Raw genomic sequence first — 259,773 nt, forward strand, 5'->3', positions numbered from 1 at the left:
TGGGTCCTCAGCCCAAGCAGGTTAGTGCCACAGGGCTTGGGAGGACACCCAAGTGGAATCCAAGTGGAATGAGGGAATAGGGATGGTTCTTCTCCATTTAAAGGGGCTGTCACTTTAAGCATATTCCACCAGACAAAGCTGTCTCCTCCCCACTTATGGGAAAAGGCCAGGTTGGCTCATTCAGGGGTCACTGGTTCCTCTTCCAGTGACCAAGCCCTCAGGGATGGGGGCCTGGGTGGTAGGAGGTAGCTTCAGGGAGGCCCCCAGGCCCCCTGGCAGGCTGCCAAGCAGGGGTCCTTTAAGGCAGGCCCTCAGGGCTGGTGAAGCGTGACACTGTCCTCCAGAGTGTACAAGTTCATTCATCCCGGGGCCCCTGCTGACTCACGCTTATGAAAGTGATTTTCCTGGCCCCGCCCCCTTGCCTGCCCCGCCTCCTCCCTGCCTGTGAAATACCCTCACTTCCCCTTAGCCTCTCACAGCCTCTGGGATCCCCACAGGGTAATGGGCGTCCTGCTGGCGAGGAGGACAAGGTGACACCCTACTCTTGCTGTGCCCCACCAGGCCAGGTTCACGGGCTCCCTCCACCCACTGCCTGTCAGGTGAGTGGCCTGGGCAAGGCCCCAGGGCAAGAGACTGGACACATCCCAGACAGGTAGCCAGCTGGATAGAGGGTCTGCAGGCTCCAGGGTCAGGAAGGGTCCCAAGTGGCCCCTGCATTCTTGAGGGCCACACAATCTTCCTCCTCTCATGTGGCTTCTGGCTATGGTCATGTCGAGGTGCCTGGCATGCTCAGCCCAACAGCTGCCCTGGCCCACGTGACCGCAGCTCTTGGCAGGAAAGAGAGGTGTGGCCAGCCTGGGCTTGCTGCCCAGTGTGTCCCAAGGCCACCAAGTGGGCAGCCAGGCTGGGCGCTGCCCTCAGGGTCTCCGCCTCTCTGCTCAGGAGGGGTAGAGCCCACGAGTGCCACACACAGTCCTCAGCTTCGGAGGTCCAGGGGCTTGGCTTCTTCCTGGAGACTCTGGGAGTGTGATGGGGAAGAGGTGGGTCCCCTGGGCTCTGGGGAACTCCAGGAGACCCTGAGCTCTAGGTGGGGCAGGTGCTGGGCTCATCCTGGTGACTGATGGCAGGTAACCTTGGACGGGCAGAGTGCCTCTCATCCTCACCCCTCAGGGCTTCTTGTCACCCTCTTGTTGTCACTGTAATCAGCTGCTTTATTCACTGGGGACTCCTCCTTCTCAGTGACAGGGACCAAGGGGAAGAAATAGCATTTTTGAGCATGGACGTGGTCAGGAGTGTGGTCTCAGACGTTCCTGGGTGACCTGGGGCAGAACAACTCCTCCTCCTTCTGGTATCATTTCCTTCCTCTGCACAGAGGGTGAAGAAAACCCACCTGTGCAGGTGTCATTTAAGTCAAATGAGCAAGGGTGTGGTGCCCGATAAATGCCACGTACAGGTGTTCCAGAGTCTAAGAACATTTTGAGGGTTTAATAACCTCAGAAGTACCAATGCTACTAACTTACAAGAAGCACCAGTTGAAGGTGCAACTGTTTATTTCTTTTACGCTTATCTGCTTCTGTGAGGTGAGAAACATCAATTTTTTTTTTTTGAAACAGATTTTCACTGTCGCCCTTTGTAGAGTGCTGTGACATCACAGCTCACAGCAACCTCAAACTCTTGGGCTTAAGCAATTCTCTTGCTTCAGCCTCCCAAGTAGCTGGGACTACAGCCGCCTGCCACAACGCCTGGCTATTTTTTGTTACAGTTGTCATTGTTTAGCTGGCCTGGGCCAGGTTTGAACCTGCCAACTTCGGTGTGTGTGGCTGGCACGGTAACCACTGTGCTACAGGCACCGAGCCAGAAACATCAATTTTTAATGTTAACTTTTTTCATCAATATCTGCCATCTTCAATCGGAGGGACTTAAAAAGATAACATTAAAAATTGATAATTCCAACTTCACAAAACTAAAAAGCAGAAAAGGAATAGAAATACTGAAACTAAACTTCTCTCCTGGGGTCTGCAGCATGTTTGTCGGAGGTTGTGAGTGAGAGCTTCCAGCTGCTCAGGACTTCAGGATGTCCTGTGTAACTCGGCACAGAAAGTGCCTCTCAGGTCCCCAGCTCTGGGTGGTGACCTCATGTACGTGGCATCCAGAAGCTTCTGTCCAGTGCCCGGCAGTGGTTCTGGGAGGGATCATTGGACTTGGAGCCCAAAAGCCCTGGTGGTAAATCAGTGCCCATGGCTTCTGGGAAAGGGTGATAATTAGTTCCGATTCCTCTTTGGTCCCTGGGGTCTCCTATAGGTGCCTTCCTTGCTGGGTGGGGGGAGGGAGTGTCAAAAGAACACAGGAGGCAGGGCAGGGCCTGGGGCACACTCATGTCCAGGGGTGGGGTCGGGGGTGTCTAGGTGGGTTCAGCCAGCAGCCACCAAATTTCAGTTCCGTGCTAGCTCTGCAGCTTGGGGGTGTGGCTTCAGGCCCCCAAGCCTCAGTGTCCTCATCTGCAAAGTAGGTCATTAAGAGGATTATGGATGTATGCACAGGAAGTGCTCTTATTCTTGGGGACAGTAAAGATGAGTGAGCGGCCCGGGGACCATTGGAAGGGTCCAGGAGCAAGTAGGAGAAAGCACTCTGGGAACCACAGTCCTGTTCTTCAAGGCCACTGGCACACCTGGTTTCTGGTGGTCAGTGAGAAGCAGTGCTCTCCATGCTGGACCACTGGGAACATCAACCATCCCGTGGTCTCCCTCCCTGCCACCAGAGCTGAAACAGAGCAATGGGGGAAGCCGGGATGGACACTGCATGTCCAGCCTGGCCAGAGGACCTCAGTAGGACCCACCACACCACTGGGGGGACAGGGGTGGTACAGAAAAGGTTCTGGAGCAGGGTGGCCTGGACTTAAATACAGCCTATGAGAGCTGGGGCAAACTCCTTGAAAACTGGCCCTCGGTTTCTCCATCTGTAATATGGGAGTGAGTGGAAGAATACTTATAACAAGCCAATTAAATAAGGATAGAATTCGTTAACATGTACATGGTGGTTAGAACATGCTTGGCTCGCCCACTCCAAGGAAGTATAGAAATGTTAGCCATGTGCTTCATCATTGTTCTTATTACTGCTGGTCTTGTTACCCCAAATCCCACCCCAGGCAGATAGCATGGAGCCCTGCAGGAAACTGGGCACAGAGAAGGCCATGTGGTCCCCAGGGAGAGAGGAGGAAGCATCGGGTGCTGCCAGACAGGACAGGGAGGTCGAGAGAAATGAATGTGATTCTTAGGGGTAAGCTCCTTGCAAACTGTAGAGAGCTGTGAGAAGGTCAGTTGTTGTCACTGTGGGGGTGACACCCAGGCCCTCTGACCAGCCCATCTGTGCAGCTGCCCCACATCTGTCTGCTTGGGACTTGCCCAGCAGTATATGCATCTGAGGTCCCATGTTGTCCCCAGTTGTGCTTCGTCAGCCTTTTTTTCTTTTCTTTTTTTTATTCTTTTTTATTAAATCATAGCTGTGCACATTAATGTGATCATGGGGCACCATACCCTGGTTTCATAGACCGTTTGACACATTTTCATCACACTGGTTAACATAGCCTTCCTGGCATTTTCTTAGTCATCAGCCTTTTAAAAGATTTTCAAGAAATGAGAAGTAGTTGCCCACTTTTCCAAGTCAAGCCACATAAAAATCTAGATCTCCACCTTCTCTGGAAGAGTCCGAGGCCAGTGACCCTGAGCCCCACCCCTGCTCCCTCTGGGTGGTCCAGACGCATCTCCACCTGCTAAACTCTTCACTGTGGGTCTGGCCCCTCGCTGGGCCTGGGTTCCCCCAGGGACAAGCTCAGTGGTGTAGGTGGTGGTCACAGGCAAGCCTGGGCTTGAAAGTTAGCTTTGCACCACTGAGCAGGTTGTGCGGGCTCTCTGAGCCCCCTTCAGTGGCATGGGCACTGATTATCAGGACTGACTGCGTGGGGTCAGTGTAGGGAGGAGATAAACCAGGGCAAATTCCCAGTGCAGAGTAAATGCTAAATGCCACCACCCCCACTCCCACCCAGGTGTCGCCTTGTGGCCCTCAGGTGGCAGCACTGAGGATGGTGCACGGTGGTGGGTGAGGCCGGTGCCCACGCCCACTGCTAGCTGGTTGGGGGGAGAAGGCAGGTTGGCCACTCCTCAGCATCTGCAGCTCTAAGAATTGGGTCCCTTGAGTGATTAGGGCCTATGGCCAGCACCGGGCACTGGTGCTCCAGAGCCGAGCAGGGTTTACCGTCGTCCCTACACCAAGCTGGTCCTGCTTCCAAAGTTTCCCAAGTCCATGGGTTCTAGCCCAGCTCCTGGAGAAGACAAACTGAACCTTTTCTGGTGGCAAATTTACTCCGGGGAGGGGTTTCTGTCCCTCAACAACCCCATGCAGCAGGGACTCTTGATGATTCCCATTTTACAGGTAAGGACAGTGAGACCCAGAGAGGTCCAGGAATGGGCCACAGCCACCTGCAAGGAAGCAACTTTCCAGGGCCAGGTGACGACTCCAAGGTCCACCAGGTCACACTGAAACTTGAGGGCTGGGGTGTTCGGGGGCTGCAGCCACCCCAGAAGTGCTGGGCAGGGAGAGGCTCCTAGGAAGACAGATGACAGGCTCAGCTGTTGTTACTGCCCTGCTGAGGAGATGGGCAGAACGGCATGGGGCCCAGAGACCTGGAGGCTGGTGGTGACAGGGCAGTGAAGGGCAGGCATACCTTGATGGGGTGGTGGGGACACAGGCCTGTTTGGAAAGGAGGGTGTGGGCAGGGCAGGAGGAGTCACGTGATGTGGTTTGGCAGGGACCTGGGGCCTGACTGTGGTCCACCCTTGCTGGGAAGTGACTGACCTGAGTGGCCCTTTCTCCCTTGTGCCCCCCAGGTTTGTTGCCAAGGCCAAACCTCCCACCAGCCACAGCCATGAGCTCCCCAAAGAAGGAGCACCTTGGTGCCAGCAGCTCGAAGCCCCTCCCGGTCATCGTCATCGGTGAGTGATGTAGGCAGGGGGAGGAGCAGGGTCTGAGGGTAGGAGTCGCCCAAGACCAGACCTGGCCTCTTTGCAGCTGTTGTCATTAAACTAAGCCCTTAGTTTACTATGTGGAGGTGCTGTGCTTAGCAGTTTATAAACTATCATCCCATGTCCTTCCACGAACCCAGGAGGGAAGGACAGAGGTGGGGGAGGAGGGCCTGGTCTCCATGACTGCCCCATGCCTTCCACTGTGCTCAGCACCCACACACAGCAGTGTGACCTGTGTCCACGAAAATGGGGACTGACAACTCCCTAGGATATAAACATCAGGCTGAGCCGCAAGAAAGTCATTTTTGTATGTCAAAACCAAACAGATATCAGCAATTTCACAGGGCTCCTGCTGGTGCTCTACATCTGGGTAATTTCTGAATAGGACAAGTTAGAAGAGAAAGAAACAGATAAGAATAGAACAGATGTCATGGGGTCAGGACTGATTAATTGTCCAGGAAGGGCCATGGACAGGCAGCTCTGGGAGCACAGCACCCCTCCTGAGTACACTCGGGGTACACAGGGCACACAGCCATCTGACCACATTTACTTGCTGGACTATCAGCTCTGGAAGGGCAGGACAGGCTCTGAGTGATCTCAGAATCTCTGTCGCATTATCAGGCTTCCCTCTGCCTGGGTTTTCATCCTGGCTTGTCTACTTGTCAGCTGTGTGACCACAAGTTACTTAACCTCTCTGTGCCCCAGTTTCCTCAAGTATAAAATGAGATAAAGCGTAACACGTATGTACCTCACTAAAGCTACCATGGTGCTGCTGTTGTCAGAAGCTCTTGATATAGTTCCTGGCATTTAGTAAGCCCTTAACGATCACTCAAGTTTGCTGGGTGCGGTGGCTCACACCTGTAATCCCAGCACTGTGAGAGGCTGAGGAAAGAGAATTGCTTGAGCTCAGGAGTTCAAGACTTGCCTGAGCAAAAGTGAGACCTCCAACTCCTAAAAAAAAAATGGAAAAACCCAGCCAGGCGCTGAAGCAAACACCTGTAATCCCAGCGGCTTCCGGAGACTGAGGCAGTGGGATGCCCACAGCCTGAGTCTGAGGTTACAGTGAGCTATGACGCCACTGCACTCTGTCTCAATACCAACAACAACAAAATCGCTCAATTTCTTGAGTTTTTTTTTTTTTTAAGACAGAGTCTTACTTTGTCACCCTCAGTAGAGCACTATGGCGTCACAGCTCACAGCAACCTCAAACGCTTGGGCTTAAGCGATTCTCTTGTCTCAGCCTCCCAAGTAGCTAGGACTACAGGCGTCCACACAATACCCAGCTATTTTTAGAGACAGAGCCTTGCTCTTGCTCAGGCTGGTTTTGAACCCTTGAGCTCAGGCAATCCACCCGCCTCAGCCTCCCAGAGTGTTAGGATTTTCTTGAGTATTGTTAGGCATGGTGTCTAGCATGGGCAAAAGGCTAATAAATGTTTTTGTGAATGAGGAATAAATGAATAAGTGTAGCCCACAGCCCTCAGTAGTGTCCTGTGCCTTAAAAGGCTGCCCTTTGACTCCTGTCTTCTCTCCCCAGGCAACGGCCCCTCGGGCATCTGCTTGTCTTACCTGCTGTCTGGCTACACCCCCTATGTGAAGCCAGATGCCATCCACCCGCACCCCCTGCTGCAGAGGAAGCTTACTGAGGCTCCAGGGGTCTCCATTCTGGACCAGGTAGGCCACAGCCAGGGGAGCCATACCCAGTCTCTGGAAACTAGCCCAGCTTTCCCAGGGAGAAGCCAAAGTGTGTGTTTGCTGGGAACGGGAGCAAGCACAGAACAAAATCTGGGCAGGGAAGGCCCCTGCCGCCAGCTTCTAAGACCAAGAACACTGGGGGTGGGGGGTGCTTCAATGGCAATGAGGGAAAAAAGAAATCAGAGCTCTCAAAATACTACATCGGCTCACCAGACCCTAGACCTGTGGTCCTCAGTGAGGGGACAGTTTTGTTCCCCAAGGTGACACGCGGCAACATCTAGAGGCAATTTTGATTGTCACAGCTGGGATGGGGGTACTAGGGCATCTAGTGGGGTAGAGGCCCGGGATGCTATTAAGAATGTGAGAGTGCACAGGACTACTGCCCAGGACAAAGAATGACCCAGCCCAGAGGTCAAGAAGGTTGAGAAGCCCCACCCTAGATATTTCGGCTCCACGAGGGCTTGCTAGTCCTCCCTCCATGCCCCTGGCCTTCCCCTTCAGGCATCCTCCATCCTCTCAGTCCCCTCACCCCCCGAGTTGGGGATGGGAAAATCCATTTAGACCATTTGATCTAAAGTAGCATTTTTCTTTTCTTTTCTTTTCTTTTTTTTTTTTTTTTTTTTTTTTGCAGTTTCTGGCTGGGGCCAGGTTTGAACCTGCCACCTCTGGTATACGGGGCCAGCGCCCTACTCCTTGAGCCACAGGGTGCTGCCCTAAAGTAGCATTTTTCAATGCCTTCTATAGTATAATAGTTCCTCAGTATAATATGCAGAGAAAAATATTCCCACTAGTAATCCTGGGAAACACTGGGTTTGGCAAAATTGAACAGTTAAAATATGGCTGCAGGACTTGTCAGAGCCTTTAGTGTGCTGGTAAGCAAGAGGCAGCACTTCCCCAGCTTGTCTGATGACCCTGCTGTGACTGCAGGAATGTAGGACCAGGCAGTGCATACATCCCTTCTAAGCTTGCCCATTTGGCCTGTACTCTGGGGGCCACCAGAGTACTCTTGGAGATACCTCAAAAAGAGCTCCCCAAATGGTCCTCTGAGACTGGGTCCCTCTAGTGCCAGAAAAATAGTCCAGCCCCAGTTCCAATGTTTCCTGCCCACCCTGAGGCTCAGGGAAAAGGGCTCTGCCTTTGGTGCCCCGCCTGACTCCTACCCCATTTCTAGGACCTGGATTACCTGTCCGAAGGCCTCGAAGGCCGGTGCCAAAGCCCCATGGCCTTGCTCTTTGATGCTCTCCTGCGCCCAGACACAGACTTCGGAGGAGACATGGAGTCCGTCCTCACCTGGAAACACCAGAAGGAGCGAGCCATCCCCCACATGGTCCTGGGCCGGAACCTTCCGGGGGGAGCCTGGCATGTAAGTGGGAAGCAGGGGTGCCAGGGGTCTGGGTCGAATCTGCTTCAAGTCTTGGGGAGAGCACCTCCCTAGCTTTCCCAGTGTGGAGCCAGGATTTTTCCATCCCCATGTCCTCATTCACCTCTCCCTCCCGTCCCCCACCTCTCCTTCCTCTCTGTCCTTCCCCCCTCAGCCCCAGCCCCATGCCTTCCAGCCCTGAGTGGGTTGGGACTAGCAGAGGCCGGGACCAAAGGATCCCTTTTCTGCCCAGTCTATTGAAGGCTCCATGGTGACCCTGAGCCAAGGCCAGTGGATGGGGCTCCCAGACCTGCAGGTCAAGGACTGGATGCAAAAGAAGCGAAGGTAAGCACCCAGAGGGCTGCAGTGGGCAGGGAAGGCCCCTGCCGCCCGCTTCTAAGACCAAGAACACTGGGGGTGGGGGGTGCTTCAGAGCTCCTCTAGTCTGCCTTCCCCTTCTTCCAGAGGAGAAACTGAGGCTCAGATAGGGAAAGGACTTGCCCAGCACCACTCAGTAGGCAGGACCGGCTTCTCCAGGACTCCCTGTCCAGTGCTTCCTCCACGTTGTCACATGAGCCCCCAACCTGGCCTCCCTGCAGTGTGACAGCCGTCCTCTGTCCCCTGAACTCTGGCCAAGGTCCCAGTCCTTCTGGCCTCTTGCAGCCCCTCCCTTTATTCTGAGTCTCACCTAGAGAAATTTCACACAGTGAGCACACAGAATCAAGAAATGCAGCCCCTCCCCGAAAGCCCCCATCACCACCACCCCTCCTTCCCATAGATTAGCAGGTCCGAGCTTTACAAACACGCAAGCATGCCGTGTTTACATAGAATGCCACTTAATCTTTTACGGTGACAATAACGGTGGCCCATCTCTATCTATTGCTTACTACCAGTCTGGTTCTACTCTGAGCATTTCTTTTCTATCAGTTCATCAATTTTTCTCAACAACCTCACCAAATAGGTCCTGCCACCATCATCATCCTCATTTCAAAAATGAGGAAACTGAAGCACAGAGTTTCAGGCACGGCTCACTAGTGACAGAGCCAGGATTTAAACCCATGCAGCGTGACTCTGCAGGCCCCCTGATCCCACCCCAGACCTCCTGAGGGAGGTGCCCTTATTGTTTCCATTTACAGAAGAGGAAGATGACCCTTGGAGAGGTTCAACTGTCCAGGCCAGTCCTGCAGCTGGGGGGTGTCCAGGGTCTGATGTTACCCTGGTTATCTGTCTCGCCCAACCCATGCCCCCACACCCTAGACCACCTTAACACCCACCCTCCTGCCTTCCCCCCACAGAGGTCTTCGCAACAGTCGGGCCACGGCTGGGGACATTGCCCACTACTACAGGGACTATGTGGCCAAGAAGGGTCTGAGCCACAATTTTGTGTCTGGCGCCATGGTCACAGCCGTGGAGTGGGAGACACCTGAGCCCAGCGACTCTGGGACCCAGGCCCCCAGCCCCCTCTTCCAGGTGAGCGGCTTCCTGACTACCAAGGACCAGAGCCAGCAGCCCTTCTCACTTTGGGCTCACAACGTGGTCCTGGCCACTGGCACATTTGACAACCCAGCTCGACTGGGTGTCTCCGGGGAGGCCCTGCCCTTTGTCCACTATGAGCTATCAGCCCTGGAGGTGGCCATACGGGTAGGTGCAGTGACCCCATCGTCAGATCCCGTCCTCATCATCGGCGCGGGGCTGTCTGCGGCTGATGCTGTCCTCTATGCCCGCCACTACAACATCCCGGTGATCCACGCCTTCCGCCGACCAGTGGAGGACCCTGGCCTGGTGTTCAACCAGCTGCCCAAGATGCTATACCCCGAATACCACAAAGTGCACCAGATGATGCGGGAGCAGTCCATCCTGTCACCCAGCCCCTACAAGGGCTACTGCAGCCTCCCCGAGCACAGGCTGCTGTTCTTCAAGGAAGACCACCAGGCCGTGTTCCGGGACTCCCAGGGCATCGAGAAGGTCTTCGGCATCTCCCTGGTGCTGGTCCTCATTGGCTCCCACCCTGACCTCTCCTTCCTCCCCGGGGCAGGCGCTGACCTTGCCGTGGACCCCGACCAGCCACTGAGCGCCAGGAGGAACCCCATTGATGTGGACCCCTTTACCTACCAGAGCACTCGCCAGGAGGGCCTGTATGCCATGGGGCCACTGGCTGGGGACAACTTTGTGAGGTTCGTGCAGGGTGGGGCCCTGGCCGTGGCCAGCTCCCTGCTGAGGAAGGAGACCAGGAAGCCACCCTAGTATCTGGCCTGACACGCCAGCACCCAGCCCCTGAAGAGGAGGGGAGATCAGCACAGCCCTGCTAGATGCAGGGCCCACCTGAGATGCCCCGATGAGGGGAGGAGCCACTCCTGGCAGGAGACAGGAGGGACTGTGAGCCCATGCAGCTGGCCTTTGAGGTCCAGAGGAAGGGGGGAAGCCAGGCTGCCCCACACTCAGACTATTGCCCAAGGGGGGAATAGTGGTCGCAGGAGAAGGTAGGCCTAGACCTAGGATTTGGGGGGAAAGCTGCCATTATGAGCTGGCACAACCAGGGCCAGCTGAGTGTCCAGCCAGGAGGACTCCTGGCCAGGTCTTTCCATGCAGTTCCCAAATAAAACCAGTGCCTACCTCCATTCATGTGTCTGAGGACTCGGTGTTTGGGGGGAGCTGGGAGCCTAAGACCCTGCACTGGGCAGGGGGGCACAGGGTCCTGCCAGAGCTCCTGGATGAGGCCTGGGGCTGAGGGTGAGGGGCAGGGGGTGGTGCCCAACTTTAGAGGCAGTTGACTGGCAGTTGTGCTGGACCCTTCCGGGGACAGTGTGTGCAGGAAGTAGAGGACGGAGGCTATCACTGCCCCCCAACCTGTCCTCACCCCCCCTTCTCAGTTCCAGCTCACTGTCTCCTTTAGTCCCTCCTGTCACCTGTTCTGCCTGCCCCAGGGCCTTTGCACAGGCTAGTCTCTAGCCCAGGGTGCTTTCTCTCCTCTTTTAACTTCTCTGTGAATCTCTCTCCCTAAGAATCACTTCCTCTAGGAAGCCTTTTTAGACAGGAGCCCTGCACTGCGGCCAGAACAAATCTCCCTCTCACAGTCCAGGGTACCACCTCTTACAGAGTAGTTCCGTTTTAATTGTTCACTTATTTGTAGAAAAATTTCAGAGTTTGGCTCTGCGAACCCTGGCTGTTTTGCCCATTGCTGGAACACAGCGCCTAGCACCCAGCCTGACATATGGTGGGTTCTCCTTAACCCTTCAACTGGATGGACACAAGGATGGGTGGACAGACAGGCGGCAGGGTGGGTGGAAGAGTGCCTTGGATTGATGAGTGTGAAGGGAAGGTGTTCCGGGCGTTCTGTACTAGGAGGGGTGGGTCTGATGGGCCGTGCACGCCAGCGGGAGTCGGGGGAGCCGCGGTGCGTGGGCGCGGATCCCCGCAGCTGCAGCCGGCAGAGGGCGCTCTGGACTCGCTGGACACCCGCGCTCCGGCCCCTGCAGCGGCACCACGGGTGGCAGGGGGGACTTGGGGGCGCAGAAGGAGACTTTTGGGGGGAAGATCGCAGAGACATCCCGCACCCAGACCCCCACTCACCCCGTGCCTTCGGGAAAATCCCTCCGCGGCCGGCCTGGGGTCCAATCACCCGGCCCCACGCCCCGCCGGGCAGCCCCCTGCAGCCGCGCCCGGCCGGCAGGGGTGGGGCGGCGGGGACCAGGCACGTGGCTCGGGGTCCGGGCGGAGCGCCCCCCCCCGCCCCGTCCCCCAGCGGCGGCCAGTCCCCGCGGTGTCCGCGGCCGCGGGGACAGAGGGAGGGCGGGGCGGCGCGGGCGGGCGGCGCCGGGGAGGGGGTCGCGCGGGGGCGGGCCGCGGGCCGGGCGGGGGTCGGCGGGCTTCCGGGCGGCGGCGGCGGCGGGCGCGGCGCGATGTGCGAGCGGGCGGCGCGCCTGTGCAGGGCCGGCGCGCACAGGCTGCTCCGGGAGCCGCCGCCGCAGGGCCGGGCGCTGGGCGGGCTGCTGCGCTGGGTGGGCGCCAGGATGGGCGAGCCCCGGGCGCCGCTGGCCCCCGACGCCCCCGCCGCGGACCCCGGCCCCAACCCCGCCACGCCGCGCGGGGGCACCGCCGTCATCCTGGACGTGAGTACGCGCCGGCCTCTGCCGGACCCGGAGCCCCGCGATCCCATGGGGCGCCCCCGACGCCGCCCCGGTCCGATGGGATCCGTGAGACCCGTCCTCCTGCAGCAGGGAACCCCGGCCCACCCCCCTCGGCGGCCCTAGCCGGACCTTCATCCGACCACGGCATCCTGGAGAATGACCCCTGGCCCCTCCACGTCCGGAGCCGGTCTCTCCTCCCTGGACCGGGAAGACCCCCTCCTGCGTCCCCTCTCTGGGGTCTTCGGGATCCCTCCCTGCCCACAGGCGGACCCGCGAGCCCCCTGGACCCAGCCACTGTCTTCCTACTTTTATCCTAGCTAAATCCCCACCCTTTACCCCGCGGGACGGGAGCCCCTCGCCGCCACCCGCCCCCTTCCTCTCCATCCCAGCCCTGTGCCCAAATACTTTTCTGAGACCCCACCCCAAAATCCCTTGCTCTGGCCCCTCCTCTCTTCTTCGCTGTAGACCCTCAACCCTCTTAATTTCCTCCCGAAAGACCCTCTGCCCCCCAGCCACGGCTATTCAAGATGAAGCCTCCTCCCCACCTCCCACCCTCCAGCTCTTCTCCACGGAGCCGAAGCCATCACCCAGGGCTCTGAGCCTGCACTCTGCCAGGGCTCCCCACCCCGGGCTCACCTCAGAGAAGGGGTTCTCTGCTCGGTCTCCTTCCTCACACCCCCCCAAGAGCTCCGTTCTTTGTATGGACCCCAGACTCTCCCCTTACCCCTCCTGGCCCCTCTGGGACCCAAACCACCCACCTCTGGGAAGCCCACCTCATCCCCCACCTACCCCTACCCAGAGGAAGGGTTCTTCAGGGCGGGTAGCTTGGGGGTGGGAGACTTCTCCTAGGGAGCTCTGGGAGGAGGTGGAGGGGTTGTCATGGGGGTGTGGACAGGCCTGTCCCAGGGAGGGCCCTGCTGGTTCGTGGCTGGGGGTGTTTTGTGTGTGTTGCTGGGAGAGTTGTGTGTGTGTGTGTATACACGTGTGTACCTTGCATCCCTGCGGGTGCGGGAGCCAGGATTCCCTCCTCTGCTTCTCTTCTGGGCTCCTGGATCCCATTGCTGGGTCTGGACAGGGAGGGCAGGGCAGGGCAGGAGGAGCTCTAGTCCTCCAGACACACATGTACACACACTCACACTTGCTGCGCACACATGCACACACAGCTGAACCACGCCTATACAGCTGCACTCTCCATCTCAGGACCCTGGCAGAGATCACACTGAAAGTCCTAGGCTGAGCCCCACCGACCCAGGCTCTTCCTGCCTCCACCCTGTGGCAGTGATGGAGGTGGGCTCTGGGTTGCCCGGGGCTCTGAGCCTCATCTCGTCTGAGAAGTGGGATGATGAGCCAGGGTAGGGGTGTTTGTGCAGACTCCCTGAGCTGATACCACCAGGTGTCAGCTATGCCATGCCATCCATTTGTTTAATGTTCATGCCCAGAACAGACACCTGCCCCGGTGCCTCCCCTCAGAGGCATCTGGGAATACCAGCCTTTAGGAGCCCCACCCAGGCAGGAGCAGGACCTAGGGTCTGATAACCGCCACCCCTTCTGGTTCAGCTGGGGGTACCAGTGATGTTTGGCAGGCCCTCCCAGAGCTGCTGCTTCAGTCCAACATGGTCCAGGTGCCTGATGACAGATGGCCCGGGATGGTCCCGTCCCCTTGCTTGGAGAAATGGGGGTGCAGACAGGCATCTGCCCTTTGCCCCAAGTCGAGGACCAAAATGGGATGGTTGGAGAAAGTGCTACCTCCTGCTTGGCTTACATGGTCCCAGTCCAACTTCCCTGGTGTCTGGGAAGACGCTGCAGGGACTGGGCCTGTTGCTGACCCTTCCTGGGTCTCTATGTCCTCCCTGCTAAAATTAGCCAGTTCGACGGGCGAGGGCCACCCCATACCCTGACATCCTCCTCGAACTTTAATGTGCTGGTGCATGATTTCTCCAGGGATCTGGTTGCAGGGCAGAGGCTGACTCAGTGGGCCCAGGGCAGGACAGACACTGCATTTGAAACAAGCTCCGACGAGACCTTGAACCTCGATTCTCTGAGGAGCAAGTCAGCCCACAAGTGTCAATGCTGTGTGCGCCTGGGAAGCTTAAAGAAGCCCCTTCAGTTACTCCGGGGTGTGGCATGGGCTGAGGGGCTTTCAAAGCTCCCAGGCCACTGTCCAGGCTGACCTTGAATGTCACTGGGAAGGGCAGAGGAGTCTACCGGTCTCCAAGTTGAGGCTAGTGTTGGGCCGTCCCTCCCATCCCTGCGCGATGCAGCCAGAACCTGTCTGCAGCTGGTCCTCTGCTCTTGGCCCACCCTCTTCCCCCACCCAAAAAATACCACTGTCCTGCTGGTGGCTGGTCCTATCCCCAGGCCTGGCAGATACCTCCATTCTCACTTAACCCAGCCTCCCTGGAAAAATCCAAGGTGCTGGAAGGAGTATGGAGGTAGAGGTGTAGCTGTCCACGGGACACTTAGTGTGGTTGTGTGCGACTAAGCGCTTGGCAGTGGGTGGACTCCGTGGCCCGATGACTGTGGACGCACACCTGCAGGGATATGTGTGGGCACGAGCACGCGTGTGCGGGCTCGCATGCATGTGTCTATCAGTGTGGCCCTGGGCAGGTGGGCGGCACAGAAGGGAGAAGGGGGCAGCTGCTTCCACAGAGGATGGCTGGGAGAGTCTGCCTGAAACCTCCTTCCCTCAACCCTGGATCCCAGCTCCCAGGGCTCCTCCTGGAGAGCCCAGAGACAGGGAGCTCAGCTTTCCCACCCCTGAGCTTCTCGGGGTGGGGAGGAGAGGGACCTACATTCAGGGCAGAAGCCACTGAAAGGTGCCTGCCCCTCCCCAGCCCACAGCTGACTTGACCTCTCTTTTCTACAGATTTTCCGCCGTGCGGACAAGAATGGTGAGTTACCCTCTCAGGCTGTCCACTGGGTGGGACCCAGCTCTTTCTTTCCTGATGCTTCATAGGGGAAGGGATTGAGGTAGAGGCATGGACAGCATGAACGTAAAGATTAATAGCAGAGGACTCTCAAGTCAGAAGGCAGACAAATCCTGGTTTGGGTCTGTGCCTCAGTTTCCCTGTCTGTAAAATGGGGATCCTATTAGTTCCTGTTTGGCAGGGGTTGAGGATTCAGTCAGTTGATGTCTGATGCCAAGAGTGAAGCCTGTGGTGAGTGCTTGGTGCACTGGGGAAGCCACTTGGCTCAATTCCTCCTCGTAGCAACCTGATGCCATTAGTGATGTCACCCCATTCCGTCACTGTCATAGGGGCCCAGAGAGGTTAAGTGAATTGCTGGGGTTGCCCAGCTGCAGCAAGAGGTCAAGCATCTCCTGAAATCCTCCAACAGTGTTGAGCAGCACATCATGGTCAAGGAATCAATATCTCCCCCCCTCCAGAGGAAGAAGACCAGGGCTTAAGAATGGGGGGGGTGTAGTAGGAAGGCCCTCTGAGCCTCACAACCAAGAGGAGTGGAATTACAGAAAGCGTAACCACCCTAGTCATTATTAGGTTCAAGGCAACTCTGTAAGCTTTAATCAAGGCGTGTTTCCTGTCAGGCCTCAGTTTCCTCATCTGTAAAATGGGGTGATAATATTTGCCCTGCCTGCTACCCTGGGCTTTTGGGAAAAGCCAGGGAGAAGACATAAGTAACAAACGTCTCTTTTTTTTTTTTTTTTATTGTTGGGGATTCATTGAGGGTACAATAAGCCAGGTTACACTGATAACAAACGTCTCTTTTAAAGAGAGCTGGGGAGTGTTCCTGTTGGTTCCTTCACTGAGAAAACACCAACTACCAAGCCCATGCTGGGGTAAGAGTAGGCAACAGGGGACCTGTCACCTGCTCCCTCAGTCCCCAGTGCCTCTGGCTGCTCTCCTGCCTAGACTGGGGTTCAGGACAGCAGCTCCAGCCTGGGTCCCAAGCACCCGCCTCGTCCCAGGGAATCACTATTGTCCCCCAGGCTCTTGAGGGGTAGAATCGGAGGCACTGGGGCACAGTCTGGGCTGGAATCAGTGCCAAGGTCTCTGTCCCTGGCCTCCCGTCCCTGAGGGTGACAGTGACCTCCTCCACCCAGGCCTGGAAGGGTAAAGGAGCTTCCGCAGAGATTCTGATTCTCTATGGAACAGAGGAAGGAGCAGCATGTGGGGAGACAAAGTGGCCCTGGACAGACAGCTGCAACATTGTGACCTGAAAAGCCTTAGATATGATGTGGGTCCCCACCGTGGGGGCCTCTGGGGTCTTCAGTATGCAGAGGCCTGTGGCTACATCGTCACTACCCATGAAACGTCTTTATGGGTAGGGATGGGGTTGTCCCCTGTCCCGGGCCAGTAGTTGGCACCCACTAGCTCCTCAGTAAATGTCTGCAGGTGGGTCACAGGGTGGGAGCCCAGCACCGAGTTTGCAGCTGTGGGTCTCTGTGCCTGCTTCAGGGCACACGTGGGCCTCTGTCACCATTGCCTGTCCCCCTGCGTGTGTATGCAGTTGTGTATACATGTGTGGCTATGCAGAAGCCACCAACGTGTGGCACAGATGGGGGTCCGACCTGTTGTGCGTCCCCACGTTTCCCCCCCTTGAGCAGAGCTGTGAGGACCCTCAATTTCATTTCTGCGGCCCACACAGGGGCAGAGCCTACTCCTCCTCCTTGAACCTTAAACCTTCCCAGCCACCGCTGTGTGGCCACGGGGGGTTGTCACCAGGCTTAAGGTGGGTGTGAGATGCAATTCTGGGAATTTCTCTGGCCCCAGTGCTGTGGGACATGGCACAGGGTGGGGTCAGGCTCTGCAGCCTAGCTGCTTGCGTTCTCCCCCTGGCTCAGCCACTTACCACCTCAGGCAAGTCACCAGACTTCAGAGCCTCAGTTTTCCCATTTGTTAATGGGAATAATAACAGTGCCCACCCAAAGGGCTGTCTGAGGATAGGGAGATAGGCTCCTAGCTTGGCGCATTGTCAGAATCAGTAAATCCCAGCTGACACTCATGGAATGTCTTGGAAAAGGCAAGTCTGCTGTGGCAACCTGTCCACAGGTGTTTGACTTTGGCTGTGTGCTCAGTGGGGAGTTGAGGGTCTGTTGGAGGTTGCTGGCAGCTTTTGAGCATCTATTATACGCCAAGCCTTAAGTGACTTTCTCCTTTGATCTTCTGTTGTGATCCACCGAGATAAGAAGGATCCCCCCTTTTCCAGTTGGCAGAAGCAAAGCTGGGGGGGAGTGAGCAGACGCTGTTCTTCAGCAGCCCAGCCTGCAGGGGTGCAGGCAGATTCTGATGAACCCAGCCTTGTGTAGGTGTGGGGACACAGTACAGGTGTGGGTGCAGATGGGGGTGTGGGTGCAGATGGGGGTGTGGTGTGGGAGCACTGTGCGGGTAGGTACGTGTGTTGTGCGAGAAGGGCAGGTGTCGAGGCAACAAAACGAGCACATGTGCAATTGTTCATCACAGGCGGATGTCAGCCCTGCCCCTAGTGTCGCAGGACTGACCTGATCAGAAGGCCCTGGGGAGTGGGAGAGGCCTCCCGGATCACAGGCGCCACTGCTCGGGGCTGGCCTGTCGGGGTGGTGCCCAGGACAGAGACTTGCTAGGCTCAGGAGGACTCTAGGGGAAGGTTAGTGTGAGACGCCTGAGCTGCAGCCTGGGACATAAACCTTGGAGGGTGGCAGAGGGCTGAGTGCCAGGCAGCAGTTCCCTCTAGGACGCTAGCAGGCTTTTGGCATTTGGAAGGTCACACCACAGAAGCTGAGCTCGTGCTCATTAGCAGACACTTGCAGGGACATTCCCACTCCAGGCCTGTGGTGAAGTGAAGGTGCTCTGATTGGACCCAAGGCCCAGGTGGGGAAGGTTTCCCCCTTATTAGGTGATGAGGGTTCATTAGGCCCGTGCTCAAACAGCCAGGGTAGAGTTTGAGATCACGGCGTCTCTGCTCTCCTTGGGTACAGAGAGGATCACAGTGCCTGGACAGCCACAAGGAGGTGAGGTGGCCAGAGGGAGGCTGGGTAGACAAAGACCTCTCCAGCTATGGGACCTAGGAAAGTCCCCTAAAGGCCCCATGCCTCAGTTAACCCTTCTCTAAAACGGGGGTGTTATGAAGACCAAAGGATTGAAGAAACAGGAAGCCCCTGTGTGTTTGCTGTGACCCTCCATGTGTGTGGCTCCTGAGTTTTGTTTGAGACAGAGTCTCACTTTGTTGCCCCCAGTAGAGTGCCATGGCATCATAGCTCATAGCAACTAACCTCAAACTCTTGAGCTCAAGTGATCCTTTTGCCTCAGCCTCCCGAGTAGCTGGGACTATAGGCATCCGCCACAACGGCCGGCTATTTTTTAGGAGTTGGGGTCTCATTCTTGCTCAGGCTGGTCTTGAACTCGTAAGCTCAAGCAATCCACCCACCTCAGCCTCCCAGAGTGCTGGGATCACAGGTGTGAGCCACGGGGCCCGGCTGCTCCTGGGTTTTATCTTCAGTCTTGCTGAAGCAACCTGGGACTGGTCTTTACTCTCAATACAAAGAGTAACAGCTTGGATTTCACATGTATCACAGCAGATTTTGTGGACTTTCCAAAGTTGGTTGGTGTGGGGGATGCTTTGGGGGTGTTGGTCTTGTTTTTGGAAGTTAGACATCCCTTCTTCCTCTGTGACATTGGAATTGGAGCTGGGCCATTAGGGGCACCTTGGGAGGCCTCTGATATTTTATGCCTTTGGGGGCCAGAGAGATGTGAAACCAGGGCAGAGTCTGAGGACGCTCCTCTTCCTGCTTTGAGCTGTGTCAGAGCTGCTAGGAGCAGGGATGGAAGCACCAGAGCCTTTAAACTAGTCTAAGAATGGTGGCCACTCCGAACCCTAGAGGGTCAGCTGTGTGTGGTTGGGCAGTCTGTGCCCTGCACAAGGGCACTGCCCCGAGGACAAAGAAGGTTCAGGGTCAGGCTGCTGGGCCGTGTGCCCTGTTGCTGGGCTCCAGCCCCCCACAGGAGACAAGAGCAAGCCTTTCTAATCTGCTAGAAGGTGCCAAGTAGATTCACAAGGGTCCTTGTCCCTAGCGCTGGCTTTGATTGCTGACTCTGTTGACCTCATGGAAGGGGGGGTTGCGGGCCAGGAAATGCCAGGGGCTCCCCTTTCTCCCCAACCTCCACTGCCAATCCTTAGTGTCCCTGAAGGAGGAACAGGGACCATTCTTAGGTCCTCAAGGAGGGGGCGACGGCAGGGAAAGTGGGGGCCCTCTCTTGGAGTCACTGATGTTCTGCTCGAGCCACCTCCCCTGTGGCCCAGTCTGACCCAAACCCACAAGACCTTGCTGATTGGGGCCAGCAGATACAGATATCCAGAACAGCCACAGCAAGGGGAGTGGCTGGGACAGGTGACTCATGTTGGCTGTCGGGGCCTTTCCCATGGAGCTCAGCCCAGACAGAGGGCAGGCAGTGCTTGGCCCAGGCCAGGCCTGGCACCTCTTTCCTTCATAGTTTGGCATCTTGGCAGCTACGTTCATAGCCTGGCATAAGAGGTCAGAGTGAGTGCGCCATCCCAATGGTCACAGGTGTCTCCGATGAGACTGCTAGAAGTCCTAAAATTGGTGGTGTGGATGGGCAGAGAGGAGAGAGGTGGTGCCTTCTCCCAGATTCAGGGTTTAGGGGCCAGAGTTGGAGATGGACATGTGGGAAGAGACCGTCTGGGCATTTGGAAGCAACAGGGCAGTGGTCCATCTGACTGCCTGGCCTTTGGAGCTACCTCTTCCCAGTGGCATCATGTTGGGAAAGTTATTATAATTAGGATGCCTTAAATAGCAGCTCCTTCCAAATGTGTAAATGGAGTGAGAGATCTGGTAGCTACTCCGTATATACTGAAAACATGAAATCCCCTGGACGTGGTGCACCCCAGCGAACTTGCTATGATTGTATTATTTGGTGATTTGAGATTATCTGAAATAGGCATTGGTCTGTGGTTCAGGAATTAGCTGGATGAGTCATCGATTCTCTGAACTGGAGTTTCCTGGTTAATTGGGGAATTAGCTGGCTGGGCAGGGATTATCTAAAATGGAGTTATCTGTTGGTTTGAGAATTGGCTGAGTGGGCAGGGATTATCTGAGCTGGGGTTGATTAGTTGATCGGGGAATTGCCGAATTAGGGGCTGAGCTGGCCCCGCCAGCCGCTTTCCCTTCTCCCTTCCTCACAGATGATGGGAAGCTGTCCTTGGAGGAATTCCAGCTCTTCTTTGCAGATGGTGTCCTCAACGAGAAGGAACTGGAGGGTCTCTTTCACACGATTGATTCTGACAACACCAAGTGAGCCTGAGCCCTGCATGGAGCAGGGCGTGCGTGGGTCTGTGGAGTCTCCACTTTCCAGGCCCCTGTGGGGGGGGGGGGGGCAGGTGACCTGAAAACCCCCAAACTTGCTAGTCCAAGAATCTCTTTGGCCTTCGCTGCCTAGGGTGATCTCGGGAGCAAGCAGACTGACATTGCAGTGGCTGCTGCCCCAGGTTTGTCTTTTCTGAGCATGTGGCCAAGGAGAGACCCCCCCACACACATACACTTCCCCAACTTGAGTTTTTTTGTTTTGTTTTTGAGATAGTCTTGCTCTGTCCCCCAGGCTAGAGTGCAGTGACATCATCATAGCTCACAGCAACCTCAAACACTTGGGCTCAAGCACTCTTCTTGCCTTTAGTCTCCCAAGTAGCTGGGACTACAGGCACCTGCCACCAGCCTTGGCTAATTTTTCTGTTTTTAGTAGAGGCAGGGTCTTCCTCTTGCTCAGGCTGGTTTTGAACTCCTGAGCTGCAGGGATCCTCCTGCCTCGGCCTCCCAGAGTGCTAGGATTACAGGCCTGAGGAGCCAAAACCCCCAACTTTGCACAGTGTGCTCGGGATAATGGGACATTGGCAAGAATCTCATCCTTCTGCTCACCCAACCCAGTTCTAAAACCCCCAAACCAGTGCCTTCTCCCAGTCCCAGCATGAACTCTCTGCTTGAGTCTCACCTTCCCATTGACCCTGTTTGAAACCAAACTGAAACCTGACTCTAACCTGAATGCTACTTCTGCTGCTGTACCTAATTAAATTTTTCCTCAAGCCAATAATAAGCCTAACCTGCATTTCAGGATCAGTCAAAAACCCTGGCTCCAATCCATTTCTATATCAAGTGCAAATTGTACATTCTGCCTGAACTTAGCTCTGACCTTTCCCGAAATCCTTTTCCTCAGGATTCCTGGGACAGGATAGGTCTGAGCCATCTCCTCAGCCCCAGCTGGTCACCTCCATCAGGCTCTCAAGCAATAAGTTTCCAGGGGCTCTGCTTGGGGACGATTTGAGAAGCTGGGATCCCCTGAGACTGGCTAGAAATGGTCTGGAAAAGGTGTTACCACCAAACCAGTTTGCAAGGAATCCAGGAACTTGGTGGCCTGGACGTTGGCCGGCTGGGGACCAGGATGGGGCAGATGGGGCAGGCTTCTGTCTCTGGGAAAGGCCACTTTAAAGAGAGGGCGTCGGGCTGCAGGCTTCGGAGTGGAGAGCTTTGTTTCTGGAGCCAGATGGAGGTTTCTGAGCTTGTTCTCCAGCTTCCTGGGGAGCTTTGAAGGGGCAGAGGCAGGTGCCCACTGATTTATTCATTCTCATTCGGTGCCTTTGTGTTGGGCCAGCAGGGTGGAGGTGGAGGGAGCAGGAGGCACTGGTCTGAAAGCTTAACCTTGAGAGTAGGTGGCTGGGGACTCAGGCAGCCTCATCGTTGCTGAAGGTAGAAACTATGAAGACCTTTAGGAATATTTTCTCCAACATTCCCCCCGAAGCGTGAGCTACAAACGTTAGCTCCTTGGGATGCTAAATTGGCTTTCTGCCCGAAAAATTTACAAAACAGTGAATCAGATTTTTGAAATGCTGGTTTAAGCAAAATTACAGGGTTGTTTTCTGCGGGACTTGTGAGGACTCCCAATATGCGATGTAAATTGAGGAGCCTCTAAGACAGAGCAGGCAAAGCCCAGGTTTATTTGACCACAGAGACCTTCGGTCTGGAGGCTTCTCGAACTTGGGTTCCACCCTCTCTTCCCTGGGATGGGGGTGGGGCACAGATGGGGGCCAGTCATCAGAGCTGCCCCCATTCACCCCAGCTTGGCACCCTGATCTCAAGCTGCTGTGTGTTTCACCATCATTAACACCACTTTCCCACTCAGCTACTTTCCTGAGAGACAGCAGCCCTTTCACCGGCTGTAGGAGCTGGGATATAAAGCCAGCCCCAGCAGGCAGGGGTGGGGCATAGGAGCCAATTTTGTTCAGTGTGTAATGGTTGTAGCCCCTCCCTCTTCCCTTTCCTGACCCTGACCCGGCCCCGCCCTTGGTCCCATCCAGGCACGATGATGTGATCAGCCAACTTTGGGGGTGAAGAAAGAAATGTGGGGTGGGGAATGGTCCCTGTTCAGTCCTTTTTCCTGCTGTTCCCTCATCTACAAGGTGGGGCTTATGGTGCCAGCACCTGAAAAGCAGGTGTGGCGCCTGGTTTATGGGCTGTGTGGGCTGTGCTTGCTGACCCCCTCTCTGTCGTCTCTCCCTTGCTCCTCTGCAGCCATGTGGACACCAAGGAGTTGTGTGGTAGGTGCCTGGTTATGCAGAAATGAAGATGGGAGTGCAAGGTGGGGCTGGGGAGAGAAGGGCTAGAGGAGGGCCCAGTTTGGGGGGCAGGGTGCTGTGACCTGACCGCTGCCCTCCTTTTGCCAGATTACTTCGTGGACCACATGGGGGACTATGAGGACGTCTTGGCCTCCCTGGAGACCCTGAATCACTCTGTCCTGAAGGCCATGGGCTACACCAAGAAGGTCAGTGGGTGGAGTCAGTGGTCTCAGAGTCCTAGCCAAGCAGCCATAGCTGCTGGCCAGGATGAGAGGGGAGACCAAGTCAGGGACCTGGCAAGAAGTGTGGTGCAGCACGGACTGGACTCCAGGCCTGCCCAGGGGCTCACTGACCAGGTCCACAGGGTGGGGCCAGGGACATGCAGATACACCCTGAGCTTCAGCAGCCAAGAGAAACCTGAGTCACCTGCCGAGGAGGCGGCAGCAGCCTGGAAGCTCAGCCAGTGATGTCAGCCGGACCTGGGTGGAGGTCTGGAGCCAGCCTGTCATGGCCCTTTCTGAGCCTCAGTTTCTTCATCTGTGAAATGGGAGCATCTACCTTCAACAGTCCTTGAGAGGAATGAACCAAGTAAGACCTCTAAGCTGCTTAGCACAGGGCCTGGCACGGAACAAAGCAGCTGCTGGCTCTTATTCTCAGGCTCCTGTTTGCTGCCCGCCCTGATACAGGGCAAGACCAACTCCATGCGGTCAGCAGTTGCTGCTCAGGCACTTGCCTGCCTGTCGCAGAGAATCCCTTTCTCACCGTCCCCACATATCCAAAACCAGCCAGGCCTGCTGCCCAGCAGCCGCCCATCTACATCTTCCTTCCCACCTGGCATCACACTGTTTTGAGTCTTGCTGTCTTAAAGCACGTTTTAATGGCATATAGGACCCACTCCCTAGGCTGTCTTTACGGAATATCATGTGATTTCCTCAAGTGCTGAGGCGGGCAGTGGATCAGAAGGGAGTGTGGAAAGATCCAGGGGCCCCGAGTCAGCAGACAAGGGTGACTTGTTGTCTGTTCCTGACGGGCCGTGGGGGGATACCACGTGCCCGTGGGTGACGTTGCACAATGTAAACCCCTCCCCGAACCTCACCCTTCTCATCTGGGAATGGGGCAGCTCCTAGAGATGTTGTCCCAAGGCGTTGCCGATACCATGGCGCCTTCTTGTTCTTTGGTTAGACTTTCCAGGAGCGTGACGTAGCTCTCCATCCAGGAGAGGTGTCTGCACGTCCAGTGTCAGACTTCGTTCTGGGACGTCACACCCGTGGCGTGGCAGGGTGGTCTTCGGTGGGTTTTTAGTGGTAGTGCTAGTAGGTTGGTTGTCACAGTGGTGGTTGGTGCTTTGTCTTGTGTGTTTTCTAACTGGTCGTCTTTTGTAAACGCCAGCTCCTTGGTGGTCATTTCACGTGCTTTTCTTATGTCCATTGATTCTAGTTGTCTCCTTTGCTGTTGTTGAGACGCAGACACAGCATTGTTGTGACCCAGTGGCGCGATCTGTGTTTCTAACGTGTGTTTCTCTTCTTCCCTGTCAAGTCTTCCTGCATTTTGTCTGAATTCTAAAACACTGTGGCTGGGCCAGGCGGTCTCTACTACCTCTCCACTAATTATATTAATACCAACTCCTATTTTAGAATCCTCTTCAGCATGTTGGAGAAATATTTTTGCATTCCCTTTGTTCAGTTTTGTCTTAGGAGGTGGTAGTGAATTTTTTCAAATGCCTTTGGGGTATTTTTAAATGATCGTTTTTTTTTTTTTTTCCTAAGCGATTGATGGGGTGGATTCTATTTTTAGATTCTCTCATATTGAACAATCCTTAGCTCCCTGCGATAAACTCTAATTGATACATTATTATTTTATCACATTGCCGAATAGTTGTGTCACCAGCTGAGCGTTTTTATCTGTCTGTCTCCATTGGGAATTAAGATGGGATGTTAGTTTGGGGATGATTTGTGAGATGGTATTGAATGTTTTCTCCGTGTGATTCAGCTTCTGTCTCAGAGACTCATTTTCCTGCTCAGAAATAGAATTTATCCATAAGTCTTGGGTCCAGGTATTAAATAGGGGAGGAGATTACTTTCATAATTAAGGTCAGCTCTAATTTTAGTCAAGCTTTTCACTTTGTGTGTTCATTTTTCTTTTTTGTAAGGTAGAGTCTCACTCTGTTGCCCCAAATAGAGTACAGTGGCGTCATCCTAGCTCACTAAAAGCTGAACTCCTTGGCTCAAGAGATCGTCCTGCCTCAGCCTCCCCCGCAGCTGGGACTACAGGTGCCCATCACAATGCCCAGTTAATTTTTGTACTTTCTGTAGAGACAGTCTCGCTATGTTGCCCACAGCGGTCTCAAATTGTTGGCCTCAAGCTATCCTCCTACCTCAGCCTCCCAAAGTGATTACAGGCATGAGCCACTGCATCTCGCCCATTTTCATATATTAAACAAAATCCCCCCCAGACATGCTCACCTCTAAGATCAATTACATATAGTGTGTTCTTATAATTTACAACATCCAAAATTGTATTTGACAGAAAACAGGCACTAAATGCAGATTATGTTCAATAAAATATGTGCTATTATAGCTTAGGTCTTATTTTAAGTTTTATACTATTTTCCTACATCTTAAAATTTTGCCTGTTTTAATTAGCTAATTAAGCTCCTGGCACTTATTTAAATTCATGGTCTGTTATCTAATTTAGTTCCTCTCATTACTTTTTTCTTCCTCTTACCTTGAGTTTGTTGTGGTTGCTGTCCCTTTGCACATGTAAAATGGAGCAAATGTTTTTTTTTTTTTTTTTTATCCTTTTGAGACAGTCTCAAGTTGTTGCCCTGGGTAGCGTACCATGGCGTCATAGCTCACAACCTCCAACTCGGGCTCAAGTGATCTTCTTGCCTCAGTTTTTCTATTTTTAGTAGAGATGAGGGTCTCGTGTTTTTTGTTCTTGTTCTTGTTTTGTGTTTTTGCAGTTTGGGGCCGGGTTTGAACCCCCCACCCTCAGTATATGGGGCCAGGGCCCTACTCCTTGAGCCACAGGCGCCGCCCGGGTCTCCCTTTTGTGAACTCAGGCAGTCCACCGGCCTCAGCCTCCCAGGGTGTTGGGACTACAGGTGTGAGCCACCAACCAGCCCAGAATGCTTTTTTGATATTAAAGTTTCAGATTTTTAAAAATTTACCTTAGATATTTTCATGGCTATCATAGATTTTTAACGTGTAGCATATTGATTCTCAGTATTTCTTGTAGTCTCTGTTCTCCTCATTCACTTCTCATTTGATTGTGTTATGATAAAACCAAATAGCCAGGTTTCTGCCTTTTTTTTTTTTTTTTTTTTTTTTTTTTTTTTTTAAATCTATCTTCATTACATAATGTCTCACGGATGCTTGAAGATGTGGATTGTGCTTTGCAGAATAGCAAATCTGAAAATACTATCCTTTTTTGTTAGGAAATATGCTACTTTTTTTTGTTTGTTTTTTTTTTTTTTTTTGGCCGGGGCTGGGTTTGAACCCACCACCTCCAGCATATGGGACCAGCGTCCTACTCACTGAGCCACAGGCGCCGCCCGGAAATATGCTACTTTTTTTAAATTGTCTCTTCAAGTATTCTGAAATGAACTTGTGGAGTTTTTTTGTTTTTTTTATAGAGACACTTTATCGCCCATGGTAGAGTGCCGTGGCATCACACAGCTCACAGCAACCTTCCAGCTCCTGGGCTTAGGTGATTCTCTTGCCTCAGCCTCCCGAGTAGCTGGGACTACAGGTGCCTGCCACAATGCCCGGCTATTTTATTTTTGCAGTTTTGGCCGGGGCTGGGTTTAAACCCACCACCCTCGGTATATGGGGCTGGCACCCTGCCCTGAAATGAACTTGTGAATAAATGTAAAGCTGGTCACTATATAGCAGAGCAATTGATTATATTCCACCAGACAAAATTCAAATGCCTTCCTGTGGAAGAGATTGATTTGAATTATTATAAATTTTCTATAGCTTACAGAGTTTTAAAAGCAGCTCAAAAAATATGGAAAGACTTAGTAATCCAGGAAAGTTTTGTAAATAAGAAACCCAAGAATTTTTCTGCCCATTTCAAGGACTTTCGCTATTTTTCCTGATGCCATATTTATTATCTAATTTCTGTCCTAGACATTGATAAGCTAATTTCTTACACTGAAATGTTTGCCACATAATCTTTGTATTTCTAATGTTTCTCTTTTCTGTATTTTTATCTGTTTGTATATAGATTGCTGGTGTATTTTATGTTGAATAGTATAGTACATTTTTGTGGGGGCCGGGGCGGGGTTTGAACCCAGCACCTCCGGCATATGGGGCTGGTGCCCTACTCCTTTGAGCCACAGGCACCGCCCAATATAGTACATATTTAATATGTAAAATGTAGGAAGTAGAGAAAAGCGTAGAGAAATCTTTCATATCCCTTCTAATTCCCACTATCCCTAAGCATTAATGTTTTAGTTTATTATCTTTGTGCCTTTTAAATGTATATTTCCTTAATATTTATAATCTGTGTATACAAATTTATTTCCTGCCTTTTGGCCTGATCTCTTAACACTTTTCCTGTGTTATTAATGCTGTTCCAAGGCACTGTTTTAAATATTATTTAGATGAATTTATTTTTCCTCTATTGTGTAATGTTCGATTACTTTCAGGTTTTTGCTGTTATGAGTAATACTATACTTCCCTGGAGCATGCATATTTGTATACATTTGCACTAATCTTCAGGATAGATTATCAGAATTGTGGAATTGCTGGGTTAAAGAAATAGAAGCCGGTTAAATAAGGTCTCAATATGTAGCACAATTGCTTTAGAAAACGCCTGTGTGCATGGACATCACCAAAGCTGCCTTTGCAGCAGCTATTAAAGCATAACATGGACATGACATTATATCTTTGTCATTGTATTTCTACCTTTCTCATCTTGTGTGACACTCTCCCGTTTAAATTCTAGCTGGATAGCCATCTTACAACTTGTGTTCGTTTGATCAAGTTTCACCGCAGTGTCTTTGCTCAGGCTTTTCTTTGTAAATTCTTTGTTCTGTTCTGCTTTGGGTGTGCTTCTGAGTGGATCTTACTTAATCAAGTCTGAGGCTGAGTCATGGGGAAATTCAGGCTACATTTTTTATTGGTATGATTATTCTGTCTGGTCTGACTGCTGTTACGATTTATGCCTTCATTTCTCTTACATTTCACTTTTTTTTTTTTTTTTTTTTTTTTTTTTTGAGACAGTCTCACTCTGTCACCCTGGGTTAGAGTGCTGTGGCCTAACAGCAACCCCAAACTCCTGAGCTCAAGCAGTTTTCTTGCCTCAGTCTCCCGAGTAGCTGGCATTACAGGTACCCCTGTGCCTGGATAGTTTTTCTATTTTTAGTAGAGATGGAGGTCTTGCTCTTCGTCAGGTTGGTCTTGAACCTGTGATGGTCTGCCCTGTTGATCTTTGATTACGATGTAGAAGGTAAAAACATCCTCGTTTTCATTTTGCTTAAAGAAGAATAATCTGATTTATATACTTAGCTAATAAAAAACGCTTTCTATTCCATTATGGAATAAAAGAACTGTTTAAGATTTTTGTCTCTATTTTCCACACTTGTTTGACTAAATCCAGGACAGCTGAAATTAAACTACTAGTGGTTAATGTTCTGATTTCCTGACCTCTAAAGTGTTCCTGTTGCATTTTAGCAACCACCATTACTTCTTTGTACAACTTCCCTGTTCAAGAATTCTTTCTCTAAAAAAAAAAAAAAAACCCAAAAACAAAGAATTTTCTCTAATTCAAACCTAGCTGACTTAGGAGAAATTCTTAAGCTGCCTTTGCAGAAAAGGTGCTCATTTGGTAACATCTCAGAGATTTACAGATTTCTGAATATTTCCCTATTCTGCAAATGAGTAACTTGTCCTCTGGATGTGGAAATTTCTAGGTCTGATCCTCTCCCTCTGGAATCTGTGGAGCTGGTTGGTCTGGCAGAGGCATTGACTGTGGCAGAAGAGAAAGCTGTAGAAGCTTCATGTTCTGCCCCTTGAAAATAACTTGTCCTCCTGGGAATTCAGCTGATCAGTAACACTTATTGATCCCTGTCCTCAGGTGCTGGTCTGGGTGCTTTTAACACCCTTCAGCCCATTTTTCTATTTGATTGCTTCTAAAACCCTCTTTCTTTGTATTTAAGTTTTTTGCTGGGTCATATCTTGTTCATTTTTGGCCAGTGGTCTATCTGGAGTCTTTTGATCACTGGACTATGTGTGGTTTCTGCCATCGGCTAAGAGGGATAATAGGGTCATTGTAATACACGAGGCTGCTGGAACTCAATATCCTTCGTCCCTCGGGGTCTGTCCGGCGGGCCCTGCTCTGGCTGCCCGGCTGCTGCTAGAGGATGTCCACCTCCCTGCCTGTTTTGTGGTCCCCTGTGTCCCTCCCCCACCTCCATTTCTCAGTCTGCCTTGCAGCCATGTCTCCCATTGTGCAATTATTGCTAATTAATTCCCAGTCAGAGTGATGGATGATTTAATTTGCTTTCCTTGAGAGCCCTGTTTTCTCTTGCCTTGCCAGGGGCTGGGCAGAACTCCAAGATGCCCAGGACCGGTGGTTCAGGCAGGCAGAATCTTAGCAGAGGAGGCTGCAGAGCAGCACAGGGCTTGGGAGACCCACATTCCTTCCACACAGTGTCACATTTATTATCTCGTCCTTGAGTGACATGGATAAGCGAGAGCCTGCTCTCTTCCACTATAAAGCCTTTTGCAGCCAAAAGAATCTTCACTGGAACCAAAAGCCGTGAGAAATTTCTCTGCCAATGTCTCATAACAAAGGGGAGAATTCTGCCCCATACCAGAGTAAAACTTACAGAAAACCCTCTTTTATCTTCTTGTGGTAGCTGCTAAACCTCTCTTCTCCCCACCCCCACCCCAACTTCTCTCTCACCCCACTTCTAGATTTGTGAGCACAGACTTTCTGTGGGGGTCAGTTTCCACTCTGCTCCTGATTCTGTTCTATCTTTTCTGAGTTAGCAGCATGAAGACCCAGGGGTGCAGAAAATCCTCCTTGGAGGAGGAAGGGGGCAGAGGAGATGGTCCCTAATACCTTACCCCTGCCACAGCAACCAGACCACCACCCCACCACTGTCCTCTTCATCACAGCAGCTCCTATTTGCTATGTGACAGGCGCTGGGTGGAGCATCATATAGACAGCAGTTCTCAACCTTATGGGTCGCGACCCACAGGAACTGTATTGAAGGGCCGCGGCATTAAGAAGGTTGAGAACCACTGGTTTAGACACTCTATCTTCACTGCTGCCTTGGGAGATAGACAGTACGGGAACCCAGTTAGTTATACTCAGGGAGGTCCCAGAGCTCGCAAGTGGTGACACCAGGGTTCAGACCTTGGTCTCTTGAGTCCATAGGCCCCATACTAGAGACTGGACGGGCTCCAAGATTCAGGAGGTGATGGAGTCCCCCCTTCCTACTCAGAGGCAACGTCATGGACTCCAGGTGCTGTCCCAGCTCCTGTGCTAGACGCCATGTCCGATTTCCGTCCCAACCCCATTCCCCTGAGTGCCCCTTCCCTGCCCTCCACAGGTATACGAGGGAGGGAGCAACGTGGACCAGTTTGTGACCCGTTTCCTTCTGAAGGAGACGGCCAACCAGATCCAGTCTCTGCTGAGCTCCGTGGAGAGTGCGGTGGAGGCCATCGAGGAGCAGACCAGCCAGATCCGGTGGGTTGATGAGACCCCGCAGGATCACGTGGGGGTGTGCGGCTCACGCTGCAGCCTGCTGCGTAGGGGAGTGTTTGTGTACCTAAGAGCTGGGTGACCTTTGCCAAGTTGCTGCCCCTCTCTGTGCCTCCATTTCTCCAGCAGTTAACATGGGGATGCTCACACACTCATTCCTCATTGTGAGGGTTGAGTGGGACGGTATACACTCAGAGGAATGCCTGGTGTGTGTACGCACAGTAGGTGCACACATCACGCAGACAGTGATCCATTTCGCGACAGCTTCATGCACTTGTTTATGTAGACCTGGTCTATCATTTGGCTCACTTTTTAAAAAATTTAATTTTGGATTAATACAAGAGTACATACGATTGGATTACATTGTTTGCATTTGTTAGCTAGCGTCCGTGTTGTAGCTGAGTCGTTCATCTAGGAGGTACCTTGTACCCCTCCCCCACACTTGAATTTGTATTTTTTTCTTTTTTAGAGACAGAGTCTTACTTTGTCGCCCTCGGTAGAGTGCTGTGGCGTCATAGCTCACAGCAACCTCTAGCTCTTGGGCTTAGGCGATTCTCTGGTCTCAGCCTTCTGAGTAGCTGGGACTACAGCTACAACACCTGGTTATTTTTTGCTGCAGTTTGGCCGAGGCCGGGTTCGAACCCACCACCTTCAGTATAATGGGGCCGGCACCCTACTCACTGAGCCACGGGTGCTTCCTAAATTTGTATTTTTTCCTCATGGGGGCCTATAGTTGTCCATCTACTAGTTTCAAAATAATATTGAGTATATGAGGTGCTTGCTTTTCCATTCTTAAGATACTTAGAGTGTTCTCCAAATCCACCCAAATTGTACCAAAAGACACTAAATCTGTCTTTTTCGTGACCGAATAGTATTCCATGGTGTGTATATACCAGTTTGTTAATCCATCCATGGGTTGCTGGCACTTGGGTTGTTTCCATATCTTTGTGATTGGGAATTGAGCTGCTATAAAATCCAAGTGCAAACGTCCTTATAATAAAGTGAATTTTTCTTCTGGGTAGATACCTGGTAATGGGATTGCAGGATCAAATAGAAGTTCTACTTTTAGCTCTTCGAGGATTCTCCATACTTCTAGCCAAAGAAATTGTATTAGTTTGCAGTCCCACCAGCACTGTATAAGTATTCCCTTCTCTCCACGCCCACACCAGCATCTGCAGCTTTGTTACTTTGTAAGGTGGGCCATTCTCACTGGGTTTACATGATATCTCAGTGAGGTTTTTTGTTTTTTTTTTTTTTTGTAGAGACAGAGTCTCACTTTATGGCCCTCGGTAGAGTGCCGTGGCCTCACACAGCTCACAGCAACCTCCAACTCCTGGGCTTCAGCGATTCTCTTGCCTCAGCCTCCCGAGTAGCTGGGACTACAGGCGCCCGCCACAACGCCCGGCTATTTTTTGGTTGCAGTTTGGCCGGGGCTGGGTTTGAACCCGCCACCCTCGGTACATGGGGCCGGCGCCCTACGGACTGAGCCACAGGCACTGCCCCTCAGTGAGGTTTTGATTGACATTTCTCTGACTATAGACATTTTTTTTCATGTGTGTGTTTGGCCCACTTTTTAAAACTAGAAATACATTTAGGAAACTGTATGGCTACAATAATTGGAAAATAAATATTACATGCCACAAATAATGAAGTAAGTGTAAAAATAAACACCTGGTATTGTCTACAGCCAGGTTGAATCCTGAGTCCTGCTCCTACTTTGTTTAAAAGGAGAGACCATGAGAGGCGTTGGGGCCAGGGTTATACCAAATGGAGACTTTGTCGGGACAACCGAAAATGGGGTCATTTATTCACAGTGCTTGTCAGTGTTCTATATAGCCTTGTGTCCTTAGAACCAGGGGAAAGCTGCTGAGGTCCCTTCTTGGATAGTGGATGCCGTGTTGAGGCTGTGACCTGGCATCTGGAAGGGGAGTTTTCTACTTCGGGCTAAGCAGAACCCCTCTTGGGGGGACCACGACCCCTCCCATTTATTGTCCCAAGTTGAGACAACCCCTTCTTGGCCCAGTTGTTCCTAGAACAGCTTATGTGCCTGGTGCTAAGAAGAAAAAGAAAATACAAATAGATGGGAGCAGCAGCCTGGGGTCTATGCCCAGATTCTACTGGCCTTGAATTTTCCCAGCAGAGAGTACAAGGCCAGGATGTTGGACTGCTTTGGGCTGGGAATTTGAGCCTGTGGGTTTGGTTGGTGAGGCGTTGGTCCCAATCAGATAAGATTGTGAAGGTGGTTCTGTGACATTTTTGTTCCCAAAATTGAGTTTGTTCTGAGCACCTGTGGCTGAACACCTGGGAAACTTAACATGCAGATTCCTGAGCCCCCCAGTTATACCCACTGATTAGATGTCCTGGTAACGGAGCCCAGAACTCTGCATCTATGATCAGTACTATGATTCTGAGGGTCCCCCAGCTGACAATTACCTTTGTTTTGTTGTCTTGATCAAAAACTTGCTCTAGAACAGATAGTAACGTTGCACGACTTCATAGCTAATTTTTTGCACTGTGTCAGCTCCGTCGCATGTCAGTGGTTACAGCTGCCCACCCTCACGTTTGGGACCTTAGTTTGGGATGTTGGTGGAGGGGGTGGTATGTGGTTATGGAGCGATACGGCTGTTCCAGCTCCCAGCTGTGTCAGTTCCCGGCCACAGGTCCTCGAGGCCCATCCCCTCTCCTAGCCCTGGAGCAGCCTCCCAGGATGGCAGGTCCCAGGCCAAGATGCTGGCTCAAACCCCACCACCTAGAAGCCCCTGAGCAACCCATGGTCTGAGGGACACATTTAATTTGCTGCTACTTTGTACACACGCTGTGATTGACACCTCAGACTCTGCCAGCCTCTCCCCCTACCCTCAGCGGAGTGGAGTTCTCTTCCTCAGCACAGGGAGAGCTTGGCTGAGCTCTCAGGGTTCATGGGAGACAAATTCCAGAGCATGCTCAAGCAGCGACACTCACAGACGGGGTGGGGCCTGCACAGGGCGCTCTTTGTGTGCGTTTCCTGTGTGTCCACAGTGAGTTTCCAGCATCTTTCTGCACATGAGGGTTTGGCCATTCACTGAACATGCGTTGACTCCCTGCTATGTCCTGCACTTGGAGACCATGGTGCATGTGGCTGTCAGGGCACTCGGCACAGCAGTGTGCACAGGGGGAGCTGCAAGCCTAGGTCAGGATCACAGTTCTCTATCCTGTTAATATCCCTATTCTCAGCATCCCTTAGGGCCCCCTGTGTGTGTGTAAGGGGGGATCTTGTAAAACTCAGGTCCCCCACCCCAGGGGCCACCAAACACCAGAATGGCTTCTCAGGAGGCAGAGAGGAAGGGAGACTTGGTACCTCCCCAGTTTGGGCAGGTGTCTGGGCACAGCAATGGGCTACTGGAGTGGGGGTGGGTACCTGGCTCAGCCTGCCGTGGTCCTAGAACTCAATCAGGAACAGGGTGGGGTCCCAGGAGGTAGCTGAGTTCAAATCCCAGCCCTGCCCTAGGCTCCTGCAGACCAAGACCCCTGCTTTATAAGCCTTATTTCCTCCTGTGTAAAAAAGGCAAAAATGCTTGCCTCTCAGGGATAGGGTTCCCTGGGGCAAGTCCTATGTACATTTTAGCCCAAATCAGTCCTGAATAAACACCTGTCAGTGGCTCAATGTGGTCAGGGCCCGGCACCTGCTCCATGGCCTGTGTCTCCTCCACTCAAGCTGCAGACAGAACCACAGCAAAACAAGCCACGGCGAGGCGGAAACCTGGTACAGAAGCCCTGCTCCCCCCTATTCCCCCAACCACAAGCTAATGGCCACAGAACAAGGAAAGAGCCTTCCATCTGGTGAGAGCTGTGGCCTAGGGTGGGGGAATGACACTTTGGGGAGGGGTTACTGAGGAGTTCTAAGAGTTCTCTGATGGGGACTGGGACTCAGAAGAAATGTTTGAGGCCCCTGGGAGGGTTGGGGGTGTCCCTCCTTCCCACAGGCCTGGCCCTTCCCATCAGGATCTGTTTCTCTTTGCCAGCCACAGAGGACGCAAAGGAGGAGGGCCTGGAAGCCCAGATCAGCCGGCTGGCAGAACTGATTGGAAGGCTGGAGAACAAGGTGAACCCCTGGCCACACCCCCACTTCCATCCTTCCCCTCCTCCCCATTCCCAGGGAGTGCAGACTTAGGACGGAAGTCATGGCTTTAGAGGGATCAGGGAGCCAGTGTGGAGGTATATGATTGAGACACAAAAAACCCTGGGGAGGGAAAAGGGGCTGAGGGGCAGCTCACGGAACAGAGTGGCCAGTGGGTTCGGTGCTTCAAGGGGCCATAGCTGCAAAGGTAGCTTTGCTCTAAGGTGAGTGGCCTTGAGTAAGTGGTCGCCAAGAGGCAGCTTCAGATGAGTGAGAGACTCTTAGAGACCATGAAATGACCCGAAGCAGGAAGTCTTAAGTACGATGTGGCACATGGGTAATGAAAAAATGACAGCCTTTCCAGAATCAAGGGAGCATTGCATGACTTGGTAGAGTACCCATGATATGATCATCTGGCGCAAGAAAGAAGTTTGGGCAGGTGCAATGGCTCACGCCCGTAATCCTAGCACTCTGGGAGGCTGAGGCAGGTGGATAGCTTGAGGTCACAGGTTCAGGACTAGCCTGAGCAAAAGTGAGACCCCGTGTCTACTAAAAATACAAAAACTGAGGCAAGATGATCACTTGAGCCCAAGAATTGGAGGCTGCTATGAGCTGTGACACCACAGCACTCTATCCCCGGGGACAGCTTGAGAGTCTGTCTCAAACAAAGTTTGTCTTCATTTACAGATAGATGGGCTCAGGTATTAGCCTGTCACCATTGGAATTCTGGCAGTACCATTTAATAGCTGTATGGCCTGGGGCCAATGACTTACCCTCTCTAAGCCTCTGATTTCCTCTGATGATACAGCAAATCAGGAGAATAGTACCCTTATGGAATGTTTTTAGGATTTAATAAAATGTCTTCTTTTTTTTTTTTTTTTTTGGAGACAGTCTCACTCTGTCCCCAAGCTACTGTGCAGTGGCATCATAGCTCACAGCAACCGCAGACTCCTGGGTTTAAGTGATCCTCCTGCCTCAGCCTTCTGTGTAGCTGGGACTACAGGCACCTGCCCCAATGCCCAGCTAGTTTTTCTATTTTTAGTACAGATGGCATTTCATTCTTGCTTAGGGTGGTCTTGAACTTCCAAACTCAAATAATCATCTTGCCTCGGCCTCCCAGAGTGTTAGGAGTGAGCTACCACACCCAGCCAAAAATGGTGTCTTAATGACTTAATACAGAGTCCCATATAGCCTTTAGTATTAGTAAAATTAGCAAATATTAGACGTTCTGTTACCAAAATCTATGCAACGCATATACACCATACTGCCCACCTATTTAAACCCAGTAACAGGTCTCCCAGCCCTGGGATTGAGGTGATTTTATGCATTCTATTTCTCCGTATTTCCTTTACACCTTTTACAAATGGCGTTACTATTTTGATGGGTTTGAGTCCTGAGGAATTCGAGGGGCTCCCCACAGGGAGGAGCAGAGCCTGTGACCTGGAGAGAGTCCGAGGAGGGAGGCGGGTCCCCCTTGTAGGGGTGAGGCCGAGGTGGGTTTGGCCCCCTCCACCTTGCAGCCAGCTGCGGGAGGGCTCAGGGAGACCCTGTGGCCCGGTTGTCATAACAACTCAGTGGGTGCCTCCAGAGGGAGGCTCTTTGAAGCTTATTTTTAGCGCCCAGTCGCCCTAACAACCAGGCTGGCGGGTAACCACAGAGCACCTGGGCGTCCTGGAGATGGGGAGGGGCCCTTATCTCCGGCCTCCGATTGGCCAGGGCTGCGAGCAGGGGCCAATCCGGGGCCTGGCTCTGGGCCCCGCCCTCCACAGTTCCCAGAGCTGCCTTCTGGCTCCGCCTGGGCCAGGAGGGGGGAGGAGCTTGTGGGTGGCTGGGCAGGGATGGGGTAGATGTGGGTCCCGCCGTGCCTTCCCCCAGACTTTTTTGGCTCTGCTGGCTGGGAGAATCTAAAAGGAAGCAGCTGTAGCCCTCGCCTTCCAAAAGCCACATATATGGTGGTAAAACCATGAAAACAGACCCGTCCCTGGCAGACTCACCTTCACCACCTAGCAAAGCGCCCTCCTCAGAGTCAGAACCTTCTCCCGGGCCAGTGCAGAGTGAACAGGCAGGGCCCCTTAGTTTGAACATTAATAATTTCAAGGTGGGGACTGCACAGATCACCCCCCCACCCCCGTTTTCTTTAACAGCCAGACCTTCACATGTGCTCTGGTGTGATAGAGAAACAGTCTATTCTGGTGGAGGATGGACAGGGATGGGCACACAGGTGGCCATTATCGGGGTATCCAAGTTAAAGAATCATAATCCTGGGTGTCTGGCTCTGACACCACCTTGTGCGCCCTCAGAGCCAAGGTGCTCGGCATGAAATAGGGCTGTTTGAGCCTCCCTGGGTGCTCTGTGTAGGCACCAGGTCTGGGTGACAGAGACTTCAAGGTTCCTGCTCACCTGGAATTTAGAGAGGGGCAGCAGCTACCTGGGAGTTGGAAAAATTAACATGTATTTGTATACAGTTTAGCTCAAGGCCTACTGAAAGCCCTGAGAACAGATCACCCCAGTCAGGCTATTAGGTTGAGGTGCCAGGGCTTATGATTTGGGGGAGCTGTAACTTGATGGGGGAATTGGGGCTCTGGCAAAACCACGCATCTTGGATTTGGGCCTCTTACTTCCTTGTTGTTACCCCTCTCAAGCCCTCCCTGCCACAGCAGAACACTTAGAACCTTCTGTGTGTCCCCCACCATGGGTCAGCTAGGCCTGTGTGCTTTCCCATGGTCCCAGATGTTAGGGCTAAGAGAAATTCTCAACCACTTCCTAGGGCTGATGTCCTGGCTCAGCTTTCTCCGGTCCCTTCTGAGCCAGCACTGTGCATGGAGGGTGGACCAAGGCATGGGACCTTGGGGTAGAGTGGGTGGAGCTCTGTAGTGGCCCCAGCTGTGCCAGTGTCGTCATGGTGAGTCCCTCTGCTTCACTGTTCTAGGCACTGTGGTTTGACCTGCAGCAGCGCCTCTCCGATGAAGAAGGCACCAACATGGTGAGAACCCTTCCCCCTTCTACCCCTCACCCTGACCTAGGCCACTCAAGACCCAGGTGGCTTGGCATCCCTGACCTCTCCCCTCCCCCCCGGAACCACTATGCAGACACATGCGGCCCCACCATCAGGCCCCCACTCCCCACCCTGGCCCAGCAGTCGCGCCCCCATCCCCAAGGGTGTTCTCAGACACACTGGGGACTATGAGCAAAAAAATATGACCTGGAACAAAGTGATGAGGACAACACACAAAAGCAGATTCCATCAGAAAGGGATTCTGTTGGCCACTGGTTTTTCTGTATCTTGGGGACTCAGCTTTTCATCAGCCTTGTCTGCTGGTCCCCATTTGTGGGGACGCTTTCTGCATTTGGCTGTTTTTCTAGTCCTTCAACCTATTTTGTATAGGAATGAAAAGTGGGGGGGAAGGGTTGACCCACTTCTCCTGTCCTCTCATCAGGTATCAGGGGCTGAGGGGTGGCCTGGGGTCCCCAGACTCATGTGCACTCTGGCCCCACAGCATCTCCAGCTGGTCCGCCAGGAGATGGCCGTGTGCCCTGATCAGCTGAGCGAGTTTCTGGACTCTCTGCGCCAGTACCTGCGAGGCACCGCCGGAGTGAGGAGCTGCTTCCAGTGAGTGGCCTGGCATGGCAGGTGGGGCAGGCAAGCCTCACCCCTGAAAACCCACTGCTCCCCCAGGAAGCCTAGCACCAGGTGGGAGAAAGCTTATGCTAGCAGACACCCTGGGAGAGGAGGCTGCTTTCAGGTAGGGGGACTCACTGGGGCTACCCAGGCACCTGAGCCTGTAGAACTCAAGAGCAAGGCAGAGGAGACAATGTGGGCAGGGGCCAGGGTCCACTCCTGCCCGAGGTGAGGTGCTCACCATTGCTGCAGGAACAGGGTGGAGACCTCCAGACTGCATGGTGTGCAGGGCTTGGGGAGGCCTCATGCTCCTCCCGCAAGGGCTACTGCCCATGGCACGTAGTGGTAGAACACCCCCCCCCATGCAACTGGTGAGGATAGAGGGCTGGGGAGGGAGGGGCTCCAGATTCTTTGGCCTCAGACAAAGCCAGAGCCCCGTACTGAGCTGGAACAAGTGTGTATAGGTAGAAGGCGTCACACTGGCCACGTTAAATTCCAGTTGACAATCAAGGTGCTGATGTGTTTAGAAGTGTGGTGCTGTGCTTGCCACAGGAAGGACAGGGAGAGAGGAGCCCTGGTGGGGGTCCTCCAGGCTGAACACTCTCCCCCACGCTTGACATCCCCAGGGTTTCCACGCCTATCTGTGGAGTGACTGCATGTCTTCCCTGCACCTGCCACAAGGCATCCTTTCCCCAAAATAAGTAGCTGCTACAGTCAGTGTGCTGGCTGTGATGACCCTGTAGTAACCCACTTAGATGAACCACATTGCCCATAGTGCCGTGTCATTGATTGAAAGACCCAGAGTGGGCACCTCCCCTGTGTGGCACAATATCTGATTAGCGGGCTACACACACCTGCAGCTGCCCTTTGTGTTAAGAGCCCCTAGCTCCATGTGTCATTTCAGCATAATGACACCATCAGGGGCCTTATTTCCCTGCTGCCACCCACGCTAGACCTTCCCTAGGGGTCCTCAAACTTTTTAAACAAGGAGCCAGTTCACTGTCCCTCAGAGGGCCAGAGTATAGTTTAAAAAAAACAAAACTATGAACAAATTCCTATGCACACATCTTATTTTGAAGTAAAAAAAACAAAATGGGAACAAATACAATCACACTGCTGCCTGTGGCCCTGTGGCCCAGGGGCTGTAATTTGAGGACTCCTGCCTCCTGCTGAACATACGGGAAAGGCCCCATGCCGCCCCAGCTCTCTTGGAAGCCCTGAGTTCCAGACACTCTGCCCCCCTTACCAGGTGATTGGTATGCCCCATGGCACAGGGGGCCGCTCCTCCTGCCAGGCCTGGGACGCTCAAGAGCAGTGTTCTCAGGATTGAGACAATGCATACAAAGAGCCTAGTGAGCTGCTGCCGCCGCCATGATTTTTAAAGATTTTTTAAATGATTCCAGCGCATGTTACTATGGTTCCCGACAGTGGATCGCTACTGACTGTTCCTCGGGGCCAGGCCTTGCTCCAGCTGCTGGGGCCACGGTACTGAACCAGAGTCTTCCACCCAGCTGCTGCCCCCAGCTTCTGTCCTCAGCTTCTGTCCTGCCTAGCTCAGCTCTGGAGTTGCCCTGACAAGTGCTTGTGTGGGAACTGTGGGGAGAAGGCAAGAAAAGGTTGCAGAGGTTACGCTGTGTGTGACACAGGCCAGAACCCACCGCAGGGGAGCAGGAGGGGGGTGGCCTTCACTCCACAGCCCCCTGCCTCTCTCCCCTTGCAGCATTGCTGCCGTGAGGCTCTCTGATGGCTTCACCTTCGTCGTCTACGAGTTCTGGGAGACAGAGGAGGAGTGGAAGAGGTGAGAGGGTCCAGGCTGTTCCTCAGGTGGGGGGCTGTAGTGAGGTGGCCCATGGCCTTGGCAGAGGGGGCTGGTACAGAGTCCAGCTCTACTCACCACCAATCGTGCTTGCTGGAGTGAGCCAAGTGTGCTCGTAATCCCGGCGTGGGGGGTGTTTTGGAGAGTAGGGGGACTCCCATCATGTAGTCAGGCCTTAATGCAGCTGGGGCATACTTGTTCTAAGGGTTAGAAATCCCCTTTCCAGCCCCCCAGCCTTTCCCCATTCCAATGCTGAGACCCAGTTCAAGTGCCGTCCTCGAGGAAGCTCTCCTGATTCCTCCCCTGTTCCCCTAAACCCTCACCTCTTTGGCTTATCTTGAACGGGGCTCTGCCTTAGGTATCAGGCCCAGTGCAGGTGAGATAACTCAATGGCTGATCTGTTCCCTCTCCCCCACGGTGGTCCTGAGGGCTTACTGTGGAGGCAGACAGGGTAGGGGATCCATTCTGGTGGCCACCCCCGAGCTCAAGCTAGGGCTCTGGCACCTGCTCAGAGCAGTTCCACAAGGGTCCTAAGCATTTTTCATTGGCCCTCCCCTCCCCTCCAGGGCTCATCAGGGACTATCAGCTCTGCTGCTTCCCTGCCAAACACAATTTGCTGACAGGCTGGGGCCACCATCACAAATGGGTAGCCTTAGGGAAGGATCTGGGTCTCTTCCCCACTCCTATTTCACTAACCCTTGGAAACAGAACTGAAACCCCTTGAGGGGCAAGCCAAAGCAGCTCCAGGGTGTGGCAGGTCCTGGCCTCTGTGCAGTCTGGCCTTTGCAGTCACTCCCTGGGAGGGAGGGAAAAGGCTCTTCTTGGGTATGGTGCCCTCCCTGGACCTGAGCTTTCTCTTCCCACAAAGGCCCAGAGCCCTGGTGTTGAGCTGGGATTAGAATTGGACCAGCGGCAGCTCCTCAAGGCTCCTGGAGCCCCCCAGATCAGCCCCCAACTCACCTTCATCCCTCCGGGTTGCAGGCACCTGCAGAGCCCTGTGTGTAAGGCATTCCGGCACGTCAAGGTGGACACGCTGAGCCAGCCTGAGGCCCTCTCCAGGATCTCCGTGCCAGGTAGAGGCAGGGCTGATGGAGAGCCCACTAGTAGCAAGCTGGGCACTGCCCCACTGTGAGCTGGCTATCAAGGAGGTGGGCAGGAAGAGGTCCTAGCCTTGTAGCCCTTCAGCTGTAGAATGGAGACCCAGGGGCATGCTGAGGTGCCCTAAGGGGCCCCCTCCCACATTCCCAGCACCCACCATTGCATCACCCCAAAAGGACTGAAGCCTTGCTGTGTTCCTTTCCCTCACTGAGGCCCACCATGCGCGGGCACCCTCCCCCCACCCTGGTATGGCCCTGAGATAGCTCCCAGTATGGGGATGTCTCTTCTGCCCCTGCAGCCTCCCTCACCTCCAGGGGTAGGCAGGGCAGCACGTTTAACCAACCTACCCTCTGACCTCTCCCTCTGGCTCCTTCTAGCTGCCTGGTGCACAGTGGGCCGAGACTGACCACCTCCCTGAGGCCTGCGGCTGGGCCCGCCATCTCTTGTGAAGGACAGCCCCTTTTCTAGAAACTTTGGTACACAAGCCTTCTTTTCACTGTACTTCTCAACACAAACCTACGTCCCTGCTGTTTGAAATGCAGGAACCTCCCCACCCCAGACAGTGGCCACCTCTACCCCGCCCGCCTCATATTCTAACGGTAAAGGCCACCTCTCTTCTCCCCTTGCTGGTGTTTCTCTATCTGGTAGGAGCCGTGCCCCTGTAGTGCCCAACCTAAGTGATCCTGTACGCAGGCAGTAAAACCCATAGTAACCAGCTCCACGCTAGGCAGCCGTTGGGCAGGGGTGCCAAATAAACTCTGGTTGGGAACATCCGTGTACTGTTTGATTCCTACATTCCAGCTGTCAGGGTGTGCGGGGCGCTAGGCAGCATCCATACAGCCAGCCCCGCATTTTCCGTGATACCCTAACCCAGTCCCCACAGCCTCAGTTTTCTTCCGTGTAACATAAAGGTGACAATTCTATGGGCAGGCATTCTGACAAATAGGCTCATACCTGTTGCACAGTTCAGGGGTCCCTAAGCTCATCCTCAGGTTCAGTAATTCCCTAAAGGACCCAGCAAAGCTGAAATAGTCACAGTACAGTTTGACAGACAGACCCAGACCACCAAGGGGAGACAGGTGTAGGGCTGCCAGTGAAGTCACAACACCAGCACCTCACTCTGGGCCACGATGTGTGGGGACACACGCAGGAGCATTGCCAGCTGGGGCAGCTCCCCAAGCTTCAGGCCCCATCACGGAGATGAGGCTGACACCCCCATGGCTGGCCTGAGCTTCTGGCCCCTCCTGATACCCCAGGGCCCAAGGACTCAACGTCAGTCACAGCATTAGCACAACTGCCCCCATGGAGCACCAGCTAAACAGACACCTGTGAGCAGGACATTCCAAGGACCTCCCTGTGGGCATAGTTTACACTTCACACCTGTAAATGAGCTACTCCAGCAAGACGGGGACACCAAGACTGAACATGAATAATGTCCAAACTACTATTATGGAAGCTCTGTAACATCTATTTCTCCAGTTCGAAGGAGGACAGGTGGGCGGGGAGGAAGGCAGATGGCTGGTCTCATCCAGAGGGAGGCCTGGGCTGTGGTGGGAACCCTGAGGAGGCAGGAACCAAAAACGTATGTCTTTCTACCTCCTGCTCCAGCCTAGCAGAGCCTGGTACAGTCAGCCAGGGAAACATGCTTACTGTCACCACCACTTGGCATGGTCTCTGCCCATGCTGTCCTGGCCGCCTGGAGCCTTGAAGGCCCTGCTCCCTCCCTTCTGGCTGTGGGGCCTGCCCCTCCCTTGCATAGTCTGACACCAGCCACACCTGCTCACACAAAGCCAGCCAAACATGACCTTGCAAGAAGAGTGGGGAGGGGCCACACGAACATCCTGGCACCAGCTTCTCAGGGCCTCCATTTTCTCATCTGTAAAGTGGGGAGAAGGATCAGGGACATCATAGTCTGCAGGCCTGGTCAGCAGCCAGAGAGCTGCCCTGCCTAACTCCGAGGCTGGTGCTTTTCCAGTCAGCTTAGCTATTTTAAGGCTCTTTGGGGGTACAACCGAGGAAGCACATTTAACTGCATGGTGAGCTCCTGCCATGCGGCACGCCCGCTTGCCCGAGCTTTCTCCTCCTCGTGGCATCTCTGCTGCTCTCAGCCCACGAGCACCTGGAGCCTCCTCAGAGGCGGAGTGGGTGGGAACGGGTGCAGAGAACAAATGTCACCCCCAAAAGGGATCAGAGCTTCCGCTTAATTTCTACCCCAGAGCCAGGCACCCTCTCCCTCAGTGCTTGGCAGGTGCAGACATGGAGACACGGAGAGGGTAAGTAACTCACTCAGGTCAGGTTCAACCGCACAGCAACACGCCCCAGTCCTGTGCTGTACAGCATCACCTTGTAGAGGGAAATCAATCCGGTTCCTCAAAAAAGTAAGGATAGAATTACCACGTGACCTAGCAATTCCACTTCTAGGTAGATCCTATACCCAAAAGAATTGAAAATGGCATTCAAGGCAAGGTAAGGTGGCTCACAGCTGTAATCCTTGGACTCTGGGATCCTGAGGCAGGTAGATTGATTGAGCTCAGGAGTTCAAGACCAACCTGAGATTGAGACCCCTCACACTCCTAAAAACAGAAAAACTAGCTGGGTGTGGTGGTGGACACCTGTAGTCCCAGCTATTTAGGATGCTGAGGCAAGAGAATCGCTTGAGCCCAGGAGTTTGCGGTTTCAGTGAGCTATGACACCACCATGGCACTCTACCCAGGGTGACCGAGTAAGACTGTCTCAAAAAAATAAAAAGAAAACGTCATTCAAACAGGTAATTTAGCGCACGCATTTATAACAGCACAATTCCCAGTACCAAAAGGTGAAAACAACCCAGGTATCCGTCAACCACCCAGCAGATAAACCAAGTGGTCCGTCCATCCCACGGAGAGTTATTCAGCTCCCAGGAAACAGAATGAAGTGTGACAACGTGGATGAACCTTGGAACTCGACATTCAGTGGAAGCAGCTGGATACGACGGGACCACACATCATACAATCCTGTTTACGTGAAGTGTCCAGAACAAGCAAATCCAGACAGAGTGGATTAGGGGCTGCTGGGGCCGAGGATGGGAATAGACAGTTAACGGGTTTAGGGCTTCCTTCAGGCAGTAGGAATGTTTTGGAACTAGGTATAGGTGACAGCACAACATTGTAAATTACCACATGACGCTGAGTTGTACACCTTAAATTGGTTACTTTCAAGTTCTGTGAATTTCACCGCAATTTTTGAAAATTTCAATCAATTCATCTTTGCATGCAGCTCCCCATCTGCATTCAACTGACGGACCTACATCCTCACCTGGTCCTGTTCAGACCCACACCGTCCTCGGGAGGCATGCACAGGCCACCGTGTGCCGGGGGTGGGAGACTCCTCCCTCCTCCCAGGGCACTGGGGACCAGTAGCACCCTGGGCTGGGACCCAAGCCAATGGCAAGGTGCCTCCCCAGGGCACTCAGTGCCCCATGCTCAGAGCAGGAACACAAGTCATTCGCACTACAGCGTGTCACTTAGCCACATCTAAAGTGGTGACTTGAGACAGGTCCCTACACTCAAGCACAGTTGTCACCATTGATCAGGACCTGCCAGTGAGCCTCAGTTCACCCTCTCAGTTCTCCTTGAAGGGAGAGGCTGTCTATAGCATCATCTTAGAGAAGGATGAGGACTGAAACCCAGGGCTGGAGGGAGGTTTTCCTGGGTCAGCCTCCAGAGGACAAGGACCATTTGGAGAGGGACAGGCTTTGCTGAGGTCACAAGGCTGGTAAGTGGCAGGCCCAGGGATACCACCTTGCCGTGAGGACACCAGCTCTTCCTGCACCAGCTGCTGTCAAGGAAGTCACTGGACATTTGAGTAGGATAACACACAGGCACTTCATACCTTCCTCCATTAGGTCAGACGCCAGCCCCAGCCTCTTTTTCTCTGACTGCATGAGACTACGTTCTACGTTATGGTGGTTAATTTGCAGCCAATCACGTGAGGATCACATCTACACTTGTCACAGAATCGAGAGGGAAACCTATGTCCCCACCCTCACCTCTTAGCACTAGTGCCTCCTGGTGGGCTCTCCTGCTTTTAGGAGAGCCCTTGTGCTCATATTTCCCCTTTTCCCTTGGCTGCCAGGAAGCTCAGACACCCCTGCCAATCTCTTCTTGAAATAAAGCTACCGTTGGATGGGTCCCCATTGTATATGAGGCACCAGCTCACACTCTAGATACATTGTCACCTTACTCTTCACAGTACGTGTGCATCACACACGACAAGCCAGCTCTGTTCTGCATCACACACGACAAGCAGCTCTGTTCTGCTGATAGGGAAATGGATCCTTAGCAAAGGTTCTTAAATCTCCCAGGGCTTTGAGTCAGCGAATGGCAGAACTGGTGTTTGAAACCCACAGTCCAACTCCAGATCTGGTCACACACAGCCTCCTCTCCTGGCGTGACCTCCACCCTGCCATGCTTTGATATTCTAAGACTCTCCATAAATGGCCCTATCACAGCCACAGCCTCCCTGGCAAGGGCCTCAAAGCCATTTAGGAAGCAGATAGGTATAAATAATGAATGACAAGCTGGCCTCACTGCCCACTGCAGGTGAATGATAAGTACCTATAAGAGGAACCAGCCGGGCAGGCGTCCTGATTCTGGGGCCCTCGCCTGAAGGTTGGGTATTGCAGGCTACAGATGGGCTGGTCAGAGAGGACTTGGAGAATGGTCCTGGGTCCCCTCACAGGGTCAGAACGTACCCCTGCCACCACACTGCCCCCCTCCCAGAGGCCAGGCTGCAGGCCAGCAGAGGGCCCCACCTGGACCCCCCCCAAAGTGAGAAGGAACAGACGGTGTAACCTGAACCCAAATCCGTCCTGATCCCAGCTCTGCACCTCACAGGATAGGTGGCTTTGACTTTTGTCACTGGTTTCACCTGTAATATAGACACGTCTAAAGCCTCATGCTAAGTCAAAGGGGTCGGACGCAAAGGCCTGCCTACCGTCTGAGCCTGCTCCCAGGGAGCCCACGGACACCGAGCATGGACTCACCACGCCTGGGCTGCCTGCTGTGGGTGCAGGGTTTTTTCCTGGAATGATGAAAATATACTGGAATTAGTAGTGGTAGCTGCGCAACTCCGTGAATATATTAAAAACTCCTGAATTATATACTTTCAAGGGGTGAATTTTTGTGGTATATGAATTATATCTCTGCTTTTTAAACTTACACATCTGGACAGGCTGAAAAGCAAACTGAAAAATGGGTCTATCACCACCAACCTCACAGAGTCACATGTCACACTGACAATTAGGAGGGACCCAGCCTGCTGCCTATCCCAAAAAGATTTCCTTGAATGGCAGAGCCTCCCTGTCCTGCTCCAGCACCACTTCTAGGATGATGGCCCAAGAAAAGAGGATGCTGCTGAATTCAGCACCACCCAGGATGTTCCCTTGGACCCGTGAAGGGCAAATGCTGGGGAATCACTCGTCTCAGGAGCAGCTGGGTCCCTACTGGCTCTCTACGCCCAACCCAGGCCCTGGGGCAGACCCTTCACCCCTCTCACCCTCCGCTGCAAGTGTGCCCCTTGCCCCAAAACTGGGTGGGCTCAGGTAGGAACCACAGAGCTCGTGGCCTCCAGGATCCTCAGGTCCAGCCAGTGGTAAGGAAAAGGGGACTCCCATTAGGAGTTGCCCACCCCTGCCCCACTGGGACGTGGTTGTGGGACCTGCTCTGGGCACACAGGGCAGCTCCAGGATTTTGGCATTTCCTATACCCTGACCGTCCCCGACGGATGCCTCTTCAAGTCTCCTGGGCTCGTCTACTGTGCTGGGGCATCAGCTGATGTTGATTCTGACTCCCCCATCCCAGAGTTCTCTGGGCCTCAGCCTCTGCTCCTCCCTTCTATGGGGTGAATTACATCCCCCAGAAAAATCTGAATTTGAAGCTGTGACTGTGACCTTATTTGGAAATTGTACCTTCGTAGATCCTAAGGAAGTAATGAAGATCAGAAGCAATCAAGTTGAGATCGTACTCACTTGGGGGAGGGGAGGCTAATTTAATGACTGGCATCCTGATAAGAGGAGGGAAATGTGGGCACACAGACACACAGGGACTATCATGTGGAGACAGAAGCAGAGATTGGAGGCAGCCACTAGGAACTGGGAGAGACAGGAGGGGCCCTCGTCTCCCTAGAGCCATCGGAGGAAACAGCTCAGCCCCATTGATGCCCAGTGGCTACAGACTTCCAGGCTCTGGAACTATGAGAAAATATGGTTCTGTTGTTTTAAGCCACGAGCTTGTGATCTTTTGTCACAGTGACCACAGACCATAACTAACACCGCCCGTCCGCACCAGAAACCCTTTGAACCCCCAAGTACAACAAAAGCAGGTGAGAAGGCAGAAGGCGTCAGTTCCTCCAGCGTCTTTATGATGATAAGAAACAGCCTCGGTCTCATGGCTGGACACAGCAGCGCTTGGGGTCCACCTGTCTGTCCCCTCCCTGCCCCAACCAAGGTACCATCAGAGCAGCTCCAAGATCGCAGCCACTGTGCTCTGCCCGAAGATGAAGGTGCCGACCAGCACGGAGACCACGCCCCAGGCCTCCAGGCAGCACCTGCTGAGCCAAGAAGTCAGGGTCAGCTGGAGGGCCTCTGATTCTCTGTACAAACAAGGCAAGCACACGCAGAAAGTGATCATCTAAAGCCACCAATATGGAAAACAATCAGGGTATTCTGCACCTGTAGGGATGGGCTTCTGAGACCTGGGGGATAGAGTATCCAGGTGGTTTTAAAAAGCCCTCTCTCCCCCCCTATCATTCTATAACCTCATTCCTCCCTGAAATTTTATCAAAGAAGAAACGGGGGGGAGGGAGACACTAGCTTCAAAGTCCCTGCCTTCCTGATCTTTAGCATCTGATGAAACCTCCCTAAAGTGAGGGAGCAGACGGAGCTCTGGTCACACATCACAGGGACCGAGGGAGCTGGGGGACAAGGACAGAGGAGGTAAAGGTGACTAGGACTGGCAGCCACATTTGTGATCTTCCTGATGTAACCAGAGACAGTCCAGACAAGGTAAGAGCAATAAGATTCTGGCAAAATGGCAGGGCCGCTAGAGATATTTCTGTCCGTGTTAACAAAAGCCAGAGGATCGGTTGTCATGGAAGGAGCGGCTTCTCAGTCTGTTGAGAGCCCCCAATATCCATTCATCTGAGGGGAGCACAGGCCAGAGCACCACTGTGCTGGGGAACTAACGCAGCTTTAGAAAGAAAAACATCTTGAAAGAAAAACATCAGTAAAAGCCACTGTGAACCCGATCGAGGGATAAAACAAAAGCAAAAAGACCCCAAAGAGTGCTCCAGGGAAAGAGCCACTTGGGGGGTTGCCAGCTAATTTGCGGGGGCTGGTTTTCAGCCCAACTCAGGCTTAAAGACATCCAGAAAAACTGCTCTCGATCCAGAAGAGAATCACACCAATCCTGTACACCTTTAGAATAACCAAGCTCAGACTCAGTGGGGCTGGAGGAACAGGGATTACACGGGCACAGGCCTACCGCTGGCACCCGACCATGGCTGCCGTCACTTAGAAGCATCGACAGTGGGCTGAATGGTGGCCCCCGAAATTCATGTCCACCCAGAACCTGGAAGTGTGAGCTTACTGGGAGACTTGACATTTGAGGATGTGATGAAGTGAAAGATTTTTAGATGTGATGATCACCCTGGACTTAGGGCGGGTCCTACATCCAGTGGCAGGCATCCTCATAAAAGGAAGGAGATCGGAGGCACAGGGTGAAGCCACACGAAGACGGCAGCAGAGACTACAGTGACACGGCCATAAGCCAAGGACCTCCTGGAGCCGCCAGAAGATAGAAGAGCCTTCAGAGAGCTCAGCCCTGCTGACCTCTTAACTCCAGACTTCTGGCCTCCAGAACTGTTGCTTTAAATGCCCTCAGTGTGCGGTGACTTGTGACAGTGGCCCTAGAAAATTAAGACCTTTCCCGCCTCAGTGCTCACATCTGTGGCATGGGAATAACAATGACAGAGACTCTGGGCTTCTCGGAGGACCCAGTCAGACGTAGCACACCGCTCTGTGGACATTCTCCTTTCCAGTGGGGTCAGAGCTACTCAGTGACAAATGACAAGGTCTCAGTCATGCCTGATTCACAGGCTGGCCCAGAAGAGCGGGCACGCTGATAAATGTTTGCCAAAATATAGGATGATCCAAATTATCTCATCTCACCAGCAATATATGTCATGGAGCCGGGTGAACATGGGGACTCGGGTCCTGTGGCCTGGAGTGAGTCCAGCCCTGTCCTTACTAGCCTCCTGACCCACCGCCCTCATGTGTAGGATGGAGACATCCTGGTGCAGTGGGGAAGTGAACGTGTGAAGGGCTGGCACAGAGGAGCCACCCAACAGGGACCCACTGCCATGACATTGACTCGTATCTAGTTGGGGTACTCAGCCTGTACCCCAATCCTGATGAGGGTCTGAGCCAGGAGCAGGGAGGCCAAGGATGTATCACGGGGCCTCCAGAGGCTAGGAAGACCCCAAACCCATGGGAAGTTCCAACCACAGACCCTCAGAGCAGAAGGGAAGGCTGTCACAGGACCAGGTGTTACTGGCCTGGGCTCCTGTCCTGGCTCAGACACCCTCAGACCATGGGGCAAGGTCCCTCTCCAGGCCCTGCAGGTTTCTCATCTGCAGGAGAAGGAGGATGGACAACAGGACCTCCCGACCCCTGCAGCACTCTCACTCCAGCCCTGGGCACACCCAGGCTTCCACCCTCATCTTGGGGACACTTACTTGGCTCTTGGTCCTATGGGCTCGATGCCCATTGCGCAGATGAGGCACAAACCTGCAAAACAGACACAGAGTCACCCCCAGCTCTTTCTCACTCAGCCCAAAGCAACGAGACTGCCTGAGAACAGTCTGTAGGGACCCAGGAGGCGAGCAAGGCTCTGCCCACAGGCGGCCCCACTGGCCCTGGCCCCCCTGCAGAGGCAGCCTGGGGTGCTAAGACTTTAGACTCAGAAGGACCAGGGCAGGAGTCCCAGATCAGTGCCCTCCATGACTTGGCCTGCGGTGTGACAACCACATGGCCTCTCCGAGCCTCAGTCTTCTAGGCGACTGGGGTCTGCTAGGAGATGGGGTGGGGGGGATCAGGGCCCAATGCCTGGGAAGGGCACAGCAAACGGAAGCAGTGGTTTCACTTTCTCTCTTTCTCCCCCTTTAAAAATACTTTGGAGGGAATTCAAAGCCCAGCAGCTCTGCCTCAAGCTCCCAGGGAATCCTCTCCACTCCAAACCTGTCCTGGGAAGAGCCAGGGCTGAAAGGCCCGCCCAGGACACGGCCACAGACTTGGATCCAGCACCCTGGACAGCAGCTTGCACCCCTCACCAAGAGAGAGTGGGGCACAGTGGTGGCTGCCTCACCCGCCGCCCCAGGCCCAGCAGAGCCCCCACCAAGCAGGGCTCCCCCCATCCTCACAGGTAGGTACAACTGTCAAATTACCACATCAGAGACGATCCTGAACCCTGTCTCACCCACCGAGAATTGCTTCTCATGCCCCACATAAACCAGTTAGTCCCTTTAATGGAAGTTTCTCTGTGTCCCTCAATTCCCCCGCTTTGTTTGAGGCTGTTGTTGAAGTTGTCACTGCCCCCTGTGAGTCTGGGAGACCTTCAAGCGCCTCTGCACGTCCTTCCTGTAAGTCCTCCAGGCATCTGCTTTGCATCTGCTTGATAAAGGACTGGGGGGGGGGGGGGATGTCAGGGACATCTGGATAAGAGTACCCAAGTTCAAGGTCTGCTGGATACAGCTCCTCTCACAGCAGAATCACAAGCTCGCACTGATGGGAACTATTGTGTGTTGTGCACCCTCTATGTGCCAGGCACCTACTATGGGCCAGGCGCCTACAGTGCCTGTGGTCTGAACCCCTGCCCCTGAGGGTCTGAGGTCTCTGTTCTAGGTACCGTGGGTCCCTGCAATGCTCCTCCTGCCTCTGAGGCACACCCAGCCGCAGCCCTGCTGGTTGCCTGTTGGGGCCAAGGCCATGGCTCACTAACAGTGGGAAGGTCTCTCAAGAAGCTGTCATGGGGGCGGCACCTGTGGCTCAAGGAGTAGGGCGCTGGTCCCATATGCCGGAGGTGGTGGGTTCAAACCCAGTCCCGGCCAAAAAAAAAAAAAAAAAAAAGCTGTCATGGTAGAAACTGGGGGCAGGACAGGACTTCCCCACAGCACTTTCTGCATTTTGAGCCACATGACTTTCACCTATTTCAAAAATTTTTTAAATAAAAGAATAGGTGCTGGGAGTGAAGTTATGGAGTTGACTTGAGGCCGGGCTGCATAATCACTGTCCCCCCCAGGGGGTCTCTAGGCCTCGGTCTTCTCACCTGTGCAAGAGAGGACAAAGGCACAACCGTCATCTGCCCATCAAAGCTATGAGGTAGCACTCGGGAGGCTGAGGCGGGTAGACTGTCTGAGTTCACAGGTTCGAGACCAGCCTGAGCCAGAGCAAGACCCTGTCTCTAAAAACAGCCAGGTGTTATGAGGGAGGAGTGTCGCAAGGCAGGGAAGGTACATGGAGCCTCCATCTGTGTCTGCCTCCACAACCAAGGTATCTGCATAAGGCCCTGACCCCACCCATGTGGGCTCCCACCTTCTAGAACCTCGAACTCCAAAACAGGAGTCCCCACACTGTGCACGAGCATGGGAGAGAGGAGCAGGAGGAAGCCTGGCAGGTGGGCAGCTCACCTGGGAAGATGAAGATGAAGAAGGAGCTGAGGCTGCCAATGACACCAACAATCTCACTGAGGTCGGGCACAAACAGGGCTGTGGCGAGTGTCACGGCGACCCACAGGATGGTCAGTGGCATCCGGACCCATGGCCCTGAGGGGTCAGCCAGTGCCCTGGGCCCCCATGCCCCCCAGGAGCTCCTCCTCCAGAAGTCCTGTATCACCGACCTGGAGGCCACGACCACCAGACAGGCGCCTGTCCCCAGATGCTCTAGTCGGCACCTGCTGGTCCCCACCCTCCATTCCAAGTCCCCCCATTCCCAACAGGGCTCCTGTTCCACACCCAGGTGCCTTGTCCCCAGGGGGCCTTGCCAACCCTCTGGGACTAAGCCACCTGCAGGCAGCCGATGGGGCAGGGTTTGGGGCAGGGGCTTGAATAACTCTCTGACTTTGGGCAAACTACCTAAATTCTCTGTGCCTGTTTCCCCCTCTGTAGAAGGGAGATGACGCAGAGTCCCATGATGCGTCCCAGGCATGTGCTGCCTCACAACACCTGTCAGTAAGCCGTGTTGAATTGTGTCTCCAGCAAGCCAGGCCTCACCTCCCCAGGAAGAGCACGATGGGGTAGACAGTTATGACGGACACAGCAAAGAGGACCCTGGCGACAACAATGACCACATCATTGCCTGGGTAGGACATCAAGACATCAGAGGAAACTTCTGTCCCAAAAGTCAGGAAGCCGTAAACCCCTGGAGGTGGGAGAGGATGGAAGCAGGGGAGCTTGGATTAGGAAAATGCTGCCTCCTTCTGAGACAGAGAGACAGGCTTTATACCCCTAAGGTTTTCCTGAGGAGCTGACGGAAGGTTCTAGAAGGGTTATCCCAAAGACCTCCCTAAGCCTACACATGACTCTGTCCCACCAATTCAACACTGCAGAGAAATCTGCCACTTACCCTTCTGCAAAATCAGTCATCAGGCTGGAGCAAGGAGCCTGTTCACAAAGCCTGTGTGAACCTCAAGCACAAGGCCCTTTGAAAAATATAAATTCATGGGTGATGCCTGTGGCTCAGTGGGTAGGGTGCCGGCCCCATATACTGAGGGTAGCGGGTTCGAACCTGACCCCAGCCAAACTGCAACAAAAAAATAGCCGGGCATTGTGGCAGGCCCCTGTAGTCCCAGCTGCTCGGGAGGCTGAGGCAAGAGAATCATGTAAGCCCAAGAGCTGGAGGTTGCTGTGAGCCATGTGACATCATGGCACTCTACCGAGGGCGGTAAACTGAGACTCTGTCTCTACAAAAAAAAAAAATAGAAAGAAAAAAGAAAAATATAACTTCACCTGCCGTGCCCCATCTTACTCTTACAACTTCTAAAGCTAGCAGCAGGCTATGCACCCATTTTCCAGGTGGGGAAAACCAAGTCCCAGGGTGCCAATGACAGCCTGGAATCACACAGTTATGGCAGAAACAAGACCAGAGTACCAATCCCTTTAGATTGACCCGATGCTGCTTCCATCACCCTGTGTCCCCTGCCTTATCCTGAGACATCCACCTTTGGCTAAGAGCTGTGGGGCCATCTGGAGGTGACAGGCCATCCCCAAGTCACTGGCCCTCCAACCCAAGGGCAGCATGCTGAGACCTTCCTTCCCTGCTGGGGAAAGGTTGCCCAACTGGTTTCTCGGGTAATCACAACATCTTAGTCCATTTTCTGTTGCTTATAACAGACTACCTGAAACTCAGTAATTTATAAAGATAAGGGATTTACTTCTTATAGTTCTGGAGACTGAGAAGTCAAAGGTTCACCCGAGGACAACCTTTGAATCTGGGTGGAGGCTGCCAAGCTCCTGTAGCTCTTGCTCTATGCAAGCCCGCGGAGTCAGGACCGAGAGGATGCCCCTGGGGCTGTTACCTTGTACCTTCCAGGTTGCAGCAGAGCTGCACCTGGGGCCACTTGAGCTGTGGCAGGGGCAGTGAGGACTGTTGTCCTGGGGTATAGGAACAGAGACCCCAGGGGCCCTCGGCAGCAAGCCTGTGGAGGGCACCCTGGGTCCATCCCCCAAACCTACTCTGCCCTCCTAAGCCGTGGGCTTGCGATGGGAGGGGCAGCATCTGAGATGTCAGAAGCACCCTCAGGGTCCTCCTCTCCATCACCCTCTGTGCTCATCTCCTCAGCAAATGCTCTCCCTGGCACGCTTCTCACTGTTTGTCCAGGCTGAGCACTCTGTAGAGCTTTCTGCTTTGCTTCTGATGATAAACTCCATCTTCGATTTCTTATTCCTCTCTGCGGCTTAATATTAGTGGTTAAAAGCAGCCATGTAGAGGTCCAAACACTTTGCTACTAGGATATTTCTCCCACCAGATACACTGGTTCATCCCACTCAAGTCGGGCCCTCCCCACAGTCCTCAGGCATGGACACAGGCAGCCAAGTTCTCTGCCAGTTTATACCAAGCTCAGCCTTGGCTCCAGGTCCCTGCTCCTTGTGTGAAACCTCATGAGCAGGACCTTCACTGTTCATAATTCCATCCGCTCTCTGGTTAAGTCTACCACTTAACCCATCTCAAAGGAGTTCCAAAGTCTCCCTAGAGCCATCTGGTCTTCTGAGCCCTCATCAGAATCCAGGCTCTTCCCAGCCTGCTCCCCCAAATTCTTCCACCTTCTGCCCAGTTTCCAGTTCCAAAACCACTTCACATACTCAGGTGGTTGTTATCAGCAGCACCTCACTCTTGAGACTGATTTTCTTAGCCTGTTTTTTACTGCTTATAAGAGAATACCTGAAACCAGTATTCTCTTTGAGACTCTGTCTCAAAATAAAGTACCCATGGCATCATAGCTCACACCAATCTCAAACTCTTGGGTTCAAAGCAATTCTCTTGCCTCAGCCTCCCGAGTAGCTGGGACTACAGGCGCTGCCTCCCTGACATGGTGCCTGGTTAATTTTTCTATGTTTAGTGGAGACAAGCATCTCACTCTTATTCAGATTGGTCTTACACTCCTGAGCTCAAGGGATCCTCCCTCGCCTTGGCCTCCCAGAGTGCTGGGATTACAGGTGTGGGCCACCATGCCTGGTCCAAACTGGGTAATTTATAAAGAAAAGGAATTTAATTTTTTCAGTTCTGGAGGCTGAGAAGTCCAAGGTCCAAGGGGCTATACCTGGTGAGAGCCTTCCGGCTGGTGAAGACCCTCTGAAAAACCCAGAGGGTCACATGGCCAGAGCCCCCAGTGTGCTGGCCCAGGTCTCTCTTCCTCTTTTTATAGCCACTAAACCACTCCCAGGACAACCCATTAAACCCACGGATGGATTAATCCATTTATGAGGTCAGAGGCCTCATGACCCAGTCCCCTCTGAAGGGCTCCACCTCTTAACGCTACCACAGTGGGGATTAAAGGTCAGCATGAGTTTTGAAGGGGACAAATATTCAAACAGTAGTCCCCAACCTTTTTGGCACAAGGTACCAGTTTCACAGAAGACAATTTTTCCACGGACCGGGGTGGGAGTGGGGCACTGGATTCTCAGCAGCACACACAGTTCACAGGGAGGTTTACGCTGCTGATTTAATAGGAGGCGGAGCTCAGGCCATGAGCAACAAGGGGCAGCTGTAAATGCAGGTGAAGCTTTGCTCCCGTGCCCACTGCTCACCTCCTGCTGTGCAGCCCAGTTCTGAACAGGCCATAGACTGGTGAAGGTCTGTAGCCTAGGGGTTGGGGACCACAGCCATAGCACACTGGAGTCTGAAGCTGCTGTTCAGATTCGCCAGAGACCAAGATCTTCCTAAACAGATGCCCAGTTGTGGATAAAAGAAAGACTAGACTCAAGTGTCCAGCTAGAAACCACTGTGACCAAGACCTGGGTCTGTGCCTCGGATATGCTGTGTGACCTCAGGCACATCACAGTCCCTCTCTGAGCCACACGTGAATCACCTGTGAAGACGCTCTTCCTCCCAAAGTTGTGAGCACCTCAATCCATCACATCCACCAGCATTTTGCACACTACTCACCAGACATAAAGCTGTGTGACCACCATTATCGCTATCCTTTGAACAGCAAGTGGGGAGAAGAGGGGTACATATGAGTAGAGTGTTAAAGGCAGCCAGGCCAGAGTTCGAGTCTCCGTTTGCAGGTCTAGTTAGGGCCTTGGACGAGCCCTGAAAACTCTCTGAGCCTCAGTTTCCTTGTCCTGGGGCCTTTTGCTATGGGGTGCTAAGGCTCCTTCGAGTGAATGCTCTTAAATCGCTTAGCATTGCACAGCTCATGCAGTAAACTCTCTACAAGTGTGCACCCCCATTTCTCCTGCTACCCCTACTAACTCCCAGGAAAGGCCTTACCTGTCAGTGAGTAGATGAGACAGCAGGCTAGCAAGGACAGCACAGACACCAGGGCCCAGCGGGAGAGGCTCCGGTCACGCATGCTGCAGTAGATGGACACAGCGGCTTCGTGACACTGGAAGACAGGAGGTCCGGCTCAGCGGGACATGCACTGTCTGCACGAGACTCACCTCGGACAATTTAAAAAGATGGGAAACCACCTACGTGTCCACCAAGAGCTGGAAGCATAAGTAAAGGTAGGGGGCGGCGCCTGTGGCTCAAGGAGTAGGGCGCCGGTCCCATATGCCAGAGGTGGCGGGTTCAAACCCAGCCCCGGCCAAAAAAAAAAAAAAAAAAAATAAGTAAAGGTAGGGATGTTGTTACGTGGAATATGACACAGCTCAGAGCCGACGCCACACAGCCTGGCGCAGAAACAGCACAGGCACACTCAGTGAGAGTGGATGGGAGGGAATGTTTCCACCAGGGCCAAGTTCACCCAGAGGCTGGGCACAGTGGCTCGTGCCTGTAATCCCAGCACTCTGGGAGGCTGATCTCAGGAGTTCAAGACCAGCCTGAGCAAGAGCAAGACCCCATCTCTACTAAAAATAGATAACCTAACTGGGCGTGGTGGCAGGCACCTGTAGTCCCAGCTACTCAGGAGGCTGAGGCAGGAGGATCACTTGAGCCCAGGAGTGTGACGTTGCTGTGAGGTAGGCTGAGGCCAGGGCATTCCAACCTGGGGCAACACAGTGAGATTCCACCTCAAAAAAAATTTTTTTTTCAAGATAGGATGATTCCCGGGAGGAATGAGGGCAATTGGTAGGATCTCATCTAATGTGCACAATGTGAGGGGTTCAGCACGCCCCTGGGTGAAGGGCCCAACTACAACTTGAACTTTACCTTGGAAGTGAGAACAATGTAAGCTAAAAATGGTACCCTCTTATTAAGTTAAAAATTTAAAAAATAAAAATGAGGGTCCATAGGCTGCCCTGTGTTGGAGAAGGTTCCCACAGTAGCCTTTCCCCACCCAGCTGCAACCCCCAAAATGTCTCCAGATGTGGCCAAATATCCCCTTGGGCCACAATCACCCCACGGAGAACCCCAGCTCTGTGGTGATGGAGAACAGAGTGATGGATCGGGTGGGGGCATAAAAGGTCACAAGAAGGATTCCCTGGGGGGCTCACCACAACACACAGGAACACACACACTCACAATCTGTGCACTGCACGTGTCACAGGCCACAGTGGGATAAGAATTGTAAATGTAAAACATGCACAGCCAGTCCTAAGAGCACACCTGCAACGTGGATTTCACCTCTCTGGTCCTAGGAACTGGTGTTTTATAAGCAGCTGAAGGGACAGGAGCCAGGGCTGAGAGGCACCGATGTGTTCAGACACACTGTGGATTGCGGGCTTTTCCCAGGCTCCTGGGACACGGCTCCCACCAACATACTCACATGTTCACTCCTGGCTGAAACCAAAGGTGTTGCAGGCACTCTACTCAGAGCTCAGAAGGCCGGTCCCTGTTCACTGCCTCGGGGCCTTTGCCCATGCTGTTCCCTTAGCCCAGTTTCTCATGAGTAAGTGTGGGTTTGTCAGCCATTGATCACAAGGACCACGATGGCCTTGCTCAGGCCTCTGAGCTTGGGCCACACCCAAAGCCTCGCACACAGCTAGAGGAACACTCAGGGGTCACCCAGTCACCCATCCCCTGAGGTCACCAGCAGCCTCGAGGCATGTTCCATCCAACCCCAGATCTTGGCACTGAAATCTCAGAAGTCCCGTTCAGTGAAAGCTACAGAGCCACATAAACAAGCCCGGCACAGTCTGCACCCACAGAGTACACAGAGGTGGGGGTGGCCCTCCGTGCAGGTTCTGGCCCAGGGCTATCACACTTCGGCTGACCCAATGGCCTTGGGCTGCCATGACCACTGCCTTCTGCCTTGGCCCAAGAGCCCGCTGGCCTGCAGGCAAACTCAGCCAGGTGGTGGGGACTTCAGCCAGGTGGTAGAAACCTCAGTCAGGGTGGCAGAGCCCGGTAGACAAACACCCATCTCCTCACTCCTGCAGCAATTCTGGGGGCCAAGGGGACCCAGCACCTTGGTGCCCACAATAGTGACTTCCATAACCCCCCAGCCCTGCTTTGGGCTCTGCTTTTAAGAGACTGCCAATGACCCATAGGGGTGGGGGTTCTATTGGTTTTCTAAGGGAAGACAGAGCAGGCCCCCCAAGGGTAGGGTGGCCCCACTGGGACAGCATCTAGGAGGCGGTGGCAGTGTCCAAACTTTTTCTAGTTTCCAAAGTGGGAACAACTCGAATGTCCCTGGAAGGACAAATGGATACACAGAGCGTGGCCTAGACATTCGGTGGAATATTATGCCACTAGATGAGGGAATGAAGGGCTGAGACAGGCTGCAACACGGACGAGCCTCACAAACACGCCACATGTTACATGCTGCTGCTCACACCCAATGCCCATTGCGGGTCCACAGAGACAGGGAGCTGCTTAGTGGCTTCCGGGCTAGGGAGTGGAGAGTGGGGACGGACCGCTAACAGGAAGGGTGTGTGATGGAAAGGCTCTGAAATTGCGGCTGGTGATAGTAGCACAACCCTAAATATACTATAAACCACTGCCCTGTACACTGTGGATGGGTGAATCGTAAGGGATGTGAATCCTATCTTAATTTAAAGAAACCCATGACCAGAGGTCCCCATGAGGTCACACCGGGTAGGATTGAACCCCACCCTCTGCATCTCCAACGACCCTCTCAGCAACTCTGCACAGACTTGGGGCTGGGGTGAGGGGATACCCTGTCCCCCAACGTGTTTGAGTTTGGGGATGGGTAGCCTGTCTGAGTCATGTCAGAGTTCCAGATGACAGCTCTGCTGCAGCCCCCACCAGTCACACCACCTCTGGCCTGAGCCCCCGCCCACAGCCGTGAATTCCTGCCCTTCCCAGCTCATCGCGGCCTCGGCATCCCGTGTCCCTGGAAACCATAGCTGGTTGCTAGGAGAGTCGGATAAGGCAGCGAGGCGAAGGTGAGGGGCACCCCGGCCCCCTGGGCATCTGGAGAGCAGCCCTGGTTGCGAGACTGCCGCACCATATGGTGCTTGGGCAGAGAGAGGGATTGTTAAACTAAATCCAGACAAACAGTTGACAGCAAAATCAGCTCCTTAGATCTTTCAAAATATTGGGCGTGCAAGCAGCAATGTGAGAAATCCTTGCTGAGCCCCAGAGGCGGAACACCAAGTCATTTATAAGGAAGAGAAATGGAAACAGTTCAGGATTTTTTTTTCCTCTCAAAAGGGTTTCAGAGAAAACACCAGATGAAGAACAGAAGCAGGAGCTGGTTGGTGGGTAAGGGAAGAAAACAATCCCAGCTAGAGAGAAACTGCTATAAATCCTGGACAAAAAGTCTCCGGGGGACGTGATTTTACTTTGTGACAGTTGTGTTGGTGCTGGTGGGTAGGTGATAGTTTTTTAGGAGATAGAGGCAAATATTCCCTAAAATAAGCGAGGAAGGAACATTGTCCATCAACAGTTGCTATGACGGCTGGGGGGACCCAATGCTACCGAGAGGCCAGGCCCTCCACCTCCCCTCCCCGCTGTGTGGCACCTGCCACACCAAGCCCTCTGTGGGTCCCCAGATGTCCCTGGGACCTTCTTCCCTCAGGCTGCTCACCTGCGCTGTACTCTCCACTTGGAGCACCATCCAGCCCCTTGCTGCCTCCCACATGTCCTTTAAGATTCCACTTGGAATCCTCTGCTGGGATTCCACACACAGAGCCCCATCCTCACTCACAGACGTGCTATTAAAAATTCTGCCCCCTTCCCCCATCACTCAGCTCCTCTAAGCTTGTGAGCCTCGTGAAAGAGGATCTCTAATGAGAACCCTGAGACAGAATCCACCCGTGTCAGTATGTTCTGTGGGGACAAGTGTATAGCTCCAGGTTCCCAGGCATGGTAACATTCCTGTGAGGATTCTGCAGAGGAGGGACAGCGCTCAGATTCCCACACTCTACTCAAGCCCCAACAAATGTGGTGCTAATTGGCTGTTGGTGGGGGCTGGATTTCCAAGTTCAGTGACAATTCACGCCTCCCTGAGCCTGGGTGCCAACCCACTCTTGTGGTCTCCAAAAGACAGCCCTCGGGCCACAGGTGGGAGGCAGAGAGCCCATCTCATCCCAGAACCAGTCCTCAAGCTTCTCCCTGTCGGGGAAGCTGAGCCCTCCCAAGGGAACAGAGTCACTCACAGTCTCTGAAAACACCATACTCTTCAACACAGATGCTACAATTACCTGGAATCCAAAGCAGATGGTGGGGAAGACACTAAAGACAGAGGTCCAGGAGGAAGGACTGTAAAATAGACAGGAGCAGGTGCTTATTAAAGAAGAATTAGACACAAGACAACATTCAGCAGAAGAGAAGGGATTTTAAATAACACCAGGAACATGGACCCCAGTAAGGCTGCAAGATGTATTTTTAATGACTGTTTCCATGACCGTGTTTGGGGGAAGGGAAAAAGGATGCTTGTTAAATGCTGCACTTTCCAAATACGTCTCTGGTGACATTTAGTAACGTGACATTCTCCACATGGGCAGGGTAACCGCTAGAAGGTATTCCCAGCTTCCCTCGAGGCTGCCTGTTCAGGGTGGTTTGGTGCTAATAGGGGCACAGGCAGTGTCCACCCCACAGGTCCCAAGGAGCTCAAGGATGGTTTGACCTCCATCGGCGCCACCTAAGAGGGTGAAGTGTGCACAGGTGGAAACTCAGGTCAAGCTCTCCTAGGGAGCCCACCTGGTCCCCGGCCTCCCTTGACAAGTTGTGTAGATATAACTAGTTAAGATGAGGTCATCCTGGACCAGGGTGGGCTGGAATCGAGCGACTGGGGCCCCTGTAAGGGGGGATGCAGATACAAGGAGAGACCACCACATGCACACAGAGGCGGATACTGCAGGGAGGTATCCACACACCAAGGAACACACAGACTGCTGGCAGAGGCAGGAAGGACCCCGGAGCCTTTCGGCTCTGCTGACCCTGAATTTCAGACTTCTAGCCTCCAGAACCGAGAGAGAAATGTCTGACGTTTTGAGCCACCAGCACCAGGACACTCATGTATCCTCCTAACTCACTACCCCTCTGTGGTTACTATCTCCTCCTCACCTCCCCAGCTCCCCCAGCACTGGGGTACTACGGGCCAGGAGCAGAGCATAGCGCTCTTGGCCTTCAACGCCTTCTCTGGCCAACGTCACCCACTTTTCTCCCTCTAGCCCAGCACCCCAGACACACGGATCTGACTAGCTGCTCAACATCTCCCCAAGATGTCTCCATGCTGGCTCCACCCTGCTTTGCCCCTGCCCGACCTGATTCCTGGCACCTGCCCCCTCAGTCCTCCCTATCCCATGACATGGCAATTCTGCCCAAGCCAAGAGCTCTAGGCCCCCTTGACTCACTCTCTGCTTCCAGCCCACTGGTAGCTCAGGCCACAGAATTCACAGGGCCCTGTGCAAGATGAACATGCTGGGCCACTTGCTGGACAAGGATTAAGGATTTCAAGGCAGTGACAGAGAAATGTTCACCTGAGCATGGGGCCCCGGGCGGCTACAGGGGTCCCACGCCCATCAGCCAGCAACAAGCCTGCTTCTAAGCACAGCTGGAATCTGCCCCCTCCCTCATCCCTCCTTCAAAACCACCTGGTCCAAGGCCTGGGCTCTATATAGGGGCCCTCTACCTGGTCTCCCTGCTTCTGTCCCAAGCATAAAACAGCCAGAGTGATCGTTTTCAGAACCAAATCCTGTCACATCCCTGCTGAGCTCAGAACACAGCAGCATCTCCCAGCCCATCCACCCAGTGCAAAGCCAAAGTCCTCACAATGGCTCTGAGCCCCTCGCGACACACCCAAATCCATCTCTGCTGGCCATGTGGGCCTCCTCGCTGTGGGGACATGTCTGCAACAGCCTGGGAGCCCTGGGCTGGCGTGGCCTTTAGTGATCCTGTGTCCTTTGACCAGTCCCTGGTCATCATCACCAGCGTCTGCCCCACTGTCCTGCAGAAGGAAAGTCCCTTTCCCCGGCTTTACTGCCTCAGAGAGAGCACGGACTTCAGCGAGGGAGCCAGGGCTCCGCAGCAAAGCGCAGGGACTCCACCACAGCTCCTCTGCTCCCCACTGGGCCCCACCCCTGCCCAGGAAGTCTGGGCCCCACTCCAGCCCAGGAAGCCACCGAAAGCCCTCAGGACTCACCTCAGTGATGGGCGGGGCTCACGGATGAGGCCCTGGGGCTGGACATAGTACTGCACGGTGACCACCAGGGCCAGGTAGCAGGCAGCCAGGGTGCCCAGGATGCTAAGACACAGACAGGGCCAGCATGAGGGCCTTGGAGAGGGGTACCATGTGCCGTCAGTACACAGACACAGGGGGGTCTGAACCCCAGCTCGGCCCTTGCTGGCAGAGTTCCCCACCCAGCCTTCATTCTCCTACCCCCAGGTCCCTGAGGCAGACATGCCCACCTACTAACAGCACCCAGCACCCTTGGGAGTGGCACCTGTAACCTCCTTCTCACCAACAAAGGCCGGTCAGCCACAAGGGTTTGGTAATATCAGGACACCACTGGGCTCGGCCACACCAAAGAGGGGAAGGGAACCCCGGACTCAGCTGCATAGGGCACGAGAGTCTCAGAGCTGCAGAGGGGCAGCTGGGGTCTGCTGCCTGCTGTCCCACGCCCTGTCTTTGAGGTGGGAGATCTGCTGCTTGCGCACGAGAGGAGGCTGGTGAGGGCCGTGGATGGGCATTGCTGGTGGGCTTTGTTTTTTCAAAGGTACATAAAGCCTCAGATCACAAGATTAAAAACACATGTGCATGTCTCCAAGTCGCAGCGCACACTGGCACGTGGTATAAAGTCTTACAACAGAGGAACAGTCGTAAGCAGCACGCAGGGCCATGACGAAAAATGCTGGTCTCTCTTTTTGCTGGTCTGCGTCTTCTGTCACGAACATGGATGCCCCGTGTAATTTTTCATGGATTTCCCCTTCCCCGAATGTGAAGGCTGACCCCACAGCCCCTCCAGCCCCGGCTGTACCTCGTGTGTTTCTGGAAGGCTATCTCTCGTGGGGCCGACAGGGGCAGGATGAGCAAAGCACAGAGCAGGGGCAGAGTGAAACGTTGGTCGGCAAACCAGGGCCGCAGGGCTGGTGGCGCGCCGGGCAGGAGAGAGTCACACACTGGTGGGGACATGGAGGGGCTGAGCCTCGGGGCACAGGTCAGGGCTCCCGACCCCCAGGTGGGGCTGGATGTTGTCTAAACTCGACCCCCTCAGCCCAGGGACAACATGACAAGTGAGATGAGGAAGGTTCCCGGGGCCCCTAAAGAGCCCGTCATGCAAAGGCTCCCAGGTCTTTCTTCAGGGCCACAGACAGATAAGCCATCTGCTCTGGAGGCATTCTGGGAAAAGACCCTTTTTATCTGGATCAGGAACTAGAGGGGTGTCTGGGGCTAACCCAGGGCCTGGAGCTTTCTGGCCGTGTGATGCTGGGGAGAGCAAGCCACTCTGCCTCTGCCTCCCAGGGCTCTGCTGTCACTGTCACTGAACTCCCCTGAGCTCACTGGCTCAGAGCCACCACCTTACTGTGTGCCACCGAGCACGGGGAAGAACAGGCATAGGGCTGAGCTGGCCAATCCTGCTCCATGTGGGATCAGCTGGGGTTACCTGGCTAGTGGTGGAGCCGGCTTAGGGGCCCTTGATGACTCTACTCCACACCTAGCACCTGGTGGGGACACATGGGCCTCCCTGCCATCTGGGACAGGGGTGTCTCTCCACATTGCTCCACAGCAGGCTGCTTCGACTTCCTCCTTGGCAGCTGGAGCACCCCCAGAGACCAAGGCAGAAGCTGCCCATCCCTCTCAAAGGCCAGGTCTGGGAATGACATGGCCTCCCACCCTGCACACTGCTGGGCAAAGCCATTCCAGGCTCCACTGGATTCATAGAAGGGGGGTGGGGTGGGGGGGTACAGATACTGCCAGCCTCTGAGTGGAAGGAGCACTGAAGCATCGGGAGCATTTCTATTCTGCCACAATAAGATGGACAGTTTGGAGCTGATCTAAGAGGCAAGACAGCTGGGGGAGGGGAGAACAAAGGCAGATGGGGCTTGAGGCTGCAGCCACGGGGAACCACGTAGGTGGGTAGCCCCCTCCATCCTGTTGGAGGGAGGCTGAGAGGTGAGAGATGGTTCACAGCCCACCGGGGGTGTTTGCGTCATTGGGACGTAACTCTTTTTTGTTCTCATCAAATAACAAAGCTAGCCATGCAAAGAAATAAATGTCTCATGAGAATAGCTCATTTCTACCAAAATGACACAAGGAGACAGTTCCACTGCCAGGCCGCATACAAGCATCCATGAGTGAAGGCAGAGCAGATTCTAGACCAAAGATGCCAAGAGAATGCTTGCACCTGCACCTGGTGTGGGTCTGAACATAAGCTCTTCTCTCCCTCCTGGGTCACCTGCCACCAGGAAATCCCAGCTCTGACATCAGCACTACACCAGGTCCTTCCCAAACCCAGAGTTCCCAGGACATTCCCTGAGGTCCTCAGTACCAACTCATGCAATGAATTCCCCATACACTCTAACCACAATTTAGCACTACTCCCCCAGAAATTTGAGCCTCCCTACAGATACACACATCCCCAAACACCTAATCAGAAACACACACGCAGTGCTCTCTCCACCCCAGTGAATCCGCTCAGAGCTGGGGTGGCTTGTATCCTGATCAGCATTCTAACTAGTCAGAGTGCTCTATTCCTGAACTTCAGAATCCTTCTCAACACAGCACACAAGAAGTTTACTGGAGCCAAAACTTGAGATGAACTTGCCACTGGCAGGCAGGAAGTTTTTGTATCCATTTACCCACAAGGAGGTTCAGGTACACCAATCTTGGTACTTTTAGATATGACAGTGTTACCCAAGACACTGTAGCTTGTTCCTTTTTTTTTTTTTTGAGACAGAGTCTCATTATGTGGCCCTCAGTAGAATGCCTGGTGTCACAGCTCACAGCAACCTCAAACTCTTGGGCTCAAGTGATTCTCTTGCCTCAGCATCCCAAACAGCTGGGACTATGGGCGCCCGCCACAATGCCCAGTTAAAGACATGGTAGCTTTTAATTTCAACACCCCATAGCCAGGGACTTTTTACTCATAGGCCAGAAGACAGATAAATAGCAAGATGGCAGACCTAAATTCACCCTATCAATAATTACTCTCCAATCAAAAGCCTAAACATTCCGATTAGAAGCTATAAGAAATACATCTCGAAATCCTAAGCCACAGTCAGGTTCAAAGTAAAAGAATGGGAGATATCTACACAAGAACTTTATTTTTATATTAATGGCAGAGAAGACAGATTTAATACCAGAGATGAAGAGGAAAATTTCACAATAATGAAATGATGTACCTAATCATGGAACTTCTAAAACCATGAAGCAAATACTGACAGAATTAAAGGCAGAAATAGGCAAACTCAGAATCACAGCTGACGATTTTAACACTGTTCTCTTAGAAATTGGTAGACTAACCACTAGACAAAAAATAAAGAAATAATAGGGCAATAAGGTTGCTGCAGAAGATCTGAACATAGCGGTTAAGGCATCTTGACCTAAGGGACATTTCTTGCACAATGTACCCAGCAACTGTGGATGAACATCCTTTAAGAACACTTGGGATGCTCTCCAAGATTACCCAGGTCCTGGACCACAGAGCAAATCGCAACAGATTTCAAAAGATTAAAGTTACACAAAATATGTTCTTGGACCCCAATACAGGTAAGGTAGAAACCAAGTAGGAATCTAGAAAACTCCCAAATAATTGGAAATTAACACAATTCCAAAGAACCCAGGAATTGAGGCCGGGTGCAGTGGCTCATGCCTGTAATCTTAGCACTCTGGGTGGCTGAGGTGGGTGGATTGCCTGAGCTCATAGATTCGAGACCAGCCTGAGCCAGAGTGAGACCGCCATCTCTAAAAATAGCCGGGCATGTGGCAGGCACTGGTAGTCCCACCTACTTGGGAGACTGAGGCAAGAGAATCACTTGAGCCCAAGAGTTGGAGGTTGCTATGAGCTATAACCCCACGGCACTCTACTGAGGGTGACAAGTGAGACTCTGTCTCAAAAAAAAAAAAAAAAAAAAAAAAATCCCAGGAGTCAAAAGAAACCAAGCCAAAATTAGCAAATATTTTGAATGGAATAAAAATGAAAATACGGGGCGGCGCCTGTGGCTTAGTCGGTAAGGCACCCGCCCCGCATACCGAGGGTGGCGGGTTCAAACCCAGCCCCGGCTGAACTACAACCAAAAAATAGCTGGACATTGTGGCAGGCGCCTGTAGTCCCAGCTACTTGGGAGGCTGAGGCAAGAGAATCGCTTAAGCCCAGGAGTTGGAGGTTGCTGTGAGCTGTGTGATGCCACGGCACTCTACCGAGGGCCGTAAAGTGAGACTGTCGCTACAAAAAAACAACAACAAAAAATGAAAATAGAGCATATCAGAATTAGTAAGATGCAGCTAAAGCAGTGACTACAGGGAAAGTCTTAGTGGGGCCTAGAGGACAGGTCATGTAGGGGCTAGGAGTCTCAGCCACCCCCAAATCAAAGGTGCTCCTGCTCATCTCTCCAGAGGGGCTTCCTGCTGCTGGCTTTTGCCCTTATCTGTGTAAAGAGCTGTCTCCACTGGGCATTCCAGCACAGCCACATCTCTCTCTTTTCTTAAACCTCATCATGCTGGTGACTATCAATTCTGAGCCCCCCATCCCCGCCAAGTTAGGAGCCCAGATGAAGTCTCAGCCTCTGCTGTCCCCTCAGGGCTCAGGCCATGGGTCGCCAGGAGCTCCACACCCTGGGTCACCCCAACCCCTGCAAAGATACTTACACTTCTCCAGCTGGTCCCCAATCACCCTGAGGAAGGCCACAGAGATCATGAACAGGTTGGTGAGGAAGCAGGCCTCACACAGCTGCCCCAGGGCAGGGCCGCACAGCCCCCTGACCACACTCTGGTAGGTGGCCTGACCGCTGATGGAGGCGGCGTAGCCCAGGATGACCAGGCCACTGACCAGGAAGACCAGGGAGACCTGCGAACGAGACCCTGAGCTGAGGCACACCCACAGCCCACACCCCCATCCCCCTCAATGTGGCCTCCGTCCATGCCCATAGCCTGGGGCCTCCAATGACCATGACACCAGCCTCTCCCCTATTCTGCCATCAGAGTTGCAGAGCAGAAGGATCGGAGGCTGTGAGTCTGGAATTCCAGTACCATCTTGCCCCAGCAGGACAATGAAATGCCAAAAACTCAGAGACTTTAAACCACTCTCCTAAAACCTCGGGATGGTATGTGAAGAGGCAGGGAGGTGTGGCAGTTAGGACCCGTGCGGAACAGGCAGATTCTGACTCTGCTGCTCACCTGCTATGTGGCACCAGCAAGCCAGCAACCTCTGCTTTCCCATTTGTGAAATGGGGATGTTCCCACCCACTTTGCAGGCACTTCGGGCTGTGCTGGAACTGAGGAAACTGTGAGATGCACTTGGCTCAGTGCCTGGCACATGGAAAGTGTTCAGCTGGGTGCAGGGGCTCACGCCTATAACCCCAACACTCTGAGAGCCTGAGGCAGGTGGATTTCCTGAGCTCAGGAGTTTGAGACCAGCCCGAGATCCCATCTCTACTGAAAAATACAAAAACTAGCTGTGTGTTGTGAGTGCCTGTAGTCCTATCTACTTGGGAGAGTGAGGCACGGAGGATAGCTTGAACCGAGGAGTTTGAGGTTGCTGTGAGCTGTGATGCCACAGCACTCTACCCAGGGCAACAGAGACTGTCTCAAAAAAGAAAAAGAAATGGTGCTCCCTCTGCTGCAGCTTAAATATTTTTCCAACCTTTATAATGAAAAATTTTAAGCCTACTAGAGAGTTGAAAGAATTGTACCGCCAACACCCACTGCAGATACCCACCCCTAGAAAACATCTCGAGCCATCCACCCATGCCCCTAGGTGCCCATCAATCCATCTTTCTTCTACATGTTGAAGCAAGTTGAAGATACCAGTATTCCTCCCTCCACCGCCCCCCCCCCCCACCGCAAATACTTCAGGGCTGCCAGTCATTAGCACCAGCTGTTTGCATACAACCCTCTCTGCTCATAGATGAAAATTTACATGTAATGCAAATATGTCGCTGAAGGAGGTACAGCAATGCAGGAGCAACCCCAACCCAGACAGGGCTTCCACAGCGGACGGTCCATGGCTGCCTTCCCCAGGAAAGATCTGGTATCTTTCCACCTTCACTTCTGGCTTCTCCCACTTGGCATGTTTGTGGGATTCACTCATATTGCATCAGTTTATTCCTGGTTTTGCTAAGACCCCCTTGTATGACTGGATCACGAAGTGTTTGCCCCACATTCTAACCCCCAGCACCTGTGAATGCTACTTACTTGCAGCCGTCAATAATCAAAGCGTAATTAAATAAAAAGGGTCTTTGCCATGTGATTGTGAACCTTGCAATGAAGTCATCTTGGGTCTTCCAGATGGGCCCTAACCCCAAGAACAAGTGTCCTTACAGAAACAAAAGGGGAAGCAGAGATTGGAGTGATGGGGAAGGAGCCTGGGAGCAGAAGCCTGCGGGGAGTGAGGCCCTGCCCACACCTGGATTCAGCCCTCTGGCCCCCAGACTGCAGGAGAACATATTTGTTTTAAGCCCCCCTGCCCCACGTGATATTGTAGGGGTCAGTCTCCAACAACTGTCACCCACCAGAATCCAAGTTCCATGAAGACAGGACTGTGACTTTTCCTATCATTTTGCCCCAGATGTGTCTGGCACATGCAGGGCCTCGGTCAGCAGCTGTGGCTGAGGGGAGGGGGAAGGGAGCCTCAGCCTGTGAACCATCCCTAGGACCCCTGGAGCCTCTGAGCGGCAGGACAGCACGGCACCCCAGCCCCTTGTGCCAGGTCTGGCCTCTCTGCAGTTCTCAAAGGGGTTTGGGTTGCTTTTCATCAAATGTCATTAAAGCTGCAACCCTGAAGGGGTCATCAGACCTCTAACCTCCACCTGTTGACCTCATGGGCATCGCATTTGAACACAGAAGTCTCCCTGGCTAAGTGGGGGAGGAGGCTCCACCGATCTTCCATTGTTCCTACTGGAGGGGGCAGTCACCCCCTCCCGCCCCCCCACTCCATCTCCCTAGCAGTTCTGGAGGGAATAGAACTTGGGGAGGTGGGTGGGCAGGCAGCCTGGACTTTTTCCTTTATGGGCAGGTTCCATTTATCCATGTTTGGCATCCTCTCTCTACATGTGCCCAAGGCAGAGGTCTTTAGACCAACCTGTGCAAAATGGCTATGTCACCCGGGATCAGTCAGACACGCAGCCCTGCTGGGTCAGCATCTGTGCTGCCTCAGGGAGTGTCCTCGCCATCCCTCCTGCAGCCCTTGGCCTGACCTCCTGAACCCAGCCCCTGTTCCATCATGAGCCTTGGTGGCCTGAGACCAGGCTTCCTCCTCCCTGTTCACCCAGCGGCAGCCTTACTGCTACACGGGTCCAAATACAGGCGTGACACCCCTCATAAGCACTGCCAGCAGCTTGTGCCATTTCCTCTGGGGCTGAGCTCAAATGTCACCTCCTTGCTGAGGCCTTTGTTGGCTGTGCTGTGTCATAGCAGGCCCGTCACCTGACAGCCCCCTACGTGCAGTCTGGAGCTTCATCGGCTACATGAGTCCTGCCTGACTGCCCACGAGAGCAAAGGGGACCACACTGCCTTGTCCAGCCCACGCTCCTCAGAGCAGTGCTGGGCCAACACTGGGTACTACATGGAGGGGCTGGCGGTCTCCAGAGGGACATGGAGGGCCCCATGGCCCACAAACACTGGAACTTGGCCATTATCTTTTGGCTGTCATAAAACCCACAAAGAGCGTATGTGAAATGCAGTTGGCTCCTCGTAGCCCAGGGAAGCTGTGCTCATGGCCAGCTCCTCTCCAGGAGGGAGGTCAGCTTCCCAGCTTCCTTGGAGGGGACTCTGCCTGGGCTAGACCTCCAGGGAGCAGAAAGAGCTGATCATCTCTGCCACCACACCACGGCCTGGCCCAGCAATGGGTAGAAATGTGGAGGTGACACCAGGTTTGGGCTCGGTCTGCACCCAGGATTTCAGCCTTAGTTACTGAGCTGAGACCAGCGGTGTCCCAAGAGGCTCCTTCCCAGTTGAGACGCCAGATTCACGGGACCGAGAGCTGCTGCAGGTCAAACTTCTCCAGTGATGGCAGTGGGGCTATACCTCCCTCACAGCTGAGCCCAATAGAGAACAAAAATCCCTCACAGCTGAGTCGCAGAGCTCCCACCCAGAAAAACCAAAGTGATCTTGTACCTGCCCCTGTAGCCTCCTCCCAAACCCCCGCAAATGCTTCCCTGGAACTTACCACCTCCACCAGGAAGGCAGGGACGACTCCACCTGCTTTGTGGAAGGCCCAGGGGAAGTTGAGCAGGCCGGCTCCCAGCGCAGATTTCAGGAGGATGAAGACAGCTCCCATGGAGGACAGAGTAGGGGCAGCTGTGGCTGGGAGGGGCTTTTCAAGAAGGCCTCTGCTTTGGGGCTGTCTCTCCATAGCTGGCGGCAGTGGGGATTCAAGGTGTTGCTCCTGACATCTGCTAGGCTCCTCTCCTGACTCTGAGAGAAGTGTCCTTCCCAGTTGCCCAGGCCCTCCTCTCAACCCCCTCTTGGCCTGGCTCTGCCTTTCCAAACTGTGATGTGTTCCTTCGCTCCCTGACTTCTGCTCCCTCCCCACGCTCCACTTTCTATCCCTTTTAGGCCCCAAGGTGACCCTCATCCCTTCCTCCTCCCCATCTGTCCCATCTCCCTCACTCCTACCCACCCCCACTGTGCCCCAATCCAGCCCTTACCACCAAATTGGGAAAGGCTCACCCCAAGAGGTTCAGCTGCATTTCCTGGGCCCAGGAGTGGTGGAAGAGGAATGATTCGAGCTCACCCAGGGATGGGTGAATAAGTTGCTAACAAAGCAAGCCCTGGAAAGCATGGGTCAGGGGCCAGTCCCCAAACCTAAGGGACCACACATGATGATCAGAGTGATCTGCCCCAAGCACATGCTGCTTTTGGGACTTCTGACCTGAGCAAGGTCTTAAGACTCTCATCTCCACCCCCATGTCCTGCAGGCCCCTCCTCGGGGGTGGGGCTCTCTCAGGGGCCCTCACAGGGGACTCAGCTGGAAGTAATGGAGGTGTGGGATGCATCTGATCTCACCCAAGCCCCCAGCCCGAGAGAGGGTGTGGAAAGTGTGTCCAGCTTCCTCATCTGCAGAGAGGGGGCGCTGACTCTCCTTTCACCTCCTCCTCCCTCCACTCCCACCCCTGCTCCCCAAACTCATCCTGTGCACACGATTCACCTGGGACTTGTTGAAATCTGTGTTCTGATTCCTTCCACCTGGGTGGAGCCCGAGATTCCATATTTCTAAGCAGCTCTGGGGCAGCTGCTGGTCCCCAGACCATAGGTCAGCTAGGACGCAGAACACAGGGAAAGGCCTCAGTCCAGGAAGTACAGGTGCGTGAAGGTCAAACCTGGAACAGCAGCCGCCCTCTCACCTCTGCTCTTAAACTTCAGTTGCCATCAGAATCCTTCAGAGGGCTTGTTTAAATACAGAGCATTGGGGCCCCATCCACAGAGCTTCAGTGAGCCTGGGATGTGCCTGGGAACCTGTAGGTGGTGATGCTGGTCTGGGAAACCCCCACTTTGAGAACTGCCTGCTTTGAGTTAAACATCTTTACTGGCAGCAGGAGCCCGCCTTACCCAGTCAATCCTTAGGTGTGGACACCAGGTCAGCCCCCAAAGGATATTTTTCCTCCATGTGGCTTCTGACCATCCAACCCCTGACTTGTGTTACATCCCTAACACATTAGCAGGAGCCCAGTAACTGTCCCCCATGCTGAGCAACCAGCTTCTCAGCATGGACAAGGGGAAGGGCAGCCCAGGAGCTCAGGGCTGCTTAATGTCCTGGACATCATCTGCACTGCCACCACATAAATGTGCCACTGAGAGTGAGGCCTCAAATAAGTGGTCCTGCTGATTCTCAAGGGTGAGTCCCTATTGTCCCCACCATCCCAACCACACAGGACAGGACCTGGGCCCAGGAGGGTCTATGGCTCAAAACATCATAGCCAGCAAGTGAAAACGAGGATTCACCCCCAAGTCAGTCTCATCTCAGAAGCAGGGACATCACCCTGCCTCCCGCCCCAGCCCCATGCTGACAGCTCCCAAGCCGGGAAGTAACAAAGGTCTGCAAGAATACACAGACTCCAGAAGAGAAAAGGGAAAGTTGTTTGGTTTTTCCTCCTGTATTAGTCTCCCCTGGCTGCTATAACAAAGTGTTACAAACTTACAACAGGACTTTCTCCTGTGGTGGTTTGAGGGACCAGAAGTCAGACATCAAGGTATAGACAGGGCCCCGCTCCCTTTGGAGGCTCTAGGAGGGGATCCTTCCTGCCCCTTCCAGGTGTCCCTTTGTGCTGATCTTGACTCTGCCTTTACGTGGCCTTCTCCTCGGTCTGTTGTCTTCTCATGAGGACACTTGTCATTGGATTTACGACCTACCTGGACAACACAAGAGTCTGATCCCTTTTCAAGATCCTTACCGTAGTTAACTCTGCAAAGACCTCATTTCCAAATAAGATCCCAATCCTGTGCTCCAGGGCATGGTGTGGACGTATCTGTTGGGGGCCACCATTCAGCCCACAGTACAGCTAGTATCTGGGACTGTGTTTCCTGTCAGTCTTTGACAAACACTAATTGATTAAGCACCTACTGCCTGCCAGGCCCTGGGAGTTCAGAGGTGAAAGAGAAGTCCTATGCTCTGAATGAGGGACAGTACCATTGGCGGGGGGTCAGGACAAGACCAGCAACTCTGGCCCAGCGGAGAAGGATTGGGCCACAGGACCTGAGGAGCAAGGATGGGGGTGAACTGGAGGGGCTTTTGGAGAAGGTGCCGCATCTGCGTACCAATGGTGAGGGGTGGCGACTATTCTGGGATGAAGGAACCCCCAGTGCCAAGCTCAGTCTGGGGCACCAGCAGGGCTCTTGGGAAGGCCCATGGTGGTCTGGGGACTCTGGGAGAACTGACCCAGGCCAGGGCTGCACTGGGCTAGGCCTTTCTTGCTATACCAGTTTAAATTCCACATCCTCCTCCCTGGGGCAGTCATTAAACTGCAGGGATAAGGCTGGTAGGACTGTGCAGTAGCCTGGCTGGGGGGAGTGGAGGGGCCCCATGCGGGAGCCACACGTGAGTCCCCACTCTCCCAGGCCCTGCAAGCGACCCACATCATCCCTTCTTCTCTCACATCTAGCCCCCAGAAGGAAGATAAAGGCGGCTGGGGGCTTTGTACTCGTTAATCTCGGCTCTGGGGACTGGGGGCACGTCCCTGCCCCCGTCATGGCGCCTCATTAGCTGCCCATTAATGTGCATGACTTAGGAATTGGCCACTGGGCTGTGAAATCCCAGGCAACAGGACATCTCTTAATTCTGAGGGGCTTTGATATCCTTTGATATCTGCCCTCTGCTGTCATCGCAGGGCTGTGACCTTTCCCAGCCGTGCAGGGGGCCCCACGCTGGGCCCCATCTGAAGTGGCTCTGCCTACCCTCTGCCCTGCCCAGTCCAGCCCCACCAGGCTTGGTGCAGGCTGCGGTAAAGAAGGAAGGTGGGGTGGGGTGGCACACAGGGATGGCGTAAGTGGTGGCACAGCATGGCACCTGCCCAGGTGCCCTCAGTAGGTGGTGGCATTCCTCCCTTTGTGCTGCAGGGACCGGCCCTACCCAGTTGCTGGCCCCTGTCCCTCCTCCAGGTCCCTGAGGATCCCTCCTTCCTCCACTGCCTGAGTCAACAAGAAGGCACCCTCTGCTCCTCTCCCCCATCTTCATGCTCAAACTCATAGAAAATTCTGGAGGGCAGATGAGGGAAGGTGGAGCCTCAGTTCTGGACAAGTAGGGCCTCCATCTGACCCCGTCCCTGAGCCCCGGACCCTCCTTGCTATGCAACTTCCAGGCCTGGGCCCAGCCCACAAAGGCTACTCAGTAAACACCAGCTTCAGTAAGCCCAAGATGCTGAAGGGCTGAAGTTTCAAGTGTCCTCAGATGCTTTTAAGGGCAGCTCAGGGGCTTTTAAGGGCAGAGATGCCTGCAGGAGTTCCCCAGGGAGGTTTGCCCCCAAGTTCTTGCAGGAGAAAACTTAGGGACACCTTAGGGACAGCAAGACTTAGTGTGGTCACTGAATGATGGCCCCAAAGGTGTCCTTGTCTTCACCTCCAGACCTAGTATGTTACCTCATGTGGCAAGGACTTAGCAGAAGTTAAGGATCTTGAGATGGGGAAGTTGCCCTGGGTTATGCAGGAGGGCCATGCATGAGGGTAGAGGCCCATGAAGATGGAAGTAGAGATGGGAGTGGTGTGCTTGGGAGACGGAGGATGGGGCCGCAGGCCCAGGGGTGCTCCAGCCACTAGTGCTGGGAAAGGCACTAACCCTGCTGGCCCCTTGATTTAGCCCAGTGAGACTGAATTCTGACCTCCCGCCTCCAGGACTGTAGGAGAATAAACGTGTGGTTTAACACCACTGGATTTGTGGTAATTGGTGACAGCAGCCACAGAAACAAATTCAGTGGCATCCTGAGTTCTGACCACAGGAGGGCAACTCTGACAGCAGAAGCCCTGGGACCCCCCTGGGCTGTGGCAGGGGTGGGGCCCTCAGAGTCCCTCTGTTCCCCCTCATTACCGTGCTGGCTCTCCAGGGGGTTACAATCAATCAGGAGTCCACTCTGAGTGAAGGCAGAAGGCAAGCATTCTCACAACCTTCAAGTTCACGATCCTGCTGCCCACTGTGTCATGGAGGGAAGGAGGGGTGGGCTGTTGGCAGCAGGCTGGCAGCTGGGCTGAGCCCTGCAGTCCTGACCCCTGGGGTCCACACTGACCTGGACTCTACAGAGCCCATACAGCCTCTCCCAGGGGTTCACCTGTTCATGAGAAAGCAGGGGTGGGGGTGGGGAGCCAAGAATGTGTGTACCTGTGTGAAAGAGCAATTAACATAAAACTGGCCATTTTAAGCAGTTTGAAGTGTATAATTCAGTGACTTTTAAGTATGCTCACGATGTTACGCAAACATTACTAATTCCAGAACTTTTTTTTCACTCCAAAACAAAACCCCTCTCCCAAACCAGTGTTTTTCAACCATTTTTTTTTTTATCTCACAGCACACTTGACCCTATAAATTTCCATGGCACACTTAAACTGTGTTGATAAAAAAAAGTAACAATACACTGTGTTTTGAACTTTTCAAAAATAATTTAGTGATCTTTAAAAATGTCTGTGACCCACCTAAGATCCTCTCACAGCACACCAGTGTGCCGTGCCACATGGACTGAAACTCACTGCCCTAACCCTTGGCAGCCACTAATCCCCTGTCCATCTCTATGGACTTGTCTTTTCTGGGTATTTCATAAAGATGGCATCATACGCCCGTTTGTGTCTGGCATGTTCTCCAGGTTAGAACTTCATTCCTTTCCACGGCCAGTATCCTGCATGGCTGTGCTGTGCCTACCCGTATATCCGCTCATCCACGGACCGGTGCGTGGGCTGTGCTCCCCTTTTGCCTATTGTGCACAGCGTGGCTGTGAACTTTCACACACAGGTTTTTGTTTTCAAATCTTTTGGATACAGACCTAGGAGGGACATTCCTGGGTCACACAGTAATTGTTTGCCCCAGGGCAGCAGTCCACAACCTTGGTGGTACCAGGGACCAGTTTCATGGGGGGCAAGTTTTCCATAAACGGTGTGGCGGGGGGAAGAGGACAGGAGGCAGAACTCAGCTGGTGATGCTGGGTGGCTTGGTTCCTAACGTGGCAGATTTTGTCCTTTGAAGTGAGGCAGACAGTTGTGCCAGCTGGAGAGAAGAGAGGTTTAGGCACAAGGGTTTTGAAAATTGAGGCCGATACAAGTTCAAATCCTGCCTAATGGTACTAGTTGTGACTCTGGGCAAGGACATCAGCCCGGCTACTAGACAGAAAGGTCCCCACCTCCATTAACACAGCCTCTTTGGCAGGCACGCCGCTCATCCCACCCAGGACGCAGGCATCTGCACCCCTGTGGAGCTGCCCGTGCTCAGGGCCAGCCAGTCTTGCATTAGCTGCTGAATTTCACCTCCTTAGGTTATCCCTCATGCAGGCTCCCTCCTTGAAGCAACCACAGGCCCTAAACATCTTAATACTTAAAAACTTTCTCTTCTGTCCCTGACGTGGCCTCTAAGTGTGGTCTGGGCATCCAGGCTTGTCCAACCTCTCTCCTCATCCTGTCACAACTACCTGCCCTAAACCCTACATGTGCACTCCCTGAGAGGGCCATGGGAGCATCTGATCCCTTAGCACAGCAAGGGCTGGAAAAGGCAGGCAAATGATACACATACTGTTAAGGCTGGTTGGGAACTCTCCAGTGGGTAGGAAATTAAAGACACCCCCCCACACACACACCCAAGTTCTAGATATTGAGGATGGGGTACCGAGGTCCCCAAGGAGATGGGAGTATAGGCCACACAGTCTCCATGGAAACTAAATCCTCCAGTTCGACATTCTCCAGCCTAGAACTTTGTTCCACAACCACATTGCCTGCTATGTTTTACCATGATCTTATGATGGAGATGGAAGAAATTTTGTCTAGTTTACAAAAGAATTCTGTAGTTCCGTCACCTGTCAACATTAAAACCTGGGAAGTTTTGCATAATCCTGGTTTCAAGCTTCTCTTAAATCAAGAATGCTGTCAGCTGGGCACAGTGGCTCATACCTGTCATCCCAGAACTCTGGGAGGCCAAGGCGGGAGGATCGTAAGAGCTCAGGAGATAGAGACCAGCATAAGCAAGAGGGAGACCCTCTCTACTAAAAAGAAAACTTGGCTGAGTGTCATAGCAGGTGCCTATAGTCACAGCTACTAGGGGGCTAAGGCAGGAGGATTGCTTGAGTCTAGGAGTTTGAGCTTGCTGTGAGCTAAGGCGCCACAGCACTCTACCCAGGGCACAGAGTGAGACCCTGTTAAAAAAAAAAAAAAAAAAGACACGCTGTCCCCAAGATGGGGCCTGGTACACCAGTGAGCCTCAAGCTGTCTGTCCTGCTGTTGTATGCCTGGCCCATTTTGTCACACATGGGTCTCAACAGCCAGAGTGCACTGGTGGTCCCAGCTTTTGCAGTCCTGAGCTGTAGGTGGTTAAGTGCCCCACACCTGCAGAGGATGGGCAGGGAGCCACAAGGCTCCAAAAGTGCCATGTATAGTCCTCATCCAGACGGACACAAGGGGCACTCAGGCCCACAACGACCTGAGGATGATGAGTAGGCCACTGGCAAATGTGCAAACCCTCGGGGCTGATGGGGGTGCCCGAGGCATTAACAGGGCCAGCACTGCTCAGCAACTCTCATGTCCTGGAAGCCACTGCACTTTAGGCTCGGGGAAAGCTGCATGGTGCCCCCACCTGACCTGCCGAGCAGGGCGGGCTGGGCCTCTGAGTCTCCTCAGCCACACCCCGTCAGCACCCTATAGTCTCCTCTCCCATTCACCCTTGTATGTGGGCATGTGGACTAACGTTGGGCCAGTCGGCATATGGAAAACAGACTTGTCGATGGGCTGCCTGGGGTTAGGTGAGGGTTTCTAGACATGACACCTAATATACCAGCGACCAAAGAAAAAAGGAGAAAAACTGATTTCATCAAAATGAAAAACTTTTATGCTTTCAAGGACACCATCAAGAAAATGAAAGGGCAACTCAAAGAATGAATAGAAAATGTTTACAAGTTATATATCTGATAAGGAATTCACATCTGGAATATATAAAGATTTCTTTACTTCTGAACAGACATTTCTCCAAAGAATATATACAAATGTCCAATAAAGACATAAAAAGATGCTCGACATCATTAGTTTTTAGAGAAATGCAAATCAAAACCACACCGACATACTACTTCATACCCACCAGGATGGCTGTAATCAAAAAGACAATTTCAGGTACTGGCGTGGAGGTGGAGAATTGGAACCCTCACATGTTAGCAAGAATGTAAAATGGTGTGGCTGCTTTGGAAAAAAAGTTTGGCAGTACCTAAAAAAGTTAAACCTAAAGCTATAGGATTTCACTCCTCAGTACATAGCCAACAGAAATAAAAAACTTAGGTTCACACAAAAACTTGTACCAGAATAGTCAGAGCAGCATCAGGTGATAACAGCCACGTCCATCCACCGAGGAAGGATAGACAAGATGTGGCTCATCCCCACGATGGGAAACCCTGCTCAGCACAGAGAGAAAGGCGGTACCGACCGTGCTCCACATGGGTGAGCCTTGCAAACAGTGCTGAGCGAGAGCAGCCAGGAACGAAGGCCGCACGCTGTGTGATCCTACTTAGGAGACGTCCGGAACAGGCAAATCTAAAGACAAGAGAGCAGACTGGCTGCCAGGGGGAGGGAAGGGGAGGGTCGGGACTGCTAATGGGCATGGGGTATCTCTTGGGGTGTTAAAATGTTCTAGAAGTAGATGGTGAGGGGTGATGGTCGCATAACCTTGTGAATACACTAAAACCCACTCAGCAGTATGCTATGGAGAGTACGTGAATTACAGCTCAGTAAAAAATTAACAAGCTGAATCAGAACCTATTCTACGGTATCAAAAGAGAAACAGAACAAGCAGAAGGGTCTGTCATGAGACGCTCTTCCGCTTCATACAGGTAGTGCATGTTTATTGAAAATTTTCTTCACCAAGAATGGTGAAATCGAGACTCCAAATTACAAAACATGATGGCAGTTGATACTTATAAAAATAAAGCAATGGTCTATGTTTCACAGATTTGTGCAAGTTTCCTTCAAATCTCAGAATGTCCTTTCAATCAAAAAGGAGATTATGGAATCTGTGTTATTCCTCATGATGTAATAGTAAAAAACTGCATTCCATTGACAAAAAAAATAGCTTTGTTTCCAAATAGCCCAAGTCTTTAAAGGGACTTTTCCCCAACAATAAATATAGAAAATAGCCTTTAACAAGCATACTGTAGCTTGGTCAGGATTGTTTCATTTGTTTAAAAAGTATATCCTTCCTCTCAGGTCAGAAGACCCCAGTCGGCCTTCCCAGGTTCTCCCAAGTCTTTGGTGTTCACACACCTGCTTGGTGTGAAGTCCTACTTGAGGATGAGCCGTAGAGTTCCTCCTGCTGGAGCCCATGGCCACAAGATCCTCCAGGACACCTGAGCCTCGCACCATCACGGGGGCTCACTGAGAATGGACTCCAGCAAACCTGCAGCTGGACACTGGATCCCTTTCAAGCCAGCAGCCTCCCCCCCACCCCACTGAAGCTCTCCATAGCCCAGCCTGCCCACCAGAACAGTCCCCGCAGGCTCTCCTTGACTCTCATGGTCAGCCAGTCTGCCGGTCACACTGACGGGGTCTTTGGAGGGTGAACTTGCTGCATAAGCTGTGGGCGCTTCACCCTGGGCTTCCTCCGCTTTGGCCTACTCTTGGCTTTGTTGATTTGTACCACAAAGAAGGCTAGGACCACCATTGCTCCCAGGAAAGCAAAGACAGGAATGGTCTGGCCCACCTCCTGGTTGTAGCGGCCAGGCATTATCCCTGCAAAAGAGTAGCCGGACGAGTCAGTGACGCCACAGAGCCACTGCTATGGCCTCTTTTTCTATGACAGCTGGATTCATCAGCAACTAAATGCTGCCTAATTTCATTAGCCTGGCTTACAGGAAGATATTGTTTTTAAACTTCAGCTCAAGTACCTCAGGCCATGAATAAGGAGTGGGCAAGAGGTGAGGCAGCCAGGCCGTGCAGGAACATCCCTGCAGGGGTGGAGGGCAAGGTGGGTTAGCACAGAGAACTATAGGAGACTTCTGGGCTGGGGCTCAGGGTGGCTACTACCACCGGCTGGAACCCAAAACAGTGGACAGGTGTCCCCTGGGGACATAATAGGTGTTTTGCAGAGCTTTCAGAAAGAGTATGCAAGTTACTCTGAAAGATTTTAAGTGTAACACTTGGCCACTGTAAAAGAACTTCGAATTTGAAAATCTACTTAAAATTGTATAAGAGAAACAATGTCTTAATAATCTTTTGGACTTGCTTTTGACCTTGCTGATCTGTACCACAAACAAAGCCAAGACTGTCACTGCTCCCAGGAAGACAAAGACACGAAATGTCGGCCTGCCTCTTGGGTGAGGGAAGGAGAATATTCTGAACAAAACTCAAGATTTAAGTACAAAAAGAAAGATCTCACCTCCAGGAATGTCCCAGGCGCCACTTTCTCCAGGGGACAAGGGTCTCACTTGAGGACGATTTGATCGGAAGTTGGGTAACACCACTTTGTCCAGGTCGATGGAGAGTAACTTTTGATGTTTCCAAAGATTACTTCAGGAAAAAAGATTAAAACTACATTAAAGGCTTGGCACCCGAAGCACAGTGGTTACGGCACTGGCCACATACACTGAGGCTAGCAGGTTCGAACCCAGCCCGGGCCAGTTAAGCAACAATGACAACTGCAACAGAAAAATTAGCTGGGCATTGTGGCAGGTGCCTGTGGTCCCAGCTACTTGGGAGGCTGAGGCAAGAGAATCGCTTAAACCCAAGAGTTTGAGGTTGCTGTGAGCTGTGACACCACAGCTCTCTACTGAGGGCAACGCAGTGAGACACTGTCTCTAAAAAAAAACTGCATTAAAATAAGCAATTATACTAATCTAGGAAGTTAGCTAACACTTTACAAAAAGTTATCTAAAGAGAAATGTAAAATATTTCCAATGACCTTTCCAAGTTCCAAGAGAGAAATGTCAAAATCAAGTCCCTGCTCATGAGATTTTAATCATGCGAGGAGAGATTAATCTCACTGGGTTTATATTATAGAATTAATATTGCTAACACAAGCTTATCTTTGTTTAAAGCTGGAAACCCCACCAACCAATGCAGGAAGACATTGCTGGTGAACCTCTGAAAGGAGGCTGCGGACAGGAGAGCTAAAGCCTGGTGAGTGGACATGGCCCTGGGGCCAGAGGGTGCTGTGGAGTCCTCTCCCACAAGGCACCCGAGCCACTGGCGCCTGCTATCTGACTGACACGGGGCACGCAGGAGAGGTGACTCCACAACTGCCACATGTAAGAAATGGGCACAACGGTGCCGGGAATCGACGCCATCTTTGTCCTCAAGGAACCAACGTCCAGAGGGAGAATACAACAAACACACAGGAAAAAAATCAGGGGAGAAGTCTAAGTAGCACACTGGGGACAGACTCTGCCTGGCAGAGGACCTGAGTGTGCCCCGTGGAGGGGAGCATGGTGCCATTATCACCGACTCTTAGTTGAGGCCAATACAACTTAGAATGAAGAGTAAGAGAGTGACACGCTGTCCACAGCAGCAAAGGTTTGGAATGACACTTAGGTTAGAACAAAGAAGGCCAACAGAAAATCTAAATACTGCTCGTGAGGAAAAGTAAGATACATTATATCTGCGGATTATGAACTCCCTATTTTCCTGCTGTTTACTCATTTGGAAACTGCTGGCCTCTTTTACTTTGGGTGAGTGAAAGCAAAGACATGCAGGCCTCAGAGTCAAGGTAGAGCTGGAGGGGCTCATCCGTGGAGAGGCTTCCTGGGCAGGGAAGAGAGAGGCTGCTACTGGGTGCTCCCAGCCAGCGCCTGCCTGAACCCCAGTGCGTATTCATCATGCCCTGTTCTATCTGGTCTGATTTAACTTTACACTTAGGAAGGGCTCCTCCAGGGCCGGAGATGGCAGCTGCGATCTGTGTGGACAGACACCCAGGGCCCACCAAAGAAGCCAGAAGATACCTGCTCATTTCATACCGACTCCTGCCCTCGGCACCGGGTGGACAAACGTCTACAGCTGTCTACTTTTCTCTTTTAGAGATTCAGATAAGTCTCAAACTGAGTCTCCCAGGACTGAGAATTATTTTCAATAAGATATGAAATGTGAGATAAATGGGAAACCTGGCAGAGAATTAAGGAGGAGAAATTACTGAGAGTGTTGTGAAAATCAAATTCTAGGAGCTGTACGTTATCAACTTCCTTGACAGGCCAGTTCAGTATGTGATGGATTATTTGATGTGGACAAGCAGATACCAAAGGACATTGCCATCTGCTTCTCAGAGTCCTGAACAACACTGCAGAGAGTAATTGGGTTTCTGAAACTTTAGCTAACACTGACTGTCCACTGAGTATGAACTGCTGACCATGGCTGGAATATAAACTCTGGTTTGAATGCTATGATAATAGAAGGTTATAAATAAATAGGATGCAAAAATGGAAACGTATCAGAAATTTTTAAATGATAGGATGTTAGCCAGAATGGAAAAGTACTCAGTAATTAAAGGTTCAGGAAGAAAACTGCTGATGAGAAAACAATGTGATGCTTCTACAAATCTGCTGGTATCCAAGCCTACTATAAATGGAGACATATGGTCACTAAGCGTTGTATTTAGCGCTGTCTGTTTATGATGAACAGTAAAGGCAGAGGAAGGCTCCACCGCTCCACCGCCTTCCTTGGCGCAGGCGTCTCCTCGTTACAGTGCACATGGTGGCACTCTGCCCTGGCCCCACACCCTGGGCCACCCAACACCTCTCCATGGCGTTCCAAGCATAGGGCACAGTGGGCAGTCTCGAGGGGGTGCGAAAGAAGGCAGGCAGGGACCTCTCTGGAGGGGAGCCCACTGCCCGAAGGGGGGTAGCAGGGGAGGGGCTGATGCCAGGCAGCCGAGAGGCCTGGAGGGAAAGGCTCCTGCCTGATGGAGATGTGTGTGGGCCTGCCTGGCCAGGAGGACGGCTGTGACAGCTTGTCCCTGGCTTTGCCCCCTTCTTCCTTGTACTGTCCTGCTCAGGCCGAGGTGCCACGGAGAAACAGGGAGAGGTGGGATCTGGAGGAAACAGGGATAGCTGCACCGCATAGGCTCACCCTGGCTGCAGAGAAGCAGCAGGGACGGCTCTAGCACTGGCTCCAGAAAGGAAGCGACGTGAGTGAAGAGGTTGAGGCAGCCAGACAGAGGAGTAGACGGAGACTGAGCCAGGCTCTGGGCACCACACGAAGAAGTGTGATGACTGCGGACAGAGGCTGCGGCCTGTCACCAGAGGAGGTGCTCTCTCTCCCGTCACAGCAGCACGGGGAGAAGCTGGCGACACAGGAGCACACTCCTCCCAGCTGGGCTGCAACAGCAGAACCCGATCCACATAGCAGCCTCAGCCCCCGGGTAAGAGAGAATGACTGATCTGTATTTTATAATTAATTTCTCAAATAAGTAGCACAACTACAGATGGAAATACTCAGTGCTCCAACCAGAGGAGTCAGAGCTGCAGTTCAAGGGCTATCACTGTTGGATCACAGCTTTTAAATAAGAATTAACCAAATGTAACAAAATGTGCATTATCTATCCAAAGCACCTTTCAAAGTAGGATACCAATATATTTCTAAAGGTCAATATGGGGGCTCACTAATTTAAATGACAAGTTAGAAGATTTGATTATTTGATAATGATGTCAGTAAAATTCCATTCTCTCTTAGAAAAAAAGGAATGACTCACAGGCCACGCAGAAAGAGTAGAAAGGAGCAGGCAGACACTAACCTGGGCGCCGTCTCATTTAAAGGCTGCGGCTTGGCCCAAGACAAGTGTGGACAGGCTGGCAGAGGTCGAGGTTTCGGGTCTCCCAAATGGGCCTCAAGAACCTTGGAGTACCGATGGAGATGGTTTCCTACGGTTAGCAGCATTAACAAAAAAGGAAATAATCTCCATTATTAAAATGCAAAGGAAAAAAATACGGCTGAGTCTGTCTGTCTGCCTTCCTGCCAACAGGCCCGCTGTGCTCTGTAAATATGGCTGAGTCTGTCTGTCTGCCTTCCTGCCAACAGGCCCACTGTGCTCTGTTCACTTGTCATCCAGGTGCTTCAGGAACCACCCTCCGTGGCTCCTCGCAGACAATATATGATTTCACTGCAGAAGATCGGTGAGAATAATCAGAACGATTCCCTTTAAAATGGCCACACTGTATGTGCGAGCCTGGCTGGTCAACCTTTGCTGACCATTAGCTACACACACAGGCTACACACATATAGGCTTCATGGAAAAATTTTTCCCTTCTGAGATAGCCAATCCTCTGGCCAAACCACCCCCCGTATTTTCAAAATCCCTCATGTATCTTAGATCTGTGCCATACAAAATTGTAGCCACTAGACACACGTAGTTATGTAGCAACTAAAATGAGGAGTCACATGTTTAAACAGTATTTTTCATGTACTGGGCTAAAGCATCTCAAAATGAATTTTGCTAATGCTTTTTTTTTTTTTTACTATTTTATGTAGCTTCTGGAAACTTTTAAATGACATCTGTGGCTGACATGGACAGTTCCGCAAATTGGAGCACTAGGGACATATGGGCACTGCCACTGGCCCTGCTGCATGCCAAGTTGTTGGGGCCCCACAGAATCAGCCAAGCCTCAGATTGGGGCTCAGACTCCACTGCATGCCCGCCTAGGTGATCTCAGGCAGCTACTTACATTCTGTCAGTAGAAATAAGAGTTATCTACTTCACAGATTACTAAGAAGAATTAGCAAGATAATCCATGTAAAGCTCTCCTAGCCTGGTGCCTGGTACTAGTAAGTGCTAAAAAATGCTGGTGATTCTTCCCAAAGACCCCCAGGAGCCAGTGCCCACATCTGGAAGGGTGAACAGCAAACGCAGACGTGGAGGCTGTGAGGAGTGGGACAGAGCCTGGGAAAGCTCCTACACACAGGGCCCCCAGGAAGTGTTCTTCCTGGGACAAGAGACTGGCCCTCTGCAGGTTAGGGCACCATGTGCTGTTCCCCCTGCAGCCATCAAGAAAAGCCCCCAGGGGCTCCCGCTAGCTGGCGCCACGTGCTGGCAAGCACTCCGCTCTGTGCAGCAGCAGCCTGTTTCCTGGGATCCAAGTCCCTTCCCTGGGGCATGTGCCGGTTCACTCACCCTCCATCCTCTCCGGACTGATGGAACCCACCCCGCTGGGAGGACGCTGCCGGTTCCCGGAATGACTGAGGCTGGGAGGTGTCACCCCGTAGGATGTATACTGAAGGAGCGCGTCCAGAAGCCAAAAGCAGTCTGCAGAATCAACAAGCATGCTGTTTAGAAATGTCATTCTTCAAAAAGGTATCTCCACAGGGAAATAAAAAGATAAGTTAGCCCCGTTACGAGGGCGAAATGGTATAGCTCAGAAGTCAGAAATTTAGGTGACGGTAACACTGACATGTTCTCATGAGATGTGCATTCTCCACAGGCAGCCCCAGCCCCACAGGCCGGCATGCACAGGCATGACCTGACTGCGGCCTTCACTCCCCGCACCCCAGGCAGGTCAGAACCACTGTCCACCAGGCCAGACAGACTACCCAAGCACCACACTTAGCTCTGGGCCCCTCGTGGACAAGGACAGAATAGAGCTCACCCAGACACAGTGAGACCAAGTGATACCCACCAAGAAAAGAATGGCCTCAAGAGTGGTGCTTGGTGGGAGCGGGAGAGGACAGCAGGGACCACTGCACCTGCCCAGGGCCGTCCTGGGGAAGAGTGGGATGTACCCAGGAGGGGTGCACCTCCAGAGGTGAGGGCAGGGGCGCACAGGGAGTCTGCAATCTGAGCTGGCCTGAAAGCAGAGAACACTTTGTCTTCAGGGATGTCCTGCAGTATAGGTGCTGGGATGTTGACAGCTCCCCATCAGGATGGAGCCTTTCCATTAGAAGGCTGAAGACACTGTCCTGTCATAAACTCGTGATGTTTTCTTTCTCTCTTTTCCCACTGATGTCTTTTAAGCATGGGGTAAAAGCTGAAATTTCTCTTGCCACCTTTTTTCTCTCCATGTTTGCCGCTTTGAGTCCCATTAACATCAACTTGTTTTAGACCATTCATGAGAGAAGAAATACCATTAAGTTCTTTTCTCTCATTAAAGAGCACTCTGGTCAAGTGCTTCAAGCCCCTAAAAGATCCTAAAAGCTGCTATTTGAAACCTGAGAACCAGGAAAGTCCTCTTAGGCATTTAAAATTTTAATAAAGACTCTTATCAGGAGATCTCAAGGCTTAAAAGAAAATCTCTGTGGAAATAAAACGTTAATCTTCTTTTAACTATAACTTTAACTCTCACTCCTGACTTTTAAAAAGACCAATCATAGTCTGAGGACTTCTGTAAACGCTACGGACTTAGCCAACTTTGAATTAAACCTAGAGTGCCCATGGCCTTGCCCACTGCCCATAGCACCAGGCTATAGCGTACCCTCCCCCACTCACCTCTCCAGGGGTCGGCAGGGAGCTAGACCAGGTTTCAGGCCTGGTGTCATTTCCCTTCAGCTTACCAGGTAAAAAGGTCAACAATTCCAGCTCGGCACCTGTAGCACAGTGGTTATGGCACCAGCCACAAACACCAAAGCTGGCGGGTTTGAAGCCAGCCCGAGCCAGCTAAACAACAATGACAACTGCAACCAAAAATGGCCAGGCATTGTAGCTAGCGCCTGTGGTCCCAGCTACTCGGGAGGCTCAGGCAAGAGAATCGCTTGAGCCCAAGAGTTTGAGGTTGCTGTGAGCTGTGACACCACAGCACTCTACCAAGAGCGACATAGTGAAACACTGCCTCACTAAAAACAAACAAACAAAAGACCCAAACGAACAGGTCAACACTTCCATTGCATTTCCTCCTTTATAAAATGAGAAAAGTCAAGTCTGTTCCAAGCTCAGACACCCAAATCTGGAAGATGCACCAGACAGGCTGAAGAGGAGGAGAGGACTAGTTTGTCCTTCTCTGCCTCCCACCACACCTGAAGACGACAACAAACACTGCACCAACAAAGGCTCGGGACAGCCTACTCCCGAGCCTGGGAGGAGAGGACTTTCCACTGTTGAGGAAAGGGCGGGTCACAGCAAGAAGGATGCCCCCACCTGGCAGTGCCCAAAAGTACAGATGTTGCCTGGGAATGGCAGAAGCCAGGTCAAGTGGGTGAGAGGTCAGAGTAATCTGGCCTCCACTGGTTCCAGATGAGGAAGGTAGAGAAAAAGAATCACAGCCTGTAAAGCAGTTTTGTTCTGTTCATTAAATGTGTCCAGACTGCAATACCTTTCAAACATTCAAAGCAACTTGCACTTCCCCCACAGACCCTGGCTCACATGAGCTGGATCTGTTTAATCACCAGCATCTTATCAGCGCCTTTCAGGGACTAAGGGAAAGAAGGATTTGTGCGCCAAAATCTCTAAGCTCATTTGCTTTTTTCCTACCCTTCTGCCGGTGACTGTCGTCCAAGCAATTGGAATCTCCATATAGTACAATCCGGCCTCCACCCTCGGCTGGAATCTGATACAGTCCCAAAATGGGGACATTTTCAACAACTGCTGTTTCCTGCTTTAAAACCTCCAACCCTGAAACACAGTAACAAAAACAGCAATAAGAGTTTCTGCTGAATAGTGAGTTATTTTCCAGTTGAGATTCAATCTATGTGACCAATTAAAAAAAAAATCAGCAAAATCTAATATATAATCAAAACAACGTGAATTTTGAGGACAGGAAAGCAATGTTTCAAAATCCATTAATTTGGGTTCTAGCAAAATTTACTAAACTATGTACTTCTATATCCATCCTTGTTCATTTTCACTTGAAATCACGGTACACAATATTTACAAACCCGAAAGGTGTTATTTGCCCCTTTCTATCCTAAGAAACATATTTCTGTCCCCTCTTATTACGCTGAGAGTCTTGTCTTCAGATGCCCACTCAGGGGCAGCTGGCCAGCAGCTTGAGCTGCACGCACAGCTCTCCCTACAGATACAGATATACACCGATTTTTTTTTACTATTAAAAGCTAGGACAAATGTAACTAATTTTTAAAAGTACGTCCACATAATATTTTCAATTTAGATTTAAGATGTCTGTTAACATTAGTTTCACAAATAGACATGTTCCAACGTAGCACCTTTGTAATTTCATCAGAATCCAGTACTGTCTGTGTGGAGAACACCTAAAATGTCGGCAGTGACAGAAATACGACACTTCCTGCTCTCTGTGGAGAGCTCAGTAGGAGGTGAGTTAGAAGAGAAAACATGATTTCCTTTGAGGTGGGGGAGGACCAAGCGGTCAGACAGATGAAACAGGGAGATATGCACCGGCTGCCATTCGTCCTTGGCCTCTTGGTCTGATGGAGTTTTGTTTCTGACAACAGGATCTATTCTAATCCAGTTAACCCAAATCCTATTATCAAATTCCTATTTTGTATCTAAAGGCAACCTTCATGGGAATAAAAACCCCCTTTAAAAGGATTTCAAGGTGATTAATTTTTACTTTCAGACTATGCCAGAACCCCAAAATGAAGTATGCATCCTCAAATCTACTTTTGATTCTCCACCTCCAACCAGAAACAATGATCTATGGGGGGCAGTGAGCCAACAAGGAAACCGCTGCTCTGACCCCTGGTTTGTACCCAGCAACAGAAGTGATACTGTGAGAAACTGCTTCAGAAAGAATCACTAACCACCTAGCAAACTGTGCTACGTGACCATGAAAATATAATCACTGTGTCTTAAGTTTAAAACATAACCATATGAAACATATCTATTCACTGACTGACCTTGCTTTGATGTAAGGGAAAAAATCTTTTCTAGATAATACAAAAATAAATTCTATCTTGCAGTTGCAAATAGATAAATTGACTTTTCCACCATTTTCAACTAAAAAAACTATGCTTAATTTCCAAGTAAAGAAAAGAGCAACATTTACTATGGATGGGACTTATCACTCTGAAATAGATCCTATCAACCTGCACCAGGAGAAGGACCCACCCCACCTGTTTTCACAAGCATGTCGTTGGGACACAGAAGAGATGAGTAGATAGATACACACAGGTCAGAGTCACAGCTCCAAGTGACAGGGCACAGAAGGATGGCCTGTGGCTTCTGCTCACTGTTCTTACTTCCCTGCACCTGCCCTGTAGGAAAGCAGGGAGCCCAGCTGGCTTCCACCCCTCCCCGGATCACCAGGCAGGCTCTAACACACAGTGGGATCACAGACGCCAGTTCTAGGGGAACCAGCACAGCGCCATGCGGGGTGACGCCTGTTTTAGTTGAAGCAAAACAAAGTGAACGCCACTCTTAAGAGAACTGTAAAAGGCTACTCTGTGCAGTTAAGAACTTCAAAACATGGTCTAATTTTTCTAAAATCTTAGTAATCTGGCAATTATAGAAGCAGAATAATTCATAAATAGTAACAAAAAATTCAAGTAATTTTGAAGGTAGTTTTTTTAAAAAGCTACAAATAAATATCTTTGCCTCGCTCTAGAAGGAATTTGATTTCTTTTGTGGTGGTCACTACACACACACAAAAATATATATTCAACTTATCAGAAACTTATGTATCAACTTATATATCTTTGTAGCCTCCAGAGCTCCTGCCCAGAAGTCATGCTGTCCTGCCTAAGGCAGGTACCATACAAATACTATTGCAATAAATTTTGAAAATTAACAAAACTTCTAAAGGGGATGGGCTTTCTTGGGGTGATAAAAATGTCCTGGAAGCAGACAGTGGTGATGGCTACACAATTTTATGAACACACTAAAAACCACTGAATTATACACTTTGAAAGGGTGAATGTGACGGTGTATAAAATGTAGGCATGAAAGCTGAGGGAGGGTATGAGAGAGGGAATGGGGGAAGAGACTCAGAAGCCTGTATGGTACTGGAGCTTTCCTTTACCTTGGTCCTTAAACGTCTGTGTTATCACCATGCCATCTTCTGGGAACTTGGCGATACTGCACCCTGACGCGTAGTACACTAGGAGAGAGTTGTTCCGAGTCACGGGGACATAGCAACACTGAACACAGTGATCAACGGTTACTCACATACCCAAAACGCATTCTTTAGACATTACACATTTTGTAAAATTGCTTGTAATTTTAAGAGAGGACTAACTATTGCCTTGTCAAGCTTAAACAATAAGTAATCATCTCAAATTCAAACAAAAATTACTGTTTATATAAGGTTTCTGAATAGATTTTATAAGTCAAAGACTCAAAACAATTTAAGTTTGGACTTGCAGAATTATTAGCAATAATGCTAAGGATGTTGTTCTAGAAACCAGCTACCAAAAACCTCCCTGTAGGGAAACTCTTAAATGAGAGATGCAAAGTTATTTTATAAACAGAATTTTATCATCAGGAACTTAGGAAGTATTTCCTATCGGAGACTATAAAATACATAAAGACTCTTGTAAGTAGCACTAAAATTAGGTGCACCTATGCACTTTCACTGTGGGTCAAGGAGTAGGGCGCTGGCCCCATATACTGGGGGTGGTGGGTTTAAGCCCAACCCCGGCCAAAACTGCAAAAAAAAAAAAAAAACTCTGTATAAAACTAGAGCTTCACAGATGTCCTTTTTTGAGAATGTCCATTAGTTCTTTCCACAGACTCAAGCATATTGAAGAATCACCTCATTCTTCCTCTCTCCAAAATGTAGAGGCTTCTGCCCCACCACCACCAACCCCCCGGAACACCATGCCCTTGTGAAACACAAACACAGCATCTTACTGTCGTGGTTTGCCAAGGTAAACTCCCCTTCATACAGGCCATCGCTGAAGCCCATGTTCCACACAGACAGAAGCTCGTTCAGAGCGGGGATATTGGACCCTCCAGTATCTGGCATCCACCACTGCCTGTGAAAGCGGTGAGAGGCACGGAGAGCAGGGATTAAGATACCCCATACAGATTAGTCTTTCAGGGACAAAATTAAACTTCTCCAGCCACAATCTAGTCCATCCACATTAATATTTCAACCAAAACTAACTGTTTTGGTTTGAGTAACAATGTAAATGCTTCAGCCAATGTGTAGAATTAAAATTAAATTTATTTTATGAGATGAAAATCAGTAATTCATTGATATGTAACAAATGTTAACTGCTTAGATCTAGTAAGAATCAGTGAAGGAAAAGATATGAAAAGGAAGCTCGTGAACGTTCACGGCACATACGCTAAAGAAAAAGAATCAAAATGTAAAGAGTGACAGATTTATAATACGTTAGGTATCCTTGATCTCAACATATTATACATACACAACAATTAATTTACTAAAAGGTTTCTTTAATAGTTCCTTTGGTGCATTAAATTTGTACACCATGTTCAGTAACAGAGAGACAGGGTGACGGAGAAGAATGAACGGAAACTTAAAAGCTCAAATACCTAAGAGCAACAGAAAAGAAAACCAAGCCTCTAATTCAGTGTCCCGAATCAACATACATCTCACTCACTATATGAGAAACTATCGAGGACATCTCTGCTATAAGAGTGAGCTTTTTTCTAACCAAGCTCTCTTCTAACCAGCATGTCTCTGCTAACTAGAAAGATCACCAACAGGTCAAATGGTCCCTTAAGTACTTGCTGAATAGAATTCCCGAAAAGTCACATTTCTTAACTGAATACCAACTCCCACCAGTACCTTGTGTTCTCATCGTAGAACTTCACTTTTCTCATCACGGAAGTGTTGTACCAGTCACTGAAGACGATGAGAGAAAGGCCGTTGTCTACATCCCTCCTCAGCTTGGCGATCTCCTCGGGGAAGTACTCCTCCTCACTATCCACCATTAGCAAGGTTCCTAATGAAAAGGTGCCAACGTTGGAGAACTGTCATCTCCAAATGACAGGATACCACTGCTTCAGAAACACAGCATTTCACTGGGGTCCACATCTCAAGTTACTGACTCCTAACAGCCAGGTTTGTGCCAACCTGCACTGCTTTAAAAGGGGGTGAAAAATAAAAGAGCAGGGTCAACAACACACAGGGATCAACTAACCAAGAGCTTCTGTTTCCACTTGTGGGGCTCAATATAAAGATGTTCCACTTACTTGAGGACGAGTAAAATATAGTGTGAGAGCTTCTTGTAATTAAGGAGAAAAAAGAAGTCCCTATCTCCAATCAGCACAACAGCTGAGTACTTTAGCTGAATGCCATACCCATCACCACCAGGTAGGAACATTTCTCACTCTGTTTCGGAGCCTCATCTCCATCCAGATGAGGGGCCCATACACATGCTCCCTTTGCTAGCCAATCATTGGAAACTGGGATTCACTTTTCAAACTCTTAACAAACATCCAACTTAAGATGAAAGAACATCTGGCTGGCACAGTGCTGCTGCCTACCATACTGATTGGCATCAAAACATGTAAAGGGGGAACCGAGGACTTCTACGAAGTAGCCCATGCTTCTCAGATGTTGGTACATATCCCTGAAGTTTGTGTGGATGTGGTCGCCATTCCTGGAAGAAAAAATAATAAGCCTCAGCGTTAAAACAATCACTCTCTACTGGCAACAACAGCCTATCCATCCACCAGCCACCTCTGCGGGAGCCCTGCACCATCACCAGCAGGGAAGGCCTGGGATGTCTGGCCCCTGAACAGTGTCTGCCGCTCCAGACCTGCATTCTCTGGGCAGGCCATACAGAAATGGATGATAAGAGGAAATCACGTGCATGGCAGGTGCACAAGGGAGATAAAATTGATGACAGAAGATGGCTAAAAACAAGCTTTTTATCTTTTACATATATATATATGTAAGAGATACCACTCTCACATATTTTTTTTAGACAGAGTCTCACTTTGTTACCCTTGGAAGAGTGCCGTTGCATCACAGCTCACAGCAACCTCCAACTCCTGGGCTTAAGTGATTCTCTTGCCTCAGCCTCTCAAGTAGCTAGGACTATAGGTGCCCACCACAACGCCCGGCTATTTGTTGTTGTTGCTGCTGCTGCTGCAGTTGTCACTGCTTAGCTGGCCTGGGCCAGGTTCGAGCCCGCCAGCCTGGATGTATGTGGCCGGCGCTCTACCCACTGAGCTATAGGTGCCACCAAGACAAGCTTTTTCAAGTGTACTGGAGCATCACTTCGGTAGTGGTGTCCGTGTAAATTCCTGGCAGCCCACCTGCATCTGGCAAATGAGCTCTTAGCACATGGCCCTGCAGGGATGCTAGGACAAGCAACATAGGGCGCGTGCACTAGCTTACCTGGTAGCACAGCTACTGATCAATTCTCCATCCTCATCCCTCCTGAGCCCCTCCAATCTGCCTCCCAGATACATCTTATTTAAAAAGCAAATCTGGGGGCCGGGTGCCGTGGCTCATGCCTGCAATCCCAGCACTTGGGAGGCCAAGGCAGGTGGATTGCCTGAGCTCACAGGATGAGACCAGCCTGAGCCAGAGTAAGACTTCATCTGTAAAAATAACAGGGTTTTGTGGAGGGCACCCCAGTAGTCCCAGCTACTCGGGAGGCTGAGGCAAGAGAATCATTTAAGCCCAGGAGCTTGAGGTTGCTGTGAGCTATGATGCCACGGCACTCTACCAAGTGTGACAAAGTGAGACTCTTGTCTCAAAATAAATAAATAAATGAATAAAAATAAAAAGCAAATCTGACCTAAAAGTATACTGGCCAAATTTTCAATAACTTCCCTTTCCCCTGTTTTCAAGAAGGAGTCCACACTTAGTCCAAACACTAAGCAGAAATGAGCCTGGCTTATGGGCCAAGAGCAAGTCTGCCCAGCTGCCCCATAGATGTGGATGCAGGAAAGGCTGTATGAGGACAGAGGAAGGGAAGCAGCCTCAGATCCCGAAGAGTCATCACACTGGGAGGTGTGGTCATGTGAGGACATCTAAACAACCAGTCACTGGAGAGTTGAAAGCAAACTGTGGTGAAATTTAAGATTATCATGGCTGCCACGTGCGGAATAGAATTTAGGGGAGCAATAATAGCAGTGAGACTCATTAGGCTACTGATGCCATCCAGGCAAGAGATGATGACAGCTTGGACCAGGCTGGGAGCAGAAGAGAGGGCCCGACCGGGAAGGATTGGACATCTGAGGTGAGACATGGTGCTGCCTGACTTGGTGGGAGAAGTGAGTGAGAGAGAGCAGGTGAGGACTTCAAGGTTTTTACTGCACGATTATTTAACCACACTTCTGAAAGTCTCAAAAGAGCAGTCAGCTGCCCCAAGAACATAATATGGGTCTGTAAAATTTAAGGGGCCATTAAAGTCCAGGCTTAATGAGAGGCTGAGCGTCTCCTTCCCAACAGTCAGGGGAAAAGTGGCGCCTCGTCCCCCCCCAAGGTAAGATTAGGGAGGCCAAGAGCATCCCAGCGTGGCACTCACCAGTCCAGAGGGTCGTTCTTCATCCTTAAGTTATCCCTCGGGAAGTAGCCGGGCGGGTAGCGGAGATTGTGGTACTGATCCCAGAGCACTCTCTTGCTCCGTGGGGGAGTAGGAATTATCTTCACCTTGATCGGGAGCTTAACCGTTGAAGTCTGTTCTGCACCATTTTTTGACTAAAAAACATTTAAACTTGAAATGTCTCCTTTGCCCAGAAAATTCTTCCACATTTTTGAGTCAAAAAAACAAACCATTTCTCTTTACCCATTTAATCCAAAGAATTTGAACACAAGAATTGTGGCTAACTAACAAACATATAACAGAAAATTCATGTACCACAGTTAACTCCCTCCTAACACTTAAGAATTTACGATTTAAAGTCGAAGACACTTTCTGAACACTTCTAGAGCTACCTGGGATTAACCCTACATTTCCCTATAGAGGACGCATATTCCTGGTTCGCTCATTCAGAGCCTGCACTCGGCACAGACAGCCCTCTCTGCTGCTAGGCAGTAACCGGGAGACGAGCACCCTTGCCCCTGCTGTCAGCTGGTCCCCTAACTCCAGTTGCTCTGGAGGCCCCGGAACCATTGGTCATGGCCATCAAGGCTAACCTCATCTGTCAGCTGTGCTTTAAACTAGGTCCCTAGGCATTAAGCCTGCCCACCCCCTTCCTGGCAGGTGATGGTGAAAGGCTAAGAAAAACAAGCCATTTCTCTGGCACATCCTTACTTCCGTCTCTGCTGGGGAAGCCACGGTGATCATGACATGGCCCTGAGCAATACCTTCCCAGGAAGCTGCTTTCTTGGTCACAGAAATGGAGATAGCCAGGTAGCCTGACCAAGGCCATAACACCGAGGAGTAAGAGAAAGCAACTTCAATGTTGTCTCCATTCTGTGGCAAATAGGGCTGCCAGTCAGGCTGCAGAAAAAAGAAACCAAAGGCTAAAGTGAAATGCTCAGAGACAAAACATCTGAAAGCCAGATACACCTCAAATCCAAAATTATCTATACTGGTTGAGAAATAGCTCATTCAATAGGGTAAAATGAAATTTATACTCAGATACTAGATATACTATAACCACAGTAGCCTACGGACTGGCCAGAACACATTTGCAAGAAACGTCTAGAAAACACTATTTCTGACAGCCTCCAATTTTGTGAAGACATTTTCCCCCATTATAAAAAAGGAGGAGCCATATGTCAAAAGTTCCTTGAAGAACTTTTATCTGATTAGAAATCTCAGATCAATGAAAACCCTCAGCTTGAGGTTAGACCCCAAATTAGCTGTGCACGCGAAGCAGCAGCACATTAATCGAAAGCTTTACTAGTAAAAGGGCATGAACACTGACGCCAGTGAGGGGCAGGTGGAGGGAGCTGGCTCGGCTGGATGGTGACCACTCTTCTCCAACCCACCCCGCTTTGAGGAAAGCAGAAGGGAAGCCTGAGCAGAGACCACCCAGAAGAAACATGACAAGTGCTTAAAATTAGCCAGTATTTCAAACCTAAATTCTTCATTTCCCTCACAAGCCAAACAGCAAGAACGTATTCCCCAAGGGAGTCAGTATATCCAGAAAAATATTCTAAAAAAGAAAAATATTTGTAGGACACAGCATCACAAATAATGAGGAAGGAAAGGGATTTCTAATGAATGCTCTTGGGACCACTAGTTAGCAAGTAAGGACAAAGTTAAACTTTCATATCCACCTCTCATATCACATATCAAATTAGCACAGACGAAAAAATTAAATATTTAATAATAATATAAATGAAAATCAGTAGAAAAATAAAAGTGGGGGTGGCGCCTGTGGCTCAACGGAGTAGGGCACCAGCCCCATATGCTGGAGGTGGCAGGTTCAAACCCATCCCCAGCCAAAAACTGCAAAAAAAAAAAAAAGAAAAATAAAAGTGAAATTTTATTATGTCTGTAGGGATAAGGTTCTTTGAAACAACAAAAGAAATCACAAAAGTTAAAATTCAATTACGTGAAATGTTAAAACTTTCCATTACAGAAGAAAAAAAATTAAAAACTATTACAATAGTACTAATAGAAAAAAAAAAAAAAAGAATATTAGCCGGGCGTTGTGGCAGGCGCCTGTAGTCCTAGCTACTCAGGAGGCTGAGGCAAGAGAATCGCTTAAGCCCAGGAGTTGGAGGTTGTTGTGAGCTGTGTGAGGCCATGGCACTCTACCGAGGGCCATGAAGTGAGACTCTGTCTCTACAAAAAAAAAAAAAAATAAGAATAACCTGGAGGAATACTTTGCATAAAAAACAGCAACAGTTAATTTCTCTGTGACGAGAGAGACATGATCTCACAACAAGGTCTCATGAAGATCTTGTTAGGGCTGATAGGGAAAATACCAATTTCAGTAGAAAAATGGGCCAAGGAAAACAAAAGGTAATTTATACAAGAGGAAGTATAGTAAGAAAACACATCCAAAGATACCTACCTCACAAATAAGGAAGTACACATTAAACAAGAGACCCATTTTATCTCCTCTAAATTTAAAGTTGAAAAACATACCACGTAGAAAAGCCAAATGCTCATCAACAGAGGAATGGATAGACAAAATGTGCTCTAACAGAGAACAGAGTATTACTCCGCCACGCAAAGCCCTGAAATACTGACCACACCACACAGGGGCGAACCCTGACAACACTAGGCTGAGTGAGAGAAGACACAAAAGGACAGAGGCTGTCTGACTGCGTCCACAGAAAACGTGCAGAGCAGGGAAGCCCAAAGGGAAGGCGGATGGGTGGCTGCTAGGGGTCAGGGGAGGGAACAGGGAGTGACTGATAATGGGGGTAAGGTTTCTCTGGGGGGTGATGGGAACATTCTGAAATGAGATGTTGGCACAATCTTGGGAATATACTAAAAATCACTGAACTGCACAATTTAAAAGAATGGATTTTATGGCTTATTTCTCAATTAAAAAAAAAAAAAACCTCCTGGAATAAAAAAAGTAAGAAAGGATGTCTCACCCAGTACAGGCTCGTGGAGACAGTTTGCCCCCGAATACCACTGGCAGGCAGCCTAAGCTGATGGGAGAGAATTCTGTCTCTGAGATAGAATGTGTTAGTATGTGCCCAGAACCATAATAACGTTCACACCCTCTCAGTGAGGGAGTCAATCTAGGGAGTTTATGTTAAGGAAATAATTTAGAAGAGAACAATGTATGTGCAAAGATATTCAGTGAAAATGTTTATAGTTGAAAACCGCCTAACTATTCAAATAAGGGGAAATAGTAAACAAATTATAATTTATCAATTCTACATTTTATTAAATAACCCTTAAAAATACATTGGTGCTGTGTATATAGATACATTTTTGTAACGAGAACTTTAAAAAGGTTATAAATTTTTGCCTATTGCACAAAGATAACAAAAATATGTATTTCAGATAAGGGATGGAAAAGAATATTTCAAAAGCAGAGGCTATGTCAGTGTGCTGGGTGAGAACTGAGCTTTCTATTCTTTTTCCCTACCCATTACTGTTGTGACAATGTCTATATTGTATTTTGAAAATTTATAAAAACAAAATTCAAAACAATACCTTTCAAACCCAAAGGCCAGTCTATGCTTACTGAGGAATAAAATAATTACCCTGGGCCTTCTGTCACTAGAAATCCAACACGCCTACAACTGGGCCTTTAATTATAGGTGGGAAATTGTACGATGAAGAATCAAATGTGATTAGGTGATTCAGGAGCCAACCTGAAGACACCAAAGCAAAAAAGCAAAACTGGTTTTGTTAATGTATACCCTGAACTTATTCTCCAATGGACTTAGGGATAACAAATCAATCACTACTTCTAACAGACCTGGTACCTTAGATAGGTAAAACAGAACCTTTCCTCTTATAACTTCAAGGGAAATAACTAAAGCATAAAGGTCTGGACCACATCTAAGTTCACCACCAAGACAGAGAGAAGTTTCACCTTATCTACAATTCTTCCTGTGACTCCCATGCCATTGAGGATGGTGACATTAACAATTGTTGGCATTCCTCCGTAGTAGATGGGTTGGGAACAGTAGGGCCACATGTAAGGACATTCAGTCAGATCTACGTAGCTGGGGCTCAAACTGAAATAAAGAATACAGCGTTAAAGCAGACCATGTGCGACAACTACAGAGAAGCAATACAACTGTGCAGGGAAGAGGTAACATGGCAGACGTGAGCCCTAGGGTCTGCTTACAGAGCTGCCCGTGGCTGGTGCTGGGAACACGGCTCTGAAATGCTCCTGTGCTGACAGGTCGCCATGCCAGCCTCAGACTGTACAACAGCAGGATGCGCAGGGACACCGCTTTCCTTCTGCAAGTCTGGAGCTTTGGTAGTCATGGCTGGCAGAGAACGAGTATGTGACCAGCCTTAATGGAAACCTTGAGCTTGAGTCTCGAGGAGGCTTCCTTGGGCAGCGTCGATGCTGTTCACTGCTGGGAAAGGGGCCAGCTCCGTGAGACCCTGCCTGGCAGGAGGGAGGGAGAGCTTAGGAAGCCTAAGCCTGGATTTCACTAGACTCCCTCCATGTGAGGTACCTTTTTCTGTTACAGACTATCCATCTCAGCTATGCCATTGTAATGAATCGTAGCTGGAAGTACTGACCACAGGCTGAATCCCATAAGTCCTTCTAGCAAAGCACCAAGCCTGGGGGTGGTTCTGAGAACCCTGACATAATTTGTGTCAGAAATCCTGATACAAGTGGCTCCCCCAATTGCTGTTCTGCGCTTCCCCCTTATCTGAAATGAATTTGTGCTAGTTTAATATCATCCCAAGTGCAGCTGCAGTGTTATCTGTGCACGGGTGAAAAGACAGGCAGGTGAGTGCTCAGACGACTCGCCCCCAGACAAGGAGTAAATGAATCTTGCTTATCAAGCTGCACCTGTGTGCACTGGGCACAAGACTCTGCCTCCTGTCCTATCTTACTAAGGTTGGCTGGCCTTTCTCATCATCTATACAAAGAGTATTTTATGCAAGTTCATAATAACAAAGATTTATCTGCGCCAACTAAATTGCTATATAACAAACCAAACTGTGCCTTCCTGGACAATTATAATCAACATGTTCTACAGTGACTCATTTAAAATAGATACCATCTAGTTATAAAAATCATGAGTGGAGTGGCCATGTGACTACTATTTGAACGAATCAGCAAAAGTACCTGTTCCACCTGAAACATGCTTATCAACCTGCTGGTATCTATGCTCTGTAAACAGTTTAATACAACTAAAATGCCGAATTAATTAATTCTGTTTAGCAAACAGAATTCAGTATCATATTAAGAAAACAATACTGTAAAACCAAATTGGACTTAAGAATGTAAGATTGGTTCAATATTAGGAGATTCATTAATACTTTTCCATCATAAATCATATTCATATGCCTAAACTAGTCATATGATTCCTTTACAAATGCTGAAAAAGCTTATGAAATTCATTGCACGTCCTGATGAAAAACATTCAAAAAAATAGCAATTGATGGATAATCTCCTGCTACGATAAAATATATTATACATACCTTATTTGTGAACCCAGCATCTTATTTAATGCAGAAACACAACAGGCATTTCCATTGAGAGGAGGAAAAATAGAAGGGCACCCACTACCTCCACTGCTGTCCATCACTGCACTAGAGATATTGGCCCACACAGCGAATCAGAAGAAATCAATAAAGCCTCAAGAGGTGGTAAGGAAGAGGTAAAATTATTCCTCCTTCCATATGATGTGATAGTATACCTGGGAAATGCTAGAGAATCAATAATCAAAATGATGCCAACAACCCACATAGGTGGTGCCTGGCACGGGGGCTCACGCCTGTGATGCCAGCACTCTGGGAGGTCAAGGTGGGTGGACTGCCGGAGCTCACGAGTTCAAGACCAGCCTGAGCAAAAGTGGAAAAACTGAGGCAAGAGGACCACTTGAGCCCAGGAGGAGGCTGCTGAGCTGTTATACCACAGCACTCTACCCAGGGTGACAACTTGAGACTCTTGTCTCAAAAAGAATAAATAAATAAACCAGGTAGGTAGCATGTAGAATATAAAATTAACACAGGGAAGTAAAATCGGCCAGTTAGAGGATATAATGGAAGAGAAATCCCCACCTATAATGACAATAAAAAGACTAAATATTTACACAAAGAAATGTGTAAAACTTAACAGGAAGACAAATGTAAAGACCTCCTGGAGCAAAAGACTGAAAACCAATGGATCCATCATCCTTTGCCTCTTGGACAAAACAACCCAACATTATACAAATATCACCTTTAAGTTCATTTAAAATCTGATGTACTCTCAATAAAAATCCCAATAAGCTTCTTTCATTGAATTATATACATTAATACAAAATTTTGTATAAAGAAAACGTTCAAGAATATCCGAGAAAACACTGAAAAGTACCGATCTGTTAGTTTTAATGGCTGTATTAATACTATGATCACCCAAAACGGTGGCATTAGAAGAAGCTGAGCTAAGGGTATGAGAACTCCATTGATATTTTTGCAAAATTTTTGTAAACCTAAGATTATTTCAAAAGTTTTAAAAGTAAAACAAAACAACCCATACAAATCATTAATTTTAATCATTTATATTAAAGATAACAGAACATCATTGAGTTGAAAGAATATTATAGTTACAAATCCTGCCAGCCAGGGCCCGAACAGAGGCAGCAGCATTACCTCTCACTAAGCGCCCTGAGTACAGTCTGGCTGTTTTATTTGAAGCTTGTATTCTGTGCAGAGAGAACTCCCCCTTCAAGGACACAGTGAAGAGGAGGAGGACCTGTTCAGAGAGACAGGACACCCACCTTGCCTGCGGCCTGTAGCTGCTGAGGATCTGATAGGCTCGCAGCAGATCCAGCTTCCCGTGGCCTTGCTCAAACATATTGACACCAGGAAGCCTGCGGGCAGACGCAATCAGGGCCTGTTTCATACTGGCAGGATTCACCAGCTCACGCTTCTGGACTGTGCTGGGAGGGAAAATCAAGATTTTGCTCATTTTTCCCAGCCAGAGAATGAAAACCACACTATCAGTAATTTACCAACATGGAGACAGGGAGCCTTCAATCTTGTTTTGTATCCGCAGGCACCTCTTTGGTCAAGTCCGTGCACGACAAGCCCATGCTTGCCTTGAGACTGGCCACTCAGCAACCGACTTCCACGTGTCCCTTTTAAGGGACTGTAGGTTAACACCTGTTTATGCTAAATGTATCGGTAACGCATATTTTTTCTGGTAAGTCAACTAAACTGAAACATACAAACTGCAGAAGGCAAGATATATAAGAGGTCCTGGCTCCTGAGGGGAAAGAAAGCCCACTGGCCAGGAGACACGCGGGTACAACCTGACTGGGGGATACAACAGATGGGTCCTGGGGAGGCTCCGTGCCACAGAGTGGGCAGGAGGCACCGGTGCGCATGGAAACCACTGCCTTTTTGTTTCCCCTGCCTCTTCGTTTCAAGATCGGGAGGGCATCCCCTGGCAGATAACACCTTTTTCACAGCAGATCTTCCACCACCTTCAGTTTCATCATCAGAATTCATCTGAGCAAATGTTACCACCCAATTCTACCCAATCAGGAATGTAGTCATGCACACGAGCATTAAAACACGCATGTTTGTTTATGTATTATAAATACAACTTAATTTTACTCCCTAAATTGAGGGGAGAAAAATCAGTAGGCAAAAAAGGGAAAACTTAAGCTCCTAAGTTCCTAAATATTAGTAACATTTTTATACGATGATGTTTGGTCTCAGAGTCTAGGCAGGTTTTCCAAATGGGAAATTTGACATAAGGAGAATAGGAGACAAAGTAGGATTAATTCTCAACAGAATAAAAGAACTGTTAACAGCTATAGGTCAACAATCTTCCCCTTCTTCCAGCCTGTAAAGCAAAATCAAAGGTTAGGCTCCACTACCTTTCAGAGTACTGCAAGGCCAGGGGTCAGGAAGCCCTCCTTTGTTGCCCAGCATCTATTATGAGCTACTGTCAGGCCACAGAAGTTTTTCCGAATGATCACGACGGCATTTTTACCTACCACAGGGAGATGAGGAGAGTGAAAAGTTTCCTTGATGCTGAAAGTATCTGTACTTAAGAGATGCCACTGGGAATGGAAAACACAACCTCATCTCTCCACTTATTTAATAGTAAAGAAATTTGACAAGCTCCAGGGTAAAGCTCATTTCCTGCTAACAACCATGGCAAGCGAGAGAACTAAACCAGTATTTTGTGCTTCCAGAATAAACAAGATTGGAAACATGAGCCCTAGCTGAATTCTCTCCACTTGGCAAATGCAAAATCACGAGTGAAACAGTAACTTCTGATCCACCTCCCCTTCCTTCTGGAGAGGAAAGCGACCAGAAGACAACGACCCCCAATGTCTCCAGCAAGGACACAGTTTATCTCCCAAGACTACCCTGGCCCGCAGCAGCATCTTCAACAATCCGGCTCTGAACTAAAAGGGAAGGATGGGGAGGAAGAAGGAACGTGGGTATCTACCTTTATCAAGGGTTACAGACAAATAAGTTGAGGCATTAGAAGCTAAAATCAACATTCAATTTACTTACCATTGAAGAGAATTTTAAACATAAAAATTTTTAATATCATTTGCCTATTTTAATCTAATTTTTAAATTAAAATAACTTTCAAATATGCTGAGCTTTATGTGTTACCACAACATCAGAGCTCTACTAAAACCTCATCTAGATAGACAAAAATCACACAAGATCCAGTGAAACAAAGGGGAGCAGTGGCATCGTCTCCAACTGTCTAACATTCTTAACACAGTACGTTAAAAGGTGAGTCCCTGCCACCAAAACAACAAGAAAAGGGTTAAGCACGTGAGAAGATGGGTGTGTTATATTGCTTCACTAGAATAACCTTTTCAACTCACCATATGTATGTATCTTATGGCATCATGCTGTATACTTTACATATCCATAATAAAATTTACGTTTTTAAAAAAGGTGATTTCCAGCTAGGTAAGGTGGCTCACTCCTATAATCCTAGTACTCTGGGAGGCCGAAGCAGGAGGACACCATGTGTTCAGAAGTTCGAAACCAGCCTGAGCAAGAGCGAGAACTTGTCTCTAGTAAAAACAGAAAAACTAGCAGGGCTTTGTGGAGGGCACCTATAGTCCCAGCGACTAGGAAGGCTGAGGCAGGAGGATCACTTGAGCCCAGGAGTTTGAGGTTGCTGTGAGATATGACATCACTGTACTCTGTACCCAGGGCCACAGAGTAAGACTCTGTCTCAAAAAACAAAAAACAAAAAAGATGCCAACAGGAAATGGAGGACATAGCAGAGAAATATCTTACTTTTTATTCTCTGCCTGAAATGTACTTGTTTGAATATTAAGAACAGGCACAGTTTTAAGCACATAAAAAGTACACTTAAATACACAACACACATATAAATAAGAGTAACAGATAGTTTCCCTTTTACTTTATGGGTTAGCTTACAAAGCGTGTTCACATACACGCCATCTAACTACAAAAGAAGAGACTCCCACCTCTACTGCAGAGGTGAAGCAGTCGACACAGAGCAAGGTCATGTGTCCAAACTCTAATATAGTCAGGGCAGAAGTGAGACTCCATCCCACTGGGCCAGCACCAAGTGCTCCCGTCCTAAGCCTGGAGCCTGTGGTCTCTGCCAAGCAACACTCACCTCACTAACAACGTGACAGCACCTGCGACCACTGGAGAGGCAACACTGGTCCCCGAGAGGGCCCGGCATCCCCCTTTCACACCAGAACCCCGCACTCCAGCACCATAGGTGACGACGTCAGGTTTCACACGACCATAGCCTCCCGGTAGTTCCTGTGAATAAGAGCAGCTCAGTTTCTACGGCTCACTCCCTACTACACAGCCACATGCAGTTACGAGTGAAAAAGCCAGAACAGGAAGAAGGGGTATGGTTTTAGTCTGAAATTCATTGCAACACAGAAAACAAGCTTGGAGGGTAAAGTAGAAAATAAAACTATTTTAGCATGTTTTATAATAACCAGGACAACAGCAAGGGTATAAAGCAATTAAAAAATAAATACTAAAAAAAAAAATAAAACTAAATATTTTAATTTAGCTAGCATGCAAAACTAGAAACTGGACATTGACTTATCAATATGACCAAAACCTGGAAAATGTTTTATCTCTAGATAAATTAAAAATTATAAATAGGTTAGAAAAATTAGAAAATTAAAATTAAAAACTAGAAAAAAAGAACACGTTTCTTTACAAAGAGAAGAGTAAATATGACTGGATGTTGCAAATTGTCCAAAATAAAAGAAACCAGTTAGAAAAACCAAGATAACTATATGTATGCCTAACTTAGGGTAAGATTTTTTAACTATGTTCTCTCTCTTTTTTTTTTTTTTTTTTTGTAGAGACAGAGTCTCACTTTATGGCCCTCGGTAGAGTGCTGTGGCCTCACACAGCTCACAGCAACCTCCAACTCCTGGGCTTAAGCGATTCTCTTGCCTCAGCCTCCCGAGTAGCTGGGACTACAGGCGCCCGCCACAACGCCCGGCTATTTTTTTTTGGTTGCAGTTTGGTCGGGGCCGGGCTTGAACCCACCACCCTCGGTATATGGGGCCGGCACCCTACCGACCGAGCCACAGGCGCCGCCCTATGGTCTCTCTTAAGCTTCCTAAAAGTAGGGCAAAATGCAAAGTACAACAGGGTCTTGTATTCTGTTGGAAAAAGTTATGAACCTGAGGTCAAAAGCGTTCCTAACAACCAAAAAAGGCATGTGGGCACGCATATGGCTGACCGAGAGGCAGATCTACGCTCGCAGCTCTGCCCAACTGATTGTTCAAGACGCTATTAAAAACAAGCTCCTGAGGAAGGCTGAGGACAGGACCCTACCTCACAGGCCAGGGAAGCGTTTACACAGGGAGACAGAGGTGACTGGCAGGCACATTCCCAGGACTGACTTTCACCTAACTGGGGTCACCAGACTGTGGTGTCCAGTCAGCAGGTCAACCGCAGGAGGAGGGCTCTTGACTGCATTAGGTGTGGAGACCTGATGGGGCTGGCGCTGCCATGGTACTAAGGTTAAAGAGGAAGATTACGCCATAAAGGGGTGCAGGGCTGGACGAGGCCCATAGTGTTCCCAGTGTCAATCTTTCTGGGGATTTACTCGAGACCTCCAAGCATGGCACATGTTAAGTCAGAGGACCAAGAGATGAATGTCCCCAAACACCAGGGGCAGGCATTCCCCCCAGCCACTTAGTAGTGCTCTAGTAAGCATCTCATCTTGAATCAAACTTTGTTTTGACGGGTAAAGAAAGGTGAATTAGTAGCACAGTTAAACCCCAAGCAGCTGAGTTATTAACTTGGTGGGGTTATTTCAATTCTGACCAGTTAAATATAACTATTTCTGTGTTAGTGGAGTTGGTACTAAGCTATTCTCAGTATCTTCTCCCACTTCTTTTTTTTTTTTTCTTCTTCTCCCACTTCTTAAGGCCAAAACCAAAAGCCATCTCGCCTAGCACTGAGGAGGGCAGCTCATCTTATTACTAGTCAGGACAAGTGGGCAGGAATCTATTCATCCAAAAAGTAAGTTACTCAGAAATACGACAGAAGAACCAGGAGACACCACTTAGAATCCACCAGAGCTGCCTCCATGAGGGGCTCTGGGCCGGCCAGAGTGAAGCAGCAGAGGTCAAGGGGCAGCTCTTGTCCTGATGGCAGGGCCAGCACCCATAGCCCTGGCTTGTCAATGTGTATCAGAGGGTTGGTCTGCCTTATATGCTTATCATCTGTGCACTTACAAACACACCCAGGATTCTTAACCAAATGGTCCCGTTAGCCACATAACAGTAATAAAGAAAAGGTACCCAGGTCGTCATTCCTCTTGAAGAAAAGCGAGCAATGTTATCTTCAAAGTCAATGCCACCCACTCCAATCACATCCATCTGATCAGCAGGGTTATTCAGCGTGCTAAATTGAGACACACATACACACACAAAAAAGAGAAGATAATTTAAAATGAACAATTCAAATAAGGGTAAATACTCCCATAAAAGCCTAAGACTTTATGAAGTTCTCTGTGAGAAGGCTCGTGCAGCATGACACACCAGGTCCATGTGGTGCTCGGGCCGTGTCCTCTCCCTGGGAACACCCTTCCTCCCTGTCAGCGTGTTAAGGCTCAGCTTTACCCTCACTCCTCCACGCTTTAAGGAGCTCCCCTTGCCTTGAACTTCACAAGCCTTAACCTGACCACAGTTCACCATCTAATTATATACACATTCTTGTATCACTTTCGAATTGTTCCAGGTTATTTCCATCTTGCCTCCCCAACTGTGTAAGACACTTCTCTGGGAAGAAACCATATCCACACAACTGCGTCTGTCACGGTCAGGAAGTTAGGAGCTGCCAAATGATCTTCTGCAGTGCTGCCCCACCTCCTCACTGGGAACCGTGGGAATGACTATCACTATCCTACACCCTCAGCCTCTTAGAGGAAGACGTATGACATAAGGAAAAAGCCGCACAATCCCCATGGGACCTCTGCAAAGAAATGACAGAGAAATGAGTAAGGACAAAAAAAGTCAAAACTAGAAAGCCAAGATGAAGTTGAACTATTTGAAAGTATGAAGCCATCAGTTATTAATCTGCATTTCTAAGTTTTATCTATTATATAGCTCCACTACCAAAAAATGAACTCTTTGAGAATTCAGTAACAACAACAGATTTCAAGTGGCTTAAGAGATTTCAACAGCAAGAAGTTCTACAGCGTGTGCTTTAACCAAAGGTTCCAAACCACACCAAGTCAACAGGGATGCCGTCTCCTCAGCTCACTGGCCCCCAGTACACTGGCAGGTGGTCATTCGGAGGATCTTATAATGACTTTCCATTGGCTGATGCTAGAAATTTACAAATTTCCATGAATTCAAGGAACAGAAGTCACTGATAAAAACTCCCAGTGAAGCTAAGAAAAAATGCTATCTTCCCATCCTCTTTCTACCTATCAATCTCAGTAATATTTACTATACTTAAACCCCTAATAAATAAGTGAAGGCTTGAGATGAAGAGCCAGGAAATAAACCACCGTTGGCACTGAAAGAAGAAAGCTGCAGCTGCAGACTTCTCGGCACCACAAAGTGTTAAGAGCAACAGGACGCAGGGCCCAGAGAGAGACCTCAGCAAGGGGTGCCAGGGACCCACTTCCAGAAGGGCTGCTGTGACTGTCTTCGCACCAGCACAGGAGCAGTACTGACAGACACCCAAGCAATAAAACAGAAGTTGCCACCATGGGGGCTGCAATAACCACACGCCTTTCCCATCACTACAAGACACAGCTGCCAGACACCCAGGTCCCCCGAGCACCAGGAGCACACACACACAAGGAGATGACGGGACCTTCCCTTCAAGGCTTTTCCCTCTAAATACCACAAATTCACAACTCCTCGATAGGAAAAACAAGTACAACCGCCCACAAAAGCCACAGGGTTTTACAATGGCAGCTAGTGCAGAACGAAGCAGTCAGGACAGCACCTCAAAGAGACGGTTACCCAGACAGGTGTGAAACGCCCGTAGAGTAACTTGATGCGCAGTTCCTACTGCAGACGCGAGGGAGCCCAGATTAGAGGAAAATGTACATGGAGTAGTGGAAAACAATGCCAGGCAGCAGATTCTAGCTGCAGTTGCCAACTGCACCGTCCTTATCATCACTGTGCTGCTGGAGCACAGGCCTGCTCCTTCGCTCTCCTGCTGCCAGCAGCGCTCTCCTCTCACAGGGCGCTCTCCTCTCACAGGGCGCTCTCCTCAGCACAGGGCGCTCTCCTCTCACAGGGCACTCTCCTCAGCACAGGGCGCTCTCCTCAGCACAGGGCGCTCTCCTCAGCACAGGGCGCTCTCCTCTCACAGGGCACTCTCCTCAGCACAGGGCGCTCTCCTCAGCACAGGGCGCTCTCCTCAGCACAGGGCGCTCTCCTCTCACAGGGCGCTCTCCTCTCACAGGGCCCTCTCCTCAGCACAGGGCGCTCTCCTCTCACAGGGCGCTCTCCTCAGCACAGGGCGCTCTCCTCTCACAGGGCGCTCTCCTCAGCACAGGGCGCTCTCCTCAGCACAGGGCGCTCTCCTCAGCACAGGGCCCTCTCCTCAGCACAGGGCGCTCTCCTCTCACAGGGCGCTCTCCTCTCACAGGGCGCTCTCCTCAGCACAGGGCGCTCTCCTCAGCACAGGGCCCTCTCCTCAGCACAGGGCGCTCTCCTCTCACAGGGCGCTCTCCTCTCACAGGGCCCTCTCCTCAGCACAGGGCGCTCTCCTCTCACAGGGCGCTCTCCTCAGCACAGGGCACTCTCCTCTCACAGGGCGCTCTCCTCAGCACAGGGCCCTCTCCTCTCACAGGACGCTCTTCTCAGCACAGGGCCCTCTCCTCTCACAGGGCCCTCTCCTCAGCACAGGGCACTCTCCTCTCACAGGGCGCTCTCCTCAGCACAGGGCCCTCTCCTCTCACAGGACGCTCTTCTCAGCACAGGGTGCTCTCCTCTCACAGGGCGCTCTCATCAGCACAGGGTGCTCTCCTCTCACAGGGCGCTCTCATCAGCACAGGGCACTCTCATCTCACAGGGCACTCTCCTCTCACAGGACACTCTCCTCAGCACAGGGCGCTCTCCTCTCACAGGGCGCTCTCCTCAGCACAGGGCGCTCTCCTCTCACAGGGCGCTCTCCTCAGCACAGGGCCCTCTCCTCAGCACAGGGCCCTCTCCTCATCACAGGGCCCTCTCCTCTCACAGGACGCTCTTCTCAGCACAGGGCGCTCTCCTCTCACAGGGCGCTCTCCTCAGCACAGGGCGCTCTCCTCTCACAGGGCGCTCTCCTCAGCACAGGGCGCTCTCCTCAGCACAGGGCCCTCTCCTCAGCACAGGGCGCTCTCCTCTCACAGGGCGCTCTCCTCTCACAGGGCGCTCTCCTCAGCACAGGGCGCTCTCCTCAGCACAGGGCCCTCTCCTCAGCACAGGGCGCTCTCCTCTCACAGGGCGCTCTCCTCTCACAGGGCCCTCTCCTCAGCACAGGGCGCTCTCCTCAGCACAGGGCACTCTCCTCTCACAGGGCGCTCTCCTCAGCACAGGGCCCTCTCCTCTCACAGGACGCTCTTCTCAGCACAGGGTGCTCTCCTCTCACAGGGCGCTCTCATCAGCACAGGGCACTCTCATCTCACAGGGCACTCTCCTCTCACAGGACACTCTCCTCAGCACAGGGCGCTCCTCTCACAGGGCGCTCTCCTCAGCACAGGGCGCTCTCCTCTCACAGGGCGCTCTCCTCAGCACAGGGCCCTCTCCTCAGCACAGGGCCCTCTCCTCAGCACAGGGCCCTCTCCTCATCACAGGGCCCTCTCCTCTCACAGGACGCTCTTCTCAGCACAGGGCGCTCTCCTCTCACAGGGCACTCTCCTCTCACAGGGCGCTCTCCTCTCACAGGGCGCTCTCATCAGCACAGGGCCCTCTCATCTCATTGGGCGCTCTCCTCTCACAGGGCCCTCTCCTCAGCACAGGGCGCTCTCCTCTCCACAGGGCGCTCTCCTCTCACAGGATGCTCTTCTCAGCACAGGGTGCTCTCCTCAGCACAGGGCGCTCTCATCTCATTGGGCGCTCTCATCTCACAGGGCGCATCCTCAGCACAGGGCCCTCTCATCTCACAGGGCGCTCTCCTCAGCACAGGATGCTCTCATCTCACAGGGCGCTCTCCTCAGCACAGGGCACTCTCATCTCACAGGGTGCTCTCATCTCACAAGGCTGAGTAGCTGCAATGGAGACGGGATGGCCCACAAAGCCTAAAATATTTATTATCTGACCCTTTACAGAAGATTGCAATTCCAGACTAGCTACTAAAGACCTTGGAAACCAAGAAGAAAAATTTGATTTATTGAACAATAATAATCCGCTGCAGGTTCTTGAATAGGAAAATGCCAGCATGTGTGTTTTATCAGTAGAAATAGAGAAAAAAGGAAGAATAAAGGGCAGCTACCACTCACAGAGCATTGATACTCACAGTACTTTTCCTCTCCTGCCTAAGTTCCTCCTTAAAGCCGCCTCAAAGATGGGTCTCATGGCCCCGTGACAGGTGAAGAAGCTGACACTCAGAAAAGGGATGTCCCCTCCACCTAAAAGTGGCAGGAGGGACCTGTCTGCTTCCACATATGGCTCCATCTCTGTCACACTGGAAGAGCTGGGGTGGAAAGAGCTAAAGGTAGGAAGAAAAGCCAGGAAACACTGATAACTTGGGGGCTCTGAACGACGAGTGCTGGCCCTGAGTGGGAACACCAGATGCAGAAGAAACCCAGGGAGGGAAAACAAGAAAACCTGACGGGCTGTGTCACGATGCAGCCATGTGCACACTAGGGTGTGTTTATGCCTCTTCAGTCTAGGAATCACAGGATGCATCACTAACACCAGAGCAAAATCCAGCACTGGACCACTCCCAGGGGGCAGGGTCATTTACCCAGCTATTAGGCTGGAGCCACGTGACTGCCAACATTTGTGTTTTCTGAGACACATAAGCATTAACTTCACGCCACACCTGGGACCCTTTGTGTAAACTCAGCTGATCCTCCAGACAACCTGCTTTCCTGCAGCTTTGAGGATGTCCCAGTTGAGATGTAGTGTGTGTGCCCACAACATGACACACAGCCACTGCCCATGTGCCACAGATACGCCCATTTGGGATACATGAACTCACACACTTCTCTCTACACCCTATGATGGCAAGCTGAGGACACACACTGTAATCTTCTCTTTTCTCTTAGTGGTTAACTAAAGCCCTTTATCATAGTACCGAACTGCACACATCCTGGGTAATTGATAAAGGACAGTAGCACATCCTCAGCCTCCAGTAAGAAACTATACACATCATCTACAGAGTAACTCAGAGCTGCAGGTAGAAAGAAAACTGAGATCTCTAATCAAAGTTTATTAGCAAATGTTTCGCATCTCAAGCTGCTCAAATCCCCCACAGCAGCCTGGTACAAAGATGTACCTCTGGGCCACCGTGCTCCCCGATGCCAGATCTGGCCCCTTGTCAACTCCCACAGCACCGTTTGGTCTCTGCCCCGTCCCAGCAAGTCCTCCTTTGCCTTAGTTTTCTGTGTCTGCAGCTGATCTTTCCCAGAGAAGCAGGCATCTCGCCTGTTTACCTCTTCATTGCCTGTGTGTGTTAATACTGCAGAGACCCATTTCTCTCTAACAGATTTACTTTCCTGATTAATTTTGGGGGGAAAATAGAATAAAAATTACTATTACTATTTACAAACCAAGTTTTAAAAAAATTGAACAAAAAGAAGACTGACCCTGAGCTGACAACTGCTGAGGGGAGTAGTAAGCGCTTGGAGGTTCATCACGCATTCTATTTTTTATAAGATAAAAACGTGCATAACACCAAGCACTACATATGCAAACAGGAAGGTGTACAGATGGACACTTTTAGCTACTTGAGGGAAAAACAATCCCTAAAGCTCACCCCTGCTGAGGCTACTTACCCATAAAGAGGTCCATCGTTGCCAATAGCAGAAACCATGATTACATTGTTAGCTGTTAACTCCCATACCTACAAAATTAGAAAGCATTTATATAATGAAAATATAATACTTTTAAGGAATCTACATGTAATTGTCAACCCTGTCCCTCCCCCCCCCAATTTTTTTTTTTTTTTTTTTTAAGGCAAAAGCTAATTAATTATGTGCCTTGGCGTCATAGCTCACAGCGACCTCAAACTCTTAGGCTTAAGCGATTCTCTGGCCTCAGCCTCCTGAGTAGCTGGGACTATAGGCACCTGCACAACACTCAGCTATTTTTTGGTTGCAGTTGTCACTGTTGTTTAGCAGGCCTGGGCCAGGCTCAAACCTGCCGGCTTCGGTGTATGAGGCCGGCACCCTACTCACTGAGCTATGAGAGCCTACCCTCTCAAATTTTAAAAATAATCCTAAAAAAGAAGGAAAACCTCCTCAAAATATACCACTGTAGACAGACCAGGACCCTGTCTCTGAAAAAACCAAACCAAAACAAAAAGAGCATTGGGTGATTACAGGTGGGTGTGTCTAACACTGGTCACGTCTAGAGAAGGACAGTGCCCAGAAAGCAGGACTGCACAGAACACGCAGACACCAGCTTTCTCGCCACTTTTAGAAAACAAGGGGTTGTAAGTTGAGGTGAAATAATCAAGGCACCAAGTGCTCCTTATAAACACCTATTTCCAAGGCCTCCAACCTCGGATTTACGACATGTAAGTCATTAAAGTTCGTGTCATTAACCATCTGTCCTCGCAAAGCTGTCACCAGCTGGGCAAAAAGCCACCAGCATACTAGAAATGACGCAAAGCTGGGGTTGTAACAGAGCAGGAGCTGCCATCCAACCACAGCGTATGTGTGCCCAACGTGACTGACCTTGTCAACAAAGGGGTGATCCATGAAGTCAGGACCCCCAATGCTGAGGTTCAGCACGTCGATCTTCTTTAAGATGGCATAGTTGAAGGCATCCAGAAACCAAGATGTGTAAGATACCTGGTTAAATTGCAAAACCGTCCTTTAGTGTTTCAGTAGAAGTCTCAAAGTACTATGACAATTGATAAGATTCTTAAAAGCATAAAGTATTTCTTTTGATACGTTTTGATTAACTAAAAAATCAGAAATAAGTCCCAAGTATGAATAATGCTCTGGAATATAAAATGCTACACCCAGAAATTCTAAGTCCTTGGAGGTGAACCCTGGAAAGGCTGTGTTCTGTGGGCAGCCTCTCTTTGCAGGTGTGATACACAAGGTGCCTTCCAAGATAAAACCCCAAACTTCTAACTGCCCTATCCTAAGACACTTCTAGTAAGTTAAGCACCTCTAAATAGTGTGTTTTTGGCTAATCATCTTCATTCCTAAACAGACTGAAGGATAAATGGCAGCAGTGACAGTTATCTGATGACATTAGTTCTCTGATTCCTGTTCCTCCTGCTTTCCTTACAAATTCACATCAGTGTTAGTATTTTATGTGAGGCACAGAGGCCTGGGAAAGCCTGCAGGAGGAGAAGAAAGAGGAGGTCAAAGAGTCACTGTACTTGGCGGCCTCAGGGCAGGGTCCTCAGGGTTTGAGTTAGGGGCAATAAAGGGAGTGGCAGACGGAGGCCAGAGTCACATAGAGGGGACGGTGGAGAGACAGCGCGGCACATGAGGCCTGAGAGTGGCTCAGTATCACTGACGTGTGCTTTTACCTGGGTGTGGACAGTCGAGTGCTTATACTTTTTACATTTTACTATCAATTCCTTAAAAGCTTCAGGACTCCTCAAAACACCTACCTGACTATTGGTAAAGACCCTGAAAATATGAAGTTCTGCATCTGGAGCAAATCCTTGGCATTCCCTCATACTGGCTATCACACCTGCCACAAATGTGCCATGGCCCAGCCCTGCAGACCATTAGGGGAAAGAGAAGATCCCATTAGACACAGTTGATAATGCAGGCCACAGTGCAGTGCTCCAAACCATCATCTCCATACAGACTCCATCCTCCCAGTTCCAGAGGGAGGATCCCTGGGGCCACTCCACTCAGAACTCAGCCGGCACAAGCACCACATCAAGTCCAGTCACACCCTCTCTGCTCTAGAAGAGTTGCGCCTCCACCAGGCATCCTCCCCACACCCCTCTCCACCACCAACCTTTATTTTCTGACATTGTCTGAGATTTTCAGAAAAGCTTCTGTTATAATGAAAGGCACAATAATTGGCTTTGTCCCAAAAACTACTAGACATGGACTGTGGAGTCATCAGCTCATGAACAAACAGACCTAACAGAGGGTGGCAGGGAAGTCACTGCGTTCTCACTGCCACACGAGACCTACCATCATCCAGAGTCCGCTCATTGGTCCAGTTGGTTCTCTCCTTCACATTTTTGAAGTGGGGATGCTTCTCACTCAGCCCAGTGTCAAAAACAGCAACTCTCACATTAGCACCTTATTCCAAGAAGAAAGTAAGTACACTCATGTTTGGAGAAATCATCTTTTTTGGATTTTTGCCAGTAAAATACATTCCCTCCTGAACCCACAGAAAGTAACATATCATGCCAAAGTCTGCCCAGAATGCAGAGTTAGGTCAGATGCTCTGGGGAGTTAGCTGGCTGAGCCAAGATCAAGAAAAGAGAGGGCGGCGCCTGTGGCTCAAAGGAGTAGGGTGCCGGCCCCATATGCCAGAAGTGATGGGTTCAAACCCAGACCTGGCCAAAAACTGCCAAAAAAAAAAGGAAAGAGAAGAGCAGGAGAAATGCCACCATCTGCTGCTGAACCAGATTTGAGGAAGAACAGATCTCTCTGGACCCTCCTCAATTGTCACCCATATTCAGGGGTGGAACAGCCCTCCCCACTCCTGTAGTGCTCCTCCAAGCTGTAGGCTGCCATCTCTGACTCATTTTCCCCTGGTAATTTACAACAGGTCTCCATCCCCCCATCTTCTAAGTGGCCCTACCAAGCACCCACAAAGCATAAACCTAAGGAACAGAGCAGGGCAAATGGGGGAAGGCAGGCAGAACTATTCCTACTCCTGGCAAGGACAGCAATTTACTCAATGCTGCTCATTAGTGACAACAGACTCTGCAAAGAAGGATTATTAACAACACATGGGGTTGACCTCACTTCAAGAACAATCATGATAGTAGACCCTTTCTGTAATTACAAGTCTATTTCACACGGCCAAAAGCCATCTGTACCATGTGAAATGATTGGCCTGTCAGATATTCTAGAACACATCTAGAAAAAAACACAAGATACCTGTATTATTTTAACAGCTCACGAATGTAAAAAGGAAGTCTTTCTGATATGAGAGTTGTTTACCAATAAACACTATGTTAAACAATCAATACACAGTGATAACTATCAAAATTATTGCTACTTTTTTAAAATGCACAAATAAAACTGGAAACAGTTTGGCTTGGGGGGAATGGTTTTCTGATGACCAGAGAATTTGTTTTCTAAAGAAGTTCTCATTCTAAAAAGATAAAAAAAACAAGACACAAACATTTTTAATAAAATGTCAGTCCACCAGGAGTTAAAAGTTGGTAGGGAGTTAAAATCAGAGAAGTAAGGGTCTCTAGCCAAGGAAGTGTGGGAAAAGGTCTCTAGACAAACTGTGATGTCCTGGAGGCAAGACAGACTGGCTTACATTTAACACTCAGGGTCAAAAGTCTTCATATTAGTTAAAACCAGAATGTTCTGCCATGATGAATCAGCAAGGGAAAAAGAATCTTACTGGTTATGAGTTTTATTTCATAGGACATGGTCCTCAGTATTGTTTCCTGTCCTGAAACAAATGTTCAGCAAATGTGACGGTCAATTACTTGGTCATTCTGCATATAGGACACCAAAGTCAAGTGATAAACTAATTCTCATGAAATTGCCCAAATCAAAGCGACCATCTCTGAATTTGATCTCTTTCTCTGAGAAATTACAGATCTCTGTGAGACTGCGGGCCAGCCCAGGCTGTGAAGTAGTACTGTATTTCTTGTGTACAATAACAGAGAAATGATAACCATCTACCCTTCCTAATCTCAGAAATGGTAACAAAAGTAAGACACAAGCAGTGACAGTTACCAACAGATGCCTAGCACAGCAGGCACAACAGACCAGGGCTAAACGACTGGACTGTGTCCCACTCAGACAACAGGAGGACAAGCGGGTCAGTCCAGAGCTTTAGGACAGCTGCTCCTGAGACTGAGGTCCCGAACCCCAGACTCGCACTGTTCCCAGTTAATAGCACACACCTGTATATCCCATCTGCCAAAGCACGTCAGCTTGCAGCGTCTGTGCAACCTGGCGTGGAATGGCTCTCAGCAACCGTCTACTTGAATGTCTTCCGGTAGCATGCCAGAAGCCAGAGCCCAGGGAGAGACTGGCTCTTCGCAGGGGACGAGATGACTGCCACTTCTGGCTCCATCGGGTTTCATTGCAGGGCACTATGTGGTCAGCTAGAGGCAAAAAAAAAAAGGTCAGAGAAGAGGAGAAAAAACAGACGACGTTACATTTGTCAGGCTAAACGAACATTCTAAGCATAGTAATATGACCTCTTAACGTCTTATATGAAGGAAGTGGAATTCTCTGCCTTTTTTACAGGAATATAATTACCAATAGAGGACATAATTTTCTTATTTTTCCCAAAGAGTTCTTTATTTGAAAATTTCTGAACCAAGGTGAGGCAAAAAGGGACTGATAAAATATTTTTAAAATAATTTTAATTTTTTTATTTTAGAAATAAAGCTGGCTGGGGCGGCGCCTGTGGCTCAGTGAGTAGGGCGCCAGCCCCAAATGCCGAGGGTGGCGGGTTCGGACCCAGCCCCGGCCAAACTGCAACAGAAAAATAGCCGGGCGTTGTGGCGCACGCCTGTAGTCCTCAGCTCGGGAGGCTGAGGCAAGAGAATCACGGAAGCCCAAGAGTTAGAGGTTGCTGTGAGCTGTGTGACGCCACGGCACTCTACCCGAGGGCGGTACAGTGAGACTCTGTCTCTACAAAAAAAAAAAAAAGAAAGAAAGCTGGCTGTACCCATAGCTCCATCGGCAGGGCACCGGCCACATATACCTAGCGTGGCGAGTTTGAACCCGGCCCAGGCCTGCTAAGCAACAATGACAACTGCAACCAAAATATAGCCAGGCATTGTGGCAGACGCCTGTAGTCCCAGCTACTCGGGAGGGTGAGGCAAAAGAATCGCTTATACCCAAGAGTTTGAGGTTGCTGTGAGCTGTGATGTCACAGCACTCTACCCAGGGCGATAGCTTGAGGCTCTATCTCAAAAAAAAAAAAGAAAGAAAGAAATGAAGGTAACTGCGATGCTAAAACTAAAGAAAAACTTGATTTTTCATTAGCAATTTGTTCACACTGAACCAGAAAGGGGAAAAAAGTTGAAGAAAATGGTCACTAATCAATCATGAAGTTTTAGTTTTACTACTAAAGAAGTTTTTATAGAAGCTGACTCTTCGCAGGGGACGAGATGACTATAGCAAGTCTATAGATTACTGGGACAGAAAAAAGTCATGTTATCCCACTGAACACAAACATCAAGAGGACCTTTTTCAAACTGTATGTTACTCCATATTCTCAACATTCTTTTTTTTATTTTTTTATTTTTGAGACAGCCTCACTGTGTAGCCCTGGGTAGAGTGCCGTGGCATCATATCTCACAGCAACGTCAAACTCCTGGGCTCAAGTGATTCTCTTGCCTCAGCCTTCCAAGTAGCTGGGACTACAGGCGCCCACCACAACACCTGGCTATTTTCAGAGATAAGGTCTCGCTCCGGCTCAGGCTGGTCTCGCACCTGTGAGCTCAGGCAATCCACCGCTTAGGTCTCCCAGACTGCTAGGATTACAGGCGTGGGCCACCGCTCCCAGCCCACAACATTCTTATCTACTAGGATTTCACCTTTCAAAAAACCCAGAGGACTACAAATGAATAAGGGAGGGGGAATTTCTGACAGTGATGAAATTATTCTGTATCTTGATTTTGTTAGTGGATACATTTGCCAAACAGCATGTCAAAACGTGCCAAACTGTATGTCAAAAAGGATGCATTTGCTATCTGTAAATCTCTTTATTTTTTTACAAAAGAGGGAAAAAAACAAAACAAATACTACAAGAATTTTCCCTTTACCTTTCAAAGTGCATGTTATAATGAACGTCATATTTCAAATGCATTTTAAGAAGAAAAAGATCTATAATACTACTGCAGTTCTATTTCTAAAGCAAAATTACTACTATTTTTTCATCCCAGTCTTACTAGGCTACACCCATGAAGTACCAAGACAGAAAAATATATAGTCACATAAATCCCAGTAATTATTTGCACAGTCCAACAGAAATTGCCCTGTATTGAAATTCCCATGTTGATTCTGATCTTTAAGTCAATAGCACAAGACAATACCAGAGTTACTAATTGAAGAAACAACATTTAGAACAAGGAAGGGTTCTGCTTTACCTTGAACAGATCAGACTACACTTGGAGGTATTACATTCAGTTCAGGGCTTCACAGTTTAATAATTTAGAAAAACTGCAAGGTACTCAAAGGAAAATGCTTTAAATGTGAGGGGACTCAAACCATGTCATCTGAGTAACTGTTGAAGGAACTGGAGAGTGTTAGCCCAGACAGAAGAAACTGTCTTCAAATATCAGAGAGATACCATCATAATAATCTTTACATGCTGTGTCACAGAAAACAGGTTAGCTTTGTCTTACTGCCACAGGGTAGAGCCAAATGGATGGGATCCAGAGTGAACAGTTGCAGTCCCAAATAAAACAAAATCTACCAATAGTTAACATTTTGTTACATCCTGAACACTGCTAAGCTCTCTTCTCATGCATTATTTCATTTTCATGAGAACTGTGAGGTAGGGAACATATCTCCATTTCATGAAGAAGAAAAATTAAAACTTAAAAGATGAAAAGACACTCACTCCTCAAGGTCATAGCTAACTTCAAGAACAGACATGTCGACAGTTAAGCATCTCCTTACGGGGTGACAGGCACAGACCATGGCAAATGCAGGGAGAAGGTGCAGAACGAACACCCACCCCCAACCCCCTGGGAGTCTATGAATCTTTTGCTAAAATTAGGTATCTCCAAAAGCTTTCTAGAGCTCTTCAAAATAAATATTTGGCTAATCATATCAGATTTGATTTGCTTTTATTTCCTGGATCATTTTGAGGTGTTACTGCTTTTCAAGAGGACTAATACAAAATATCTAGACTGGCATAAAATGCTCTTGAAGTCAGACACCTCAAGTCTACAGCTGACTTGAGAACTGGCCTGTTGTACTATGCAAAACAGGTCATTTTTCCTTGGTGTGTTGTTTCTTTCTTCAATGCAGCAAAACCTCAGAGGCTCTCAGGTCTAATATACCATAGACAAAGGAAGAAGAGTAGAATTTTATTTCTTCTTCCTTTCAGTGAAAGAAATGATAGTAAATAACAATAGAACCAGCAATTTATGAAGCTAGTTTATGATAAACAGGAAAAATAATCTTTCCTTTGATAATACATATGCTTTGGAAAACATCACATAATAAATATGCAATTTATTATTATCTTGACAAGCCCAACTATTATGAATAAAGACTAAGCCCTCCAGCTGAAAAGAAAAATCAAATTCTTTCCATCCTCACACCTGCACAGCTGATGACTTAAATTAAATAAACCCAGCTGAGGCATGACTGTTTACAGTCAGGTGGCTATGAAAAAACAAATGAAACCTAAGAAAAAGACGTTTTGCAAGAGTGCCTTAAAAATAAAAACACATACTGAGAAAAGCAAAATGCAAGTAAAGAAGGAAAGATGTGGTCTTTCCTTTTGGCATGTGAAGGAGCTCGTGGCCTCCAAGTCTGAAGGCTCTGAGGTAAATCTAGAAGAAAATCATTCCAACAGAAACAAATCATTACCATACTCTCCTGTAAACACTCTGAGTTTTTTCTACCAGAATAGCAGGAAGTCTCTTTAAAAAATTCCTGCCAGGAAAATGTTCACAACTGATGAACCAGATGCAAGGACACAGGTATGCAGTGCACTATTTTTCAGTTTACTCTGCACTTTGAAATTTTCAAAGTGAAACTAAAGTGATGACAACTCTGAGATCACCGTACTCACAGTCAGTGTACTTGAGGGAACGAAAGACTTTCCGCTGGGGTGTTACGCGTTTGATGTTTGGATGATCTTCAAGTGTCAGCAGCCCCGCTTTCTGTTTTTCTTTCATCTGAATCACCTCAAAATCACTAGGGTAGTCACTGGATGGATTGTTTCGAGGTATAATTTTCCAATTGTCTACTTCACTGCTCTTTAGGGCACTTGAAATAAATGAATTTCTAGCTTTGGCTGTGAAGTATCCATTGAAAGCAACAATGTATTCTGAAATCAATGACCACAGATAAAAACAAGAAATTACACACATATAAAATATACTATATTATAGCTAATGTAAAATATGGTAAAAGAAAAATTATGTATCTTAAAGCCCATAATAAAAAAGAACAAAAAGCAAACAAAGGGTGGCGCCTATGGCTCACGGGGTAGGGCGTCAGCCCCAAATACCAAGGGTAGCGGGTTTGAACCCAGCCCCGGCCAAACTGCAACAAAAAAATAGCTGGGCAGTGTGGCGGGCGCCTGTGGTCCCAGTTACTCAGGAGGCTAGGACGAGAGAATTGCCTAAGCTCAGGAGTTGGAAGTTATTGTGAACTGTGACGTCACTGCACTCCACCGAGGGCAGTAAAAGTGAGACTCTAAAAAAACCAAACAAAAAGAAAACCTGGCTTAAATGCCCCAACAGCTGTTTGCAGAGCTTTGAGTTAAAACCTGTGTGAATCTCTGATCACATAGAACACATCATTCAAAACTGATCACTGGGATATTTTTTAAAAAGAAAATACCTACAGAAGTTTGGATACGTAACAAAGAAATGGATATAATTTTTTTCCGAAAAAAGGAATTCACACAACTGAACATTCAGTTTTACCTTAATGAAAATAGTAACAAAATTCCAGAGTAGAGTATATGAGACTATTTGCTTAGTTACTCTTATCTGCTCGCTTAAATTTTAGAACATAATAAACACTTGGCACCTCTGAACCCCATCCTCACCTTCTACAAAGACATCTCTGCTCCTTGGAGTCCAAGTTGTAGGTAAATAATTAAGAATGTCAATTTCCTTGTTTCAGACAAGCTAACTGTACTATGAAAACAAACTTAAGCACCATTACCATGTACTATACACTCACCCCATTTGAAATTTATTGTAGAAAAAAGAGGTACATTCTTTGACAAAAGCTAGTGTTTATCTTAAGTTTGAAAGAAACAGAATGGAAGGTCCTAACACTTAAAACAATACTATTACCATATTCCACAACTGTTGATGAGAATTCCACCTTCAAAGTCAGGTGGGAACAGCCAGGGCATGGAGCCTTTTCAAAAGATTTCTTTTCCAGTCTATCACCCAGATGTTTCTTCCCACAAAGCAAAACCACTAGCAGAAGCAGCCAGATGTTGACAAGCTTCATGGTCACAAGTGAATAAGGTCATAAAATTGCATAAATTCAAATCGCACTTTTCTTCCTTGATTAAAAGTGAATTTTTGTTTCAGCTAAAAGTTGCAACATTACTGATCAGCCATCTTACAGTCTTGTCCAACGTAAATAGAAGTTAAATCCCATGGCCTTTAGTGTCTTCCCCTGAAAAGAGGCTTTCATTTCTTTCTCCGCTTCTTCTCCATCTTGGACATAAGACTTCTCTCACTCAGGCCGAGATGACTGAGTCCTATACTCCATTTGCACCACAGAACCAAAGTCCCACGGAGCTGATCAATCACTCTGTTAGCCAACCTATGAAACAAAAAACAGCACCCATCGACATCAGTAGTACACTGACATGCCAGGTCAATCTACCTATATTTACAATCAAAATAAAAAGGACAGCCAGGTGCAATGGCACAGGCTTGTAGTCCCAGGTACTCAGGAGACTGGGGCAGAAGGATTGCTTGAGAGCAGAAATTTGAGTCCAGTGTAGAAAACATAGTGACACCCTGTCTTTAAAAAAATAAAACAAAATAGGGTGGCGCCTGTGGCTCAAAGGGATGGGGTGCTGGCCCCATATGGCAGAGGTGGCGGGTTCAAACGCAGCCCCAGCCAGAAACTGCAAAAAATAAATAAATAAACAAACAAACAAAATAAAATGAGGGTAAGAAAGATGGGCCAGTTATAAGACGAATGTGTTAAACAACCATAAAACATCTTATTTCATTTTATTTACCCATTCTTCATTGTTTTTCAGGAAAAAATGAAGTTTTAGGTATCTTTGAAAATAAAGGATTAAAAAAAAAAGAAAGAAAAAAGGATAAAATGAGAAAAGTGGAAAAAAACTAAAGACAACAAAGTAATAACAGGAATATTAAGCACATTGTTCCTGAGCATTCCAATAGCCAAAAAGAAGGAATCACTGGCTGGGCGCAGGGGCTCACACCTATAATCTGAGTACTCTGGGAGGCCAAGGAGGGTGAGTCACCTGCACTCAGGTGTTCAAGACCAGCCTGAGCAAGGGTGAGACCCTGTCTCTACTAAAAACAGAAAAACTAGCTGGGCATTGTGGCGGTTGCCTATAGACCCAGAAACTCAGAAGGCTGAGCCCAAAAGTTTGAGGTTGCTGTGAGCGATGATGGCACAGCACTCTACACCAGGACGACAGAGTGAGACTCTGTCTCAAAAGAAAAAAGGAGTCATGACCTTTGCTGATGATCCTTCATTGCTTCTGTTTCAGTCTGTCTTCCCCCACCACTTGCAGGACTCCTCCCACAGTCGTCAGCATCTCACCTACCACAAATTTCACCAGCTTTTCAGGCAAACTGTTAGTGTACATCCTCACTTTCTAATATAAAATTAATACCTAACAACAAACTAACTTCCATGCAAGTCATATTTAACACCTTTTCTAAGGGATACTGTGCTTTAAAATTATTCAGATTTTAAAATATTTTCTGCCAATTCTATGAAAAGAGCATAGAAAAAAAGAGAAAGAAAAGAGCATAGAAGGTATTTTACTGTCATTAGATATATTTTACCTGAAACCTCAAACTTAAAAAAAATTAGTCTGCTAACTCTGTTATAACACCAGATTACCTCTTTACTGGAAGTCATCTGAGAGGACAGTTCATGGGGGAAGAATTACTGAAGAAAATGCTATCTGAGTATTAAATTACACAAAGGCACAGATTTCTTTCAAAATATCCCAATTGTAAGAAACACTGTCATTCTTCATGATGAAAAACAGAGCAGCAGTAAAAAACAATGCTGGCTACAGCCTGCACAGAAACCTCAGTTGTACAGATCACACCTGAGACGTAAGTAATCCAGCAACAGGGATGGATAAAATAAGCAAGGTAGGCCTTGTACCTCTACTTGTTTTTAGAAAGAAACCCTTCAGAACAAGGAATTAGCCATCTTTCAAGAAAAGTATGTCATGTTGTAAAAATCATTCTTCAGGCAGAAACTGGTACTTTATAGCAAAAAGAGTTTTTGCTTTCCTGAACTATCCACCTATGCTTTCACAGACAGGAAATCACTGATAAGGGTTATAGTATCTAAAGAAGTTGAGATACTAAGGGTTATAGTATCTAAAGAACTTTTTAACACATTTACAAAATGTATTAAACAGGACTTTCACTGCTATATTAACAAATAATCCTAAATAACAAGCCTATCTCTAGAACTGACACTGGAGACTAAGGTTAGAGAAACAGAATTCATTATCGATGAATGAAATGTTTACAACTACAGCTCAGTGGTTAGAGCACCACGCAAAACAAAAACAACAACAAAAAACTACATCCATCTCAACAAGAAAAACAAGCCTAACAACTTGAACAAGAGCAAAGCCATTAAAAACAAAGACCCAAACAGAAAGACCAAAAACAAAGAGCAGAGGGCACTTAACGTTACTCTTAACATATTCTACAGCATCCACTCAGGGGTGAGCCCTGATTTTTTAGTTTATGCTTGATAGTCTCAGCAATGGAATATCACAGAATATAATTACATAAAGCAAATACCTAGCTTAATTAAAGCAAAGAAAATAAAGCCGATGATAAGGGTTCTCATGTTACAGTAAATGAATATATATTTAAAAGAGTTAAGTATGTCCATCAATCAAGACAAGTTTAAAAAAAAAAAGTCTCAGAACTCTTCCTCCTTAGTCTAAAGAAACTGAGAAATATACCGTATAACACAAATACTAGTGAGAAAATCTTAGTCCTAACTGGTTAGAGCAAGTTTAATTAAACCTATTTCAAAATAATCCATTCACAGGGGTGGCGCCTATGGCTCAAAGGAGTAGGGCTCTGGCCCCATATGCCGGAGGTGGTGGGTTCAAACCCAGCCCTGGCCAAAAACTGCAAAAAAAAAAAAAAAATAATAGTAATAATAATAATGATAATAATAATAATAATTCACTCACAGGTAAAGTGAATTTAATATTATAATGTAGCCTAGGCAGAAGAGATGGGTGATATTCTCTTACAACTTCAGCAAGAGGCTGACTTTATAAAAAGAAAAGTAAAGAAAGGGTTAGAGAGTTTTTAATGCAAAAAAACAAAATCCCTAAGGTGATACAGTTCTCCCCCCAAAACAAATTTTAGGTTTATAGAAATGAGGACACTGAAAGGCAGTATGGTAAGACATTTTACTCCACGCATTAAACCACGCAGTCGTACAGGGTGCTCACCAAGACCAGACACTGCCAGGGGCCGCGAAGCATCCCATACTGTTAGGAAGTCAGGGACACAGCCTTGCCTATAATCCAGCAGAGGAAGCCAACCACAAAAACAGCTGAACTAAAGGCAGGAAATGAAAACAGCAAAGGAGAGGCAAATGTAAAGTGCCAGGGAAGCCGAACTGGTACAGGGTGTTCTCTTCTGGGGAGTAAAGAGCTTCTGGTGATTAGGCGGCTTTGCTGGCTCCTGCACAATCTGAGCTGGGTAGGGCTGAAGAATCAACACAGTAGAGCAGAGGGGAGCATCCTGAGCAGACCGACATTAGAGACACGGAAGACACATGGCAACACAGGCTGTGCACCAGCAGTACTTCATCCAGTAGGAGGCGGCGGCCCCCAGATGCCCACCTGGAGGGGCTGAAAGATGATGGGGGATGGGAGGATCTCAAGCGGAACATCCAGTCAACAGCTGGAAGTACAGACCAGCTCCATCTACTACTCCGTCAAGAGTGAAGAGTGCAGAGATAAAGCAGAGCCAGGGAGGAGACTGCTGAGCTCCTCTGTTCTTTCAACTCATTCACTGAGCAACCACCGAGGGCCAGGCACGTTCCAGGCAGTAGGAACAGAGTAATAGCAAAATACAACAGAAATCTCTGACCTGGAGCTTACCTTCCAGTATGGGGAGACGGACGATAAAACAGAGTATTTCACTAGTGATGAATACCACATTTGGAAAAGATAAAAAATATAGGAAATAGGACAAGTCAGGAGAAGACTTGATTTTTTAGCTTGAGTGCTGCAGAAGCCTCTGAGACACGGCAGGACTTATCACCAATGCCTGAAGGAAGCAGGAGGCTGACCAAGCTGCCTGGGGAAGGGGCACTCCAGGCAATAGGAAAAGCAAGTGCAAAGCCCTGGGGCCAGGAACATTCCTGCAAAGAGGCCAACTGGAAGGAGCAACACTAGTGAAAAAAGTGAGGCAGAGATGAGATGAGATGAGGTGTTTAACTGGGAGGCAGCTGAGAGGGGGCCTTGCAAGTCGAGGAAAGAACTTCAGCCTTCAGTTTTGAAGGAGAAGGAAAAGCAGAAGACAGTTCTGAGAGAAGACACAGCTGACACTCACTCCAACTTATCACTGTGGCTGCAGGGTGGGAGGGGGCACAAACTGAATCAGGGACCAACTGGGAAGGCTCCTGCATATATAAATAACCGGGACAGAGAAAATGGTGGCTTGGGCCAGGGGAGGCAGGAGAGGTGATGAGATGTGAAGGTGGAGCTGAGAGAATATGCTGTCAACACAAGAGAGGAGGCAAGGACAACGCCAAGGCCTGCTGCCCAAATGGGCCAGTGGAGACTGCCCGGAAGAAGGTTGTGGGGAAGCTGGTCTGGGGACACTCACAGGAGCTGAGCTCTGAGCATGTTACTGATATATTTCATATGACCATCGGAGTGGGGAGGCCACGAATCAGAGCAGAATCCTGGGCAATCCAGGATGATGAATTTCTCTGGAATGAGAAAATAAACAGAGGGCAGAGGGAGGTCAAAAGAAAAGCGAAATGAGTGGGGAAAATGCCTAAGGAAGGCATGTAGTGTAATTACAAAGCCAGTAAAACAAGTACTTGGTCACTGACCCCTTCCAGCAAAGGGCCACACAAGTGGATGAGTGAGTCTGGTCACCAGAGTGCACTATACCACACCTTCAACTCCAGCCCACCTGCTGTAGTCTCCAAACCCACCAGCAGCTGGAAGGAAAACACCCTCAAGTACAAAAATCATAGGGAGAAACCATAAGGCTGACAATGACAGGGACAATGAAATACCTCCCTGCTCTGTATGGATCTGGTTGACCTGCTTATATTCCTGAAAGGTCAACTAAAATCCAGCTCAAAGACAACACTATTTTGAATGACCTATGGCTCCAAAAATTATGACAACAGATACTGAGTTTTCCAGTTTCCTAGTCGTAAAATAAGGCGGCTTCAAAAGAATTTTGAAGAATTTCCTTTGAATACAACAAAACCACCAGCAGGGGCTGGAAGCCAGGGAATGGTGGCACAGGCCAGGGGATCCACAGGGCCAGCCACTCATTACCAGGCCCTGTGCTCTTAGGCCTATTTTTAAGGACATTCCATCTCCCATGGTCTCCTCTAAAGGGGCTTCACAAGCACCTTGCACTTTCTGGTGTCTCATGCATCTATTTATCAGTGTCACCCACTGGTCCTTCCTGGTTCTCACTGCATAAGGTTAGCCTCACCACCCAGGAGAAGCAGGTTAGCAGCAGCAGCAGGAAGATAAGCACACAGAAGAGGTGTACACTGACACACAACAGACACACACACAAAGAAAAACACTTTTATTTATTTTTTTTAGAGATGGTGTCTCGCTCTAGCTCAGACTAATCTCAAACTCGTGAGCTCAGGCGATCCGTCCACTCGGCTCCCAAAGTGCTGGGATTACAGGCGTGAGCCACCATGCCCACCAGAAAAACAACTTTTAGAAAGAGTTCTAACTTTTCCTTTCCTTCCTCCTTTTCTGAGTAATTCTGTTGAAGGCAAGAACACAGACATCCATGGAAGAGCAGCAGTGGCCCACTGTGCAGTGTTGGAGTCTGGGCAGGGTGAGAAGGGGTGAGAGGGGAGAGGTACCTGGTGAGGGGGTCAGACCTCTAGTGGGTGAAGGTGGCAACAAGGTGATGGTAGTGAACCAACCAACAATTTAAAGATAATGGGCCAGGTGTCATGGCTCACGCCTATAATCCCAGCACTATGGAAGGCCAAGGAAGAAGGATCCCTTGAGCTCAGGAGCAAGAAACCAGCCTGAGCAAGAGCAAGACCCATCCCTACTAAAAAAACAGAAAAATCAGCCAGGTGTGGTGGCATGTAGTCCCAGCTACTGGGGAGGCTGAGGCAAGAGGATGGCTTGAACCCAAAAGTTTGAGGTTGCTGTGAGCTTAGGCTGAGGCCATGGCACCCCAGCCCAGGTGACAGAGTGAGACTGTCTCAACACATACATACATATATACTTATATATGTATATGTATACACACACACATATAAGATAACACAAAGCAGCTTTCTTACTGTCAGAGAAGGAAGTTACCAATATTGAAAGGAAAAAAATGAATGAACCATTTGGTATCAGACTGTAATTGTAAGTGCTGGTATAAACTTAAGATTCCCAATATACAAGTACATACAGACAGATGCAGAAATAAGTGTGTATCTATGACGTATGCATACACACATTTTCTAGTTCTGTAAATGGAAAGGACTCGGTAACAGTGACACCCCAATAGCAGGGAGCCCACCTAGTGTACACAATTGGTTTTCTAAATATCAATCTCAAATAAAAGAAACTAGGCTCCTTGGTTCCAGGCTGCCAAGATGCATCTGGAACACATTGTTATACCAGGGAGGAAGCACTCAAAGAATGATGAGAAAGTGTCCAAGGAACACAAAAGTCAGTTTGGAAGAGCCCCTACTAGCCAAATCTGGGATAATCTGAATATCAAAATAATAAAACTAACAGATCCTAACCCACCAAATAAAGCCGGAAAACAGAAGTCCACAATGACACAGAAGAAGAAGGAGACATGTATGTAGGTGCAAAACGCTCCCCAGTGGAGAAAGAAACTTACTTAAAAGGGGGAATAAAGTAACTTCACAGCAGAGAAGCTTCACTGTCATCCAAGGTGACCAGCACTGGGACAAAAGGGTGCAGGTCTATCCGAGCAACTGCACTAAAAAGAGCCCAGCACCATTGCTGGGAGGTACCTGCCAAAGACACACAACTGGAGTCAAATCACAAGGCAACAGCGGACCAACCCAAATCAGAGACAGTCTATGAAATAACTGGCTAAAATTGTCCTAAGTACCAAGATAATGAAAGCCAAGGATTGACTGAGATACTGTTCCAGACTGCAGGAGACTCAAGAGACCATGCAACTCATGATTCTGAACTGATCCATGTGCTGTAATGGACATTCTGGAACAACTGGCAAAACCTGAATGGGCCTGCCTGTGGATTAGACAGTGGTGATGTATCCATTACAGGCTAATTTTCCAATTTTGACAGCTACGCTGTGATTACATAAGAAAGCCACTGCTTTAAGGAAATGCCCACTATAGCAGCAGGTCTGCAATTTATTCTCAAATGGTTCAGAGAAAAAAAAAGCTTTCATACTATACTAACCCATCTTTCTGTTAGATTCAGACTGTTTCTAAACTATGCAGAAAAAATGAGTTAATCTTTATTTAGCCTCAGTTGCCAGACATGCACTAGGCTGAGGGGTATTCAAATTTTAGAAGTGGCAATGGGGGCAACTGTAAGCCTCCTGTCCTAGCCTTTGTCAGTCCTGAACACTGTGTGCATAACCAGACTACAAATCCCATCAGGCAGACTTACACCATAACCTGTTATATACAATGACTTCCAAACAGCCCAGCAGATGGGACTGACCTAGCTAAAGGGAAATTAAAAATATCTCTTTCTAGGGAATTGACAAAATTCCTAAAAAGATTTATGGTAGGGTGGCACCTGTGGCTCAAGGGTGCCAGCCCCATATACCCAGGGTGGCCGGTTCGAACCTGGCCCTGGCCAAACTGCAACAACAATAAAAAAAAAGATTTATGGTAAAGTAAATTTCTATTAAAATTAACCTCACTTTTCTATGATTTCCATTTATACAAATCAAGTAACATTTTGACCCCCAAAATATTGAGGCACCCAGTATATAATACAAATCATGTTTAAGAAGTCAACAAACCCAATGTAGTAAGTACTTTCCATATGTTTCTAGCGAATATAAAAAACTTACACTCTTTTAGAATGACAACTTGCTAATATATATTAAAACCCTTAGAAAGGGACAGAAAACACTTTTGGTCTAATCCAGTAATAACAAAAACACTAAGTGTTTCTGACAAGTGCTAGTCTAAATAAGTTGCATGTATTAACTCATTTAAATCCTCACAACAACCTGTTATCACCCCCATTTTCAGACGAGAAAACTGAGGACCAAAATAGCTAAGCAATTTGCCTGAGGCCACACAGCCAGTGAGAGGGAAAGTCCCCACACACTCAGGTGTTCTAGCTATGCTCTTTAGCAACAGGTGACCTGCTTTTCTAAAATCTCTCCTAGGAATTCAATCCAAAATCTGAAAGCACACAATGATTTACATCCAAGGATACACACTGCAAAACTATAACTGGGAAAATCAAAGACCATCTAAATGTGCGATCACAGGAGGCTAGCTAAATAATTACAGGTCATCCATACCATAGAATGCTATGCAGCAATTTTAAAACTATGTTCCTGTGGTACTGATGAATAATGGTCCTCCCAAAGATGTCCACAACCTAAGCCCTAGAAACTGTGAATGTTAGTTTAAGCACCACAGTGTGTAGTGTAATTACAAGGCTCTTTCTAAGAGGGAGGCAGGAGATCCAGAGTGGGTAAGAGGCGTGGAGATGGAAGAAAGAAGCTGAAGTAATTCAAGGATGAAGTCACAAGCCAAAAAATCCAGGTGGCTTCTAGAAACTGAAAAAGAGAAGGAAATAGATTCTCTGAGAGCCTCCAAAAGGAACCAGACCTGCTACCACCTTGACATTAGCCCAGGGGACTGATTTTGGATTTCTGACCTTCAGAACCGTAAGATAGTAAATTTGTTTTGTTTTAAGCCACTGTTTGTGGTAATTTGTTACAGCAGCAATAGGAATATGGTAAAATGCTAATAAAATACTAAGTAGTTCATATACTATTATGATCCACATTTTTACTTTTCAAAATGTGTCTATGTGGATAGGAAAAAAGTAACATGTAAAGGTACATACCAAAATGGTAACAGTAGTTCTGCCTTTCAGTAGTATAATTATAGAAAGCTATTTTCTGCTGTGTTCTATTTTATTTATCTTTTTATATGGAGCACATGGTATTTTTACAATTAGATAAAACATTAAATACTTTAATATTAACTTTTTTTTTTTTTTTGTAGAGACAGAATCTCACTGTACCGCCCTCGGGTAGAGTGCCGTGGCGTCACACTGCTCACAGCAACCTTTAACTCTTGGGTTTACGCGATTCTCTTGTCTCAGCCTCCCGAGCAGCAGGGACTACAGGCGCCCGCCACAACGCCCGGCTATTTTTCTGTTGCAGTTTGGCCGGGGCTGGGTCTGAACCCGCCACCCTCGGCATACGGGCCAGCACCCTACTCACTGAGCCACAGGCGCCGCCCACTTTAATATTAACTTTTAAAAATAAAATTTAAAGAAAAAATCACATTTACTGGTAACAGTGACACAAACATTCAAACATGTTAGGTTTAGTTTTATCTGTAAATATGGTAGAGCTTAAAAGAGATCCATCTCCTAGAAATCACTCTCATAAATCTGTCTACAGCTACCTTCCAGCCTGAGGAAAAGATACCCTTTGAAAATATTAAGCTTTTAGACAGTTCATTCTGAACATGCTTATTACCATTTGTAGTATCACGTAACTCATGGAGCCTACTTGGGACTGTGACTGGATCCACAAAATGCTGACTGGATTGAATTTCTATAAATTCTTTATACAGAAGACTTAGTTATCTTTCCATACAAAGGACAGCCTTAAAAGATGGTATTTTCCAGATCTATGGATTTTCCACGAGTATGATTACACCTCTAATCCAGGTGTAATGAAAAGATATTTGACATCAAATACTAAATGGAAAAGACAGTTCAAATCGTAAATACTGGGAACAAGATTCAATGAGATATACAGTGTAAAAGGAAGACAAAGTAGAGGAAATGTATCAAGTGGACAAGCAACTGGTCTAGCTAGCAATGACCATTCCTTGCATCTCTGAGAGTCCCCTACTTATAATTTGCATAATAAAAGAAATAACAAAGATTATATTTCTGAGTATAACGAAAATACACTGGAAATTATTTCTGTGAAAATAATTAAAGAATATAATTAAGGTGAGAGGAAATAACTTGTATCACCCAATAATCATCTAATTGTGCACCTATGCTTTGCTTTTTAATAAACTAGTTTACTAGAATAGCTCCAGAGAAGACTGAGTTGTGCTTAGACTATGAAGGGTATTATCTAGTTCCATTAAAAGTTGGCTGAAAACTACCACTTTCACAGCTAATTGCATATTTGGCTGTATTGCCAGTGTTTAACAGGCTAACAATTAAGCAATGCCCAACCGCACTATCTTAAAAATAAAGGTGTACTCTTATGCCTGACTATTTCTTCTATCAGTTTGTCTTGTAGTAAAAAAAAAATTGCATTTTCATTCAGACCTACGTGTCAATACAGCCAAGAGTAAGAAACCTTGGTCTGCAATGGTGTTTTGGAGGGTTGTTTTATTTTTTCACCAGACTAGATCACACCTTTACTCAAAATGTAACAAACAGGGAAGAAATACACACACACCCAAAATCTGTGGTGTCTTTCTTGCCTGCTATTTCGCACATGTCACTACTGTCCCCTTTTCCACTTCCCTTATTCTTTACTCATCTAGTATTAGCTGGCCACACAAGGCACCTCCAAACTTCATACCTTTCTCACTTTACTTTAAATCATTTCTTCAAACAGATTTCTGCTGCACTAATGAGAACAATGTACAGTTTACTTTAGCCTTCAGGTTTCCTGAGTTTTCTTATTCTAATTATTAGTGGTACTTATTGTGGCTGCCACATAAATAAGGCAGCAGCGGGCAAGAACTATCTACCATTAGACCAGTAGAAAAAAGAATCAAAGAACATATTTGAGAGACCGAATTTGAAGGGAAATGTTAAAAACCTCTTGACCAGAAGAGAACCTGCTTCATCTCTAGGTGGTCCAAGTTTCCACAAGCAATGCATAAAAAAAGCCCTTTTTACACGGAATTGGCCAACTCTTGACTACATGAGATGCTTGAGGAGTGTAGTAGAGACCTAACGGAAAGAGTCTGGCTGAGGCCGCAGGGCCTGCCCCCAATAAACAGCTCTTCTGTCACCTGCATTATACGCTGGAACCTAGAATAAAATTTTACTTGCAAAAGGTGTTCTACATGAATGGTTATACAAAATGTCATACATCCATACAATATTCAGCCACAAAAAGGAAAGAAATACTAATTGATTCGTGATACAATGTGGATAAAACGCTGTAAACATGGTAGTGAAAGAAGCCAGACATAACAGGCCGCATATGATTCCATCTGAATATATGAAATACTTAGGAAAAACAAATGTAAAAGAGGCAAAGTAGATTAGTGGTTACCGGGGCTGGGGTTGGAAATGGGTATTGACTGTAAATAGGCACCAGGAGTCTTCTTGGGGTGATGGAAACATTCCAGAAGTGACTGTGGTAACGAATGCATAACTCTGTACACTTACCAAAAAAACCTGCATAGTACTCTTAAAGCAAATGAATTTTATAGTACAAAAATTCTATCTCAAAGCTCTCGCATCAAAAAATAATAAAAAGGGTTCTGAAGATTTAAAAGTTCGGAAGAATTACTGCTTTTCTCCAAGCCCTTTTTATGTACATGCTAACTGAGACCCGCAAGTTATGAGAAGCTTACTAGCACAGTGAAGACTACAGGGTTAGTCTCCAGAACTGAACTCTGAGGTCTCGCTGGAAGTATCATTTAGAATCTAAAGAAAATGTAAATATTTAACTTAAAGCATGTAGATAAACAGGTCAAGACTGCCATGGGTTCTACTCAAAACAAGGGGTTGAACGTCTGTATAGAAATGCTGACGATCTACAGCAGTCTTAGGTAGCACAACCATGCCAAGATTTTAAGATCCCATATAGTTTTAAACGGCGTTCTGGCTCTCAGAGTTCGCCGAACATTGTCTCGTGCCCAACTTGTCCACAGGTTTCTTAAACTGCATTTAAAAAAAAAATCAGTAGCGCAGTTTGCACAGGCTGAGATATGGCAAAGAACTGAGGCCACTCAAAATCTGATACCTGGACCTCCCTGCAAGCACACCTAGAATTACATGTCTGCCTAGGCTCAAAGCCAGACTCGGGCATATTACTTCTCTCCCTTAGCCTTTATTTCATGTAAAGAAAATAATGAAACCGAGTAAGCTACCAAACCGTGCCAACCTACAGAGCGGGCCGGCAGGACCGGCATCCCGTGAGCCGCGGCCGAGGCTGTCGCGCGAGGTCCCAGGACGCACTGCCGCGGACCCCGGCGCGCTGACGCCTACCTGCCCCGCGCGGCCCAGGCACCGCGACGCCGGCCGAGCAGCGCGGGGACAGACCCGGCCCGGCCGGCGCGGCCTCGGGGCCTCGAGCACCGACACCCTGGAGCGCGCGGGCGGCTGACGTACCTGGACCGCCTCAAGCTCGGGTTCGGCGGCCTCGGGATAACGGCGCCTCCGCAGCAAACACGCCGAGATTCTCCATTCGGGGCTGTTTACTCCCAACTCTCGCGACACCGCGAGACACGGGGAGAGAGGCCCGCAGCTGGGAGCGCCGGCCTCCCTGTGCGTGCCTTGCGTGCTCCACGCCTGCGTGCGCGCTCTGGGCGCACCCGGGCTTGGGTGGGTGGGGGGGAATAAAGAAAGAAGAAAGGTCTCGCGACATTTAGGGCCCTAGGCCGAGGATAGGGGCGGGAGAGGAGGGGCGTGGCCAAGTCGCTCTGCGGCGGTGGTTGGCCCAGGGGAACCGACGGTCTTAACCTGCGAGTTTGTGACCCGCAGCGCTTTGAGGCCGGAAGTTCGGAGGCTGGGAACAGGCCTGAAAAAGGCTGAGCTGAGCCAGGGCGACCCTGGCGAAAAGCTCCGCTGTAGGTGAGCATTTTGCCCTAAACGTGTTGAAAGCTTGTTTCTCCAGCGCTGGCCGTTCCCGCAGGTGTCCGTGTGCACGTCAAGCTCATGGTTCTTCCAGCCAGGGCAGCTCGGACTCCACACGCCTCGCCTAATGGTATCCCCACCACCACCCGGCACCTACTCCAGACATCGCTATTTACCGTGTGGCAGCTAAGGTGCCGGGGAGGGCTGGAATCCTGAACAGTCTGACTCCGGCCTGACCAACCCCCAAATCCCTTCTACACGATTTTCCAAACCCTCACGGGCTCGGCCTATTGAGAGGGCCCCCTAATGGCCCAGTGCACACCTGCTGCTGGGGTACCTGCGCTTTGAAAAACGGGGGATTTTTCTAATGCTAAATCCTTACCTTTCTGAACAAACAAGGACCAACATGTCCCCTCAAATATCTGGGTGACCCAGATAGTAGAATGACGGGTTGTTTTCAGTCTACATGCTGAACTGGCCCCCACTTGATACTGGCAAAACGGAAAACACTTTCAAGTAATGCTGGTGGGCAGCGTTGCGCTACAGTCAGATAAAACTGATTTATATCTTTTCTGAACTTTCCACCGCACTGTGGTGATGCTGAATGGCACCAATGACAAAAAAAAAAAATCAAAACTCACTGCACTGCATCTCCTCAACATGATTCTACACAATTGCTTTAACGAAATGGATACAGAATTACAATTACCATATCCTACTATCGACATCTATTTTGTATTAGAATGTTGAGCAAGTTGTTTAATCAGCTTCCTCAATGAGGGTTAAATGAAACACACATTATGTGCTTGGCTCACACTATTCAATGAAATGGTGGTGGGTTCTTAAATCCTTTCCCGACTCAGATCTCATGTGATTTTACTAACTTCCAGAGAATTCTTGACTTTTTGCCATTTGCAAATTTTAAAAGATAAGCACTTTCTTCTGCCACTACGTAATACATATGATCTTAAACTTGACTGCCATTTTGTTCCTTGGGTAAATTAATCTTGTTCAGGGTCCTTTTTAACAGTTAGTCACTATCCCACTGAATACACAGCCCTGCTATTAGGAACTGGGGTAGACTAGTGAATTGCAAGCACCCTTTGTCATGTGACAGTGAAGCCCCAAAGCAGGGAAGAGGATAATACTGCCAGTTCCTGAGAATGCCTATAAAATGAAGGGAGCTGGGCATGGGAGAGAGAAGTCACTGGGAGATCTACTAAGAAAGACTGAGCTACAAGATCCTGGTCAACCACCCGTGGTTTTTCTACCACTGTGATCTCTAAAATAACTTACTAAATTTGTGTACATGTATAGAACTAAGCACCTACAATTCCATAAGTAAGTAAATTTTTTTTCAAATGAACTTATTTTAAAAAATCATACCCTGGGCAGCACCTGTGGCTTAGTGGGTAAGGCTCCGGCCCCATATACCACGGGTGGCAGGTTCAAACCCAGCCCCGGCCAAACTGCAACAACAAAAAATAAATAGAAATAAAAACTAATAGCCAATGGTACAGGCATCAACTGACCTGGGGAAAGCCTCTCTGGAGTTGTGGCTCCTGGGGTCAGGGCAACTGATCTACCGGTGAAAGAGATCCCAGAGGCCTAGTTGACCTGTGCAGCAAGCCATGCTATGTGCAGGCAGCTTTTATTGGGCAAAGACAGCTTTACAAAAACTTCGAAATCTTGGAGGCAAACACCAAGCAGGGCAAGATCATGTCTCTGCTGCTCAACCCACACGAGGAGAAGACATCCATGGAGATACCCACTCACCTCCAGCGTCACCCACCAGCATGTCTTAGGTTACCACTTTTCTGAGGACAAGAACTTCGTGCTTCTGGAGCTCTGCCACTTGAGGTCTCTCCTGGAGCGGCACAAGAGGAAAATACTGACCATGTCCGAGGGCACTACTACCCGAAACAGACTGTCCTTGGCTACCAGTCACACTGAAGCCAGGCTATTCACCAGGACCTCAAGCTAGACAACCTTTTCCTGAACAAGGATCTGGAAATAAAAACAGGACTTTGGACTGGCAACACAAGTTAAAGTATGATGGGTAGCAGAGTGAGACCAATCCTGGGTGGGATTCTGAATTGTGTAGGTGCTAAGCAAGAAAGGGCAGTTTTGAGGCAGACATGTGGTCCACTGGGTACACTGAACCTACCTTGCTAGCAGGCAAAGCACTTTCTGAGGCCTCTTGTCTAAAAGAAACCTACCTCTGGATTAAGATTCCCCAGCACCTCAACCCCCTGGCCACCTCTCTCATCCAAAAGAGGCTTCAGACTGATCCCACTGCCCATCCAGCCACTAATGAGCTATCTGCATACCCCCATCCCATCATTCCACTGAGAGTCTCAAGCCTTCCCAGCAGCCTGCACTTCAGTGGTCTTCAGGAAGAACAGGCAAGAAGAACTTCAAGTTCTTTAAGGCAAGAAGAACTTCCTGCCAAGCAACCTTGGGGAAAAAAGAAAGCAGAAGCTTGGGACCATTATTGTGATGCTTGTGTTCAAGTAACACGAGCATCACAATGACAGACACAAGACAGACTGGAATTGGTTTTGGAAGACACAGAATGTCAAGACTGAGGACATACTTCCCAAATGTGACAAGATTTTAAATAATTGAGTTTAGAAAAAAACAAAACAGTCTCCTAAGAGTTGTCTCTGCTTTTCTTCCCACTCTTTCTTGAACTTCACCACTGCCAAATAATAGCTTTCATCTCCACCATTCGAATGACATGGCTCATGGGAAAATACCCAGTGATCTTTGCATTGTTAAATTCAATGAGCAAATCAATCTTATTCAACCTAACAGAAGAATGATCAAGAAATCAACTCAGTAGCTTCAAAGACTTATTAGATAGCCAAGCACAATTGTACATGCTTATGGTACCAGCTACTTGGTAGGCTGAAGTGGGAAGATCACTTGAGCCCTGGAGTTTGAGTCAAATCTGGGCAACACAGCAAGACTCCTATCTCAAGTTAAAAAGACTTACTAGGCATATTGTTATATATAATCTTGTTAGTAAAGCATCAGCTTTTGATGAATTATGACCATAGATGTTCACAGGTTTACTTTTTGTAATCATTGTATGAGTGGAGAAAAAGTTATCTCTCTTTCCAGTCAATCAAACTTATAAACATTGGGAATAAAACCTCCTCCAAAGGAAACAGATGTGACTGCTTTTATTGTTAAACTTTCAATTCACATTTTAATTTTCAAAGGTTCATATTTCCCATATTCTTAATAAGAAACCCCATCCACAATGGTTCAATTAACTTTCAGATGAGCTCTGGGGGGGGAAAAGGCATTTTATGAAAACTAAAAAACCTAAGGAAACTCTCAGTCTTGATTTTTCACTGAAGCTACAGACAACTTTGCACCAATTAAGCATGTTTACCTTGTATGTCCTCCCAAGTACCACATTTGCACCAATTAAGCATGTTTACCTTGTATGTCCTCCCAAGGACAGAATTTTAAAACATCACTAACAAGGTTTGTTTACTTATTCTAATCACATAACAATGATTCCATACCTAATTTAAAAATCTAAGACATGACTGGACCACATAACCTTACATGTAACTATCTGACAATATTTTTACATGAAGTTGCTATTGTTTATTACACGTCAATTAAAGTTCATGACAAAGTGGCATGAAGTCAAGAGGATTCCAAGATAACACCATCAAAACTTCTGGTGTTACACAGTATCTCCAACTGTGTAGTTTTTTACACCTTATGTTTTGAAGACATGATTCTACATATGGAAGAGCTTCTGAGGTTGACCATTAAACTCTTCTAAGCACAAGTCACATCTGGAAATACTGTAGGCAATGTTAGGGGCAAAACTGGGTGCATTGCATAAAAGTGTGCTAAGGCCTGCTTGTAACAGAATTATCACCTCACGAGAAAACAATGCCTCTGAAGTCCAGACTTTAAACCAACTTCCTAGCTTCTGTAGCAGTACCACAATGCTAAGCTCTGAACTGTAAATATGCACATACTGTCATCGTTAGATAGTGACTTACAGTTTTCAAAGCACTGGGTATGTGGTCCTCCAAAATGGTTGGCTTTATAGGACCTGAACTACAGACATTTCACAGTAGGTTTCACTGAGGACCCATACTGTGGGGGGTCTGTGCCTAATCATCTTCACACGGACCGTAGTAGTCACTATAACGCATAAATCCATTACATGAGCCAAAAATGAGCTGCTAACTTATTACTTCAACACACATCACACACCACACACATAATTTGTCCAACATTTGAACTACTGTTCCATACTTGATATTTATATTAGTAATACTACTGGAATGGAATAATATTACATACAAAAATACATGAAAACCAGATATAACAAGCTCTAATGGGCTAAATTTCAGTTATAAAATGGGTCATAGGCTAAGAAATCACTACATATCCACAATAATTATTTTATAAATTGAAAGATGACTGTGGGTTGCCCATTACATATCCAAATCAAGGAATGAATTCATTCCATAGTAGATATGAAAACGTAACAAAATAAAACCAAAACATAATGTAGGATGTTATATGTAGCAAACCTATAGCACAAAATTTGATAGGCGTGTTTACTATGAAAAGGAATAATTTAGGTTTTTAATATCCCATAAGTTCCTACATTAAGTCATCTTGACAAAAAAATCTTTTAAAAATAATGTAACCATAAATAAAGTTGTTCAGACACAAGGCAGACACACACAAACACACACAGTTCTCCAGTGAAGTATCAATTGAAGTGCAGCATTTTTATAACAACTAGAGCTATGCAATATAACACACACAGATTTTTACAGCTAAACAGCGATCTTAGTTATAAAATAATACTTCAGTAATCTTTTTTTTAAACCATAACTCATCTAGTGAAATAGGCCATTTCCCTTGAAAAAAAATCTGACATTTTAAGAGCTGACAAGTCATATTATAAGTATACTTCAATATTTAGATCATTGTGGCTCCTAGACCATAAATGATACAATATTTGAATAACTTAGGAAAAAAGCATCAAAATTAATTTGCGTCTCCTCCATCAGCTCCATGCCTTGTTGTCACTGCCTCCTGGCCACCCACATGGCCCTTGAGGCTTTTTCTCAGGACTCTCTGAAAGTGTTATGCTTACTTTACAAATGATGACTCAACAGTAAGCTAAATAATAGGTAATAAAAGAAAATACGTAAGATAAATATGTTTTTCCAAATGTCGGAATACTGTAGATTCCTACGAGTTGGTGAAACTTCTCAAACGATCGCCCACGGATTCATGCTCTGCAGGATAAGGCCTCCTCACGTAAGGAACGGTTGAGAATACTTGCTCCCCACACCCACAGCCATTCAGGCATATACTGTGCAAAAAGAAACTAAAATGAAAGAGACAAAGGTTGTAAGGTTAGAACTGCAGGCCATCAACATTAAAGTACAAGTACACAGATCAACATATACTTTAATTAAACAAATAGCCACTAATCATATTAACTACAACAAAAGAAAAGCCCTTGAGCGCTAGTACTGGACACCTGTTTTTGCATAAGATCCTACCCTGGATTCCATGGGGAACAGAAACACGGTCACCACCTAGCCACCCCTTTTCTCTAATGAGGCTGACAGACCTGCATGTAGTCATTCCACTCCCTCTTTACTTCGTGAGACACAAACAGTATATTCACTAGTTACAAATTACAAAACCATTAATTTGGGGAACAAGTCAGGTGGAATTGAGAGATGCTCACGTGGTTAGTACTGTATGAGAAAACTGGGGTTGTTTGAGAGGCAGGACAGAGCAAAGTTAAGGAAAACTGAATTAGAAACACCAGGGTTCATTGTATGGACACGTGATGAGGAAGCTCAGGGAACCAGAGCAGTTCTGTTGATGCTTCTGGTCTCCAGCAGAGCCACTGTCCCCCAGGAGACATATGGCAGCGTCAGGAAACATTCTGGGTTGTCCCACTGTGGGGAGAGTGTGACTAGGATCTAGGAGGCAGAGGACAGAACAGCCCCAGCCCCCAACAAGGGACTGTCCCTGTCTGTCCCAAATGCCAACAGTGCTGCAGTGGAGAAACTCTGTGCTGCTCGGACAGATCTGTCTAAGACTGAGCGGAAGTTCTAACACCCTTATTAAGGAAGAGAGAGGGACAGGCCCCCGCCAAATACTGACATTCTAGCCCTGAACAGATGTAAGATAGCCGAGCTCACCCAACCCTCTTCTCAGTAAAGGGACACAGGTTACTCTGCAATTCCAGAGAGCAAAACCGTGTAAGGAGGGGACTCATATCACTAACTGCCTGTGACAGTCCTGGAGCTGCAGCTGTTCCCAGCCAGAGGCTCCAGGTTAGTCACCTTGGAGACAGGGGCCCAGGACTGGGGAAGTAACTATGGCCTCTTGGCTTTCTTAAAGAGCCAGGGACTTGTGGGAAAATACTAATATATGGATATTCCTCCTTGGAGCTCATTCCTTAAAGCAAAGCATTCTAAATCAAGAATAGATAAATCAAGGGGATAAAAAGAATCTTTTTATAGTCCCCTAGGAGGACCTATCCATAGGGTCACCCTGAAACCTGTAGGTAACTGAGACAGGCTACATCATCAGAGCCCCCTGTGCATGTTCATTTAGTGGGGATGGAATCAGCATCTAAAAATCTAGGGGTTTTATTTGCTAATTTTTGAGACAGAGTCTAACTCTGTCACCCTAGGTAGAGTGCCATAGGATCACAGCTCACAGCAACCTCAACCTCTTGGGCTGAAGCGATCCCCTTGCCTCAGCCTCCTGAGTAGCTGGAACTACAGGCACTCACCACAACGCCTGGCTAATTTTTCCGGTTTTAGTAGATATGGGGGGGTCTCACTCTTGTTCAGGCTGGTCTCAAACTCCTGAGTTCAGGTGATCCACCTGCCTCAGCCTCCCAGAGTGCTATGATTATAGGTGTGAGCCACCGCACTTAGCCTAAAAATCTATTTTTTTAAATTTCCATTCATAAACAACCATCTATTTCAGGGGTTCAGCATCAAGATATGTTTTGCCAAATGCCCACGGAGCACACATGCTGACTGAACGGGCACCGTTTCTGCCTCACTCCAGGGAGGTCTCAGCACCCTGGGCAGCAGGGCAGATCAGAAAGATCTTAGCGGGAAGCCCCAAAGGAAAAGGAGAGAGTGTAATCCTCTGGGTCAGTAATTTTCAGATGGTGTGCTGCCACACCCTAGTGTGCCGTGAGAGGATCTTAGGCACACTGAGAAAAAATTTGAAGATAATTCAGTTATTTTTGAAAGAAATTCAATGCACAATAAGCATATTGCTTAACTTTCTGGATCAAGGTAATTTAAGTGTGCCATGGAAGTTTAACTATAGGCTCAAGGGTGCCATGGGATAAAAAAGGTTGAAAAACACTGCTCTGGGTACTGGTAGACAGTCTAAAGGCACTAACCTCATTGATTCATGTAGACTGCACAGCTGGGAGAAAGGCATGGAGCCCCGGGAGGGAGCTCCCAAACTCAAGTAAGAGAGGGAGGTACAGGCTATGATGGATTTCAGGGTTTTTTTTTTGGCTCTATCCACATAGGACAGACTCAGGGGTCCTGAGCAGTCTGTCCAGATTTAAGAAGGAAGCTGCTACTCAGTGACCAAAGCCAACGATGGCTGTCAGTGTGGTGCAGCACCTTAAGTGTCCACTACTCAGTGAGACTTGGGGACCCCTAGATGATAGAAGAGTCAACAGTACAGGCACCTGTTTTGAGTGTTAGAAATTAAGTCTTGGTAATTAACACATCACTGACTAGTCACGAGTTACCCTGTAACATGGAGATAGTTTCAGCGTAGAATTGCTGGTTAACAATGTGTTAAAATGTAAACATCATGCACTCCCCAGAAACTGTGACAGGTGGAACCTAAGATGTTAAGAAACGAATGGGAATGAGGAGGATGGAAAGGTGCATGAGCTAGGATCCTCACACTGGAGTTACTCCAAAGGTGCAGAAAGAGCGTCTGTGAAAGGAGGTGAGGACAGCTCAGGCACCAGCCAGGTAGCCTCGCAAGCTGATCAAAACTAGCCTCTTTTTACACAGACTCAGAAAGGATCCCGGGACACATTTAGTTCCCCGTGAAACACTGTGAAATACCTCCAGCTTGCCTCTTTGAAGGGCTGTAGGACACAAAGTACTACATGTGAAACACACTGAGTCCTGCAGACAAAGCTACACAGACGATAAAACCCACAAACCCACGCCACCATCAACTGCTGGCTGCCAAGCCCCATGGGGCCTCCCGCTGAGAGGTGACCCTCTGAAAGCCCCCAGGCATCCCACTCTCCTGGCCTCCTGATTGTTACTTCAAACCTCCCCACTCCCTGCAAGCCTGGGCCTGCATCCCCACTCAGGCAGCCCCTCCCATCAGACCGAGTCCCACTGCTGCAGGTGGACTCCAGCACTTCCTGCTTGTTCTCCAAACCCGGGCCACTTCCTAATGCTGCCCTCAATCCTGCCCTGTACTTCCTTAGGAACCATGACTTTGCTCCTTTGGCTTTAAGCCTTTCTTCTACACATGTTCTGTCTCTCCCATATGTAATTACAGTCAACTCTCTCTAACTTGAATAAACTAACAAGCAAGCGGGAGGCCACCCTAGGCCCACTCCCCACACCGTACTCACTGTACAGCCTCATTTCTTAAAGATGCTCACCTTGCACATGCGCACCACAGCCCCATCGCCCACACACTTGTCAACTCAAGGCAACCTGCCTTCTCCCTAAGAGGCCTCCAAAACTGCTTTCATAGAGGAGGTCACCAGAGAGTTCTAAGACATGCCACTATTTGTTCCTATGTTACATGACGGCTGGCATCACACTGAAGACTGTTCCCTCTGCCTCAAAACCCTCTCCCCTTGGCGTCTAGGAGCCACGCTCTGCTGCTTCCTAGAATGCCTCTCAGTCTCTGTTGCTGGGTCTCCTTCCTCTAGAAGCTGCAGGCCCTTGAGACTCTACTCTTTTCACCTCTCCACTTGCTCTCCTTGGATGACGCCACTGCCCCACGGTTGCCACCCAACTAAACGCTGACACCCTGCAAACCTTCAACTCCCATACACCCGCCTCACCCGAGCTCCCCACTACACAGCTGCCACCTTCACTTCTTCCAAATATTTCCAGGGCCTTCAAAGCCAGCATGTGCACAACTTTGATTATTTCTCCCCAAATCTGAGCTCTGCCTCCGTGTTATCCATCTCAGTAAATGGCACCACTGAATTTCTAGTTAGGAACCTGAGAGTATGTTTCGCTTCTTCCTTTCCTTCAGGCCTTCACATTCAATCTACCATCATATCTTGTCAAGAGATAAATATATAATATAGGAGACTAACTAGAATAAACTGCACAAAACACAACTTCATGTCATGTTTGACGTATCAAACTTCTTTCTTGCGGGGCTTAAGATTGACACAGGATTGAAATCTTGATAAAATTTAGGTTTCTGTAACTTGCACAAATTGTATTAAGAAGAAATGATAATGACAAAAGAAAAATTAGTAGCAAAAACTATTAGAGAAAGAGGCTATGGACAAACAGCAATTGATGAATCAAATCTTTGCTGTAAAATTGTAAAAAAAAAAAAAGATAATCCTGAAAATAATTTTAGTAAAATAAAATTAAGAGAATGGAATAGGAAAAAATGGAAAGTTTTAACTTTATACAGAACACTACTCTAGGAATTAAATCACCTTGACAGAATTTCTAGGCAGAAAAATATATTCTCAAGAAAAGTTTAATTTTGATTAAAATGTTGGAGTTTTATGAACACAGTTAAAATATCTACTCCATCTAACCCCATTCTATTTCTTTTCTTTTCTTTTCTTTTTTTTGAGATAGAGTCTCACTTTGTTGTCTTTGGTAGAGTGCCGTAGGGTCACAGCTCACAGCAAACTCAAACTCTTGGGTTCAAGATATCTTCTTGCCTCAGCCTCCCAAGTAGTGGGACTACAGGTGTCCACCACAACACTCGGCTATTTTAGAGATGAGGTCTCACTCTGGCTCAGGCTGGCCAAGAACTTGTGAGCTCAGGCCTCCCAGAGTGCTAGGATTATAGGTGTGAGCTACGTTGCCTCGCCTTATATATTCAACTCTAAGAAAACGTCAGGTCCAGTGGCTTCTAAGACTACTTTGTAGATTCCTCTGCTTTTCTCAAGTAAGTACAGGACCTGGAAATGACCACTTAAATAAAACCGTTTCTTATTAATGAAATCTTTAGCCAGATCTTTCCTTAAAAGTAAAAATTAACTGTTGATTTATTTATTAGTGATAAATCTAATAACCTCTATGCAAACAGTCCCAAAAATATTTGTTTAGTAATTAAGAAAACTCTCAATATTGAAAAAAATGTCTAAACTAGGGCACATTCATTTACTGTAAGACAAAGAAACACAAATTGTAATAAATCATTGAATTTTCTCCCTAATACTTAGAATCCCAATTTCAAATACAAAGTTACTTTTTAAAATACTAAAAGACCCAAATCCTTGTCATGCTTGAACAACGAACCTTAAAAGAATATTCTGTTTCTGGGTGGCCCCTGTGGCTCAGTGAGTAGGGCGCCGACCCCATATACCAAGGGTGATGGGTTCAAGCCCAACCCCGGCCAAACTGCAACAAAAAACAGACGGGCGTTGTGGCACGGCACCTGTGGTCCCAGCTACCGGGGAGGCTGAGGCAAGAGAATCGCCTAAGCCCAGGAGCTGGAGGTTGCTGAGAGCTGTGATGGCATAGCACTCTACCAAGGGCAATAAAGTGAGACTCTGTCTCTACAAAAAAAAACAAACAAAAGTATATTCTGTTTCTTGAACAAATGAGTCTAAGAATATACTGAGATATTATTTGAAATAATGGTTACATAAACTATAGACGTATTTTTTATGTTTTTATGGATTACACTAGAGGTGCCCCTCGAGGAAGACAAGAATCATGTTTTCACTTTGAAATTCCCACCTATATATATATATATATATATATATATATATATACACATGTATACTTAGTATGCTTAGTATTTTTATACTCCTACCATCCACTTATATTAAAGCAGCATATTTCATCTTTTTGGTGCCACATAAGTTGAACTTTTGAAAATTTTTAATTATCCTACAAAAGAGAATTTAATGTCTTAACCAAAATCATTAAGAGTTGTCAAATTTAAAAAACTGGAATTTACAATTCTCATCTTTTCACATTAGATTTAAATCAGATTCCTGATTTAAGGAAAGGTTTACAAAGAATCAACCTAATGTAAGAGACCTGAAAACACACTACTACCTGAATAGAATGGGACCAGTATCCTGTGGTCCTTTTCGAAATTCCAAGGGTAGAAACAGCATGATGTGCGTACACTTTTGGTGAAGGCACCAACCACGGGCATTTGTACAGGAAGCTGCTAGGTGCGGTCATGTTGGTGGCTACATAGAACGGGATTAAACTCTGCACAAATATTCCTTTGGAAGCATATTCATACTGTAACGCTCTGCTAAAGTGGTCTAAATAAGCCTGTAAAAACAGAGAGGAGGAAAAGACTTGCTTATTGGGAAAAAATATAGTATAGGTAAACATAAGTTTCTGACAAACAGCTCAACAAATCGGACCGTTAGTTAACACTCTATTGCATTAGGGTTTCATTTTCTAGAAAGCAATACTTGACCTTGGAAGCAGAAAACGCAGCCAGCTGGGGAGTGGGCTTGCAGCAGGACCCAGAAGAGATGGTGACAATGGCGCCTTTCTTTCTCTCCACCATTCCAGGTAACACAATATGAACCATCAAACTAGCGGCGGCAATGTTCACATTTATGATGTCCCAGAGTTTGTCCTCCGAGACCTGAGTAAAATTCTGGGGGTAGGGGTAAAATACGCCCACATTATTCACCAAGATGCCAATGTCTCTGTCTTTCAGGGCTTCTCGAATCGGAGTGTAGATCTCCCTGCCGCTGCTGAAGTCCGCGACAATAATATCGGTTTCCACTTTGTAGGCGTCGGCTATGCCTTTAGCAACAGTCTGCAACTTCTCTTTGTTCCGGCTAATCAGGATAATACTGAGACCACGGCTGGCCAGCTCTTCAGCGTAGGCCTTTCCAATCCCGTCTGTGGCACCTACGATGCAAGCCAGGAAGAGTAAGTATGTTCATTTGAGGTGTGCCTTTTCAAAAGGTCCTTAGATCCTCCACTGCTGGGTTCAATCAGAGAAAACTTTGCACCAGAAATAAAGCTAGCATTTGCAAGATGGATCAATAACGTGAGCGATGCATGCTAAATACTCTCCCAGCCACCCTGACAGGCAGATGAGGTGGTGATTTACATTCATTACATGGATTATGAGACACAGGAGGACTCTGTTTTTAATCTTCTATGTGGCTTTTCTGGGAAACAATGATAAACTAAAAGTCAAAATAGGTGCAGCATTTCTGAAAGTACTTTCTAGGGACAATTTTGAAACAAAGAGCAAAAAGGAAAGAGTAGGAAATGGGGTGGGAGTAGGCCTGGGAATGGGAGGAGCAGCGTGAGGAGGATCGAAGCGTGGGGCAAGTTCTTCTTAACATGAAGGCAGTAAGAAAATATGAACATAATCAGAGCAGAAGTCACATGTTTTAGTTCTTTTATCAGTATATTCCCATGAAAACATCACATTAAATTCAACGGCTCCTTGAAAACGTATCCGACTTAAAATACAACTTAAAGATTATCTTGACTTTAAATTAGGTTACCACTGACGACGGCCCACTGTCCATACTGCTTGATCAGGTCTGCTCGGCTCCCCAGGCGCGGGATAAAATGCAGCCTAATCAGGCTGTAAAAGTCACAGATGACAGTGATGCTTTTTCTAGCCGTGTACCAGGCTCCAACCAAAGCTAGAGCTTCCATATAGCAATTGCAAGACCTGGCGATTTCCCGATACAAGAGGTAGAAGCTGTCGACAGCAGCCATGGCAACCTGCAGGGACAAGAAAGGAGAGAGATGCTCTTTGCTCAGTAATAAAGCAACATGCATAATTTGAGTGCAGACATCAACTTGAGGATGTCAAATCTTGATTTGCATTTCCTTTTGAAATACATGCAGTCCATGGGACCCGTCAAATTACAACCTCATTATTTTGCATCTGTAGCTTATAAAGTTCTTTTCTTCTAAGGAGATTAATCAACACAACTACCAAGAACTACCGAATTTCTCCTCACATTCAGTCCTGTACCATGTGTTGTGGCTACTGAGGTAAATACAATGTGCTCTGAAACCTAAACAAGCCCCTCATCTAACATGACCAACGCAGACTCTTAACTTGAAGGACAGCTAGGAGGTGCACTTACTGCTCTGCTCATAATCAGCAAGAGTGATTATGTCCCCCCATGCAGGTACACAGCAGAGGACCTACTGCCCACGTAGGGACAGAGCAGAGGCCTGCTGCCCACGCAGGGACACAGCAGAGGCCTGCTGTCCACACAGGGACACAGAAGAGGCCTGCTGTCCATGCAGGGAGAGCAAAGAGGCATGCTGCTCACAAATGGACACAGCGGAAGCCTGCTGCCCACGCAGAGACACAGCAGAGGGCTATGCCCATGCAGGGTCAGAGCAGAGGAAAGAGGTGGTATCAAGACATGGCCTTAGCTTCAGGGAGCTTATAATCCGCTAGAGACAACACAAAGCTTTTGAAAAATTTTATAAAATGTTTCTTTAAAAAAAAAGAGAGAGAGCTGGGCGGTACCTGTAGCTCAGTGAGTAGGGCACCAGCCCCATATACCCAGGGTGTTGGGTTCAAACCCAGCCCCGGCCAAACTGCAACCAAAAAAAAGAGAGAGAGAGAGAGAGACCAAACTTGAAGAAATGCTTCTCTCAAATGACAACAGAGTGAGCAATCCTCCACCTTACTAACTTAACTGGTACACCATCATGCTCGCCTGGCCCCTTAGATTTGAGGAAAGAAAAGCCCAGTACAACTCTTGTAGGTACGCACAGGGACAGGCACTTTAGACTAAACATGGACTGTGTCCCATGCACTGTGATTCAGAGGATTCTAGAATGGATCAAATACTAGTGTCTAAGTGAAAAGGCAGACATTTAACAACATAATTTAAAACGCTGCATGGTGTGGCATGTGTGTGCCTGCAGTCAGAATTGACCCTGCAGAGGTACATAAAGGCCAGGAGCAGAGGGCCTGGCAGTGTGACCTGTTGAGTGGACTTCATCTCAGACCATACCAAGGAGCCGCTGCAGTCTGACCCCACTGTGTGCTGCCCGTGAGGGTCAAAAGACCAACAAGAGCAGAACAGACTGAAATGAAACAGCAGAGTACTCAGATATACACAAACACAAGGATACGGGTTAAATTATAAAAAGAAAATTGACTGTAAGCAAGCAAACAAACAAACAAACAAAAAAACCCACTGAAATATAAAATTTCTGGGAATGGTCCTCAAGGAATCCCATGAAGTCAGCATAAGTTTAAGGAAGAATGAGTGGATTCCTTCCCACTCCACTGCAATGTAATTTGAGCTCAGCCAAGTTTTGCTAAGTGAAAAAAACAAAGCAAAACTAGGCAGGAGAGAACAAAATAATCATGGAAATGGAAAAATGAACAGTGAAGACCTACTCCATATGAGATAGAAGGCACACCAGACAAGGAAGAAACCGTTGAGTTCACATGACTGTGTGGTCCCGATTATCAACCCAAACCCACAACAGCCGGATAAGGAAACTCTGCAGAGAACAGATCAGCACGACTCCTAAAGGCCGCGTAGTGAGAGTGTAATGCCCCAAACGGGAAAGTTGCACATCGCTGCTCCATATTACTGATTAAGTCAATATGGTATTAAGTAAAAAAAAAAAAAAAGTTTTTTTTTCCCCAAAATAAAAAGATGGGCCTCTTTTTTTCCTACAGGTAAAATGGCGCACACTATAGTTTTCTTCATAGAAACTCATTTCCTACAACAAGAATGCCCAAGTTCATTGTGAAAAAAATGGTAAACTTTTCCAAGTATACAACCAAATAATATAAAGCCATGAAAACAAATGCTTCTTTGAGGTAATTTTTCTTCATGAACCAGACTGGCTGAGATAACCTAAACTGAGATACCAGGTTCACCGAAGTGTGGACTCGGTATGTCTCTTGTTCTGACCAGTCATCCACATGGCAGGCAGCACCCCTACTACTGCTACCAAATCCTCTGAAACACATTCACGGTTGGGGCACCTGTCTCAGAACACTCCTCCTCTGCTGTGCATGACACAGACCAGGCCAGAAGGAGTGCATGCCACCAGCCTTCCACAACCACCATCTGCCACGTGAGCTGGTGAAGTCCCTGCTCCCCAGAGGCCAGCTAGCTGGGCATGCCTTGCCCAGCTATGGTCTCAGAGTTTTCATGCTGGCGCAGTCCCTCAACAATCATAAGATTCCCAAAGAAATGACCAAAACTTTCATTCCTCAAAAGAACATCAAAAACTGAGAGTCCACGTAAAACCACCCTGAATTGGAAGTTACTGAAGTAAGTCTCATGAAGTGCTTGTTGTAACTAACCAAATGCAAGGCCATGAGGAAAGTAAATGTAAAAAATAATCACTTGCATGCAGTAGGACTTGTCAAACAAAACGTAATAAAATTAGAAATAACTATGACAAAAACATCCTAGACGCCTGGAATATGAACTCTATTCCACGAACAGGTAGACGCGTGACCAGCACGTCTGGGCTGTAGCAGAGCGATAGTCGTGGGAAAGTCACTGCCAAGTGTGCAGAGAAGTGATTTTGCCTCCAGGTATACTGCTATGAGAGAGTCTTAGGTGTGCCACGAAAATTGTTCAAGAGCATTAATTAAATTATTTCCAAAAGAAGTTCAAAGCACGGTGAATATATTCCTTTTTTTACTCTTTTTTATCATCAACATAATTTAAGTGTGTATGGAAGTTTAACTATAGGTTCAAGTATGCTATGAGATAACAAAGGTTGAAAAACACTGCCCAAGGCTGTGAGTGGGTCAGGTGCTTTGAGGAGGAAGAAGTGAAAGGAAACCCTGGTACACCTGTCCCCTCTCCTTCCACTAGGCTGCACTAAGCTGCCTGCCTCCAGGGTGGAGGCCAAAGCTTACTCTTCTCTGTTCAGCCAGCACCTTCCACAATTCTTGGCTCAGAGAAGGAGCTCAGCTGTGTGCTGAATTAATCTGCACTCCAAATCTCTGGCTGCAGCTCACAGGCAGAGTTTTTCCTGCCTACTTCTCAACACAGTTTTAAAGCAGTTTACTACATATTTAATTCTAGAAGCCCAGCAAGATATATATTAAGCTGCAGTGAGCTGACTTTGGGTGTTGGACTAGGTAATTTTTCTGGTAGGTTGATTAGTGGGAGGTGTTATTCTATGCTACGATCAGTGTTTGGCCCCAACCTGTGTGTTCACGCCTTCTCCCCTGACCGCGCCCCCATGGCATTAGAAGGTGGGGCCTATGGGGGTGATTAGATCCAGAGGGCTCCACTACCTTGATCTTGGTCTCCTCTGCCTTCAGAACCGTGAGAAGTAAATGTCTGTTGCTTATAAGCTACCCAGTTTGTGGCATTTTATTATAGCAGCCCCAATATTAAGATAGTCCATAACCTAGAGAAACCTATTACTTGGAAAGCAACACTAAAACACAGTTCTGCCATTCAATCCTGCAATTCCTCTACTAGGTATATATCCAGCAGACCAAAAATCACTTTATAACAAAGATATTTGCACCAGAATTTTTATTGCAGCCAAATTCAGAATTGCTAAGTCATGGAAGAAGCCCAAGTGCCCATGGACCCATGAATGGATCAATAAATAGTGGTGTATGTACACCATGGAATATTATGCAGCCTTAAAAAGATCAGAGCCTTGGGCGGTGCCTGTGGCTCAAAGGAGTAGGGCGCTGGCCCCATATGCTGGAGGTGGTGGGTTCAAAACCAGCCCTGGCCAAAAACTGCAAAAAAAAAAAAAGATGGAGCCTTTACCTCTTTTATGTTTACATGGATGGGGCTGGACATATTCTTCTTAGCCAAGTATCTCAAGAATGGAAAAAAAGTATCCAACGTACTCAGCCCTACTATGAAACCAATATATAAGCACCCACACTTCATATGAAAGCTATAGCCCAAGATGAAGGGGAAAGAGGAGGGGGGGAAGGATGAGTGGAGGGAGGGTAATTGGTGGGATCACACCTACAGTGCATTTTACAAGGATACATGTCAAATCTACTAAGTGTAGAATATAAATGTCTTAACAAAATAACTAAGAAAATGTGATGAAGGCTATGTCAACCAGTGTGATGAAAGTATTTCAAATTGTATATAAAACCAGCACACTGTACCCCATAATTGCATTAATGTACATAGCTATAATTTAATAAAAAAAAATAAAACACAGTAAAATCTGATTCTGCACAATCTATGTGTAAAAACGTTTTTGTACAGCTTTGTGTTCTAAAACAGAGTAGAACAGTCCTTGCCAGAGGCTAGGTGGAGGAAATGGGAAAATTTTGGTCAAAGGGTACAAACCTACAGTTCGTTACAAGATGGATTAGTTCTGGAGATCTAATATAGGGCGTGGTGACTAAAGTAAACAGTAATACTATATACTTGGAACTTACTTACAGGATAAATTTTAAGTGTTCTCCCTACTGAGAAAAAAGATAACTGCATGAGATGATGGATGTGTTATTAACTTGATTGTGGTGATCATTTTACAAGGTATATGTGCATCAAAACTTCGTACTGCCCATCTTAAATACATACCATTTTATTTCTCAATTATACTGCAATAACACCTTCAATTATATTTTAATTTAAGCTTTTTCTTGTATCTACAGAAACAAGAAAACAAAACAAAACCAGAACTGTCCCCAAACTAGGAAAGAAGAGCAATGTCTTTTAGGCATTTTCTCCTTCTACAGGCAAAGATTCATCAAAAACTTACATGAAGAGTTACAATTCCAGAAGCGTCTTGTGAAAGTTATGGTCACTGCAAGGGGCAAAGCCACTTCTCAGAAGCACCACCGCTACAGCCTGTAACATCATCCTGATGCACAGTTAAGCTGACTCAGTTTAGCAGTATACAAAGGGCAATAAAACCAAACACAAAAACCTTCATGAACCAAGAGCTCTGGGAGAAAACTCTTGGCTGAAACACAGGTATCATCAAATTATCCAAATGAATGTGACCTAGGTAGATGGTAAAAGAATATAGAACAGATTGGTCAGGATGTTTTTAAAAAAAAAAAAAAAAAAAAGCAAGGGCAGCGCCTGTGGCTCAAAGGGCCCCAGGTGCCAGAGGTGGCAGGTTCAAACCGAGCCCGAGGCAAAAACTACAAAAAAAAAAAAAAAAAAGCAAGTATGATGGAAATCAAAGCACCACCAAAACAGTGCGGTCGGTTGGGTACCAGCCTCCCTGGATGTTTACATCTTAATCCCCATACCCTGTAGATATGTTACTTTATGTGGCAAGAGGGACTTTGTAGATGTGATTAACTTAAGGAGCCCAAGATGCGGAGATTATCCTGGATTACCCTGGTGGGCCCAGTATAATCATGCGTGTTCTTATAAGGGGGGCAGAAAGATCAAAGGCAGAGAAAGTGATGTGACCACAGATGCAGAGGTCAGAGAGAGCGTGATCTGAAGGTACTACATGGAATCCGGAACTAACAGTGGAGAGGCGTCACCGGCCAGGGACTGTAGCAGCCTCCAAGCTGGCAAAGGCCAGGTGAAGGAGCCTCCCCTAGGAGGAAAGCAGCACACTGACACCTAGACACGCTCATCTCCAGAAGATGACAAATCTGTGTTGTCTTAAGCCACTAAGTTTGGTAATTTGTTACTGCAGCCATAGGGGACAGAGACAAATAGCTGGATAAAGGGAAGGATGGACAGCAGTCCTGCTTTATGGACAGTACAGAGATAAGATGCAAATCCTGCAATATCCTCGATTGGCTGGGTGAACCTGGGGTCCTCCTCACCGTCTTCATCAATGGCTGGGACAGTGCAGCTTCTCGGAGGCTCTGGGGCTATGGACATTTTCATTGGAAACTTTTTTTTCCCCAGAGAAATCTTTCTCATTTCAGAATGTGAATGTTTTGCATGGAGTACTCCAAATCCTACCTGTCCTTCCAAGACCTTTCAAAGTCCCTTTCTTCACTTCAGTTCAATCCTAGTACCATGCCAAGCACCAACATGCCAGCCCTGGGGATAAACTTCCTTCCCCGCCAGGCCAGGGGCTTGACTCCACTTTCTCACTCAAGTGCCACTTAGCACACTCCACTCTGGAGTCTATTAAACATTTAACTTGTTTATATCTTGGTTATCCAATGAGAGCACATGCCTCTTGAGGACAGGAAGAGTATCTACAACTAACTTTTCTGTTAAAAGCATTTGAGAGTCGATGCCCATAGCATAACACTGAGGCTGACAGGGTCAAACCCAGCCCAAGCCTGCTAAACAAAGACAACCGCTGCCAAAAAAAAATGGCCGGGCAATGTGGCAGGCACCTGTAGTCCCAGCTACTCGGGAGGCTGAGCAGGAGAATCGCTTAGGCCCAAGAGTTTGAGGTTGCTACGAGCTGTGACGCACAGCACTCTACTGAGGGTGACATAGTAAGACTGCGTCTCAAAAAAAAAAAGCATTTGAAAAATATATACAAAAGTATATAAAATTATTATGCTTAATTCAAAGAACAGAACAGCCAGTAGCCTGTCAACAAAGCCAGTGTCCTGGAAGCCCCATGTGCCGCCTCTCTGATCATGTCCTCTCTCCCAGCCCTGGAGGCAGCCACACTCTTCAGTTCTGAAGTCATCAATCCCTGGCATTTTCTTTTAATAGTTGTACAACCAGGCACACACAGTCATCCTTCCATATAAATGGGAGACTGGTTCCAGAACATCCTGCAGAACCCACATCTGTGGGGATTCTGTGTCCATCCCGAGAACAGTGTGCTTTCGAGGACCCACACTGCATCTATTCCTAATGACTTGTTTCTTTCACTCAACATTGTTCATGAGACATGTCTATGGTCCTGAAGCTATAGTTCATACTTTTCCACAGCTGTGCAGTATGAATACACCAAGATCTGCTCCCTTCTGTGGCTGATGGGCGTGTGGGTTGCTCCATTGGTTTTTACTTTAGATTATGAACGGCACTATGATGACCATCCTGTCTTGTCTCTGGACATCTGTGCAAGAGCTCCCAAAGGGACATGCCTTGTGGCTGAATTGCTAAGCCATAAACATTCAACCAGACCCTGTCAAATGCCTTCACAAAGAAGGAAAACCATTCTATGCACCCCCCAGGTCAATGCCACTGGCTGGGAATGTCTGTCAGTTCACCTTCCGCCTGCAGGCGGCTAGGAAACGGTATTGCATTATGGATTTCATTTACGTTTCCCTAACTACTAATAAGGCTGAAATTCCTTTAATGTTTGTTTATGTGCTGTTTGTATTTTCTAAACTATGAAATGCTTGCTCCTATCTTTTGCCCTTTTTTCTTTTTCACTCAGAATTATAAGCATTTGGGGGGGGGAGGAAGGGATGGGTGAATTCAACCTAACGGGCGTGATGCACACATTCTGGGAGGTAAACACAATTATGACCTTGACTCAAACTGTACAGAAGTAATGCCTGTAACCGAAACGTCTGCACTCCTATAACGTTCTGAAATTAAAAAGTAAATTCTAAAAATAAAAAAGAAATTTGTACGTAATTGAGATACTACTCTCTGGGCTTTGTGTCTCTTTATAGCTCCTTTGATAACTGAATGTCTTAATTTTCATCTAGACAAATATGTTTATCATTCTCCTTTATGGTTTGTGCTTGCTGGGTTTTATTTCAGAAATCCCTCCTTAGCCCCAGGTCATGGAGATATTTCTCCATATTACTTTCCAGAAGTTTTATGGTTTTGCTTGCCAGATTAAGTCTTTAATCCCCCTGGAACTTTGTTGACGGTGTAGGTTGGGGGTCTCACTCATGTTTAATATTCCTCTCCAGCACCCGGCACTCTGCTAGGTATACGACATTTATTAAACAAACAGAAGCAAATACTGCTTTGTATTCAAAGCTCGAATTTCACTACAGGAGAAAAAAATTTAAGAAGCTTCTCACACTTTGTGTCAGCACTCTGACACAGTTATTATTGGTATGTCATGACTTTGTGGAATTTCCTTACCTTCCATTGCCAATTTTTGGTGCAAGACTAAAGGGAAATTGAGTGGAAAAGCAGAAACATGGGAATTGGAAACTGAGATCCAATCAACACTCCTCAGATTCCTGTCTTCACTTGTGCAATAGCAATGAAAATAATAATCATAGCACCCCTCCCAAGGAAACTGAAAACTCTTCCTCACATAAAATCTTGACATACAATGTTCACAGCAGCTTTGTTTGCAACAACCAAAAGGTAGAAACAACCAAAATGTCCATCGTGAATGAATCAACAAACAAAATGTGATCTCTCCATTCAATGGGATATTATTCAGCCATAAAAAGGAATGAAGGACTGATACACACTGCAACATGAAAGATCCCAGAAAATGTTCTGCTAAGGAACAGAAACCAAACACAAAAGGCCACATACTGTACAGTTCCATCTGTGTCAAATGTCCAGAAGAGGCAAATCCACAGAGACAGAAAGATTAGGCGTGCTGAGGTAGGGGCAAAAGGGAGTGACTGACTTTTGTGTGTGATGAAAATGTTCTGGAATTAGTTACTGGCGATGGTTGCAAAGCATTGCGAATACAGTAAAAACTACTAAATTGTACTTTTTAAAAATAGTTAAAATGGTGAATTTTATCTTCTATGGATTTCATCTCAATTTTTAAAAGCCTACTAAAAAAATAGCACCAATTCTTTGATCGCTAGGCCCCTGGAACATTCCAGCAGTGATTAAAACTACTGACTGAAGAGACTGCCTGGGTTGGAATTCAGCTCCTCCTTCAAGAGCTACAAGTCTTAAGGGAAGTTACTTTACCTCTGCATACTCTTCAAGTTACCTGTAAAAGCAGGGATGATCGTTCCTGCCTAAGATAATGATGTGAATTAAATGAAGTAATCCATAAAAAGCACTTAGAGCAGTGCCTGTTCGTAAATGCTCAACAGTCCTTATCTTTTAGCCGCCAGTATTCAGAGTGTTCCATGTCAGCTTACTGGCTATTTGTAGCCACCAGAGTTAAAACTGAAAGCTCACTTTATGCAAGACTCTAACTGCTTTAGTCCCGGTCTCATTTTATTGTCTTGTCAACTTTATGAGGTAGAGTTACAATCATTCCCAGTCTACAGATGGGGAAATTAAGGCTAACAGAGGGACGTAAGGTAGCCCCGACCCAAGATCTCACAGCTAAGAGGCTCGACAGGAATTCAGATCAGTTCCTACCAAAGCGCAGATCCCTGGGTGGACACCCCATTGTGAGACACCACCATCCCCCCTCCGACGGCCTCACAGTAATAATTTGCACATATCCTGGTACATACAGTCGCCAAGTTCTGGTTTGTGAGTTATATTCCTTTAGAACCGGGGCATGCCTCATCCGTCTTCACCGCGCTTCGCCTCCAGCCCCTAGCAGGGCCCAGCAAACACGAGCAAACTCGGAAATCCTAGCTGAACCAACGACCGCTGCACCAGGAATCGGCGGGCCCTTTCTTTAAGAGTTCTATTATCCCGAATTCCTTCTATTTTACAAAAAGACCGCAACAACCAAATGCTACTTACACCAAAACGTTTAGAAAGGAGAATAAGAAGGTGGTTCTTAGAACCTCTTAGGGGAGGAGCCACCTTGGGGTCGGCGGGAAAAGACGCGGCCCGAGCTGGGTGGGTGGGGCCGCCTGGTAGGTCGGCTGGGTCCCGGGAAAGGGGGGCTGGGACCCCAGGGAGGGAGACCTCGGAGGCTGCAGCGGCGCGGAGAGGGGCGTGCGGCTTCAGAGATGTGGGTGAATGGGTGCTGGGCCTGAAACCAGGGGCTGTGAGGGAAGGAAGGAACGGAGACTTCTGGGGCAGAGGTGCTCAGAGATCGCGGAGCGATCCTACAGCGCACAGGGGGATCCGGGGGGCGTGGCGAGGGCGCAGAAGCGGAGGTCGAGCCGAGCAGCCGGCGGGTGCTGCGCGGCACGAGGCGGGGTCTGGGGAAGAAGGGCCGCGAGGGCGCGGGGGGCGCGGTACCTGCAGGGCAGCGGACTCTTCAATGCCAGTCCCGCCAGACCCGCACGGCCACCGCCCCCGTCACCAGCGCCGCAGCTGCCGCCCGCCGTGCCCCCACGTGACCCGCGCACGCGCCGGGGCGGAGCAGTTGGGGAGCCCGCCCCTCGCGTTCCGGGCGTGCCGGCCGGCGCCGAGTGCGCGTGCGTGGCGGTTGCTGTGGCGACCGGAAAAGCGTTGAGCTGCCGAGGACCTGGGCACCGGGGCCGGCGGCGAGACAAAGCCAGGGCTTCTCTAACCGGTCTGGGGGCCGTAGCCACAGCGGAACGGGGCTCCCCACTGCGGCGGGGTATTCGGCGTTGCAGGAATAAACATGCACCCGGAGCCCTCGGAGCCCGCGGCGGAGTCAGCCGCGGAGCCGAACTGCCAGCAGGAGCCAGGCGTGGAGGAGTCCGCGGGTGACCACGGGAACGCTGGCCAAGGGGGCCGCAAGGAAGGTGCCGACCGCCCCTCGGGAGTGAGGGGGGCGATGGGCGGACCCGGCTGGGGCCCCCAGCCTCCTCCCAACACCACATACCTGCTCTTCACGAACAGACAATAACCATAACAGTAGCAACCAGCACTAAGTAAACGATGATGTGCGGGGCGCTCACGGCGTCTCAGCCAAACGCCTGCGCTCTGCAGTTGGCGCTGCTCCCCTGGTCTCCTACGGATGAGCGCCCGGAAACTGAAAGGGGTTCTAAAACTGGCGCTAAACAGATTATCCTCAGCTAGTCGGTGGCAGAACACAGGCGCGGGGCGGGAGAGTCTTGACAAGGGAGCCCAAGCTCTAGTCCAACACAGCATTCTCCCCAGTCCCAACTTTTAAGTTTTGAATGTGTCCATTTATTGCTATCACATGTCAGATCAAGGCTTTCTCCGCATCCAGACTGCATGCTACGATTGAATTTGAAGCGTCTAGTCCAGTGCCTGACATATGGTAGAGAAACTGAATGAAGAGTTAGTGGTTCTGGGATCAGTGTGTGACCACCCTCCACCCTCCCCCCCCTCCCCCCCGGCCAAAGGAATCCGGGAATGGCTTTGAAAGATGGGCTTCAGCTTCTGCTCCCAGTAGTCTTGGGCCCCGAAAGGGAAACATTTTAATGGTTAGGAAGAGAAACCAATTGATTTGTGCTTCACGTTTTGAATCTAGTCAGCAAATATATCTTGAGCGTCAGCTGTCCAGGCAAACCCTGTATGGTATTGCTCAGTGGAAAGACCTTGGCCTTGGAGCCACTGACATTGTGTTCAGACTGTAGCTGATGTTTGATGGCTGTTGACGCAGAGTTTAACCTTTCTGAGCTTTAGTCTACTCATCTGTAAGCAAGGATAATTATACAGGAACGTACAGAGATAAAGTTTCCAGCATATACTGGGCCATTAACAAATGGTAGCTCTTGTTATTAGCATAATCAATTACATACAGTATATTGAGTACCTATTCTTTATTTATCCCACAAACATTTATCTGGTGCCTCTGGCTGGGCTTTCCATGCAGTGAGAACTTAATGAGTTCATGAAGACACACAGAGGGTAGCCACCAACAGCCCTTGATATTAAGTGCATTCAAACTGGTCAATTTTGATTGACCTTTAAAACATTAAGTAGATTTGAATGTGCTCATTTTCTTTCTTTTTTTTTTTTTTTTTTGTAGAGACAGAGTCTCACTTTATGGCCCTCGGTAGAGTGCCGTGGCCTCACACAGCTCACAGCAACCTCCAACTCCTGGGCTTAAGCGATTCTCTTGCCTCAGCCTCCCGAGTAGGAATGTGCTCATTTTCTTTTTGTCAAAGATTCCCCCACTATTTTTGTTTCTTTTCATGTGGTTTTTCTTTTGGGAATTTTTTTTTAAAGATGGAAGAATAGAGAATATTATAATGAATACTCACATGTTGCCACCAAGAACAGAAAATCATCAGCATTTATATTTACTTGCAGTCCTTTTTAATTAAAGAAATAAAACATTTCACATAAATTTGATATCCTTTTGTCCCTGCCCCCAATTCTAACTCATTCCTTTTCTCTATTGTTCAGAATTTTGTATGGATTCTCCCAATCACTTCTCTCTATATTGTTCCTTTAAACAAAACATAGTGTTGTTAGTTTATATGAATGGTAGGTAGCCTGTGCCTGTTAAGAAACTTGCTTTGTAGCCAGGCGTTGTGGCAGGTGCCTGTAGTCCCAGCTGCTCGGGAGGCTGAGGCAAGAGAATCACTTAAGCCCAGGAGTTGGAGGTTGCTGTGAGCTGTGTGAGGCCACGGCACTCTACCGAGGGCCATAAAGTGAGACTCTGTCTCTACAAAAAAAAAAAAAAAAAGAAAGAAACTTGCTTTGGTCACTCCATATATTTTGCTGAGAATAATTCATATTGATATAGGTAGTTGTAGTACATTTTTTTTAGTACATTCTTTTTAAAGGTAGAAGAGTCGAGTTATGTAACCAGTCCCTACTGATGATATTTGCAAGTGTTAACAGTACTTGGTTTTTGCAACCAATGCAGAAATGAATACCTTTGTACACATTTTGTTGTTAACTTTACAAGACCTTTTATAGACTCTACCTAGAAGTGAAATTTAGGTAGTCTTCGATAATGCTTTAAAAAGTTATGCATTTAAAAAAAATTTTTTTTTAAAGCTATGCATTTAAGGAGTACTGGTATTCCATTTTAGAAGTGGATGATTACTAACCTAGCAGAAATTGAGGGATTTTTTTTTGTACCTTTCTTGATCTCTATTGCCCTGATCTCTTTTATTTTACAGAAATTAATGATCCTAAGGAAACATGTGTGGGTCTTTCTGATACCTACCAAACCCAGAAGAAACAGAGTGGAGATAGTGGGCCAGACAGTCACATAGCACCCCCAAGAGAAGACAGAGGAGATCAGGGACCCAGGTATGTGGGCATGCTGCCAATTAGCGCACATTGATGGAACCGTGTAAATGGTGCGTCACCCCCTATGCAGACAAGAAACTGAGGCACATGGAGCTTGACAGCCTGCCCAGTGTCTGTGAATAATTAAGTAGTGAAGTCAGGTTGGTGCTGCCTCTGTGGCACAACTAACCACACACTATTAAACTTTAATTCAGCCTGGGAGAGAGGGAACAGCAGTGGTTCCTAATGACACTGTTAAAAGTATTTTTATTACAACGTACATCACGATTTTTAAGAATCGGAAAGTAGCTACTCGGGAGGCTGAGGCAAGAGAATCGCGTAAGCCCAGAGTTAGAGGTTGCTGTGAGCCGTGTGACGCCACGGCAGTCTACCCGAGGGCGGTACAGTGAGACTCTGTCTCTACAAAAAAAAAAAAAAGAATCGGAAAGTAATGACATTGGATGAAGCCTTGAAATCCATACCACAAAAAAAAAAAAAAAAAGAAAAGAAAAGAAGAAAGAATAAAAAGAACTTAAAATAGGTACCAGGCTTATAGGGTGTTGTAGAATTTGGGGCAGGAATGGATGTGGTAAAGAACTTTCAGAATGCATTTCATAGCTGCCAAATTGAAATCAATTTTGTTCGTATTTTCCATTTTAACAGAATGACTAAAAGTTTCCTGCAAAAACTCTGCAAGCAGCACAAGCTGTATATTACCCCAGCGTTGAATGATACACTGTATCTCCACTACAAAGGTAAGGACCTGCTGGAGGAGCAGAAGGACTGTCTAGTGGCATAAAAAATTATCTGCAGGAATCATCTTTAGTTCTCAGGTTATATCTAAATAGGAATTTCAGAGTTTAGTGGAGATTTATGGGGAAAGCAGTAATATTTCTTTGAAGAAAAAGTCTTGCTTGAGTAGAGTTCATACAGGAGCCACTGACTATATGAATACATAGGAACCACATTGGTATCTTTTCATTGAAGTTTTCTAACTTTTAATGTTTCAAACCAGAAAGTTGATTTATAAGTGCTCTGGGCTTATGAGAATTGAAGACTGGCATAGAAAACAAAGGATGAGGCTGGGCATGGTGGCTCACACCTGTGATCCCAGTACCCTGGGAGGCCAAGGCGGTAGATTGCTCGAGCTCAGGAGCTAGAGACCAGCCTGAGCAAGAGTGAGACCTTGTCTCTACTAAAAATAGAAAAACCAGACAGGTGTTGTGGTGGGCACTTGTAGTCCCAGCTATTTGGGAGGCTGAGACAAGAGGATTGCTCAAGGCCCAGAGTTGGATGTTGCTGTGAGCTATGATGACGCTATGGGATGCCACCCAGGCTAACAGTGAAAGACTCTATCTCAAAAAGAAAAAAAGAGAGAAAGAAAATGCCTTTCAGAATGGAGAGGTGTGAACAGGGCTCGGGGACTGGGGTCCAGGATCACAAGTAGATTTGAGTTCAGCTTCATAGACACGGCTATTCCTAGCAATGAAACAGGGAGGTGAGTGCTCCCAGTCTTGTGCTGAGTTTGGGAGGGCCAGCATGCTCTCAGTCATTTGATTGTTCATTTATTTATTCAGAGCCTTCTGTGTGCCCCTACCCGCTATGTGTGTGGGAGCTTAACTAACACACCCATCCTTCTCCCTAGGTTTCGATCGCATTGAGAACTTGGAAGAGTATACAGGACTGCGCTGTCTGTGGTTGGAGTGCAACGGGATACAGAGAATCGAGAACCTGGAGGCCCAAACCGAACTGCGGTGCCTCTTTTTGCAAGTGAACTTGCTTCGTAAAATTGAGAACCTAGAACCTCTGCAGAAACTGGATGCTCTTAACCTCAGCAACAATTACATCAGGACTATTGAAAACCTCTGTAAGCATTTCCAGCAAGCCAGCTTTCTATATGTTCATTCATCACTTTCCCAGGGGGAGGCTCTAAAATTTTACATTACAGGTGAAAAGCGTTCGCATGCCTTTATCATTTCCTCCTGCCCACCTCACCTTCCAGCCTGCCTCCCGGTGCTGAACACCCTGCAGATTGCCCACAATCACCTAGAGACCATGGAGGACATCCAGCATCTGAAGGAGTGCCAGAGGCTCTGCGTCCTTGACCTTTCCCACAATAAGCTGAGCGATCCGGAGATCCTGACTGTTCTGGAGAGCATGCCGGATCTGGTAAAAACAAAACAAAACAAAAGCACTGTAGAAAACAGCTCCTATTATTTTATGTTCGTTAAATAGCTAGTCCTTTTCTTCTTTTTCCTCCTTCCTGCCTTCCTTTCTTCCTTCTTTTCACACTTTTTCTTCTTTGTGATTTTAGCTGGACTATCTTAAATGCCAAATATCATATTATTTCACCCACAGAGATTTCACTGTGTAGATCTGACAGGTAAGGACTCTTGACCATAAACACAATACTACTATTCTATGAAAATTATTATAACGGCTACATTTAACACCCAGTTCCTGATCAATTTCCTTATTTGTCTCAAAAATATGTTTGACAGTTGGATTGTTCAAATCCAAACCAGATTCAGATGTCGTATTTGGATTTTTTTGTCCCTTAAATCTCTTTTGGTCTGTAACAGTTGCCCTTCCTTGTTTTTCCCTAACCCTATTTATTTTTCAAAAATATCAAGTCCTTTGTTTAGTGGGTTCCCACATCCTGGATTTGGCAGATTTTGGTCTCGTGGTGTCATTGAGCACGTTCTGCGGTCCCCGGTATTTCTGGTAAAATGGTAGTGGAGCCAAAGGCTTGATTGGATCCAGGTTTTGTAGTTACTTTAAGGCATGTGGTGTCCTTCCATGATATCACGCTGGCAGGGAGCAGAGGGGCATATAACGTCTGCTCACCTCTCTTTTTGTCATTTTATTTTATTTTATTTATTTTTTTGAGACAGTCTCACTTTCTTGTCCTCGCTAGACTGCCGTGGGATCACAGTTCACAGCAATCTCAAACTCTTGGGCTCAAGCCATCCTCTTGCTCAGCATCCGGAGTAGCTGGGACTACAGGCTCCTGCCACAATGCCTGGCTAGTTTTAGAGACGAGGTCTCACTCTTGCTCAGGCTGGTCTCTAACTGCTGAACTCAAGCAATCCTCCTACCTCAGACTTCCAAAGTGCTGGGATTACTGGAGTGAGCCACAGCACCTGGCCCTTTTTGTCATTTTAAACTGATTAGTGGGCTCAGATGCTGTCAGCCTGACCCAGCCATTATGAAGTTCCCCGTCTATCCTCCTCATAAGCACATGTTTTAACACCAGTGATGAGTGTTGCCTAAGTGCATTATTTCATTAGTAGTCACACCACGATCATTCTCCAATTCTCTTATTCCTTTTGCATATATTAGCTAGAATGCTTGTACAAAGGGCTTTCACTCGTCAGCTAGTGGTTCATACAGAAAAGGCCAGAACAAAGGTTTGGCTCTTTCATTTATCAATTTTCAGTAAAATGAGTTGAGACCCTACCAGCCTCTAATGGTGACAATGAATTTTCAGTATCGTTATAAAGACAGTATTTGGTATGACTTAACCCTTGCTGTCATTTTAATTTTTGATGTTCAAATGTTCCTGTCCTTTGGACTTTTGAACCCTGCAAGCTGGGTTCCTGCATCCTTTGGACTCAGCTCTAGAAGCCTTTGATGGCTTCCTTGCTTTTTAGTGTGCATGTATTGTCATGTCTGCTAGGAAAAAATATTAAAAGTAATACACAAAACCCTTGAGTTCACTAAATACTGCTTAGGGTTATGGAGAAAGAAGGAAAAAGTGAGTCAATTGAAAGAAAGAAAAATGATAAGCAAATCATAGTCCAGGAACAATCTGTAGCATGGACCATTAAGAAGGACTAGTTTAGAATTGCCAGTGCATGGGCTAGGCTTATGCCTGTAATCTCAGCACTCTGGAAGACCGAGGCGGGTGGATCACTTGACCAGCCTGAGCAAGAGCAAGATTCCGTCTCTAAAAAGTATCCAGGGGTTGTGGTGAGCACCTGTAGTCCCTGCTACTTGGGAAGCTGAAGCAAGAGGATTGCTTGAGCCCAAGAGTTTGAGGTTGCTGTGAGCTATGATGTCACAGCACTCAACCCCAGGGCCGGGCAACTGAGAGAGACTCGGTCTCCAAAAAAAAAAAAATTGCCAGTACGTGGTGAGAATATCAAGTTGAATTTTTGCTTGGGCGGCATCATAAGCTCTGCAGATTGTGCAAACTGGTGGATGTGAACATGTCGATTTTCTCATGGTTCTGGAGGCTAGAACCCCAAGATCCAGGTGTCAATAGGGTTGGTTTGTCCTGAGGCCTCTTGCCAGGGCTTGTAGGTGGCCATACTGTTTCTGTCCTCGCATGGTTGTCCCTCTGTGCTGCATTTTGACTACGTCCTAATCCTTAACCAGTTGGATAGGGTTCGGGTACATCCTAATGAACTCACTCTAACTTAATCACCTCTTAAGGGTCTGATCTCTAAATACAGTCACACTCTGAGGTCTTGGTGGTTAGGACTTTAATGTAAGAATTTTGAATATGAGGACAATTAATGACAATGAAGGTTATTGGAGGGGAGGAAAAGCAGAAAGAGGAATGGAGGGAGGGGGGTGGGGCCTTGGTGTGTGTCACACTTTATGGGGGCAAGACATGATTGCAAGAGGGACTTTGCCTAACAATTGTAATCAGTGTAACTGGCTTATTGTACCCTCAATGAATCCCCAACAATAAAAAAAAAAAAAAAGTAGTAAGAATTTTGAGGGGGAACCATTCAGCCCTTAGCAAAAGCAGTTGTCTTACAGTTGTTTTGTGATTGCTTTAAAGTCTCCACACACCGTGTACACCCTTATTGACTGCCCCAGGGCATATTTCTCCCACCACCCCTCCCCTGCAGGATAGGTCACTTGAAAATAAAGCAAGAATGGTGGAGATTGTGTGAGAATTAAGTTTGGGGAAAGCTAAACTAACTCGTTTAAAATATATTTGTTGGCTCAGCCTGTAGCTACATGCATCTGAGCTACAGATGCGGGTTCGAATCCAACCCGGGCCCACTAAACAACAACGATGGCTGCGACCAAAAAATAGCCGGGCGTTGTGGCAGGTGCCTGTAGTCCCAGCTACTTGGGAGGCAGAGGCAGGAGAATCACTTAAGCCCAGGAGTTGGAGGTTGCTGTGAGCTGTGATGCCACAGCACTCTACCCAGGGCGACAGCTTGAGGCTCTGTCTCAAAAATATAAAAAATAATAAATAAATAAATAAATAAAACATATTTGTATTCTCTAATAACAAAAAACAAGTTTTATTTTATTTATTTTATTATTATTATTTTTAGAGACAGAGACTCACTTTGTCGTCCTCAGTAGAGTGCTATGGCATCACAGCTCACAGCAACCTCCAGCTCTTGGGCTTAGGCGATTTTCTCGCCTCAGCCTCCCGAGTAGCTGGGACTATAAGTGCCCGCCACAAAACCTGGCTATTTTTTTGTTGCAATTTGGCTGGGGCCAGGTTCAAACCTGCCACCCTCGGTATATGGAGCCAGCACCCTACTCACTGAGCCACAGGTGCCGCCCTATTTTATTATTTTTTTTGAGACAGAGTGCCATGGTGTCATCATAACTCTCAGAAACCTTAAATTGTTGGGCTCGAGTGATCCTCCTGCCACAGCCTCAGGAGTAGCTCGGACTATAAGTGCCCACTATACTGCCCTAATTTTTTTTTTCTAGGCTGGTCTAAAACTCCTGAGCTCAGGCAGTCCACCTGCCTCAGCCTCTCAGAGTGCTAGGATTACAGGTATGAGCCACTACACCCAGCACAAAACCTACTTTAGATATGAACAATATTTAATCAGTTTAGACAAAGTGATTTTTAAATGGTTCTCCACATGTTGCCTTAAATTATTCACCTTCGAATTTCTTAAGGCAAGAGAGGAGGCAATAGGATTTTTTTTTTTTTTTTTTGTAGAAACAGAGTCTCACTTTACCGCCTTCAGTAGAGTGCCATGATGTCACAGGACTCACAGCAACCTCTAGCTCTTGGGCTTCAGTGATTCTCCTGCCTCAGCCTCCCGAGCAGCTGGGATTACAGGCGCCCGCCACAACGCCCGGCTATTTTTTGGTTGCAGTTCAGCCAGGGCTGGGTTTGAACCCACCACCCTCAGTACTGACTGAGCCACATGTGCCAACCGAGGCAATAAGATTTAAAAATGAGGGCTGGTGACAGCTCGGGCACGGCTTCCTCTTTCCTGGCCCCACCTGACTTCTAGGAGATCTGTGACACCCTGGCCCCCACCTCCCCACACAAGGGCCCTCCCCACTGGCAGAACTCTGGGTCGATGTGCGGTCACTGTCTGTCCTTTCCCTTAGTCACCATTCATCTCATCTGCCCAGCAGCTGTGTCTGTTTTATTAAAATGGGTCCTGGCTCTGAAGGAAAGAAAATGATCAATTAGACTGAGATTAATTTCTGTAAAAGAGATGGGGTAGCAAAACTAATACAATCAACCGCACTTGGGAAAGGCCTCCGGAAATGTTTTCCAATATTGTTCTGGAAGGACAAGGAGATCTCAGATCTAAAGTTCAAGAGGGCCGTTCAATCATCTGGACAGTTCCGTTATCACAAGAGCAATGAGAGCCTTCTGATTTCTTTGCTCAGGTCACAAGAACATGATATCAGCACTTCTGTTCTGTTCAAGAAAATCAATTTGGGGAAGATTTATTCTATTTTTCTGGAATGATATGTTTCCCAATTAAAAAAATAATAATTCATCTTCATGCACAGCACATTACAAGTTAATCACATCCTGTTTAGTAATCAGTTTGATCCTGCCTGTCTTCTTACAGCGTGTGCTGAATTTGATGGGAAACCCAGTCATCAGGAACATTCCGAATTACCGGAAAATAGTCACTGTCCGGCTAAAACATTTAACATACCTGGATGATAGACCGGTTTTCCCAAAGGACAGGTAAGAAGGGAAAAAAGCATTTTGATTGCACTTTAACATTTAATAGCTGAGCATGCTTAATATATGCATTAAACTTTAAAAATTTCTGATTTTTGAGCATTTTCACACATCACTATTCTTTGGAAATAGGTTTAATAACCACTTAATTGCCTATAGTAGGAACCTGAGCCCTTATTTGTAGTTTTTTTTTTGTGAGACAGAGTCTCACATGGCCCTTGGTAGAGTGCCATGGCATCACACAGCTCACAGCAACCTCCAACTCCTGGGCTGAAGCGATTCTCTTGCCTCAGCCTCCCGAGTAGCTGGGACTACAGGCGCCCGCCACAATGCCCAGCTATTTTTTGGTTTGCAGTTCAGCTGGGGCCGGTTTTGAACCCGCCACTCTCGGTATATGGGGCCGGCGCCGTACCGACTGAGCCACAGGCGCCGCCCTGTTTGTAGGTTTTTATATTCCTCTGATAGATATATATGTAAAACCTTTGACCTCACTCATGAGTTCCTAGGGAAAGAATTCTCTATGTAGTATCACTGGATTAGAGAATATGGTTTGCAACTTTGAAGCTCTTATCAATGTTTTTAGAAAGTTTGAACTAATTTATAACCTCACCAGACATAGCCTTGTAAAGAAATCTTTGCCAAGTTAGTTGATGGGTGAAGATGGCATCTCATTGCATTAAATTTACACTTTTAGATAACTGATGAGGTTGGTCATTTTTTCCATTCCTTAGGGCCATATATCTTTCCTCCTTTGTGAATATTCCATGCATGGCTGCTGCTTCTGTGTTGCTTTTTGAAGTGCTTTTCTTATCGTTTTGTAAGAGTTTAAAAATTATATATACATATTAGGAACTTTGTACTCTGGACTGCTATATTTATTTTCACTACCTTTATCTTTGCTTTTAATTTTACTTGTAATTTAGGTTAATTTAGTAATTCTAACTTAGAATATAACCTCAGAAATGCAGATGGCTTGATGAGAAGAGCAATCTGAATTTTGCATTATATAGCATTTAAAAAGAAATGTAGCTTGTAATACATGTTTGAAAATTGACCAATTTAAATCAGACAAACAAATTATTTCTAATAGAGCCTCCACTCCAGCCGGGTAAGAAAACCCAAAGGCCTTGGGGAGGTTCCGTAGAAGCTGAATTGGCTCCCCAAGTCTGGCCTGGAGGTGGTGGAACAGCGACAGGAGCTGCATGGGGGCCTGATATCCAAGCCCAGCTCTGCACCCACGAGCTGTGTTACTGGGGTGAGCTCACTCGCCTCCCTGGGCTTCACCTTCCTTGTCTGAAAAGTGCAGATAACACCAGTAATACCGCAAGGGCCTGGAGAGTAACTCTGAGTTAACATAGAGGACTGAGCAGGTGCTGGGCTCCTAGCAGGAGTGAACCAATGGGAACCGCTGCCTCGCCCAGGCAGTGCTGAGGAGCAGAGAGTCTAAACATGGTGGGAGCACGTGGCGTTGCCAGGGTTCTGGATTTTAGCCATTCACATTGAGGCCTAACATCATCATTTTAATTTGCACTGCCCTGCTGACGTATGATGCAGAGCATCCTTTCTCATGCTTATTTGCCATCTCTGTGTGTTTTTTGGTGAGGTGTCCAGATCTTTTGCCCAGTTTTCTTATCGTGTTGTTTGTTTCCTCATCTTTGAGTTTTTTTTTTTTATTAAATCATAACTGTGTACATTGATATGATCATGGGGCATCATTCACTAGCTTTACAGACCGTTTACCAAGTTTCACATATACCCTTGTAAGATGCATCGCTGGTGTAATCCCACCAATCCCCTTCCCTCTACCCACCTCCCCCCTCCCTCCCCTCCCTTTCCCCCTCCCCCCTATTCTTAGGTTGTAACTGGGTTATAGCTTTCATGTGAAAACCCTAAATTAGTTTCATAGTAGGGCTGAGTACATTGGGTACTTTTTCTTCCATTCCTGAGATACTTTACTAAGAAGAATATGTTCCAGCTCCATCCATGTAAACATGAAAGAGGTAAAGTCTCCATCTTTCTTTAAGGCTGCATAATATTCCATGGTGTACATGTACCACAATTTATTAATCCATTCGTGGATCGATGGGCACTTGGGCTTCTTCCATGACTTAGCAATTATGAATTGAGCTGCAATAAACATTCTGGTACAAATATCTTTGTTATGATGTGCTTTTTGGTCTTCTGGGTATATGCCCAGTAGAGGGATTACAGGATTGAATGGCAGATCTATTTTTAGATCTCTAAGTGTTCTCCATATCTCCTTCCAAAAGGAATGTATTAATTTGCATTCCCCCCAGCAGTGCAAAAGTGTTCCCTTTTCTCCACATCCGCGCCAACATCTCTGGTCTTGGGATTTTGTGATATAGGCTAGTCTCACTGGAGTTAGATGGTATCTCAAACTCATCTTTGAGTTTTAATACTTCTTTGTATGTTTTGAACACAAGCCCTTTGTCAATTGGAAAATATTTTCTCCCAGTCTGTGGCTTGTCTTTTCATTCTTTAACCTTTGCTCATTTTTAAATCGTACTGTCTTTTTATTAATGACTTGTAAGAATTGTATTTTCTACATATGACCCGTATCAGATATACGATTTGCAAATATTGTCTCACATATTATGGGTTGTCTTTTTACTTTATTGATGGTATTTTTAGCAGCACAAGAATTTTAAATTTTGGTGGAGTCCAATTTCTCTATTTTTTTTCTTGTCACTCGTGCTTTTGTTACCATGTCTAAGAAGGCTTTGCCATCCATTGTACTTTAAATATGAAAATGTACATGAGTTGATTTTCATCCTCAAAGCTACCCGTGTGATGTGCCCTTTGTTTTGATTTCAAAGAAAATGAACATGTTTGGTCAGATGGCAAATGTTTGGAATTTACTTTTCACTTGTAAAAATACACACCTCCTGTTTTTGTTTCTTTATTTATTAAACAGAGCTTGTGCAGAGGCCTGGGCCAGGGGAGGGCACGCAGCTGAGAAGGAAGAGAGACGGCAGTGGGAGAGCCGAGAGCAGAAGAAGATTGCAGACAGCATCAAAGCCTTGGCCTTGATCAAACGGCGGGCAGAAGAGAGAAAAAGATGGCAGGAGAGTCAGGAGGGAGGTGCGAGCCCTCTGCAAGGACACAGCCCAGGTCCCTTTAGATGAGGCTGGTCTGGGCAAGAGGGTTAAGAGGGAAGTGTGAGCCCTGTGCAAGGACACAGCCCAGGTTCCTTTAGCTTAGGCTGATCCAGGCTGTCACACTCACAGTTTGTCCTCTTGGGGATTTTTTTTTTTTTTTTTTTTGAGACAGAGTCTTACTTTGTCACCCCCGGTAAAGTGCCATGGTGTCACTGCTCACAGCAACCTTAGTTAATTGCAGACACTATTGTCATTTATCCCTAAACACTTTAGTGTGTATTTCTTTTTCTTTCTTTTTTTGAGACAGAGCCTTAAGCTGTCACCTTGTAGAGTGCTGTGGCATTATAGCTCACAGCAACCTCAAACTCCTGGGCTCAAGCGATTCTCTTGCCTCAGCCTCCCAAGTAGCTGGGACTACAGGCGTCCATCACACTACAGGCGTCCATCACAACGCCTGGCTACCTTTTTAGAGATGGGGTCTCATTCTTGCTCAGGCTAGTTTTGAACCTGTGAGCTCAGGAGATCCACCCACCGTGGCCTCCCAGAGTGCTAGGATTAAAGGCATGAGCCACCATGCTGGGCCTTCTGCCTCCTATTTTGAATTAACATACTGCATGTTTTCATAAAATAGACATTTTTTATAATATATATTTTTTCTTTTGAGATTTTTTAGATTTTTAAAAAAGCTGAAAGAATAATACAATGAATAGCTGTCTTGTGTCCATTTAGATTCAGTGCTTTTTAATACTTTACCACACAATTGCTCTACACACACACACACACACACACACACACACTCACACTCACTGTTCTCCGGAACCATTTGAAAGTGAAGGCAGACACGGAGGCCCCTCAGCCCCACATGCCTCAGAACTTCCTGAGTTATGTTTCCTGAGAACTTCCTGAGTTATGTTTTCTTAATGACTGTGTCCTTCCTATTCCGTTAAATGGATGTGCTCGTTGGTCCCTTCTGTGGACAATCTTTGCCCTTTACTATTGATCACAGGCAGCACTTTCCTGAGTGTCCCTCGAGGGTGCTTCTTTAACCACACCCCTAATCCTTTCTCCAGTCTGATTCTCAAGTTGTGTGTTTGTCCCTGATGGGTGCACAGACACCCTCGCTCTCCCCAGATGCTTCTAAGCTCATTCACCTTTGGATTTCCCTTGTTTAGGGGAGATGCCACTGCCAAACAACGGGGAAAATGTGCTTGCCAGTGTGGACGGCCAGAAAGAGCCTCCTGGGGATGGAGAAACGAGGCTGAAAATGGAGCTGTTTGTTAAGGAAAGCTTTGAGACTAAGGATGAGCTATTCCCTGAAATGCCCTGCCAAGAAGAGGGGCTGCCCCCAGAGGTTAACAGGGAGACTGAAAATCAAGAGCCAGAGGGGACTCTTGCTGCCAAGGCCCCGCCACCACCGCCACTGGCACCCTTGGGAGCTGCCAAGGAAGGTAATGCAGGTGCTGTGAGCATGGGGCGCCCCTCTCCCAGGGCACCCAGCCGCTGAGGCCTGGGTCTAAGTTTCATGTCTTCCTTGTTGGCGTTTCTAGAAGACAAAGTCCACGGGTGGACTCCTTATCTAGAACAGTGCTGCCCAATAGGGTTAGAAAAAGAGCCATTAAAAATAGTTTAATAACTATTACTCATTAAAAAAAGAGCAACCTCATTAAAAAAAAGTAAAAGGAAACAAAACTATTAACAATATATTTAGCCCAGTACACAGAAAATATAATCATTTCAATGTGGAATCAACATAAAAATTTTGAACATTTTACTTTTTTTTGTACTGGCTTCAAAACCCCGTGTGTATTTGATATGTACAGTGCGTCTCCCCTTGAACACTGAGTTTTCAGTGCTCAAAGGGAAATGGAGTCCTGAAAAAAACAAGCAAGTTGTTCCATTCTGCTTCAATTTTAAAATTTTAAATTCATTAAAAATAAAAACAGTTAAATAAAAACAATTCATTTTGGCCACATTTTGAGGGTTCAGTAGCCGCACGTGGCTGTGGCTGCGTGGTTAATGATGCTGATGTAGAAAAAAGGATATCCCCAGCAGATTCCAGCCACATTACAGATCAGCCCAGATTCCCCAGAACACCATTACTACAGGCAGTCCCTGGGTTAGGAACAAGGCAGGCTCTGTAGGTTTGTTCTTAAGTGGAATTATATGTAAGTTAGAACAGAATAGGTAATTTTAGATTAATTACTTGTAATAGCTCTCGTCCATAAGTGCGAGTTGTCAGTCGAATGTTTGTAACTGAGGTCTGTTTGGAGAGTTTAGTTCGTCCAGCCCAGAACACAGGCCCCTACTCTGTGGGAGAGACCCAAGGTGACACTGGGCTTCACAGCACGAAGGAGACCAGCCACAGAGCAAGGGCCATCCGCCAGAGTGCCAGGGCTGGGTGAGTGAGTATCTTCCCCACCAGTGACTTAGACCATTTTCAATCAATGATTAACCCAACTGAGCCCCACTTAAATTTCCTGCTTCAAAACCGGACTAACCCAGCCCCAAATATTTAGTGCTCTTTTATTTATTACTCACATCCTTTATTTTGTTCAGTAATATTTGAAACATCCCCTCTAGCCTAGGGTCTTTTATAAAAGGTAGGTGGGAAATAAAAACACAGACCTGGAAGGGGTGTCGGGTGACCTTGCGTGGTGCTGACATCCTGACCCCACATCGGGGGTGCAGCAACAGCGGTTTGTCCAGTACTGGGACCCGGAGCCTCCCAAAGTCCTGAGCCAGTGAGGCAAGAGGCAGAGGAAGAGGAGGAGGGGGGAACAGCCGTGGAGGAACAAGCAGACAAGTGGGCACCAACTCACCACACAGAGAACGCTGCTCTCTGCTCGGGGAGGCCGTGGGGACCTGCTCCCCCCTCGCTGGGGCTCTGCTCCCACCGTCGCAGGGGTTCATCACAGCTCTTCTCCTGACTGTGACGTGAGTCTGGGGCCCAAGTGTCTTTCTGGGAAGTGTGACCTATTTTGATTTTTCCTTATGAAACTCTGAAGCGCTGCCTTCTAGAGCTCATGGTTCCGTTTTGCTGGCTGGGATCATCAAAACTCTGTAGCCTGACCATTGCTTGGCTTCTGGAAGACAGTTTTTACCAAACCAGGGCCATGTTTACCCGAAAGCTTTCCACAGAGAGGGACGATGAAGGCTTTCTTACTTGAAGGGTGCAGCGTTTCTGTTGTAAGCATGTGTGGGGCCGGTGTTATTCACTTGACTGAGGACCCAGATGTCGTCACACGTGGATTTGGCGAAGATCATGGTACAAGATTTTCCCCTCTCCTCTAAGTTTGTTCCTTGGAACCCACACCTAGCCTGGCAGCCATCTGCACAAGCCTTGGCTGTGCTGAACAGACGCGGGGCAAGGCTGGGGGCTGGAGGGGAGGTGCGAGTTGCTGCATGTTGATCCAGCACACTAAGTACCACGTGAGGCCAGAGTGTCACAGCCTTCCCAGTGGCCCTAGCAGGTGATGCCATCACCATCACCCCATTCTGTGGAGCTGAAAACTGAGGCTAAGTGAGGTGAAGAAACATGCTCCGGATTGCAGAGGAAATAAATGAACCTAGGAGTGACCCAAGTTCGGCTGGTTCCCCCAGCTCCCCTGCCACCTTCCCTTCTTTACTTCCCTCCCACAGCCTCTCCTCCCCAGCATCTAGGGCAAGGAGATCCTTCCTCCAGCCTCCCCAGCTCCGAAATGCCTCAGCCTTGGGAAAGGCAAATCTAGGTAGAAAGCCATCAGTTTACAACATCACTTTTCCATTCACTTTTCCTCCTGCATGGACCAGTCCTTCCTCCCGAATGACCAGGCCTTAGTGGGGATGAAGAAGGTGGGGAGAACACAGCCTGACAAACCGTGCAGGATCCATACAGATGCTCACTGGGGCCTTGCCATGAAGTCAGGAGTCCAGTGGAGGCTGCCTGCAGGTGGAGCAGACTCGGATCGGAATACCCACCCCCACCCAACTCTGATGCTTAGACATCAGGGCAGAAGAGGAACCTTATCTGAGTGCACCCAGGTTGGAAATGCTATGTGGCATTTTCTATCTCTTTAATTATACCTCATCCTAGAAGAGCTTCAGCTTCTATCAAGCAGTCCCCACAACAGTCTGCAGAATGCACAGTGTGGTTTCTAGATGGAGTCCCAAGGTCAAACCCAAGTCCAACTCCCTTCAGTAGCCAAGTGACCTCAGGCAAACCACAAAACCCCTCAGAGCCTGTCTATGCCTCTGTGACATGGAAACAGTTCCCAGGCAACTGAGCCAATAAAATCTGCAAAGCACCCAGTGATGGTAAATCACCTTCCCCACCTCACCCCTGCCCAGACAGATTGGTTTTGGCAAAGTGGAAATGAAAGACTTGACTGTTGCCATGACTTTGAGCTTCTTGGCTGGAAAAGCTGGAGATGGAAGGAAGAGCAGGTGTGAGAGGGAAGTTAGAGCCATTGCAACCAGGAAGTCGGAAGTTTGAGAAGCCACGGGATGTCCAAGCGGAGGAGACCAAAGACAGCCAGGACGCAGCGGGACAGTCAGGAGGGCCGGAGGTGGAGGTGGGCCCTGCCAGAGTCCTTGCTTCCTCGCCAAGTAGTGTCTGGATGTGGTTCTGAGTCTCGTGTGGACATACCGGACCTATGGATGATGAGAAGAGGTAGGCCACTAATGTCTAACAGAACACAGCCAGGAGACCACAGAGATACTGGAGCACAGGGCCCAAGGATACATACAGCTTTGGGGACCTTGATGAGTGGGAGGAAGAAGGGGTCCCGGGGTGATCCCATATTCCCCAGGCAACCTGGCAATTACGATGTTGCACAAGGGGTGAGTGCCCTGGCTGAGAGATGGGCAGCTAGGCTGGCGGTGGGTCCACCCCTCCCTGGCCTGGGCTGGGAAGCCAGCCCTGCTGCCTCCTAAGCCAGCCCTGGGCGCATCTTGCCTCAGCCGTGCTGCGGTTCCCAAGGTGCTGGCTGCGTCTGCTTCGCTCCCTACATGGCATTTTTCCCTCAACTGGATTCACCTCCGGTCGGTCGACAGACTAAAAGGGGGCAGTCTTTTCTTCTCTTTGTAGGTATAAGTCTGTGGGAAGCTGTGGATGCTGGAGGCTGCTTCTGTCACAGGCTGGCCTTTGGGACCAGGGAAGAGAAGGGATTTGGGCCTCTGTCTGCTTTTGGGATGCATCTTCACCTTGGGCTTGTGTTAAACTAACTCCAAGATGCATTAACTTTTTGTTGCCCCTTAGAATCAACTCTCCAGATGGTGGCCACTGAGGGTGCACCGGTTACTGAAGTCGGTGGAGCTAGGACTGAAGATTCAGAAGCCATTAAATCGGAGACAAAGGAGACACTCTTCATCGACGTATGTGAAATATTTACCCTTGGAGATAAGTATCAGCTTTATAGTCCGTAAAGCCAGTGGCCAGTTACAAACCATTGAAATCCTCACTACCCAAGGTGTGGTGCTTGGGCCAGTGGGTGGGCATCTTGGAGGAGCTGATTAGAAGTGCCGAATCTGGCTGCACCCAGACCCACTGACCAGAATCTGCAGGGATCTCCCCCACATTTGAGTTTGGGACACCCCAGTCCAAATGGCTCCTTTTGAACCGTGTCTACCTGACTCTTGATTTGTTTTGCCAAGGGAGTTACAATGCAAAGCAGTTCTGTCCAGCTTGCCTAAACACAAAATCGTGCAGTTATGTTGTCTCATCACAGCCTCTCAGTCCTCCTGAGACACTGCCCAGCAAGCAGCCCACACTGCCACTGGCCTGTTGGCTTGCCAAGATGTGACCATCCCCTCAGGCCTGTTCTGTGAATAATGTCATAGGTGTCACAGCGACACCTCACAGCCTGTCACTCCCTGAAGCTCTTCCTGTTTTGATGACATCTTAAATGCCTTAGCCCGCAAAGTGGCACCCTGGGAGTCCACACTTTGTCACAGCCACCGCAGGAACTGTAACTGGAAGGGGTAAGGGTGGGAGAGGCCTTCCCCTGACCTTTGAGGTCATGCTTAGTGGGCACCACTCTCTTGCCATGACATCACTCACCCTTGTTAAAGTTCTAATTTCACCCAACTCAGTAAGAGCTAAAGGGATCGCAGTCAACATTCACAGTGGGTTTCTAGTTTTTCAGACCTGTGTAAAAGAAACACATTCGATCTCTTTATCTCTGACATTTGGGAACTGGCTGCGTGCAGCACTACAACGTTAACAAATATTCACTGATTCTTGCTGTATGCATGACACTGTTGTAAGCACAAATTACATCGATTGATTTAACCCTTCCAAGAACTCCAAGAGGTAGGTACTATTATGTCCTAATTTTACAGATGGAGAAATTGAGAAACAGAGAGGGTAAGCAAGTTGCCAAAGTCACACAGCTAGGAATTGGAGGAGTGGGAATAACCTCCCAGGCAATGTGGCTCCCGAGTTCCCCCATCTGCCCTGGTGATGTCTGCCTCCCCCACGTGCTGACTGACTGATAACAAATATTAACACCCACACTACAAAACAAAAAAGTCCTATCATTTTGGGAGGGGTACAAATATGTCACTTTCATACCACACAGAGCCTTAGGACTGATTCGTTCAGAGGTACATTTGGTTTGGGTCCTATTAGTTTCTCCAAGATGAACTGGCTGTGTCTCTGACAAAGTGGAGAAGAGATGTGGACCTTCTTTAAACATGTCACACCTCACAAATTCTTACTTGCATTAGATCCAGGTAGTTAAGTGCCAGTGTTTGTGTTTGTGTGTGAATGGGGTTTCCTTTGGCAGGGGGACAAATGGAAAGGGAGGTCCTTGAGAGATTTGGATAATTAGTTATTTCTCTAACTTTGCTTGCATATAACTGAGGCTTAATTTACTGTCTGCCTGCATTTACCTTGCCTCCCAGAACGTCCAGTGTGTGACTCCCTGGTGACAGATGGCTCATTTGCTTTTTCCAGGACCTACCTGACCTGGAAGATGTTGACGCCAGTGAATCTTTGGAAAATCAAGATAAGGTTATCAGTACAGTTTCCCCACAGTCAACTTTCATTCTTGTCATTTCCTACAAAGCATCTCTCTTGAACTTGAAAGTAAAATGCCGTTTGTGATTAAAGTATCACATACCTCCACATTTTCACCTTGTGAAGGAAATGTAACTATTTGTTCTTACTTTTTTAAGGTTATATTTTATTTTTTTTAGAGATAAGAGTCTCACTCTGTCACCTAGGCTGAGGTATGATGGCGTGATCATAGTTCACCACACCCTTGAACTCCTGGGCTCAAGCAGTCCTCTTGCAGCTGATTTTTAAACTCTTTTCTAGAGATGGGATCTCACTAAGTTGCTCAGGCTGGTCTCTTACTCCTGGTCTCAAGTGATCCTCCTGCCTTGGCCTGCCAGAGTGCTGGGATTACAGGCATGAGCTACCACACCACTTGGGTTTTCCTGAAAACCTGTATTTTATTGCTGGTTTGTAATAACTGAGCGCTGTACATAGTTACCTAAATGCATTTTTCTGCCCTCATGAATGTCTGGTTGGATATAGCTACACATAAACAGAGGGAAAGGAAGAGAGGCGTGAGCATAGGCTGGACCGTGGGAAATGCTCCCAAATGACCTGATTGTCCCCTTCTGGCATTACTGAGAGCCCGCAGGTGTCAGGGTCGTGCCCTGAGGAACGGAGCATAAGGCACGATCTCTGTGCATGAGTTATCACAAAACAAAGGCAATAGACACATGGTTGCTGTGGGCGGACAGGTACCCAAGGCGCTAAGTCCTAGAGAGTTTGCCAACAAAGCTGGGGTCAGGGCTGCCAGCCAGAGGCTGAGGCTCTGAGGGGAGCCCTTTCGGGTACCAGCAGGGTGTCTGTCATCAATGGGCGGGAAGTGCAACGTGGACATGGCAGAGGGTTGGGAGGGAGCATGGACATCAGCTGCACAGCTCGGTGGACACGGCTGGCCATGGCTTGACTTTGAAAGGGTAGTCCTGTGTTCCCTCAGGCTTTTTTGTAGGTGGCAACAAAATGGTTTGTGATATTAGATAAAAAATCAGAATGCATCTGGTGGATTTTAGAGTGATTCATGAAAACAGAAATGTTGAAACACATCTCTTCTAATAGAAAATGTGCTTTCCGAAGATTGAGGCCATCTCGAGCTTGAGTGATGACAGTGACCCTGAATTGGACTACACGTCACTCCCCATGCTGGAAAACACATTCACCGACACCCTTTCAAATATATTCGCTATTTCTAGAGACACCTCAAAGGAGGCTCAGGTGCCCTTCACAGATATATTTAAAATAGAGGCAAAGAGGGATGTGGAAATTCAAAAACAAGACACCAAGTCTCCACAACCGCTGATTCAGGAGCTCAGTGATGAGAACCCCTCGGGCCAACCACTGACATCCTCCACCTGCTCCAGCGACGCTGCCTCACTCTCTTCCAGCGAGGACACTGGCCTCCTTGTAGCCTCTGCACCAGGTGAGATCACAGGGGCAGAAGGCTTAGTGGAGAAGCGAGCTGTTGACTCTTCAGCCTGGGGTGAGGCGGGGGGCGGGGGGCAGCTGGGCTGTGCCCTGAGCACCTCATGCTTAGAGCAGGCAGACCCTCTGTGGACCCCCTCCTGAGCACACAGCTCTGAAGCTGCCCCTTGCTGGCTGCCAGCTTGGGCTGAGAAGCTGTCAAGCTGCCCTTCTTGGGGGCTGAGTCTGGCTGTGTGCGACCACCTTAGCCCCTGTGTTTGGGCAGATCCTGGCAGTTCTGGTCCATGAGGCCTGGGAGGTTCAGGAACCTGTACTCCCACCCCTCACCATCATGGCCTTCGGCCTCTCTGGACGAAGGCCTGTGAAGGAGGGAGGAGACATCAACACGCTGGCTGGGGAGTGTGGGACCAGCAAGGGTCACACCAGATGACATGAAGGTCTGGGCCAGGGGAGCCCCACACAAGCCCTAGGTGCCTTTGTGGCAGGGGCAGCGTCCAGGGTCCTGGCTGGGAGACATGTAAAGGCATGGTGAGTGTAGGGGTCCTGGGGTAAGTGGTTATTCAGACTGAGAACAGGCACGTCGGGTGTTTTCTGTTCAGCCTGGGCCTTTGGAGGTTGTCCTGCGGATGCAGGGAGTAGAACCGGGCAGAATCCACTCTCCCTGGAACTGACAGGTTGGGTCTAGGTCTGCATGCAGGAAGCAACCAGAAGTGGCTGCACTGCCCCAGAACACTAACTGCCTCCTCTTTTCACTCTTTAGGAAACAGCACTGGATAGATGAAGTGCAGTCGGAGTTGCAGGCTGCAGAGCCCAGGGTGGGGCCAAGCTGAGGATATCGAGTTTGGCTTGGACTGAACCTCGAAGCAGCCCCTCTGACCCACCCCTTTGGCTGGGTCTCTTTCCTTCCCAAGTGCTGTGGTTACCGAAGAACACACTGGGGCCTTCACTGGGACACCTGCCTGAGCCGCCCTCCTGAGCCTGCACACGTGGGACCACCCTGCACTCCTCATCCTCCACACAGCCATTTCCCCTGGTTGTCTGCAGTATACAGAATATAATCACAAATATTTCTCTGGAGCACGATAAATGTTTTAGCATCCACATGAATCTGTGTGTTACTGGACTACCCAGTACTTGGCTGAGCTACACGTGTTTCTTTTCATCAGCTACCTGAGAAAAGACCATTTCTGTCTTAATGTGTGAGCAGAAATCTAGATGAGATTCTGGTCCCCGTAAAATTTTGAGTGGGCATTTTCTCCACAGGGGAGCAGCACCCTCCCCAGAGCTAGAGAAGTCAGAAGCGACTGGACGTGGTGTGCAGACAGCAGTAGGGACACTGTCCAGGGTAAGAAACACGAGCGCAACAGTTGATAGCCGGCAGCAAGTTTACTCAACCCCTGACCCTGGCCCCAGAGTGTCTACCTGTGCAAAACATCAGACCACAGCGGAGACCGACAAGTGCCAATCAACCCCAAGCATGGCTGCTGACAGCTACTGTGCTGCCTCCCGCGGCCTTGCCCAGTGTGAGCAGATCCCCAGCCCCTCCACCCTCACCACACCCGGGCACTGGCCCTGCTGCCCCGTCTCACAGGAGAGCTGAGACTCCTGAAGCTACCCTGCGTCTCCTGGAGAGAACTGGCAGTGCAGCCACTCTGGCCCCGAGACAGGCCCACCAGGACCTTCCAACTTGCCTTTTGGGATCACCTTCAGACAGATACGTAAAATATTACTATTTTCCTGCCCCATTCCTCCAACTTGGCTCATAATCACAATGGCCTTCTGAGGGTGGAAAGCGCTGCCCTGTGGAGCTGCCTGTTTCCCGAGTTTCCACTGTGGACGGCACAGATGGTCAGAAGGAGAGTGAGGGCTTGCCAGCCTGCTCAAAAGCCCATTCGAGGCTTCTTCCGGTGGGGCTGAGAACCTGAGGGGACAGGTGTGTGCAGCCAGGAGTGGGTGGCCCGGATGCTAGAGGCCTGAGAAGAGGTTGTGGCAGCATGTTCTGGAGTGTTCCTTTGGAGTGGCAGCTTGGCCACATGGTTCTGGAGAGACTGCTGCTGGGACGGGGTATCCCTCTTGAGGGGCAGCTTGGCCGTGGAGTCCTGGGAGTTCCGCCGCTGCTCTGATGGGATGCCTTGGGCCCACAAATCTGGAGTCAGCTCCTGGGAGGGCGGAGTCGCTGAGGGTAGAGGTCTGGCCTTGGCAGATGTCCAGTCTGGGCTAGGAGGTGGGCTAGTGGCATCCAAGGAGTCCAGGTGGCCACTGAGCGAGGAGAATGTACTGGACAGCTGAGTCCGGCGCTTGGGCCGCTTGAGCTGTTTCCCAGGCTCTGAAGTCCTGCTATGGCGCCTCTCCCACCAGGCAGCCCCTCGGCCTTCCCAGGCTTCCCCCAGACGCTCACTGAGCTCATCTGGGCTGGACTCAGGTGTGGGAGGTGGCTCTGCTGTGGGGAGTGGGCCCAGATCCCTCTGCTGTAGGAGCCGCCCTTTGGCCATGGCCTCCCGCAGAGCCTCTAGCAATTTCCCCCCATCCTTCTGCAGCTCCATGCGGCTCAGCTGCTGCTGGTGGAAAAAGGTGGGTACAGCCCATGTAGGGCGGTCTGGGGGGACCTCCAGAAGGATCTTCAGCCACTGGCTGCAGCAGGCAGTGTCTTGGGGGGTCCAGGAAACCGTGGGGGTGGGACACTCTGGCCTGGGGTCGCCAGGAGGCCCAGCGTCTCTGGCAGAGTCCTCCTGCAGGCGGAGGTACTGGTAGAAGATGTCTCCTGCCGCTGAGAGCTGGAAGAGCACCATGCCTGGCCTGGAGGCCGGGGGCGGGATGGCAGTGGCCAGACCTGGAGAAGGGAATGACACCCCCTGTAAGACCTACAGGGTGGGAGGCTTTCACCCAAGCAGCCCCAGCCCACTCCCCTGCCTCTTATACCTATGGTTGGTGCCTTCAGACGCTCCTCCAGCTGCCACTGGCTCTTGGGTTCTAGCAGAGGAAATGCAGAGAGGGAGTCTCTCCTGGAGGCAAGAGACTGGGGGGGCCCTGCCAACCGGGGTGTAGACGCTTCACCTCCTGAGGAAAGACAGGCAGCTGAGACCCAGCCAGGTCCACCCTGCCCATCTTCCCACACACCCCAGCCCTTACCCGGATTCTCACCTGTGATGGGCAGCAGCTGCAGCTGCCCACCCTGGCCTGCCAGAATCAGGGGCTGTGGGCAGCCGGGCTGGGGTGGAGGCAGCAGCCGGGCCAGCAGGGGTGGGGAGGGGAGGCCATGATTCCACTTTAGCATGGGCACCAAGGGCAGGCGCTCGTCTACCAGGTAGAGTGAGAACTGAGGGTCCAAGGAAGAAGTGGGGCAGGGGTGAGGTGGCTTGTCACATAGGAGCCCACCTGCTTTCCTGTGCCACCCCACTCTCTCCTGCCCCTGTGCTTCAGACACCTACCAACATCCCAGATCCTCCTCCCCTGCTCCCAAACATGGCAGGAGTTTTGCACAGGTGCCCAGGCCTGGATGCCTTGCACCTGCTCCATCCCTAGTCACACTCAAGCCATGCTAAGATGTCAGCTCCCAGGAGGCCCTCCCCACATGCCAAGCAGCACCCTGCAGAACTCGTGGTTAGCCCAGGTTCATCAGGGTGTGTAGTCTAGTTTCGCCGGTAGCTGTGTAGGCCCAGCAGAGCAGCAGGCTCAAGTACATGGCTGAGACAGAGCACAGGGCAGAGTGTCGCTCACCTGAGTACAGATGAGGTGGAGGGTGGGGGGTAGAGAATCAGGGCTGGACTGCCCCAGGTACTGTGTGAGCAGGACACGTTCTCCTTTCTGGCATGATGCTTCTGCTCCCGCACGAAAAAGCAGCAGACCACAGCCCGGTGGGCCCTGGAGGAAATACAGTTTCAGCCCTCCCCACAGACATGCTTGCACCATGGTCCTTACTCCACTGTCCTCACCCCAGCCACCCTCAGCCCAGGGTCTCCTGCCCCTGCCACCATACCTGAGTGTCAACCATTTTCACTCCAGTGTGGTCCCCCACAGTCAACACCCGAGGATGGGCTGTGAAGTCTGCCCAGCGCCAGGGAGCGGGGTCCCGGAACACAAGGGTCTCAGGGTCTCTGTAGACTTCCTGCAGCCTTGGGGAAAGGCACGCTGTGAGCAGGGGGATGGGGTGCTGGAGGGCAAGGGGTCAGGACATGCTGAACAGGAAAAGGGGCATTACCCGCCCTCAGGGGTCCACAGACAGACGGCTCCTGATTGGCTGCAGACGGCCAGCTCCCCTGGCAGGTGAGGGCTACAGGACATGAGTGTGATCAATGCTGGGCTACCTGCCCCTTCTTGCAGACCCACCTCTGTGCTGATCAGCCTGACTTAACCTGCTCACCTGAGATTGATCCCTGTGGCTCCCTTCTCAACCTGCAGCACCTGCAGAAGGGCTGGCTGCCCCTGTTTACTGACCTTCCATACAGCACAGTGGTAGTCAGAGCGGACGGCCAGCATCGCTGGGGAGAGCAAGACGGAGAGGGTGAGGGGTCCGGCAGCAGGTCAGCCAGTGAGAGAGAGAGGTGTCCAAGGGACTCACCTTCTCCCTGGACTGTGCAGGTCACCACCTGCCGCACAGGACCTCGGAGGTGGATGCGTCCAGGACACCCTGGGACTTCAAGGTTGCTATCTGGGGTCAGATTGACCTCTTGGAAACCTGGGCCTCTCACTAAGGATCAGTGCAAAAGCTGTGGTCACTGCAAACCCCCCAAATTTCTACCATTCCCCTGGGTCATGCCAAGAACACCTCCTCCGTAAGAGGGAAGCCCACTGGGATCTCCTGTCCAGCAAAAAAGGATACACAGTGTGTCCAGGGTGCCTCCACCAGGGTAGACCAGCTGCCCGACCTGGGGTGTCCTTCCAGGCACCCAGGCCAAAGCTCCCCCGGTGTAGGTCTCATCCAGAAGCAGCCGCTCCCATCGCACTGCCAGCTCCTCACGCAGCAGCTCTGCCAAGATGCTCGCCACCGACTTGCCCAGGATAGCACCCCCAAGGATGGAGAACCGGCGCTGTCGGTGGGTGATGTAAGCCCAGGGACACCTGGGGACCAGAGGACAGCAGGAGGCTCACATTGTGGTGGTGACAGAGGAGAATTGGGCCCCATCCCAAGGAAGGCTCGGTGTGTGGTGCACACACGTTTTGATCTACCTAGGATGTCTTCCTTTGGGAAACCACCCCACCCTGTGCCTAGGGCCCAGGGGCAGTCACAGGACCCAGACCTGCCATCAAGAGTACTCCATTGTCCCTGCCAGTGACTGGTTCACAGATGGGTGTGAGACCCAAGCCAAGCCAACCAAAGTCCTTCCCGGGACTTCAGGTGCCTCAGGAAGAACACTGACTCCTTCCTTGGAATCATAAGCCATCTTGGTGCCACCTGAAAACAGCCCACCCAGCAATTAAGCCAGGCAGATGGAAGTGGATGAGAAAGCAGAGACAGAGCCCTGCTCATGTTATCTGAGCACTTGGATGAAGCGACTCCTGGGGCCCAGGCTTTAAAGGCCCCTTTCCCCTGAGGCTGCATGAGGTGGGGAAAACCTGGGTCCCCGTCCCAGCTCCTGCCACATCTCCACCCCCAGCTGGGCCTATCCGTCTCATCCTTTCTCACTAGCCACTTGCCCCCACGGCTGATGTCCACCGAGGTTCTGGAACAGTCTCTTCACACTGATCACTGTCTTCTTCTTAGAGCGGCTCTGCATGGAAAGGCCCTGTCAAGCTCATGCACCTGAGGGTTCACCCCTGAAGGGAAGTGGGGCGTCCCTGCCCTGGTTAGATGGGGATTACACACCGGTGCTCCCACCAGCTTGAAATTCTCCAGCATCAGCCTCCCCAGGGGTGCAAAGGCTATGTCTCCATGATCCCACAGGAACCGGCTGAGCTGGGGGGAGGGGAGAAGGCCAGGTTACTAAGCACAGCCCCCACGCCATGCAGCACTGTCCACGGTGGGCCTACTCACTTGCTCAGTGACGTCCAGCACGACTCGGGGCCGCTTCCGGTACTGGTATCCTCCACGGAAAAGCAGGTCTTGGGCAGTCAAACCAGGGTCCCAGGGATCTGGAGAGAAGGGGATCATGCAAAGGACCAGGAAAGGCAACAGAAGCAGGGCCAGGTGTTCTGGGGCCCCGTGGAAGCAGAAGCTATCGGCAGGGAGAGCAAGGTCTGAGGAGGGGGAGGGTGCGAGCCCAGAGGGAGGGGACCTTACCAGGGGCAGGACGCAGCAGGGGGAGGGGCCCAGGGGTCTCCGGCTCCCACACCACATCCTTGGCCAAGAACGGAGCCCCACTCTGACGGGAACACAACTGCAATGACAGTATTACAATGAGAGAACTCCCTGGACCAAGCACTGTGCAAGCACTTTCAGTAACTCATCCAGTCCTCATGACAACCCTGCAAAGTTGGTGCAACTGTCATCATCATTTTGAAGAAAGTGAGGCCCCGGGAGGCTGTCACTTGGCCTAGAAGACAGGGCAGTAAAGAGAAGAGCTGGGATTTGAACCCAGGCATCCTGACTCCAGAGTCTGTGTGTGTGAGCTCCACCTGCACTGGCTCTTCACGGAGGAAGCTCCCCATGCCATTAATGGCCGCTGTGCCCAGTGGATACTCATGTCATTCAGGAGGCCCTGCCCTCACTCACTCTGGGAGCCTGGAAGTCTGCTCCACTTCCCATTGCTGGGCTGCATTGAGACATCTCAGCTCAGACACTCAGGGGACAAAGGAGCCAGCAATGACCACAATTATTTCATCCACCGGTCTGTTTGTTTCTTCCTCTCACACAACCTACCTCTCAGTTTCAGGAGGGTGGGAATCAACTGACTCACTCACACTGTATCCCCAGGATCTAATGGAGCCTGTAAGTAAACCCCTTACGGATAGCAGTGTTCCAGGTGCCCCAAAGGAGGGCACTCTGTCTCAGCCTGCGTCTCAGTAGATTCATGCTACTGCCACCCTCTGCATCCTTGCCAAGTGATGTGAATGTTACATACACAAGGGGACCAAATGAAGAAGCCCTGCCCAGAGCTGCCAGGAATGTCAAGACCCCTCCTTCCATCCTCACCTCAGAGATCTGGGGCTGGGACTCAGGCAGGGTCAATGCATCTCTCCAGCTGCACATAAAGGACAGGTCAGGGACATCGCTCAGACCAAGGGGGCCGGTCCGGAACAATGTGGGGCGGAGGGAGCTGGGGAAGTCCATCCTAGAAAACAAGGACAAATGTTGCACTGGCCTTCTCAACAGACCGAATTAGACAATAACTTCCAGGGTTCCTGGGGAGAGGAAAAGGTATGCTAAGAGTATATACTTCCCCCGAGGAAGCAAATAATAAAAAGCAAATGAATATGAACCTAATGTCAGGCAGTAGTAAGTGCCATGTATATTTTTTTGTCTCATCATTTTATTTAGGTTAATGACAAAACATTACATGAGTAATGAATAAAACACCAGGAAATGGGACAAGTGAAGGGAAGACAGTGGGAGTTAAACTTTCCTGCCTATATGACTTACATCAGCTAAAAAATCATTTCATTTATGGGCTTCCTATTCTACTTAGTATATCTAATTCATGTAACACAGAAATTCCTACGTTAAATCTGCATTTTCCATTTGGCATACAAAAAAGTGATGGTTAATAAGAGAAAACATTTGGTTCATATACACAGCATATGTAGAAATTGATGAGGACTGATTATTAATCTGTCATATAAAAATCTTTACAAAGGTGAGTAAAAAATAATTCTTTTTTTTTTTTTGAGACAGAGCCTATGTCACCCTCAGTACAGTGCCATGGCATCACAGCTCACAGAAACCTCAAACTCTTGGGCTTAAGCAATTCTCTTCCCTCAGCCTTCCAAGGAGCTAGGACTACAGGCGCCCACTACAACGCCCAGCTAATTTTGCTGTAATTGCCATTGTCGTTTGGCAGGCCCAGGCTGGATTCGAAACCGCCAGTTCTGGTGTATGTGGCTGGCACCCTAGCCGCTGAGATACAGGGGCCAAGCCAAAGATGAGTAAAAATATTTTTAACCACTTTTGCTCCTTGGAAGCTTTCCAATATTATTATATTTTAATTGAACCCTCATATTTCTGTGTAATGGATTATATTTTTGCAACCAAGATTAATATCTATTTGATTTTTCTCTTAATAATGTGCTTAGTTACAAAGGGATTTTGACATAAAAATGCTACTAATTTTAGCTATTGGTATCTACTTAAGCATTTTCTTGAATTTCTTTACACTGTTGCCAGACAATGTAAAGAAGGGAACATTTCCTGAGATATAGAACCTAATCAATAGAACCTTTCATTCAACAAATACTTATTCAAAGGCTTCTATGTGCTAAACATATTGTGAGGAGCTGGATATTGAAAGAATGAATAAGACCCTTCTGCAAGAAGCTCAAGTTGTAAAACTATAATTCTTTCTTTTACCTTTTTACTTAGTGTAAGTAAAGGAACCAGTCTTTGGATTGAATTGATTTTCTGAATTGATTTTTTACTCAGTTATTGGGAATAAGTGCTATCTTAAAACCACCCACCCATCCATGAGAGAAGGGATGGTGATGGGTGAGGGTGTGGTTTCAGCAATGGCAGCCAGGGAAAGCCTTGTCCAAAAGGTGGCATTTGAGCACTACACTTAATGAGGGAGGGGGCCATGCATGCATCTGGGAAGAGGGCTTCCAAGTAGAAAATTAAAGCAAGTGTAAAAGTCTTGGAGCAGGAAAGTGATAAACAGCTAGGTGGCCACAGAGTGAACAATGAGGAGAGTGGTGGGAAATAAAATCAGACAGGTGGTGAGGGGTCAGCTTCTCTCACAGCTCATAAACACTGGAATTGTGCTCCTAGACGACACTCCAAGACTAAGCTCTAGTTTCTCCACGGCCAGGAATTGAACCTCATTCATCTGCCTTCTTACTGTCAAGCACTGTGCCTCACAGAAAATACATTGTGTTCAGTAAAAATAAATTCCTATCAAAGGGCTTTGGTAAATAGTACAAAGTCCTCTAGAAGAAAAAGCAGCCCTACCATACTTTTTTTTAATCAACAAAAATAATAGTAGCACTCGCTCACTGACAGTCAGCATCTGCCAGACACAAGGCTAAGTGCTTTATCTACCTTTCTGTCACCACTGTTTTAGAGTTTAGGAAACGAAGGCTCAGAAGAGGGTATCTTGCTCAAGTCCTACAGTTTGTACAGTAACGGCCACAGCCAAGACTTAATCCTCATCCAACTCAGGGTTGGGGCTCTGAACCACTATTCTCCTGTATATGCAGAAGCAAACACCAGCATTACAGTCTTACTAAGCAAAGATGGAGCTTACACTTCATTTCATCAGTTCATTCTGTAACCTCCCCATGTGCATGCACTTGGCACTGCCTACCACACAGCTCTGGTAAATATGTGTATTTGCCAAATGAATGAATAAGACATTCCTCAGGGCATAAGTCAGTCTCATTCTAATTGTAGTTTATCTGAATACCCTATTTCCTTCACTAGACTGTGAGCTGAGGGCAGGGACTGCAACTTAGTGATTCCTGAATGCGTAGTGTTTGGCTGCTGCTTTCATTTTCTTTTCTATGACAGAAAAGAACAGTAACAAGGAAGGAGAAAGGGTCAGTGAATCCTTGACAAGGCTATTGTAGGACTGAATCAATTGCAGTTAAGGAGCATCCAAGCCTCCCAGAAGTGGCTGCATCCCTGATAAATGAACAGTCTTCAGCTCAACTTTGGTGCCTGGGCTCCAAACTGACCTCCTTTGGGCTCTTGCTCAACATGCTTCACAATGGTAACAATACATATAAGCAAATACAAACAAGGGAAAGAACAAATCACTCAATGAATTAATGAGAGGAGAAAGGAACGAAACAGCCCGAAAGAAACCCAGGCAAGCAGGGGCGTCAGTGGATTCCAGGACCTTAGAAAAGCCCCCAGACAAGGCAGCCTCGACTTCCCCTGGCAAGCATTCCGCCCTCGCAGTAGGTTCCCTAGGCCCCTTTAGACCTCCGAGACTGCAGAACTGAGTCGGGTTCTCACTGACGTTTGGCCAGGTACAGCAAAAAGTGGGGTTGTCGCAAAGGACGGGAGATCTGGGAGGTTCCTCCACTCATTTATCTGCACGCCAAACATCCCCAGTCCGCAAGGAGGGCTGCGCATGCACTTACGCGGCCCGGACCTCGTCGTGCTTGTCTGGGAAACGCGCGTCGGACTGAAGTTCGCCGGACCTTGCCACCACGAGGTCCACCTAAGGATGCATCCAAGCTCCCGCGCTCAGGACCGGAAAACCTCCGCAGCAGCAACTAACGAGTTTCCGGGTGTGGCGGGAAGTACTTCCTGCGTGACAGGAAGTCCCTCCTCCACTCCGGCCTCTCTAGGGTCCTGGAGCGCCCTCTCCTGGGAGGAGGAGGAACGTGCCTGTAGGAGGCGCCCGGGCTTCAGAAATAGTCCCATCAAGTCCTAACAGTGGAGGGCAGCGGGTGGGGGCAGGGCATCGGTTCCAATCCCTTATCTGCTGCACCAACTTCCTATCTAATACGGTTGTTGTGAGTATTGAATTAATCATTCAACAAAACTTATCGAGCCCCCACCGCCCATAAGTCAAGCACTTTATTAGTCGGCAGGACTTAAATCCTAAGAGGAGGGAGTGTGTGAGGATTTCCCGGGGTTGGTCAGGCAGAGAGAGCTTAAGCAGGAATTCTCAAGATCAAGAGTGCATTAGCAGCACCCGGAGGGCATGTTAAAACATGGTTTCTGATTTGGTTGGTTTGGGGTGCGGCCCCATAACTTGCCTTTCTAAATTCCCAGGTGATGGCGACAGTGTTTATGTGTATGTGTGTTGCTTAAAATAAGCTTGTGCAATCATAAATGTCACCATTGACCCGATAGGAAGTAAGTTTGATTTAGCTGAGTGGTTTGACCATGAGGAAGGGCTTTGCCAATTAGGAAATCTGAAGTATACTTCTCATAAATGGGAGTTGAGTTAAGCCTGCATCTCTATGGCTTTGGTGAAAATATATTTAAAGGATGGTTATAACATATAATAAATCAGAAATTATATCCTTTTTAACTATTTAAACTTGTGATTAAAAATTTGGGCTACCTAGGGCAGCACCTGTGGCTCAGGGGGTAGGATGCCGGCCCCATATACTGAGGTTGGTGGGTTCGAATTCCACCCCAGCCAAACTGCAACAACAAAAAAATAGCCAGGCGTTGTGGCGGGCACCTGTAGTCCCAGCTACTCTGGAGGCTGAGGCAAGAGAATCGCCTAAGCCCAGGAGTTGGAGGTTGCTGTGAGCTGTGTGACCAAGGGCAATAAAGTGAGATGCTGTCTCTACAAAAAAAAAAAAAAAATTGGGCTACCTAGTTTGTTGAATTTATTTTAAGGGGTATGTATGAAAAAAATAATTAAAGAAATACTAGTTTCCTCCCATTGCTGCTGTAACAAATTACCCCAAGCAGTGGCTTAAAACAACACACTATCTCATAGTTCTGGAGAGCAGAAGTCTGACACAAGGTCTCACTGGGCCAAAATCAAGATGTCAGCAGGTCTGTGTTCCTTCCTCTAGGCTCTAGGGGACAGTCCATTGTCTCACCTTTTCCAGTTTCTGGAAACTGCCCTGAATTCCTTGGTTCACAGCCCCTGTACATCTTCAAGGCCAGTCATGGCCAATGGAATCTTTCTCGCAATGCCTTCTCTTTGGTTCTTACTCTTCTGTTGTCTTCTCCACCTTTGGACCCTCGTGGTTACCCTGGGCCCACCCAGATAATCCAGGATAATTTCCCCCATTTTAAAGCCAGCCAATTAAAAACCTTAATTTCCCCTTGCCAAATAACATATTCATAGGTTCTGGGGGTAGGATACAGATGCCTTGGGGGGGGGCATTATTTTGCCTGTCACACTAGTATTGCACATCGCTCTTATCAGCCTCTCAATTAGCTTCTGCACTGGGGGGCCAATTCCATCGCTTCCATCCTTCTTTGCTCTGAATAAGCAGTTATCAGTTTGCCTTTGTTTTTGACATAAACTTAACATGCAGTAATGTGCTTAAGTCTTAAGCGAACAAGCTTATTGAGTTTTTACATACATACAACCCCACATAAACACCCAGATCAAAACATTTACATAACTCAAGAACATTCCTTGGTGCGACTTTTTGGTCCATATCTCCTTCAGGAAGTAACCACTATTCTGACTCTTATTACCTTAGACTGGTTCTGCTAGTTCAAGAACTTGACATAGATGGAATCTCACAGAGAATGTGCCTGGTTTCTGTCACCCCACGTGCCTGCGAGATTCACCCAGTTGTGCATGTAGCAGGTTCTTTCTTTTTAAGTTACTGAGTAACATTCTGTTGTATGAATACGTCATTTGTTTGTGGGCGTTTGGAGGATGTTTCTAGGTTTCGCGACCCTATATGACGCCATCATTCCATTTCTGAACACCTGTGTGAGGTCCCCGCTCTCTCCTAGGTCTAATTTTGCTTTCTGGGCCACACGCACACACAAATGGAATTATTCTTCCTGATGCCGGTCCTTGAAATGTTGGGGAGGTTGAATCCACCCAGCCCACCACACCTGCTCTCCCCAAGGCGAAGATTCCAGATTCTACCAACTGTTCCCCACACGCCGCAGCAACCCTCCTGCCACAATCCTGTGAACGTGTTCAGGCCCAAACGGCAGCAGCAGCGACAGCTACCGCCACACACCCCACAGACACTGAACTGGAAATCTTTTCCCAGTAACTAACTGGCCACCGTAAGGCTCTGCGTTAAGTCCGAAGAAGCCCCCTTCCAGCAAATACTCCTTGCATCACAGTAGGCCTTATGCAAACTGGTCTCACCCCGACTTCCTCTAATTTTTTCTATTCCCCCTCATCCCTGGCTCCCCATGTCAAAGCACTGTGGTCTGGTGGTATTTGTGTGAGCCGAGGCAAAGTTGGACAGGGAAAGTCAGGGCTCACAACGGCTAATTTTGAGAGCACTTCACTTCTGTTTGGCTCTCAAAGGCCTAAAGCGAAGTTTTAAAATGTGGGTTCTAAGAATTCTGTGGGGCTGCTACAAGGTGAACGTTTTCATTTATAGGATGAGGACCCCTGGACATGCTGGGCTGTGCTTCATGAGCCCACAATCCCTCTGTCCCCACCCTCCAGGACCACCAAAGGCTAGAGAAAAGGCAGAAGGGAACAGCCCATCAGCGCTTCTCCCAGAGCCCCACCGGCTGGGAGACTGGCCTTCCAATTGGCCGGGCGCACTGCCCGCCACAGCTCTGCGGGTTCTCATTGGCCAGCTGGATGGCGCGGACTGGACCTGGCCGAGCGCTGTTGGCCGCGTGCTCCCCACGCTGGGGACCCGCCCCGCGCGTGTAATAGGGCGCAGGCAGCGCCAGATCGGGTCTCGCTGCCGCGCTGGCCCTTGAGTTGGGCCATGTCTTTTTCGGCCAGTTTGTCCCTGGGCGCCGACGACGGCGGCCGCAGGAAGCCTCGCCTGGCGGCGTCGTTGCAGATCAGTCCTGGGTCAGGACCCTGGCGACCGTCGGCCAGCGTGGGCCAAGACGCCTGGGAGCCCGCGCCCGCCCGCCCCGCGGAGGATGACGAGGAGCGGGGCGGGAAGCCCCAGGCCTCGGCGCAGGCCGGAGTCGTGGAACTAGAGGCAGCCCCGGCCAGGGAAGATTTGGGGGGCTTGGTGGGGAGGTCCCCGAGGGTCTCCATCCCACCCGCAGGGCCTGCAGGGGACTTCCCCCCGGCCGCCCGCCGGCTGAGCCTGCCGCTGGAGGACCCGCCCCCAGGCCAGGCGGTGGCACTGCTCACGCAGTACGCGGCCAGTCGGGACATGCCGCTGACCTTCCGAGAGGACCAGACGGCAGGTGAGGCCAGGTGGCAGGGCCTGGGAATCCGAGGACAGGAGCGAAGTCACCAGGGGATGCCTGAGTCACAAGACGAAAGGAGGGGAGTCTGGGGCAGGCTGACAGTGGTCTGACACGTGGCCAGAGAGGGGCATGAGCCAGACCTCAGCCTGGGGCCTCGAGATAGACCCTGCTGGGAGCAGCGTGTGTTAAAAGGGTCAGTTACTCTCAATTACAGTTGCCACGCCAGCGCTGGAGATCCCTGAATGAGGGCCTATCCCCTGTCTTAAAGACATTATTATGCATAGTTTGGTAAGGGCAATACTGTCTGTATGCACCGTATAGAGGCATAATCATTACTGTTTTCTTTCCTCTGTGTCCACACATACCTCCCAGTCCCCCAGCTCATAGTTTTAATTTGAAAGTTAATTGCATGGCGCCCATAGCACAATGGTTATGGCGCCACCCACATACACTGACAGTGGCGGTTCGCAACCCGCTGGGCCAGCTAAGCAACAATGACAACTGCAACAAAAAATAGACAGGTGTCGTGGAGGGCACCTATGGTCCCAGCTACTTCGGAGGCTGAGGCAAGAGGATCGCTTGAGCCCAAGAGTTTGAAGTTGCTGTGAGCTGTGATGCTGCAGCACTCTACAGAGGGTGATATAGTGAGACTATCTCAAAAAAAAAAATAAAGTTAATTGCAGACACCATTGTCATTTATCCTTAAACACTTTAGTGTATATTTCTTTTTCTTTCTTTCTTTCTTTCTTTTTTTTTTCTACCCTGGGTAGAGTGCTGTGGCATCATAGCTCAGAGCAACCTCCAACTCCTGGGCTTAAGCAATTCTCTTGCCTCAGCCTCCCAAGTAGCTGGGACTATAGACACCCGCCACAACACCCTGCTATTTTTGGTTATAGTTGTCCTTGTTTGGCAGGCCCGGGCTGGATTCAAACCCGCCAGCTCTGGTGTATGTGGCTGCCACCTTAGCCACTTGAGCTACAGGCGCTGAGCCTACTGTGTATTTCTTAAGAATGAGGACACCTCATATAACTATAGTACATTTATCAAACTGGAGTTGGAACATTGATAGAACACCATCACCTAATTGCTATTGACATTCAGATTTTACCACTTGTCCCTCAAATGCCTCTCATGGCCATTTTTCCCTACCGGAAGACAACGGTCACACCTCTTTAATTTTCTCTTATCTGAAATAATTCCTGCCTGTCTTTGTCTTGTACAATGATGTTTTTGTTTTTGTTTTTTTACAGTGATGTTTTTGAAAAGTAAGGGCCAGTGGGCTTGTAGATGTCCTTCAACTTGGGTTAGCCAGTTTCCACGGAACTGGCTCAGGCTCTGTTACCGGGTGATGTCCAATTGTGATCTCCTTATCCTTCGCCAGTGTCAACTGTGCGGGATTGATTAGGCTTCTGCCAGGTGTCTTCACTTTCTCCTTTGTGCTTCCTAAGTCATTTGAGGGGAGACATTTAGAGACCCTGTAAATAGCCTGCCCCCATATCACGTGATTTCAGGACATCAATCACCCATTGATGCTTCCAGATTCAGTTCCTGCTGTGATGGCTGCTCCATGGTGGCTTCTAATGCCAACAGTGCACCTACCTGTATCTGTAGTTGCTGGTTTTGATGCCATTTTAAAGTAGATGAATCTCAGTACTAGTGAGGAAGGCTGAAATAGGTTCCTTTCTTAAAAGGCAGTCTTTTTGAGAATTTAGCAGCAAGTATTATGAACTTAATAAGTTTATACCCTTTGGCCAAGAAATCCCAGTTCTAAGATTTTTCATCTGTCTCTGTGTTACACATTACATCTAATATTTGATAGAAAAAAACTCTTCAAATATAAAGTGATGTGTCTGGTGCCAGGCAGAATGCTATACAGTGTGCTTAGGGCCCTCATCCTGAGAACAGGGTAGCATGGGCACTGGAGGTGGACCTGGATTCAAGTCTTGTCACTGCCTCTGGCAAACTGCCTACCCTCTGTGCCACAGCTGTAAAAATGGAGTCATTCATACCTTTTCGGAAGCGATATGCCTGGCGTGGTTGGAGTCCATGGTTAAGGAGGGCAGTTAGGGTTGTTATTCTCGTTGTCCTTGATGTCAGGTGGAAATGTAAGTGAGAGCTGCTATGGCTCTGGCAAGGGGAGGGGGATAGGTGTGGAACCCTCCTCCTAAAAAGGGCCCACACCGGGCTGAAGGCCAGGGGGCTCTCCTGTCACCCGCTTCTTCCCCAGGTCCAGGTCCCTGTTCCACCTTCTCCGTGTATGTGGAGCTAGATGGGATGGTCTGCCCCACATGTACCTCCAATAGCAAGACAGATGCCAAGCAGCAGGCAGCTCTGTCTGCCCTCTGCTACATCCGGAGTCAGCTGGAGAGCACAGGTGACAGCCAGCCAAGTAACCCTGCCCTAGGTGAGCACAAGAGGCCTGAGATTTGTAGTCTACCCTGAGGCTGCTCTGTGTGTACATGTATATCAGGGGTGGGTTGTGTCATGGACCATCCGGGCCTCAGGATCTATCTACCGGGATCTGGGAAGGGGGACATGTGCTAACCCCTGTTCTCATGTCCTTGAAGTCCTGCCCACACTGGACAGGAATGGCTAATGGAGCGGCTCGTGGAGCTTTCCCTTTCTGGATGATGATAACATCCCCTCCCTCCCCCTAAGGATGGGAGGGCAGACCCCAGTGCTCATGGCGATTGCCCTCTCCCCTCCCCCTTACAGATGCCCCCAAGTCTCCCAGCCAGCCTCTACTTGCCTCCCTGAGTGTAGGTAGGTGGCTCTTGACCCAGATTCTGGTGTCAGGGGGAAGGCGTGGTCTGTGGGATCCCCACCTGCACCCTCTTACCCCTGCGTAGAGAACATCCTGACCCATGAGCAGCGCTGTGCGGCTGTGGTTAGCGCCGGCTTTGACTGCTTGTTGGATGAGAACTCGCCGTACCGGGCCTGCAAGGGGACTGTGGCTGCAGTCATCCTGGAGAGGGGTAGGGATTGCCCCAGCCCCCCTCCCCTTGGAAGGTCTCCATTGGGCCCCTTGCCTGAGGCTGGGCCTCTCTGCCTGTCCCTGCTCAGAGATCCCAGGTGCCAGAGGCTACTCCAAGGAGATCTATGAGCTGGTGGCACTGGGCACGGGCAGCAGCAGCTGTGCCAGCTGGCTGGAGTTCTCGGGCCGGCAGCTCCATGACTGCCACGCACTGGTGGTCGCCCGCCGTGCCCTGTTGAGGTGAGGGGCAGGTTGGGTTGGTATTCTGCTGCAGCCCCTTTCTGCACATGGTGGCCCCAACTGTCCTTTACCTGTCATTTCCAGGTTCTTGTTCCGGCAGCTCCTACTGGCCACGAAGGGAGGCCCCAAGGGCAAGGAGCGGTCTGTGCTGGCCCCCCAGCCTGGGCCCGGGCCTCCCTTTGCCCTCAAGCCCCGAATCTTCCTGCACCTCTATGTCAGCAACACCCCCAAGGGAGCAGCCCACGACATCTAGTATGTGGGCCCTGGGCTCCCTTGATTGGGCTGCTGGACAGGGCTGGGGGTCAGAGGAACACTCTGACCCTGGTGTTCTTGTTCCCCCCACCCCCCACCTCGGCAGCCTGCCCTCAGCTTCAGAAGGCAGCCTCTCCCATGGCACACCCTTCCGCCTGCAGGCCCACATTGGCGGGCAGCTGAAGCCTGTGTGCTATGTGGCCCCTGCGCTCCATGACACCCATGTAGGTTGCCTCTCGGCCAGTGACAAGCTGGCACGCTGGGCCGTGCTGGGGCTGGGTGGTGCCCTGTTGGCCCACTTCCTGCCCCCACTCTACAGCACCAGTCTCGTCCTGGGTGAGGCTCTAGCATGGGTCAGCGTGGGCTCTGGGTGGGCTGGGAGAGTGTGCAGGTGGCTCAGCTTGTCCTGTTCCTTCTGACCCACAGCTGATCCCTGCCATGACCCCTCAACACTCAGCAGGGCCATCCACAGCCGGCCCAGCCTGGATGGGGCCTTAGGGCCGGGCCTGCCCCCTCCCTACATCCGCACCACTCTGCACCTGTTCACCGGGCCCCCAGTGGCCCCCTCCGGGCCCACCCCCAACAGCTGCCATGGACTGAGCCTCAACTGGAGTCTGGGGGACCCTCACATTGAGGTCGTGGATGTGGCCACTGGGCGTGTGAAGGCCGAGTGAGAAGGGCCCCTGGGGCTGGGATGAGGGGGCCCCATCTCCCTGCAGTAGGATGAGAGCACAGAGAGGGTTGCTACTCCTGGTTCTAACCCTGGCTCAGCCACTTGGCAGCTCTGCCTGCCCTGTGACTTTGCACATGGTCACAATCACGGTCACTGCAGGCAGAGAGGTGGTGTGAGGGCATGGAGTGACCCTGCTGGGCCCATCACTCCTCTCTGGCCTCCATGGCATCTTCTGTTCACCCAGCACCATCCTTGGGCCACCCTCCCGCCTCTGCAAGGCCGCCTTCCTCAGGGCCTTTCGCCAGGCTGCCCAAGCCCTGGGGAAGCCCCACCTCCTGGCCTTGAAGACCTACGAGGCTGCCAAGGTCAGTCCCTTCCTCTCCAGCCCTCTTTCTCTGGGTTCTCCTGTACCCTGTGCCTGCTAGCACCCACCTTCCTTTACCCCCACCCCACCCATTGACATGCCTGTCACCCCTGGTTGTGCCTCTCACCCTACCTCCTGTCTCCTGCCCCAGGCTGGGCCCTACCAGGAGGCTCGCCGGCAGCTGTCTCTCCTTCTGGACCAGCAGGGCCTGGGGGCGTGGCCCTCGAAGCCACTGCTGGGCAAGTTCAGAAACTGAGGTGGACCTGCAGGAGCTGGCTCCGGAGCTGAGCTGGACCTCGTGGGGGCATGCCTTTCCTTGGGGGGTGGGGAGGCCAGAGCACAGGTGTGGGCAAGGTGGGACTGGGCTTGGCGGGAGGGGCCTGATGTGGTTGGGGGCTGCTGCACATGTGGGCTTGAATAAAGAAGCGTTTCTGGGGCTGCTGTGTATAGATGGCTGTGTGTGTGTGTGTGTTGGGGGGCCCTTTGTGACGTGAGCTGTTCACACCTATTTCAGAAGCCCTGTGATCACTGGGCTCTCACCTGGATCCTTTCCTTGCAAAACTGCTAAATTGTAGCCCCCCACACCCCTTCACGGGCCTGGGAGCAGGTTGTGGATTGGAGGTGACTTCCCCTGGCTCCTGCTATCCAGCCAGCGTGCAGGGTGGGCATGGGAGCATTTTTGCCCTGTTGTCTGTGCCTCTCTAGGGTGTTCTGACTTGGGGGAGCAGTAGGGAGCTACCATCTCGCTCCCTTTCCTCTGGGGTGGTACAGAGAACCCGTAGGGCAATGGGGTCCTCTGTGGACCTTGGATGGGGAGGGAAGATGGTGAGCACTGCAAATGTGGGTCCAGACGTCTACACAGCTGGAGCCCCGCCGCCCTGGCACTTCTGTCAAGCAGGAACACAACAGCCTACACATCTAGGGACCTGGGCCAGGGATGGTTGAGGAGTCCTATGACTAGGGGTCCCTGCACCCCAGCAGCTCCAGGGTTCAGAACCATAGGCAGTGACCCAGATGGGCCTGCTGGTGCTGTCAAGGGTGGTGTGATGGGCTAAAGGATATCAGGTGACACTGCTTCTGGTGTGTCTGTGACAGATGAGCATCTCTCAGCTCAGTGGGCTGAGTAGAGGAGCTGCCCTCCCCAAGCTGGGCAGGCACCATCTCTTCACTGAGGTCACAGAACAAAGAACAAAAAGGCAGAGGAGGGGGAATCTCTCTTCTTTTGCCCTGGGACCTCAGCGTTCTGGTTCTCTGACCTTCATACTCTGATCAGAACTTACACCACCCGTTCTCCCCAGTTCTGGGGCCTTCATATTGCCCAGGAGCCACACCGCCAGCCCTCTTGGGCCCCCAGCATCAGCAGATCATGGGACTCCTCAGCCTTGCCACTGAGTGAGCCAGCCCTCACAGTAAATCTGTCTCGATGTGTCCTATTGGTTCTGTTTCCCTGGAGAACCCTGACCTGTACAGATGGCCTCCTCCAAAACTGTCATCCAGGACCAGTGCTGATGCTGAAGCCACGAGACTGGGTTGCCTCCCTCCAACCTGTCTCTCTGCTACTGGGTGTGTGGGCTGCGGCCAGCCATTTAACCTCTGTGCCCATGACCCATTCATCTACAGAAATATCCAGAGGACCATCCCATGGGATCTGTTCTGGCCCAACCTGCCCTTCTGCAGGCCACTTGCTCTCCCTTTCCCATAGTGACAATGACCCGGGAAATCCGAGGGAGGTGGGCGGAGGCCACAGCAGCCCTCACAGGGGAGTCACAGGCTGCTGCATTTCAACCTGCCACCACTCTGCAGGTTAGACGCGATCTTTGCCCCAGGGTCAGGAGGCAAGGTGGGGAGGGTAGTGTCCAGGCCAGCACATGGCACCAGCCTGATTTCCAAGCTCCTCTGTGTCAGGCACCACCCAGGGCTGCGGTGGGATTTCCTTCTGTGAACTTGGACAAAACTCTCAACCTCTCTGACCCCCAATTTGCTCATTTATACTACAAGAACTGGGCAACATCATTCCTAAAGTTCCCTTCTCGCTTTTAGTCAGGAGGATGCTCTGTGCTATTAAGACAAAGGGCTGTGTGCTGGAGGCTTCGGGAGAGAGTGGGGAGCTGGGGACAGCAGGGTGGGGAAATGGCTAGAAGGAGACCAGGAGGGGAGAGTCAAGACAGGAGGACCTGCAAAGGCCAGAGAGGTGGGTCAGGAGGGTACGTACGTGGAGGACAGAGGCCAGCCTCTTGCTGGATGAGGGACTCTGAACCAGTAGGGCAGGTCTCCACAGCCAGGTAGGCACTGATCTCTTATTTAACTGAGAAAATAAATAGGTTACTTACCTTTTGTTTTGTTTTTTTTTTAAAAAAACCTCAGGTCAACCTTGAAATAATTATTTCTCTTTTTTTTCCTCAGAGATGGAAAGGGCTTTTTAAACACCCACACCTATTAATTAGCCCATTTATTGTACCTTGTTTCCCCTACAAGATCATTTAAATTGATTTACTTCCTTATACTGCAATGGTGACCATAATCAGATCTAGAAATATGCCAGCTGTTTCAAACTTCAGTTTTATGCCGAGAGCCTTTTGGTGTTCATCAATCACACGATCACTGGGTAAACAAGTTATTCAAAATGGCGTTAACTCCGCTGTGTTCTGGCAAATAAGTAATATTTGTCCCTGCATTTCATAAATCTGCCTGTCCAAGCCTTTCCTCCCAAGACAGTCTTTTCATTATACAACAGGGCCTTGGTTCCTTTGACTCAGCGTATTTATTATTGAGGGTGATGATGGGCGCGCTACTCTTGGAACGGAGAGTCTGTTAATGTCGTCTTGGCCTAATCCCTGCTGGGAGCAGCTTTGCCAACAGCACCATACTCAAATGGGGAGGTGACGTAATCTCCCTTGGCACAACTCACAGCCGCTTCCTCTGATGCCTTCCCCGTCACCCCACCGTCCTCTGTAGCCCTGGGCCCTGAGTACCTTCCTGGAGCCCGGTGTCCTTGGTACCAAACTGTCCCTGTGTGTCCTCTACCACTCCCAGGGCAGAGTGCTCTGAATGGAAGCATGGACCTGGGAGACCACAGGTCTGCCTTTCTGATCCTCAGTTTCCCCACCTGCCAAGTGAAGGTCAATCATAAATGTGTCGTGTGCAGGGCTCTGGTGCCATGAAGTGCCAGCATGCCTGGCACTGTCCCTGGCTCTGGCAGCCTTCAGCAGTGGTGTCATCGGGCCTGTCTGCTGTGGGCTCAGGCTGGGCGGTCTTTGTTCATTTCTTTCCAACCCTTCTTGTGAGGTCTCTCACGTGGAAGGTAGAAAATTTTTTACTGAGTAAAAAATTAATGACTTGTAGAATCTGTTTGCAGGAGTGGGCTAGAGAGAGACTAGAAATTCTGCCCTAAAATACGATGTTAGAAGACATTTTGAAAAGTTCCATTGTGTGGTGAGCCCCTTCTCTCCGCTCTGTAGAAGTCAACAAAGACCCAAAGAAAATTGTCCAGACCCTTGTTGTCACCCTGCTCCACGGTTTGGGTGAAATTATTGTTTAAAAAACTAAATATGGCTGGGCGGCGCCTATGGCTCAAGGGGTGGCGGGTTCAAGCCTGGCCCCGGCCAAAATTGCAAAATATATATCTGTATATATATAGCTTTAAAATAAGAAAATCCATTTTTGTATGCGGAAGAATGAAGCTGCACAAAATTCACTAAAAATAGTCACAGACTTAAGGTAAAAGTTAAAACTATAAAATTCTTAGAAGAAAATACAGCAGTGAAGCTTTACCACCCTGAGTTAGGCACAGTCTTCTTAGACTCTGCTGGGGGTTGCTGTGAGCCGTGATGGCACCAAAAGCATAATTATAAAAGAAAACAGAAAATTCAGAACATTCTCGAAATTGAAAGCCCTTGTGCTTAAAAGCAAACCAGCAAAGTGAAAACTCACAGAATGGGAGAATATACTTTGGCAAATCCTCTCTGACAGGGGATTTATATCTATGGTTTATAAAGAGCTCTTACAACTCAGTGATAACATAACAACCAATGCAGCTCACAGGCCGAGGATCCCAACAGACATTCTCCGAAGATGTCCAATGGCCAAGAAACAAGCAGAAGTGCTCAATGGCGTTAGCCATCAACGCCAAGGGACATGCAGATCAAAACTTTGGCCAAGTGTCACTGCACCCTCCCCAGGATGGCTATAATCAAAGTCAGTAAGCATCCATGAGGATGTGGAGAAATTACCACCTTCATACACCGCTGGTGAAGACATAAACTGGTGCAGCCACTGTGGAAAACTGGTAGTTCCTCACACGGTTACATGTGGTGCTATATGACCCAGAACATCCCCTCCAAGCTAGAAACCCAAGGGAATAAATTATGTCCACACAAAGATCTGTGCACAAAAGTTCACAGCAGCACTATTCACGACAGACGTGGTGGAAACAAGCCAATTGCCCATTGATGGATGAACAGATGAAGAAAACGTGGTTCAGTCATGTTGTGGAGCATTACTCCCTCATAACAATGAGTCAAGTGCAGATCCATGCGACATACGCCAAGTGAAAGAAGCCAGACAAGAAAGGCCACGCAGTATACGGTCTCAGAGGAACTCTCCAAAATGGGCAAACCCACAGAGACGGAGTCTTGGTTGTCCAGGTCTGAGAGAAGGGAGGAATGAGGTGTGTGTGTCTGCTAATGGGTATGGGATTTCTTTTTGGAGTGATGAAAAATGTCATAAAATCGAACATCATTGTGGCTGCACAACTCTATGAATATACTAAAAACTATTGGATTGTATATTTGGGTGAATAGTATATGAGTTATAACATTTTCAAATTCAATGTTGTTAACTGTCTTGAAAGACCTGACCTTCCCAGATGTCCCAGGTGCTGGCACCAGGTGCGTGCTAAGACCCTATGACAAAGACTACCAAGTATTCTGACTTTCTTGGGAGTTTATTCCTCACAAGACATCCAGGGTAGGTGGTTCAGGACTCACCTCAAGAGGAGGTGGCCTCCTTTTGAAAACGACCTATGGGTCCTCATGTCCCTCTGCTCCTATTCCCACTTGTCCAGACTTTGTCACAGGTCACACCTCACTACAGGCATGGCTGGGAAACAGAAAACCTAAGTCCAGGCAGAGTAGGTGCCATGACGTCCCATCACTATAGAACACTAGCAAGAAAGACATCATCATCGATGTCAAACAGATAAGTTTAAAGTTGGTGCATCTTACCTTTGCCTCCTCAAGGGTGTCAAGTTCACCTTCAGGCTTTCCTTATGGCCACAAGGTGGCTGCAGAAGTTCCATGTCTCATACCCTCTCTCCACCAAGATATGTGAGAAGAGTCTCTTTTCCCCAGTATGTGCTTTCCTTAGGTCTTATCAGTTCTGAGTGGGTTATGAGCACATCCTTGAACCAGCTGCTATTAAGACACTGATGATATTGGCTGACTCCTGGATTAAGCCACACCTGAACTCCACCTGGATTTTTAGTTACAAAAGCTAGTAATTCTTTTTTTTTTTTTTTTATTAAATCATAGCTGTGTACATTGATATGATCATGGGGCATCATTCACTAAAAGCTAGTAATTCTTGTGTGCCGCATGTGGCTCAGTGAGTAGGGCACCGGCCCCATGTACCAAGTGTGGCAGACTCAAACCTGGCCCCAGCCAAACTGCAACAAAAAATAACTGAGCATTGTAGCAGGCACCTGTGGTCCCAGCTGAGGCAAGCGAATTGCCTAAGCCCAGGAGTTGGAGGTTGCTGTGAGCCGTGATGCCACAGCACTCTACCGAGGGAGACAAAGTGAGACTTTGTCTCTAAAAAAAAAAGCTACTAATTCTTTTGCTGATTTGTTCGTTTATTTGCTTCATGAAGTCTGAGTAGGATTTATTGAACTTGGAAACAAATCATTCCTAACTGATATTTATGGGTGAATTTTAGGAAGTGCTTAGAGCTATGACCACTGGGATACTGGAAGGGGAGGGAGTCTGGTAGGAGAGTGAAGCTTATTTTTGTGTAACAAACCCTTGGCATTTCCCCCTGTCTATACTGTCTCCTGGAGTCTCCCCAGGGGCTTGAACCCCAGCTGTCCATGGGGTTAGGCTGCCTTTCCTCCCTGGTCTCACTTTTCTCTCCCTACTGGTGTGTCCTGGCATCATCTTCAAGCAAAATTCCAGCACTCAAATCCCCACCCCGGGGGGGGGGCACCTGAAGATCTGGGAGACCCGAGATGTACCTCCTCAGTACCTTGTCTAAACATGGCAACCAGCATGTCCCATGCGCGGCTTGCCTCCCTTCCTCCCAGGGACTTGTCTCAGCTATGCCTGTCTTGTTTATCGCCGACCTTGTGTATGGGTGCTGTGCCCTTCCACGTCCTTCCAGAGCTCCACTCGGTCCACACAGGTATCTGTCTTGCTTACCATGAGTCTCCGTGATGCTAGAACATCAGGCCTGGGGCAGGTACCTAAGAAATGCTGCCCCAGAAATCAACCATTGCCCCACCCAACTTCTGACTCCCGTGTTGGTGGTGGCCTTGAGTGGGCGACCCCTGGCCCTTGCCACTTCCTTTCTAGGGGGATCCTCCCACATCCTCATGGTCAACCCCTGTAGGCTTCGGGCAGGGACCTGCCCCAGTACACCACAGAAACCACAGCATCACTTCTCAATATTGTTTAATGTTTCTCTTGGAGCTGCCCGGGGGTGGGGGAGCCCTGCAATCTTAGTTAGGAAGGTGCAAGGTGAAACTGCTGAACTTCCCAAAGGGGAATCTTATTTCAGGCTATTCATTGGCCAAATACAATGGAAACCTTTGGAAGCAGCGAGATTGGCTAATTTTAGCTCTGGGAGTCCAAATACATTCTGAGTCACATCACATGGAGCCCAGCTCTCCCCTCGGCTTTGTTCCTTTTATGGCAAAGGTGAGTTCTGAAAGTCACATAGCAGCTGAGCAGCTGACGCCATGGGTCTACACGTGTCATCCGGAAGCAGGTGCCTCGGAGGCAGAGCCGGGCTCAGAACGGACAGCTCTGGATCACAAGGAGGGCCCACACCTTTCCTTTGTTTTATTTTTAACTGGCATTGTGCTCCTGGAGGTGCCCCTTGGTTAAACATCAAACACAGACCTCAACACTGGACAGAGCTGGTGCTGGGCAGGGGTGGGGGACACAATGGCTGGGAGAGCTGGCTCCAGGCTGGGGTCCAGAGCCTGGGCTCGGTCCCAGCTTGGCTGCACCTGGCTGTGTGGCGCCTCCCTGGGCCTTCACTCTCACACCTGTAAACTGGGCAGGATGGAGGGGGTGACCATCATGATCCTTTTAGCTTTAAGAATCTGTGAAGCAGGCCATACCCTGAGCTGGCCGGGTGGAGAGAGATGATGTGCTCGGAGCCTGGGGGATATACTTTTCTACTCACGGAGCTGTCCTGGGTGGTCTGTGTGTACCCAGTCTGCCAGCACATTCTATCTGCCTGCCAGGATGGGAGACAAGCAAGATGATAATTTTGCTTTTTACTTACATATCCTTAGGCCAGTTCAGTACTCCTCTGACAGCGTTTCCTGGGGTCACCTTCCAAATCAGGGACTCGGAGGACATGGCACCCCCAGAAGTGATGGCCCAAGAGGGACACAGCCTCACTTAGGTAACCTTCTGGCCAGGAATGCACAGCCCCTATCAGAGCAGGAGATGACATCAGACAAACACAAAATAAGGAACACCTGTTTGACAAAGGGTGTGTGTGTGTGTGTGTACACATGCGTGTGCACACACATGTAATCTATGTTCACTCATAATGTCAGTGTCATCTAAGTCAAAGAAGAGCGGTGGAAGCAAGGAAGCTAAAGAGATAGGACGAGTTAAAGTAATATCCAGTGTATCTGAACCGGGCTGGACCCTGTGCTGGAGGGAAAGGGCTATAAAGGATATTACTAGGTCAGCCAACTTGGAACAGACAGTAGACTAGATTAAATATTGCATCAGAGCTGACTGTGCTGAAGCTGAGAACTGCACTGCGGTTATGTAAGAGGGCATCCTTGTCCTAAGGACCTGCACGGTGCAGTGTTTGGGGGTCTCCATGGGCCCTCCACCCTAAGATGAGGGAATTGGCTTCCTTTAGAGCTTCCTACTCTTTGGGGGCAGGGGCAGAAGGTCCAGGACTCCTTTGAGAAGCTTATGGGATTGTTATACAGTTAGCACTTAGCAATGCACCTGCCCTCCAGAGGTCCAGAAACCTCTGGAACCTCATGGAAACTCTTGGCTAAGACTCCCTGGGCTGGTGGTCTTCTGATGAGCCTCTGGTGACCACATGCTAATGTGGTGACTCAAAGGCAAAGGCAACTTACTCTCAAATGGTTCAGCAAAACATACTATGCAGATACAACACAGACCCAGATGGAGCAAACGGTAAAACAGATGGGGAAAAAATGCAAAAATTAAAAAGTGTGTTGTGTGTTTGGGTGTTCTGTGCACTATTTTTGTTCTTGTACCTTTTTGGTGAATTTGACATTTTTTCCGAATAAAATGTTTGCTTGGTGCCCAGTGTTATGAGGAAGAGGAGAGATGTTTGTTTAATGAGCGTGTGGGGTCCTGAAGCCTGGCACTTTTGGGGATGGGGTTTCGGGTGGGGGTGCAGCACACCACCAGTGCTTGTGTGGACAGGTGGTGCAGAGAGATCTCAGCAAATTTATATTCAGACTTGAACTAAATGAGAAAAGGAAGGTCCATTGTAATTGATTTCCATATCCACTGTTATACCATATGTCTGAAACACTCCAAGACAACATTACCTACCTTGCTCAGGGCACCAGGGCTAAGTGTTGCTACAAGCTTGTTTTGAATATTTTTCCTGTGGGCCTGAGCACTGATTATTTTTTATTTTTTAAGTTTTGAGACAGAGTCTCACTCTGTTACCTTGGGTACAGTGCTGTGCTCACAGCAATCTCAGTATCTTGGGCTCAAGCTATCCTCTTGCCTCAGCCTCTCGAGTAGCTGGGACTACAGGTGCTCACCATGATGCCTGGCTAGTTTTTCTATTTAAGTAGAGGCAGGGTCTTGCTATTGCTCAGGCTAGTCTCGAACTCTTGCTTAAGCAATGCACCTGCTTTGGCCTCCCAGAGTGCTAGGATTACAGGTGTGAGCCACCTTGGGTATGATTTTGGATGAGCCTAGGAGCTGCAACATAATATACTAGAAAAGAGTGCTCTGTTGGGAATTGGAATACTTGGATCTAAGTGAACTGGCTGTGTGCCCTTGGGTGGGTGGCTTCCCTCTATGAGTCTTGGTTTCTCCATCTTAAAATGAGGGAGTTGATGTAGTTTAGAGCATCTTATCCTTCATGAGGGATCATTGTTTCCTTTGAGAATTTGATGAAATCACCAGACACTTTGCAATTTGAAATGCACATAACCACCAGCAGGTCACAGATCCCTGATGGGAAGTCCCTGCTTCAATGACTTGTTTTCTGATGGGACTTCCAGTTACCAACTTCTAAAGTCCCAAAAGCCATCATGGTAGAGTCAATAGTACAGTCCCAAAAGCCCCCAGCACAGTCCTAGGTCAAGCCCCACTGTGAAGAATAAACTCAATGCTGGCTAAAGATGTGCTGAGCCAAGTTTTCCAAGTTACCACTAGAAGCCACATCTGCAACACAGTGTGGAAATAGCCTGAAGGAAAGGGCCATTTTTCCTTTGCCTTCAGCTGCCTGATGTCTGCCTCTGGCTATGGTCATGCCATTGGCCTCAGAGAAAGCCAACCCTTCTGGGAACCACTAGGCACCCTTCAGCCAATGGGCAGGAAGAAACTGCCTAGCAGCTTATCACATGTGCCCCACTCAATCAGCATGAAGGGAAGGCTGCTTTGCAAGGCTAGACTAGAACAATTTAGACCCGTCTCCTGGGACATTACCAGGGAGAAAAAATAGAGCATTTAATTAAGCCCCACATGCGAGCAATCAATTCCAATTTTCCACTTCTAATTTAGTAAAGAATTTCAACTGGGTGAACACTAAGACACTATAGAATCTCTTAATGTTGGTGATGGCTCGCCTAATTTTGATCTTAAACTTTCCTTTCTACTCTGGCACACTTTTGTAGAGATACCTCATATGGGAAACCAAGATGCCTGGGTAGGAGCCAGTTACAGAAAAGGGCAAAACTGTAATTAGGAATTATCTCACCAGGAACACAGCACAGAAAAGGTCTTCAATCAGGAGGGGGGCTGATGTGGGGGCTGGTGTGGGTCCCAGGTCTTCCGGTGACCATGGAGGATTCTTCTCTGGTTCCGGGGTAAGCTCACTACCCAGTTCAAAGGTTGTGGATGAGAGCTGACTGGAAGGGGGAAAGCTGTTTAGACATTTATGCATTCTTATAAACATCATTATTTGCAAATGTTGCACACCTGGGGTGCAGAGCTCTGCTTGGCTGGTCTTCTTCACTCACACCGTGGTCCCTGAGGGTGCTTTATGGAACCCTAGTTAGAAAACAGATCTAGTCCAATGCCGGCAGTTGACTGAGAAGTCACACAGGAAGTGAAGACCTGGGCCCTGGCAAGCTCCCAAGTGGTCTAGCCCCCATTTACTCCAGAGAGTAAGTGGAAGACTTTGACTTCTTAATATTTTGCCTAAAAGCAGTTATTAAAAAATTAGTCTGGAATAAAAAAACCCATATGACTATTGTCCAAAGTGCCGATGACGTGCTCACAAGATCCTGCTAATCACTTCATGGAACAGAGTGGCCATCCAGGGTGGGAATTCTATAAGGTAGAGGAGCTTTCCTTGTGTGATGGCCATGGAATTGCTATGCAAAAAGCTTGCTTGGGGAAATGTCTGTTTGGGGATGATCAGGGGGTGCTCTGCTGATTCATAGGGTTTAAAGGAATGGGGACATGTGCCTGCAGCAGCTGGCAGGACACCTGGAGGAGTCAAAGGAAGAGCTCCCTATGAGGGAATGAGGTGCAGGTGCTGGTGTCCCCAGGGCCAGAGCCCTCAGCTGCGCTGCCACCTGGCATTGCGGTGAAGGGTGGCCTGTGTCTGGAACACAGCAGGATTTCACTAAAAACTCTCAGAAGGAATGAACAGCAAGTGGCTTGTTACTGGTGATAAAACGCTGCCTGCTCTCGTACATAAACCAATCCGATCCACAGGTCCCAAACCACTTCACTGTGACCTACTGGTGTCCTCATGCACTTCCACCAGTGGACTTAACAGCCATGGCAAGCAACTGTGCAGGGCTGTGTCACACTTGGGAAGTGCCATTGAGACATCCCCCAGATGTGTTCTGCTGGGAACAAAAGAGATGCCAGCATTTGACACAACCATGTACATTAATGATACAGGGGAGGCAGGCCCTCATGTCTCATTCCCCTTTCCAGACTGGTCTTCTCGCATCCCGTCTGACTATCATCATCTTTTTAACCCACGGTCCGTTCCCATCACTCAGTCCTCTGCAAAGCGTTCAAACCCCACCACCTTCTCACTGCAACCCACCTTTCCAGCTTCGTCTCCTCAATGCCCCTCCACACTCCAGCTCTCCTGTCTCTATGAAGCCTTTGGGAGCTGAGCCCTTGGGATTCGTCACTGTTCCCTGTCAGTATGCTCCACTTTATCTACGATGGCTTGGTCCTACATCTGCCTTCTGCACTGATGCAAAGGGGTGACCATGTTAACAAACAAACAGGTGCATAATAAATACATTTAAATATAAGCTAAGAAGCCCTCTGAAATGAAGGGGCCTGGTCAGTGGACCCAGCAAGGAGCAGACTGCAAGCCTGCCCTTGCTTCTGCACTAAAGCCAGGCTGAGCCTGTGGTGGTTTAACTGAGGATAAAAAGCCAACACTCCCAGCAATGCAAGTGGTGCAGTACTCTCAAGGGACCACACAGAGCCCGGAAAGAGTTCCCCTCTGTCAAGCGGAAGGACTCTAGGTCATGGATAACATCTCACCAAGAGTCCAGACAGCCAGAGAGACCACTGCGCTCACATGTGGGGCTTCTGCCCAGCTCCTGGGTCCCAGGTGTGTGGACGCCGTGGCTAAGAGCTGCCGGAGCTGGTGGGGAGTGCTTATCAGCCCCCAGGGAACTCATGGAAAGGTTGGGTGAGGAGATCTGATGGGAAGGTTTTGCAGGACTGCACCCTCTGACTTTCAGTGGCGTGTGGCCCAGAAAAGAGGGTTTTAGGGAAATAATGGGATTCTGTAGGCTGGGTATTCAAAATGTCAATGGTGATCAGAGTTCTGCGGGCATGTGGAGCCCAGTATGAGATGTTAAAGACTCCACGGGGAACGAAAAAGAACGAGGTGAGCTGACCTAATCCAGCAAGGGTGGCTGTGCTCAGTGGGTGCGCAGGGAGAGAGCGCAAGAAAGGCCATCTGAATGAGGCTAGCCTGCATCACAGTTGTCATGAGGCCCAGGGATAACAGATCTTTGCCGTGTGCCCCTTCTGGCGTGGGGAGTCCCCCGGGGCCCTAGAAGTGCACCACTAGGCGGTCTAAGCTGAGTGTCCTTGAGTTTCAGCCAAGGTGATGGGTGAGGCTGCGGTGTATGCATGAGGGGCTTCGGGTTAAATGCGCAGGACGGGCGAGGCAGGGCTCTCCAGGGTCAGGTCGTCAACATCCTTCATGAGTTCGTGTTCACTGGCCGTGGTGGGGCCCAGGAGCTCTCCGTCACTGGCGGTGGTCGAGTTCTGGAGGCGCCGGAGGCGGGCCTGGAGCTGTTCTTGCTCTTTCTTGAGCTCCAGGTAGGAGTGGGAGAAGGTGTGGAAGATGGACGTGGCCGGGAAGGCCATGATGAGGATGCCACTCAGGATGCTGCTGAGGGCCACCATCTGGCCCGGCACACTGCGCGGGACCATGTCCCCATAGCCCACCGTCGTCATGGAGATAATGGCCCACCAATAAGAGGCGGGGATGCTGGTGAACTCCAGGACCCGCCCGGACTCGTTCTCTGCCACGTAGACCAAAGGGGAGAAGAGGGTGACGGCCACGCCCAGGAAGAGGAGGAGGAGGCCGAACTCCCGCGCACAGCGGCGCACCGTGAGCCCCAGCGTCTGCAGCCCCAGCGAGTGGCGCGCCAGGCGCATCACGTAGAGGATGCGCAGCGCGCGCAGCACGCGCAGCACCAGCCCCACCTTCTCCAGGTAGGAGCTGCTGCTGGGCCTCTCACCATCCTCTGCGGGCTCAGACACCACGAGTGACACGTAGTATGGGGAAATGGCCAGGATGTCGATGATGTTCAGAGGCCCCTGGAAGAACTGGCACTTGTTCTGGGCCTGGACAAAGCGCAGGCAGAACTCCAGGGAGAACCAGGCCACGCAGATGGTCTCCACAATGAAAATATAGTAGCACTTTTGTGAGCATTCACCCTGGGGAGAGACAACAACAAAGCACAGGGTAGAGAGCAGACCTGCAGCAGCCCTGGCAGTGGGGGAGGATTTCACGCTGAAAAGCACTTGTAGGTGTGCATTCATTAGCGCTGTGCCATGGACTTATCTGTCCACCAAACATCCTTCTAGATAGTTGTCAGGTTGTGGCTGGCTGTGCTGCTGTTTAGCTGACCACCCTTTCCGGTCTCTCTTGCAGCTAGGTGTGGTCCAATGACTAACAGCTCACCTGTGGTATTGGTGTGAATTCCTGCACACTCTTTCCCCACTTCTTGTGAGCTGGGACAGCCCCCGTCCCCCAGCTCAGAAACGGCAGATTGGACTAACAAGATGCAACACCCTAACACCAAGCTGGAGAAAACCAGGTCTCTGAACAGGAGCTGTCCACTCACCTCGTTCCCTCCCCTTGGGACTATTGCACAAGAGAGGTAATTTTGCTTAAAGCCATTCTCTCTTGGGGCCTCTTTGTTATAGCAGCAGCCTTGGCCTTGACTGACATGAGCATCTGTTGGGTACCATGCACTGCTCTCTCCTACCATCCCATAAGCCACATAGCAATGCCACGACCTCATTTGATGGCCCAGGAACCTGGCAGCTGAAGTGAAATAAATGACATGCCTGAGCTTACATACAGAGTAGCTCATACAGTCTGGCCTCAATCTGGGTCTCTTAGCCACTCGACATTGTTTTCCAACTTCTTTGTCTAGGACTCCTCATTCAGCTGGTTATAGGTTGGTCAGAGGAACTCCAAAAACAGAGCAAGTGTAGGCCACTCTGTTTTAAGCATAAGGCACTCCATCTCGGCTGTTCAGTGACCTCTGCTGGAATCATTCCCTCTGGGACCCAAGCAGAAGGAACTAGGGGACACAATGGCTCCAGGGGGGCTAAACCATAAAGGAACAGAAGCTGGAACACTATTAGCACACCAAAGTAACACTCTACCCTTCCTACACTACTTAAAGCCTTTAAAAGCTAAGCCCTCTTGGGCGGCGCCTGTGGCTCAAGGAGTAGGGCGCCGGTCCCATATGCTGGAGGTGGTGGGTTCAGGCCCAGCCCCGGCCAAAGAAAAAAAAAGATTCACAAAAGCTAAGCCCTCTTGCTCTTTGGGGCTAATGCCTTTTGAGTCCCAGCCACCTTCACCCAGGTGCCAAATAAACTTCAGCTATTGCTGTACACCCAGCTTTGTGACTTGATTGAGTCGACAGATACCTTACAATGGCCACCAAAAATGTATTGAAGGTCCACTTTGTGCCAGGCCCTTTGCTGGGCTTTAGGGGTGCTGTAACTAGACATTGTTTCTGGAGGGGCTTGAAGGCTGGTGGGCAGAGCATTCTCCGGAGTCTCTAAGGCAGGGGTCCTCAAACTACGGCCCGCGGGTCACATGAGGCGGTGTGACTGTATTTGTTTTTTTACTTCAAAATAAGATATGTGCCGTGTGCATAGGAATTTGTTCATAGTTTTTTTTTTAAACTATAGTCTGGCCCTCCAACGGTCTGAGGGACAGTGAACTGGCCCCCTGTTCAAAAAGTTTGAGAACCTCTGCTCTAGGGTGTGTGATTGTAGCTCTTCACACGCAGGCTGTCTCCCTCGGCAGACCCCCGCTGGGTGGGTGCTGTTCTGCGCCCTATGTGTGTTCTCCCTGTCCCGCCTCCTAACAGAGTCATTCCACCAGCCCCTCTGCCATGAAAACTGTGGGCCTGGAACCGAAAGCATCAGCCTCCTCCAGGCACTTGTTAGAAACTCAGATTCTCAGGCCCATTCCATCCCTGCAGAATCAAAATCTGCATTTCAACACGATGCCCATGTGACTCACATGCACATTAAAATCTTCCATGCATTGGTCTAGCGTGTGGCTCCTGGACTTGGCTTCCCATTAGAAACCTCTGGGGGACCCTTGAAACATCCACTGCCCAGGCTGGGCCCACAGAGATTCTAATATAATTGATCTAGGTTTGAGCTGAGCAGGAGAATTTTCCAGAAGCCTCATAGATGACTCAAATGTAGAGCCAGACTAGGGAACCTTGCTATAAATATTACGTTTACATAGACTTGATGGATGGGTGTATGAAGGACTGAAGCTAGTTGCCTGTGTAAAAAGCAAGATATTGACAACTGCAGTTTTCTTTGGATTAAAGTGTTCTGAAGTGGAAAAAGAAATTATTTCCAGTGCCTGGGCCCACAGGAATCCTAAATTGAAATGTTCTTGATGCCTGACCGCTAGAGAAAGAGAAATGGGCTGGACCATCCTAATCCCTCTTTGCCTGTCCAGGGCCGGGCGACTTTTTCCCTGTGTTCTCTCTGGTCTACCACAGGGTGGGGGTCAGGGGCATTGTGAAGGATGGAGTCCAGAACTTCAGTGCTGAGTCTCAAATCCCAAATTACTTGGGCAAACTCACTTGCCCCCTCTGGACTTTTGGGCTGTGCTCTCTGAAGGGTTATCATAATGATTTGCATACAAGGCAGCTAGCAGGTTACTGCCCCGGGCAGGCACATGATACTTGGTGGCTATTTTAACATGATGATACCTTGGTTGTAGACAATAGCCTGACTGGTCAGTGTAAGGACAACAACACCCTCCTCCTACTGCTGGATTTTACAAGAAGATGAGGAAATTCTCGACATACTGAGAGGACTTTGCCACAACTATCACAATTTGCTTCAGGATCCTGGAGGGCTCAGGAAGTTCAGGTCCTGATTCTCCAGTCCTCCTAAAACTTGCTGTGTGACTTTGAAGTGGTCACTGCCCTTCCCTGTGCTTCTGTTTCCAATGAAGAGGTTGGAACGGAATCAGTGTTTCTTAGAGCTGATTCAGAACCTCCTGGGCCAGAATCTCTCAAGGTGCTTGTAATGCAGATTCTTGGGCCTCCATCACAAAATCAAAATACTTATGTGGGGTCGCCCAGGAACTTGCATTTTGGCAAGCTTCCCTGTTGACTATGGGGCACCTGGAGGTCTTTCAGGCTCTAGGCTAGATTCTCCCTGCAAGGCCTCTTTCTTTGTTGATGGTTAGGGAATTTTTCACTGGACTTAAGAGACTTGTAGGCTGGGAATAACTTTTCCAAACCAGTCACTCCACAGGGAGGTGACACCTGAGAGGCCGAGAAGGATGTGTTGGGTTCTTCCTCTACCTGTGGTGTGCCGTTTGCATATTCAAGCCATGCACACCAGCTCCTCCTCCCGCCTGGCCTGCGGGCCACCTCCCTTCACTGCAGCAAGGGCTCTGCATGCCGTGCCAAGTCACACCACCTGCATAGGGCTCTGCTTTGCATCCTTAAACCAGCCTCCATCACTGGTTCCTGAAGAAATGGCCGAATCTGTGGCTGGCGCTGGGGTTGGGGGGCGGATTTATGGAGCTCAAGGTGAGGAAGTAATTCCCAGCCCAGCCAATATTTGAAGAAAAAAGAAAAAGGGAAAGGAAAAAGTTAAAAAGTTATTCTTTTCCCCTCTGTGGAAGTTTCTAGATGTATTTTGTAAGGAGGGCAAACAACGCATTCTGTTTTTTGTTGTTTTTTTTTTTTGAGACAGAGTCTCATTTTGTTGCCCTTGGTAGAGTGTGGTGGTGTCACAGCTCACAGCAACCTCCAACTCTTGGGCTTAAGAGATTCTCTTGCCTCAGCCTCCCAAGTAGCTGGGACTACAGGTGCCTGACACAGCACCTGGCTATTTTTTTTGCAATTCTCATTGCTGTTTTAGCTAGCTGGAGCTGGGTTTGAACCCGCCACCCTTGGTATATGGGGCCAGCCCTCTACCCACTGAGCCACAGGCACCGCCATTTGTTTGTTTTGTTTTGTTTTTCAGACAGAGTCTCACTGTGTCGCCCTGCATAGAGTGCCATGGCATCATTGTAGCCCACAGCAACCTCGAACGCTGGGCTCAAGAGATCCTCCTGCCTCAGCCTCCTGAGTAGCTGGGACTACAGGCACCTCCCAGAACAGCTAGCTTATTTTAGAGACAGAGTCTTGCTTTTGCTCAGGTTGGTCTCAAACTCCTGAGCTCAAGCAATCCACCCACCTCAGCCTCCCAGAGTGCTAGGATTACAGCATGAGCCACCATGCCCACCCAACCATTCTGATTTGCCCAGAACTTTCTGGGTTTAGGCACAGAAAGTTCTAGGTTCTGGAAATTCTGTTAGTCCTGGGCAAACTGGATGGTTGGTCACCCCGTTCAGGGGCCTTGTCACTTGTGGAGTGGGGCACGTTCTGCAGAGTCAGCCTGGAGAAGGCTGGAGGCGTGAACAGTGGAACAACATGGATGAATCTCACAGACTACATGGGGAGCAGAGTAAGCCAGCTGCAACAGAACCATAGGTCGTAGGTCTCTATTTACAGGAAGCTTGAGAACACGCAAAGTCATCTAGGGGCACAAAATCACCATAACGGCTGCCTCTGGGTGAGGTAGAGATTACTGTTAAGGACCGTGAGAGAGTTTTCTAGGGTCATAGAAACAGTCTATATTAAGAGGGGTGAGAATTACATGGGCGTATCCATTTGTTAAATTGTATAGGTGAGATTTATACCTGTCAAGGCATGTGCATTTTACCTGTAAAACTGTAAAAAAAAGATAATGAATAATACCAAGTGATTTGGGATGGAGAGAAGATGGAGAGAGAGGAAACAAGAATGGTGGAACACTGACCATTGTTAGAGCCGAGTTGTGCGAACTTGGTGTTCATTATATCATTCTGTTCACTCTGTAAATATCTAAAATTTTCCATAATGAAAAGTTAAAACATGAAAAGAAAAGCAAAATTGCAGGGTACGACTTTACATCCATTCTGATGGCTAGAATCATGAGGACAGACAGTGGCAGGTGGGACTGTGGGGAAACTGGGACCCATGCACACAGCTAGGGGGATTGTAAGATGGTACAGTGGCCCTGGAAGATGCACGCAGTGGCCCTTCTTCAAAAGGTTAAACCACTTGAAGTGACCATCTGTCCTACCAACTCCACTCTTGTGCATGGACGTCCATGTGGTATCATTCATAACAGCCACATGACAGAGGAATAAACAGATAAAACGTGGTGGGTCCATACCATGGAATATTGGTTAGCCCTAAAAAGGAATGAAGTATCAATACTTGCTGAGACATGGACGAACCTTGGAGGCTTTATGATGAGTGCAAGTAGCCAGATGAAAAGCCCACATATGGTATGATTCCCTGTATAGGGACTACCCAGAGCAGCAAACCCACAGCGACGGAAAGCATAATAAATATGCAGTTGCAGGGGCTGGGGCCGAGGAGGATGGGGAGTGACTGCTAATGGGCATGGGAATAAGACAGTGGTGATGGTTAGATGATCATAAATATAGTAAAAACTACTTGCCTGTGCGCATGAAATGCATCATGTGTGAAATACATCCTTATAAAAAGAACGCAGGGTCGGAGTCTGAGCTGGCCGAACAGTCCTAGCTGTGGCAGTGGGTGGATTCCTGCAGCCTTGCCCAGACCCCTTCCCTAGAGCACCAGAGGAGGGCTGGTGGGGCAGAGTCACTGCCTGTGGGGGGTCGGTTTGGACAGGCTGCTGGGCAGAGGCCTGTAGGAACAGTGAGGGCCAGTTCTGGAAGCTCTACCTGAGAGGGACTTGAGTCCGCAGTCTTGACCTTGAGGACATCCTGGCTGCCTGTCCTTCACGGCACCCCCTGCACCTTTCTTCTGGACATGGCCCTTCTTAGCTCTTGGGCTCAGTGCTGTCCCCACTGCTCTGCTGGGCGGCTCAGGCCTCCCTTCCTCTCCTCCCTGCTGCTGTGAACTCGGTCTGTGGGCCTCGGGCCCTCGGCTGCTTCCTCCAAACTCTCCCGGGACGAGGATGTGCTGACTCACTCCTCTTGCTCCTCTCCCAGGCTCCTTGCTCTGGGGCTGCAGAGGGTTGGGTCAGGGAACAGGGATATGACCAGCACAGGGCCAGGGGCTCCACTGGGCTGTAATGCAAATCTCATAGTGGCTGTTCCACATGGGATGCAGGGCACGTCGCATCACCTCTGTGCTGCTGTCCCCTCAGTGGTCACTGGAGGAGACACCTTCAGGTCCTCCTAGCATAGCCCTGCCTGCAGGGTGGGCTTGTGCATGAGTCTGGGTGGGGCCTTTGCACTGTGCCTTGGAGGGGGCTGGAATTAGACTGTGGAGATGGGGGATGTAACAGGGCACAGCGAACAGTGAGAACAGCACCAGGAAAGGTGGGGCCAGCCCAGGAAAGAGGGTTTCTTTTTGGCTGGGACATAGGGAGACTTGGCTGGTGGGGGGGTTCGGGGCGGGGGGAATCTTAAAAGACATCAAAACCAGAAGGCTCAGAGGAATTGACTGGAGCAATTACCAAATGTCAGTGCACACAGAGAGGCTACAGAGAATGGGGCAGTCCTTTCTGAGGCTGATTCGTGATCCAGGAAAGGGCTGGAGGAGGAAGAAGCCAGTTCCTGTCAAAGGGCAGGGAGGTGGGAATCGCGGCTGGAAGTGAACTGCGCCTACAGGGCCGTGCAAGGAGGACACTTCCCGGGAGGGGCCCATGAGTCCTGCCTAGTCTTTTAAAAATCCCTCTCCGAGCCTTCCTTCTGCAGGTCTACACCTCAGGGGGATGCAGAACTGCCATGGTACAGGCTGTGAGGGAAAGTGGAGCCGAAGGTCCCACCCCTGGCCCCACAGTGCTCTGCAGTCAACAGGGCTGCAGCAGGCTGTCCACAGCCCTTTGGCGCTGTCTCCCAAAGCCTCAAGCAACACTTGGGGGCAGGGCTAGAATCTAAGGCAGTGAGGGGGTGGGAGCAAGTGGAAGTCGGCAGGGCTGGTTAAGAGAGCCGTTTGTGCCCGTGCTTCTAGCTCAGAGCAGGGTCTCCAGTACAGAGCAGGTCTTCAGAAAAGATGTGCCGAGTGTCTGAGTGAGGGCACAATGAGGGTCAATGCCATTGGCTGCCGCTGTTCCGGTTGGATGGAGTTGAGGACAGAGGGTGGTGAGCAAAGCAGCTGAGCAGGGAAAGGGAAGCGAGCTGAGGCCCGAGGAAGAGTGAGTGCCCACACCCGGTAAGCAGGCTCCCTCTGTCCTCACTGCTGCCCATGGCTGGTGTTATTCTCAGCCTCCTTCATAGGTGGGGAAACTGCACACGCAAGGACATGAGGGACACATCGACGGGCACAGCCAGGTAGTAGCAGAGTTGGGATTTGACCCAGGGCTGGCAAAACTAAAGGTTCTGGCCTCTTTCCATGACACAATACTGTCTGTAGAGGTTGAGATGTCTCAAAAGCAGCAAAAAAGTAGAGGTTGACCCGCAGCCACCCAGTGGCACTCAGTCTCCCCTGGAGGGAGGGAAAGGCACCAAGGCAGCGTGGAAAGGGCAGGAGGGATAAATGGCAGGAAGGATGTACAGGGAGAGGAAAAGAAAAACCTGGGGAAACTGCAGCAAAGAGACCAGGACAGAGGGCACAGGTTTCCAGAGCAGGACGCCAGGGACCAGGAGTCCGCCTCTTCACTTTACAGTCAGGAGACTGGAGTCTGGTGGGTGAAGCCCCCTGCCCTGGGGAGGCAGGACTAGATTTGGAATCCTGCCTATCGAAGTGGGAGCCAAGGGACAGAATCCTGGCCTCAGGCCTCAAGCCCATCCTGTCCCCCAGAAGCAGGGGTCCTTATAGTAAGCCTTCTTGCCTTCAACTATACAAACGAAGCAGGCTCTCCATGGTAAATGAGCACCCACACACACAGTGGAATATTACTCAGCCATAAAGAGGAAGGAAGCTCTGACCTATGCGGACCTTGAAGCTGTTATGCTAGGGGAAAGGAGCGGGCACAGAAGGCTACAGATCATATAATACCCTTTACATGACACGTCTGGAATTGGTAAGTTCAGAGTCAGAAAACAGAAGGGTGGTAGCCAGGGGCTGGAGGGAAGCGAATGGGGAAAGACCACTTAATGGGTACAGGGTCTTATTTGGGAGTGATAAGGAAATATTATGGAGCTAGGTAGAGGGTGCACACTGCAGAACATTGTGAGCGTGCTAAACGCCCCTGAATTGTGCACTTTAAGATGGTCCATTTTATGTTATATGAATGTCAACTCAGGTTGAAAAATGGAGCAGAGACACTCAGAATATAAAGCCTGAGAATGTAACTAAGGGTTGTCTTATCCCCAGCACCTGCAGCTACTTAGGAGGCAGGCAGTGGCTTCTGGCATGGGAGGGAGTGTAGACGACTGGCTTCCTGGTAACTCGCAACTAATGAGTGAATGAGCAGCCAGGACTCGCGGTTGCTGAGCCCCTCTGTGTGCCCGTGTGGTTCCAGCTGCTTTCTGAATCAATCTTCTCATCCTCACCCTGAGCCCCTGAGGACACTGCTAACAGTACCCCCATCTCACAGATAAGGAAACTCAAAGGCAAGCGAGTGACTTTCTCAAGGTCAGTGGGATGGAGACGTGCTACCTACACAAAGCCCCGCTGCCCCAGAAACACCAAGTGCCACAGAGGCCAAGGGTCTAGACCAGAGGTGGAGCAGACCAGAATTGAAAGATGGTGCTGGTGTCCTGTGGTCGCAGGAGGTCAGGTTTTAGAGCCCATCAGAAGTGAGCTCGAATCTTGGCTTTGCCACTCACTCACTGTGAGCTGAGGAACCTGGTAAAACTTCCCCAAACCTCAGTTTCCTCATCTGAAAAATGGGGGTCGCAGAAGTAGTCACTTTCTGATGTGCTGTGAGGATTAAGTCAGCCCGTGGTGTCAAATGCCAGCCTCACAGAGAGGATGACTCCCCCAAGGAATCCTAAATTTTTAAAGTTTTGATGCATCTTAGAGTATCTAAGATGCTGAGAAGCCATAGGCATTCGGCTTGGCCCTCCCTGTCTATGCTGCCCCCTCCCTCCTTCATTTTAATTTGCAAACTCAGGCATAGACCTTTTACCCACTGTCATGTTTACTCCAAGGACATTGCTTTGAGAAGTTCAAAAAAGAAAACAGAAAACTGCTTTCTTTGAGTGTATTCTAACCCTCCAAATTCTATTTCTGATAGACTTATATCCCCCCACCCGCCCCGTGGCATTAATCATCTGTGCGGATGCCACTTAGGAGGACATTCCATGGGCACAGCCTGTCCCCAGAAGCAGCTGGCCAGGGGTAGTTAGCAGCCTGATGAATAGGCCTGCTCTCAGACTGATGTTCCCTGAGGGCAAATTTGGAATACTGGGAGGGCACATCATCTTTTTATGTAAATGCAAGGCCATGGTCAAGACTGTCCCGTCCTCAGCCTCCCTGGCTCTCTGAATTATTACCCAAACAGGAAAATGGACATGCTCGGGGCTGCACCTCTCTGTCTGTCTCTGGGCACACAAAGGGGCAGTTTCATTAGAGAGAAATTGTACAGACCTTGCAGCTGAGCATGGCCATAAATCCCTCTTATCCTGGGAGGACACACAGTTGCCTGATTCTGCAGTCACTCTTTGGGCCACTAGGTTCTGCAGACCAGTCTCCCACTCTAATTTGATTTCCTGGGTCACCATTAAGCCAGCCCTGGGTTTATACCCTTTGTAATTTTCAAAGCATTAGGTTTTGAAAAGATCTTGGCCCTTTGCACAGCATAAATACCTGCCAGCCCCTGCATAGCTCCCTCCCTCTCTGGCCGTCTCTAAGAGGAACAGGCTGTGAACACCAGGGGTCTTTCTTTAGCAAGTGGGACCAAGGACACTTTAAGGAGTAGGGTAAGGAGGTCACTTATTTTGGCTTAATTTTTTCACTGCAGAGTCCACGGGTAAATATTTCTATGTATAGAGAGGCTCTTAAATCACATGCTTTTGTGCTAAAATGAATGAGAAAATACCTATAGTTTTCTCTATGGGAAAATACGTTGTTCTAAAGTCTAAAATATGTATTCTTAAGGACAAACCATTTGTAGATTGGACAAGACACGTCTTACTCAACAAATATTTATTGAGAGCCTACTGTGTGTGAGGCATGGGCTGGTTCTCCATCTAAATCCTTTCTTTCTGGAAAGTTCTCTCATCCTACTGTCTTGCCCCAGGATATTTCTTTAAGAGATGGGACCTGAAATGAACTGGCAGCTGCCAGGAGCCATATGTGGGGGGAGCTATTTTATACACACATTTTGCCTATCAGCGCTCCTCTATTGCGACGGAAGTTCTGTGCGTTCAGACATGGGGAGCCCTGGAGGAACAGTGCAGAGGCAGCAGCATTTTAAACTAGGAAATGGTCCAGCTTTCCGTTTGCAGCTCTCCCATGACCCTCTCAACAAAGGGCTGTTTCTCTTTCACCTCTCAGACCATCTGCTGCAGGGTTAGGGATGGCCTTGGGGTCTCCTACAACTCCCTGGAAGGAGAAATGCAGGGTGGACAAACACAACCCTTCACTCTGGCCACGTGGGGTAGGCTCACTTTCAAGTCAACTCATCTCTGAGTTTCCGTCCAGGGAGACTGACTGAGAGACTCAGCACCACAGGGAAACTGAGGCCTGAGAAGCTCTGCCGTGATCAGTATCTTTACTATGTAACTCCAAGGAGACTAATGTCCTGTGCCTCAGTTTCTTCCCCTGAAAATGCACTTGGGAAGCCAGAAGGCAGTTTAGCTCCAGAAGGCAGGGAATTTTGGCCTGGCCTTGTGCTTGGCACAACGTAGCTCGTCAAACATACTTTGGCGACACTGAATGTGTCAATTTTTGTAGATGGTGCCCATTTTATGGAGGAGGAAAGGGAGGCTCAGAGGTGAAATAATCTGCCTGCAGTAACAGAACTGGGAGAGATGAGGCTGGGCCCCTGTGGCCCTCTGGGCTCAGACATGGCTTTGTCAATAACCAAGACTCACTATCAGAGCCAGGCCACGTTTGCCTTGGTGGGCCTCTAAAACAAATATAAAAGATTATATTTTATGAGTGTGTTGGTCTAAAAACGAATATAATCCATGCTGGATAATATTCATTTTTTCCGTCTAATTTTAAGAAATGAAGACATTTCCATGGGCCCCTAAGGAGACAGCTGGGCTGGACCTCATGCCCGGTAGAGCAGTGGGCCCCAATCAGCGCCACTCACCTTGTCCTCCTCGGCCCTGAGGTCGGGCATGGTGCTGACACACAGGCTGATGGCCGTGGTGGCCACGAAGAGGATGGAGAGGCAAGCGAAGACCTTCCCGGGCAGTCCGGACTGCGGGTTTTCCACCATCTCCCGCAGTCGGTGCATGCACAGGCCCCAGCGCGAGGCGTGGGCGGTGGGGCTGTGCGCCTCCCTGGGCGGCTGCAGCGCCTCGGCCCTGCGCAGCTCCGCCAGCTCCTCCAGCCTCCCCAACAGCCTCCGCAGGCAGCATTTCTCCAGCTTGGCTTCCTCGATGCCCCAGTAGGTCAGCTCCTCCCGGAAGGACAGCGCGCACATCTCCTGCAGGAGCACCAGCTTCCCGGCCGCCAGGAAGCTCATAATCACGCCAAAGGCACTGGGGCTCCTGTCGAAGAAGAACTCCTGGTTGTCCTCGTCGTAATCGTCGCAGAGCTGCGTGATCTCCTCCGAGCTGCGGCAGAGCCGGAGCTTGCTCAGGCGGCTCAGCGGGAACTCGTCCAGCGTGCTCCAGGGAAGGCAGTACCTCCTGCCCCCCACGTTTACCAGGATCTCCTCCCTCAGGTCCGCCGCCGGGGAGGCGTCCAGGGCACCCACTTTCCGGACCCTGCGGTAGTAAAGGCCCTTGATGGTCGGCGTCTCCACGGGGCCTGGCAGGAGCTGACTCAGAGGGCTGTAGGAATCACGGTGCCGGTGTCCGGGACGCAAGCCCCTCTCTCTGGAAGCTGTGGGCATCGCCGAACGCGCCCCTTTTGGCAAGTAATAGATTCACCTGTCTGACACCCAACAGGAAAAGGGCAAGAGAACAGAGGGGAACTCAGGCTTCGGGCAGAGTCCTGGATCTTACCAACGGAGAAGTTCTTACAATAGCTTTCTTGCAACTGCATCATTCATTCTTGTAACCCTTTCATTCAACATGTATGAATTGAGGACCTACTATGTGCTTGGGGTACATCAGTGCACAAAATCCTTTCCTTGGGGAGCACATACTTATATCTCAGAAAAAACTCTCTGGAATGAGCCTGACATGGATTGGAACTTGAATAGTTTGGCCCCAAGGCACACAGGCCTTGAGTATGTGGCTGAACTTCTCTGGTCTCAGCATCATTCATTCCAATGACAAGACTGGTATCAACTTTGCAAGGTGCAGGTGGTAAAAATAAAGCTTAAGAGCCTAGGCTTTGCCTGACTTCACCTCAATGCAGTAGATGGACGTAGCAAAACCGCACTTGTACCCAATGAATATATAAATTAAAGAGTGTAGGCTCTCAAGTTCACTGCCAGTTTCCAATCCCTTATGATGTCTCCATGGTGGGTTACTCAGTCTCTCTGAGCCCTTTGCTTTGTCTGTATGACTGGGGCAGTTTGAGTGCCCACATCTTACAGCACCGTAAGGGTTACGTCCTGTAATATACATAGAGTGTGTGTGGAGAACAGTTCTAGACACTTCTGATGTACCAGGCTTCCCCTAATTAACTCATCTCATCAACTTCATGAGGCAGACATGAGTATCTCCACCTTACAGATGAGGAACCTGAGGCACAGAAAGTTTAAGTATCGTTCCCATTGTGTAGCAAGCCCCTGACATGCAAGAAAGCTTGGCAGGGGCCAGTTATTTAAGATTTGAGGAGACCAGGCAGGTGGCTGTGCTTGGCATAGCATCTAACTCTCAGGGATGGGGACAGGAGTTCCACACCTCTTGCTTAACCCTTCTTGTTTGTTTTTTCATTGGGAGGACTTTGCTAGGAGGGGGAGACCCTCTTATACTTTCAGTGACAGTCCTCCCTGTGTTCACTGCTTGCCTAGCCATTTTTGCTGTGTGACCTTGAGCCAGTTGCTCCCCCTCTCTGTGCTTAGGAAAAGCATTTTAGATTAAGCTCATTCATATATTTAAGAAAATCACTCCCATGATATTTCTCATCCTCAGACTCTGCAACCATTCCTTATGTAACTCACTCTAGCCAAAGCTATTTCCAAAGCTCCCATAACCTTACATTTTAAGACACACTCCAATCAAGAGAAAAATTTGGCAGCTGAATGGAAAGAAAAGTTCTTCTCAATTTCAGAACCAGTTGGAGTCCAGCAGGTAGTGAAGAGTGAATCACAGCCTGTTTCCCACTAGCTCCCCACACGCATCCTGTGGGGAGCTCACAACTCAGCAAGCATTTCTCCACTTGCTCCCAGTGTATGGCCAGGGGAGGAGGAGCAGCCTGCAGAGAGAAGAGGATTTTGAAACACAGGAAGCCCTTCCCAAGCTTTTTCATTTGCCGAGTGCAAAAACTAAGATCAGAGAGCTGAAGTGACTTGTCCAAGGTCACACAGCAAATCCAAATCCAATCCCAGACTCTGTCTCCCAGCCTGGGCCGCATTCTAGAACCCCCAAACTGCCCTTTCTGCATTCACTGAAGAAACCCAATTTTGCAATCTACCACTCTCTAAAGAGCTGGCAAAACAAAGCTCTTTCCCAAACATAAGAAAAGAATTTAGTCAAAACAGTACTTTTGCTAAGCATGTTTAACAGCCTCTCCCCATTCCTGTAAGCCCCTGCTCCTGCACCAGGCACCAACTTCTTCCCCTGAAGTTTAACTTACCCTCTTGTCTCAGGGAGCCTGTTTCCAGCTGTTTCTCTGTAGGGAAAGGGAAGCCCATGTCTCAGTGCCCGGGAAAGAGACAGGTTTGTGGTAGAGATGAAGGAGAAGGGAAAAAACCCAAACACAGCAGTTTCTGGCAGAGTTAGTCTCCAGCCTTTCTTCCTGTGCCTCCTCCAGGAACCAAGAGTTCATTCATTCTGCATCACTCTCTCCAGCAGCTGCAGGAGAGCCCTGGGGGAGTGCGGTGGGGTTTTTTTAAAGGACCCAGGAGCCCCTCTCCTTGTGAGAAGTGATAGTCTGGGGATTCTTGCCAGGAGGGAACCGAGTTGGCTGTCCTGCTTCAGCAGTAGACTGCACCTCAAGTCCCACGGGCACAGCCAGTGTGGTCCTGCAAGAGAAGAGAGGGGTGGAATGGGGAGGGCTTAGAAATAATCTCTCCATCAGCCAGCAGCAGGCAGGAGCAGCAGCAGCCGCTGCTCTGCCAGCCACAGGGAAGAAAGGGAGCTGCCCTCCCTCACCGGCAAGGGAGGAGCACAATTCGGGAGGGGCAGAGGGCAACTAGGGGCTGGGGGCATCCACAACTGCTTGTCCCCAGGCACCCTGGAGGCTCCGGGGTTGTGCTGCTGATGGCGAAGTGCTCAGGTTGAGGCAGCAGGAGGAACGTCTTGCTGCTTTTCACTAGCCCAGGCCTGGGACAGGTTCAGACAGAAGCCCAGCCTGCGAGTCCCGGGTGGAAATTTAGGAGGCTTCATTGCCAAATAAGCATAGGAAGAGGTGTGTGTAAACTTGGGATTCACACACACACCTGGATCCCTGACCCATGAGAAAGACTGAGTGACCTTGGGCAGGTGAGTTAGTGCCTCTGAACCTCAATTCTCTTATTTATAAAACATACAGGAATGAGAGAGGGACCCAGGGTGGGTTAAATCAGAACGCTAAGAGCAAGTTCCTGTTGTGGGTTTGGTTGCATGGTCAGGGTGAGAGGAAGACGCAGTGGTCTAGGACCTGGGTGTCAGCTTCAGCTCTGCACTGCCATGCTGTGTGACCTTGGTCAGTCCCTTCCCCTCTCTGGGCCTCGGTTTTGTTAGGGGTCAAATGAGGACAGTCAAATGAGTGATGGCTAAAATTGAAAACCCATCTTCTAATGCAGGTGCTCATTATACATAGGCTTGTCTTAATTTCCTTAAGAGGTTTTGAAGCCCCGTCTCTTGGCTTCTAAAGGTGAGCTATCTTCATAACTCCTCATTATTATCAAGGCCCTGGAGGTCTGAGAAGCGGCTTGTTCAAGGTCACCTTGCTGGTTACAATCTGAATGAAGTTGGAATTCTCACATAACGGAGACTTGAGTTCTGATGCGAGGATCAGATGGAGTGATGAAGACGAGAGCTCACGTCTTCCATAGCTACCTGGAAGAGGGGTGCCTGAAGCTGCTGGCCTCAGTGGCCTTGGCAATGGGACAAATCCAGGCAGATGCAAGGAACCGGCTGAATGGAGGTCATTTCGTGCAGTAGTTTTCACATGGTATTGCTTAAAACTTGAAATTGCTAGAAATGATCGAGGGGTCACACAGGGGAGGATGGGAGAATGAGCCCCTAAGGCTGCTGTCTCTGCTTCAACCATGGCAGTTCTGATCTGTTTTCCACAGTGAGATGGTAAGTGTAACCCCAATAAATAGCACGGCCCGACATGGCCCAGTCTCTACACAGAGTCCATTCAAAGAAACTGCAGAAGGCCAGGGGTGGTGGCTCGTGCCTGTAATCCTAGCACTCTGGGAGGCCAAGGTGGGTGGATTGCCTTAGTTCACAGGTTTGAGACCAGCCTGAACAAGAGATACGTCCAGTCCCAACCCTGGTACCTCCTCTTCCCGCCTCTTTTTCACAGATTAAGAATCCCTGTGATTACATTAAGCCTACTGGGTAGTCCAGGATCACTTGCTGAGGATTGCCTGTTGCAAGGCTGTGCCACGTAGGTTTTGGTGCATCCCTGCACGTGTAGCTCCCAGCAAAGTCAAGGAAGGGCTCCCAAAGGTGGGACCCCTGGTTAAACCCTGTTGGGTAAGCAGGAGCTAGCAAGGTGAAGAAGCAGATGCTGCCAGAAGGGGCAGGTTGGCTATTGCTTCTCAGAAACTGACAGGGATTCAGCATGACCAAACAGTTTGGCATGAAATAGTGAGTACCAGGAAGAAGGGCAGAAAGGCAGGTGGGAAACAAAAGATGATGGGGCATCTAAACTTTGCTGAGGAGTGTGGACTCTATGCTGCGGGCAACAGGCAGGCAGGGGGAGCCATCACAAATTTAAAACTGTGGTTCTCTACCCTGGAACATTCTAGAATCACCCGGGAAGCTTTAAAAATTCTCCAATGAGAATCCTCAAAGAACTCAAAATAGACCTGCAATTCTATTATTAATTATCTACCCAGAAGAAAAGAATCATTTTATCATAAGGACATTTGCATATGGCAGCTCAATTGACAGCTGCCAAGATGTAGAATCAACCCAAGTGCCCATTAATCCATGAATAGATTAATAAACTGTGGCATATGTGTATTATAGAACACACCTATTCAGCCATAAAAAAAGGTGAAGTCTTTATATCTTTTGTATTAACCTGGATAGAACTGGAGAACATTCTCTTTAGTAAAGTATCACAAAAATGGAAAAGCAAGAATCCAGCATGTTCAATACTAATATGAAGCCAGTAGAGAAACCGATACACACCCATACGAGAGAAAAACGTGATTTAATTCAAGTTGGAGCAAGGGGGAAGAAGAGCGGGGCGGGGCGGGGACCGGTGCGCCCTCACCTAACTGGCACAACGCAAGGGCACAGGGCGCCTCCTGGGTGAGGGAGGGGCACGCTGACAACAGGGACCTCACCTAACAAACGCAAACACTGCAACCTAACCACCTGTACCCTCCTAATAATCCGAAATAAAAATTCTCCAATGACTAGGCAACATCTAGATGATGAATTTGACCAGAATCTTGGGGTCCGGGACCCCACCTCTAGGATTGCTTTGAAATCTCCTCGAGTGATTCTAGCCTGTAGCAAGCATTGGGCCCCGGCTCTTTAAATCAGATATGCATTTTTAAGAGCTCACTTGAGCTGCTCCGATATTGCTGGAGGCAGCATAAGTTGGTGCAATCTGTGTGAAGGCCAATTTGGCATTATTGATCAAAACAAGAAATGCAGGTCTCTTCTCACCTACAGTCACAGGTCTAGGAATTTTTTCTGCAGATGTATTTGCTCATGTATAGAAAGATCTGCATATCAAGATGTCCATTCCAGCATTGTTTGTGATAGCAATGGATTGGAAATGACCAAAATATCCCTCATTAAGGAACTGGTTAAATAAAACATGGTCGTAAAGGCAAGAGAAAGCTCTGCAGCTGCTATAAAGAACCAGAGGATCTACACACCCTGCCGTGGAAAGCCCAGCAAGACACAGAAAAGGTGAGGTGCAGAGTGGCTCCTACCGTGTGCACCAACAACTGGTACAGAAACAGGAGGGTTGTACGTGTACGTATGCACAGAGGCTTACATCTGAAAAATGTAATTTCCTTTTTTTTAATTTTGTTTTCAATTGGCTTTCAATCTTTTTACTTTGAAAGTTTTTTTTCTTTTCTTTCTTTCTTTATTTTTTATTGAAACAGAGTCTCACTTTGTGGCCTTCAGTAGAGTACCGTGGCATCATAGCTCACAGCAACCTCCACCTCCTGGGCTTAAGCGATTCTCTTGCCTCCGCCTCCCAAGTAGCTGGGACTACAGGCACCTGCCAGAACGCCTGGCTTTTTTTTGGTAGAGACGGGGTCTCAACTCTGGCTTGTGCTGGTCTTGAACCTCTGAGCTCAGGGCATTCTACCTGCCTCGGCCTCCCAGGATGCTAGGATTGCAGGTGTGAGTCACCACGCCCAGCAGAAAAATGTCATTTTCTAATTTCTAAGAAATTAGAAACTGTGGTTGCCTCTGGGAGGGCAAACTGAGGGACTTGGAGGAGTAGGGGAGAGAGAGATTTCCTTTTCTTTATACAGGGTGGACATAAAGTTCGTGTGCAATTTAAATTAGTGACTGATTTAAATTGCACGCAAACTTTATATGTCCACCCTGTATATTATATTATATTGTTGAAGTTACATTAAAAGGCACCCTGGTATCAGTTGGGAAGAGGAGCCAGCCTGGAAGAAAGAGATTATTTATCAGACCAGGCTGCAGGTGATTAAGTGTGTGACTCAGGCTCTTTCCATGGGGCTGGAGGGGAGGGAGGATGAGCAAGGAGCTGGAACGCACCAGAGAAGGTTCTGGGCAGATAGCGGTCAGTGGACCCTGATCTGCCTTAGCTATTTCAGTTTCAGTCATACCACATCAAGAAGATTTGGTCACTGTTAAGGCCACAGAATCCACAGGAGTAACAGGAGCAGAGTCTACTGGGATCATTCAGAATGGACTCACTGGGGAAACTGAGGCAGCTCAGTAATTTTCATTATGGACTAGAAGTAAAAGCACAGTTGGGTCATTTACCACTGAGTATCCCAAAGTCAAGGGGCCTCAGGAACCTGGGGGAGGACACAAGGCAGGCTGGGTGGAAGTTTGGCAAAAAGAAGAGCTCGAACCTGCCACTCATGAAAGTGGAAAGTAGGTCTAGTGTTGCAGTATCTTTCCATTTGGAAAGAAGAACTCCTTATTTTAATGGTAAATCTCTCAAATTCCTGACGTTGCCAGCTAATGCAGGAATTGATGGCAGAGCGTGTGTGCATCTGCTGACCCAGCAATTCCGCTCCCAGGTAGATGCCCATGACAGACAAGCACATATGCTCACCAGCAGGCGTGGGTTAGAAGCTTTGTGTCGGTACCGTTTTATAGCAGCTGCAAATTGGAATGCCCGCTGCCAGAGTGGACGAGTTGACTGCAGCATATTCACCCAAGGGAGGATCACCCAGCAAGGAGAGGGTGGACACACAACCATCTGTAACAACGCAGAAGCATCTCACAGTCTGTCCTTGAGTGAAAGAAGCCAGGCACTAAAATAGAGCACGATTCCATGTATGTAAAGTTCTAAAAGAGGCAGCTCTAATCTACGGTGAAAAAGGTCAGGAAGATGCTGACCTTTGGGTGGCACAGTGGCTGGGAGGGACAGAGGAGAAGAGGTCTAGGGGCTGGTCATGTTGATTTTTCATCTAGGGGCTGATTATACAGCCTTCCCTTTGCACAAGTGACTTGCACACCTTAGTATGCATGGTGTAAGTATATATATATACATGCTCCTCAGGCACTCAAAGAGATCTGGAAATTTGCCATGAAAGAGATGGGGACTCCAGATGTGTGCATTGATACCAGGCTCAATAAAGCTGTCTGGGCCAGAGGCATAAGGAACGTCCCATACCGTATCCGTGTGTGGTTGTCCAGAAAACGCAATGAAGATAAAGAGTCACCAAACAAGCTCTATACTTTATGTACCTGTTACCATTTGCAAAACTCTACAGACAGTCAATGTGGATGAGAACTAACTGGTGATTGTCAGACACGCCAAATAAAATTATAAAATCACCAAAAAACCCCACTGCTATGGGGCAGCACCGTATTTCAGTGGGTAGGGTGCCAGCCACATGCACTGAGGCTGGCGGGTTCGAACCCAGGCTGGCCCGCCCAAAACAACGACAACTGCAACAACAGCAACTAAAAAAAAAAATATATATATATATATATATATGTATATTTGTGTCGGTACAAAAAAATATAATATGTATATATATATACACATATATATGTATATAGTGTTGTGGCGGGCTCCTATAATGCCAACTACTTGGGAGGCTGAGGCAAGAGAATCACTTAAGCCCAAGAGTTTGAGGTTGCTGTGAGCTGTGATGCAACGGCACTCTTCCAAGGGCAACAAAGTGAGACTCTGTCTAAAAAAAAAAAAAAAGTCACTGCTGTGGAGGAGCAGTTAAGACATATCAGATGGGCTACACTCATCCTTGGCTCATTTTTATGACAGTGAGTGGGGTCCCGGGGGCTGGGCTTTCACAGCTGCTCAAACTCCAGAGCCTCTGCTTGTTGTCAGGCACCCCTGAGGCCTGCATCTATCCCCTGCTCCATGTTGTCATCCTTACCTGTGACTGCCCTTCCCCGCCTCATGGAACACTGAGGTCTCTGAGGACTGACGCAAGTTAGAAGTGAAGGGTTTGCCCTGCTGTCTTCTGCCTGCCTTTTCTGGAAAGTGAGTGCTGGTTGCAGCATTCACAGCTTAAGCTTTCTGATTTAAAGCTGTTGCCCAGGATGTCATCATCCCTATTGAAAGTTGCAAGCTTTTTCTGAAAGCAAGTCTGTTCTCAGGCAGTTTGCAGACATTGTCAGGGACAGTACTGCTACGAAAGGGATAAGCTGTTGAGTTGCAACTTCGAACACCAGGCGCGGAGGCAGCTGCACAGGCCCTTCTTTTGGAGCAGGGGGTGACTGTCTACGGAGACTTCTGACTGGGGGACCACAGAGCAGGCTGTGGGCTGGAGTCTCACCTCCCCCCACCTCTTCTCCAGATGCTCTATCTTCTTATGAAATTTTTCAAACAAGAGTAAGAATTTCAAGACTAGGGCAATAAATATCCTTATTCCGTGCCTAGGCTCATAATTACTAGCATTTTATCATATTGACTTTATATATGAATATATATATTTATATTATTCCCCGAGACACTTCAAAATATGTTGCAGACACTGACATCTCACCCTTGAATTCTTCCCCATGGATTTCAGAAACATAAGGAGAACTTTCTACATAGCCACAAAACCTTCCTCACATCTGGCACCATCAAGTCATTCCCTAATATCTTCTAACAGCCACTCCATATTCAAATTTCCCTGACTCCAAGATGTCTTTTATATATTTTTTGAAAACCAAGATCTACTTAAGGATCACTTGATGGTTATCTTTCTTTGCTCTTTTAATCTTGAATACTCCTCTGTCCCTTCTAGCACCTTCTTTCCCCCCCGCCATGACATTGACTTTTGAAGAGCTCAGGCCAGTAGTCTTGTAGCCTGTTTCTCTCTGGATTTATCCATTTGTCTACAGGTGTCCATCTCTCTCCTGTATTTCTGGAAACGAGGTCTAGAGCATTGGTTGCACTTAGGTTCAGCAGTGAGGGCAAGAGGGCTTCTGGGTGGACATTTGGGATGGTTTTGAGCATGGCTGTCCACTGTTCAAATGTCTCTACCATGAGGGGACGCTCTCCCTTTGCAGTTACTGAGGATCCTGGGGGCAGTGTTTGGCCTACACTCTTATTCTTTGGTCCTGTGGGGGAGAAGGTAGAGAAGCTCGGGAGTTTACAAGGAGGATTAGAATCCCTTTGTTCCCTTCCGGGAGGCCAGCCCTGGTCCTGACGGTCAAGAAACAGCTCAACTCACGGTCTCTCCCTTGTGCTAGGCCAGAGCGCTGAGAAGAAAGGCCGTCAGCCCATCACTACCATGAATCACTAGCTCCTTCTATACACCATGCTTTGAGCTAAATATCCACCTTCACCTTTCCAGCAGCCCTTTAGTAAATGCTGTTATTCTCCCAGCTTAGAGACGGAGGCATGGAGGAGTTCAGGGACAGGCCCATGATAGCCAGGACTCAAAGCCCAGTGGTCTGCTGCTGACCTCTCTTCTAGACATCGCCAATATTTTAAACTCTGCTAAGATTATATATCTGGAGCTACGTCCCTGCCAGGAGGTAGCAGAGGCCAGGAAAAGGTTCAGGGTTGAATAAACAAGCATGAGTTGAGATTAGGTGTAGGTTTTAAGTTGTGATTTGGTAACCTTACTAAGATCCTGAATTTTATTTTATTTTATATTTTTCTCTCTCGTGATTAGGATCCCTTGTAAGGAACCATTTATTTTTCATTAGGTTTTTAGGAAACTTGAGGGTCCCTGGGTCTTGGCAGCCAGAGGTGCCTAAGGGAGGTGGGGGAGTCTGAGAACCTTGGAGAGCTGGGAGGAGTGGGAGCTCGAGGTCTGCAGGAAGACAGTGGCCTGGGTGGCAGGCAGAGATCATGTGTGTCTAATGTGCCTGGACAAGGGAGTGAGTGTTTCTGTTCCCAGGACTCTCCATAAGAAAAAAAAGATCTAAAATGTGGGAATAAGACAGACAGATGCCTGAATGTCCTTACAATGTCATACTGTAGCCTCCTTTAACAGGCCAGCCGGGGTGTTATTTATATTTAATCCTCTGGGGGAATTATGCCTTTGTACTATTGAATTGGGCCCAGATTCTGATGTTAACTTGGTAACTTGCAAATTTTTGTCCAGTAGAAATGAATCTGATTTCTGCCTGTTAGCAAAGGAACCCCAAGGTTATATTGCCCTGAAGAACATTCACACGATTGTATCTCATCCAGAATTCTTGTCCCAACATTCCTCTTTGGCACCTAAATACTCAGGTCCTCAAATGCTTCTTAAGCCAACTTTTTAAAAATTACGCTTTGATGCTCTTTTCTAGCAAAACATGCCTCCTAGAGACCCAGGCGGGGGAAGAGAAGACTGGTGGGGTCATTGTGATCTTTGGGGGGATTTTTGGTCTCATGGTATGTTGTGGTGCTTCAGATGTAAGTGCTGTAATCCCCAAGCTCAACTCAAAGTGTGTGCAGATCAGTACCCACCTCAGAGTGCCAAATTCTGTTCTAGTAGCTTTTGCTGTGAAACAAACCAGCTTAAATATATTGGCATAAAATAATGACAAATTGGTGGTGCATGTAGCTCAGTGGGTAGGGTGCCAGCCACATAACACTGAGGCTGGCTGGATTGAACCCAGCCTGGGCCTGCTAAACAATGACAACTGCAACCAAAAAATAGCTGGGTGTTGTGGCAGGAGGCTGTAGTCCCAGCTACTTGGGAAGCTGAGGCAAGAGAATCACTTAAACCCAAGAGTTTGAGGTTGCTGTGGGTTGTGATGCCACGGCACTCTACCCAGGGTGACATAGTGAGACTTTGTCTCCAAAAAAAAAAAAAAAAAAGGTAAATTAAAAAACTTTTTTTTAAATCTTGGATTCTGTTGGCCAGGATGTTTGGCGTGGCCCAGCAGGAAGGGCTGTGTGATGTCTAGAGCCTCAGCTGGAAGCCCCAAAGCTGAGGGGGGTGACTCCCATATCTGAGGTGGGCCCTGGAAGACCCACTTTCAGGATGTTCTTCAGTTGTGTGTCTGACTCATTGGCAGGATGGCCTGAAGGATGGGCTCAGCTGGGATGGTTGTGCAGAGCACCTCTCTGTGGCCTCCACGGCATGGCAGCCTCAGCAGGTGGTCAGACTTTTAATGTGGTGGCTCAGAGTCTTGTGAGTAAGGTGGGAGCCCCACGACCTTTCAGGACCCAGCCTGAGAAGTCACATAGTGTCACTAATGCTATGTCTATTGGTCAAAGCAGTCACAAGCCAGCTTATACTCAAAAGGAGTGGGGGTCCAGGCCCCACCTCTCCCTGGAAAGAGTTTCAAAGAATCCATGGCCATGCTAAGCTGATGTAGCCCCTTTTATAGTTTCTGATGACTCATAAAACCCCATGTCTCATAATAAACCACAGGGCTTTGCAGAGGCCAAGCAGAGCAGACCTTCAAATTCAATCTTTGTCCCCAGTTTCGACATGTAGTCCCTTCTTAAGCATGGAGCCTCCAGTAATGTACACCCAGAGAACAGAAGATATGTCTTTTGGCGTGAGAAAATGTTCTTGCTGCATTTGGTAAGTGAACAGAAGGCAAAGGAGAAATACGACAGAAGAAAAGTATCAAGGTACTAATTCATTATCTCCGAATGAAAGGGTTAGAAGCACTTTAGATTTTGTAATTGCATATATACGTTTTTCTTTTCTTTCTTCCTTCCTCCCTTCCCTTCCCTTCCCCTTCCTCTTCTCCTTCCTTCCTTCCTTCCTTCCTTCCTTCCTTCCTTCCTTCCTTCCTTCCTTCCTTCCTTCCTTCCTTCCTTCCTTCCTTCCTTCCTTTTTTGGGTGTGTAAGAAACAGGGATCATGCTTTGTCATCCTAGCTAGAGTACAATGATAAGGCACCATCATAGCTCACAGCAGCCTTGAACTCCTGGGCTCGAGGGATCCTACCACCTTTGCCTCTGAGTAGCTGAACTACAGGAACAAGCCACCATGCCTGGCTTGTTTTTCTTTTTTATACAAAGCCCAAGTATCATGTGGAGATGAAGTGAGCAGGTTCTGGAGTCAGACTACCTGGCTTTGAATCTTCGTGCTTTCAATTTCTAGCTTTGTAACACTGGACAAGTTACTTAGAGTCTCTGAAACTCAGTTTCCTCATCTGTGAAATGGGACTAAGAATAGATGAGTCGTATCTACCTCAAAGGGCTGCTCTTAGGGTTAAAAAAGTCCGAGTACATAAACACTAAGCATAGTATTTGGCATAAAAGAAGCAATGAAGGTTAAGGATTATTCTTAGTGGTTTTAGTAATAACTTGTAGGAGAGTTAAATGGGCTTTAACTATTTCTACTATCCTAACAATGGCATTTTCTGTGAGTTCATATGTTTTATCAGGAGCACAAATTCAGTTTTATTGCTGGAAACATCTCATCATTTGCTTTCACACCTTTTAGGAGTTGTTTGCTGCAGACATATTCTGCCTTCATGAAGATTTTGAAAATCTAGGACAGTGGTTTTCCTCAGAGGGGAGCGAGAAGGTGATCAGGAAAGTCTGCCATCCTCCTAAGGATCCTCAATATTCTAGAGCACGTACTTAATCAGGTGAGATTGAGAAGCAAGAAGCAATGGAATAATTGACCTCATTTTTTTTTTTAATGCAGAAGCTTTGCTCTTTGCTGGAACACAAAAAATATTTGTTATTCTATAAGAAAATAATTTGTTTGATTTGTTTTGCTGTCAGCAGACATTTTGGCTTTTGTTCCTAACACCTTTCCTAACTGAGTAAGAGGTGCAGACAGGGCTCTCTACTGCATATGTTGAGCATGTCTGGAGGAGCAAACAGTGCTGGGGAAGTGGGGCTGCTGGTCTTCTTGTCCTGGACAACTGAGACCTGTTGGCAGCTCTGCCCTGTGGGAACAGGGCTGGGCCTGAATCTGAGGAGCTGGGCTTAAATCTAGCACTGTTGCAGAGGGTAAGTCCAGCATTTGTCAATTATGTACTTGGCATAGGAGCTGTCATGGGAGGGCATATAGTAATGGATGGATGGATGGATGGATGGACAGATGGACAAATGGACGGATGGATAGATGGATGGATGGATGGATGGATGGATGGATGGATGGATGGACAGATGGATGGATAGACAGATGGACAAATGGATGGACAGATGGATGGATGGACAGATGGACAAATGGATGGATGGATAGATGGATGGATGAATGGATGAAGGAATGGACAGATGGACACTCAAATACGTATATCTAGCCACCTTTTCTCTATCCTAAGTCAACTGCCTGAATGTCTTGAATCCTGGACCTTCTTGTGAGCTATCAGTTGTCCCCTTAGTAATTAGATATCAGTTTGGACAAATTGTCTATGAGAGACATTTTTGAGTCCAATGAGGTAATTTGAATATGGTCTGGATATCAGGTGAGATGAAATCTTACTGGAATTAGAAGGTGGAATTTGTTGACTGAAAAAAGCATGCACAGAATATAGTGTGATCTCATTAGGGTTAAAAAATATGTATATGTGTAAATTTAAATGCTCTATCCAAAAATGCTATCAAAACAAGCCACTGAGAAAACAAAGCTAAGTTTATTGCTTTATCACCCAGACTTGCCTCCTCTGGGTCTCTGCTCATGCTGTTCCCACCACATGAGCACATACTGTTGTCCTGGTTAATTTAAGCCGATATAACACAGTCCCATGGACTGGGTGGTTTATAAACAATGGAAGTTTCTCACAGTTCTGGAGGCTGGAAGTTCAAGATCAGGATCCCAGCATGGTTGGGTTCTGGTGAGGGTGCACTTCCAGGGTACAGATTGTTGATTTCTTGTTGTGTCCTTACGTAGCAAGAAGAGAGCGTGAGGCCTCTCTGGGATCCCTTTTATAAGGGCACTAATCCCATTTATGAGGGTTCCATCTTTATGCCCTAATCACCTCCCCAAACCCTACCTCCTAACACGATCCTATTGGAGTTTAAGATTACAACCTGTGAATTTTGAGGGGACATGAACGTTTCAGTCTATAACCATTGTTTTCATGTACTTGTATAAAATTTTTATCTACATAAAACAATCCAAATGTACATTCTCAACAAATAATCAACTGTTTTCATCTTGTCAAGACCATAGTTTTTCTTCTAGACCCATGGAGCAGTAAATGGTTGGGAGCTTGCTGCCCCTTTTCATTATGACCTCAGTTAACCTTCTTCACAACAAAAGTGCTTTATATCACCTTTTTACAGATAAGGAAAAGAAGCTCAGAGAAGTCAAGCAACTTGCCCAAGGTCACACAGCCTTGAAGGGACTGCAGATGAGATTTGAACATAGACACTCTGAGTCCATGCCCTTAAAACCCTGCTATCCTGCTCCATCCTTATAACCACAGCAAAATTAACCAGGCATGATGTCTCATGCCTGTAATTCCAGTAATTTGTCCTGCCTGGATGACAGAGTGAGACTCTGTAATTAAAAAAATAAACATAGCAAAATTAATTTGCAAATACATTTTTGCAATTTAAAGGTGAATTGTTTTTTATTTTCATTTATTTATTTATTTATTTATTTAATTACTTGAGACAGACTCTATGTTGCCCTCAGTAGAGTGCTGTGGCATCACAGCTCACAGCAATCTCAAACTCTTGGGCTTAAGCAATTCTCTTGCCTCAGCCTCCCAAGTAGCTGGGACTACAGGTACCTGCCACAATGTTCGGCTACTTTTTTGTTGCAGTTGTCGTTGCGGTTGACCCGGGCCAAGTTTGAACTGGCCAACCTTGGTGCATGTGGCCAGTGCCAAGCCATGAATTCATAGTTTTATGAATAAATGTGAGAATGACGGCTTGCTGATATGGTCAGAGGTGACAGATGGTTTCTGTTTCCTGACTGGCTTATACCACGGTGGCTTAGAACATGGTAGAGGTGACACTGCCCATGCGGAGGGGCTTTCCTGAACACGCTGGGAATTAGGCTTTTATAATCACTGCAGAAAGTGCAGCTCTGGTGGATTCCAAAGGCCTCTGTGTCCTGCATATGCTCCAAATACAGAAATAATATACTGGTGGGCCAGGGAGGACCCAGTGGCCCTCTCTTCCTGGGACCCTGTTCTCTCTGGCACACTGGGCTGTCCTTTTTCCTCTTTGAGTCACATGTCAGAGTGACTCTCATAGGCTCTCTGCTCCTAGCTGCCATCTCAGCGCTGGTACATCTTGTGGCCCCCACAACAGTGAAGCATTACGATGTCACAGATTACCCTTGGGCAGGACCCTGTCTAATGTCAAAGATAGGAGCCTAGGCCGTGAGGTGTGCACGTGAACCTCTCGGCCAAAGCCCCGGCTGCCCTAGCAGGGGAAGGACCTCTCAGCCCCATGCCGAGCTCCCTCCAGACTTGGCCCACACGAGTTCAGAGTTCCAGCTCCAATAGTCTAGCATACAGGGGAGCCACACTTCTCTGGTTAACTCTAGGACCCAGGGCCCAGAGGTGTCACATGGAATGTCTCTCCAGAGAGGCAGCCGTCAGTTTGACACCTTCCACTCCTCTTCTCTAAGGTGTGAGCTCATAACCACCAGCTGCTGTTTAGCTCCAAGGGGCTCTTAATTGCTTCCAATTGCACCGCCTCCCTAAGACCACAGGTATTGAGGGCTTTGAAGATAACAGTATGAACAGAAATTAATTATTTAAGGCAATATGTTTGAACTTGAGACAGACTAACCTAGATTAAAAGCCTGGAGATCCAAACTGCCAAATCTTGGCAGCAGGTTTTTCATGGCTGGCAAAAGATGAATCTTAGCCAACATCTGCATGATGCTCTGAAATCTGCAGATGTGCACGGTGTGCATCAATCCTACTTGGTTTGATGGATCTCTGATACGGGTGCATCCAGCCTCACAGGCAACGATGCCAAGGCACAGAGAGGCTGAAGGCCTGACTCGGGGTCACACAGCTCCAAAATATGAGAGCAGGAATTTGAACCAAGTCTCTAGGACTTTTGAGTCCAATGTTCCTCTGGGGCCTGCTTGATAGGGCGAAGTCTTCATTCCTGTAGAAAGCATTCGGTGGCCGGGCATGGTGGTGGCTCATGCCTGCAATTCTGGCACTCTGGGAGGCTGAGGCAGGTACATTGCTTGAGCTCAGGAGTTTCAGACCAACCTGAACAAGAGTGAGACCCTGTCTAAAAATAGAAAAACTAGCCAGGCATTGTGGCAGGCACCTGTAGTCCCAGCTACTTGGGAAGCTGAGGCAGGAGGAGCGCATGAGCCCAAGAGTTTGAGGTTGCTGTGAGGTATGATGCCACGGCACTCTACCCGGGGTGACAGATTGAGACTCTGTCTCAAAAAATAAAAAAATTAAATAGACTCGGTGCCGGTCGTTCAGCAGCTAGGGCTCCAGCCACATACACCGAAGCTGGCGGGTTCTAGTCCAGCCCAGGCCTGCCAAACAACAATAACAACTGCAATCAAGAAATGGCCAGGCGTTGTGGCGGGTGCCTGTAGTCCCAGCTACTTGGGAGGCTGAGGCAGGAGACTCGATTGGGTGCAGGAGTTTAAGGTTGCTGTGAGCTGTGATGCCACAGCACTCTACCCAGGGCAACATAGTAGGACTCTGTCTCAAAAAAATAAATAAATAAAAACAAATAAATAAAACAAAAACTAACTAAAAAAAGAAAAGAAAGTATTCAGTGAGGCTGTCTGCGATTCGGGCTTTTCCTATTCGTGATGTTTTGACTTGAGGCTGGGAAACAACCATTTGCAAATGTATTTAGAAAGAAAAATAAGTCTCATGATGTCAGTGGGAACGTTTAAGCTATCAGAAATTACATGGAAGACTCACTATTGCTTTGGGCAGGACATGGGCTATTAGTTATGGAATCAGCGCCACTATAATGAGGCGATGTAATGGGCTTCTGTAATCTAAACCCCCTCTTTATGTATGTGGAGAACCAGATTTCCATTTGAGTTCAATGTCATCAAGCCCAATTGTCTTCCTGGGTGGATCTAATTAAACACCTGGGGCTGATGAAATTTTCGAGGGTGAGATGGTAACTGTCGCTTAATGGTATAGAATTTGCAATTGTGGCTAAGCCCCGGGTGATAGGTGAAGACCCACACAGACCCCCCAGCTCTGCCTCCTCCTAGCGCCCTAGTTGGGAGGTGGCTGCAGGGTGCTTCCTGGGTTTGCAGCAAGCAATCAATAAACATTCACTGTCATTACTATTGTTGCAAGGATAGCGCGGGTTGAAGGGTGACCCCTACACTCCCAGCATGGCAAGTGGGGGTTTAAGCCACCCTGGATTATGGAGGCGCTAATGATTTGATGTCTCAGCTGAGGATTTAATTGATCCCCCAGCTCAACTGGAAAAATTCCCTCCCTCAAAAAGCCGTTTTATCTTCTGTCCCCTGCCACCACTGTAAAACCACTAAGTCCTCTTCAGATGCCTGAACCGGGAATTTAACAACAACAAAGGCAAGAAATTGGGCCCAGGCTGGGTTTTCTTTCTAAACCATTTGCAACAATGTTGCATATTATCACCTTCCAAATCAGCTTTCACCTGGGGATTAAAAGGCCTCTCCAAGACTGCTGGAAATAAATAATGAGGAGCACAGAATCTTAATCTTCTCAGTGGTCACGAAACCTGAGTTTTATAGGACATTTCACCCTCCGGCCTCTGATTTCCCTTCTCAGCCCATTGGCAAAAACGGTACCCTGGGAAAATTCAGGCCTCCACAAAGTGGTTAATGGACCCTGAAACCATTTCAAAACATAACCAGAATGACATGTTTTCAAATGATAACCTTCGGCAGAAGGACATACCAACTCAATTTCTGGCATCATGGCAGGTTCCAGAAGCTTGCAACGTGAATGTTTTTGCTTTTGTTTTTACTTTTCATGGAAGCTTGACTTTAATAGAATTGAAGGCTTTTTAACTGTTTTGCTTTTCACGTAAGTTGTAAGTATAATTATGTATTTTTTTTTTTTACTTTTAACATAAACTTGATCCCTTAATAAAACTAGATAACCGGAAGTTAAAACAACAGAACTAATGTATGATTCAAAAACAGTTTCAAGAGAACACACAGGGTTATGATGACGACTGATTTTATAACTAGGGTGGGGTCATAGAACACAGCTGTATCCAAGTGTAACTATCTTAGGGTTTGAAGTTCGAACAGCAGAGGACTTGCACTTACACAGGGTGATATCACAATTTAGCCGTATGAGTTGTGGAGTAAGAAACTGTCGCTGCTCATTAAATGATTTTTTTTGTAGCTGTTAATATTTACCAGTGTGAATGGCTTTTGATAGAAGAGGGTAATGCAGAACAAGAGAGTGTGGTCGGTGACAAGAGTGGTGGCAGTGGTGACTCACATCTGCAGAGCACTTGTAAGCCAGGACCTTCCAGACAGAGCTGCATGTGATCCCCCCAGCATCCCAGTGGAAGAGATGTTATTGCTGAGGAGCTTTAGAGATGAGGACGTTGAGGTTTGGCGGGTTCGACTTGCCTGTGGAGATGCCGTCCGCGGTTGTACGACTCTATGACCTTTTAGATGACTCTTTTGTGGGTTTCTTCTATGGCTATAAAATGTAGGGGTGGGGACTCTGACACTGGCAGCTCCCAGGCAGAAAAAAGCCTGTGGGTGTGTTTTAGGCTGGCCAAATTATTAAAACACAGCATGAATGAATGGAATTTGGAGCAACTATTGGCACTTTCTACCTAACCGAACATGTGCCACCCTGCAGCCTGGAGTTCCACTCCTGGAGGGTTATTGCACAGACGTGTGTGCGGGTCCTCACCAAGAAGCATGCACCGGGGGAATGCCCACTGCAGTTTATTTGCAGTAGCTCAGACCAAAGCCACCTGAGTGTCCACCATCGCTACAGATATGTCGATGACTGTATATTCCCAGCAAGGAAAATGAGGGAACCTCATCCTCAGCTGTGTACTGAATACGGATGAACCCACAAATGTCACTCCAAGTGTAAAAGGTTGGACGTGAGTGTAGACTGAGTGATTTCCTTCCCAGAAAGCACACATCAGGATTGGGCAAAACTGGTCTACACAGTTAGAATTCAGAATTACGGTTACCTTTTGAGAGTGGGAAAGGGTGTGTGTCAAAAATTAGATGATCTTGGGAGGGGGCCTGAGATGCTGGCAGGGTTCTCTGGATAATCTGGGTGGTGGTTCCATGGAAATTTACTTTGTGAAAATCCATCCAGCTCTAAACTCTCTCCCCCCCATAGCCTCATCATTTTGAGATATAATTCACACACCTTAAAATCATACACCTGAAGTATATGATTCAGAAGTTAGTTTCTAGCATTTTCACAGAGATGCGTAGTCATCACCACAATCTCATTTTGGAACATGTTCATCACCTCGAAAGGACAATGGGTACCTGTTAGCAGTTACTTCTCATTTACCCCTAATTCCTGGCCCCAGGCAAGCACTCATCTGCTTTCGGGTTGACTTACTACTCTTGACATGCATATTTAGGTTATGATTAAATTTAAAAAATTATTGACACCGCCACAATGCACCGGGGAAGTGTTCCATGGAGCTCCCAATGGCCGTTGTCTTACTGTCACTGGCCTTCCACCTTTCTCTTCTGCCTGTTCCCTGGGGGCACGCCAATCTGTGATTTCTGGGATAGACGATCTTAAGAGTGTCCTCCAGGTGGGATATCCCTTGAACATCTTGTTTCTTCTACCTGAGACCAAGGTTTGGACCAAGTCATGCATTAATTTAGACCACTCAGCAGAGAGACATTTTATAGCCAGTAGTTTCGGGCCAGGTCCCTTCTGTGCCCAACACACAGCCTACCCTCGTTGGCATATGAGTATCTGGATGGAGTCTTTTCTCTGGACTCCTGCACCTGCCCCAGGACCCCAGGTCCTGCAGCTCTGGGTGAATGGAAGACATCTGCCCGCAGGACCAGAGCCTGGCACCAGGTGGGTCGAAGGCACAGAAGACTGAGAGGGAGCAGAGGTTATGCCTCTGGGCAATGTGCAGACGTAAGAGTGGCCCAGACCCAGGGCATAGTAGACAGGAGAGAAAAGTCAGAAGGAAGGGTTGTCCTCTGGGCTGGTCCAAAGTTGAAAACTGGAAACCAACAATCGACCATCTTCCTCTGCGAGGCCCTCACACATAATCATCACCACAAAAGAGGGCAGAAATCACTATCCCTGCTTTTTAGATGGGGAAACTGAGGCTGAAAGATGAACCAAGCTGGGGGCTTAAAACAACATAGTTTGTGATATTCTCACCATTTTTGGGTCAGTTGGGGCTCAGCTGGGTGGGTCATCTGCTGATGTCGCCTGAGCTCATTGTGTAGCCGGGAGCTTGGCGGCAACTCGGGTGGCTCTGGAATGTCCAAGTTGGCCTTGACTTTGAGGACGTTTCTGTAAGGCCTCTTGTTGGGTGGTCTAGCCTGGACTTCCTCATGGCATGGCAGCTGGGGCTGAGAGGAATGAGACCTGCCTTCTTCTAAGGCCTGGGATCTATTGGTCAAAACAAGTTACAGGCCAGCCCCAGGGGAGGGGAAAGACACGCCACTTCTTGATACAAGGAGTGCATGTGCATCCAAGCTTAGGAGGAATTTTTGGCGGCCACATTTGCAGACAATCTTCTATGCATGGGATTATGGTGCAGCTATTAGATGCCACGATCAAGGTCCCGGCTGTGGGGGGGCCTAGAGGAGGATGCTGCAAACCTCGACCAGGAGTAGAGAGAGCTTCCCTAAGGAGTGAGGCCTCATGGTTGAGGGGGGGTGCTCGGCTCTAGAGTGTAGTGGCTAAGAAGGGACTCTGGAGGCACACTGCCTGGGTTTGAATCCCAGTTTCAGTTGCCAAGAGCTTGGGCCAGTCACTTGAGCTCTCTGACTCAGTTTCCTTGCCTGTATAATGGGTGTAACAATAAGTCCTACTTCACAGATGGTGAGGATCCACTGGGATGTGCCTTTGAAGCATTTAGCTCTGTGTCTAGCACATAGCAAGTTCACAAACGTCAGCTGTTGGCTGTTGTTCCGTTAGTGATGATGGAGAGGAGAAGGAGGAGGGTCATCCTGGGAAAACACAATGAGAAAGCCTGTTCTGAGCAGAGGGAATAGTCTCTGTTCCAGCCAGGAGCTGGAGAACCCATTGCTTAGAAGGAGTGCAGAGAAAGCCCATGTAGCGGAAAGGCAGTGTTTAGGGGATGGTGGTCACGGGCTGGAGAGGCCGGTGGGAACCAGCTTCTGCCAGCCACAGGGTGGGGAGGAGATGAAGTGAGATGGGGAAGGGGCAGCCAGTATGGGAGGGAAGGGAACGGGACAGGGAGGGACTCGGCAGTGGTGAGAGGACGGGGGGTGAGGACTACAGGATGGTAGTCCTCCTGGTTGCTAACACTTGGAAAGATGGAGTATGAAGGATGGGGCAGGGCAAAATTCAGGAGTCTTCCTAGGTTTCTGGTCTGGGTACTGGGATGTATCCTTCAAGAATATGGATAATTCAGAAGGACCAGCTTTCAGCAAGAGACTGTGAAGATGTTTTATTTGCAGTACCAGTGGGCCTTTCGTGACAAGGCAGTTGAGTTTCACAAATGAGGAAGCTTTGGAGTGGAGGGAACGTGATATTCTAGGTTAAGAGAACATCATGACAGCTGCTTGGTGGCTGGGGAGCAGGGTCTGTTCTCAGAACAGAGGGGGATTCCACATGGTGGCAAGGTATGAATGTAAGGGAAGGAGCCAGAGAAGGATCGTGAAGCTGGTGAGTTAGGCTGGGCCAGATAGGAAGGACTCGATCCTGGAATCTGCACCTGTTCTGTGAGCTGCCTGCGGGTTTTAACAGGAGGTGATGTGAGCAAGTCTTGTGTTTTTTAGGAAGGAAGGAAGCCACAGCATGGAGGGGCCCCACCACTGGTGGGAGAGGTGGATACTAATGCTTTGAACCAGGATTAGCAAGGCCTGCTGATAAAGCTAAGTCAATGGCTGCGATGGGGAGCCAGGCATCGGATGGGGGGGTTTATTAAATATAGATATTTGCTGGGAAGATAAGATGCTTATGGAATCTGGTTCAGAGGATTAAAGGTACAAACAGCCAGTTGACTTCTGTCACTCAGCAACACAATCTTTGCAGGAAGGTGTGTAGGAGCGAGACCCCCTTTAACAGAGACGATCAGTGTCGTCCAGGTCAGTCTGGTGTCCACCCGTGTGGAATTTACATCTGTCCTTCCTTCCATCTTATTTATTCCCAAACATCCTTCATTCACTCATCCATGATTCTGTCCATTCATTCTGTCTTTCCTTCCATCCACATACTCCTGCCTACCCATCCGTCCATCCATCCACCCATCAATCCTTCCTTTTGCCCATCATCATTCGTTTGAGTCATCCTTCCATCTTTCTTTCCATCCACCTATACTTTCATTGACAATTCATTAATTCATGCATCAATCTATTCTTCTATCAAACTATCTTTTTATTTTTCCACCATATTCTTCTATCAAACTATCTTTTTATTTTTCCACCACCTATCTTTAATACATCCAAACATCCTTCCATCCACCTATTCTTTCACCCAACCATCTACCTACACTTCCATGTTTCTTTCCATAACTCCATCCTTCCATCCATCTTTTCACCCACCCATCCTTTTATCTTCCCTTCCATTTATCAGTCTTCCATCCATCCATCTACTCATCCACTGTATTCACATTCTGCTCTAAGCACTGTGGAATCACTAGAGCACAGGCGGGCAAGGTCTCTACTCACACGCGGCTCACCTTCTTGAGCAGGAAATGGACAATAAGCAAAGTAGACAGGGAAATACAAGAGTGATAAGTATGCAAAGAGAATTAAAATAGCAAAATGAGAGTGACAGGGTGACTCTAGCGTTAGCCAGGGAAGTGGGGAAGCCCTTTCTCTCTGAGGAGATGACATTTGAGCTGAAGCATCAGTGACAGGAAGGCAGACAGGCAAACTTCTTTTTGGTAGGAGAAGACAGCATTCTGCGTGGAGAGGTGGAGCACTCGCTTCTTACAGCAAGTGGAAAGGCCGGGTTCGGGGAAGAAGGCTGGTGGGGCTGGGAAGGGGGCTTTAGGAGAAGGGAGGTGGGATATGAGTCAGAGGGGGATGGAGCCAAGTCTTCAGCCTTCTGTGTCAAGGTGAGACCCATGAGGAATGGACGGACTGAGAAGAGGGATGTGCTCTGGTCCGGATGTCTCTGAGCCCCCTGCTCCCCACACCTGCCTTCCTGGCCTTGGTCATGTGTTAGTTCCGGTGGCTGCTGTCACAGGTGACCGCAAACTCACCATCTTACAGTTCTGGGGTTCATAAATCTGAGATGGGTCTACTGGCCTGAAATCAAGATGCTGGCTGGGCTGCATTCTGGGAAATTTCTTTTTCTAGCTTCTAGAGGCCACCTGCATTCTTAGGCTTGTGGCCCCTTTTCTCATTTTCAAAGCCAGCAGCATAGGGTCTTCAAGTCTCTCTCTCTCTGGCTCTAACCTCTGCTTCCATCAGCCACATCTCCTTCTCTGGCTCTGACCCGCCTGTCCCTTCCCGTCTTACAAGGACCCTGTGATTATTACATTGAGCCCACCTGGACCACACAGGCTGAAGACTCCATCACACCTGCAGCAATCTTCAGCCCCGTGTTCTGGGGTGTGGACATCCTTGGGCGGCTGTTATCCTGCCCATCACAGTCTGGGTCCTGTCCCAGGACCAGATCACTGCAGTGGTGACCTCCCAGCCAGTCTCCTACCTCCTGCCTCGTGATGGCCTGTCCTTTTTTAACAGCTTTATCAGGATTACTTTTCTGGAAGATAAATTTGATCACTTTCTGGCTTAAATCCTTCAAGAATTTCCCTTCAACTGTGGGATCAAGCCCTAGCTCTTTAGCACATGCCTGAGCACAGGGTCAAGCCCTGGCTTAATTTTTTTGCAAGCTCTGTGTCCCCAGCAAAGCAATTTAATCCCCCTTAGCCTCGTTTTCTGTGGCAGATACTCTGATACCCAGATGGGCCTGCAGGACTGAAGGAGGAGGTCCTCAGCCTCCTGGGGTGCTGCTGGCGGAACACAGCACTCGGCCACCAGCCTGCTTTTAAGTTCCTTGGGTTGAATTTTGTCCTCCAAGATGTTCTGACCCCCATACCTCAGAATGTGACCCAATTTCAATGGGGGCATAGAATTCACAGAACCTGTTCCTCAGACTTGGAAGGTTGTCCCTGCCCCACACTCTACGATTTTGGACACCGTGCTATGGATGCCCTTGAGTGTGCATCTTTTCCCCTAGTCCTCTGTCATTTTCACTCAGCAAATCGAGGGAGAGTCACGCCAGCTCTCTTCACATAGTGACAAATTTCCTTTTAATAAGGTAGAAATGAAATATCTGGCACCTAAACAACATTGCTCCTCTAGGTTAAGTCCCCATCTTCTCTCCTCGGTAGCATCTGCATGCTTCCAGCAGGGGGCGTCGTGAGCCAGTCGCGTCAGGTGTAGCTGCCTCTCAGTTCAGCTGTGGGTTCCAGTCCTGGGGGTGAGAGGCGCTTTGTCACTGTCCCCGAGGGTCCTTGTAAGACAGGGAGGGGCAGGCGGGAGGAGCTAGCAACTCACTCCCTTCTTTCCTTCCCCTCTGTCTCCCTCTCTCTCTTCCTAGCTTCCTTCCCTTTTCTTCTCTTTTTCTTTCTGTTAACTCCCGTAACTCACCCTTTTCTGTTCTGGACCATTTTCCCCAGACTTGTAGTAAACCCCATTAAGCAGCAATGTTCCTGCCTGAGCCCCAGAGGAGAGAGCGGAGGTTTGAAGTCACCCCAGGAGAGTGTTGTGGTCTGGTCAGGGCAGTGGTTTATTTTTTTGTTTTGTTTGTTTTTATGTTTTTTTGTTTTGCATAGAAATATTGCTTCCCAGGGAAATCGTTCCTAGCACCCAACATTTGTATAACGTATGATAAATGCATTTCTGCTCTGGGAGTCTCAGCAAGGCAGGATCCACGAGAGGCAAGGGGACAGTCCTAAGGAAAAGCTTCATGGGGCCGACACCCACTCTGGCTGTGTAAGATGGCAGGGACCTTTGGGCGCCAAGGAGTGGGGGAGGCTTCCTCGGGAGGAGGAATTAGTGCCCGCCTCCTGGTCTCTGCCCTCAGCCCCTTCCCAGAGATGAGCTTTCCCTGCCCCCAACTGGGAAGCCAAGTAGAGCAGGGAGGCGACTTCACAAAGCACTCCCTTATGTGGCTCATCAGCCTTTCCGTCCCTTCTGTTTAGCCAGTTCTCTGCATTAATCTCCTTTGTTTTAAATACCCAGAGTTGTCTCAGTTTTCACACTGACTGGTACAAAATCTATGCCTTTGTCATAAGAAAAATGAATAAGCAAATAAACATAAGAGAGGCAGCAGGAGGCTGAGCAGGGATGAGGGCCTGAGTAGGGCTGTCCCCTTTTCTGTCTGTCCCCCAGAGCTTGAGCCAGGCAGCGGCTGCCGTGTCGGGTTCTAAATTTATGTGCCCATCACCCTGTGATTTATTATGGGACAGTTTGTTTTTACCAAGCAATAGATTGATTTGCACCAGCCCTCCATAATAAGGATCAAGGACTCTTTCTTCCTCTTTTCTTTTCTTTCTTTCTTTTTTTTTATTATTAAATCATAGCTGTGTACATTAATGCGATCATGGGGCACCATACACTGGTTTTATAGACCATTTGACACATTTTCATCACACTGGTTAACATAGCCTGCCTGGCATTTTCTTAGTTATTGTGTTAAGACATTTATATTCTGCATTTACTAAGTTTCACATATACCCTTGTAAGATGCACGGCAGGTGTAATCCCACCAATCCCCCTCCCTCCACCCACCTCCCCCTCTCTCCCTTCCCTCTCCCCCTTCCCCCTATTCTTAGGTTATAACTGGGTTATAGCTTTCATGTGAAAGCCATAAATTAGTTTCATACTAGGGCCGAGTGCATTGGATACTTTTTCTTCCATTCTTGAGATACTTTACTTAGGAGAATATGTTCCAGATCCATCCATGTAAACATGAAAGAGGTAAAGTCTCCATCTTTCTTTAAGGCTGCATAATATTCCATGGTGTGCATATACCACAATTTATGAATCCATTCGTGGATCGATGGGCACTTGGGCTTTTTCCATGACTTAGCAATTATGAATTGGGCTGCAGTAAACATTCTGGTACAAATATCTTTGTTATAATGTGACTTTTGGTCTTCTGGGTATATACCTAGTAGAGGAATTATAGGATTGAATGGCAGGTCTATTTTTAGATCTCTAAGTGTTCTCCAAACATCTTTCCAAAAGGAATGTATTAATTTGCATTCCCACCAGCAGTGTAGAAGTGTTCCCTTTTCTCCACATCCACGCCAACATCTCTGGTCTTGGGATTTTGTGATATGGGCTAATCTTACTGGTTAGATGATATCTCAAAGTAGTTTTAATTTACATTTCGCTGATGATTAAGGATGATGAGCATTTTTTCATATGTCTGTAGGCCATGCGCCTGTCTTCTTCAGAGAAGTTTCTCTTCAAGTCCCTTGCCCAGCCTGCAATGGGATCACTTGTTCTTTTCTTGCTTATACGTTTGAGTTCTCTGTGGATTCTGGTTATTAAACCAGGAGACATAACCTGCAAATATCTTCTCCCATTCTGAGGGCTGTTCGCTTGCTTTACTTACTGTGTTCTTGGCTGTGCAGAAGCTTTTTAGTTTGATCATGTCCTAGTAGTGTATTTTTGAAGCTGCTTCAATTGCCCGGAGGGTCCTCCTCATAAAATACTCGCCCAGACCTATTTCTTCAAGGGTTTTCCCTGCACTCTCCTCTAGTATTTTTATAGTTTCATGTCTTAAGTTTTAGCCATCACGATTAGGGAAGAAAAGGCGATCAAGGGTATCCATATAGGGTCAGAAGAGATCAAACTTTCGCTCTTCGCAGATGATAATGATTGTATATCTGGAAAACACCAGGGATTCTACTACAAAACTCTTAGAATTGATCAAGGAATACAGCAGCGTCTCAGGTTATGAAATCAACATTCATAAATCGGTAGCCTTTATATATACCAACAATAGTCAAGCAGAAAAACAGTTAAGGACTCTATTCCATTCACAGTAGTGCCAAAGAAGATGAAATATTTGGGAGTTTATCTAACAAAGGACGTGAAATATCTCTATAAAGAAAACTATGAAACTCTAAGAAAAAAAATAGCTGAAAATGTTAACAAGTGGAAAAACATAACATGCTCATGGCTGGGAAGAATCAACATTGTTAAAATGTTCATACTACCCAAAGCAATATACAATTTTAATGCAATCCCTATTAAAGCGCCGCTGTCATCCTTTAAAGATCTTGAAAAAATAATACTTTGTTTTATATGGAATCAGAAAAAAACTCAAATAGCCAAGACTTTACTCAGAAATAAAAACAAAGCAGGAGGAATCACGCTACCAGACCTCAGACTATACCATGAATTGATAGTGATCAAAACAGCATGGTACTGGTACAAAAACAGAGAAATAGATGACTGGAACAGAATAGAGAACCAAGAGATGAATCCAGCTACTTACCATTATCTGATCTTTGACAAGCCAATTAAAAACATTCAGTGGGGAAAAGATTCCCTATTTAACAAATGGTGCTGGGTGAACTGGCTGGCAACCTGAAGAAGACTGAAACTGGACCCACGCCTTTCACCATTAACTAAGATAGACCCCCTCTTTTCTTTTTTTAAACTCCTGCCAAGCTAATATGTTCTCCAAGGTCCCTGCTAGGAAGGCCAATGGAAAGCTCAGTGTGTCCACTTCCGAGCCAGTGTGGACCTCCAGGGGGGAAGAAGGCAGGCTTCCACATGGAGTCCTCATGTGGGTTGTGACAATGGTGACCCCGGCTTGAGGAAAACTCACTCAAGCTCCCACCTCACTTGGTCAGCTCCTGGCTCTAGAGGGCTGCAGACGTTAGCCAGGTCAGTGAGATACTCAGCTTTTAGGCAATGAGGGATATTTCCAGACAAAGATGGTTCTGCCCAAGATGAGGCTTCCCTCCCCTGCCAGGGCAGCTTCAACTCTGCTCTCAGGTAAGTAGGCTGGCTCAGCGCACAAGCAGACCCAGATTCACATCCCAGTCTTACAGTGTGGAATCAGGCAATGTCTTATCTGTCAGCCTCAGTGTCCTCTAATGTAAGTGGGGATAGATAGTAGCTGCCACTTCAAAGGGCTGATCAGAGGTTAAGGGAGAGCTATATACACACCCAGGAGTAGGTGTTCATGAAATATGAGTTGCCTTACTCTCTCTTCCCTTTCACCTTCTGCCTTCTCAGCTGCTCTTCAGCCAGGCCAGACGTGAACCTAGTGCGTATCAATCAGGATGTACAGAGGGTCTGTAACAAAAAGCTCCACTCCACTGGCTTAATCCCAAGGAAGATAGGTTTGTCACAAGTAACAAGAAGGTGGGACAGCTCTCAGACTGACTAAATTCAACAGCTCAACAATGCCACCAAGGACTCAGCTTCCCACCCCAACACTGTCATTTCAGTGTTGACCTCACCCTCTGACTAGAGGCCCTCTCAGTCACAAGGTGGCTGCTGCAGATCCTGGCATCACATCCTGACTGTGTGATGTCCAGGCACACAACAGAACATCACTTTCCAGCATCTTTCAGAGGCCAGGACCTCTTTCCCAGGAGCGCCTCACCTGACTTCCCCTTATACCTCACTGGTCCAAATCAAATGACAGACCTATTTCTGAGCTAATCACCAGTAGGAGGGGGGTGGGAATTCATGGTTGGCTTGGGCCAATCACGGGTGGTTAGGGCCACTGGAGCATCGGTGCCCTCATTGGTAGTTTCTGCACTTTCTTCCGAGTCCTCCTCTGAGCTATGAATGCAGCAGAATAATCCTTCCTACCTCTGCAGACCCCTACGAATTTACAACCCAGCCGGGATTAGGGCTACAGGCAAGCATTCCCTCCAAGAAAATTCTTTCCACTACAGCCTTCCCTGGACTGGTCCGGCTTCACTTCTGTGAATTTGGAAGTGTCCCCCTGGATTCTGCCCCCACCACCTGCCCTAAAGGGGTTTCCCCTCCCCCATGCTGCCCCGTAGTCACATTCTCAGACTTTTGTGTCTTTACTGCATTCAGCACAATTTGTCTGTTTTTGTGTCTGACCAGGGGTGTCCCTCCAGGGCAGCGCCTCTCATGCCTCTCACCACCAGGGCCTTCTGTGGGGCATCGCAGAGCACCATATGGTGCTCTGGTTTGTGTTATGTTTTGTTTTGTTTTTGAGACAGAGCCTCTCTGCCACTCTGGCTAGACTGCCATGACGTCATCACAGCTCACAGCTCACAGCAACCTCAAACTCCTGGCCTCAAATCTCCCGAGTAGTTGGGACTACAGGCACCCACCACAACATCCAGCTAGTTTTTCTATTTTTTAGTAGAGACTTGCTCTTGCTCAGGCTGGTCTCGAACTCCTGAGCTCCACCCACCTCCGCCTTCCAGAGTGCCGGGATTACAGGCGTGAGCCACTGCCCCAGCTGATGAAGCTGGTTTGTAGGGGCGTGGGAAACAGCTGCTTTCCTGGAAAGTTGAGTGCCCTCTGGGAAGGGATTGTGAAATTCAAGCTCACCTCCCAGGCAATGTATCCGTGGGGAGAATGTTCTGACGTCTGTCCAGCTTTGCTGGAGTCAGAATTGTATTTTTTTTGTTTTTTTTTTAATGACATCCTTGGCAAACCACGCCTTTTAGGTGGTTTTGCCTGGCTCCAGTTGTATGGAGCCAACCCCAACACCTCCCGGGATGCTCTCACTTTGGCTCCATGGAGGGGATCTTCAGCCCCACCAGGGACTGGTGAGGCAGGAGTGGCTGAGTGGCCGGCAGCAAGCTACATGCAGACGGCTGGGTGCTGGGCCTCCCTGCCCGGGTGGAGGCCGTGGGATGTGGAGACCACCTTCCTGCTAGCCTTTTCCTCTTTCTCTGCTTTATTTTCACTGAAATCATGCTCATAAAAAGCTAACCATTTTAAAGCATAAAATTCAGTGGCATTCCGTACATTCACAATATTGCACAACCATCACCTCTATCCAGTTCCAAAACATTGTCATCACCCCCAGAGGAAACCCAGTAGCATTAACAGTCACCCCCCACTTCCCTCACTCCTTCAGCCCCAGAAAACCAACAGTTCCCTTCTTGTCCTTTGCCTTGCCTGGACATTTCCTGTGCCTGGCTTCTTTCATGCAGCCCAGTTTTTCTGAAGTTCATTCATGTTGAACTTCAGTACATCAACACTTTTTCATTCCTCTTTATTGCCAAACAAGATCCCATCACGTAGCTACTTGGCATTTTGTTTACTCTGTCATTTGGGTGGTTCCCACCTTCTGTCTGTTACAAATCACCCAGCTATGAAGGTTCATGCAAAACTTTTTGCTTGGGCACCTGTTTTCGATTCCCCTGGGTCTGTATCCAGGCGTGGAATTCTGAGTCACCTTGTGATTTTATGTTTAACTTTTTGAGGACTCACCAAATGGATTTCCACAGGGGTCACACCCCTCTGCATTCCCACCAACAAGGTGCAGGCTTCAAAGTCTCCACACCTTTGCCAACACAGTTATTTTCTGGGTTTTGTTTTTTGACAGCCGTTGGAGAAACATCCATTCAAGTCCTTTGCTCATTTTAAAATAGAGTCGTTTGTCTTTTTTTGTTGAGTCATAAGAGCTGCTTCCATATTCCGTCCTTTTTGTTTTCATAAATTCAAATTGACAGAACATATAGTGCAAGAGACTTCTAGCTCCCTCTGCCCAGGAGTATCCACACACACACCCCCTACTTGGCCAATCTCTGTAATTTGTTCAGAACCAGGTGTCTGGAATAATGTTGGTGAAGTGGACGGTAAGTCTTATTTGTTGAATGATCTCTTTGGGCCAAGTGCCTGTCTCAGGGACCCACTGGGGATCTTGGTTTACAAGGGACTGCTGTGGTCTTGCCCTGGGCAGACTGAGAGCTTTACTGCAGCCGCTGGTGGAACAGGAGTGGAATCTCAGACAGGTGTGGGAGCCCTGAGCTCAGGATGCCTGCCTGCTAGCTCTCTGTGTGTGTGCATGCGTGTGTGTATGTATATACAGCTACGTGCATACAACGTGTGGATATTTCAACAATAACTAAGCTGGCAAACTGGCTCCACTTGCTTCTAGAACAGTGGTTCTCAACTTGTGGGTCGCGACCCACAGGAACTGTTTTAAAGGGCCGTGGCATTAGGAAGGTTGAGAACCTTCGGCTCTGTGACTGGAAGGCAGGAGTTCTCAAGGGGATGATGATATTGCCCCAAACCAGGAGACATTTGGCAATGTATGGAGACATTTTTGGTTGTCATAACTGCCAGGGGAGGGTGGTGTCTGGTGGGTGGAAATCATGGTTGTGGCTAAACATCCTCCAGTAGAAAGGACTTCCCCAGCACAGGAGATGATCTGGCCCCCAGTGTCAACAGAATTTGCAGGCACTGGGGGGAGCCCTGCAGTACAGCTGTCCACAGAGAGGGGCACGATGCCTCCTTTATCATGTGTCCCTGGCTCCTAGGACATTGTCCAACAAAGGAAATGGCTGTGGGATGAATGAGGTCTCCAGGGGCAGGCTCTGGGCTCAGGCCAGGCAGGTGAGTGAAGTTTGGTGCCAGGTGGTGGGTGACTCTCAGATCTCTGGCTGCTACGCGGAAGGCCCAGCAAAGTCCTCAGGAAAGGAGTGCTGGGTGGGAATGGGTGAGAGCACCCCTTTATCTGCGAGTGTTCCCTGAGTTTCCACTATGAGCCAGGAGCACAGCAGATGAGCAAGAAAACAAAAACGTAACTTCTCACCTACCCAGGAATGGATTGACAAGCTGTGGCATATGTATTCCAAGGAATACCACTCAGCCACTAAAAAAGGCGGTGATTTACATCTTTTGTATTAACCTGGATGGAGCTGAAATGCATTCTTCTTAGAATGGAGAAGCAAGAATCCGAAGTACTCAGTAAGGACATGCACACGCCCACATAAGAGGCAAACTCAGATCAATTCGAGGTGGGGGGCGGGGGAATGAGGGGGCAGGGAGAGGGGAGGAGGGTGAGGGATGGGTTGCTCCAACTTAATGGGCACAATGTTAGGGTCTCTGGCACACATCTTGGGGGCGGGACACAATTATAAGAGGGCTTTACATAACAAATGCAAACAATGGAACCTAACTCTTGTACCCTCAATTAACCTGAAACAATACAAAAAAAGAAAAGAAAACAAAAACAAAAAAGACACAGTCCCTGCCCTTAGGGAGTCAGACTGTGAGGTCCCATGGGTCCCATGAGGCGGAAGAACGTGGGGCTGTGAAAGCCTTTCCTCAGGAGGCTGAGCTGGCTCCGAGATCAGGGAATGTTTCCAGTAAGAAGGGACCAACCACTTTGCTGAGAGCTGAGCCATGGAAAGGCCATAACAAGTTTATTCAGCAAAGAAAACAGGGAGGGTGTCCCAGAGAGAGGGAACAGTGTATGCGAAGGTGGTGTGGCAAAGGACACGTGGTGGTGTGCATGTGGAGGACTTAGGAACTGAGAGTCCTGAGTTAACTGAGTCGTGTTCAGATTCATTTGGCCTGGGTGAGCTCGGATGTGGGTGATATTCAAACCCCTCTGCCTCTCTGCTGCTGGTATAGCAGGTCGAGGTGGCTGGGTCTTGCAAGGCCTTGCAAATTTATTTGCGTTTTCCTCTTATGTGGGTGTGAATTAGTCCAGCTACTGGCTTCATATTAGAACTGAGTACATTGGATTCTTTTTTTTTTTTTGAGACAGAGTCTCACTATGTCACCCTTGGTAGGGTGCCATGGCATCACAGCTCACAGCAACCTCAAACTTTTGGGCTTAAGCTGTTCTCTTGCTTCAGCCTCCCAAGTAGCTAGAACTACAGGTGTCCACCACAATGCCTGGCTATTTCTTTTTGTTGCAGTTGTCATTGTTGTTTAGCAGGCCCAGGCCAGGTTCAAACCCGCCAGCTTCGGTGTATGCGCCCTACTCACTGAGCTACGGGTGCCAAGTCAGTACATTGGATTCTTGCTTCTCCATTCTTGTGATACTTTACTAAGGTTTCCAGCTTGAGGGTGGGGGGGCTTCACAGTCTGATTTTCTTTTTTAGGAGAGAGAAATGACTGTATCACACATCCTATTCTGGGGGTAGCCCAGAGCTTAAAATCCAGAGAACCCCGGAAAAAGCCTGAGCACTGCAGCTGGAGTGGAGGACACCAGCAAGGTTGGCCTGACTTCTGGATGTGGGAACATTTGGCTTCATGGCCTCCCATTGCTTGAAAGAGGATGCTTTTCCCTGAAGCAATCCCAGATGGCAGAGGAAGCATGGGCAGCCACACTGGCTGGAGCCCAGGGGCCAGTTTCGGGGTGGTCTGGCGCTGGACAGGTCACCCTGGGGGGCAAAAGAGGAAGGAGAACAGGCTGAGGGTGCAGCTGGGAGTCCCCTAGGTGGGGGGCCTGTCAACCGTTGTGCTAAGTAGGAGAGGCTGGGCCGTGAAGGTCAGAACAAGGCAGCGGGGCGAACTGAGGGCAAGGTCTGGCTCTCCAAGAATAAGGCCGCCCCCGGCACATCTGTTTCCAATCACCGGCTGCAACAGGCCAATTGTGCAACTCCAGGGGCCTTTTCCACTTCCACCCTCCCTGCTCTTTGAGGAGGACAAAGGAGGAGAGGACCACTGTGAATCAGTCCCCTCCCCCATGCTAAACCCTCCCACCCCCCGGAGGATGCAAAGGCTCCCCTGGGGTCACACAGCTGGGTATCAAGGCCTAGGCTCCTTGGATGGCTACAGCAGGCGTGGGGCCCAGGGCCCACATACTTGGAGGGGCCCAGGAGAGCATTTTAATTTCTCTTAAAATCAGAAGGAAAAAGAATAGAATCCAGCTTGTATTGTGGCCATCTGTTTTTCAGTCAATGCACTCATGAGAGATTATTGTTGGTCCATTTTTTAATAGAGGGAGGGGCCCACCATGGCAGAGGTTTTGAGGCTGGTGTGATCCTGTAGCTCTGAGTGGATGGCGGTGCCCGCTGCACCTGTGAGGCCCATGCCTGGGTCTGCCCGCCTGCCTCCTGCTCTGCCAGCCCCACAGGTCCAGACTTGATCCCTTGTCTGCTGGGTTCTGAAGCCTGTTACTTTCCGTGGGCTCCCCTTCTGCTTCTGGATTCTCTAATCCCTTCCCCAGGAAAACCTCTGCTGGCAGCTCTGACGGGGTCAACGCCCTCACTGCATGCTCCGTTGCACCCTGATCCCCCTTTAAACACATAGTGTAATGGTTAGAGCACAGCCTCTGGAGGCCAATGTTGGGGTTCAAATCTCAGCTACTAATCAGCTATGTACAGTTGGCAAATTCTCAACCCATCTGACTCTCATTCCTTGTCTGTAAAAGGAAAGGATAGGACAGCACGTACCAGCAGGGTTTTGAGAGATGAAAAGAGTGAATTATTTTCAAGCCACTCGGTTGTTAATCTGAGACTCAGTGTCCCTGTCTGTAAAATGGGGGTGATGCTAGCACTCACCTAGTAGAGTTGTGATAAATTATATGAGGGATTCTTTTTTAAGCCCTCAAAACCAGGCATGTCAAGAAAAAGTGCCGCATGAGTGTTTATTAAAAACACTGATGGGCGGCGCCTGTGGCTCAGTGAGGAGGGCGCTGGCCCCATATGCCGAGGGTGGCGGGTTCAAACCCAGCCCCGGCCAAACTGCAACAAAAAATAGCTGGGCGTTGTGGCGGGTGCCTGTAGTCCCAGCTGCTTGGGAGGCTGAGGCAAGAGAATCGCGTAAGCCCTGGAGTTGGAGGTTGCTGTGCACCGTGTGACGCCACGGCACTCTACCCGAGGGCGGTACAGTGAGACTCTGTCTCTACAAAAAAAAAAAAACAAAACGCTGATCAATATCTCCCTCCTCAACTTGGGGATGAGCCCCAGTGGGGCAGGGCAGGGGCTGGGTCTGGTTTTACTCTCCCTGGAATCCCCAGGCCTGACACATGATAGACACTCACACATTTGAATGAATGAGTGTGCTCTGCTGTGCCTTCTTATGCCAGGATGTTTCTCTCTGCTGGAAGTCATTCATACTTTAGTATGAAGTATAAATTAATGCTGCCTGTCCCTTCCACCAATCTAATCACCATGCAAAAAGTCCTGCCCCTCTGGGGAAGGAATGTGAAGTATCAGTGATCAGGGTTGGGAAATTAATGGAGGTGGAGAAGGAGGATATCCTCCCAGGCTCTGTTCCTATGAGCCACATCCCCCGCCTCCTTAGACTGAGGCAGTCAGGCATCTAAGCACTTGAGCCCTCTGTGTTTTTAAAGACATCATTCTCCCTTTTCTGAGGGGGAGAAGCCTTTGGCAGGCAGCAGCTCTCAGCCTCCAGCAGACGGGCCTCCCAGCAGGCCCCTGGGTGCAGGGATAAGAGGGCTTGCCAGCTCCAGTCCTTCCCAGAGGAAACCTGTCCCACTGATCTGCGGGAAGTCACACTAAGGGGCTGGTGTCCCCAAGAGGACAGCCCACTAAGCTGGGGTCCAGTCAGAGTGGCAGAGCCCAGCAACTAGAAGGGCCGATGCCCCTTGGAACATGGGGTGGGGTGCTGGCCCTGACACTGTGACAGGACCCAGACCTTGGCCAGCAGCCTCGGGCCCCAGCGGGGACATTCAGCCTGGCTGTCGGGCAGAGAGCCTGCTCCACACTGATCAAAGGGAAGCCCCTGGTTTCCCAGGCGGATTTGTTCTGTGTTTATTTCTCCTCTTGGCGCGTTTCTGCCTTCTGCAAGGAACCCCCAGTGCTGCTGTGCTCCCTGAGTACTGCCCCTCTTGTCTGGAAGACTTGGGAGGGTCATTTGGTAAATCAACATTCGCAGAAAATCAAGTGCCGGGTCCCAGTTCCGCACCCTGGGTCCCCGTGGTCTGAATACTACTGTGGAATTATCTCAATCGAAGAACATTGAGTGCTTCATGCGTACCAAGCCCTGTGCAGTGTCCTGAGGACAGCACTTCCAAGTTCTGTCCTTAGCTGGGACTTTGGAAGATTCACCTACATCTTGTGATCAACCATCTGTTTGTCTGGAGAACAGTCCTTACAAGATCATGATGATTAAATTTATTCTGTGTGTTGGGCCAGTACTTGGGGTGCTGATACAGCGAGGCCCTGTGTAAGGGACTCAGGCAATGAGAGACAGACGCTTTGCCTAGTAGAGCCTGCATTCCACTGGGGAGTGCATGAACTTCCTCTTTCCACTGTGACCAATGACCACAAACAACACCCATGTATTATTGTACTAGATTAGAAATCCAACCTGGATCTCACCCGGTTAAACTCAAGGTGTTGGCAAGGCTGTGTTCCCTCCGGGGCTCTAGAGGAGAATGTTCCCTTGCCTTTTCCTACTTCTAGAGGCCGTCTGCACTCCTTGGCCCCTGATCCCTTCTTCTGTCTTCAAAACAGCATGGCATCTTCAAATCGACCTCCTCCTCTCCTTTCCTCTGCTTTCATCATCCACTGGCTTCTTCGATCCTATCCCCTCTGTCTCTCTCTTGTAAGGACCCTTGTGATGACATCCGTCCACCTGGTCAATCCAGGATCATCTCCCCATCTCAAAAACCTCTGATTTAATTAAGTCCCTTTTGCTACCTAAGTCCATGGGGGTTAGAATATGGCATCTTTTAAGGGGCTGAGATTCTGTCTACCACAGGGAGACAGAGGATCAATGATAAACATAAGCAAATTTCATGATCTGTTGGAAGGTGATGAAGCCGTGAAGAAGCAAAACAAGATAAAAAGGGTTAGGAACTTGGGATGGGACAAAATAAGAAGATTATGATTTTTTTTTTTCTTTTGTAGAGACAGAGTCTCACTTTATGGCCCTCGGTAGAGTGCCGTGGCCTCACACAGCTCACAGCAACCTCTAACTCTTGGGCTTACGTGATTCTCTTGCCTCAGCCTCCCGAGTAGCTGGGACTACAGGCGCCCGCCACAACGCCCGGCTAATTTTTGGTTGCAGTTTGGCCGGGGCCGGGTCTGAACCCTCACCCTCGGTATATGGGGCCGGCGCCTTACTGACTGAGCCACAGGCGCCGCCCAGAAGGTTATGATTTTAAAAGCGTGGTTGAGGGGAGCCTCATTGAGAAAGTGACATGGGAACATAGATTGGAAAGAACCGAGGGAACAAGCTAAGCGGATATCCAGGGAGAGAGCACAGACTGGGGCACCACCAGTGCAAAGGCCCTGGGGTGGGCACTGTCAAGGAGAACAGAGAGCAAGATGAAGAGACATAGGAGGTGGTGATCTGAAGAGCCCAGCACTGTGTCTGGGACATGGTAAGTGCTCAGTGAAGGAGGTTCCTAGTCACTTTCTGGCAAGAGATGCAGAGATGGACAGCGTGACCATGACACTTAAACAAGTTCATAGTCAAGCAAGGATGGAGGTGCTTGTACAACTGTCTTGTATGTACAGCTCATTCAATCCTCACAACAACCCTATAAGATGGGTATATTGTTACTACCAAAGCACAGAGAGGGTAGGTGACTA

At 48.9% G+C, this 259,773-nt stretch overlaps 9 protein-coding genes across 19 annotated transcripts; 4 read left to right on the forward strand and 5 right to left on the reverse strand.

Annotated features, from left to right (window-relative positions):
• Positions 1 to 452: 452 nt before the first annotated feature.
• OSGIN1 (oxidative stress induced growth inhibitor 1) lies at positions 453 to 10,694 on the forward strand. 3 transcript variants are annotated; one of them, XM_053553383.1, is made up of 6 exons: positions 453 to 599; positions 4,884 to 4,988; positions 6,553 to 6,689; positions 7,882 to 8,073; positions 8,324 to 8,415; positions 9,366 to 10,694. In XM_053553383.1, the coding sequence occupies exons 2-6, from the start codon at positions 4,922 to 4,924 to the stop codon at positions 10,312 to 10,314; spliced, it is 1,437 nt and encodes a 478-aa protein (XP_053409358.1). In that variant the 5' UTR covers positions 453 to 599; positions 4,884 to 4,921; the 3' UTR covers positions 10,315 to 10,694. The 3 variants fall into 3 exon arrangements, with proteins under 3 accessions (XP_053409358.1, XP_053465694.1, XP_053465698.1); XM_053609719.1 differs by lacking the exon at positions 453 to 599 and adding an exon at positions 615 to 3,276; XM_053609723.1 differs by lacking the exon at positions 453 to 599 and adding an exon at positions 3,284 to 4,503.
• Positions 10,695 to 11,539: 845 nt separating this feature from the next.
• On the forward strand, positions 11,540 to 41,867 carry NECAB2 (N-terminal EF-hand calcium binding protein 2). 4 transcript variants are annotated; one of them, XM_053609684.1, is made up of 13 exons: positions 11,540 to 12,179; positions 15,064 to 15,088; positions 20,334 to 20,442; positions 22,708 to 22,733; positions 22,860 to 22,957; positions 30,316 to 30,452; positions 34,168 to 34,286; positions 34,469 to 34,548; positions 37,493 to 37,546; positions 38,061 to 38,173; positions 39,903 to 39,980; positions 40,980 to 41,071; positions 41,474 to 41,867. In XM_053609684.1, exons 1-13 carry the CDS (start codon positions 11,970 to 11,972, stop codon positions 41,500 to 41,502), a joined length of 1,170 nt encoding a protein of 389 aa, XP_053465659.1. In that variant the 5' UTR covers positions 11,540 to 11,969; the 3' UTR covers positions 41,503 to 41,867. The 4 variants fall into 4 exon arrangements, with proteins under 4 accessions (XP_053465659.1, XP_053465669.1, XP_053465677.1 ...); XM_053609694.1 differs by having other exon boundaries at positions 11,923 to 12,179; positions 34,162 to 34,286; XM_053609702.1 differs by having other exon boundaries at positions 11,923 to 12,179; positions 34,162 to 34,286; positions 34,475 to 34,548.
• A 5,550-nt stretch (positions 41,868 to 47,417) lies between these two features.
• Positions 47,418 to 71,196, reverse strand: SLC38A8 (solute carrier family 38 member 8). The gene is made up of 11 exons (XM_053553441.1): positions 71,024 to 71,196; positions 70,521 to 70,708; positions 67,004 to 67,202; positions 63,174 to 63,315; positions 62,339 to 62,440; positions 60,396 to 60,453; positions 56,119 to 56,233; positions 52,401 to 52,548; positions 51,819 to 52,027; positions 49,869 to 49,920; positions 47,418 to 47,681 (listed from the first exon to the last, which is right to left on the reverse strand). Exons 2-11 carry the CDS (start codon positions 70,704 to 70,706, stop codon positions 47,588 to 47,590), a joined length of 1,305 nt encoding a protein of 434 aa, XP_053409416.1. The 5' UTR covers positions 70,707 to 70,708; positions 71,024 to 71,196; the 3' UTR covers positions 47,418 to 47,587.
• A 7,639-nt stretch (positions 71,197 to 78,835) lies between these two features.
• On the reverse strand, positions 78,836 to 133,936 carry MBTPS1 (membrane bound transcription factor peptidase, site 1). Of its 2 annotated transcripts, XM_053609601.1 has the most exons (23): positions 133,780 to 133,936; positions 121,100 to 121,583; positions 119,860 to 120,117; positions 115,997 to 116,200; positions 114,087 to 114,197; positions 113,546 to 113,655; positions 112,650 to 112,766; positions 111,747 to 111,814; positions 106,105 to 106,207; positions 103,935 to 104,086; positions 101,080 to 101,241; positions 98,220 to 98,364; positions 95,015 to 95,203; positions 94,286 to 94,458; positions 92,289 to 92,404; positions 91,588 to 91,744; positions 90,684 to 90,808; positions 89,854 to 89,931; positions 87,390 to 87,530; positions 85,104 to 85,235; positions 83,730 to 83,856; positions 80,388 to 80,518; positions 78,836 to 79,741 (listed from the first exon to the last, which is right to left on the reverse strand). In XM_053609601.1, the coding sequence occupies exons 2-23, from the start codon at positions 121,260 to 121,262 to the stop codon at positions 79,545 to 79,547; spliced, it is 3,159 nt and encodes a 1,052-aa protein (XP_053465576.1). In that variant the 5' UTR covers positions 121,263 to 121,583; positions 133,780 to 133,936; the 3' UTR covers positions 78,836 to 79,544. The 2 variants fall into 2 exon arrangements, with proteins under 2 accessions (XP_053465576.1, XP_053465584.1); XM_053609609.1 differs by lacking the exon at positions 87,390 to 87,530 and having other exon boundaries at positions 133,780 to 133,930.
• Positions 133,937 to 137,415: 3,479 nt separating this feature from the next.
• On the reverse strand, positions 137,416 to 157,515 carry HSDL1 (hydroxysteroid dehydrogenase like 1). 2 transcript variants are annotated; one of them, XM_053553413.1, is made up of 5 exons: positions 157,412 to 157,515; positions 146,990 to 147,215; positions 145,933 to 146,378; positions 145,554 to 145,781; positions 137,416 to 139,630 (listed from the first exon to the last, which is right to left on the reverse strand). In XM_053553413.1, exons 2-5 carry the CDS (start codon positions 147,207 to 147,209, stop codon positions 139,532 to 139,534), a joined length of 993 nt encoding a protein of 330 aa, XP_053409388.1. In that variant the 5' UTR covers positions 147,210 to 147,215; positions 157,412 to 157,515; the 3' UTR covers positions 137,416 to 139,531. The 2 variants fall into 2 exon arrangements, with proteins under 2 accessions (XP_053409388.1, XP_053409377.1); XM_053553402.1 differs by having other exon boundaries at positions 145,551 to 145,781.
• Positions 157,516 to 157,624: 109 nt separating this feature from the next.
• Positions 157,625 to 179,883, forward strand: DNAAF1 (dynein axonemal assembly factor 1). 2 transcript variants are annotated; one of them, XM_053609659.1, is made up of 12 exons: positions 157,625 to 157,884; positions 160,186 to 160,318; positions 160,961 to 161,052; positions 161,943 to 162,164; positions 162,300 to 162,466; positions 167,104 to 167,225; positions 170,158 to 170,324; positions 171,514 to 171,789; positions 175,578 to 175,693; positions 177,276 to 177,332; positions 178,434 to 178,794; positions 179,557 to 179,883. In XM_053609659.1, the coding sequence occupies exons 1-12, from the start codon at positions 157,761 to 157,763 to the stop codon at positions 179,571 to 179,573; spliced, it is 1,854 nt and encodes a 617-aa protein (XP_053465634.1). In that variant the 5' UTR covers positions 157,625 to 157,760; the 3' UTR covers positions 179,574 to 179,883. The 2 variants fall into 2 exon arrangements, with proteins under 2 accessions (XP_053465634.1, XP_053465644.1); XM_053609669.1 differs by lacking the exons at positions 157,625 to 157,884; positions 160,186 to 160,318 and adding an exon at positions 160,647 to 160,838.
• A 293-nt stretch (positions 179,884 to 180,176) lies between these two features.
• On the reverse strand, positions 180,177 to 189,103 carry TAF1C (TATA-box binding protein associated factor, RNA polymerase I subunit C). Of its 3 annotated transcripts, XM_053553469.1 has the most exons (15): positions 188,967 to 189,103; positions 185,866 to 186,004; positions 185,014 to 185,110; positions 184,768 to 184,865; positions 184,600 to 184,689; positions 184,431 to 184,504; positions 183,616 to 183,854; positions 183,355 to 183,471; positions 183,157 to 183,274; positions 182,995 to 183,066; positions 182,773 to 182,908; positions 182,514 to 182,657; positions 181,938 to 182,112; positions 181,716 to 181,853; positions 180,177 to 181,626 (listed from the first exon to the last, which is right to left on the reverse strand). In XM_053553469.1, the coding sequence occupies exons 2-15, from the start codon at positions 186,001 to 186,003 to the stop codon at positions 180,677 to 180,679; spliced, it is 2,586 nt and encodes an 861-aa protein (XP_053409444.1). In that variant the 5' UTR covers position 186,004; positions 188,967 to 189,103; the 3' UTR covers positions 180,177 to 180,676. The 3 variants fall into 3 exon arrangements, with proteins under 3 accessions (XP_053409444.1, XP_053409427.1, XP_053409436.1); XM_053553452.1 differs by lacking the exons at positions 184,600 to 184,689; positions 184,768 to 184,865; positions 185,014 to 185,110; positions 185,866 to 186,004; positions 188,967 to 189,103 and having other exon boundaries at positions 184,034 to 184,585; XM_053553461.1 differs by lacking the exons at positions 182,995 to 183,066; positions 184,600 to 184,689; positions 184,768 to 184,865; ... (1 more) ...; positions 185,866 to 186,004; positions 188,967 to 189,103 and having other exon boundaries at positions 183,616 to 184,585.
• Positions 189,104 to 189,222: 119 nt separating this feature from the next.
• On the forward strand, positions 189,223 to 197,586 carry ADAD2 (adenosine deaminase domain containing 2). The gene is made up of 11 exons (XM_053565848.1): positions 189,223 to 189,344; positions 191,883 to 192,663; positions 194,894 to 195,070; positions 195,382 to 195,429; positions 195,516 to 195,641; positions 195,730 to 195,880; positions 195,965 to 196,132; positions 196,239 to 196,468; positions 196,559 to 196,802; positions 197,050 to 197,170; positions 197,321 to 197,586. Exons 2-11 carry the CDS (start codon positions 192,225 to 192,227, stop codon positions 197,423 to 197,425), a joined length of 1,809 nt encoding a protein of 602 aa, XP_053421823.1. The 5' UTR covers positions 189,223 to 189,344; positions 191,883 to 192,224; the 3' UTR covers positions 197,426 to 197,586.
• Positions 197,587 to 209,705: 12,119 nt separating this feature from the next.
• Positions 209,706 to 224,163, reverse strand: KCNG4 (potassium voltage-gated channel modifier subfamily G member 4). Its single transcript, XM_053575596.1, has 3 exons — positions 224,135 to 224,163; positions 221,529 to 222,319; positions 209,706 to 210,506 (listed from the first exon to the last, which is right to left on the reverse strand). The coding sequence occupies exons 2-3, from the start codon at positions 222,276 to 222,278 to the stop codon at positions 209,706 to 209,708; spliced, it is 1,551 nt and encodes a 516-aa protein (XP_053431571.1). The 5' UTR covers positions 222,279 to 222,319; positions 224,135 to 224,163.
• Positions 224,164 to 259,773: the final 35,610 nt, after the last annotated feature.

This window comes from Nycticebus coucang, chromosome 2, assembly GCF_027406575.1.
Source record: "Nycticebus coucang isolate mNycCou1 chromosome 2, mNycCou1.pri, whole genome shotgun sequence".
NCBI lineage: Eukaryota > Metazoa > Chordata > Mammalia > Primates > Lorisidae > Nycticebus > Nycticebus coucang.

What these genes read in the sequence shown, in the direction of transcription:
- MBTPS1 (XM_053609601.1), bottom strand. Translation starts at nt 121,262, where the DNA reads ATGAAGCTTGTCAACATCTGGCTGCTTCTGCTAGTGGTTTTGCTTTGT. An exon ending in CAAGAGGAATGACGACCTGG is followed by an intron (nt 104,087 to 106,104) that starts GTACCTTTTCTT and finishes TCTTATTCACAG; the next exon opens with GAACTACCGGGAGGCTATGG. An exon ending in GCTGTCACGTTGTTAGTGAG is followed by an intron (nt 101,242 to 103,934) that starts GTGAGTGTTGCT and finishes TTTCCCTCCCAG; the next exon opens with CACAGTCCAGAAGCGTGAGC.
- DNAAF1 (XM_053609659.1), top strand. Translation starts at nt 157,761, where the DNA reads ATGCACCCGGAGCCCTCGGAGCCCGCGGCGGAGTCAGCCGCGGAGCCG. An exon ending in CAGGACTATTGAAAACCTCT is followed by an intron (nt 162,165 to 162,299) that starts GTAAGCATTTCC and finishes CTCACCTTCCAG; the next exon opens with CCTGCCTCCCGGTGCTGAAC. An exon ending in CCGGTTTTCCCAAAGGACAG is followed by an intron (nt 167,226 to 170,157) that starts GTAAGAAGGGAA and finishes TTTATTAAACAG; the next exon opens with AGCTTGTGCAGAGGCCTGGG.
- NECAB2 (XM_053609694.1), top strand. Translation starts at nt 11,970, where the DNA reads ATGTGCGAGCGGGCGGCGCGCCTGTGCAGGGCCGGCGCGCACAGGCTG. An exon ending in GCACCGCCGTCATCCTGGAC is followed by an intron (nt 12,180 to 15,063) that starts GTGAGTACGCGC and finishes TCTTTTCTACAG; the next exon opens with ATTTTCCGCCGTGCGGACAA. An exon ending in CCGCCGTGCGGACAAGAATG is followed by an intron (nt 15,089 to 20,333) that starts GTGAGTTACCCT and finishes CCTTCCTCACAG; the next exon opens with ATGATGGGAAGCTGTCCTTG.
- ADAD2 (XM_053565848.1), top strand. Translation starts at nt 192,225, where the DNA reads ATGTCTTTTTCGGCCAGTTTGTCCCTGGGCGCCGACGACGGCGGCCGC. An exon ending in ACTTGCCTCCCTGAGTGTAG is followed by an intron (nt 195,430 to 195,515) that starts GTAGGTGGCTCT and finishes ACCCCTGCGTAG; the next exon opens with AGAACATCCTGACCCATGAG. An exon ending in CAGCACCAGTCTCGTCCTGG is followed by an intron (nt 196,469 to 196,558) that starts GTGAGGCTCTAG and finishes TCTGACCCACAG; the next exon opens with CTGATCCCTGCCATGACCCC.
- KCNG4 (XM_053575596.1), bottom strand. Translation starts at nt 222,278, where the DNA reads ATGCCCACAGCTTCCAGAGAGAGGGGCTTGCGTCCCGGACACCGGCAC. An exon ending in TCAGGGCCGAGGAGGACAAG is followed by an intron (nt 210,507 to 221,528) that starts GTGAGTGGCGCT and finishes GTCTCTCCCCAG; the next exon opens with GGTGAATGCTCACAAAAGTG.
- TAF1C (XM_053553469.1), bottom strand. Translation starts at nt 186,003, where the DNA reads ATGGACTTCCCCAGCTCCCTCCGCCCCACATTGTTCCGGACCGGCCCC. An exon ending in CTGTGGACCCCTGAGGGCGG is followed by an intron (nt 182,909 to 182,994) that starts GTAATGCCCCTT and finishes CCTTTCCCCAAG; the next exon opens with GCTGCAGGAAGTCTACAGAG. An exon ending in TCCACCTCATCTGTACTCAG is followed by an intron (nt 182,113 to 182,513) that starts GTGAGCGACACT and finishes TTGGACCCTCAG; the next exon opens with TTCTCACTCTACCTGGTAGA.
- HSDL1 (XM_053553402.1), bottom strand. Translation starts at nt 147,209, where the DNA reads ATGGCTGCTGTCGACAGCTTCTACCTCTTGTATCGGGAAATCGCCAGG. An exon ending in ACAGTGGGCCGTCGTCAGTG is followed by an intron (nt 146,379 to 146,989) that starts GTAACCTAATTT and finishes CTTGCATCGTAG; the next exon opens with GTGCCACAGACGGGATTGGA. An exon ending in CTGCGTTTTCTGCTTCCAAG is followed by an intron (nt 145,782 to 145,932) that starts GTCAAGTATTGC and finishes CTGTTTTTACAG; the next exon opens with GCTTATTTAGACCACTTTAG.
- OSGIN1 (XM_053609719.1), top strand. Translation starts at nt 3,045, where the DNA reads ATGCTTGGCTCGCCCACTCCAAGGAAGTATAGAAATGTTAGCCATGTG. An exon ending in AATGAATGTGATTCTTAGGG is followed by an intron (nt 3,277 to 4,883) that starts GTAAGCTCCTTG and finishes TGTGCCCCCCAG; the next exon opens with GTTTGTTGCCAAGGCCAAAC. An exon ending in TTCCGGGGGGAGCCTGGCAT is followed by an intron (nt 8,074 to 8,323) that starts GTAAGTGGGAAG and finishes TTTTCTGCCCAG; the next exon opens with TCTATTGAAGGCTCCATGGT.
- SLC38A8 (XM_053553441.1), bottom strand. Translation starts at nt 70,706, where the DNA reads ATGGAGAGACAGCCCCAAAGCAGAGGCCTTCTTGAAAAGCCCCTCCCA. An exon ending in CCATCTGCTTTGGATTCCAG is followed by an intron (nt 56,234 to 60,395) that starts GTAATTGTAGCA and finishes CCTGTCTTCCAG; the next exon opens with TGTCACGAAGCCGCTGTGTC. An exon ending in CCCATAGGACCAAGAGCCAA is followed by an intron (nt 47,682 to 49,868) that starts GTAAGTGTCCCC and finishes TTGGCTCAGCAG; the next exon opens with GTGCTGCCTGGAGGCCTGGG.